This window comes from Leptodactylus fuscus, chromosome 6 (genome assembly GCF_031893055.1).
Source record: "Leptodactylus fuscus isolate aLepFus1 chromosome 6, aLepFus1.hap2, whole genome shotgun sequence".
Taxonomy (NCBI): domain Eukaryota; kingdom Metazoa; phylum Chordata; class Amphibia; order Anura; family Leptodactylidae; genus Leptodactylus; species Leptodactylus fuscus.
The window spans coordinates 61,850,021-62,099,514 of NC_134270.1; the positions used below are offsets into that span (position 1 = coordinate 61,850,021).

The 249,494-nt window shown below is 43.4% G+C and overlaps 2 protein-coding genes across 2 annotated transcripts; both read left to right on the top strand.

The window, feature by feature from the left end:
• The first annotated feature begins 39,997 nt into the window (after positions 1 to 39,997).
• LOC142210757 (CMP-N-acetylneuraminate-beta-galactosamide-alpha-2,3-sialyltransferase 4-like) lies at positions 39,998 to 161,379 on the top strand. Its single transcript, XM_075280156.1, has 14 exons — positions 39,998 to 40,216; positions 56,470 to 56,851; positions 78,617 to 78,669; positions 116,921 to 117,001; positions 146,759 to 146,825; positions 151,486 to 151,570; positions 152,242 to 152,313; positions 153,034 to 153,131; positions 153,751 to 153,814; positions 154,281 to 154,376; positions 156,860 to 157,049; positions 157,371 to 157,523; positions 158,910 to 159,053; positions 159,943 to 161,379. The coding sequence occupies exons 4-14, from the start codon at positions 116,936 to 116,938 to the stop codon at positions 160,027 to 160,029; spliced, it is 1,122 nt and encodes a 373-aa protein (XP_075136257.1). The 5' UTR covers positions 39,998 to 40,216; positions 56,470 to 56,851; positions 78,617 to 78,669; positions 116,921 to 116,935; the 3' UTR covers positions 160,030 to 161,379.
• Positions 161,380 to 190,982: 29,603 nt separating this feature from the next.
• On the top strand, positions 190,983 to 223,360 carry LOC142210758 (CMP-N-acetylneuraminate-beta-galactosamide-alpha-2,3-sialyltransferase 4-like). The gene is made up of 11 exons (XM_075280158.1): positions 190,983 to 191,039; positions 197,212 to 197,338; positions 197,879 to 197,963; positions 200,268 to 200,342; positions 201,342 to 201,439; positions 203,935 to 203,998; positions 206,360 to 206,455; positions 206,722 to 206,911; positions 211,301 to 211,441; positions 211,515 to 211,658; positions 223,022 to 223,360. Exons 2-11 carry the CDS (start codon positions 197,257 to 197,259, stop codon positions 223,106 to 223,108), a joined length of 1,062 nt encoding a protein of 353 aa, XP_075136259.1. The 5' UTR covers positions 190,983 to 191,039; positions 197,212 to 197,256; the 3' UTR covers positions 223,109 to 223,360.
• The last annotated feature ends 26,134 nt before the right edge of the window (positions 223,361 to 249,494 follow it).

The window sequence follows — 249,494 nt, forward strand, 5'->3', positions numbered from 1 at the left end:
TTGCAATTTTTTTTTACTACAATTAAAACTAGGAAAAAGCCTGAAAAAAAAAAAAACAAGACAAAACACAAGAGCATGCTGTATCTTTAAAAAACAAAGCCAAAGAACCCAAAAAAATACTTGAAATCAATAATATTGCTGCCCCCCCAACAAATGGCATCTTCGTGGTTCTGTGCGGCACTTGGAGTCCTGAAGATGGCCAAAAGTGTTGAGAGGGCAGCAATATTATTAACTTTAAATATAATCTCTTCCATGCCGTACAAGTTATATAATGGGTGGACTGCCTGTTTTGATGAAGTGATCTGCAGACATTGAATTATTAATGGTGAAGATGTTAGATGGAATCAGTACATTCATGGTCAAATCCATGGTCAAAGCATTAATTGGGTGTTTCTAAACTTTTTTCTCAGTGATGCAATAAAAGTAATATTCTATTAGTTTAGGGATTACAACAATAAGGGTGGTGTAAATTGGGCATTAATGGCCCATAATGCGGCTTTGTGAATTTGGTTATAACAAACCTCACACGTAAAGGGTCAATATTGATTATAATGCATATATTAGACACACATTGCTCACAGCATTTGTGGATCACAGGGCAGATGCATTAAGAACCTTGCTACTATTCTGGTGAAACAAAAGGTGCAAACTTAGGGTACATGACATTTAGTCACAATTAACATTCCCCCTACGCCCAAACAGCAGCACAAGATGGGGTATTCCTGCCCCTGTGTACTGTTAGGACAGGTGGAACTTTTAATAAACTAACTAGTTACCCTCCCATAAAAGGTCCAGGAGACCTCCCCCTCCCTGTGTTTTTTTCTGTCCTGTTACCAGGACAGGTGGAGGGAGAGGTCTCCTCCTCTCCCACACATTCCTTCTTTGGTGGAGGAAATCTCCCTTTTCTCCCCCCCCCCCTCCCCCCATCTTGTGCTGCTGCTGTCAGGGGCTTACCGGGGGTTTGGGGCTTTCTTTGCCTTCCTCACGGCGCCTCCTCCCTTCTAGGTGGGGGGTCGTCTCTCCTTACATTTAACCGCCTGGCACCATCATATCCAGGATCCTTGGGTTCTCCAACTTATACGGGAAGGCTACAAAATAAACTTCCTTTCCCTTCCTCCAGACAGATGCAGGAGGACCCGCCCTCTTCAGGGCACCAAACAACTTCATCTGCAAAGATCTGTGCTGGAGTATATCGACAAGGCTGCATTGGAACCCGTCCCCCTAAACGAACAAGGGCAAGGCGTCTATTCACCCGTGTTTCTAGTGCCAAAATCAACCGGAGGGTGGCGCATGATTATCGACCTAAGGTATGTAAATCAATTTATCCGCAAGGTCCGGTTCCGGATGGAGACCATAAGGTCGGTTCTCCCTTTCCTGCAGCCAGGAGATCTATTCGTCACCTTGGATTTGAGGGACGCATACCTCCATATTCCTATCTATCCTCCACACAGAAAATATTTACGGATTGCCACTTATCTAAACGGAAGATTACATCACTTCCAGTTTACAGCTCTCCCGTTCGGTATAACTTCAGCCCCCCACACCTTTACAAAGGTAGTGGCCCCGGTCATAGCCGCCCTGCGCCTCCAGGGGATATTTATTGTCCCATATCTAGACGATTGGCTAATAAAAGCTCAGTCAAGGGAGCTCCTCGCCACGCAGTTGAGCATCACAGTGGCATTCATAAGCGAACTGGGCTGGCTAGTAAACTGGCAAAAGTCAGTAGTGGTTCCATCTACCCGGATTCAATTCCTAGGGTTCAACCTGGATTCTCTCAGTATGACGATCTCCCTGCCCTCTCCTCGAAAGGAGAAGATTGGTCGAGCGGTTCACTACCTATCCCGAACCAGGAAGGTTACAATCAGGACAGCGATGAAGGTCCTAGGTCTCATGTCCGCGACCATCGAGGCAGTTCCCTGGGCTCTATGGCATATGCGCCCGTTACAACTCGAGATCCTGAGAGTATGGAACCACAGTCCCATGGGACTTCAGAAGCCTATCCAGCTTTCCATCAGTGCCCGTCGATCACTACAATGGTGGTCCCAACTCAAAGACGGGAGGTCCACGGTCCAGACCTCCTGGACCCTGTTGACCACAGATGCCTCCCTAACAGGCTGGGGAGCGCATCTGGGGGAGACCCTAATACGGGGAACATGGAACCCGCAGGAAAGAACTCGCTCCTCCAATTGGCGAGAACTTACGGCAGTTTTTCTGGCACTACGGACTCTGACTCCCCATCTCCAAGGGAAGGCTGTCAGAGTAAGAACAGACAATTCTACAGCCGTCCAATATATCAACAAGCAAGGGGGCACCAGGTCCCCCTCCTTGATGCGGGTGACCGACCTGATATTTTCATGGGCGGAGAAGAATTTGTCCCGGCTGTCAGCGGTACATATCAAAGGCCACCTCAACGTCCTGGCAGATCAACTAAGCAGGGGACTAGTGACAACAGCCGAATGGTCCCTGTCCCCGGAAATTTTCCAACAGCTTACCAGAATATGGGGTCTCCCCGAGGTGGATCTGATGGCCACCCAACACAACGCCAAGGTGGGACGGTTTTGCTCCCTGTACCGGGACGGCAATCCCTTGGCGATCGATGCCCTGTCAATACCCTGGAGCTTCAAACTAGTATACGTTTTTCCTCCCATTCCAATGATTCCCAGGGTGTTGGCAAAACTCAGGCAGGACCAGACATCGGCCATTGTCATCATGCCGTTCTGGTCGAAAAGGGCATGGTTTACCCACCTCATGTTAATGAGTCGAGAGACCTACTGGAGGCTTCCGTGTGTCCAAAACCTGGTAACTCTAAACAGTCAGCTCTGCCAGGATCTGGACAGGTTCAACCTCACTGCCTGGAGGTTGACGGCACCGTACGTGGAGACAGAGGATTGTCCCAGGCCATTTTAAGAACACTGGCCCACTCTACAGCGGACTCAACCAATCGTAGTTACCAGAGGATCGCCCAAGTATTTAACGATTGGGGAGCCAGGAGGCAGTGCGATACAACATCTATCGAATCAGTCCTGGAGTTTTTACAAGAGGGGTTGGACAAGGGATTGTCCCCAGCCACCTTGAGAGTACATGTCTCGGCGTTATCCGCTCTATTGGGGACTAGACTGTCTCAGAATCCTCTTATAAGGCAATTCCAGAAAGGGGCCTCCAGGCTCCGACCCCCGGTTCGGCCCCTGGCTCCCCAATGGGACTTAGCTGCGGTCCTGCAAGGGCTATGTGGCCCTCCATTTGAACCTTTAGCTGAAGTGGACTTCAAGTACCTCTCTTGGAAGGTGACCTTTTTGCTGGCAATCACATCTGCCAAGCGAGTGGGTGAGCTCCAGGCCTTGGCGGCATCAGAGCCATACACAGTCTTTTTTCCAGACAGAGTCCAGCTTAGGTTTGTTCAAGGTTTTCTGCCCAAGGTTCCGTCAGTGGAAAATATAAACCAGACTATAACCTTGCCCACCTTTTTTCCCTCTCCTTCCTCGGAGTGGGAGGAGAAGATGCACAGTCTGGATCTTGTGCGAACATTGCAAATATACCTGGACCGAACAGGCCCATTCCGTAAGTCAGAAAACCTGCTCATCAATTTTTTTGGTCACAACAGAGGGGTTAAGGCGTCCAAACCTACTCTGTCAAAGTGGATCAGAGAAGCCATCTCAGTGGCCTTGCAGACACAAGGGCTGCAGGTTCCGGAATTTTTGCGAGCCCACGCTACCAGGTCGGTGGCTGCATCATGGGCAGAGAGGCAGTCCCTCTCAGTAGACCAAATCTGTGCGGCTGCATCTTGGTCTTCCCACTTGACGTTCGCCAGACACTATAGGTTAGACTGGCATGTTTCCAAGGCAAAATCTTTTGGTTATTCTATCCTGACCTCTGCTTGTCAGGATCGCCCTCCCTAGAAGGGGTATTACTTGTTAAGTCCCCATCTTGTGCTGCTGTTTGGGCGTAGGGGGAATGGAAGATTATGTAGATAATCTGTTTTCCCTTAGCCCAAACAGCAGCACAAAGCTCCCTCCCTTTCTTGTTAAAGGATAAATTATTATAGTCGGTATGGTACTTGGAGACTAACACAGGGAGGGGGAGGTCTCCTGGACCTTTTATGGGAGGGTAACTAGTTAGTTTATTAAAAGTTCCACCTGTCCTAACAGTACACAGGGGCAGGAATACCCCATCTTGTGCTGCTGTTTGGGCTAAGGGAAAACAGATTATCTACATAATCTTCCATTCTTTACGTTGTTCTTGCCTTTCTATGTTCACTAATGTGTCTGGCCTTTTTGTGGGATATTTAGGGGCTAGTTCGCACAGGGCAAGAGGGGGCGGATTTTGGTGTGGAATCCACCTCAAAATCCGCCCCCTCACAATATAGATCTATGTAGATTGCTAGCAATCTTTTTTCCGCTAGTGGTTTGTTCCCGCTGACGGAAAAAAGAAGCGAGTTGCACTTTCTTGAAGCGCACGCCGCGTCAGGACAATCCCTCCGGACTAGGCCCATTCATTTGGGCCTACTCCGGAGCAGGAAGCCGCGACAGGCAGGCGCATTTTGGTCCTGATTCTGATGCGCTTCCTGCGTCAAAATCAGGACCAAAATTTGCGGTCACTAGCCCTAAGGGTCCATTCACACAAAGTTTTTTGGCGCTGAATCCATGTCAGTATCCACGTGGAAAAAATGCCTCCCCATAGAGTTCAATGGGTTCCTCTAGCAGATTTTTTCTGCTAGTGGAAAAAAAGCTTCCTTCAGGCGGATTCCACCTGCAAAAACCAACGCAGTCAATGGGAGGCGGAAAATCCATGTCACGGATTTGGGCGTGGAATTTGCAAAAACCACTTGGAAAAAACGCTAGCATTTTTTTCAAGGTCCATACACTGTGCTGGAGGAAAAAAACATTTCTTAATTCCTGAAGTGGATTTTTTCCTCGCCAAAAAAACTCAGTGTGAATGGACCCTTAGGGCTAGTTCACACGTGAACTGCCCGCGCGGGTTTTGACACCGAGAGAGACGCGGCGCATCGTGGTCGCGACTTTCCCTTCCGCTGTCAGCTTAAATGAATGAGCCGACATAGGAGGGTGCTGCCGGGGGCGGAAGCCGCATGGCTCAGCCTGCGCGGCTTCCGCCTGAAGAAAGGACATGTCGCTTCTTTTCTCCGCTAGCAGCAGCCCGCCGCTAGCAGAGAAAAGAAGCCTGGCGGTCTGCATAGACCACCATTGTAAAGGGGAGGTTTTTGATGCGAAATCCGCTGTCAAAAACCTCCCCTGTGCTCACGTGTGAACTAGCCCTTATGTGAGAGCAGGGTTTATGCATCATGTTCCTAATGTGTCAGTGGCATGTATGCATCATGTGCCTGATATGGGATATACACCGCTTTCCAAATTATTATGCAAATTTGATTTGTGTCATTAAGATAAATTTTTTGTTTTTTATTGAAGCTCATGTATGCTGCTGAAAAGTGTTAAATAATACAATGCCTTGGACAAGGTATAAAAACATCTGCAAAATCTGAAGCGAAAAAAAAGCTACTTTTCTGCAATGTGGGGTTTCAGCCTAATTCTCATCTGTAGTAATCCTGTAGCACTGAAAGGCTTCTCAGTGTCAGTAAAGTATAACGTTTTATTATTATTGATCCAATGTAAATATAACGCATCCTAGTAATGAAATATTGTATATCTCTTATAGTTATTTCTAGATGTATCCTTACCAGTACCAGAGTGAGTGGGATCTGTGCTACATACCCTGCACCACATAATACAGTGTATACGAAGCAGGGCACTTGGGTACATTGAGTATTTACAGAGATATGAACGGAGCTGTTATATTATTTCAGGGCAAAGAATTCATGTTTGTGCTATAAACACAGGAATTAGGAGACATTTATCTTTAGTCCGTCTTCTCTGCCTCTGCTGTGCACCTGAATACAATGTATTGTTCAGTGTTATCAACCATTCCAAGCTGTGTGTGGTTGACTTTTGGCCGGGTGAATACAGTCTATTGCCTTGTTTGATGCTATTTCAAGCAGGGGAGGGGCTGACAGTAGGACAGGTGAACACCCCTGTGACAAAAATGTTCATATTATCCATATCTCTTAGCATACGTTTATATGTGGAGATCGCTGCCCAATACGTGTCCAGCTGTCACCAAATAAGAGGAAGATGAGACTCCACGGACTGTTATATTTATCCCAATACACCTGCCCCACCCCACCCCCACCTCCAACCCCACCTCCCCATATAGCGGTCACCAACGAAGAGGAAGATGAGACTCCATGGACTGTTATAACCCAAACCCCCCACCCCCCCACCCCCCCATACCCACCACTCACTCACCCGAATCCAACTCCCCCCCCCCCACCGCCCACTTTACTAGCTTTGGCAATGCCAAATACCTATTCGGACGTGCCAATAAAGCTTTTTTGATTTGATTTGATGTAGCAGTATTTTTGTTAAACCTAAAACTCTTATTCCTAGATAAAGTACCTACCAAGCATTCCTCCCAATATAAATATGCTACCTAACAGGAGTGATCAGACCTAAGTAATAAGACATGACAACCAAAAGGTCTCAAAATGTATTAATCCAAGAAACGAAAATGTTAAAATACATAAAAACACTTGAGGCGAGATCACGGCATTTCATGTATAAATTATATAAATGTACAAATGCATTGGTGCATTTGTATTGAAATGTCACAAAATTGTAATATATCTCAAAAATATATGTGCAATACACAGGTGCAATAAATACAAAATACTATCGCACACTTACACCAGTATGGGTATGTGAATTATGACATCATACATATAATAAGCAGTATTGCCATTTCATACAGCCACATACCCACACTAAACAGATAAACATCCATATGAATCAGTATGAATGTAGACCAAAGATTGTCTAGGGATGACTGATAGGGGATAATGGTGCCATTATCAAGGGGTAAATCATTTTCGGTGTACATGGTCTGTATATCTTTTGTCTACACTCGTATTGATTCCACAGTGTTTATTTTACAGATGAACCATTTTTAAATAAATGGGGGAGATTTATCAATCAAACCGGTGTGAGTTGTAATGAATATGTCACAGCCCTTGTTCTGTGCCTTGCTCACCATATTATGCCTGACATATTCAGTTTTTTTGGCATGAACGAGGCTAAAGCCCCATATTGCAGAAACACAGCTTTTTTTTGTTGGGAAATAATGTACAGTCATGGCCAAAAGTTTTGAGAATGATACAAATAGTAATTTTTACAAAGTCTTCAGTATTCCTAATGGCAATTTGCATATACTCCAGAATGTTATAAAGAGTGATCAGCTTAACAGCAATTACTTGCAAAGTCAATATTTGCCTAGAAAATGAACTTTATCCCCCAAAACATATTTCAACATCATTGCAGCCCTGCCTTAAAAGGACCAGCTAACATCGTTTCCGGTATTTGCTCCAGTAACACAGGTGTGGGTGTTGATGAGGACAGGGCTGGAGATCAATCTGTCACGATTAAGTAAGAATGACACCACTGGACACTATAAAAGGAGGCTGGTGCTTGGTATCATTGTTTCTCTTCTGTTAACCATGGTTATCTCTAAAGAAACACGTGCAGTCATCATTGCACTGCACAAAAATGGCCTAACAGGAAAGAGTATCGCAGCTAGAAAGATTGCACCTCAGTCAACAATCTATCGCATCATCAAGAACTTCAAGGAGAGAGGTTCCATTGTTGGCAAAAAGGCTCCAGGGCGCCCAAGAAAGACCAGCAAGCGCCAGGACCGTCTCTTAAAAGTGTTTCAGCTGCAGGATCGGGCTACCAGCAGTGCAGAGCTTGCTCAGGAATGGCAGCAGGCAGGTGTGAGTGCATCTGCACGCACTGTGAGGTGGAGACTCTTGGAGCAAGGCCTGGTCTCAAGGAGGGCAGCAAAGAAGCCACTTCTCTCCAGAAAAAAACATCAGGGACAGACTGATATTCTGCAAAAGGTACAGGGAGTGGACTGCTGAGGACTGGGGTAAAGTCATTTTCTCTGATGAATCCCCTTTTCGATTGTTTGGGACATCTGGAAAACAGCTTATTCGGAGAAGACGAGGTGAGCGCTACCACCAGTCTTGTCTCATGCCAACTGTAAAGCATCCTGAAACCATTCATGTGTGGGGTGGCTTCTCAGCCAAGGGAATCGGCTCTCTCACAGTCTTGCCTAAAAACACAGCCATGAATAAAGAATGGTACCAGAATGACCTCCAAGATCAACTTCTCCCAACCGTCCAAGAGCAGTTTGGCCATCAACAATGCCTTTTCCAGCATGATGGAGCACCTTGCCATAAAGCAAAGGTGATAACTAAATGGCTCAGGGAACAAAACAGAGAGATTTTGGGTCCATGGCCTGGAAACTCCCCAGATCTTAATCCCATTGAGAACTTGTGGTCAATCATCAAGAGACGGGTGGACAAACAAAAACCTACAAATTCTGACAAAATGCAAGCATTGATTGTGCAAGAATGGACGGCTATCAGTCAGGATTTGGTCCAGAAGTTGATTGAGAGCATACCGGGGAGAATTGCAGAGGTCCTGAAGAAGAAGGGTCAACACTGCAAATATTGCAACTCATTCTGACTGTCAGTATAAGCTTTTATTACTCAGAATATGATTGCAATTATATTTCTGTATGTGATAAAAACATCTGACAAACACACAGAAAAACCAGAGGGCAGCAGATCATGTGACAATAGAAGATTTGTGTCATTCTCAAAACTTTTGGCCATGACTGTATATAGAAGTTCTTATATTTCTACCTTCCACTCAATCCACTCCTGGCTTTGGCTCAAAAAACCACAGCAAAATCTGCAACAAAAAAAGCTGCATTTCCACAACGTCGGGCCTTAACCATTATGACACTACAGTAGGGCATACATCTGGTTTATGATGATGCCAGAACCTCTACATAAATCACTCTCTCCCTGTGCCAGTTGGGGTCTTTCTTAAGACTAGCGTATAATACTCCTGTCTTCATAAATCTGCTCCAATGTGTATCTGTAAAAATACAACTGCATCACAAATTGCAACAAAGCCATCAGTGTGTTTTTCAGATGGAGATTTGATGTGCTCTTAAATAAACACAACCTGAGCATCTGAATGCACCCTTAGGCTGAGTTCACACACAGTTTTTTTGGTCAGGATTTTGAGTCCTATGTAATCCGCTTGTAATTGTTTTCTGTATGGCTTCATTCCCACGGAGTAACGCGACGCTCATTCTGACACGTAAACATGTGTCAGAGTGAGGCGCTTCAAAACAGATCCCATTGACTTCAATGGGTGCCGGCTTACGCGCGCTACCCATTGAACTCAATGGGAGGCTTTTTTACCTATTGCTTTCAATGTGACATGCGCATATCACATTGAAAGCAATAATAGGTAAAAAAGCCTCCCGTTGAGTTCAATGGGTAGCGTGCGTAAGACCGAACCCATTGAAGTCAATGGGATTCTGTTTTACTGTACTCATTATGACACGTGTTTATGTGTCAGAGTGAGCGGCGCGTTACTCCGTGGGAACGGAGCCTTAGCGGTATTTTCCGCTAGCGTAAAAAGGAATCGACATGTCCATTCTTCATGCGGATTCCGCCTGAAAAAATCAATGCAAGTCAATGGGAGGCGGAAAAGCTGCCTCACGGTTTTTGACTCGGAATTGACAAAAACCGCAAGGCGTTTTTAAGAAGATAATGCATGGCCATATTCAAAAAACGCCTCTAAAAAATGCCTCAAAAAAGTGCCAAAAAACGACACACGAACTTTACTACACCTGTTTTTCCTGACAGAAAAACTCAGTGTGAACTCAGCCGTATAGAGCTGCTGCACATTTCTAAGATACTGCTTTAATGCAGCTGTGTCTTTAAGCAATGTATACAATTTGCTTTATTGTTTACAGGTGTATTCAGGCCTGTACCAGGTTGATTATAGATACGACTTAATGGGATCTGTGTATCCAAGCTGTCACTGTGTAGTGTACCTCCTCCCCCATTAGTAACACTGAACCCCTTGCTTTTGTCCTGCTTTTTCCTATCTCCTGAACCCCTCCTCCCTCTCAACCTCTTCATCTTTCCTCTATAGAACGCCCCCTCTCTTATTACTGGTCTCCCTTTCCCAGGATTACACATTTACCAGCTACAGACACCCCATTATCTGCTCTGAACATGGCCAGTGTCCTATAACACTGCATGCACAGGAAAGGATATACTAAATGTAAAGAGTGTCTGACTCCAAAAATAAGATCAAAATAAATAGGACATCACTACGATGTTAGTAATCTTATTCTGAACATTTTGGGGCTTTACTTCCCCTATAGTATTCTGACCAGAATGTAAAGGAAAGCAAGAAAGCTACAAGACATCTCAAAAGTAGGATTGCGGATTGTCTTACACTTGATACTGATGCGTTACCAGGAGATTCATTACTGAACTCAGGAGAACGGCGACTTTCACCTGGAAAACCTAAAGATACAAATTGAGAAACGGAATCTCACTGACAAGTTTTAAGGCTCCATTATCTGAAAGGTATATGGTAGAAACAGGGCAGAATGTACTCATCTGTATCTAAGTCTGCCATGAGTGATACTGTCTGTTCAACTTTGTATACAGTGTTGGCCAAAAGTATTGGCACCCCTGCAATTCTGTCAGATGATACTCCGTTTCTTGCAGAAAATGATTGCAAGCACAAACTCTTTGGTAATAATATCTTCATTTATTTTGCTTGCAACGAAAAAGCACAAAAGAGAATGAAAAAAAGTCAAATCATTGATCATTTTACACAAAACTCCAAAAATAGGCCGGACAAAAGTATTGGCACCCTCAGCCTAATACTTGGTAGACTTCAAAAATAGCATAAGAAAAAGATAGTAGACGGCACTGCCAGCTCCAAAAGTGCAAACGTAATGACAGCCTACTTGAAAAAATCCTTGTAGATCGGAAACACTGATGGTGGAAGGTGGTGCTCACAACCCCTGGATCAACAGCATGGAGTATGAAAAAATAAAGAAAGATGTGGGTGGGCACTCACCAATCAGTAGATGGCATTTTCTTCTTTATATAAAAATAAATACTTTATTGGAATATAAAATAAGTCCTCAGGGAGGGAGAGATGGCATCGTTGGCAGAAAACAGGCAACAGCCGTTTTGCGTTAAGTCAAACGCTTTTTCAAGCCTAGTATGCATACCATGAGTTTCTTATAATGCTCTGCTGGAATTTTAGACCATTCTTCTTTGGCAAACTGCTCCAGGTCCCTGAGATGTGAAGGGCGCCTTCTCCAAACTGCCATTTTGAGATTTCTCCACAGGTGTTCTATGGGATTCAGGTCTGGACTCATTGCTGGCCACTAGAAGTCTCCAGTGCTTTCTCTCAAACCATTTTCTAGTGCCTTTTAGAGTGTTTTTTTGGTCATTGTCCTGCTGGAAGACCCATGACCTATGAGGGAGACCCAGCTTTCTCACACTGGGCCCTACATTATGCTGCACAATTTGTTGGTAGTCTTCAGACTTCATAATGTCATGCACACGGTCAAGCAGTCCAGTGCCAGAGGCAGCAAAGCAACCCCAAAACATCAGGGAACCTCCACCATGTTTGGCTGTAGGGACAGTGTTCTTTTCTTTGAAGGCCTCTTTTTTTCCCCTGTAAACTCTATGTTGATGCCTTTCCCAAAAAGCTCTACTTTTGTCTCATCTGACCAGAGAACATTCTTCCAAAACGTTTTTGGCTTTCTCAGGTAAGTTTTGGCAAACTCCAGCCTGGCTTTTTTATGTCTCTGGGTAAGAAGTGGGGTCTTCCTGGGTATCCTACCATACAGTCCCTTTTCATTCAGACACTGACGGATAGTACGGGTTGACACTTTTGTACCCTCGGACTGCAGGGCAGCTTGAACTTGTTTGGATGTTAGTCGAGGTTCTTTATCCACCATCCACACAATCTTACGTTGAAATCTCTCGTCAATTTTTCTTTTCCGTCCACATCTAGGGAGGTTAGCCACAGTGCCATGGGCTTTAAACTTCATGATGACACTGCGCACGGTAGACACAGGAACATTCAGGTCTTTGGAGATGGACTTGTAGCCTTGAGATTGCTCATGCTTCCTCACAATTTTGCTTCTCAAGTCCTCAGACAGTTCTTTGGTCTTCTTTCTTTTCTCCATGCTCAATGTGGTACACACAAGGACACAGGACAGAGGCTGAGTCAACTTTAATCCATTTCAACTGGCTGCAAGTGTGATTTAGCTATTGCCACCACCTGTTAGGTGCCTCAGGTAAGTAACAGGTGCTGTTAATTACACAAATTAAAGAAGCATCACATGATTTTTCAAACAGTGCCAATACTTTTGTCCGCCCCCTTTTTATGTTTGATGTGGAATTATATCCAATTTGGCTTTTTGACAATTCTTTTTGTGGTTTTCCTTTGAAGACAAATTAAATGAAGATAATAATACCAAAAAATTTGTGATTGCAATAATTTTCTGGAAGAAAATGAGTATTATCTGACAGAATTGCAGTTGTGCCAATACTTTTGGCCAACACTGTATAAGCATTGCATGCGTGGTACAATCGCTTGAGTTGTGTTTATAAAACACAGTGGGGCAGATTTATTATGACTTGTATGCCAGTTTTCTAGTGTAAAAAGCGGCCCTGGGCCCACTGGCTATGAGGCCCCCCAGAGCTCCCACACATACATACAGCACCTCTGATGGTGTCATCAGGGTGCCAATATAGTTATCCCATTATCCTGGGAGAACGCTGAGCCGTATAGGGCTGACTATATTGCTGTGCTAGGAGCCATGCTATTACCTGCTCCTTTACCTCTCCCCTCTTCCTTTTCCTTCCTTCATAGTGGGTGGGTTTGTTGGGTTTTGGCACAGTCGAAGTATCAGGGGTTTCACTGCACCGGCATCCAGTCGCGCAGTCCGCTCCGGATTAGGCCCAATGAATGGGCCTAGTCGGGAGGAGGGAGTGTCTTCAGGCTGAATTGCGAGGTGAATTGGCCTGAAGAATGAGCACCTCGCTTCTTTTTCTAGGAGACCATTATACTGTGTACTGGGGCCACTGGAAACACCATTATACTGTATGTTGTATGTAAGGGTAACTGGTGACCCTTTGGGATACTTTGTAGAGGAATTAAAGATCAGTGGGGATCGGGGACCTGGGTCCATTGCTAATCAGCTATTTAAAGGGAAGGCTGTGACTTCTTTACTGTTTTCATCGCACACTGTTTCTTTCATATGGCCACTAATAAATAGACGGTGTGCAATGTAAACTGAGAAGTTGTTACTGAGCTGGGATGAGAATTACAGACCCTTCATTCAGTTCATCAGTGTGGGTCCCATGTGCTGCCCCCTACTTATATTTTATTATATTTCCTGAGGAAAGATCATCAATAAATAAAAGCTGGACAACTCCTTTAATTGAGGAGCATTATTAATGACGGGGTACACAGGGGACATTTTTAATTAAGAGGCACAATTAGTTTAAGGGGGCACACAGACATTTACTCATTTAAAGATGCCCACAGGGGATATTATAGGATTTTATAATTGTGGGTAGTAACAGGATGGGGACTGTGTAGGTAAGGACAATGTGGGTTGTGTTGCAACTTTACAGACACAAGTGAAAGAGATAGGACATGTGAAAGGATGTGATGAAACCCTAGCTACACTTCTGACACTTGCACACAGTCTTTGATGGAACATGGCAGCGAGGTTGTTCCCAACATCTTGAAGATCTAACCACAGATCTCCTGTGGATGTCGGTTTGCTTAAATCTTCCGCCTCTTCATGTAATCCCAGACAGTCTCGATGATGTTGAGATCAGAGCTCTGTGTGAGCCAAATCATCACTTACGCTACTTCTTGTTCTTCTTTATGCTGAAGATAGCAGTTAATGACATTGAGGTTGTTGTCCTGTTGCAGAATACACTTGGAGCCAGTCAGACGCCTCCCTGATGATATTTCATGATGGATAAGTACCTGCCTGTATTTCTCAGCATTGGGGACATGACTAATCCTGACCAAATCCCCAACTCCATTTGCTGAAATGCAGTTTTTGGCTGCAATTCTTCCATGTGGATCACTTGAAGCCAGACTTCTCTAAACAGTAGATGGGTGTACCTGGGTCCCACTGGTTTGTTCCACAAACAAATATGCAAATCTCCAGCACTATCAAAAAATATAAAACTTACCTTTTAATCTATATAGATATAAAAACACAAAAAAAGAGGTGCACCTCAATAAAACTAATGTGTTTTGAACCCATTCATGGTTAAACATGGCCTGAATATGGACAACATAAACCACAGACATATATATATACCAGGTGAAAAATCAATCTTTCAAATAGATGAAATTGTAAAGGTCACCACTATGGAAATACATTATACAACAAATATATTTCAACTAATACAAAATATATGACATCCTTAACATGGATGTGCCGAGTCCATCCTTTGGGCATTTGGTATCTAGGTACAGAATCCAAAACACTTCTCTATAATGTACAGCCTGTTCCCAATCCCCACCTCTCTTAGGGTCCTTTACCTTCTCAGTGCCAGACACTGACATGAATGTAGTATCTCCCCGATGACATAAAATAGAATGTTGTGACAACCCTGACAAATTCATATTGGAGGGATTATCGACGTCTATAAATGTTCACCCAGTCTTTTGTGCAATAGTCGTCATGTACAGCGGAAACTTATTAAGACTGAGTTTACCTATGTCAATCTACATACTGTAAGCAACAGAGTATGTTGCTAGATACAACACATGCTTGGTAGCACAATTGATCAATGTATGTATTTCAAATGCCTGATATTATGCACTGAGCAAAAATATTGCATTTCATGTATTTACATGAACCACAATGACCATTACCACAATTATGAGATCCCACTGTTGGAAACCAATTAGATTTAATCAATGTTGGTGTAGATGCAGATGGGTATAATAGCGGTGGTGATGGTTTGGTAGCCCACTTATGAAACCTTTGCACTGGGCCCACAAATGTGTTAAAACGGCCCCGACTGTAAGCACAATGTATCTTTCATCTAGCGCACAAAGTTTTCTTGGACCGACCACCTACATTCCTCAGTGTTACCTGTTTCTTGGTGCTTTTTCGGTACTATTCCGTTATCGGGCCAGCAGCAGCGCAGTTCAGCAGCAGCTTTCGGGACAGCAGTTCAGCAGCGGGAATTACAATGACATCCGAGGACTGCTGGCCCGATGCTTGTGCCCAGTAACCAGTACATCGATGACCCCCCTCCCCCATCCTTCTCCTCCTGCCAGTGCTGCCCCCCAGCTCTCCTTACATCTTCCCCGTACCCTCTCCCCGCCACACGACTAGGCCTCACCTCAGCGCTAGTACCGAGACCGAAAGGAAAGACACCGGGGCTCAATCCAGGCCCTGACAAGAAACACGCCGACTATAGGAACGGTGAGCTACAGCGAGCCGGAGGGACAAACTTTCTGCAGCGTCCGGCGGCTATCTAGTAGCATTCATTGCTCAAGATTTACGGTGAGGCCTATTACAGGGAGAGGGTACGGGGCAGATGTAAGAAGAGCTGGGGGGCAGCACTGGAAGGAAGAGGAGGATGAGGGCATCGATCGATGTACTGCCTACTACACACAAGCACGGCCTCTATCATCGGGCCAGCATCGGCTTAGTCATGTGGCGGGGAGAGGGTACGGGGTAGATGTAAGGAGAGCTGGGGGGCAGCACTGGAAGGAGGAGGAGATGGAGGGGGGGTCATTGATGTACTGGCTACTGGGCACAAGCATCGGGCCAGCAGTCCTCGGATGTCATTGTAATTCCCGCTGCTGAACTGAACTGCTGTCCCGAAAGCTGGTGCTGAAATGCGCTGCTGCTGGCCCGATAACGGAATAGTACCGCTTTTTCAAAAGAGCTTGTGCAGCACAATCCTGACACTCCAATCCGACTTGAAATCTTTGCCTAGGAGAGACCTTACTGGTGTAGTATAAGTACCTTGTGTCTTGTTCTCAGTCTTGCCATGTATGTATGACCTCTGATATGAAACAGTAGAGGTGAGCGAGTACTGTTCGGATCAGCCGATCCGAACAGCACGCACCATAGAAATGAATGGATGCACCTGGTACTTCCGCTTTGACGGCGGCCGGCCGCTTAACCCCCCGCGTGCCGGCTACGTCCATTCATTTCTATGCGAGCGTGCTGTTCGGATCGGCTGATCCGAACAGTACTCTCTCATCTTTATGAAACAGTCTTTCACAACATCATCGCCTTTGTAGCAGAGTTTGGCTTTTGGTTTATCCTATATTAAGCCTCCTACACAACTGTTTGTGTTCAGTTAATGACTATGTTTCAACCTACATATGAAAATGGTTATTACCTGTTGGTATAATTGAAGCGAGAAGTTCATGGGAGGAAACCCACCAGCCAAACAGAGTGTAAACTGATGTGCCGAATCCATTAACAATTACCGGAAAGGTTTAGATGCAGTTATTGCTGCACAAGTGGGTCAGACACAGTACACACAGTATGCTACAGTAAATCTTTTTTTCTACTTTAAATTTTTATTATTTTGGCATTTTACTAATTTGTCGTATCATTGATGTGAACAACGTTTTTTTTTTTTTTTATTTCAACATTTTTATTGATTTTCCATATTCAATACATGTTATGTAGTATAAACTATTACAACTATTAACGACAACCGCCTTACAGGCAGACTTGTGTAGTGGCCCATAGCAACCAATCAGCTCAGCTTTCACTTTACCTCAGCAGCTTCAGTGATGAAAGCTCCCTGTATAGTAAGGGAGCGTTCACACTACCATCGGTGTCCGACAGCTAGTGTCCGATGCTAATGTCCGCGCAAAATCTTGCGTGGACATTAGCATCAGGCTCTAGCTGTGTCCGTTAGATTTTGCATTGATTTAAATGGACATCGGGTGCGTTCTTTTACTGTCCGTGGGTGTCCTTAACTATCCGTTCACTACATGTAGGTTTTTGCTGTCTGCTTGAAAAATCGGACAGTACAATCCTGATAGAGCCTTCATTAAAGGGGCTCTATCAGCAAAATGTTGCTGTATGAGCCCCACATATGCGTGAATAGCATTTAAAAAGGCTTTTCAGGCACCGCTAATCTTATTTTAAACCTCCACTACTGCACAGGCTTCGGTGCTCAGGATGTTCAGTTCCCCTTACAACTTCACGAGCATACTGCGCATGTGCAGTACGCTCGCAAACTGCCATTGCTAAAAATGGCGCCAAAGCCTGCGCAGTAGGGCTCCAGAGGGAAGCTCTACTACGCAGGCGCGGGATTTGAAGCCATTACGCTAGAAGAAGAGGACGCTGAAGGCAAGAAGAAAGAAGAGGTAGGCGTGCCAGAAGATGACGTTGGATCGTGCACGACCGCCCACCGTACACATTCAGGTATGAGTTACATATATGTTTTTATAGTTTTATTTTAAAACGGGACGGGGGTTTAAAATAAGATTAGCAGTGCCTGAATAGCCTTTTTAAAGGCTATTCACGCATATGTGGGGCTCATACAGCAAAATTTTGCTGATAGAGCCCCTTTAACAATTATGTAATGGCACTCTCAGTGCCCCCACATGTAGTATAATGGACCTCTGAGTGCCCTCACACTCAGTAGAATGTTCACATCAGTGCCCCCATACTCTTTGTAATGTAGTATGATGTAGTCTGTGCTCCACTTGTAATATAATAGCCCTCACACTTCAGTGCTTCATATTTAATGTAATTTCCCCACAGTGTCCCCACATGTAGGATAATGACCCTTCCACACATGTAATACAATAGCCCCCATGGTCAGTAAATTGTAAGGAGCGAGTGGTAACCTGTATTTATTATTTACCGTTGAGGTGGATTAAGTGTAAGATAGGCCTCAGGCTGTTATGAAAGAACACCCCTGGATTCATGCCAACGATCCCTATAACAGAATAATGCTCCATATTGTCCTTTTAAGCAATATAATGTTCCATAGCAGCCCTCCACATAGTATAACGTCCCATAGTGGCCATCCATGTAATATAATGTCTCATAGTGGCCCACAAACAGTATAGTGTCCTATAGTGGCCCCTCAACACAGTATAATATTCCATAGTGGACCTCCACGCAGTATAATTTTCTATAGTGGACCTTCACATAGTATAATGTGCCATAGTGGCTCTTACATATAGTTTATGTCCCATAATGGTCCTTCCATAGAGTATAATGTACCATATTATCTCCTTCATAAAGTATAATGTGCCATAGTGGCCCCCATACAGTATAATGTCCCATTATGGTCCTTCCTTATAATATAATGTCCCATAGTGGGACTACAAGCCATCCTTCCACACAAGTTGTCCTCCTTACCTACAAGCCATCCTTCCACACAAGCTGTCTTCCTCACCCACAAGTCAGCCTACTCCACAAGAGCCTGGAACGGGCCCTTCATTCATGCCCTGGGTAAACTATGCAATGCCTGATGTCCAGTGGCGTAACTACTGCCGTAGCAGCAGAGGCAGCTGCCACAGGGCCTGGGACATTAGGGGCCCAGCGATAGTCGCTACCGCTGCATTTTTTTTTTCTTAATAGGCCGTTACTGGCTGGAGTTACTCCAGCCGGTAACGGGCCCTATTTACTTACCGATCCTGGCAGGGCTGGGATTGGTAAGTGACACCGCGGGCCCCACAAACACTATCAATATACTCGGGGGTCTTTTCAGACCCCCGAGTATAATGATCAGAGGCCCGGGAGAGGTAAGAAACATAAAAAACACTGTTACTTACCTCTCCACAATCCGGGCAGGCTTCAAGCCTAGTCGTATGATGTCTCATGACCCTGGCCTGCGTCCCGGTCATGTGACGTCTGACGTAATTGAAGATGGACTACAGTGGAGGCCGACAGCGGAAGACTGCAGCAGACCCGGGAGATAGATGAGTAACAGTGTTTTTTTTATGTTTTTCTCCCCCTGGGTCTCCGATTATTATACTCTGGGGTCTGAAAAGACCCCAGAGTATAATAATTGTTTATGGGTGTCCACAGTGGGGCATAATACTGTGTGCAGAGGCCACTATAGGGAATAATACTGTGTGCAGGGGCCACTAAGGGACATAATACTGTGTGCACGGGCCACTATGGGGTATAATACTGTGTGCAGGGGCCACTATGGGGCATAGTACTGTGTGCAGGGTCCACTATGGGGGATAAAACTGTGTGCAGGGGCCACTATGGGGGATAATACTGTGTGCAGGGGCCACTATGGGGGATAATACTGTGTGCAGGGGCCACTAAGGGACATAATACTGTGTGCAGGGGCCACTATGGGGCATCATAGAGCGCGCAGAAATGCGTAGGAGGGGGTTGGTCGAGGTCTTCGGTGTCAGTTGTCAGGGCAGCTCATAGGCATTACTTATTCTGTCTTAGTTTTTTTTTTTTTAGTTTTTTTTGTCAGGAAATCCATGCAAACACAGGGAGAACATACAAACTCCTTGCAGATGTTGTCCTTGGCAGAATTCAAACCCAAGACTTCAGCGCTCAGGAGAATGAGGGACTGAAAAAGTTTCCATGCCTCCTTATGAATGGAGCTTGAGTGACTGGCACTCTTTTTACTGCTATGGGGCTGCTGGGACTCCAAAATCTGGCGTCACTGGCAGCCCAATAGCAGTGAATGGAATTCCGGTCAGACAAGCGCACTTGAGCTCCATATCAGCACTTCCGCCTATCCACCATTACAACCAGCATCTTGTCCCTGCTCATCTCTATAGCTGTGTCTGTGCAATTCCTACAGCTGAGATGTGGGCTCTGATATATTGTTGCAGTTACATCATTCATTGTGTTTTCTCATGCAGCCTTTCCTGCCAAACATTGTTGGGAGGGTTTCTGCCCGAATAATTATTCACTAGAGAAACAAGCCTCTTGTGTTAAATAAAGGCATTGCGAATTTTCTTTAAAATGACGTAGTTATTTATATTGATTTTAGTTAATTAATTCAGAATAAAATGCATTGGAACAAAAAAACGCATTTGCGCCAATTTCTTATGGGTTTAATTCTTACGGCGTTCACTATGTGGTTCACTACTGTATGTGGTAAAAGTGACATATTACCTGTATTCTGTGAGTCAGTACAATCAGGCCATACCAAATTTATATAATATTTGTAATGTCATGAAAGTTGCAAAATAGAAAAAAATTTATGTGTGGCCCTGTTCAGACGCCTGTGACTTTTTCATATACACAAGTATGGCGCCGGGTATGGCATCTTTTTATGGGGGACAAGATGTTTTTAATATTTTATTATTCTAATAGTCTAGGCTAGTCTAAGTGTTTATAATTATTATTGTTCATTTATTTTTATCTGTGATTTAGAGAAAGAGGAGTGATTTAAACTTTTGTATTGTTGTTTTTTTATATATAATTTTAAAAACTTTATTTTGTTTTACATTTATTTTCAGAACCCCCTTGGCACCACAAACAATAGGGGGCAGATTTCTCCTACACTATACTGCAATACTAATGTACTGCAGTGTATAGTAAAATCCATTCATTTCTATGACATGCTGCCTATTGCCAGCTGTCATGCCACCCGATCGCCAATCAGCTGCAGAGCCCTCTCCATACTGCCCCTTGTGACCAATGACGTACTTTTATACATACTTTTGTTTTATCATTTATGAATTTCCTTACAGTTTTTTTCAGCCACAACTTATGTTCCTAAAGTGCCATATGAAATATCTCTTACACAGTCTATTCAGTCTATTTAAGATGCTTTTAAAAGTATTCCATTTAGCCTGTATATATATATATATATATATATATATTTTTTTTTTTTTTTTCAGCAAATTTCTCCTTAGCTAATGAAAATAGGCCAAAACAAGTTGCTACAATATCCCCATTAACCCACTCCCTCCACTGGCATTTTTTCGATTTTCGTTTTTGAATCCCCCCCCCCTTCCAAACCCCATAACTTTTTTATTTCTCAGAGTGTATGAGGTCTTACCCCTCATTCACATCTGTGTTTGTATTTCGATTGTGGTCCGTGTGCTTGCCGCCAAATCTCCGCAGGGAACATGCGGACAGAAAAGTAGTTCACAATCTACTTTCCTGTCCACAAGAATCGTGAGGGCAGCGAGCGGCAAGCACAAGGACTCCATTATAGTCTATGGGGTCCATGTGCTTTCACTGCACACCGCTTGCAAATACGTTCAGTAGTCTGTTGGGGGGGGGGGGGGGGCCCCATGCAGACTCCCCGAATGGATTACCAAATGCAGATGTGAACGAGGCCTTAATGTTTGTGGGACAAATTTTTCTTCATGATGCTACCATTACTTATTCTGTACAATGTACTGGGAAGCTGGAATAAATTCAGAATGGGGTAGATTTGAAGAAAAAATGCATTTGTGCAACTTTCTTACAGGCTTCATTTTTATGGTGTTCACTGTTCTGCCAAAATGACACGTCATCTCTAATCTATGTTTTAGTACAATTCCGAAGATACCAAATTTATATGGTTTTATTTACATTTTAACCCCTTAACAAAAATCCAAAACTGTTTCAAAAAAGTTTTTTTTCTAAAAGTCGCCATATACATTTCCATGTACAGGGGTGCATAGGACGTCTTTTTTTGTGGAACCAGGTGTAATTTTTAGTTATATCATTTTGGGGAATGTCTATTGCTTTGATCACTTTTTATTCAAACTTTTATCAGAGACAAAACTATAAAAAAAACAGCGGTTTGGCACTTTTGATTTATCTTCCTGCTACGCCATTTACCTTATGGGGAATTTTTTTTTTTAGATTTGTAGAGCGAGCGTTTTCAGACACAGGGATACCAAATGTGTAGGTGTTTCACAGTATTTAAGTACTTTAATATGTGTTCTAGGGAAAAGGGGGGTGATTTAAACTTTTTTTTTTTTTTTTAAATTTATATATTTTTTTACTTTTTTTTTTTTTTTTTTAATTGTGTGCATTTATTAGACCCTCTAGGGGTCTTGAATCCTAGGGGGTCTAATCACTAATACACGCATGCATTGCCTTACAAAATACTGGCATTTCTACTGCAGGCTACATAGAGTAGCCTGCGATAGAAATAAAGTACAGACAGGCCTGGGAGCCTTCACAAGGCTCAGACAACAGAACACCAGTCCTGCAGCTTGCTCCAGGTGCTGTCAATCCCCGACAAAATGGCGGCGCCCATGCGATGCCGGTAAAATGGCGCCTTGGTCAGCTTTGACTGAGGCGCCAGAAGGGATAATGTTCACAATCAGTGCGGGCACTCCTCGCAGACATTAGTGCTCGGTGTCTGCTGGTTTATAATATACTTTCTGTATCAATTCCTCACGGTTTTCTAGATCTCTACTTGCTGTCATTCACTCTGTATACTTCCAGGGGATAAAAAGCAGCCCATAGTCATGTGATATACAGTCCATGGTCATGTGATGAACACACAGGAGCACAGCGTTTCTCCCAATATTGTTCTGAAAGTGGCCAACGCCTTTATGGTCCAGTGTCAAGGACACTCCCCTATAGCATCATACTACACAGTATAATGTCTACACACAGTATAATGTCCCTCTTAAATGCCTATGGTATAATAACCCCCACATTATAATATCATCCTTGAATATGGCTCCACTTTAAAATACCCCCCTGAATATGCCCCCACTGTAAAATGTCCTCCAACTGATGTTCCCGCGTTATAATATCCCCCTAAATATACCTCCACATTATAATGTCCTCCTCCTGGTGCATAAACAGGAGCACAGGAACAGTAAAAATTAACACTTACCTCCCCCATTCCCCCAAACTCCTCATCTGTCTTTGTTGCTTACAGCTTCAGAGTGCAGCAGGCGAAATGTAATGACATCACTACATCGCGCCTACTGCTCCCCAGATGTTGGGAGCATTGGCAAAGACTTCGTGAAGCAGGGAACATCTCCCTTATTTACCAATGTATTCAACTCATCAGTGTCCAGAGTATGCAGATGAGTTGAAGAAGTGATATACCTCCTGTTGTCTGGGACAGCATTCAGAATCTGGGACTGTCCTACTAAATCTGGGACAGTTGGGAGGCAGGAAAATGGCTGATGAACAATTAATACCTGACAGCTCCCAATTACAGTCAATGGGGTCCCTCAGGATCTGTTGTTGTCTGGATCCCTTTTAATGCTTACTTCATTCTTCTGTTCCTATGAAAGAACTAGAGAACAGATTGAAATGACACAAGTGAGAAAGTATCCTTAGTTAAACACATCAGCCGCACAAATAGCTGTCCTGAGGGTTCGCTGCAACCTGTCAGTGTACAGTGCAGGTAAAATGTATCAGTCTGGAATTCAGGCTAGCTTCCAGGGTTGTCTAGACCAGAGAAAAGTGTAAGAAGCACTTAGCTGTAAGAAGTATTAATGTGGAGTGTTTAGTGAATGTAAGGAATGTTCTCATTCACTGACAACACACATCTTAAAATGTTGAGAAACTAGGTAAAATATAAAGTTGCAGAAATATTTTTACATACAAGAATAACTTTTTTTTTGGCAGGGACAGATGGTGGAGAGTCACCCCTCCTAAGGACTCTGTCTCCTTCCATACCTCCCAATTGTCTTAGATCAAGTCCCGGATTTCTGGTGCTGTCCTGCTATCCTTGCAAGAAAGAGGTATGCCTCAGCATCAACTTTATCTGCATCTAGACTTCATAGTACAAACATAATAAATGACTAAGATGTATTTGGAAGAATATATTTCTTAACATTTCATAAGAAAACTGTTGCAACACATATAATCATGTAAATAGTTCTGGGTGTTAGTCTGAGGTTTTCCTAAGAAGTTTAAGCCGTTTCTTCATTGCGTCAAATCCACTCTTCCCGGGAATATCCGGGTATGTCAGGGTGGATTAGTAAGCAAACAGTTTGAGGCCAAGACTTCAAATTGGACTGTCATGTGTGAGTGGTCGTGCTGAGCGTGCTCACTGCTGCCAGGACTGTGAATTATCGGACAAGGAGACGTTATAATGAGATCTTGGCAGTAATACTGTGCCCCTGGTTCTCACACAGATAAGATGAGCCACCCCCAGCTCTGGGCAGCACATCCTAGACACAGCTGTTGGCACGGAGAACACCAAACTTCTGCCCATAATCCTGTAACAAGGTATTCACAGCACAACACATTAACCCTCTCCATTCCTTGCAGTCATAAAACCTGCTCCCCTCCCTATCCCAAATAGTGGGATATTCTATATAATTATAGCCGGTCACAGAGAGATGACAGAAGTAACTGTAAGGAACTATCTATCTATCTATCTATCTATCTATCTATCTATCTATCTGTCTGTCACCTATCTATCTATCTGTTATCTATCTATCTATCTATCTATCTATCTATCTATCTAGCTCCTATCTATCTATCTATCTATCTATCTATCTCCTATCTATCTATCTATCTATCTATCTATCTATCTATCTGTCATCTATCTATCTATCTATCTATCTATCTATCTATCTGTCATCTATCTATCTATCTATCTATCTATCTGTCACCTATCTATCAATCTATCTATCTATCTATCTATCTATCTATCTATCTAGCTCCTATCTATCTATCTATCTATCTATCTATCTATCTGTCACCTATCTATCAATCTATCTATCTATCTATCTCCTATCTATCTATCTATCTATCTATCTATCTATCTAGCTCCTATCTATCTATCTATCTATCTATCTATCTATCTGTCACCTATCTATCTATCTATCTATCTATCCATCTCCTATCTATCTATCTATCTATCTATCTATCTATCTATCTATCTCCTATCTATCTATCTATCTATCTATCTATCTATCTATCTATCTATCTATCTATCTATCTAGCTCCTATCTATCTATCTATCTATCTGTCACCTATCTATCTATCTATCTATCCATCTCCTATCTATCTATCTATCTATCTATCTATCTATCTATCTATCTATCTATCCATCTCATATCTTTTTCAGGCTGGTTTCACACAAGCATTTTACTGTGTCTTTTTTTGGGAAAAAAATACAGCACCCAGATGTTACATGTTAGTCTATAGTATAAATGTTAAAATACTTTTTCACTTTACATGGCTTTTTTTTCTTTTTCTTTTTTTTCTTTTTCTTTTTGCCTGAATAGAATTTTTTTTTTTTTTGAATGCAGCATGCTCTGGGTCTGGCAGTTTTTTTTGGGTATGTTCTTGTTAATTTCATTATAGTAAAAAATGCATGAAAAAAAGCAATAAAAATGCTGTGTGAAAAAAAAAAATGCCGGGGGGGGGGGGGGGGATGTCCATAAAATATAATTAAATGCAATACTAGAATTTTGTTTCTGCCATTTTTTAAACCAAAAAAGCCATCAATCAGGGCTTGTATGGGGTGGGAGGGGGTCAAGCTGTAACAGTTGCTACTGGGCCCAGGACTCCAGGAGGGCCCTAGAAGCCCCTATGTCCCATAAACATACCACTATTCTAAATGGCACATGGTGGGATTTCACATTCAAGTTATGCCTCTGCGAATGCAAAAACTATGTGTGAAGGTAATCTTATCAATTTATTCTATCTATCTATCTATCTATCTATCTATCTATCTATCTATCTATCTATATCTAATGTCTGGAATGATGTAGGGCTCTAAGCTGTAGGACTCAGGATCTGGACAGTGCAACCTGTCTGCTGGGATTTTGATTTTTCTGAAATTTTTGGCAGCACCTGTCCCCAGCCCCATCTGTGCTCAGTGTAAACAACAAGCCCTTTGTCTGTTCTGTGCAGAGCTCTATTGCCACCCCCCCTTCCTTGGAGACGCTCTGAGGAAAATGTTCCGACCCCTTGTCCTTTTGTAGAGTAACACAATTTTCCCTGTGTTATACCTGCTTTGACGCCTGATACCTGCCACCTGACATGTGTGACCTTCCTGACTCCTGGTACCTGCTGGACCTGAACGGTGACTGTGCCAGGTCTTTACTGTAGATTTATTATTAACCAACATCCTACATATAGCGTGACTAAAAGCCTATAGGCCTTGGTGCAAGCTTTGATATGTGTTCCCTAAGCCATATTCTTGATAATGACAATTATACAGTATGTGCTGCAGATGCGAGGCATGGACTTGCATTGGACACAACTATAGTACCCACAACTGTTCTTATCAAGAATATGTCAAGTAATCAGCATGGCAAATGACATATAAGCCATGACGGGTGCTGAGAGCTTTGAAAAATAGTCATCTGGGAGAGTGCCGCCAGTTGGCCACCCGCTGATCTAAAATTGATAATCTGTTTTAATAAGGTGGATATCCCCTTCCATGTTAGTGACAAAAACAACATGCCCTTTCTTCTTGGGTGGGATCCTGGCTGGGTATTGTAGGCTGGTATCTCTAATGTGTTTGCATATCCATATGTTTGCAAGTATGGAAAGGGAGACAGCGCTTAAGTTATTAGTCTTTCCTCAAGCACTGTCATGATGCTGCTGGCCCTCAACCCCACCAGGCCTGGTTGCAGGGGGTGCGATGTTATACCCATATCCATTATCAATCTACCTTATTTGGCCATTTAGTTGTGTCTATTTCTAGGAAAATTGGATGACAACCAATATGGCTGCTATTTCAACTCTCACAAGTATTATCATAAAATTCCTGAATGCGAAGTCATCCTTTTATGTTTGTCTTCATTCCATTTGTCTGTGCAGTGACAATGGTCACTCCTACAGTAATAACACCCTATGTTTTGACTGACATTAAAGGAATTCAGTAGTTAGGAAAATCCTCTAACTCTCCATCTCCTTGTCACATTGTATTGTCTAGCACATCTGTGCAACATTGTTTTCATGCATATTCTCATAGAACTGCAAATCATCTGGGGCGTTCTGCACATTATTAACCCTGTGTTGTTTGTCTCTTATGAAATCACAAACATTTATCTTCAATCTATCTACAACTGAAAAAAGATACAACAAAGTTGTTTTAAAGAGGACCTTTCATGTCCTCAGGCACATGTGGTTTTACGAGTATTTACCGCTAGAAAACCGACAGTGCGTTGAATTCTGCTTTCGTTCAAGTCCACTTTCCCATTATGTGTCCCAGGGCAGGAGATATTGGTGCCGTTATAATGGTACCGATCTCTGTCCATTGTCAGAAGGGTGTTTCTGATAGTCCAGCCGGGCTGTAAGGAATAACCCCCTAACAGTACTTGTCCGTAGCCCTGTAATGTCAGAGGGGGTGTTCCTTACCGCCCAGTGATGACGCTAAACTGTGAGAAATAACTCACCTGACTGTACTCATCCATAGACTAGTACTAGGGGGTGTTCTTCACAGCTTAGCGTCATTGCTGGGTTGTTAGAAACACCCCCTCTGACAGTACACAGCTATGGACGAGTACTGTCAGGGGGTGAGGGGGGTTCAGCTAGATGGTAAGGAATGCCCTTCTGACAGTGGGCAGAGATTATATAGACTATAACGGAGGGTTCTGCAGGTGGTGAGCACAAACCATTTCTCTGTTCTTATCCTTTTTGGCTTTTGTCATTGCTCTCACCCATAGAGGTTACATGAGATGGTGTCTACAACCCACAGAAGTTGCTCAGGTAGTGCAGATCATCCAAGATGGCAGAACAATGCAAGCTGTGGCAAAAAGGCTAGCTCTGTCTGTCAGCACTGTGTCTATAGAATGGAGTAGATACCAGGAGACAGGCCAGTATACCAGGAGAGGTGGAGGGGGCCATAGGGGGGCATCAGAAACGCCACCTCTTCCTTTGTGTAAGGAGGAACAGGAGGAGCACTGCTAGAACGCTGCAAAATGACCTCCTGCAGGCCACCAACATCCATTTATCATTTATCCTGGATTCTTTTATATAGAATTATTGGATACTTACCTTTTCTCTTTCTTTTCTTCATTTATACTGCTGTGCATCTGATCCAGGATCATGCCTCAGAATAGCAGGGGCCATTATTCTATTGCCCTAAGGATAGCAGTGGAGATCAGTGGCTAGAGCGGAGGGCACACACTGAATAGAGAGTTTTCTATGAAGTCCTAACCTTTCTTCCTTTCAGTCTGTGGAGACCCCCCTCCTCCTTGTCCCGACTACTGAGGAAAGCATCTTGCATACAGCTAGAGGAGGAAGCTGTACAGGAGTTGCTCTGTGGAGAGAGGATAGAAGAAAGAAGGGGAGTGTGAATAATTTGAAAAATGGCCATATGATAGGGGCTACAAAAACATTCTCCACGGCCTTTTTTCACTTTTGTGTGAATAAGACCTCATTCAGTTCTTTTACACCCATCCTCCACTGGTTTTACTATCATGTATAATATAGAAAAATATAATAAATTTTTTTTCCTGACACCCAAACCTGTACCCATCAAGTGCCACAATAAACACTGGACTAGGAGTACACCCTAAGAATCAATACAGCCCTGGATGGTTCTTTTTGTACCTCTAATGGACCATTGTACATTGGTCATCTAAACCCAGCAGTCCATTAAATATGAAGGAAAAACTCTGCAGCACGTATACAGAATATCTGCAGTATCTGCCGCACAGGCACAGAATTCTCTCACTTAGTGACCGATTAAATGCAGTTTCCTTTCACACTTCCATTATTAGTCAGAATCATTAGCTGGATCCTTCTGCTCCGTGTCTCCTGCTTCCTGAAGAAGTAGATTGATTATTGATAAGTTTCTTGATCACTTCAGGGCATGTTGAGTTATAGGGTATTTGCCCCTGAAATTAAAAATTTCACTGAAATTCATGAACTTCTACATGCCTATTCCTGGGCTTCTTTTTGTTGCCTGTGCCATTACACTTACTGATCTTGGTTTGTGTATTGTATGTCAGCCTTATATCTGTTATCTACTTTTCTGTCCATGTGCTTATCCGTGTTTTCCATGGAGTGAGAGACACTGAGAACAAAGTACAGATATGCACTATTTTTTCCTCTTTTATTTACTCATCTTGGTCATTCAAGTCTATGGGTCAGTTTTTCCAAGGTACATTGCTACGTAATTGCTGAGAAATAAAAAGGTGACAATCATATATTTTTTTGCAACCTCCCCCTCATAAAAAAAAAACAGATGGCACACGGATAGCATACAGAAATACATGGTTTAGTAGTCCACAAACCTGACAGCTAATGTGAAAGCAGTCTTACTGATATTGTGTTTATGAACAAGGAATATCAGGATGAACAGGGGACTTCTACCCAAAGCTGAAACCTGCTTCCTCTGTCCCTCCAAATTAGGAAAATTCTTCTTATTGTAGTAAAATATTTCTATCCAGGAAAGAGTGCAAACCTCCCTTGCCATGTTTGTTCCCCCTTTGGTAACTTATACATAGACCTGGCAGTAACATGTGTCCTCTCATTAAATTGTACTTTCTTATTCATTTTATTTTGCTGACATATTTAGCACCATCATATTCCGTGGAACTTTACTGATATAGTCAGCAATGTCCCAAGTAGGGCTCGTAATCTAAGTTCCCTACGTGTGGGAGGAAATGCTGCACATCAGCAGTGATCTGTAGCCCCCTACTAGTGAAGCGCCCCGCCTTCAGTGATGCCTTGCACCCACTCCAATCATATCTCAATAGCGATGTTGTACCCCCTCCAGTGATATCCTTCTGGCATTGTCTGTGACCTCCTTTACACTGATGTTTATGTTCCTCTAGTCTCCAGTAATGTCTGTATGCCTTTGTTTATTGATGTCTGGGCCCACCTTCTCTAGTGATACATGTCCCCTCTTCAATGATGTCTGTGGCCCCCCATCTTCCAGTCATATCTGTACCCTTCTGTAGTGATATATGTCCTTTCCTCATATTAGGTGCCCCCTCCTCCAATAATGTTTGCAAATCCCTTCTCTAGTTATGTCTGTGTCTTCCTCCTCCAGTGATGTTTGTGCCCCTTCTCTAGTGATATTTGTGCTCCTTAGTGATAGATGATCCCCCTCCAGTTTTATTTATCCCCCACCTTCATTCATGTCTATGCCACCTTCTTCAGTGGTGTCTGGTGTGCCCTCATTCAGGCAGTGATGCCCCTCTGTATGATGTCTATGCCACCATCTCCTGTGATGTTTGTGCCCCTTCTCTGTGATGTCTATGCCACCATCTCCTGTGATGTTTGTGCCCCTTCTCTGTGATGTCTATGCCACCATCTCCAGTGATGTTTGTGCCCCCTCTCTGTGATGTCTATGCCCCTCTGTAGGCATGTCTTTGCCACCATGTCTTCGGCACGGCTCTATCAGTGATGTTTGTGCTCCCCTGTCTGTGCTATCTGTGCACCCCCTCCTTCAGTCATGTCGGTGTCCCCTCCTTTTTCTGACCATGCTGTCATTATTATCAGACCCCCTCCTCCTCCGGTCTCCTCCCCCGGAGCTGCCGTGCTCTGTACCCTCCTCCGGGCTGCCCAGTCTGCAGGCACCGTGTACCCGGGAGCTGGGAGGACAGCAGCATCGGTGAGTACCGGGGATTGCTGAGGAGAATGGCCGCTGAGCCTGGCACGGCTGGCTGCCCATTGTTCTGCCGGGCGGCGGCGGCTATGCCAGGAGAGAGGCGGCATCAGGCTGGCATGAATAAATGAAGCCCACAGATTAATGCGGCTACTCCTTGGTCACTGCAGCCAGGGAAGTGCTGGAGGTTATTGGCTGGGCATAGGTTGTCCCGGCATGTATGTGCCATGGCTGTGGTGCCACCTGTAACGTTATCAGTGCAGATGGCAGAGGAGGCCCCGCACCTGACAGGACTTCAGGGGTCGGAATCGTCTGGGTGTCTGGAGATGTATATAGGTGTATATGTGTCATACCTATGTGTGTGTATCTATCTGCTGTGTATACAGTCACATCTGCATTCCCATCTCCATTCTTTTAGTCCATCGGAGGACAAGAAAAACAGACAACAAAGGACCCTGAAAATAACAAACAGAACAGAGCCTCAGGGACCCCATTGACTATAATGGGGTCTGTGTCAGGTGTTGCTTTTTTTTTTTTTACGCCAAGTTCACACTAGCGTTCGGGTTAATAGAAAAATAATCCGCTTAAAAAACCCCGCAAACTCATAGACTATAATGGGGTCCGCCCAGTCTGTGCCTGAAAAAGGTGGAAAAATGTAGAGAGAAAACTTTTCTCTCTGCAATTATTAAGCGGGTTTGGGGACTGCAACCCTGAATGAACAGCAAGTGCCAGTGTGAACCTAACCTAAACTGAAATTGCTGAACAAAAAAGTCAGGCTTGCAGCACTTCTGCACCCGGTGATTTCCGATGGATCTGCACCTAATGGACACCCGGCGCAGAGGTGAACATGTGTTTGGAGCTGCGTCTATTGAGGTGTTTGCAATGTATTGTTTAGATAGTAAACTCTTGGGACAAACTTTTCTCTCCTTTTATTAAAGTTATGTAGATAGTAACGTAGTTGATCAGGTTGAATAAAGAATCATGTCCAACCTATAGATCTACCATGCCAGAAGAAGGCAAAAAACTTCCATGAGGCAGATGCCAATTGTCTCAGCAAGAGAATAAATTCTTTCCCAACAGCAAATATGGCAATTGGGCTAAAACCCGGGATCAACATCCCATCTGAAAATACTAGTTCTTAGAACCTGTGATATTTTTGCTTTCAAGAAAGTCATTCAGATGCCTCTTGAACTGATAAAAGTTATCGGTCATCACCACATCCTGTGCTAGTGAGTTCCATAGTCTCACCGCTCTTACTGTAAAGAAGACTCATCTATGTCTACACTAAAATCTTTTTAGAAAATGTCCCCTTGTCACAGTTATAGGCCTAGGTGTAGAGATCATTGGAAGTTTCTCTGTACTGTCCATTCATATACAGTATATGCATGGTTATTAGGTCATCCCTAAATCGTCATTTTCCCCTAAATGCACTCATTGTCTCATTACCTTGGTTGCCCTCCTCTGCACCCGCTTTAGTTCAGCTATATATCTCTTATATTCCGGCTCTACTTCAGCTACAGTCCTATGAAAAAGTTTGGGCACCCCTATTAATCTTAATCATTTTTAGTTCTAAATATTTTGGTGTTTGCAACAGCCATTTCAGTTTGATATATCTAATAACTGATGGACACAGTAATATTTCAGGATTGAAATGAGGTTTATTGTATTAACAGAAAATGTGCAATATGCATTAAACCAAAATTTGACCGGTGCAAAAGTATGGGCACCTCAACAGAAAAGTGACATTAATATTTAGTAGATCCTCCTTTTGCAAAGATAACATCCTCTAGTCGCTTCCTGTAGCTTTTAATCAGTTCCTGGATGAAGGGATTTTGGACCATTCCTCTTTACAAAACAATACAAGTTCAGTTAAGTTTGATGGTCGCCGAGCATGGACAGTCCGCTCTCAAATGATCTGAAAACAAAGATTGTTCAACATAGTTGTTCAGGGGAAAGATACAAAAAGTTGTCTCAGAGATTTAACCTGTCAGTTTCCACTGTGAGGAACATAGTAAGAAAATGGAAGACCACAGGGACAGTTCTTGTTAAGCCCAGAAGTGGCAGGCCAAGAAAAATATCAGAAAGGCAGAGAAGAAGAATGGTGAGAACAGTGAAGGACAATCCACAGACCACCTCCAAAGAGCTGCAGCATCATCCTGCTGCAGATGGTGTCACTGTGCATCGGTCAACTATACAGCGCACTTTGCACAAATAGAAGCTGTATGGGAGAGTGATGAGAAAGAAGCCGTTTCTGCAAGCACGCCACAAACAGAGTCACCTGAGGGATGCAAAAGCACATTTGGACAAGCCAGCTTCATTTTGGAAGAAGGTCCTGTGGACTGATGAAACAAAGATTGAGTTGTTTGGTCATACAAAAAGGCGTTATGCATGGCGTCCAAAAAAAAACAGCATTCCAAGAAAAACACTTGCTACCCACTGTAAAATTTGGTGGAGGTTCCATCATGCATTGGGGCTGTGTGGCCAACGCCGGCACCAGGAATCTTGTTAAAGTTGAGGGTCACAGCAGATTCTTGAGAATAATGTTCAAGAATCAGTGATGAAGTTGAAGTTACGCCGGGGATAGATATTTCAGCAAGACAATGATCCAAAACACCGCTCCAAATCGACTCAGGCATTCATGCAGAGGAACAATTACAATGTTCTGGAATGGCCATCCCAGTCCCCAGACCTGAATATCATTGAACATCTGTGGGATGATTTGAAGCGGGCTCGGCGACCATCATGCTCGGCGACCATTAAACTTAACTGAACTTGAATTGTTTTGTAAAGAGGAATGGTCCAAAATACCTTCATCCAGGATCCAGGAACTGATTAAAAGCTACAGGAAGCGACTAGAGGCTGTTATCTTTGCAAAAGGAGGATCTACTAAATATTAATGTCACTTTTCTGTTGAGGTGCCCATACTTTTGCACAGGTCAAATTTTGGTTTAATGCATATTACACATTTTCTGTTAGTACAATAAACCTCATTTCAATCCTGAAATATTACTGTGTCCATCGGTTATTAGATATATCAAACTGAAATGGCTGTGGTAAACACCAAAATATTTAGAACTAAAAATGATTAAGATTAATAGGGGTGCCCAAACTTTTTCATAGGACTGTATATATCTTATACTTCGGTGCACGGTACTCTATATATGGTCTGAACAGTGATCTGTTTAATAGCAATACCATAACCTTGTCAAGTTATGCATCTTATAAATGTATTTGCCTTGGAGGAGCCTGGTACTGGTGGCTAAAATGAAGTTTACTGTGAACCAATATCCCCAAGTCTTCTCATTTATTGTTTAATATAAAATTGTAAGACTTGTTTCTCTGGCCGGGTACATAACTTTACATTTATGCACTTTAAGACTAATTTGCCATTTCCCTGCCCAGGCTTCCAGCTTCCTTAAATCCGTGTGTAATATTGCACTATTCTCCTCCGTGTGGACTACTTTACAGAGCTTAGTATCATCTGCACATATTGAGATTGTACTCTGTAAACTCTGTACCAGGTCATTGATAAAAATATTAAAACAAAGAGGATCCTGTACTGGGTACAAGTAAAATAACTAAAAAGAACAAAACAACCAACTGACCAGTTGTTTTTTGGTTCTCTCTCGATCAAGTATATTCAGAATTTTGTTTGTATCCAATATATGCATACCTTATATGCTCAGCAAATGTAGTGTATATGGTGTATTTCATGTATTCATTAGGCAATTAAATCTAACCTGAAGACATCTCTTTGTGAACACCATCTCCTAAGGCTAGGTTCACACTTGCGCTAGGTTCTTTCTAGTGTTTGGGTCTGCTAGGGGACCTGAAGGACGGAGAGCCTGTCCGCTAAAACAGCGGGGTTATCCGCATACCCCATATACTGTAATGGGGTCGGCCCGTTTACCGTTGGGTTTCCACCATGCAGTACTTTTCACTCCACCAATCTTTAGTGGATTCTGCAGCAGAGTCAACTCTGATGCAGATGTGAACCTAGCCTTAGGCAAATTAGACCCGTTTTCAGTTCTGACATGCAGTAAGAGAAACATACTGACCGTCTTACGCTATGTTCACACTAATGTTTGCTTGTCTCTGTCCAGGGTTCCACTTAAATTGTTTTCAGTATAAATTTGGCAGAAATCCGGCAGACCCCATAATAGTCTATGGTGTCCATGGGAATTCCGCGGGTCATCGCTTTTTAAAGCTGAACAGGGTTTCCTTCTTTTGGGTCCTGACGTTCGTGTGAACCTAGCCTTATTGAGATGGTTAGAGGAACACGCTCTATTAGATCACTTTTTAATGCAGTTTTGAGTGGCCCTCTCAAAGAAGTTTCACAGTATGGAGTGAATATGTGCAGTGCATGTGATATATTTATGCAATATATGGGTTGTATCCACTGTATGCAGTATGTGAAGTGTGTGTAGCGTAATCAATATATGCAGTATATTTACTATGTGCTTTGTATACAGTATAAGCAGTATATGTGATGTTTCCAGTATACCTGTTGTATCTAGTAAATGTATTACATCTAGTATATAAAGTATATCAAGTATATGCTTGAGTATTCAATGTATGCCTTGTATCCAGTGTATCCAGTATATGTAGTGAATTCAGTATATGCCCTGTATTAAATTAATGCAGTGTATCTAGTGTATGCAGTTTATGTGGTGTGTCAAGTGTATGCTGTATTTCCAGAGTATTCAGTATATGCAGTATATTTTTGCATATGAAATCCATGCCGTGTCTTAAAGAGGACCTTTCATGTACTAATGAAAGTGTGGTTTTATATACCACTAGAAAGCGCACTGTTAGCTTACCCGGTATGTGCCCCAGGGCTGGAGATATCAGTGTTGATAATTTCAGCACCAATATCTCCCCACTGTCAGAAGGGCGTTCCTCTTAGCTTAACATCATTGCTGGGCTGTGACGAACGCCCCCCAGTACAAGTCTATAGAGCAGTACTTTCAGCGGAGCATTGCTTACAGCCCAGCGATGACACTGAGCTATGAGTAACGCCTTTCTTACAATGTGGAGATATAGGTGGTGAAACCAACGGCACTGATATCTCCAGCACCGAGGCATATATGGGGAATTCTGCACGCTATCGGCTATCTAGAGGTATATAAAAACGCACATTCATAAGGACTTGAAAGGTCCTATTTAAAGAGGACCTTTCACCGATTTGGGCACAGGCAGTTCTATATACTGCTGGAAAGCTGACAGTGTGCTGAATTCAGTGCACTATCGGCTTTCCCGATCTGTGCCCCGGGTAAAGAGCTAGCAGTCCTGTACCGTAGCACTTTACAGTCAGAAGGGCTGAATTCAGCGCACTGTCAGCTTTCCGGCAGTATATAGAACTGCCTGTGCCCAAATCGGTGAAAGGTCCTCTTTAAGTGCATGCTGGCTATGCCGTGTATTCTACATATGTAATGTATTTCATGAATTTGTTTGTATTTGTATTTGCAGTGTTTCAGTATATGCTGCTTATTAGTAAGCAGTATACTTAGTATATATGGTATATCTACTGTATATCTGGTACATGCAGTATATTCAGTATATCCAGTGTATTCAGCATATGCAGTTTTCAGTGTAATTTGTAGTATTGTATATTCCCCAATGGTGTATTCCTTATACTGTATGTGGTCTTTAGTATATTCAGTATATTCAGTTGTACCAAGTTCATGTCGTGTAATGAATATATGCTGTGTATCCAGCTGTATATGCAGTGAATCTAGTATTTGCAGTGCTTAGTGTATGCAGAGTATGTTGTGTAATAAGTATTGCAAAGGCAGGCAGTGTTAAGAGCAGAATAATAATAACAGCAGTAATGATAATGATGGTCCCTCCGCCCATCCTGTATCCTGCCAGTGACCTCGGCTGGTCTCATGTGGTGGGTGATGAAGATTTGCACGAGCAGATGCAGCGCAGCCCCTCATCCCCAGGATTAGATATTCGGATATTCTAATGTCCACATAAGCACTGTCAGTTTATTACTGATCTGCCTACCTACAGTCACTTACAAAACATGAGGGGTGGTCTGAGGAAACCTGGCCACTGAGATGTAATAATTGTGAAAATAATAAAAGAGAACAAATGTAGTAATAATACCTTTCATTTCCAGATGTGGTTATGTGATATTACACGTTGTGATCTGGGTTTACTATGTATAGGTCATATACAGGGCTTGTACTGCAGCTCTACGCTTCCTCTGAGGTGTATAGACTAGAATGCAGCTCATACTGTACATCGGCTTGCAAAAGTATTCCTACTCGTTGAAATTTCTCACATATGGTCACCTTACAACCACAAACTTAAATATATTTTCTTGAGATTTTAAGTGCTAGACCAACACAAAGTAGCAGATAATTGTGAAATGGAAGGAAAATGTTACATGGTTTTCATAATGTTAATCAAATAAAAATCTGAAAAGTGCAACGTGCAAAAGTATTCAGTATCAACTCTGACCAGCTCCCCTGTCCCTACTGAAGAAAAGCCTCCCCCAGCATAATACTGCCACCTCCATGTGTCACAGTGGGGATGGGTGATGAGTAGTGTTACTTTTCTACACACATAGTACTTTGTATTTAGGAAAAAATTCAACTTTGGTCTGATGTGACCAGAGCACCTTCCTTCCACATGTTTGCAGTGTCCCCTCTATGGCTTGTGGGAAACTTCAAACGCCACTTCTTATGTCTTTCTTTCAACAATGATTTTCTTCTTGCCACTTTTCCATAAAGGTCAGATTTTTGGAGTGCACAACTTGTAGTTGTCCTGTGGAAAGAGTCTCCCACCTGAGCTGTGGATTTCTGCTGCTCCTTCAGAGAGGTCCTCTTGGCTGCTTCTATGACCAGTGCTCTTCTTGCTTGATCTGTCAGTTTAGGTGGACGGCCATGTCTTGGTAGGTTTGCAGTTATAGAATACTATTTCCATTTTTGGATGATGGATTCAACAGTGCTCCTTGGTATGCTCAAACCTTGGGATATGTTTTTATAACCTAACCCTGCTTTAAACTTCTCCACAACTTTATCTCTGACCTGTCTGGTGAGTTCCTTTGTCTTCATGATGCTGTTTGTTCACTACTGTTCTCTAACAAACCACTGAGGTCTTCACAGAACATGTGTATATAAGGTAATTCATTGCACTGGATCTTATTTAGGGGTATCAGAGTACAGGGGGCTGAATACGTCTGCATGTCACATTTTCAAATTTTTAGAAGTCTTGGTTGTTCTCTTCTAACCACTGTTGGCATGCTCTATACCCCATTTGGTTCAGAGTGCCTTCCATGTAGATGAGTGTCCCAGAGAATTAAAAAAATTCCCCAAACCATATCACTGCCACCACCAGCTTATATTTGTCCAGCAATGGCTACATGGTGTTTGTTATCTGATGTTTCAAGCCTGACATGCCAATGTCCATCCATTCACTGACGCAAAAGATGGAAGTCATTGGAGAAGGCAACCCTTTACCAATCAGCAGTTGTCCAATTCCGATACTGAAAAATTGAAGCTTTTTTTCCCGAAGCGCCTTTGTTAGCATCTGGTGCAATGATCAGCCATCTGCTTTGGAGCCCCATATATAGTAGGGTTTGCTGAGTTGTAGTTTTAGACATACGTCTGGTTGCCCCTGGTTCATTTTCATGGTGAGCTCCTCTAATGGTCACCTCTCACATCATTGGCACTTGGTGCTCTACAGTTTTCTCATCAGTTATTCCTAGTGGTGCCATTTGTCCACTCCTGATACACTTTCACCACAGCATGCCAGCAGTTCATAAACTGTGCTGTATGAGAAATACTGCCACTTTTCTGTATCTAATCTCTCTATAATATATTGTATAGAGTTGCTCTATTTCAGTGTCTGCCTACAGTGGTAAACAACATGCCTTTGTAGATTTTGAGAAAAACCACTTTGAGGTCTTATGAAATTGAGACAGTTGGGGCAGTACATGCAGGCCTTCAGCCCTATGAACATTGCTTTTGTTGCAGGAGTAGTACCTGAAGGCCCGCCCCATTGCACCAACTGCCTAATGTGCTTAAAGGGTTTGCAGGACTTCAAAAACATGGCTGCTTTCTTCTCAGGAAGTGACATCATGGCACTGATGACATGGCCGTAATGCAACTGAGACAGACATGTGGCATTGCCATGTGACCGACAGATGTGATGTCACTTCCTGAGAAGAAGAAGAAAGCAGCCATTTTTTTGAGTCCTGCATAATCCCTTTAAGACTTCAAGGTTGTTTTTCTCCAAATCGGTGAAAGAAACATATCACTGTAATGTGCTCTGTAACACAGTATTCACAGTTGAATATATTAGGGAGGTGGCAGATTCTCTGTAAAGCAACTCATTTCCTGACAACTTTGTGTGACAGGAACGACAGACATTAAGTCATAGTGAAAACAGACCAAGTAGGCACACATAGGGTTAGTACGACAAATCAATAGCAGTGGCCAAAGAGGGCGCTCACCTTGGGTAATTGTGTAACGATAGTCATACTGCCAGCGTCCACGGCCAGGTCATTCCCCAGGCTTGCGACATAATGCTGTCTGAAAGTATATGTTCGTATTTGTATATCTCAGTATGTTGAAAAAGAGGCCTTTGAGACCAGAAACGCGTTCATCTGAGACTTCAACACTTTTATCAATAAAAAAATTTAAATATCAGATTGGATTTCATGGTTTGTGCCATGACGTAGACAAGGATGTCTACAGGAGCTTTAACCTCCAACATAGGATTATTGTTACAGGATCTGTACTCTTATCTTAACCATTTCTTAAACTGCAGTGGGTAAAGATTTGTATCCATTAGAAATGCACTTGTTCATGGTAACACTACAACTCCCAACATCTTGGAGTTGAAACTGATGGGAATATTTCACTCCTATGAATGCAGTAAGTAGTGTAATGGTTCACTCCTAAGGGACAATTAGAGATTCATTTTAATGGTTTATGTCGGTCACTGGGGGATTCATTGGTCAGGTGCTGTACTTATATCAAGTTGTGTTATACGTCACATTATCAGTTTTAAGCTTCTTACCAAAAACCTCCATAGAACGTGCATACTACTGCATTGTTGCTTAGTTTTGTCCTATATTCTATTTTAAGTTTTCCATCCTCTCTATGTGAATGTAGCCTTGTCATGGTTCTGTTGTGGGTTGTAATCTATAAAACCATTGCGAACGCGTTGTCATGTGTGTGCCACAGAGATAGCCTTAGCAGTCAGCATAAAGTACCTGCCTTACATAATCAGCAAAAACAAGCATTGCACCAGCAATCCTCCTCCCGCACCTCCTCTTATTGGGCTTACTAGGGACATTTTTGTTTAACTCCATTCACACTGTTTTTTTGGCTTTTATTTTTGAAGGAGGCATGCTGGATTTCTTGTGATCTGTCTTGTCATGGATCCTATTAAATTACATTGATTTGTCATCAGGACCCCGCTGATGAGTAGCAAGGGGGGCTTTCATCCCCTGTTTGGAATGGAGCAGTGGTCGAGGAATGCTGGAGATTCATTGAAAAATTTATTTTTTTAAGTTTTAATTGCTAAGGCCCCACGTAGCGAGACACAGCAAAAAAACATTGCGGAGAGAAATGTGGAAACGCATCATGTTCTGTAACGATTTTCACTGCATTTTTGTAGTGTTTTCCTCTGCTGACTTGTTTTTGAAAACGCAGATTTTCCGCTGCAGATTTTTTTTTTTTTGCACTGTATGGATGGGACTAGCTGGTACCCGCGACTTCGTCTGCGGTGATTGTAGAAGTGGGTATATACAGGCGCGGGTAAGGTTTTCGTAGTGTGTATAAGGTATGGGATATGAAATGTAACTTTGTATCTTGTTTTTGCTATAATTCAGAGAATACGTGAGACTTTTGTGTTGAAGTTAATTTGTATTTCAGCTGCTATATATACGGTGTTGTGAGAAACTTTACATAGTGACTTTGGGACAGAAGTATTTGAAGTTAACCCTTTGCCGCCGATGGCATTTTTTTGATTTTTGTCTTTCGTTTTTGACTCCCCTCCTTCTAAAGCCCATAACTTTTTTATTTCTCCGCTCCCAGAGTCATATGAGGTCGTAATTTTTCCTGGGACAAATTTTTCATCATGATGCCACCATTATTTATTTTATATAATGTACTGGGAAGCAGGGAAAAAATTCTGAATGGGGTGGATTTGAAGAAAAAATGCAGTTCTGCGACTTTCTTACGGGCTTTGGTTTTACGGCGTTCACTGTGCAACCAAAATGACATGTCCCCTATATTCTGTGTTTCGTTACGATGCTGGGGATACCAAATTTATATGGTTTTATTTACATTTTGACCCCTTAAAAAAATTCAAAACTGTGTTAAAAATTTTTTTTTTTTTGAAAAGTCGCCATATTCCGACAGCCGTAACTTTTTTATACGTGCGTGTATGGGGATGTATAGGGCGTCTTTTTTTGCGGGACCGGGTGTACTTTGTAGTTCTACCATTTTCGGGAAATGTTATTGCTTTGATCACTTTTTATTCAAATTTTTATCAGAATCAAAACAGTGAAAAAACGGCGGTTTGGCACTTTTGACCATTTTTCCCGCTACTGTGTTTACCGAACAGGAAAAATATTTGTATAGCTTTGTAGAGCGGGCGATTTTGGACGCGGCGATACCTAACATGTATGTGTTTCACAGTTTTTAACTACTTTTATATGTGTTCTAGGGGGGGGATTTGAATTTTTAATCCTTTTTATTTGTTTTTATATTTTTTTTACTTTTTTTTAAACTTTTTTTTTTACATTTATTAGACCGCCTAGGGGTATTGACATGGGTGGGCGGTGTCGTGCATTGTCAGAGCGGTGGGGGTCGGGAAACATGGCTGCTCCGGAGCGTTAAAGAGAGCCTCTTGGAGTATCGTTAAGGTGAGGGGTAAAGTGGTAAACTATATGTATATGTGATTGTGTGGAGCTAGGGGCTAGGCTGTAGAGGGCAATATGAATTTTGTGGCTTGCTATGGTCCAAAGTGTGTGAGATTGCAGAGATGGTGGTGTGAGTTTGGGTTTTGTGGGGGTCCTGGCACAAACGTATGTGCGCTATTGTGACGAAAAGTAGCCTATTGCGCATTCGGGTGTATTAGCTATGTTTGTGGAAACTTTCAGCCAAATTGGTCGAGCGGGTTTTGCGTGATTGAGGAACAAACATCCAAACATCCGAACATCCAAACACACAATCATCCAAACTCACAAACTTTCACATTTATAATATTAATAGGATTAGGCAGAGAATCTCACCCTCTTTACAGGTACTGTAAAGAACTGCGTTTTCACATCATGGGGCTTCAACCTTAGGCTAAGGCCCCACATTGGGGATATGCAGTCGTTTTTGTGGCAGATTTTGTTGTGTTTTTTTTTTTTTTTGAGCCAAAATCAGGAGTGGCTTTAAAAGGAATGGGAAATATAAAAGAAGCTCTTAGATGTTTCCTTTCTGTTAAATCCACACCTGACTTTGGCTAAAAAAACCGCAGCAAAATCTACAACATAAAACGCTCCATTTCTCTATGCAGCCTGTAGACACTCCCTCCTCCCGACTAGGCCTAATTCAGAGCGGAGTGCGCGACTGGATGCTGGTGCAGGGCAGTGCTACCCAATTTTCTGGACCAAAAAACCCCATATGAACTTACCCCGAGGCAGATTTTGCTTAAAATTAGTTTCATTATAAAACTGGTGGAAACCCGGCAGACCCCATTATAATCTTGAGGTAACCGTTTTTTAAGGGCACAGGCTCTTCGTCTTTTGGGTTGCCATGCAGACCCAAACGACAGAGACCCGATTGCTAATGTGAACTTAGCGTCAGTTGCAAACATCTACATACTCTGTTAAGACACAGAAACCAGTCTGAGGCTAGATTCACATGCCCACAGGGCTTTTCTCTCCGCTGTTTTAGTGGACGGGCTCTCTGTTGTTTGGATCCACTGGTGGACCCAAATGACGAAGACCCTACTACAAGTGTGGACCTAGCTTGAGTGTAGTGGAAGAGTATTAGTTGTGTTGTGTGAATGATTCTTTCCTGCCTGGTGATCCAGCAAGCAGCATAGTTTATGGGTTATGGCCTTTTGTCAGTTATAAAAATGTTATATACATATAAAGATTTATAGTTCAGTAAACGTTTATTAAAGTATCTGCTTCACAGATTATAGTTACAAGTCTTATGACATAATGTAAAACCATCACATGGCCATTGATGTAAAATCAATGATTTATATGATATATATTAAGGAGCAAAGACCTATGGAATCTCACAGACGTTCCATACCATTGTGATAGGAATTTTAAGATCAATTGCAGGAGCGTACGATACTAAACCTATAAAGATTTAATGGAAAAAAAACACAAATAATACATCTGGCTATGATTCATACACAAACCTCAGCCTTACTCCCTGTTATAGATTTCACTGAATATTATAGTAGCTATATACTAGCCATGCTCACCATATACTACAGTAGCAGCTATTCCATCATTTACTGGCAATCTGCCTCTATATTATAACTAAGGCCGGGGCCCCACGGGCTGGAAACACTGCGATTTGCCCACAGCGGAAACACCGTGTGAAAAATCAGTAAGTGCAATGTGGATAGGACTCTAGTGAATCCCATGCCCACTTTGTGGTAAAAACCGTGGTATGGATATGCCACAATCTCCAAAACTAAGTATGACTAAGAGGATGTCACAGCCCTGACCCCTAGAAGTAACATCAGTGAATTTATTATAATAGTGATATAATCACATTATGTTTAGATGTCCATCAGATTGACACATCTTATACTACATCTTTTACTGACTTCCTGCCTCTATATTATGACTAAGAGGTTGTCACAGCCCTGACCCCTAGAAGTGACCCCTAGAAGTGACATCACTGAATTTATTATAATAGTGATATAATTACATTATAATTAGATGTCCATTAGATTCACGTATCTTATACTACATCTGTTACTGACAACCTGCCTCTATATTATGATTAAAAGGTTATCACAGCCTTGACCCCTAGAAGTGACCCCTAGAAGTGACATCACTGAATTTATTATAATAGTGATATAATTACATTATAATTAGATGTCCATTAGATTCACGTATCTTATACTACATCTGTTACTGACAACCTGCCTCTATATTATGATTAAAAGGTTATCACAGCCTTGACCCCTAGAAGTGACCCCTAGAAGTGACATCACTGAATTTATTATAATAGTGATATAATTACATTATAATTAGATGTCCATTAGATTCACGTATCTTATACTACATCTGTTACTGACAACCTGCCTCTATATTATGATTAAAAGGTTATCACAGCCTTGACCCCTAGAAGTGACCCCTAAAAGTGACCTCACTGAATTTATTATAATAGTGATATAATTTCATTATGATTAGATAGCCATTAGATTCACGTATCTTATACTATATCTGTTACTGACAACCTGCCTTTATAGTATGACTAAGAGGTTGGCACAGCCCTGACCACTAGAAGTGACCCCTAGAAGTGACATCACTGAATTTATTATAATAGTGATATAATTTCATTATGTTTAGATGTCCATTAGATTCACATATCTTATACTACATCTGTTACTGACAACCTGCCTCTATATTATGACTAAGAGGTTATCACAGCCCTGACCCCTAGAAGTGACCCCTAGAAGTGACATCACTGAATTTATTATGATAGTGATATAATTACATTGTGATTAGATGTCCATTAGATTCACATATCTTATACTACATCTGTTACTGACAACCTGCCTCTATATTATGACTAAGAGGTTATCACAGCCCTGACCCCTAGAAGTGACCCCTAGAAGTGACATCACTGAATTTATTATAATAGTGATATAATTACATTATGTTTAGATGTCCATTAGATTCACATATCTTATACTACATCTGTTACTGACAACCTGCCTCTATATTATGACTAAGAGGTTATCACAGCCCTGACCCCTAGAAGTGACCCCTAGAAGTGACATCACTGAATTTATTATGATAGTGATATAATTACATTGTGATTAGATGTCCATTAGATTCACGTATCTTATACTACATCTGTTACTGACAACCTGCCTCTATATTAAGATTAAAAGGTTATCACAGCCCTGCCCCTGTAAGTATAATAGCAATATATATATACATTGTATATTCGATGTCCGTACCTTATACTACATCTATTTCTGACAACCTGTCATTATTGCCATCATGACACATTGATGCTGAGTGTACACATAATGACATTAGTTATGGGGTTCACATTTAGTTGTGCTTAGTCTCCCCCCATCTCAGATATTACATTCCATGTTTATTCTGCTTGTGTCTTATTGTTGGGTCTTCAGGCTTCTGAATATTGAGTTCCTGTACCTTTAACCGATGCTTTGCACTTATCTGAACAGGAAGTTTTTACTTTTCTACAGGAAACCGACTATATCAGACTGTAACTGCCCCATTATATAACTTCTTAAAAGTCTGAGCACTTTATATTCTTAGGCCACTGGTATATCTGCCTGCACACCCTGACATGGCACAGTACATTGTAATTCATATAGATGCTCTTCGTACAGCTTCTCCGCCAGGCTATCCATCAGTATAATAGACTGGGTACCCAGTTTACCTTTATATAGTTAGACACATTGGGCGGATGAGATGACATCTAGGTGCAAAGTCAGGCCAACCTGTATTGTTCCTCTAATAGGGCCCCATCTTCACTATGACATCACTGTCTGTATTTATTATTCATATACTGTGACATCACTATGTTTATTACCCCAGTACTGTGACATCACTGTCTGCGTTATCTGTACCGTAAAATCACTGTGCGTTATCCTTGTGTATAAAGGAGACCAAAATGATCATACCCATTTTATATTCTGAACTTGCTGCTTAAGATGGTCATGGTAGAGTGGAGTTACACATTTTGCTATGTGGACCCATGGCTACTTGTTTCACCTTTGGCAGTGCCCTATTCCATTGTTTATCCTGGAATATGAATAGAATTTTAGGACTGTAGTAAGTACTGACACAGCATTTGAAGACAAGTTGTAGAGAGGAGCATAATCTGTGTAATAATGCAGATGTCTACATGAGGTAGGATGGGTGACTGCCACTGTGGGCAGTTTAACAGCCACCATTAGCAGCCATCTCTCGGAGTGGAGCAGTACTTAATGTAGTTGATGTTCCATTGATATCCATGGACAATTCCCAGCTGAATCTCATAGCACTTTTTTCTGCTATGCTGCACTTCCCTGCGTTCTGGCTGGAGTTGCCATTTATCAGCTGCCTGTGTTTACCTGACCCATTGCAGCCATTAATATAGTGCTGAGATCAGCGCTCACTGCCCTTACCTTATCTCCACAGTCCTGAGATAGAAAGCAGATGGTTTTAGATGGCTTCAGAAATATTTTTACTTTGCTTCACTGTGTTTGATTGATACAGATTATTCCCACATATATATTTCTAACTGCGGCCCTATTGCTTGAATGTGTTTTTCTCTTTTTGGACCCCTAAAATGTTAGTTAAAGCTATTCAAAACATTATATGTACCCCAAAATGGTGCCAATTGAAAGGGCAACTCAATATGCAAAGAATAAGTTCTCACATGGCTATGCCAAAAAACCCAAACAATTAAATAGTTTTACATGATGGAAGTTGGAGATGTAACAGAAGATAAACATTGTTAAGCACTGTGATGTTGTTATAAGTATGTTCTGTATGTTCTGTTCTGCTTACTTATTCTGCTTTGTCTGCCTAGCAACAGTGAGGTAGTAATGGAGGAGGAGCTGAGCTTAGGGGGAGGAATTGTTAGACAGGGAGCCATGATGGAGCATGGAATAAAGTGTTCTGATCTACAAGAGTAACCATCTCATAGTGGAGTTATTCCAGAAGACCTGCATCCTCACTACAACACTACAAGCACCAATGCCCAGACTACTCTGTCCTTAGGCTATGTTCGCACTGTCGCTATTAACACTAGTTGCTGTCATCTGTCATAGGATGACACCAACAGACAATGGAGCACATTTATTAAGCTACTTGCTCCTTTTTTACTGTAAATTGCAACTTTTTGAGGTCTTTTTCTGTGCTGTTCTTCATTTATGAAGTATTTATGCCTTTTTTTCATGCTATGATGCCGCCTTCACCACTTTTGCTTTTTGGCAAGAAAAGGGACGTGGTCTTTTTGGGGGCAATGTGTACATGGTCTAAAAAGGAGCATCATTGTTCAACATGTACATGTAACAAGGAGGTGCGCCGACATCATAAATAAACACCTCAGTAAAATCAGTGTAAAAAAAGGCGCAACTGCGAAAAGTAAAGGGGCAGATGATGAATAACCCTCATTAACTGTGTAAGGCTAGGTTCACATCTGCACTCAATGACTGTTTGGAGATTCCGTCCCCCATTCTCCTTGAAATATGGGGGATGCATTTTTTGGGCAGAAACCTGGCGGACTCCATTATATTGTAAGGGGTCCGCAGGTTTAGCGGGTAACTGCTTTTGAAGTGGATTGGGCTTCCATTTTTCCAAAGCATAGAAACCCCAAAGCAGGTGTGATCTGAGCGTAACGGACACAGACAGAACCTCCATTCTCTGTGTCCATTCCCATTGACTCTAATGTAAACAACATGACGATGATGTCTTCTATCTTGTTTGTTTATTTTTGCCATGTAAGAAAAAGTCCTGGATGCAGGACTTTTTTTTTCTATCAGAAAAGTTAAAGAACATGATGGAAGAAAGCTTTTTTTTTACTGTAGGGTCCATTCACATGGAGGAAAATGGTGAGGAATTTGGTGTGGAATTTCAGCGTTGAAAAAAAAAAGCCTCTTATTGACTTCAATGGGTTCCATTTTCTGGTAGAGACTGAAAGCCATTTGTTTAGCTCACAGAGGATTGTCTAGACTGGATATAAGTGTAACAAACCCTCAGCTGATTAAGTCTGTATGATTGTAAATTTGGTTTGGTAAGAGGACATGCTGGGAGTTGTAGTTATAGAAAGCTTCTGGCTGGGGAGCAGTATCTGTATCTGTGGCTTGGACAGTGTGATGAGAATTGTGAAACCAGCAAATGGTTTCTGGATTTCTGTTCCTATCTTGTAATCAGGAAAGTTTTGCTTTCTGACACTTTCTCTCCCTTGGAGAATGTAAACAGATGATTTCATATTTTGCTGGTTTTTGCTCACATCCTGGCAGGTTGCTGGCCGGGCGTTGTCCTGATCTGGCTGCCACTCATACCTGCTGTGCAGCTGCCATGCGTATCACATAGGCTTTTTAATCCTTTGACTTTGGAAAGTTTTATAGCTGGAAACGTCTTTCATGTTGTATAAAAGGCTCGATGGTGGCTGATTCACGCATTCAGAGGAATCTTTATTCTGTTTTCTTTGTAGATTCTGGACGGGGTTCAGACAGAAATCCAAAATAGACACAGAGTATTGAATACGGTAATAACAAGCCCAGCTTCCTGGTAGACGGGAAATATAAGCCCATATACATGGCTAAAAAGACGACATATATTAATAGGGATGTTGGGCTGCTGACATTTTTGGCACTTCTTATTTCTGGGGAAAACTGAGATTCAGTTGAATTGATCGTATATCACCAATATTGACAGTGATTACCTTATTCTCATGTGCGGCCATGGCATTTGGGGGCCCCAAGCAAAGTATTACAGGGCCCCCTAACAATGTCTCCTTTTTCTTACCAGGGGGTACTTTGGTTGATATGGTTGAGAAATAGTGTCCTAGAGTCTGCTGATGGCATATGGACTACAGAGAGATTTGCTTAATGTAACTCCTCTCCTGATATGGAGATCACATGAGATTCTTCCAAACCTGTATATACAGGTATAAAGCAAGGGTATATCCACTAAGGCTAGGTTCACACTTGCTTTTTTTTTTTTTTTTTTTAAACGTAGATTGTGAGCCCCACATACAGCTCACAATGTACATTTTTCCCTATCATTATGTCTTTGGAATATGGGATGGAAATCCATGCAAACACGGGGAGAACATACAAACTCCTTGCAGATGGTTTTCTGCCCTTGGCGGGATTTGAACACCAGGACTCCAGCGCTGCAGGGCTGCAGTGCTAACCACTGAGCCACCGTGTGGCCCCCCATTGTTTGTGATTTCTGTCTCCGAATCCACTTTTTTCTCCTTCTTTGGGCAGAAATCAAGCAGTCTTCATAATGGTCTATGATGTCAGCAAATTTTCGCAGGTAACTGCTTTTTTAAGTGGACCCCACAAATGGAACCCAAGCAGACCCCACAAACAGAAACCCAAACACAGGTGTGAACCTAGCGTTAGTCTACTGGAAGGAGAGACTTATCACAGAGCTTTGTTCTCTGACAGCATCTGTGATATGAACTTTTGTACTGTAAGTGCAGTCACACTCTGAAGCTCTCTACTGTACGAGCAGTCACACTATGGAGCTCTCTACTGTAAGAGCAATCACACTATGGAGCTCTCTACTGTAAGAGCAATCACACTATGAAGCTCTCTACTGTAAGAGCAATCACACTATGGAGCTCTCTACTGTAAGAGCAGTCACACTATGGAGCTCTGTACTGTAAGAGCAATCACACTGTGGAGTCCTGTACTGTAAGAGCAATCACACTATGGAGCTATCAACTGTAAGAGCAGTCACACTATGGAGCTCTCTACTGTAAGAGCAGCCACACTATGGGTCTCTCTACTGTAAAAGCAATCACACTATGAAGCTCTGTACTGTAAGAGCAATCACACTGTGGAGTCCTGTACTGTAAGAGCAATCACACTATGGAGCTATCAACTGTAAGAGCAGTCACACTATGGAGCTCTCTACTGTAAGAGCAGCCACACTATGGGTCTCTCTACTGTAAAAGCAATCACACTATGAAGCTCTCTACTGTAAGAGCAATCACACTATGAAGCTGTCTACTGTAAGAGCAGTCACACTGTGGAGTCCTGTACTGGAAGAGCAGTCACACTGTGGAGTCCTGTACTGTAAGAGCAGTCACACTATGGAACTCTCTACTGTAAGGTCAATTACACTATGGATCCCTCAAGTGTAAAAACTGTCACCTTATGGAGTTCTCTAATACGAGGGCACTTACACTATAAAGCCCTCTACATTAAGGGTAGTCACACTGAGTCCTCTTTTATAAGAGCAGTCACACTGTGGAGCCCTATACTGTATGATCAGTCACAGTATAAGTGCCCCACAGATTCCCATAACACCCTCCATACAGTGTAGTCATGACTCGTGTAGTGAACAATGTAGCCAAGCAATTCGCCATCCAGAAACCAGAGTATAATAATATGGCATCAATGGCAGACAAAACACAGCTCCAGGAAAGTGCACTAGACAATTACATGTCAATACTCAGTAGGATACAAATAGACACCTAATGCACCATCAAAATGCCATAGGAAATAGCAACCCTCCTATCCAAGCTTCACTAGATAAATATCTGGCTCCTACTTAAACGAAAACTCAAAATCTATAGTTGGTTCTATCACCTTATAACATTATTGATAAAAGTAGTCACACTGTTGACCTCTCTATTGTAAGAGTGTTTACATATGGAGTTCTGTACTATTACATCAGATTGACAGTCTGGAAGGACTTGATATCACTTTAGTGCTAGTCAGGCCACTAGTAGGTATTGGGTCTATGTGTTCAGGTGGTGTGGTGCAGTCTGGATTGGGTTTTCTTTCTGTGGACCAGCCTTGCACCCCTGCTTTAAACATGTTTGCTGGACTGTTGCACAATCCCCTGCTATGATCAGTCATGTCTCTTTTTGCACTGGGATAGCACCAACAGCACGTTGAAGCAGCTGGAGCTGTTCCTTGCACAGTCTCCGCTCTCCTTGGTTGACTCCAGCACAGTGTGTGGTGGCTGCAGATCTGGAGTTGACATCATTCACATCTGGATGACATGACACAGGGAGGGACCAGTGAGGCTGCCAGCACTGATCTGTGTGCTTGGAACTGACTATTAAAGGACAACCGCGCAGTAAAAGGAGAAGATACCTGCCCTCTGCAGCGGACTCCCTGAAATCTGGAGGGGTGCCCTGCTATCTCATGAGCCTTGTGAATATATAGGTCCATCTCCAGAATGTCAGTTTCACTCTGCTTGTCATGACTACTGCTAGGGAATAGAAATTCTATTTCTCCCAGCATACATCTGTCAGGGCATAGAACTCAGTACGACAACAGCTGGACAGTTATAGGTCGGAGATCCTTAAATTAGAGGATAAACTATAATTATATGTGCAAATATATAGAGACTCCTGCTAGTAGCTATGACATCCAAAATGCCCCATCCCCCCATTCTTTATACCGCAGGCTGCATTAGCAGAACTACACAAGTAGTTTATTTCATACATTGACAGTATTCTTTCTTGGGTTATTTGCCTGCATTTTTTTCTAATCAATGTTTGGTTTATGCATATCCTTGAGTTTTCCTTCATTGCTTCCCAAGACTAATAACAATTTTCCTTCTTTTGTTCTGGATTTTCCTGTTTTTCTCTCTGATGGAGTTGGTTTCCATGGCTAGACTTCGCACAGTAAGGGAAGATAATAAGGCTTTGTCCCTCCACAGCAGCAATAGTGTAGAGTTATATGTGTTTGATCACTGGACAGATGAGGATTGCTGTTTTGTCACAGATTACGTAATTCGGTGGTACATTATCACTAGATTATTATTATGTGGAACAGCACGATTTTCAAGTAATCTTAAAGAGGACCTTTCACCTCCTGGGGCTTTCACGTTCTGTGCCCCCGGTGAAGATCTATCGGTGCTGGTACCGTAGCTCTTCACTGTCAGAAAGGCGATTCTGACAGTCAGTCAGGGACACCCTTCCTCACAGTAGCGCCTATTGCGCTGTACTGTGAGGAACAGTGTCATCACTGGGCGGTAAGAAACTCCCCCTCTCTCAGTACAGCGCTATAGACGCTGCTGTGAGGAGGGGGCCTTCCCGACTGACTGTCAGAAACACCATTCTGACAGTAAAGAGCTATTGTTAAACTCCAGTTTCGAATAGCACGCACTCATAGGAATGAATGGCCACTTCCATTCATTCCTATGGGTGCGTACTATTCGAAACGGCCGTTTCGAATAGTACTCGCTCATCTCTATTCATACTATGATAGGCCACCAGTATCTGCTTGGTAGTGGTCTGAGGTCTGGGTTATACGGCTCAAGACTCCTTGTTGATTTGGCCTGATCAGCATCGGAAAGCATTCTGCCACGGGGCGTGTCAGGGCCAGAAAATGAAGAGGAGTTCAACCTCAAACTCCTCTTCATTTTTCAACATCTGAACAGGACCTTACTGTACTTACAAGAAGCAGACAGCTATAACTATGGAGGAGAAGGAGAGAGCACACTATGAAAACAAGCTTGGTGCAGGGGAAAGGAGAAGAGGTGGCAGTTTACTATGTTGTAACAAGAAGCGGGCAGCAACAACCATACAATGCCAACAATGGAGCACTTCAGGGATAAACTTTCCCTTTTTGTGATGTTAGCACAAAAATGTGCCAAGCTTGTCCCTTTTTGTGATGTGCCTGGCACATAATATGCCCACACCATGTATAAGATAATAGAGAGCCTGGCTGATGGAGGAGCATACTGATAGTCTCAGGAGATATGCCAGATGTTCTGAGATCACTCCTTATTTCGGGAGCCTCCTGGCCTTCTGAGAGAGTTGGCAAGTATATGCTGCTGCTGCTGTTATTACTACTACTACTACTTTGCTCTAAGAAGCGATCTGTTCATGAGATGAGGGCCGAGGTGGAATAGGCCAATTTCCCAATAATATTCAAGGATCCAAATACATGGCTGGTAAAAAAAGAAAAAAAAAAGGAAAAGTTAATTTGGTCATTTTGATATTTTTTCCTGCGAAAATGTTTGCCATATTTGATAAATATTTTACGTATCATCCGAATCATTTGTGCGGGCACTGCGTGGCAAGCACATGGACCCCATTATAGTCTATGGGGTCTGGTTGCTTTTACAGCACAGCGCTTGCAATTGCGTTTGTATTCCATTCAGGGGGTCTCCATGCAGACTCTCCACGGACAGAATACAAAAGCAGATGTGAACGAACCCTTAGTCTAATTATAGGCGCTCCAAAATTGTATCAATAAAAAGTTTATCTCATCCTGCAAAAACAAACCCTTATATGGCTACATAACCTGAAAAATAAAATAAATACACTGTCACAACAACATAAAACAAAAAACAAAACAAATATCTCCACATCTTTAGGACAAAACTGGCTGCAGCTGAAAGGAAATGTATATGTGGGATGGTACGACTTAGGCTTACAGTTTACAAGGGAAAAAACAAAAAATTACCCCCAAATGCCCATTCAGACCACATTTTTTTTATTGTTGCAGATTTTGCTGTGTTTATTTTATCCAAAGCCAAGAATGACTACAAAAGGAATGAGAAATATATAAGAAGTTCTTATATTTCTCCCTTCTGCATAATCCACTCTTGGTTTTGGCTCAAAAAACAGCAGCAAAATCTGCAACAAAAAAAGCTGCATTTCCGCAATATGGGGCTTAAGCCATAAATTGTATTCCTGTTGTGCTGACCTCTAGTGGCCAAGAAATGAAATGCAACATTACATAATAACGTTATCGCTAAAATTACCACAAAAGTAATTTCAAATTATTTTAAGTACTGTATATACTTGAGTATATGCCAAATTTTTCAGCACAGTTTTTGTGCTGAAAAAGCCCCCCTTGGCTTATACTCGACTAAATAAAAAAAAATCCTTTTTTGTGGGGGAGTGTGTGTGTGTGTGGGTGGTGTCTATGACCAGCTGCAATAGTAATGTATAGAGTCTCCCATAAAATAGTGGGGAAAAAAAGAAGCTTTAAAAAATATAACAAAAAATAAAGTAAATAAAAGTTGTAAATCCCTCCTTTCCCTAGAATACATATAAAAGTAGAAAATTACTGCGAAACACATACACATTAGTTGACCCTGTGTGTGAAAGTTCCTGCTCTACTGAATATAGGGTATCTGCAGTGCTCCTGTTCCGTCAGGAAGGGGTTAATAGGAGCACTGTAGATACCCTGTATTCAGCCAGGGTGAATTCCGAGTGGGGGGAAAAAAAAACAGTTCTCAAGCTCAGGGAAGGGGCAGACAGACAACCAAAACTCCCCCTCCCCTTCCCCAGCAACTACTGCACCCAAAAACTCCTACCATTTGAATTTTTGAAATTTTCCAGTAGCTGCTGCATTTCCCCCCTAGGCTTATACTCGAGTCAACAAGTTTTCCCAGTTTTTTGTGGTAAAATTAGGGGCTCGGCTTATATTCGGGTCGGTTTATACTCGAGTATATACGGTATACCAAAATTTTTTTATAGGAGCATTATTGTATTAAATTCAAATATATAGAATTAGATTAATGAGTGTACCTCAAAGAGTATAGGTGACAGTTAAAGCATAATTAACCCCCCCCCCCCACCCCAATAAATCTATAGTACAGCTGAGGCTAGCAAACTCTATAATAACATTTTTGCCTTTTTCTTTGTTAATTTGCCTTCTTCTGTCAATGATCAAATCTGTACAATAAAATTCTATAGGCCGAGAAGAGGAGAGCTCCTCGTGGCAAAGAGACATCAGAGGAATTAGAGACCCCTCTGCACTATAGTGACAGTTCTTTTTATCAGGAATTACACCAGTAAGGGGTTGTCCAGGATCACCACTTTTTTACATGAGGCAGTGGAACATGGTTCCTGTGTTTGGTCCATCACATGATGGCATAGCACAATAAGCAGAGCTCTGTTTTGTAACAAGCTGTGCACCTGTGTGTCCATCACATGCTCATGGACTGATTTTTATCCATTGGAAGTAACAAAGAATGATGGCAAGCAGAAATATAGAAAACCATGAGATCAGTGCAGGACAACTAAAGCAAAATGAAATTTCCCTTTAAATATTTCTTACTGAATGTGCAGAATATGAATCTAATTATCTGTAATCTGCAGCAGATTATGGAGAAGTTTATAGAGCATATTTTTCTAAATGGAACAAATCTTGTGGTGTACAGTGAACTGAAGAGCTAATTCATCCTGCATGGAAGTTGAGTTTCTGCTGTTGGTAGTAAAAGAAGAATTAGAATTAGTCATTTCCGTCTTAAAAAACGGTATATGTTAATAGCTCGCAGTAGAGTGGGGGAGATTCAGCAGGAGTGTGCTAAAAATAGTTATCAGTATTCAGTTATCTGTTAGTCTCCATACTGACACCTGATACTGCTCCTATGTACAAGAATATCACTACTATAATACTGCTCCTATGTACAAGAATATCACTACTATAATACTGCTCCTATGTACAGAATATAACTACTATAATACTGCTCCTATGTACAGAATATAACTACTATAATACTGCTCCTATGTACAGAATATAACTACTATAATACTGCTCCTATGTACAGAATATAAGTACTATAATACTACTCCTATGTTCAAGAATATAACTACTATAATACTGCTCCTATGTACAAGAATATCACTACTATAATACTGCCCCTATGTACAAGAATATAACTACTATAATACTACCTCCTAGGTACAAGAATATCACTACTATAATACTGCTCCTATGTACAAGAATATCACTACTATAATACTGCTCCTATGTACAAAAATATAACTACTATAATACTGCTCCTATGTACAAGAATATAACCACTATAATACTGCTCCTATGATACATGAATATAACTACTATAATACTTTCACATTTTGTCACCTTACAACCACAAACTTAGGGAGCCTTCACACGGAGTAACGCCGGGCTTGTAAAAATACAGGCGTAAAATCACTGTCCATAGACTGCAATGGATTTCTTTGGTATTTTTACGGCCGTAAAGTTAATTGCAATATATTTCATTGGTTTGAGTGTGTTCACGCGGCGTATACGCAGCGCGTATACGCAGCGTATAACGCCTCGTATACAGACCGCGTTACGCTGCGTATAATGTATTTTAAGTGATAGACCAACACAAAGTAGCAGATAATTGTGTAGTAGAACAAAAATGATACATGGTTTTCAAAATTTTAATAAAATAAAATATTAGAAAAGTGTGGTGTGCAAAATTATTCAGCCCCCTGTACTCTGATACCCCTAAATAAAATCCAGTGCACACAACTGCCTTCAGAAATCACTTAATTAGTTAATAGAGTCCAGCTGTGTGTAATTTAGTCTCAGTATAAATACACCTGTTCTGTGAAGGCCTCAGTGGTTTGTTAGAGAACACTAGTGAACAAACAGCATCATGCAGACCAGGGAACTCACCAGACAGGTCAGAGATAAAGTTGTGGAGAAGTTTATAGCAGGGTTAGGTTATAAAAACATATCCCAAGTTTTGAGCATCCCAAGGAGCACTGTACAGTCCATCATCCAAAAATGGAAAAAGTATTCTACAACCACAAACCTACCAAGACATGACATTTGATTAAAATTCTGAAAACCATATCATCATTTTTCTTCCACTTCACAATTCTGTGCTACTTTGCGTTGGTCTATCACTGCAAATCTCAATAAAATACATTTAAGTTTGTGGTTGTAAGATGGCAAAATGTGAAACAGTTCAAGGGGTATGAATACTTTTGTAAGCCACTGTATAGCTACTATAATAAAGCCTAGTATGTATAATAATATAACCAGTGTTAGTGTTGGTTCAGCCCAATATGAATCCGCATGCCTTATGCTAGGGTCACACTAGCATTGGCGTTTCAATTCTTCTGGTATGGTTGGTTTCCGAAAAACAGGAACCCAATTCGCTTAAAAAGTGGTTACCTGCAGAAACCTGCGGACCCCATATAGCCAAGTATAAGTACAATTTGAATGTACTCCCTACATATTCAGACTCAGACTTGGAAATATGGCCGATATACTGACCACATTTTCCGAACAGAACAAGCCTCTGTACAGCTGGCTTCAAGTTACCTTTGATCAGTGGTCATGACAATACACATCAAATGTTTATATTGCTATGTATGTTATCTTGTATTATTTCTATTAATTTACCATCTCTTCATCAGGTATATAGATGGTGGGACCGAATATGAAAACATTTTCAAATGCAACTTTTTCTGGATAGGATGGAACTTTCTAGAATACCTAGAACCTGGACTTTGTAACCACTTAACAAGAGTCTGTACTGGACCCTGTAAGCCATTGCTTCACTTTGTACTGGTGGAACTTATGTCTCCAGTTAAGGCCTGCACTGTCTGTAACCCGGACCCTGGAACTATCACAGCTTCATAACCACAGTCCATTAACATATTTATAACACTGGGTCAAGCTACAGTCAAACTTCATTCATCACATGTCAATGAAAGAACAAAGGTGCTATTCTCTGAAACCTCTTCTTCATCTTGGGCCTGAACCCCAGGAACTTCTCTCCATAAGAAACCAAATAAGGTAATTTCTGCTCTGAATTATTGAAGGGATTCTTCCCTTTGGGAAGTTGTTATACTTCGACAATAAGGTGTGCCTTGGTGCCGGGACCCCCCATGATGAGTTCTAATATGTGGAGGAACAAGCAGTAAGTTATCACTTTCCTTACAGCACATTATCTGTGTAATGCATGGATACACTTGATCTTCCAGAGATAGAAAAACAACTACAAAGAACAATTATAATTCAGATATTTAAAGGGTATATCCAGTTTTTAATACGTATGGCCTATCCTTACAATTAAAGGGATCCTATCTTTCAAACACATTTTTTTCTGAGTAACACGAAGGATTAGCCTTTAGAAAGGCTATTCGTCTCCTACCTTTCATTGTCTTCTCCACGGCGCCGTTCCATAGGAATTCCGGTTTTTGTCAGTATGCAAATGAATTCTCTCGCAGCACTGGGGCGTCCCCAATGCTGCAAGAGAACTCTTCAGCGCCGCTTCATCTTCTTCACCCGTCTTCTTCCTGTGTAGGTTTCAGACTTCTAGGCCTCGGGCAGAGTAGACTGCGCATGCCCACAGGTCACAAGAAAATGGCCTCTTACACAGTATGTAGCGGCCATTTTCTCGTGGCCTGTGGGCATATGCAGTCTGCTCTGCCCGAGGACATTGCTAGAGGCGTATTTTACGCTAGAAAGCTCAGGTATGGACAGGACAGGGATTGGGTGAAATATAAACTTTATTCATGTTTTGTGTATATGTTATGTAAGTGTTTGGTGCGACTTTTTTTTTTTGGCGCTGCAACCTGGACAATGGTAAATGTCTGGTTATGTTCAGGGGGTATAACAAAATAATAGCCCACTAGTAAACCTCAGGGGGGAATTACATTATACCTGTATGTGACAATCAGACAGCAAAAGTACAGTATGCGCTCTGATTGACAGGAGGGGGAAAATAGGGACTGAATCCCTTTTTCCTCCCTCCTGGGGTCACATACAGGTTGTGCACAAAGACAGAGAAAATGCTTCTCTGTCTCTGTGCACGCTCCTCCTCCTCCCCCCTTCCTGTTTCACTAATGCTTCCCGAGACAGGATGGCAGGGACACTTTAAAGTCCTGTATCTCAGGACTCGTTTGGCCTATGAAGATAATTTTAGGTTCATTTTAAAGATTAGAATATCATCTTTAAAATGATACCAAGAACTTCATAATAGCCTTTATAAATTTTTAGCAAATTGCTGTTAAAAACACTCTCAAGAATTGAGATCTTCAATGAGATCTCGATCCCCAATAGTGTATTCAACAGTGAATTGCTTTGGCACAGTAAGGGTTAACGTTAAGAACTTGATATCAATTTAAAGAATAGATTCTCGTCTTTACAATGAATCTAAAATTATCTTCATAGCCCAAACAAGACCAGAGATATGGGCATTAGAAATAAGGACGTAGCAGCTATGTCCTCGGCTAGGCAAGTGACACCCTGGGAGGACGTAGAGCTACGTCTTTGGCAGTGAAATGGTTAATGTGCAGTACCAAAACCTACTGCTACCAATCATATGGAGAGTGCGTAAAGAGTACCGGGAACCATGTTATCCTGGAGCAGATAATCTGCGGGGTCCCAGGTGTTGGACTGTCACAGATCTAGTATTGATGACCTATCCTAAGGATAGGCCATTAATATTAGAAACTGGATAACTCCTTTAACAGAGAACCAATTTAACATGTGATTTGCTTCCTATATGAAAGACTAGCCTCTGCCCTCGGCTTCGTCGGAGTGATGTTGGCGTCGTTGATCCGCCTATATTCAGCAAATTGCTGCAGTCGATGGCTTGCCTGTTCCGGCATTACCTGCTGCTGAACTTGTTCCTCACACCGTGCCTATGATTGTTCCGGCATCTCAGCAGTTCACTGGGACGCCATGTAATGAGCCTGGTGTTGGTGTTGATGATTCTTCTGCTCCAGCGTTTCGACAGCTGTCAAGCTGGCCTGCTGCTGAACTCGTTCCTCGGTCTGTGCCCGTGATTGTTCCGGAATCTCAGCAGCTCGCTGGGAAGCCATATAATGGGCGTATTGTCCAAACACGCAAACACACAAACGTTCATATTTATAATATTAGGATTTACTTTCAATTTAAAATACAACCCCTCCCCCACCATCACCAATAGTCAGGAACTTTCACCACTTCAAACATATCCATCCTTTTACATCATATAATAGTTGATTCTCCACTAATTTTGGAATTTTTCCTCTATCCTTCACCATTCCTGAGGAAGAAAAAATGTCTTTGTACCGTGGTAGCCAGTGGATATGAAATGAAAGAAATTTTTTGAGAGAAGTACTCAGTAGTTGATACCTTTTTTAATGGCTAACTTAAAAATTTTTTTGATGACATATCGAGCATATATATATATATATATATATATATATATATATATATATATATATACTGTACTGTCTTCCATCTATTTTGCATCTAACATTCCATTCCTATATATATATATATATATATATATATATATATATATATATGCCTAACTTCAGAAATTGTGTTATACCATTCTGATGAAGAGACCTCTATAGAGTCTCGAAAGCTCGATATGTCATCAAAATTTTTTTGAAGTTAGCCATTAAAAAAGGTATCATTCCTGAGGAATGAATGCTGTTAGTTTTGGTGCCTGATATACTATTTAGTCTCTGTCAGGAGGGCGGTGTCAGACAAGGGTGTGATTCTGAGCTCTGACCCTGGCTGCCTCGGATTGGAACTCTGAATCATACCTTCGCCTGACATTACAGAGCTTAAATAGTACAACAGACATCAAGACAAACTGTGCTTGTTGCTCGGTAATGGTGGGGGCTAGAGAGATAATTCCAACTGTGCTGGAATCAGTGGAAATCCTAATGCTTTTGTAAGTCATTTTGAACAATTGTATTCTTCCATCTTTGGGGTAAAAGTTTGGTTAATGCCCTTTTCTGTTCCAGCATGACTGTGTCCCAGGATACAAAGCAGGTCCATAAAGGCATGGTTGGATGTGCTTTGTATTACTGTGGGTTCTAATCATTGCCGCACCTCCCATGAGGCGACCTGAAGCGGCCACTTCAGGTGGCGCTATGCCAGGGCCTCGGGAGGGCGGCATTTTTGCTGACCTAAGCCAGTCCAGGACAAGCTGTCCTGGACTGGCTTAGTGTCACCGTGTCTGCAGCCCGACACGGGAAGCGAGCGGTGTATTGGGGTGGCCCTGCTGGACGCAGCGCTGCTCCAGCAGCCGCCCCTCACACCCAGGCAGAGAGCAGGTCCTCTCCCTGCCTGCTCTCTGCCTGCGAACGCCGCTCGCTCTGCTCTGCCCCGCCCCCTTTCCACTCGGCCCTGCCCCTTCCGCCCGGCCACGCCCCTTTCTTGTGAACCCCGCCCCCTCAGGCTTTCTGACGTCCGCTTCAGGCGGCAGAAAGCCCAGGTTCACCCCTGGTTGTAATGATATTCTAATGATATTGAAAATCCAGAATGCTACACATCTGATGATTTTAATCAAAAGATCGAACATAAGTAAGCACATACAAGACAATAAATAAGAATATAATCAAACTTGTGTCAATCCTCGGGTGAACCCAGTGTCATCTAGGTGACACCCTAAGGTATACTGTACATACAAATCACAGATGATGAGAACCTATCAGACGTCTGGTCAGTGGTTTGTCTGGCATAGCATATTCTCAGCTTTTATAGTGTTCCAGGCCCCTTCTTAATCTATAGACTTCTCCAGAAACTGCATGTACGCTTGTCTTCTGGTGACTGATTTGGAATTTGACCTTACACCTTTTGTATCAGACTGTACCAAGACACTTTAGAAAGCTTAAAAGAAAGCTAAGGCTAGATTCACATAAAAGAGGTGCAAAATAGCCGTGAAAAACATCAATTTTTCACTGCTGTCTTATACCCAAGGGGCACCCGTCCTCACAGATCCCTCATACATTTCTATGGCGGGATCTGTAAAAATGGCCAAAAATAAGACAAAAATAAGAGTCATTTGAATATCCCCCATTCACTGACATTGAAATGAATGCTTCTTTTGACATCCCTTAAAAAAGGAAGTCACACAGCCATTCATTACTTTTAAGTAGGTATACAAATAAATGCTACACAGTAAGAATGCTTTCCAAAGTCAAAGTGTTACTTGTTTCTATTCTCAGTTAACAAAATGCAAAGTGAAGGAATAAAAACCTAAATCACATCAATACATGATATGGCCGTGCTGTCTTTGCATTCTCATTTTTTCTTCATTGCGTTGAATAGAGTTCTTAAGGACATTGGCCGTATCTTTGGGTTCGTTGCCTGTATTATTAAGGCCTCTCCAACAAAAGCAGTTTGTTTGCCGGAGGGCTGGAGAGTGGTATAATAAGAAGTGTCTGCAGCAACAGTGAATCATGGTAAAGTATGAGGCTGCATTTCAGGAGATTGAGTTGGGGATTTGGTCAGGATTCATCCTGAGAAATTCAGGCGGATACTTATCCGTCAAGTACCATCAAGGTAGAGTCTGGTTGGCTCCAAATTTACTCGGCAGAAGGACAACAACCCCAAACATACAACCAATGTTATAGAAGAATCCTGAAAGTGATGATATGACCGCCACAGAGCCCTGATCTCAAAATCATTGAATCTGTCTGGGATTATATAAAGAGACAGACAGATTTTAGAAAGCTAGGTAGGTAAAAAAGCCTCCCATTGATTTCAATGGGTAGCGCGCGTATGCTGGCACCCATAGAAAGCAATGGGATCTGGTTTTTACGTGTTCATTCTGAACGAGTTTTACGTTCAGAATGAGCGGAGTGTAACTCCGTGTGAAGGCTCCCTTAAACATCCAGCCATTAGTTACTTTTTTTTTTGCCAATGTATCTGGCAGAAACACAACATACATGAGAAGATCACCTGGCCACACTAAGGAAATCATGGCTGGGTTTCTGACAACTCCCAGACCATAGAAAGTCTCTGCATTCATGGTCATATCCATTGACAACAGATCAAGACAACAGATTGTCATCATAAATTTGCAAAGCGTTTTTCTGCTTCTATTATACCTATACGGAAAACATCAATATTTCCGTAGGTATAATTGACATACTGCGTTTTTGAAACCGCAGCCTCATGTAGCCTTTTTTTTCTGCAATGTGTAAGTGGGATTATCCAGTATCCCACTTACTTTGCAGGTACTGTAAAATGTGGCGTTTTTACAAGGTGCGATCTCACCTATTCTTGGCTTTGACTCAAAAAAACACAACAAAATCTGCAACCTAAAAGCAGAGTTTCTGCAATGGAGGGGTGTCTCAGCCTTAGGCTCATGTTACGAAAAAGCAGCTTTTTTGTTGTTGCAGATCTTGCTGTGTTTTATGAGCCAAAGTATGGAGTGAATTTAGCAGGGGGGGATAAGTATAAGAACTTCCAATATATTTCCCACTCCTATTGAAGCCATTCTTGGCTTTGGCACAAAAAAAACGCAGCAAAATCCGCAACAAAAAAGCAGCTTTTCCACTATGTGGGGCCTCACGCTGAAGTTGAAAATCTACACTTTTCAGTCACACCTTGATAGCTTTGTTTCACATTGTACTGTTGTGCGGTCTCTCTGCTTTTGCATACACATTTGCACTGCCATAGCCTTGTAACATGATCGTATGGCAGAAGGATGCCAGCACTGTCTGTCTCCCACACACAGCACGCCTGGCGTAACACAACGCCCTTGAAGAATTCCTGTATTTTGTATCTAACCAAAGCCCATGTTAGGAAGTGATACTGACAGAGACTTTCCAAACTGTCTGCACTTTCACTGCCTGAAATAAATGTCATAATGCCAGCTTTCATCACTGCGGGTGAAATCATACCAGGAGCAGCTGTAAGCGGAAGAATGATGCTCCTGTCTGCAAATGAAAAACAGAAAATAAGATTTATCCAGAGTTCTAAAAAGGATGTAGCCAGGTGCACCTACAGGGACCAAGGACTACATAGCAAAGGCTAGCAGAGATATGCTATATCTCCAGCCTCATCATGGTCATCACTGCGCCATCCATAGTTGTGGTCACAATACGGTAAACCACACGTTATATAAGGGTTTCATTTCCATGGAATTAATGTTCTGCTCCACAGCAGAGTATACTGAGCAACATACCTTACATTATCTTTTATATATAGAAACAGTATTTACAAGGGTCAATTCTGTGTGTATATATTATAAAGGGGTGCGGTTCATGGCAGGAAGCGATTTACCCCAACCACCCTATTGCAAGTAAGGCTGCTTTCACACGGAGTAACTCTCATTGAAATCAATGGGAGGCTTTTTAAGCCATTGATTTCAATTTGTAGCACGTGTAAGACGGCATCCATTGAAGTCAATTGGATTCTGTTTTACAGCGCTCACTCTGACACGTGTTTACGTGTCAAAATGAACGGAGCGTTACTCCGTGTGAAAGCAACCTAAGGGTGCATGCACACTACGTAACGCCGGGCGTGTATGAGAGCCGTACACGCCGGCGTTACAGCAGGGCTGCCGAACACTTCCCATTCACTTCAATGGGAGCGCTCGTAAACGCCGATGTTACGAGCGCTCCCATTGAAGTGAATGGAGAGTGTTCGGCAGTCTGCTGTAATGCCGGCGTGTACGGCTGTGATACACGCCCGGCGTTACTCAGTGTGCATGCACCCTAACAGTGCAAGATTGTCAGGCTTACCCATTCACTGCAGTTATCAGGGGTGCCTGTAGGTGGCAGAGTGAAGAGTTTTGATGTTTGTAGTATGATATAAAATTCATTGTTAGAATATATACAGACACTTGTGCTCGATCCCATTTCCTCATCTTATTAGGATAGTGATTCATGAAGAAATCACTAGCTTTTATTCATATTGATCTATACAACGTTCTGTCAAGTATCAATTATGGCAAATGTTATGTTTATGACTAAAAGCAAAAGGCAACTGCTAAAAATATGTTTGGGCCACAATTACAGGAAGATGTTGCAATGATTGTCGCTAATCTATTGGTTTTGGTTTCAGAGATTCCAACCCCTTATTATTTTGGTGGTAGACTGACAATAGCTAAGTGAGCTGTGCTTAGAGCATGCTGACAATGTGAACGGGAATCTGGTAATATTTGCATGAGGGGCATTCACACATTGCAGTAGGATGTATCAAAACTGCATTGGAAAAAATGACATGCGTTTTGTTGTGATTTGAGGTGTACGATCTCAGTTTTACAGATAAAACATCTTTTTTTCACCTGTAAAATCCAAAGTTGCATGCTTTAACTGCACCCCAACTGCACTGTGTGAATGTACTCTTATAAACAGTATTACGCTAGGTTCACCTCTCCATTGTTCAGGTCCATCAGAAAAACTGCACCGCTAAAACAGAGTTAACACACAAAGTCCAATGGACCCCATAGACTATAATGGGGTCCATTGTTATAAAACTGAAACTAGCGGAGGAAAAGAGTCCTCAGTGCAGATTCTCAGGCGGAGTCTCCAGTGGAAACTCTGATGGAGAGATGAACACAGTGTCAGAGCATAAGTCATTGGATGACTGTGATAAGGAATGTGGTATGAAGAGCACAACATAACCAAAGCAACCGCATGACCTTGCATGAACTTGTAGACTGGATCAGATTATGGTTGCGTGCCCTAGATCTCCTACAGGTCCTTTAACAGTCAAACTTCTTCCTCAGCAACCGAGTCCTGTATGTCTCCTATTTACCGTATATACTCGAGTATAAGCCGACCCGAATATAAGCCAAGGCCCCTAATTTTACCACAAAAAACTGGGAAAACTTATTGACTCGAGTATAAGCTGAGGGGGGGAGGGGAATGCAGCAGGTACTGGAAAATTTCAAAAATTAAAATGGTCGGAGTTTTTGGGTGCAGTAAAAAAAATTTTTTGCTGACTCGAGTATAAGCCGAGGGGGCTTTTTCAGCACAAAAACTGTGTTGAAAAATTCGGCTTATACTCAAGTATATACGGTAAAAGGGAGGCAGAGATCGAAAAAGAACACTGAAAAATAAATGCCTTGCCTGATCTTGTAGTGGGTTCTGCAGCTAAACCTGCGGCAAAAGACACTCATCTGATCACCCAGTGATAGGGATATATATATATATATATATATATATATATATATATATATATATACATATGTGTGTACATATACAGTCCTATGAAAAAGTTTGGGCACCCCTATTAATCTTAATCATTTTTAGTTCTAAATATTTTGGTATTTGCAGCAGCCATTTCAGTTTGATATATCTAATAACTGATGGACACAGTAATATTTCAGGATTGAAATGAGGTTTATTGTACTAACAGAAAATGTGCAATATGCATTAAACCAAAATTTGACCGATGCAAAAGTATGGGCACCTCAACAGAAAAGTGACATTAATATTTAGTAGATTCTCCTTTTGCAAAGATAACAGCCTCTAGTCGCTTCCTGTAGCTTTTAATCAGTGAATGGGGAGTGCCGGCGTATACGGCAAGCTCTGCTCATGCCGGAGTGTACACGCCGGCACTCCCCATTCACTTCAATGGGACTGCACGGAGTGAAAGAAGCAGCCCATTCATTTCTATGGGGAGCGCTCGTATCCCCGCTCCCATAGAAATGAATGGAGCTGCTTTAGACGCCGCTTATTCTGAACGTGTTTTACGTTCAGAATAAGCTAGCGTTTACTCAGTGTGAATGCACCCTAAGTCTGCAGAGCTTTTCTCTGTGAACTTTCTATCCCTATTATAACTATACAGAAAATGCCAGCGTTTCCATAGGTATAATTGACATGCTGCGATTTAAAAAAAACGTAACATTTCTGCTATGGATATTTTTTTGCAATGTATGGATGGGATTTGCCAGAGTCCCATCTACTTTGCAGGTACTGTAAAACACTGTTTTATGCTGTCGTGGCATTTTCGCAAAGTGGGGCCCCAACTTTACATGTATGTCAGGGGAACTTCTGTTCTTAAGATAGATGGGATTCCCATACTTTGGTCATTTATGGCATATTCTTTGAAAAGGAGATACCCCTGTAATGCATAGACTTTAGGCACATTTACTAAGACCCTTGCACCAGAATATTTTTAACTGCACCTACGTTTTGACCATAATCTGTTTAGAAAAAGTGTCTCCTTCGTAGTTCAACTCAACGATAAATTTGTCTAAAGTGTCTAGACAAGGGAGCGTGATTTTGTTGAGTCTTGAGACAGATTTCGTAGTGATGCATGCCAGTTCTTTGCTCATAGTAATGGTCTAAATCAGACGAACTAAGGCTCATTTCACATCTGCGTTCGGGGTTATTTTGTTCCCCTCTTCTCATGAAAAATGTGGATAAAAAAGTGCCGCATTTTTTGTGTAGAAACTGAGCGGAAACCACGTGGACCCTATTATAGTCTGTGGGATCTGCAGGTTTCCTAAGGTAACTGCTTTTTTTATGTGGATTAGGTTTCTGTTCAGGGAGTCCCCAAGCGGACTCCCTGAACTGAAACCAATGTGCAGATGTGAACTGGGCCTAAGAGCTCCTGAAAATAGAAGAATATCTAACTTTTTGCAAAATGCCCCAAATCTATCATAGAATGTTCTCCACTGTGATGAATTTGGTGCATTTTGTGACTGTACAATATAATTTTACACCATAAACTTATCAACAGCATTAGTAAGAATTAAGCTATTTTTATGGGAGTAAGGCCCCGACAATTAACATTCGTCATATGCTTGCAGCCAGATGTTACACGCGCTTCTGTCCAAACCTGCGCTTCTGTTCCTATAATACAAAGCCCAGCATCCGTTCTTTGCAAAATTAAGAATGATTTTTATGTCATGGTTAGGGTAAGTTCACACGGGTTTTTGTTGATCCAGAACCTGAGGCGGAGGCGAAGCCGTGACTGAATGCCAGTGCAGTGCACTGCGCACTCTGCTCTGGATTAGGCCCAATGAATGGGCCTAGTCGGGAGGAGGGAGTGACTTCAGGCCGAATCGCGAGGCATCTACATTTTATTTTTTTTTTACTTTGCAAAGTATAGTAAAAATGTGATGTGAACCTAACCTTACATATAAAGAAGTGAACATTAATTATTGATCGGCTCGCCCCCTTGTAAAGAGCAGCAGTGTGAACAGGACATGGTGCTCACCCTCTAGATGTGCACAAGTTGTCATGTACTGATAGCAAGCAGAGCTCTTCATAATGGAGAGGAACTGAAACATAAATGGGGAACATTTATCAAACCTCTTGCACCTATTTTTTTAACATTTTATGCTCAGTGCCAAGGTTTATCATTCGTTTGATCATATTTTGAAGGCTTTTACACCAGGCTCTTCCAGTTTCTTTTTTTTTTTTTTTTTTTTCTTCTTCTTCAGGAAAAGTGACTTTGGTTTATTTGAAGTAACATTTAAATATTTTTGCATTTATGAATGTGCCCTTTTGGAAAAAAGGTGCACCTACTCTACTATACATGGATAGGGTAAAAACACAACATATCTCACAGTATTGGAATCACAAGTTCCATTTGGTGAATTTTGTGCAAAATTTATGTGCGTCATTTCTGATAAATTAGGTGCAGATATTAGACAAAAAAAAGGGCAAGTCAGGACAATGAATAGAAATGAATGAATGATTAGAAATAGCTGCTCGTTCCTGGAACATGTCCTTTATCATGTAAATATGGATTCCTGTTCACTTTATGATTGATTCCTGCACTGTAGAAATATTTGTCCTTGTATACATGATTGTCCATATACTCTTTTTTTATTATTCTTTCATTCATTTTGGATTATGAAAAATTCCATATGTCAATAAACATTAGGAACAGGTTGTATAGGATTCACTCATAGTCTGTCTATGGGGACTGCAAGACCTTCATCCAATGCCTTATTCAAACATTTACATTTGCTTACGTGTGAGGTCAATGACATTTACAGACAACACAGCACCCTGCTAACTTGCGTGTTGCTGTCTGTAGTTAATCCACTTTTCATGTCTGGGAAAAGCAGATGACCTTTCTTTTTTTGTATGTCCTACTTTGTATGTCACAGACCCGTAGACTTTCATTGGTGTGATGCATCCGTGATACATTACTTATGGTCTGCAAAAAAACTAAAAGTAGTTGTCTGAAGTAACACATTGAAATGGTTGTGTATGTATGCAGATGGCACACGTATGTGATATGTGGATGTGTGAATAAGGCCTAAGATAGTATCAGGGATCTGATAGGATCTGATTGTTCACTAGGTGCCACTTATTAAAAGGCAGAATGCAGCAAACTATTTGAAAACATTAGAATGGTTTCCTAATGGAGAATGTCTGTGACTGTAAGCCCATTAATACCATAGATAATATTTTTTGGTGACACCCCTTTTACAAAAAGACAATGACTCTCCTGATCAGGTTTAGTAACATGCACACAATGATGATATTATTATGCATTATTACGCATCTTATGGTAGCAAAATAATGCCAATGTTATTCCAGTCTAAGGCTAGGACCACACACAGAAAATCGCTGCAAAAAAAAAGACTGCGGAAAAGACCACGATAGAAACGCGTGGTGAGTTTTTCTGCAGAGTTTTCCTCTGCTGACTTTCTGCCTCTATTGCATCTATACGGAAAACACCGGCATATCCATAGGCTGCGATTTATTAAAACACATGCATTTTTGAAATCTCAACATTTCCACTGCATATTTTTTATGCAGAATCTTATCCACTGTGTAGATACTGTAAAACGCAGTGTTTTTACACAGAAACAAATGTTAGGTATGATACGGTAAATACTGCAGCCTGGACTGCAGCCAGAACTGAAATAAGTGTTCAGTCCCTTTGCTGTGACACTCATATTTAACTCACATGCTGTCCATTTCCTTCTGATCTTCCTTGAGATGGTTCTGCTCCTTCATTGGAGTCCAGCTGTGTTTAATTAAACTGATTGGACTTGATTAGGAGAGACACACTCCTGTCTATATAAGACCTCACAGCTCACAGTGCAAGTCAGAGCAAATGAGAATTGTGAGGTCAAATAAATTGCCCAAGGAGCTCAGAGACAGAATGGTGGCAAGGCACAGATCTGTCCACAGTTTCAAAAGAATTTCTTCAGCACTCAAGGTTCCTAAGAGCACAGTGGCTTCCATAATCCTTGGACGAAGTTTAGGGCAACCAGAACTCTTCCTAGACTTGGCCATCCAGCCAAACTGAGCAATCATGAGAGAAGAACCTTGATGAGAGAGGTAAAGAAGAACTCAAAGATCAAAGAACTGTGGCTGAGCTCCAGAGATGCAGTAGGGAGATGGAAGAAAGTTCCACAAAGTCTACTATCACTGCAGCCCTCCACCAGTCAGGGCTTTATGGCATAGTGGCCCAAAGGAAGCCTGTCCTTAGTGCAAGACATATGAAAGCCCACATAGAGTTTGCCAAAAACCACATGAAGGACTCCCAGACTATGAGAAATAAGATTCTCTGGTCTTATGAGGTGAAGATTGAACTTTTTGGCATTCATTTTAAGCGGTATGTGTGGAGAAAACCAGGCACTGCTCATCACCTGCCCAATAAAATCCCAACAGTGAAACATGGTGGTGGCAGCATCATGCTATGGGGGTGTTTTTCAGCTGCAGGGACAGGAAAACTGGTTGCAAATGAAGGAAAGATGATTGCGGCCAAGTACAGTGATATCCTGGAAGAAAACCTCTTCCAGAGTGCTCTGGACCTCAAACTGGGCCGAAGGTTCACATTCCAACAAGACAATGACCCTAAGCACACAGCTAAAATAACAAAGGAGAACAACTATGTGACCATTCTTGACTGACCCAGCCAGAGCCCTGACCTCAACCCAATTGAACATCTCTGGAGAGACCTGAAAATGGCTGTCCACCAAAGTTCACCATCCAATGTGTTATCAGTACTCAGCTATAGGATGGGGAAGGGAATTATCAGAGGGGAACCCTACAAACCGCCCTTGTTCTACTGCATAGCAGTGTCTCGACAGGCTCAATCGGACTCAACTTAGTTTGGCTATTATATAATTGTTTTCTACTGTAGAGTGTACCCACTTCTTGTAACGGGTTGTCATCTATAGTTACAGCCATAGCAGCTGCTATGGGACCCTCAGTGTCAAAGAGGCCCAACCATCTGGCCTTAATCAAACAAAAGAATGGAGAATACACAACATTATTTTTGGCATATTAAAGGTGACCTCCAGTGTTGCTATATTGCTGGCGTTCTTGTCTGCTGTCAGAAAAATGGGAATGGGCGCAGATCTGGCAGTATTGTCGCACCTGTATGAAGATCAAAGCCTTTCCAGCATAATGTAAGTAAGGTTTAGGGCGTTGTATGGTTGTTAACATTATTGCCTGATCTGGCAGCTGCATCCCCCAGTGACATAAGATATCGTATATCAGATTAGACCTTGCGTACACAATGATGCTTAATCTGACCTGTAATGTTCATGTGATATGGGATGGGGGGGGGCATTCAAAACTGTTATAGGGTTCAGTTCCTTACAATTACACCATGCTTCTAGTGCTGTTTGGCTAGCTTGGTACCTAGTCTAAAACAGGTACTGGTACAAGGTACTATTGGAACTTTTTGCCAAAAGTGGGTTGAGGTGAGCTGAGGCGATTCAGTAGCATGCAGTGGATAAGGGACTTGTATCCTAATAACTATCACTTGATTTCAATGATATTGCTGGTTGCTCAGAGTTGCAACCCCCTGATCCAAGAGCTGAGTTTACATTCAGACATCACCCCCTGGTCTGACATCTGTGATGGTGCATCCTGTGTATTCAGTATCTATCAACCACTGGCTGATAAGAATGGGGTGGTGACGTTCTGATGTCTGATAATGCACATAGCTACATTAACATGTTCTATGCTTTTGAAAAATTCAAATGAACACATTGCTGATCTGCTAGATGTGAACACAGTGGAAAATATATTGCACAAAAGGTCAGCAGCACCTTGATCCGGTTAAAATATAACCTTTATTTCATGCTTAAAAGTCCATAATAGGAACGTGCTGACAGACAACAGAAAACATAGAAAAAACGCATAAAAAACGCGTTTTTTATGCGTTTTTTCTATGTTTTCTGTTGTCTGTCAGCACGTTCCTATTATGGACTTTTAAGCATGAAATAAAGGTTATATTTTAACCGGATCAAGGTGCTGCGGACCTTTTGTGCAATATATTTTCCATTAAATTTGTCCTCTGAAGTCCGGGAATCTACAGGTCGTGCACCCTTTCTGGTTCGGTCTTATGGTGAGTGGCAGTGTGCACATACTTCATATTTTTTGTTGATGTAAACACAGTACCACAGAAATTTACATTATAGCAAAGCACTCCCTGGTAAAGTATGTCAGTAATGTGGGGGATACGTTGTGTGGACGGGAGGCTCCAGCTGGGGATGAGGTGTGATGTCATTAGAGCTCCTCCATCAGGGTGCGGTGCGAGAAGAAATATCACATTTACTTGGCAAACAGTAAATATAATGATTAACCATTGCTTAGCCTGGTTATAAAGCTGCTATTACAGATGCTGTTTTTCCTATACCAATGAAAATGGCTATCACTGATAAACAATGCAAAAACCAATTATTCTTCCATTAACACCATTTACAAAATGGGGGTTGGCCATATTTTTTGCAGCTGAGCTTTTTTTAGGCCAAAGCGCCATGTTGCGATTTGGCCACGACGGACATCATTTTACAGTACCTGCAAAGTGGATGGGATTTTGGCTAATCCCATCCCCACATTGCAGAAAAATATTCACAGCGGTAATGCTGCGATTTCAATAACCGTTGCGGTTTTGTAAATCAGCATGTCAATTATACCTAACGAAAGGCTGATGTTTTCCATATAGGTATAATAAGGACTGATAGTCCACAGAAGAGAACTCTGCAGACTAGCCATTGACTAGTTTTACAATGTATCTCCATGTAGGCCACTCACCCTTTTCTCACCAAAAAGTGGAGCAAATGCTTCATAAATGAAGTGCAGGGCAGAAAAAGACGTATTGTGTAAAGGCATTGTGTAAAGACGTGCGTATCTAATCCTCTGGCATGTGTAACTATGCGCAGACGTGCATATCTAATGCTGCGGCATGTGTCACTGTGCATAGACGCACGTATCTAATCCTCCGGCCTGTGGAACTGTGTGAAGACGTGCGTATCTAATCCTCTGGCATGTGGTACTGTGTACTGACTTGTGTATCTAATCCTCTAGCGTGTGGTACTGTGTAAAGACATGCGTATCTAATCCTCCAGCATGTGGAATTGTGCGCAGACGTGTGTATCTAATCCTGCGGAATGTGGAACTGTGTATAGATGCACGTATCTAATCTTCTGACGTGTGGAACTGTGTGAAGATGCACGTATCTAATCCTCTGGCGTGTAGTACTGTGTGAAGACTCGCATATGTAATCCTCTGGCATGTGGAATTGTGTGTGGATGCTCATATCTAATCTTGTGGAATGTGTAACTGTGTGCATTGGCACATATCCAATCCTCCGGCGTGTGGTATTGTGTGCAGTGGCGCGTGTCTAATCATGCGGTGTGTGGAACAGTGGGCAGACTTGCGTATCTAATCCTCTGGCGTGTGGAACTGTGTGCAGACGTGCATATCTAATCCTTTGACATGTGGAATTGTGTGCAGACGCATGTATCTAATCCTCTGGCATGTGATACTGTGTGCTGACCTGTGTATCTAATCCTCCAGCGTGTGGTACTTTGTGCAGATGCTCAAATCTAATCGTCTTGCATGTGGAACTGTATGCAGACGTACGTATCTAATCTTTCGACATGTTGTACTTTGTGCGGATGCGCGTATCTAATCCTCTGGTGTGTGATACTGTGTGCTGACCTGTGTATCTAATCCTTTGGCGTGTGGTTATGTGTGCAGACATGCGTATCTAATCATTTGGGTTGTGGAACTGTGTGTAGACTTGCATATCTAATCCTCTGGTTTGTGGAACTGTGTGCTGACCTGTGTATCTAATCCTTCCGCGTGTGGTACTTTGAGCAGACACACGTATCTAATCCTTTGGTGTGTGGAACTGTGTGCAGACGCGCATATCTAATCCTCTGGTTTGTGGAACGATGTGCAGACGCGTGTATCTAATCCTTCATTTTGTGGAACTTTGTGCAGACACGCATATTTAAAGGGATTCTACCATTGAAATGAATTTTTTTGGCGATCACACGTCGGAATAGCCTTTAGAAAGGCTATTCGTCTCTTACCTTTAGATGTGGTCTCCGCTGCGCCATTCCTTAGAAATACCAGTTTTTACCGGTATGCAAGTTAGTTATCTCACAGCGATGGGGGCAGGCCCCAGCACTGAGAATACGATGGGGGTGTCCCCACTGCTGCTCGAGAACACGATCCTGCGACGCCTATATCTTCGGCTGGATCCTCCCCTTCTCTGTCGTCTTCCTCCTGCGTCACCTCCGACGCCTGCGCAGTTGGCTCTGCCAGTGAGACACCAGCAGAGCCGAGAGAGCATGCCGGCTGGCGGACATTTTTGGGAGGCCGCTCTTGCTCTTGTAGTTCAATGCAGGAGCGGCCTGTTGGAAAGCTGTATCTCCGGAACGGTAGGTCCGAGTGGGTTGGGGCCTCATCTTAAACCTTCCTGAACACCTGAAGTATCTGTGTGCCAAATTTGGTGAAGATTGGTCCAGTTGTTTGGTCGCGCAGGGTGAAGAGACAGACAAGAATTCATTTTTATAATATAGAGAGATAAGACATCATGATTTAAAAGCCCAGAAACCACCTTCTTATTACAAGGGGTATTAACATTGACTTTTTTTTTTCTACGTAATTCAGTCATTTGGCTCCCAGTGTTTATTTCCTCTGGGATAGGTGATTATTAGATCTATTTTATTACAGACATGGGTGGTAGCTTCTGTCTTTTCCATCTATCCCATCGTGGTGTTCTGACGATAGCTTAAATCTGAACACAAAAGCTGCCCCTACATGTTTCACTATGTAAATGGCGTCCTCCAGTTTCTGTCCCCTGCTTTTTCAACTCACCTTCCTAAAATTTTTAACCTTCCTCTTTCTTATGGAATCTTTCCCTCCTTCTTCAAACATGCTTTTATAACCACACTACTGAAAAAACCTCCCTCGACCCATCCTGTGCTGCCAACAACCAACCAGTCTCTAACCTCCCCTTCATCTCTAAACTCCAGGAACGCTTGGTCTATTCTAATCCGCTATCTCTCTGCTATTTCTCTCCTGGACCCCTTACAATCAGGTTGTCGTGCACTACGCTCTACAAAAATGGCCCTCACAAAAGTCTCCAATGATCTCTTGACGGCTAAATCTAAAGGAAACTATTCACTTCTTATTTTTCTGGATCTCTCAGGAGCATTTGACATTGTAGACCACCATCTTCTCCTCACTATGCTCCACTCTATTGGCCTCAGGGATAGCGCTCTCTCTTGGTTTTCTTCCTATCTCACTGACCGCTCATTTATTATAACATTAACTGTTGCTATTTCTTCTCCTCTGTCCCTTGTGGTTGGGGTTCCTCAAGGGTCGGTCCTGGGCCCCCTTGTCTTCTCTCTGTACACAGTCTCAATTGGACAAACCATCAGCAGATTTGGCTACTGGTACCACCTTTATGATGGTGATACCCAACTATATACCTCATCCTGTGACGTCACCCTGCACTACTACAGAACACCAGTGACTGTCTCTCTGCTGTCTCTAACATCATGTCTTCTCTTTGTCTGAAATTTTTATCTTTCAAAAACTGAACTTCTTGTGTTCCCTCCATCTACTAACCGACCTAACCCTGATATCTCCATTTCTGTCTGTGGCCTTACTGTCATGGTAATGTCTCATATTGTCTGTTCATGTGTCCTCTGATTTATAAAGTGTTACGGAATATGTTGGCGCTATATAAAGTTATTATTATTATATGGGGTTCTCAGGGGTTTTGGAGCTAATAGTATGCTATGTTTGAGCACAGCTTATATATCTGCCCACACAACAGGAAATCTGATCCCTTATCAGTCTTTATATATGTTTACAGCATCAGACAGATAAAAACTTTGTATGAAATAAGAAAACACGCAGTAGAGAGTGGAAGTCTGTGAGCGCCATACTACAGCTACATAGCGATGTGCATGAGATAGAGACTGTAGTTGCCCATGTGTATGCAGGATGCATCAAGGGAGCGTTCACACTACCGTCGGTGTCCGACAGTTAGTGTCCGCTCCTAGTGTCCGCTCAAAATCTGGCACGGACATTAGGAGTGGACACTAGCTGTGTCCGTGACACCTGTCATTTATTTAAATGGGCATCGGGTGCGTTCTTTTGCACTCCGTGCCCTTCCTTCCCTGTCCGCAAGTGAAGATGTCCGACTTCTCAAACGGACAGGAAAACCCGACATGCAGGGTTCTTCTGTCCGCTTGAGAAGTCGGACATCTTCACTTGCGGACAGGGAAGGACAGGCACAGAGTGCAAAACAACGCACCCGATGCCCATTTAAATAAATGACAGGTGTCACGGACACAGCTAGTGTCCGCTCCTAATGTCCGTGCCAGATTTTGAGCGGACACTAGGAGCGGACACTACCTGTTGGACACCGACGGTAGTGTGAACGCCCCCTAACACTTCGCGACTTACATATTTTACTATTAGATACCTCTGGAGTGTATCTAACACAGTACTAGATGGCAGGCTCAGACTGGCTCACAAGTGAATCTCCCAATGGGAAAAAACGTGTAACTGCAACAACATTATTAACATTAAATAGTAATGAAGGTCCATGTTTAATTAGGGGGCGTTCACACTACCGTCGGTGTCTGACATGTAGTGTCCGCTCCTAGTGTCCGCTCAAAATCTGTCACGGACACTAGGAGCGGACACTAGATGTGTCCGTGACACCTGTCATTCACTTTAATGGGCATCGGGTGCGTTCTTTTGCACTCCGTGCCCGTCCTTCCCTGTCCGCAAGAGAAGATGTCCGACTTGTCAAGCGGACAGAGGAACCCTGGTTTTTCTGTCCGCTTGAGAAGTCGGACATCTTCTCTTGCGGACAGGAAAGGACGGGCACGGAGTGCAAAAGAACGCACCCGATGCCCATTAAAGTGAATGACAGGTGTCACGGACACATCTAGTGTCCGCTCCTAGTGTCCGTGACAGATTTTGAGCGGACACTAGGAGCGGACACTACATGTCGGAAACCGACGGTAGTGTGAACGCTCCCTTAGATTTACTTCCATTGCAGTTACCCATGTTTTGATATGCACATGTTTATTTTTTTTGTGTTTTTTGGAACAACAAGGTGGAGGTCACAGGGTCACAGGTGGAGTCTAAAAGATCATCTGATTTCTAAATGTAGATAAAAAGCCCTTCAGCCTGTTACTAAATCACAGCTCTTGGCATTCCCTGAAGCCTCTGGCTGCCTTGGTATGCACTGAGTCATAGTTTCTGAACGTCTTAAGAACCAGGTTGGAGACCTCTGATACAGGTCAACCTGACATATTTGACTCCATTGAAACATTGTAGCAATGATTCCAATTTATCAATAGTAAACACTGAGAACTTCTGAGGGAAACCTAGGGGCTCTGGTTGTTGTGTGGAAATAATTGGGCTGTGCCCGTTACAAACATGCAGGGGACAGTTACTTGAGGTCCAAATTATTCATATGACCATTTGGCCTAAAATGACACGGTTGTCCTTCTGTGAAGGAATCTTATTTGCGAGGGTGGTGGGAAATGGTTATGGGGATTAAGGATCATGTGCCCCTCTTCTTCTGCCCGAGCTGTAAAACACATGAGCCTGGTTACATTTTAGCATATTTAATCTTTTGCATTGTTTTATATAGACCCTAAACTTCAATGTATTTGACTCATAGGCTGTAGCCTCTTTAGGCTGTGGTCCATTGGGCACTAGTGCCCATATAGCCAGTCTTCCCCTGTCCATCCTATCAGTTTCAGAAGAAATCCTATTAAATCGGAATAACCTCATGTAGGAGACGCTGCCATGTTTCTAGGACAACTGTATTAACCCTCTAATGACATGTTTCAAGCGGCTGCAAATGCCCCACAAACTTTGTCACTCAGATCTTATGCCCATGAATCTCCAGGCGGCCAATATAATTTTCAGCCTATTATTCACATGCATCGGCATTCAGTCGCGGCTACCCGTTTTTTGGTCCAGAACCTGAGGCGGCCTCCGCCTCAGGTTCCGGACCAAAACACCCCGTGTGAACCCGGCCTTACAGACTGCACTCATTGGGGCACATTTATTAAGTTACTCGCACATTTTGTGGTCTTTTTCTGCCCTGCACTTCATTTATAAAACATTTTTTTCGGGACAGGGGGTGTGGCCTAAATGGAGATCCTTTTCATGCTGTACTGGCGTAAAAGTCATAACAGTTTAAAAACATTTTTGTCCTTTAAGCCACTTACCCTTTTTATGAGAATCCACACCCTACTGTCTAGCAAGTCAAAAAAAATGTAGTTGAAAATGAATGCACTAATGTCTAGTCATAACTGTAATAATAAATCTGGACCGTGGATATCTAACTAGTCAGGCTGATCTTAAAAACACAAACAGAACACCCTAAGAGAACCAGCTTTATAAACACGTATTTTGTTAGGAGTCAGCCAATTCCCATCTGCTAGGATTCTTGTAAAACAAAACCTTTCTATTCCATTATTTAACATGTCTCACCTGTAAAATAAAAATAAAAAAACTGCCCCCCGTAATTGTCTATGTACGAGTACTGCCAAGAGCAGAGGGGCATTCCTCACCACTCAGCATCATGGCTAGGCGGTAAGGAACGCCCCCTTACAGTACAGCGCAGTTACACTGTCAGGAACGCCCTCCTGACAGTGAAAAGCTCTTGGTAAATGCACTGATAGCTCTTCACCCAACTGTCGGCTTTCTAGCGGTATATAAAACCGCATGTGCCCCGAGGACATGAAAGGTCCTCTTTAAAGAAGCCCCATTTCTTGTGATGTAACACAAAGGATATTGTACACATTCAAAGCCACAGTACTGCACATTCACCCACTTCCTGTATTAGGCTGAAGCCCCTCGTTGCGGAAACGTAGCTTTATTTGTTGCAGATTTTGCTGCCATATTTTGAGAATGGCTACAAAAGGAATGAGAAATATATACGAAGTTCTTCCATTTCTCCATTCTGCTCAATCCACTCCTGGCTTTGGCTTAAAAAAAACCCCAAAAATAAACAAACAAAAAAAAACACAGCAAAATCTGCAACAAAAAAAGCTGTTTCCGCAATGTGGCGCTTCAGTCTTAAAAGTTGTCCCACTTCTTGTGGGAAATACAAGAATAATGTACAAATGCAAGATCATGATGCTGGACCACATGCTTCACTTCCTGTGATGTAACACAAAGGATATTGTGCAAGGACAAAGTCACAACTGTGGTCACTGTCCCACTTCCTGAAACATAATGGCAGATGCTCTATTTACAGTGAAGTATCAATACTCTTAGATACAGCAAGTATCTAATTAACCTAGTGGCCACACATATGTGTACATAGGGGGCTTAATTTTGGCAAAAACCCAATTCTCATATTAGAAAAGTGGCAATCTATTACGTCAAATAAATAAACTAGCGCATCACCCCGAAGGGTGATAGACCCACAGACTATAATGGATGGCCTTGATCTGCACAATGACCATGTGTATCTCTTCTTTAAAAACAATGAAAATATAAATGCACCTTTCATACCGTCTGTGAATAATGCGAACATTGCTTGTATATGTGAATAAGGCCTAATTGCTAATTGCTAATTTCTATTCTATTTGCTTTTCTCTAGGGGAGTGAGTCTATGGCATGTAAAGAAGACGCTTTTACAGCAATTAAAATACGGTAAGTATAGGGCAGGGCCTGGGCACATAGTTGTACATCATTACATATGTCAATTAATGCCAGATTTAGTATGTCACTTGCCTTTTCTAGAATCCTAAACGACAAATGTGTTTAGTAAAGGTGCATGTAGGTGCCAATGATCACACCATTAGGGTAAGTTCACACAGAGTTTTTTGGTCAGGGTTTTGAGGCCATATCCACCTCAAAACCCTGACCAAAAAGACAGCTCCCATTGAAATCAATGGGAGCCGTTCAGGTCTTTTTTCTGGGAGCCGTTTCTTCTGGCTCCCGGAAAAGAAGCGAGATGTTCATTCTTCAGGCTGAGTCACCTCGCGATTCGGCCTGTAGAAACTCCCTCCTCCGGACTAGGCTCATTCATTGGGCCTAATCCGGAGCAGAGTGCGCGGCTGGATGCCGATGCAGTGCACCGGCTTTCAGTTGCGGCAAGCCAGTTTTTTGGAACGGAACCTGAGGCGGCCTCCACCTCAGGTTCCGATCCCAAAAACTCTGTGTGAACTTACCCTGCTACAGTATAATCATATGAACATTGGTGGTTGTCACAGTGTGAGAATGAACCCTTATAGAATGACCCATCAACCCTGTATCATTTTGTACCATAATCTACCATTCAGGGTTATGAGAAAGCTGGGTAACCAGATACCACAATAAAACAGACATGCTCATCACACCTTACAGTCTTTGCTATGGTATGACACAAAGTCTTGTGTATAGTTCATATTTAATAGAGATGAGCGAACACTAAAATGTTCGAGGTTCGAAATTCGATTCGAACAGCCGCTCAATGTTCGTGTGTTCGAACGGGTTTCGAACCCCATTATAGTCTATGGGGAACAGATACTCGTTAAGGGGGAAACCCAAATCCGTGTCTGGAGGGTCACCAAGTCCACTATGACACCCCAGGAAATGATGCCAACACCTCTGGAATGACACTGGGACAGCAGGGGAAGCATGTCTGGGGGCATCTAACACACCAAAGACCCTCTATTACCCCAACATCACAGCCTAACAACTACACACTTTACACACTCAATACCACCTCTCTGACAGTAGGAAAACACCTTGAAACATGTGTATTTGGCACTTGCAGTGAGGAGAGCTTGTCACCAGCAGTGAATTTGGCCCTTGTAGTAAGTTGAGGTTGGCACCAACATTTGTTTTGAAAATCAGGGTGGATTGAGCCTCTAACCAGCAGAGTTTGGGCAAATTCATGGTGGAGGGAGCCTCTAAAAACCCCAGTTTGGACCAATTCATGGTGGAGGGAGCCTCTAACCAGCCCAGTTTGGGCAAATTCATGGTGGAGGGAGCCTCTAAAAAACCCAGTTTGGACCAATTCATGGTGGAGGGAGCCTCTAACCAGCCCAGTTTGGGCAAATTCATGGTGGAGGGAGCCTCTAACCAGCCCAGTTTGGACCAATTAATGGTGGAGGGAGCCTCTAACCAGCCCAGTTTGGACCAATTAATGGTGGAGGGAGCCTCTAACCACCCCAGTTTGGACCAATTCATGGTGGAGGGAGCCTCTAACCAGCCCAGTTTGGACCAATTCATGGTGGAGGGAGCCTCTAAAAAACCCAGTTTGGACCAATTCATGGTGGAGGGAGCCTCTAAACAGCCCAGTTTGGGCAAATTCATGGTGGAGGGAGCCTCTAAAAAACCCAGTTTGGACCAATTCATGGTGGAGGGAGCCTCTAACCAGCCCAGTTTGGACCAATTAATGGTGGAGGGAGCCTCTAAACAGCCAAGTTTGGACCAATTCATGGTGGAGGGAGCCTCTAAAAAACCCAGTTTGGACCAATTCATGGTGGAGGGAGCCTCTAAACAGCCCAGTTTGGGCAAATTCATGGTGGAGGGAGCCTCTAAAAACCCAGTTTGGACCAATTCATGGTGGAGGGAGCCTCTAACCAGCCCAGTTTGGACCAATTAATGGTGGAGGGAGCCTCTAAACAGCCAAGTTTGGACCAATTCATGGTGGAGGGAGCCTCTAAAAACCCCAGTTTGGACCAATTCATGGTGGAGGGAGCCTCTAACCAGCCCAGTTTGGACCAATTAATGGTGGAGGGAGCCTCTAACCACCCCAGTTTGGACCAATTCATGGTGGAGGGAGCCTCTAAAAACCCCAGTTTGGACCAATTCATGGTGGAGGGAGCCTCTAACCAGCCCAGTTTGGGCAAATTCATGGTGGAGGGAGCCTCTAAACAGCCCAGTTTGGGCAAATTCATGGTGGAGGGAGCCTCTAACCAGCCCAGTTTGGACCAATTAATGGTGGAGGGAGCCTCTAACCAGCCCAGTTTGGACCAATTAATGGTGGAGGGAGCCTCTAACCACCCCAGTTTGGACCAATTCATGGTGGAGGGAGCCTCTAAAAACCCCAGTTTGGACCAATTCATGGTGGAGGGAGCCTCTAAAAACCCCAGTTTGGACCAATTCATGGTGGAGGGAGCCTCTAACCAGCCCAGTTTGGGCAAATTCATGGTGGAGGGAGCCTCTAAACAGCCCAGTTTGGGCAAATTCATGGTGGAGGGAGCCTCTAACCAGCCCAGTTTGGACCAATTAATGGTGGAGGGAGCCTCTAACCAGCCCAGTTTGGACCAATTAATGGTGGAGGGAGCCTCTAACCACCCCAGTTTGGACCAATTCATGGTGGAGGGAGCCTCTAAAAACCCCAGTTTGGACCAATTCATGGTGGAGGGAGCCTCTAACCAGCCCAGTTTGGGCAAATTCATGGTGGAGGGAGCCTCTAAACAGCCCAGTTTGGGCAAATTCATGGTGGAGGGAGCCTCTAACCAGCCCAGTTTGGACCAATTAATGGTGGAGGGAGCCTCTAACCAGCCCAGTTTGGACCAATTAATGGTGGAGGGAGCCTCTAACCACCCCAGTTTGGACCAATTCATGGTGGAGGGAGCCTCTAAACAGCCAAGTTTGGACCAATTCATGGTGGAGGGAGCCTCTAAAAACCCCAGTTTGGACCAATTCATGGTGGAGGGAGCCTCTAACCAGCCCAGTTTGGACCAATTAATGGTGGAGGGAGCCTCTAACCACCCCAGTTTGGACCAATTCATGGTGGAGGGAGCCTCTAAAAACCCCAGTTTGGACCAATTCATGGTGGAGGGAGCCTCTAACCAGCCCAGTTTGGGCAAATTCATGGTGGAGGGAGCCTCTAAACAGCCCAGTTTGGGCAAATTCATGGTGGAGGGAGCCTCTAACCAGCCCAGTTTGGACCAATTAATGGTGGAGGGAGCCTCTAACCAGCCCAGTTTGGACCAATTAATGGTGGAGGGAGCCTCTAACCACCCCAGTTTGGACCAATTCATGGTGGAGGGAGCCTCTAAACAGCCAAGTTTGGACCAATTCATGGTGGAGGGAGCCTCTAAAAACCCCAGTTTGGACCAATTCATGGTGGAGGGAGCCTCTAACCAGCCCAGTTTGGGCAAATTCATGGTGGAGGGAGCCTCTAAACAGCCCAGTTTGGGCAAATTCATGGTGGAGGGAGCCTCTAACCAGCCCAGTTTGGACCAATTAATGGTGGAGGGAGCCTCTAACCAGCCCAGTTTGGACCAATTAATGGTGGAGGGAGCCTCTAACCAGCCCAGTTTGGACCAATTAATGGTGGAGGGAGCCTCTAACCACCCCAGTTTGGACCAATTCATGGTGGAGGGAGCCTCTAAAAAACCCAGTTTGGACCAATTCATGGTGGAGGGAGCCTCTAAACAGCCCAGTTTGGGCAAATTCATGGTGGAGGGAGCCTCTAAACAGCCCAGTTTGGGCAAATTCATGGTGGAGGGAGCCTCTAACCAGCCCAGTTTGGACCAATTAATGGTGGAGGGAGCCTCTAACCAGCCCAGTTTGGACCAATTCATGGTGGAGGGAGCCTCTAAACAGCCCAGTTTGGGCAAATTCATGGTGGAAGGAGCCTCTAACCAGCAGAGTTGTGGGAAAGCAGGGTGGAGGGAGCCTCTAACCAGCAGAGTTGGTGGAAATCAGGGTGGAGGGAGCCTCTAACCAGCAGAGTTGGGGGAAATCATGTTGGAGGGAGCCTAGTATTAGCAGAATTGTGCAACGCTTATGGTGGATGAGTATGAGGATGCGGAGGAATTGGAGAGGTTGAGTACAGACATGGAGTTTCATGTTGGGGTGCTTTACACAGGTGGGCACAAAAATGAAGGCTCTATCCAGTGGTGGTTCATTTTTATCAAAGTGAGCCGGTCGGCACTCTCAGCTGACAGACGGGTGCGCTTGTCAGTGATGATGCCACCGGCTGCACTGAACACCCTCTCAGATAGGACGCTGGCGGCAGGACAGGACAGCACCTCCAAGGCATATAGGGCAAGTTCAAGCCACAGGTCCAACTTCGACACCCAATACGTGTAGGGCGCAGAGGGGTCGGAGAGGACAGGGCTGTGGTCGGAAAGGTATTCCCGCAACATGCGCCTATACTTCTCACGCCTGGTGACACTAGGACCCTCCGTGGCGGCACTTTGGCGAGGGGGTGCCATCAAGGTGTCCCAGACCTTAGACAGTGTGCCCCTCGTTTGTGTGGACCGGTGAGAACTTGGTTGCCTACTGGAGGAACTGCCCTCCCTGCCGCCACTGTCACATGCTGGAAACATCTCCATCATATTCTGCACCAATTGCCTGTGGCAAGCATTGATGCGATTGGCCCTCCCCTCTACCGGAATAAAAGACGAGATGTTGTTTTTATACCGGGGGTCAAGGATAGCAAAGATCCAGTACTGGTTGTCCTCCATGATTTTGACAATACGCTTGTCGGTTGTAAAGCACCCCAACATGAACTCAGCCATGTCTGCCACAGTGTTAGTTGGCATGACTCCTCTGGCCCCACCGGAAAGTTCAATCTCCATTTCCTCCTCATCCTCCATGTCTACCCATCCGCGCTGCAACAATGGGACGATTCGAAGTTGCCCGGAAGCCTCCTGTATCACCATCACATCATCGGACAACTCTTCTTCCTCCTCCTCCTCCTCCTCCTCCTCCTCCATTAAACGCAGTGAAGCGGACAGATGTGTGGACCTACTCTCCAGCTGTGACGGATCGGATGCTATCCCTAACTCCTCTGTGTGATCTGAGTTATCCCTGATGTCAATCAGGGATTCTCTCAGAACACACAAGAGCGGGATTGTAAGGCTCACCATCGCATCCTCAGAGCTCACCCTCCTTGTGGACTCCTCAAAGACCCGTAGGATGTCACAAAGGTCTCTCATCCATGGCCACTCATGGATGTGAAACTGAGGCAGCTGACTTTGTGGCACCCTAGGGTTTTGTAGCTGGTATTCCATCAAAGGTCTCTGCTGCTCAACCACTCTATTCAACATCTGAAACGTTGAGTTCCAGCGTGTGGGGACGTCGCACAAAAGCCGGTGTTGTGGCACATGCAGGCGTTGCTGGAGAGATTTTAAGCTAGCAGCGGCTACTGTCGACTTGCGAAAGTGGGCGCACATGCGCCGCACTTTCACCAGTAGCTCTGGAACATTGGGGTAGCTCTTTAGGAAACGTTGCACCACTAGGTTGAAGACGTGGGCCAGGCATGGAACATGTTGGAGTCCGGCAAGCTCCAGAGCTGCTACCAGGTTCCGGCCGTTATCACAAACGACCATGCCTGGGCCCAGGTGCAGCGGCTCAAACCATATTGCCGTCTCATCGAGGAGGGCATCCCTCACCTCGGAGGCAGTGTGCTGTCTGTCCCCCAAGCTGATCAGCTTCAGCACAGCCTGCTGACGTCTACCAACGCCAGTGCTGCAACGTTTCCAACTCGTAGCTGGGGTCAATCTAACAGCGGAGGAGGAGGCGGTGGCGGAGGAGGAGGCGGTGGCGGAGGAGGAGGCGGTAGAGGAGGAGGAGGAGGGGGGTGTTCTTCTCGTGTCCCTGCCAGGAATGTTAGGCGGGGAGACGAGGTACACCGGGCCAGTTTGGGAAGCAGTCCCAGCCTCAACTACATTCACCCAGTGTGCCGTCAGTGAAATGTAGCGTCCCTGTCCGCATGCACTTGTCCACGCGTCGGTGGTCAAGTGGACCTTTGTGCAAAGCGCGGAACTAAGGGCCCGCCTGATGTTGAGTGACACGTGCTGGTGCAAGGCGGGGACGGCACACCGGGAGAAGTAGTGACGGCTAGGGACGGCATAGCGAGGTGCCGCAGTTGCCATCAGGTCCAGGAAGGCGGGAGTTTCAACAAGCCGGAACGCCAACATCTCCTGGGCCAGCAGTTTAGCGATGTTGGCGTTCAAGGCTTGCGCGTGTGGGTGGTTAGCAGTGTATTTCTGCCGCCGCTCCAATGTCTGAGAGATGGTGGGTTGTTGTAAAGAAACGCCTGATGGTGCCTTTGATGGTGCAGGAGAAGGAGATAAGACAGGACCAGGGGAGGATGAGGTAGAAGTCAACAAAGTGGCGGAGGCAGATGAAGTGGTGTCCTGGCTCGTCCTCTGGAGTGCATCGCCAGCACAGTCAGCAGTGGCAGTGGCAGAGGCAGAGGCAGAGGCAGTGGCAGTGGCGTGAACGGCAGGCGGCCTTTGTCCTGCCGTTGCTGCCTGCCACTGATTCCAGTGCTTGGATTCCAAATGACGGCGCATTGAAGTGGTGGACAGGTTGCTCTTCTCAGAGCCCCTAATCAATTTCGAGAGGCAAATTGTGCAGACAACACTATATCTGTCCTCGGCGCATTCCTTGAAAAAACTCCACACCTTCGAGAAACGTGCCCTCGAGGTGGGAGTTTTTCGGGGCTGGGTACGAACTGGAACATCTTGGGAGATTCCGGGTGTGGCCTGGCTTCGCCTAAGCTGCTGACCTCTGCCTCTGCCTCTAGCTACCCTTTTTGGTGCTGCACCTGCCTCAACATCCACACTACTTTCCCCGCTTGACATCCCCCCTGTCCAGGTCGGGTCAGTGTCCTCATCATCCACCACTTCCTCTTCCAACTCCTGTCTCATCTCCTCCTCCCGCACAATGCGCCAGTCAACTGGATGCCCTGACGGCAACTGCGTCACATCATCGTCGATGAGGGTGGGTTGCTGGTCATCCACCACCAAATCGAACGGAGATGGAGGAGACTCTAGTGTTTGAGCATCTGGACACAGATGCTCCTCTGTTAGGTTCGTGGAATCGTGACGTGGAGAGGCAGGTTGAGGGACAATGAAAGGAGCGGAGAACAGCTCTGGGGAGCAGGGACAGTTTGGGTTATTGTTCTGTAAAGCTTCGGAATTTTGGGAGGAAGGAAGACAAGACTGTTGGGTAATAGGAGGAGAGGAGGCAGAGTCTGACTGGCTGCTGGACAATGTGCTGTAAGCGTTCTCTGACAGCCATTGCAAGACCTGTTCCTGGTTCTCGGGCCTACTAAGGTTTGTACCCTGCAGTTTAGTTAATGTGGCAAGCAACCCTGGCACTGTGGAGTGGCGCAATGCTTGCTGCCCCACAGGAGTAGGCACGGGACGCCCTGTGGCTTCACTGCTACCTTGCTCCCCAGAACCATTCCCCCGACCTCGCCCACGGCCTCGTCCACGTCCCTTTCCGGGAGCCTTGCGCATTTTGAATTCCTAGTTAGAAATTGGCACTGTATACCAGTAGTAAAAATTGTGGGTGCACGTAACCCCAATATATTCTTTGAATTACCAGTCAGACACTGGCACTATATGGCAGTAGCAAGAAATGAGGGTATTTGTATTCCCAATATATTCTTTGAATTCCCAGTCAGACAATGGCACTGTATACCAGTAGTAAAAATTGTGGGTGCACGTAACCCCAATATATTCTTTGAATTCCCAGTCAGACACTGGCACTATATGGCAGTAGCAAGAAATGAGGGTATTTGTATTCCCAATATATTCTTTGAATTCCCAGTCAGACAATGGCACTGTATACCAGTAGTAAAAATTGTGGGTGCACGTAACCCCAATATATTCTTTGAATTCCCAGTCAGACACTGGCACTATATGGCAGTAGCAAGAAATGAGGGTATTTGTATTCCCAATATATTCTTTGAATTCCCAGTCAGACAATGGCACTGTATACCAGTAGTAAAAATTGTGGGTGCACGTAACCCCAATATATTCTTTGAATTCCCAGTCAGACACTGGCACTATATGGCAGTAGCAAGAAATGAGGGTATTTGTATTCCCAATATATTCTTTGAATTCCCAGTCAGACAATGGCACTGTATACCAGTAGTAAAAATTGTGGGTGCACGTAACCCCAATATATTCTTTGAATTACCAGTCAGACACTGGCACTATATGGCAGTAGCAAGAAATGAGGGTATTTGTATTCCCAATATATTCTTTGAATTCCCAGTCAGACAATGGCACTGTATACCAGTAGTAAAAATTGTGGGTGCACGTAACCCCAATATATTCTTTGAATTACCAGTCAGACACTGGCACTATATGGCAGTAGCAAGAAATGAGGGTATTTGTATTCCCAATATATTCTTTGAATTCCCAGTCAGACAATGGCACTGTATACCAGTAGTAAAAATTGTGGGTGCACGTAACCCCAATATATTCTTTGAATTACCAGTCAGAAACTGGCACTATATGGCAGTAGCAAGAAATGAGGGTATTTATAACCCCAATATATTCTTTGAATTCCCAGTCAGACAATGGCACTGTATACCAGTAGTAAAAATTGTGGGTGCACGTAACCCCAATATATTCTTTGAATTACCAGTCAGAAACTGGCACTATATGGCAGTAGCAAGAAATGAGGGTATTTGTATTCCCAATATACTCTTTGAATTCCCAGTCAGACAATGGCACTGTATACCAGTAGTAAAAATTGTGGGTGCACGTAACCCCAATATATTCTTTGAATTCCCAGTCAGAAACTGGCACTATATGGCAGTAGCAAGAAATGAGGGTATTTGTATTCCCAATATATTCTTTGAATTCCCAGTCAGACAATGGCACTGTATACCAGTAGTAAAAATTGTGGGTGCACGTAACCCCAATATATTCTTTGAATTCCCAGTCAGACACTGGCACTATATGGCAGTAGCAAGAAATGAGGGTATTTGTATTCCCAATATATTCTTTGAATTCCCAGTCAGACAATGGCACTGTATACCAGTAGTAAAAATTGTGGGTGCACGTAACCCCAATATATTCTTTGAATTACCAGTCAGACACTGGCACTATATGGCAGTAGCAAGAAATGAGGGTATTTGTATTCCCAATATATTCTTTGAATTCCCAGTCAGACAATGGCACTGTATACCAGTAGTAAAAATTGTGGGTGCACGTAACCCCAATATATTCTTTGAATTACCAGTCAGAAACTGGCACTATATGGCAGTAGCAAGAAATGAGGGTATTTATAACCCCAATATATTCTTTGAATTCCCAGTCAGACAATGGCACTGTATACCAGTAGTAAAAATTGTGGGTGCACGTAACCCCAATATATTCTTTGAATTACCAGTCAGAAACTGGCACTATATGGCAGTAGCAAGAAATGAGGGTATTTATAACCCCAATATATTCTTTGAATTCCCAGTCAGACAATGGCACTGTATACCAGTAGTAAAAATTGTGGGTGCACGTAACCCCAATATATTCTTTGAATTACCAGTCAGAAACTGGCACTATATGGCAGTAGCAAGAAATGAGGGTATTTGTATTCCCAATATACTCTTTGAATTCCCAGTCAGACAATGGCACTGTATACCAGTAGTAAAAATTGTGGGTGCACGTAACCCCAATATATTCTTTGAATTCCCAGTCAGAAACTGGCACTATATGGCAGTAGCAAGAAATGAGGGTATTTGTATTCCCAATATATTCTTTGAATTCCCAGTCAGACAATGGCACTGTATACCAGTAGTAAAAATTGTGGGTGTATATAGCCCCAATTCTATTGCTAGGGGACTTGCAGGGTATTTCTGGGGTGAAGGTGGGGGGGCACACCGTTGGAACGGGTATCGGGGTATATATCGGGTATACGGGAATACACTGACAGTGTATTCCATTCAGGATCCTGGGAAAGCTGGGTTGCGGCGATTGAGCCCGTCAGTGCCACGTTACACTGACAAGCTTCTCCCTGGAATTTAGCTCTTACAAGAGCTGTTGGTTGTCTTCTCCTTCCTATCCTAGCCTGTCCCTGCCTACCCAGAATCTAAGCCCTAGCTAGCTGGACGGAAACCTCCGTCCTCGGTGAATTGCAAGCTCAGAATGACGCGAAGCTGGGCGTCGCTGTTCTTTTAAATTAGAGGTCACATGTTTTCGGCAGCCAATGGGTTTTGCCTACTTTTTTCAACGTCACCGGTGTCGTAGTTCCTGTCCCACCTACCCTGCGCTGTTATTGGAGCAAAAAAGGCGCCAGGGAAGGTGGGAGGGGAATCGAGTAATGGCGCACTTTACCACGCGGTGTTCGATTCGATTCGAACATGCCGAACAGCCTAATATCCGATCGAACATGAGTTCGATAGAACACTGTTCGCTCATCTCTAATATTTAACACTAGTTTTGTGTAAAACATAACCTGTTGCTTTTACTGCAAAGAGATGACACAACGCTCTGTAAGGCCAGGGCCTCTCGTGGTGTTTTAGCCTGAGTTCACACAGAGATTTTTGGAGTGGATTTTGACTCGGGAATCCGCCTCAGAATCCCCTCCATATAATCCTGCAGCTAGCCGTGACTGAATGCCGGTGCAGTGCAGTGCGGAAAAAAAAGTGAACGGCTCCCTTTGAAGTCAATGAGAGGAGTTTTTTGGAGCCGGATCCAGATGCAGATTCCGCATCAAAATCCGGACCAAGAAACTCCACATAAACTCAGCTTTACAGTCCCTGCAAAGTAGCAAATCCCATTGTATTTTTGGAAATCGCAGCATGTCAATTATACAGTCCTATGAAAAAGTTTGGGCACCCCTATTAATCTTAATAATTTTTAGTTCTAAATATTTTGGTGTTTGCAGCAGCCATTTCAGTTTGATATATTTAATAACTGATGGACACAGTAATACTTCAGGATTGAAATGAGGTTTATTGTACTAACAGAAAATGTGCAATATGCATTAAACCAAAATTTGACTGGTGCAAAAGTATGGGCACCTCAACAGAAAAGTGACATTAATATTTAGTAGATCCTCCTTTTGCAAAGATAACAGCCTCTAGTTGCTTCCTGTAGCTTTTAATCAGTTCCTGGATCCTGGATGAAGGGATTTTGGACCATTCCTCTTTACAAAACAATTCAAGTTCAGTTAAGTTTGATGGTCGCCGAGCATGGACAGCCCGCTCTCAAATGATCTGAAAACAAAGCTTGTTCAACATAGTTGTTCAGGGGAAGGATACAAAAAGTTGTCTCAGAGATTTAACCTGTCAGTTTCCACTGTGAAGAACATATTAAGGAAATGGAAGACCACAGGGACAGTTCTTGTTAAGCCCAGAAGTGGCAGACCAAGAAAAATATCAGAAAGGCAGAGAAGAAGAATGGTGAGAACAGTCAAGGACAATCCACAGACCACCTCGAAAGAGCTGCAGCATCATCTTGCTGCAGATGGTGTCACTGTGCATCGGTCAACAATACAGCGCACTTTGCACAAGGAGAAGCTGTATGGGAGAGTGATGAGAAAGAAGCCGTTTCTGCAAGCACGCCACAAACAGAGTCACCTGAGGGATGCAAAAGCACATTTGGTTAAGCCAGCTTCATTTTGGAAGAAGGTCCTGTGGACTGATGAAACAAAGATTGAGTTGTTTGGTCATACAAAAAGGCGTTATGCATGGTGTCCAAAAAAAACAGCATTCCAAGAAAAACACTTGCTACCCACTGTAAAATTTGGTGGAGGTTCCATCATGCTTTGGGGCTGTGTGGCCAATGCCGGCACCGGGAATCTTGTTAAAGTTGAGGGTCGCATGGATTCCACTCAGTATCAGCAGATTCTTGAGAATAATGTTCAAGAATCAGTGACGAAGTTGAAGTTACGCCGGGGATGGATATTTCAGCAAGACAATGATCCAAAACATCGCTCCAAATCGACTCAGGCATTCATGCAGAGGAACAATTACAATGTTCTGGAATGGCCATCCCAGTCCCCAGACCTGAATATCATTGAACATCTGTGGGATGATTTGAAGCCGGCTGTCCATGCTCGGCGACCATCTAACTTAACTGAACTTGAATTGTTTTGTAAAGAGGAATGATCCAAAATACCTTCATCCAGGATCCAGGAACTGATTAAAAGCTACAGGAAGCGACTAGAGGCTGTTATCTTTGCAAAAGGAGGATCTACTAAATATTAATGTCACTTTTCTGTTGAGGTGCCCATACTTTTGCACCGGTCAAATTTTGGTTTAATGCATATTGCACATTTTCTGCTAGTACAATAAACCTCATTTCAATCCTGAAATATTACTGTGTCCATCAGTTATTAGATATATCAAACTGAAATGGCTGCTGCAAACACCAAAATATTTAGAACTAAAAATGATTAAGATTAGAGATGAGCGAACACTAAAATGTTCGAGGTTCGAAATTCGATTCGAACAGCCGCTCACTGTTCGAGTGTTCGAATGGGTTTCGAACCCCATTATAGTCTATGGGGAACATAAACTCGTTAAGGGGGAAACCCAAATTCGTGTCTGGAGGGTCACCAAGTCCACTATGACACCCCAGGAAATGATACCAACACCCTGGAATGACACTGGGACAGCAGGGGAAGCATGTCTGGGGGCATAAAAGTCACTTTATTTCATGGAAATCCCTGTCAGTTTGCGATTTTCGCAAGCTAACTTTTCCCCATAGAAATGCATTGGCCAGTGCTGATTGGCCAGAGTACGGAACTCGACCAATCAGCGCTGGCTCTGCTGGAGGAGGCGGAGTCTAAGATAGCTCCACACCAGTCTCCATTCAGGTCCGACCTTAGACTCCGCCTCCTCCGGCAGAGCCAGCGCTGATTGGCCGAAGGCTGGCCAATGCATTCCTATGCGAATGCAGACTTAGCAGTGCTGAGTCAGTTTTGCTCAACTACACATCTGATGCACACTCGGCACTGCTACATCAGATGTAGCAATCTGATGTAGCAGAGCCGAGGGTGCACTAGAACCCCTGTGCAAACTCAGTTCACGCTAATAGAATGCATTGGCCAGCGCTGATTGGCCAATGCATTCTATTAGCCCGATGAAGTAGAGCTGAATGTGTGTGCTAAGCACACACATTCAGCACTGCTTCATCAAGCCAATACAATGCATTAGCCAGTGCTGATTGGCCAGAGTACGGAATTCGGCCAATCAGCGCTGGCCAATGCATTCTATTAGCCCGATGAAGTAGAGCTGAATGTGTGTGCTAAGCACACACATTCAGCACTGCTTCATCAAGCCAATACAATGCATTAGCCAGTGCTGATTGGCCAGAGTACGGAATTCGGCCAATCAGCGCTGGCTCTGCTGGAGGAGGCGGAGTCTAAGGTCGCTCCACACCAGTCTCCATTCAGGTCCGACCTTAGACTCCGCCTCCTCCGGCAGAGCCAGCGCTGATTGGCCGAAGGCTGGCCAATGCATTCCTATGCGAATGCAGACTTAGCAGTGCTGAGTCAGTTTTGCTCAACTACACATCTGATGCACACTCGGCACTGCTACATCAGATGTAGCAATCTGATGTAGCAGAGCCGAGGGTGCACTAGAACCCCTGTGCAAACTCAGTTCACGCTAATAGAATGCATTGGCCAGCGCTGATTGGCCAATGCATTCTATTAGCCCGATGAAGTAGAGCTGAATGTGTGTGCTAAGCACACACATTCAGCACTGCTTCATCAAGCCAATACAATGCATTAGCCAGTGCTGATTGGCCAGAGTACGGAATTCGGCCAATCAGCGCTGGCCAATGCATTCTATTAGCCCGATGAAGTAGAGCTGAATGTGTGTGCTAAGCACACACATTCAGCACTGCTTCATCAAGCCAATACAATGCATTAGCCAGTGCTGATTGGCCAGAGTACGGAATTCGGCCAATCAGCGCTGGCTCTGCTGGAGGAGGCGGAGTCTAAGGTCGGACCTGAATGGAGACTGGTGTGGAGCGATCTTAGACTCCGCCTCCTCCAGCAGAGCCAGCGCTGATTGGCCGAATTCCGTACTCTGGCCAATCAGCACTGGCTAATGCATTGTATTGGCGTGATGAAGCAGTGCTGAATGTGTGTGCTTAGCACACACATTCAGCTCTACTTCATCGGGCTAATAGAATGCATTGGCCAGCGCTGATTGGCCGAATTCCGTACTCTGGCCAATCAGTGCTGGCCAATGCATTCTATTAGCTTGATGAAGCAGAGTGTGCACAAGGGTTCAAGCGCACCCTCGGCTCTGATGTAGCAGAGCCGAGGCTGCACAAGGGTTCAAGCGCACCCTCGGCTCTGATGTAGGAGAGCCGAGGGTGCACTTGAACCCTTGTGCAGCCTCGGCTCTGCTACATCAGAGCCGAGGGTGCGCTTGAACCCTTGTGCACACTCTGCTTCATCAAGCTAATAGAATGCATTGGCCAGCGCTGATTGGCCAATGTATTCTATTAGCCTGATGAAGTAGAGCTGAATGTGTGTGCTAAGCACACACATTCAGCTCTACTTCATCGGGCTAATAGAATGCATTGGCCAGCGCTGATTGGCCAGAGTACGGAACTCGACCAATCAGCGCTGGCTCTGCTGGAGGAGGCGGAGTCTAAGATCGCTCCACACCAGTCTCCATTCAGGTCCGACCTTAGACTCCGCCTCCTCCAGCAGAGCCAGCGCTGATTGGCCGAATTCCGTACTCTGGCCAATCAGCACTGGCTAATGCATTGTATTGGCGTGATGAAGCAGTGCTGAATGTGTGTGCTTAGCACACACATTCAGCTCTACTTCATCGGGCTAATAGAATGCATTGGCCAATCAGCGCTGGCCAATGCATTCTATTAGCGTGAACTGAGTTTGCACAGGGGTTCTAGTGCACCCTCGGCTCTGCTACATCAGATTGCTACATCTGATGTAGCAGTGCCGAGTGTGCATCAGATGTGTAGTTGAGCAAAACTGACTCAGCACTGCTAAGTCTCTGCATTCGCATAGGAATGCATTGGCCAGCCTTCGGCCAATCAGCGCTGGCTCTGCCGGAGGAGGCGGAGTCTAAGGTCGGACCTGAATGGAGACTGGTGTGGAGCGATCTTAGACTCCGCCTCCTCCAGCAGAGCCAGCGCTGATTGGTCGAGTTCCGTACTCTGGCCAATCAGCGCTGGCCAATGCATTCTATTAGCCCGATGAAGTAGAGCTGAATGTGTGTGCTTAGCACACACATTCAGCTCTACTTCATAAGGCTAATAGAATACATTGGCCAATCAGCGCTGGCCAATGCATTCTATTAGCTTGATGAAGCAGAGTGTGCACAAGGGTTCAAGCGCACCCTCGGCTCTGATGTAGCAGAGCTGAGGGTGCACAAGGGTTCAAGTGCACCCTCGGCTCTCCTACATCAGAGCCGAGGGTGCGCTTGAACCCTTGTGCAGCCTCGGCTCTGCTACATCAGAGCCGAGGGTGCGCTTGAACCCTTGTGCACACTCTGCTTCATCAAGCTAATAGAATGCATTGGCCAGCACTGATTGGCCAGAGTACGGAATTCGGCCAATCAGCGCTGGCCAATGCATCCCTATGGGAAAAAGTTTATCTCACAAAAATCACAATTACACACCCGATAGAGCCCCAAAAAGTTATTTTTAATAACATTCCCCCCTAAATAAAGGTTATCCCTAGCTATCCCTGCCTGTACAGCTATCCCTGTCTCATAGTCACAAAGTTCACATTCTCATATGACCCGGATTTGAAATCCACTATTCGTCTAAAATGGAGGTCACCTGATTTCGGCAGCCAATGACTTTTTCCAATTTTTTTCAATGCCCCCAGTGTCGTAGTTCCTGTCCCACCTCCCCTGCGCTGTTATTGGTGCAAAAAAGGCGCCAGGGAAGGTGGGAGGGGAATCGAATTTTGGCGCACTTTACCACGTGGTGTTCGATTCGATTCGAACATGGCGAACACCCTGATATCCGATCGAACATGTGTTCGATAGAACACTGTTCGCTCATCTCTAATTAAGATTAATAGGGGTGCCCAAACTTTTTCATAGGACTGTACATACAGAAACGCCAGTTAATGGCAATAAAATTGAGCAAACATACACATTTTCTGCTCTTGGACCACATACCACTACTTAGATAACTTGTGACTAAGAGCATGATTGTGATACATTCACATGTCAGTGATACTGGGCATTTAATGTTCTTTTTTTTTTTTTTTAAACTGACAGTACACGGCAGCATTCATTTACATGTCCGAGAATGGGGTCAATCACATGACTGTTGTTTTGATGGTTCATTGTCACGGACCAACAAAATATAAGTCATGTTTTATTTTTGGCCATTTTCACGGATCCCTCCATACGCTAAAATGCACCTCACCTCAATGTGTTGTGAAACTGTCACAACATATTCATTTGAATTGGATAAGAGGTGGCAGCAGACCGGTCCAACATAAGATAAGATAATCCTTTAATAGTCCCACAGTGGGGAAATTTCAGCAAGCAACATGCAAGATGTCAAGCATACACGAAGAAACAGGTTACGGAAAACCCAAATACAAACATGGACCAGTTGCGCTCTTGGAAATGATGAATTCCAGGTCACTAGGGCAAAAAAACATGTGTCTTTATTGGCAAATACGAGACACAACGCGTACCGTGTTTCGGGGAGAATTCCCCTTTATCAAATGCAACATTATCGAACCTAAAAGAACAGGTTCACCCAGGAGACTTGTGCACGCGTTGTGCCTTGACTCTTTTCTCTGCTGATTTTCAGGTAAAAAATATGCAAATCTATTCTGGATGGAATTAGGAGAACAGAGTGCACTCTGTACACCACCCTATAGAGGGCAGCATCCTTAACATCATGAACGACTCAGTTATAAAGTCTTTTAATCATAATGTGGATTTAATTGCTAAATCAGTATTTCTGTCCCAAAAGGAACAGATTCCCATATTTTTTACCCATAATCCCTAGCGGAGCAGGAATGACTTGTAAGTCTCCGTACTACCTATTTGGCACACGCTCTCCCTAATGTGGACGCGTGTCCCCATACCCTGATTTTCAGGTAGACATTATGACAGAGACTCCAGTGCAGATGTGAACGCAGCCTTATCCACCACTGATAGAAATCTCAGATCTGATTGCTATAAGGAACACTGATCTACCAGTGACAGGAAGTGTTGTCATGAGAACATACGCTAAGAAGCTTTCTCAATTAAGTTGGTATTGGCATATAATCTCTATGATATGTTGTAATTTTGATGTTCTCTTCATAAATTACAGAATTAACATAAAACGACATGAGAAGATGACTACAGAGTCACAATCACTAAAGTCTTGTGTGAAAGCCTTGGTTTTAAGAAATGTAAGAGTTTCAGTAAGCAGAGGTGTAACTTGGAGCTCCTAAGCTTCAATGCATTATTTGTAAAGGACTCAGTAGCTACCTTTTGCCATTTAGAGCAGTGGTATATGTTATGTGGCAGAGGGACCTTTGGGGACCCCCTCTGGGTCCAGGGCCCAGTAGTGAGTGCCACTGCTGCCCCTCCTATAACTACACAACCATCAGTAGGTACATAGAGAGACTAGGAAATTCCAATGTGTCCTGTCGAGGGTCAACTTGAATTTCAAACTGTGGGGTAAGGCAGCGATCAGCACTATAGGTGGCGCTCACACAGGTAATGATATTATAGCAATATTCATGGCTCTCACTTCTGCTGGATTTTGCTTTCCTACCTAGTGCAGCAGTCTTCCTCTTGTGGATCTCCAGTTTTCCTGCAACTATAACTCCTAGAATGCCTTTTACAGGTTGTAAATTTGACTCAGTGCATTGCATTGAAAGGGGTTCATGGGGTCCATCATCCCACACAGAGGCAGTAATTCCTTGTCTGTTGTCCAGTAATACACTACGTGAAGATTAGAGGCTCGACATCTCATCTTATATCACCTGTCAGTAAAGCGGCACTGCTTAACACTAGAGATGAGCGAACAGTGTTCTATCGAACACATGTTCGATCGGATATCAGGGTGTTCGCCATGTTCGAATCGAATCGAACACCACGTGGTAAAGTGCGCCAAAATTCGATTCCCCTCCCACCTTCCCTGGCGCCTTTTTTGCACCAATAACAGCGCAGGGGAGGTGGGACAGGAACTACGACACTGGGGGCATTGAAAAAAATTGGAAAAAGTCATTGGCTGCCGAAATCAGGTGACCTCCATTTTAGACGAATAGTGGATTTCAAATCCGGGTCATATGAGAATGTGAACTTTGTGACTATGAGACAGGGATAGCTGTACAGGCAGGGATAGCTAGGGATAACCTTTATTTAGGGGGGAATGTTATTAAAAATAACTTTTTGGGGCTCTATCGGGTGTGTAATTGTGATTTTTGTGAGATAAACTTTTTCCCATAGGGATGCATTGGCCAGCGCTGATTGGCCGAATTCCGTACTCTGGCCAATCAGTGCTGGCCAATGCATTCTATTAGCTTGATGAAGCAGAGTGTGCACAAGGGTTCAAGCGCACCCTCGGCTCTGATGTAGCAGAGCCGAGGCTGCACAAGGGTTCAAGCGCACCCTCGGCTCTGATGTAGGAGAGCCGAGGGTGCACTTGAACCCTTGTGCACCCTCAGCTCTGCTACATCAGAGCCGAGGGTGCGCTTGAACCCTTGTGCACACTCTGCTTCATCAAGCTAATAGAATGCATTGGCCAGCGCTGATTGGCCAATGTATTCTATTAGCCTTATGAAGTAGAGCTGAATGTGTGTGCTAAGCACACACATTCAGCTCTACTTCATCGGGCTAATAGAATGCATTGGCCAGCGCTGATTGGCCAGAGTACGGAACTCGACCAATCAGCGCTGGCTCTGCTGGAGGAGGCGGAGTCTAAGATCGCTCCACACCAGTCTCCATTCAGGTCCGACCTTAGACTCCGCCTCCTCCGGCAGAGCCAGCGCTGATTGGCCGAAGGCTGGCCAATGCATTCCTATGCGAATGCAGAGACTTAGCAGTGCTGAGTCAGTTTTGCTCAACTACACATCTGATGCACACTCGGCACTGCTACATCAGATGTAGCAATCTGATGTAGCAGAGCCGAGGGTGCACTAGAACCCCTGTGCAAACTCAGTTCACGCTAATAGAATGCATTGGCCAGCGCTGATTGGCCAATGCATTCTATTAGCCCGATGAAGTAGAGCTGAATGTGTGTGCTAAGCACACACATTCAGCACTGCTTCATCACGCCAATACAATGCATTAGCCAGTGCTGATTGGCCAGAGTACGGAATTCGGCCAATCAGCGCTGGCTCTGCTGGAGGAGGCGGAGTCTAAGGTCGGACCTGAATGGAGACTGGTGTGGAGCGATCTTAGACTCCGCCTCCTCCAGCAGAGCCAGCGCTGATTGGTCGAGTTCCGTACTCTGGCCAATCAGCGCTGGCCAATGCATTCTATTAGCCCGATGAAGTAGAGCTGAATGTGTGTGCTTAGCACACACATTCAGCTCTACTTCATCAGGCTAATAGAATACATTGGCCAATCAGCGCTGGCCAATGCATTCTATTAGCTTGATGAAGCAGAGTGTGCACAAGGGTTCAAGCGCACCCTCGGCTCTGATGTAGCAGAGCCGAGGCTGCACAAGGGTTCAAGTGCACCCTCGGCTCTCCTACATCAGAGCCGAGGGTGCGCTTGAACCCTTGTGCAGCCTCGGCTCTGCTACATCAGAGCCGAGGGTGCGCTTGAACCCTTGTGCACACTCTGCTTCATCAAGCTAATAGAATGCATTGGCCAGCACTGATTGGCCAGAGTACGGAATTCGGCCAATCAGCGCTGGCCAATGCATTCTATTAGCCCGATGAAGTAGAGCTGAATGTGTGTGCTAAGCACACACATTCAGCACTGCTTCATCACGCCAATACAATGCATTAGCCAGTGCTGATTGGCCAGAGTACGGAATTCGGCCAATCAGCGCTGGCTCTGCTGGAGGAGGCGGAGTCTAAGATCGCTCCACACCAGTCTCCATTCAGGTCCGACCTTAGACTCCGCCTCCTCCAGCAGAGCCAGCGCTGATTGGCCGAATTCCGTACTCTGGCCAATCAGCACTGGCTAATGCATTGTATTGGCTTGATGAAGCAGTGCTGAATGTGTGTGCTTAGCACACACATTCAGCTCTACTTCATCGGGCTAATAGAATGCATTGGCCAGCGCTGATTGGCCGAATTCCGTACTCTGGCCAATCAGCACTGGCTAATGCATTGTATTGGCTTGATGAAGCAGTGCTGAATGTGTGTGCTTAGCACACACATTCAGCTCTACTTCATCGGGCTAATAGAATGCATTGGCCAATCAGCGCTGGCCAATGCATTCTATTAGCGTGAACTGAGTTTGCACAGGGGTTCTAGTGCACCCTCGGCTCTGCTACATCAGATTGCTACATCTGATGTAGCAGTGCCGAGTGTGCATCAGATGTGTAGTTGAGCAAAACTGACTCAGCACTGCTAAGTCTGCATTCGCATAGGAATGCATTGGCCAGCCTTCGGCCAATCAGCGCTGGCTCTGCCGGAGGAGGCGGAGTCTAAGGTCGGACCTGAATGGAGACTGGTGTGGAGCGACCTTAGACTCCGCCTCCTCCAGCAGAGCCAGCGCTGATTGGCCGAATTCCGTACTCTGGCCAATCAGCACTGGCTAATGCATTGTATTGGCTTGATGAAGCAGTGCTGAATGTGTGTGCTTAGCACACACATTCAGCTCTACTTCATCGGGCTAATAGAATGCATTGGCCAGCGCTGATTGGCCGAATTCCGTACTCTGGCCAATCAGCACTGGCTAATGCATTGTATTGGCTTGATGAAGCAGTGCTGAATGTGTGTGCTTAGCACACACATTCAGCTCTACTTCATCGGGCTAATAGAATGCATTGGCCAATCAGCGCTGGCCAATGCATTCTATTAGCGTGAACTGAGTTTGCACAGGGGTTCTAGTGCACCCTCGGCTCTGCTACATCAGATTGCTACATCTGATGTAGCAGTGCCGAGTGTGCATCAGATGTGTAGTTGAGCAAAACTGACTCAGCACTGCTAAGTCTGCATTCGCATAGGAATGCATTGGCCAGCCTTCGGCCAATCAGCGCTGGCTCTGCCGGAGGAGGCGGAGTCTAAGGTCGGACCTGAATGGAGACTGGTGTGGAGCTATCTTAGACTCCGCCTCCTCCAGCAGAGCCAGCGCTGATTGGTCGAGTTCCGTACTCTGGCCAATCAGCACTGGCCAATGCATTTCTATGGGGAAAAGTTAGCTTGCGAAAATCGCAAACTGACAGGGATTTCCATGAAATAAAGTGACTTTTATGCCCCCAGACATGCTTCCCCTGCTGTCCCAGTGTCATTCCAGGGTGTTGGTATCATTTCCTGGGGTGTCATAGTGGACTTGGTGACCCTCCAGACACGAATTTGGGTTTCCCCCTTAACGAGTTTATGTTCCCCATAGACTATAATGGGGTTCGAAACCCATTCGAACACTCGAACAGTGAGCGGCTGTTCGAATCGAATTTCGAACCTCGAACATTTTAGTGTTCGCTCATCTCTACTTAACACAGTTCCCTAGAGTCCTTGGCTAATCGGCACTAAGAGTAGACGGTCTGCCAAGTCCCAGAGGAGTCTTGTGTCAGTTCATTAGATTTAACACTGTGTTTCTGCGACGGCTCTGGTATGTGTGACATGGCCGCCATGCAATGTACAGTATTCATTTCACTGCAGGGGAATGAAGGAATTCTTATAGGAATGAAGCAACATCTGTAAGGATAAATTCACAACATCTTGCTCAAATGGTACTGTTGTTAGACAATGAAATCTAGGAGTTGAGTGTGACTGTGGTCATACAAGATCCTGTCGTAATACTATTACAATATTTTATTGATATGTACTGTAGTAACACTCCCCACATATGTCTGCTCGCCTCCATACTGGGCCTCATGCACAGGACCTTATCTACTGTCAGTGTGGTAGACATATTTTTAGCGACTGATCCATTCATTTCTATGGCCCCTTAAACACAGACATGTATTTTCACGGACCTGTGTACCTGTCCGTTATGCGCCCTGGGTCACTGAGATCAATGAATGGGTCCACGGAGACATGTTTGGCGCACGGATGCCATCCATGTGTCGTTCAATTGCAGTCTGGCTACATGTACATGACTGTGTGCATCTAACCTTAAAACAAGTGTCAGCTGAGGTGGTGATTCAGGTTTGGTGCACATGATACAACTATTATTTTAGGAAATTGTAGCATAAGCAGTTTCCTTCTATAATTTCTTCATCGGTATAACTCCATAGGTCACAGTGGTTGCAGCTGACTGGGCCCAGAAGCCAAGGGAGCCCACAAGTCATCCTCATCATGTTAGAGGATATGTTCTGGATAAACTTTCCTGATTTCCTTTGATGATTGTCAATGTGTGCACTGTAAATGTATTACCACTGCCCTCTGGGATGCTGGAGTGAGGTTATTGATATACAGCCTTCCACTGACAGACACGCAAAATTATCCTTTCATGGCAAAAATATTAGTTGTTCTGCAGCATATAGTCCAGGAGGGAGTCTGTGAGGAGGAAAGGGAAATGTAAATGCTGCTAAAATGTATGGATATTGCATAGCTAAGGGAGCGTTCACACTACCGTCGGTGTCCGACAGGTAGTGTCCGCTCCTAGTGTCCGCTCAAAATCTGTCACGGACTCTGTCCGCTTGAGAAGTCGGACATCTTCACTTGCAGACAGGAAAGGACGGGCACGGAGTGCAAAAGAACGCACCCGATGCCCATTGAAATAAATGACAGGTGTCACGGACACAGCTAGTGTTCGCTCCTAATGTCTGTGACAGATTTTGAGCGGACACTAGGAGCGGACACTACCTGTCGGACACCGACGGTAGTGTGAACGCCCCCTAACTCGTGAGGCAAGGTAGTGTAGAGAGGCTCAAGCTGAAATCTTGCACCAGGAACCATTAGGCTTTAATCACGTTTATGGTGTTGCAGAGTATATAATGGTGATAATAATCATGGACGGGAAGCAAAGGTTAATAGGTCCCTTTTTTTTCATACAAATGCTGATTACAGTTCCAAATACTCTGATCATTTAGGCTAGGCTAGCATGGTGGGCCCACAGACACCACCATAACTCCTATGAGAACAGTATTCACACACTAGACTAGTGATCCCAACAGGGGTGCCTTGCAGACAACAATCTAAGTCTCTACATGCAACAATTTCTGCATCCTTAGGACATTTTTTGTCTTTTGGTAAAATTATTTGGTTGGGATGCAAAGAGGAATTTTCTTTTCCAGGGATGGGGTACCCTTAGTCTAAAAAGGTTGGCAAATACTGCACTATAGGCTTGATGCTAAGGCCCTATGTATCGTCGCTGCAGGAAAAAATGCATTTTCGTATATGGTATAATTGATATGCTACGATTCTCAAAACCGTGATGGATTTGGAAATCGCAGCGTGTCCACTGCACAGATTTTTATGCAAAGTGAGGATGGGATTCGCTAAAATCCTGTCCACTTTGCTGTAACTGTAAAATGCTGCTTTTTTGCCAGATGGGCCCCGTGGCCTTATACAGCACATGTATTCTGCTCATAGTAGGAGGCAGGGATTAGATTACCTTCAGGGCCACACCCCTTTGTTAAGAAATTTCTAGTTATTTAGTTATTGTAAATATAATTTTGGCATAACCAAGATTCACAAGGAAAGTCAAGGTTTCCCTATGATTTAAAACATGGGTCAGCACTTCAGACGTATTTGCTAGACACAGTGTTCTCTCTAATGTTTACAATGCTGCTGCCTCATGTAACCCTTCTCTCTCATGGACCTTTCAAAAACAATTGGAGGGGGAAGCAAGAAGCATGGCGTCCTAGTGTCCAGGGTGCGATTAAAAAATTTGCGCACAATACATAAAAGCTTGCTGACCCCTGATTTATAAAGTTGAGACGACAGCCATAGGTTGTCCGTCATGACAGAACTCTAGTGATTGTCACATGACCTTTCCCCATAGGACAAGATTGACGTCATACACACGAGTGGCTAGTGGCTACATGACACCATTGATTTCTAACTTTCAGAATAAGGGTCCATTCACACGGAGTAACGTGCCGCGTGATGTGGCACGTATACGGCGTGTAAGACATTGCGCGCCGTAAAAGCTCCCATTGATTTCAATGGGAGCCTGGATCGTATACGCCGCGTTATTTTGCAGCCGTGATTTTGCAGCGTATACAATCCAGGCTCTCATTGAAATCAATGGGAGCTTTTACGGCGCGCAAAGTCTCACACGCCGTATACATGCTACATCTCGCGGCACGTTACTCCGTGTGAATGGACCCTTACTGTACATAATAATTTTTTTTCAGAAACATACCTTTCCTCTACACAATTTGTGTGTGGTATTGGCGTTAGCCATATGCATTTCCATTTTTTTGTAATCCTGGACACCCACCTTGCTCTAGGCTACAGGCATATGGAAAAGCGTTTGCTGCAAATTTTCCGCAACAGTTTCACATGTTGGTTTTGTCTCAGCTTTGTCTCTCTTTTTAAAATACATGAAATCTGTATTGAAAATTGGCACAAAAAATGTTCATGATGCAGATTTCAAAATCCGCACAATATTTCAGCTTTCCCGCATTGTGTACATGAGACTATGTAAATCTCACTGACTAAAGGCTGTATTAGATAGCCAGAGTTCGGCTCCTGAGAAAACCCATTGACCTTCATTTGTTTGCATCGGGGAGGAATGATCTCTATTGTAATCGTATCTACCCTATGGTGCATGGAATATTGTTAGCCCTGCCACGATTACCATGGCGATCTGCAGCTGAAAATCTGCATCTTTAATCCTGAATAAAAGATGCGCTCAGACCATGTTTGCTGATCGGACATACTCTTAGACATGGCTGTTATTGGCGACGACCATTCCTAGGAACACTACTTGCCAATATCCTGAATACCAGCTCATCCTTTATATGTTTCTGTATTATGCTGTAAATTTTTGCATCAACATTCATGCAAATAATCCACGTGATCTACCACATAGCCTTCAGGTTGAAGCCTCGTAACTGCAACGTATGCTTAGGAAACGGACACAATAATATTTGCCTTTTTGAACTGGTTTCATGCCAGAGGAATAATTTGGATCCTGGCTTAATGACACAATGAGTACTTTGACTTTGTTCCTGTCTTTAATGTCTTATACAAACAAATGACTGAATAATCACCTTTAAGAACAGCGGTAATGAAACATATAAATATAATAGACTAGGCACTCCCTATAGTGTAATGTCCTAAGCTGTCACCTCCCAGGGATCCGAGGACTAGATCAGTACTTTTGGGTTTGCTAATTCTGTCAAATTTCTTTTGTCCTCAAATTAAATACTCAAAAATCTCCCTGGATTTAAAGCATACATACAATTATAAAACAACTTTTCATAACGTACTCACCTGTCCCCAGTGCTGTGGGGTCCTGCAGTGTACTTGATGGTTGTGGAAGTCTTTCCCTCAGGGCACATCCAAGATATTTTTTTGAGAGAAGAAAAAACAGGGGGCACTCACCCTTTACAAAGCGAAGATAAAACAAACCGGGAGGGAGGAATGACATGCAAGGCATAGGCAGCAGCCGTTTTGTGCCGGTGCAGGCGCTTTCTCAAGCCAAATATGTGTCAAACTAACATGGATTAAGTAACATGGATTAAATCATTAACACCTGAATCATATTGCATTCCACAAAAGAACGACTTTGAACCACAAAAAACTTTATAGTAAAGAATCGAAGGAACTAGAAGTTTGAGTCATCTTCTCTCAAATCTAGACCAATAAACAAATATTAAATCAATTGACCTAACTGTGTCTTGTTTTATTATTAATCAATATATTTCTAAATACCTACAGTCCTATGAAAAAGTTTGGGCACCCCTATTAATCTTAATCATTTTTAGTTCTAAATATTTTGGTATTTGCAACAGCCATTTCAGTTTGATATATCTAATAACTGATGGACACAGTAATATTTCAGGATTGAAATGAGGTTTATTGTACTAACAGAAAATGTGCAATATGCATTAAACCAAAATTTGACCGGTGCAAAAGTATGGGCACCTCAACAGAAAAGTGACATTAATATTTAGTAGATCCTCCTTTTGCAAAGATAACAGCCTCTAGTCGCTTCCTGTAGATTTTAATCAGATCCTGGATAAAGGTATTTTGGACAAACAATTCAAGTTCAGTTAAGTTAGATGGTCGCCGAGCATGGACAGCCCGCTTCAAATCATCCCACAGATGTTCAATGATATTCAGGTCTGGGGACTGGGATGGCCATTCCAGAACATTGTAATTGTTCCTCTGCATGAATGCCTGAGGATTTGGAGCGGTGTTTTGGATCATTGTCTTGCTGAAATATCCATCCCCGGCGTAACTTCAACTTCGTCACTGATTCTTGAACATTATTCTCAAGAATCTGCTGATACTGAGTGGAATCCATGCGACCCTCAACTTTAACAAGATTCCCGATGCCGGCATTGGCCACACAGCCCCAAAGCATGATGGAACCTCCACCAAATTTTACAGTGGGTAGCATGTGTTTTTCTTGGAATGCTGTTTCTTTTTGGACGCCATGCATAACGCCTTTTTTTTTATAACCAAACAACTCAATTTTTGTTTCCAAAATGAAGCTGCCTTGTCCAAATGTGCTTTTTCATACCTCAGGCAACTCTATTTGTGGCGTACGTGCAGAAACGGCTTCTTTCTCATCACTCTCCCATACAGCTTCTATTTGTGCAAAGTGCGCTGTATAGTTGACCGATGCACAGTGACACCATCTGCAGCAAGATGATGCTGCAGCTCTTTGGAGGTGGTCTGTGGATTGTCCTTGACTGTTCTCACCATTCTTCTTCTCTGCCTTTCTGATATTTTTCTTGGCCTGCCACTTCTGGGCTTAACAAGAACTGTCCCTGTGGTCTTCCATTTCCTTACTATGTTCCTCACAGTGGAAACTGACAGGTTAAATCTCTGAGACAACTTTTTGTATGCTTCCCCTGAACAACTATGTTGAACAATCTTTGTTTTCAGATCATTTGAGAGTTGTTTTGAGTAGCCCATGATGCCACTCTTCAGAGGAGATTCAAATAGGAGAACAACTTGCAATTGGCCACCTTAAATACCTTTTCTTATGATTGGATACATCTGGTTATGAAGGTCAAAGCTCACTGAGGTTACAAAACCAATTTTGTGCTTCAGTAAGTCAGTAAAAAATAGTTAGGGAAATTCAAATCAATAAAATGATAAGGGTGCCCATACTTTCGCACCGGTCAAATTTTGGTTTAATGCATATTGCACATTTTCTGTTAGTACAATAAACCTCATTTCAATCCTGAAATATTACTGTGTCCATCAGTTATTAGATATAGCAAACTGAAATGGCTGTTGCAAACACCAAAATATTTAGAACAAAAAATGATTAAGATTAATAGGGGTGCCCAAACTTTTTCATAGGACTGTATATTAGTAAACCTTTATGGCATTTAAAAGAGATAAAAAAGAAGACGTGGGCCTAACTGCCCATGCGTGTACATAAGCGGACCAGAAAGAAAACTGGTTGAATCTGCTCAACCATTCAAAACGCCGCCGATGCTTGCCTAAAAAAAGAAGGCGGGCCAGGGAGGGAAAACACGTGCTGTCATTAGTCCAATGACAGCAAGGCCGACGCTGGTTTAAGAGAAGATAGAAAGGTGCGGACCAGAATGGAAACCGCACATTTAATCCTCAGCCAATCAAAAACGCCAATATAAAATAAAGATGTAATATGAAAAAGTATTTCCCCTACAGGTTCTTTTGGTTAATAAACAATGTTAGCTAATGCCTAGTCTAAATATAGAAAAGATATAGTATATTGTTACAAAAAGATGGTCCATTAAGGAGAGAAGAAGACTCAAAAAAAATACAATAATGTACGCTAAGTGCATATATATCAAGGAGAGAATAAGAAGAGGAAAAAACACTATCAGAGAAAAACGCTCATATCATTTGTATCGTTCAGACCTAGCGGTCCTAGTGCGTTAGTTTTTAATTTCCATTTGGCTTCACGTTGCAGTAAGATTTTATTTCTGTTACCTCCTTTTTTTTTTTTTTTTTTTTTTTTTAATGTAGATTGTGAGCCCCACATAGAGCTCACAATGTACATTTTTTCCTATCAGTATGTCTTTTTTGGAATGTGGGATGGAAATCCACGCAAACACGGGGAGAACATACAAACTCCTTGCAGATGGTTTTATGCCCTTGGCGGGATTTGAACACCAGGACTCCAGCGCTGCAAGGCTGCAGTGCTAACCACTGAGCCACCGTGTGGCCCCATATTTCTGTTACCTCCTTGAGGATGTAGAGCTACTTGTTCGAGACCTGCAAACGAAAGGCAATTAGAATTGCTTTGATGACATTCTCTAATGTGTTTTATCAGTCTGGGAGACCCTGAACCTGTCTCTATTGATTTAAAGTGTTTGCGGAAGCGAACATTGAGTGGTCGGATAGTTATTCCGATATAGAAATAATTACAAGGGCAGAAGATCACATAGACCACGTATTGTGTTTTACAATTAATAAATTGTGTAACAGTATGGGCGATCCCTCCAAGATGAAAGAATTTGCAGCAAGTATTAAACTTACAGAAGTTACAGTTACCACACTTGTAATTGCCCCTAGGGGTCATTTTATTCAGCCAATTTTTGGAGTCAGTAATAAAGCGACTGGACACTAGCGTGTCTTTAATGGTCTTACATGTCTTAAAACTAATTAGTGTTTTTTCTTTGGCTTTATTTTTCAAGATTGGATCTGCTTGAATGATGCTCCAATTTTTATATATTGCAGTTTTTATTTGTTCAGCGATTGAACTATATTTAAAGCAGAAATTAAATCTCTCATCATTATAAGAAATTTGTGTATGTTTTAAGAGGGTTCCTCTATCTACTCAACGGCTTTTGAATACGCCTGTTGAACGGCAGAAGGAGGATAGCCTCTTTTACTTAAACGTTTTTTAAGATCATTTGCCTGTCTTTCAAAAGTGTCAATATTACTATTAATATGTTTTAATCTTATAATTTGCCCATATGTCACAGTATTTTTGACATGTTCGGGGTGCTAACTTTGGTAGTGTAGTAATGAATTTGTGGCCGTGCTTTTTTTGAAAGACTTCCGTCTCGAAACCACAATCCGTATTCTTAACCAATACATCAAGGAATTCTAGTGTACTGTTATTGATTTTAGCTGTAAAACTCATGTTCATAGAATTGTTGTTAAGATATTTAACGAAGTCAAAGAAATTTTCTTTTTTTTAATTTTTATTTATTTTTATTTTTATTTTTTTTTATTTATTTTTATTTTTATTTTATTTATTTATTTTATTTTGTTTTTTTTACGAAGTCAAAAAAAATTTCTTCTGATCCTGACCATAGGATGAAAATATCATCCACGTATCTAATGTATGAATGTATAAATGAGGCAAATGTATTATACTTGGTATAAACATAATGATTAGAGATGAGCGAGTAGTATTCGATCGAGTAGGTATTTGATCGAATACAACGGTATTCGAAATACTCGTACTCGATCGAGTACCACTCGCTATTCGAATGGAAAAGTTCGATGCAGAACCAGCATTGATTGATCGAATGCTATATAGTCATTCCATCACTACACAGAGAACATAGCTATATGCTTCCTGCTCCAGTCTCTGTGTAACAGCAGCTGAGAAATGCTCATTAATGGGGATGTGAAAACAAAAAAATCATTTGCATAAGAAATAAAAGAGAAAATTCTCAGGAACGGCGGCGTGGCTCAGAAAAAGAATGGTAGAAGAATAGCATTTCAATGTGGTCTTTGTAGAAAAAGGGATTCTAATGATAGAATCCCTTTAAAGAGGACCTTTCATGTCCTTGGGGCACATGTGGTTTTATATACGGCTAGAAAGCCAACAGTCTAACTAGGAACCCCGCCTCCTGACAGTCTGTCCGTAGCTCTGTACTGTCAGAGGGGGTGTTCCTTACTGCCCAGTGATGATGCTGAGCGGTGGGGAACGCCTCCCTCCCCTTCCGCCAGACAGTACTCATCCATAGACGAGTACTGGGGGGCATTGTTCACAGCTCAGCGTCATGGCTGGACAGTAAGGAACGCCCTCTCTAACAGTATAGTGCTACTGACAGTACTGTTAGGAGTGGCTTTCCCAGTTAGACTGTCAGGAACGCCCTTCTGGCAGTGAAGAGCTATTGGTAATGGCACCGATATATCTCTTTACCCAGGGCATATAATGGGAAAGCCGACAGTGAATTCAGCACACTGTCGGCTTTCTAGCCGTATATAAAAACGCATCAAAGGTCCTCTTTTATATATAGCATATACAATATAACAGTGTAATATTCTACCTCAGGCAGCATGAGCTGTAATAATGTCCGGGTGACACCCTCCCTGCCAACTGTCTATGTGACGCCCTCCATGAAGTTTCTCCAGTGGTCCCTCCCTGTTCTTTATCTGGCTTATATACTCGACATCTCTTCATAAGTGTATCTTGTGTCCCTGCCAATATGGTCACCCTATACCGTAGTAATGTCCTGTTTCATAAAACTTTTGAGTCACTGTGTTCTATGAGGACACCGCAGACAAGCCTGGATTTTATGGCAGTGCCAGACAAGTGGCAGAATGCCCAAGCTTTCATGAGGTCATTCGGCGATAATTGTAATGACATTAACTTGGTGAGAAATTGCCTGTAAATTGAAGGAGCCACCCAGCAGTAACCAAAGCTGCAGCCACAGACATGACATCAATATCAATACAAAACTGCAGGCAATGTCACTTACAAGAATATCTTAGCTGCCCCAATGTGTCCATCAGGAAAATAGGGATTCCATATGTAAGCCTACAACAACACAGCAACTCATACTGGATTACTGCCATCTCTAGAATACAAAATCATTGTATACAATAAAAGGCACTGAATTTCTGTTATTGGGCCAGTCATAGTATAATAGTTTTGACAGATATGTTCACATGGTGAAAAATGAAGAGGAATTTAAGACAGACATCCGCTTTGGATTCCTCTTAATTTTGCGCCCCGTGGCTTTCCGCCACTGGTTAGGCCTGTATGAATCAATCTCTTTCCGGTCCTGATAGATTTTGTTTTCACCAATACATTTTAACAAACTATCAGCTCCATATGTATACTTCGAAACATTGCCTACATTGTAACAAGCCAACAAGCTTGTATTAACCATCTAAAGGATGCACATGATCAGCAGCTCATTGTCCTGTATAAAGAGAGTTGTGTACCAATCATTAGTGCAGATGAATGGAGAGGAATGACTGTAGCCATGAAAGGAGCCGCTGCAGCCCTGTGTAATACCATGGATAAACACAGTGACAATTCATCCTATCCTATCCTACTAATATTATTAATATCAATAATATCCTATTAGTATTATTAATATTCCTTCCCGATTTGAATGAAATTTGGCACATAGTTAATAACCTCGATTAAAACATAGGCTTCTTTTTATCTGGTAAATGACATGGCTTCACGACTGTTATGAATTTATGTTCACACTAGCTTTTACCCGCGACTTTGTCTGCGGTGATTTGAGAATTGGGCGGACAGAGACGTGTGAAACTGTAAAAGTGCTTTAAAAAGTTTGGTGGGATAGCAAATGTGATCTGTTATATTGTGTATGTAGTAATACAGACAATGTGATCTGTTATATTGTGTATGTAGTGATACAGACAATGTGATGTGTTATATTGTGTATGTAGTGATACAGACAATGTGATGTGTTATATTGTGTATGTAGTGATACAGACAATGTGATGTGTTATATTGTGTATGTAGTGATACAGACAATGTGATGTGTTATATTGTGTATGTAGTGATACAGACAATGTGATGTGTTATATTGTGTATGTAGTGATACAGACAATGTGATGTGTTATATTGTGTATGTAGTGATACAGACAATGTGATGTGTTATATTGTGTATGTAGTGATACAGACAATGTGATGTGTTATATTGTATATGTAGTAATACAGACAATGTGATCTGTTATATTGTGTATGTAGTAATACAGACAGTGTGATGTGTTATATTGTGTATGTAGTAATACAGACAGTGTGATCTGTTATATTGTGTATGTAGTAATACAGACAATGTGATCTGTTATATTGTGTATGTAGTAATACAGACAATGTGATGTGTTATATTGTATATGTAATAATACAGACAATGTGATGTGTTATATTGTGTATGTAGTGATACAGACAACGTGATCTGTTATATAGTGGAAAGCTGTGAGTGAGTAGAGTGAGTGCTACTCCTGAGGTGACAGTAAGGAGTGTGCAGGCAGGTTGAGGCAGGAAATGCCAGGCAGTGTGTGTGAGTCTATAGCTGGGGCTAGGAGTCCTGCTTTTGTGAGTCTCCTGCTAGGAAGCCATGTTGTTTAGTGGCACCAAAAGTAGCCTGTGACTCAATCCTAAGGGAAAACTATGTTTGTAGAAAATTGCACGCAAATCCGTCCAGGCGTTTTAGCGTGATTGAGGAACAAACTCACAAACATCCAAACACACCTTAATAGGATACTATATTAAACTGCTCTTGGCAGCACCTTATCTCAGGTTCTGATAAAGTCAGGTCTGTTATCTCTCTGTGCAAACACACACTAACCCTCAGTGTGTACACACGTTTGCATATTACCTGATCTGCTCCAGTCAGTGCAGACAAACTGACATAGGCAAACACCTTTAATCCAAATTGGCAGTTTGCCAATTATAAACATGCCTGCAAAAAGAAAATCTAATCTCTTTTCTCCTATTCCAAAGCTTACACGTTTTCTGTGACACTTCTCTCTTACTCCATCACTTACACTCTTCCTGTGATGCTTCTCTCTTATCCCACCACTCACACTCTACCTGCACCGCTTTTCTTATCCCATCACTCAGACTCTTCCTGTGATGCTTCTTTGTTATCCCATCACTCACTCTCTTCCTGTGATGCTTCTCTCTTATCCCATCACATACACTCTACCTGCATCTCTTCTCTTATCCCATCACTCACTCTCTTCCTGTGTTGCTTCTCTTATCCCACCACTTATACTCTACTTGCGTCACTTCTCTTATCACTTACACTCTTCCTCTGATGCTGCTCATTTGTGTTTATTTGTAATTTTGTAAAAAGGATTACATGTTATTGTGGGGATGTGTGAGGCCACGTTCATATAATACAGTAATACATGTGGTGTTTTCCAGATATGCAGAATATTCAGGATATGAATGTGCTCATTTGTGGGAGGACATAGATTGTGCTGATTTTGGGAGGTCACAGATTGAGAGTTAGTTAGTGGAAGGAGTGAGCTCCCCAAAAGCACAGAGTATTTCAGGAGAGGAGTATGCTGATCTAGTGGGAGCCAGTTACCTGTCCATTCATGTGATAAATTGTTAGTAGAAGGGTCATGATGTGAGGATAGGAACAGAGGCAGAGAACAGTTCACAGAGCAAGGTTTTGTTCTATGAAGGTCCAGTATATCAGGTTTTTCGTGGTCAGGACTTTGCATTGTATTGTACACTGTAGATGTAGACTGTAAACTTTTAATGGTCTGAAAGTTGTGATTCTAGAGCTTAGATAATGAATGTAGGGTCCCAGGAGCACAGAGCATTTCAGGATAACAGCATGCTGATCATGTCACAGATACGATACTGACTGCTGGATCCTGTCCTTCCTTTTCCTAGTTCTTACAGTGTCTGTATTTTCGATATAGGGATGGTTTTGTTATATCACTACAGTGTGGGTGAAGGTAGTGAATCATCAGGGTTGCTTTTAGTTTTCTCTTTTATGATACATCAGGGATTATATCTCAGATTCATTCCAAGCAACAGATTAGAACTCTGACCAGAATATGTACCAGACGACAAATCCCTCTAGACTCATCCTCTTGGTGCTGGTGTTTGCAGATATTCCTCTCTAGTGCTTTCTCCTTTCCTACATTCTGATATTTGTCAGCAGAGGCAGCAGTCAGGTAAGAGGGGTAAAGATGGAGCTGGGTTATGGGGAGCAACATTGAAGGGTAAATGTCACTGCATGTAATGTTTAGCAAAAGAGAAATGACATTTGTCTATGGTTATATAATATATATCTGGTATACGCAATAACCTGTTTAAAGGAAAACAAAGTGTGACCACTGGCACAGTAAGAACAAGTCAGATATATTTGATGCAGGCTTCTTCATCCTATCAGCAGACTTTTCAATCATAGATTGTGGGGGAAGGAGGAAGCCTGCATGGAAAATATCAGATCCGAGTCCAAATACCATCTGTGCATGCTACATGTATGTAAAAGGATGGGGTTCAATAAACTAATATACAGGACTTCTGATGATAGTCAGTGTATATAAATATTGTGCTATATACTAGTTATCCATATTTGTATATTATATTATATATATATTATATAATATTATTATATATAATGGATCGAACACCATTCTTTTATATAACTTAGTCTAAAAATGGTATTCATATGGACTTAAATCTCTTATAGAAGTTAACAGCGTCATCCATGTGCAAAGCAAGATATTGCAAGTTCAGCTATTATACCTGGCATGGAGACCCCAAAAATATCTATATAAGGACCATTTAGTGAGTTATGGCTCTTTTGGGATAAAAATGTGCTTTAGCCCATATAGATGTTGTTATATGGGCTAAAGCACATATATGGGCTAGTATGTGTGAGAATGCATTTGTTATGCTAGATGGACCATTACCTAAAAAGATTTTTTATGAGCGTAACATCTTCTGCCACCTCAGGTGGTATACTGTAGCAAAGAGTGGCAGAGTTTCATACACCTTGATATTTTGCTCCTTGCCTGCACCTCTCTTATTCCTGAATTCTTCATTGCTTCTACTGTGGTTAGAGTCCTGCTCCTTGGAGTATACAGATGCTAACTGCAGCTTTCATACTACTTGCACTGGCTCTTGCTTTGCCACATGCTGCAAAATCATCTGCTAAAGTCCTCAGAACAGATGGTCAACTTGTACAGTTGCATTTCTCTTACAAATTTCAATTTCTGATATGACAGGAGCTGGGCATAGAGGAGTGCATGTTGCTAACCTCCACACATGCTACAACTTTATTCCTATTCACGGAGAGAAAAAAAACACATGGCTCAATGCTTGGCAGAAAAGGCAGTGTCAAGTGCCACTTTTTTATTTGTTGCATACTAGCCTTGCTATGACTTAGGGTAGTCTGGCCAGATTGTAGTACCTGAACCAGATGTGGTTGGCAGCCAGACCTTATATCCAAAAATGTTTCCACCACTCGATCTGTTGCCATCCGGACTTTCTTGAGCTTGTTCCTTTACTCAATCCATTGCCTGCCATACTGCCTTCTCCAAAGCCCCTTTTTTGAGGTCAGACACTCAACACCATGATAGACCGAGCTTGTTTGTCATCAGCAATGCAATCACCTGCTTCATTGAAACACAGTGAATCCACCTTTCATATTGTAGTTACATATCTAAAATTATTTACATCATAACCTAAAAAGGGTATATATATCAATTGACTGTGAATGTGATAATAGGAGGGCTTTATAGTGAATCTTTGGTTTGGAGCCATCTAGTGATATAAACAGAAAAGAATAGGCCTATAGTGAACCAGCACGATGCTGGTTTCTGTTATCACATCTCACCATGTTGGGATAGTATGCCTTGGTAGTTGTAGTCCCTTGTCCTGTATTCCCTTGTAGGGGAGCAGAGCGATATCTCATTAGTATTTCTGCTGTTCTGAAACTCTCACCCACTCTCCCTACTGGAAAAAAAGATAGGGTCACACCATAGTCCCCCTATTCAAAAATGCTTCTGCATGGACTCCTTTAATGGCATACCTACTCATGAATCTGCATTAAACAATATATTGGGGAACTGTACTGTAAGCAATTATTATGTTTATTATTATAACTACTAGAAAATGGCCCACCACCTCACTGGAAGGATGTCTCCACAAATGTGCATTCTATTAAAAGGGGATTGTTTTTCTCCATGAATCAAACTTTTCCCCTATCCACAAGATAGTAGATAAGTTGTAGACTAGTAGCTGTCAACCATTAGGACCCCCACTGTCAACAAAACGATGTTGTCTTGTACCTCCAGTCTGAATGAAGCAAAAGTGCTGCCACTCCACTTATTTCTATGTGGCTGTCACAAATAGCCAAGCACTGTACTGGGTTGATGAATGTTCACCTGTGTGGCCATTGTTCCATACAAATGGTGGTTCTCGCGTTTGATGGGGGTCCAGCTGTCAGACCCTTACTCATCTACAGCCTATCTACTATTAAGTATATAGGGGATACTTTTAAACCTCTTTAATGCCCCCTTGTGATGTACTGTACTCTGTACTATTATATAGTGCCCAAATAGCACTGCCAGACAGTTCTCTTAAAGGGATCCTATCTTTCAAACACTTTTTTTTTTCTGAGTAACATGTCGGAATAGCCTTAAAAAAGGCTATTCTTCTCCTACCTTTCGTTGTCATCTCCGCGCCGCTGTTCACCTGTAGTCCCGGTTTTTGTCGGTATGCAAATGAGTCCTCTTGCAGCACTGGGGGCAGGCCCTAGCGCTCAAACAGCACTGGGGGCGTCCCCAATGCCGCAATAGAACTCTCTCCAGCGCCGCCTCCATCTTCGTCAGCAGCATCATCTTCATCCTCTTCTTCTGGCGGTGGCTTGTAACTTCTAGGCCTCAGGCCTTGGGCAGAGCAGACTGCGCATGCTCACAGGCCACGAGAAAATGGCCGTTTGCACAGTATGGAGGCGGCGTTGGAGAGAGTTTTATCGCAACATTGGGGACGCCCCCAGTGTTGTTTGAACGCTGTAGCCCGCCCCCAGTGCTGCTAGAGAACTCATTTGCATACCGACAAAAAACAGGATTTCTACAGAAAGGCGGCGCGGAGAAGACAACGAAAGGTGGGAGAAGAAGAATATCCTTTCTTAAGGCTATTCTGACATGTTACTCAGAAATAAAAGTGTTTGAAAGATAGGATCCCTTTTGACACTAACCAAACAACAAACTCTTAAAACCAGTTCCCCCTTTTAAAGCTGTCCCCTAACACTGCAGAGGTGACTTTGCGTCCATTCACACGGAGTAAACGCGCACTCATTTTGGCAAAATACACATGTAAAGAATACATGTATAAAAATAAGACTCCCTTTGACTTCAATGACATTTTACACGTGTATTTTGCCCAAATGAGCGCACATTTACTCCGTGTGAATGGACCCTTTGATCTCTGATTTACTTATTAACAAGACCTGGGACCAGCTCCCAAAAAATTAGTTTTAATCATTACATTCATTGGATGTGCTCGCCAGGTGAATTTCTCGTGAAAGTATAAAGAGTTAAGAGCTCCAGGGAGATGTTTGCACACTTCATATTATCATGCATTCTCTCAAGGGTTAACAAACTAAATAAAATGAATGATACAATCATTATTAACTGCTATACAACTGTCATTAAATATTTACTGCGTCCTCTTCCCTTCATCTGTATTAAAATAACTATGGAGCTCCCCGGGACGAGCAAGGCAATGGCTTCCCCTAGAGGATGTGTAATGTTGCTATGTAACTAATGTTACCTGAGGACAAATCCGGACTGGGAATTTCTCCTTTGTGGAAGGCAATGTTCTACTGATTGTTTTTGTTTTCACGCATTTGTTTTGGATTCACATAAGGGTGTGTGGGGGCGCTATCTACTGACCAGCCTCTACTACAGTTACAGGTAATTGGGCTGCATTTAAGGACATGGCTGAGCCCTGTATGGTTTTCATTCCCAATTCTGTAAATGCAGGTGAATGGCCAACAAGTCTTTATTTCCGTACCTGCGGCGACTGCAATGCTGCCTCCTATAAATAAGAATATAATGTGTACAGGACTGCTACACATTATATATATACCCACTATTTTACTTTTTATTATAGCACATACTACATTTCTTGACACTGCAGTTTTAGTTCTGATAGATTTCCTAGGTTTCCGATGACTAATATATTCTATTATTCCAAATGGAAATATATCAGAGTAAAAAGTTGAAGTTATGATGAAAACCTGAATCATTGTCATCTTCATTCTACATGCTTACAATTTTATCACATTATTTCTTTGCTTTCCTGCAGGGAACATTTCTTTTCATGAGCGTTCGTCTGTTTCACCGTATCAGCGCATCCATCATATTCATCAGATCTTTTCTTAGATTGGTAAGATAATGGATATAACAATTGTATGGATTACTGTAAATTGCTAAAACATAACCTCTCACCAGTGGCTCCAGACCTATAATACATGCCATATTATTCCTTGTAATATGCAGTACTAATCATAAACCTTTATTAGCACAGCCAAGTGCGTAACTGCTAATACTGTCCCCATGTACAAAAATGTAACTGCAATAAAACTGTTCCCTATGTACATATATGACCCGCACCAATAAAGCGCTCTGGGAAAAACAGCGGCAGCAATGCATTGCGGTTCTTCCCATAGCGCTTTACACAGAAAGTTTGCGGCCTTTTCCTCCGCAGACTTTCTATTACAATTAAACCTATGGGGAAACTGCCGGCGTTTCCATAATGGCCCCCATATAATAATGATTTTCCCATATACTGTAGTATAATGCTTGTCTTTGTGCCTCCTTATAGTACAGTGCTCCACAATGTACCTCCATTGAGTAATCATTTTTCTCTATATGATCTCTAGAGTAATAATGTTCCCTATGTCCCCCCATATGCCTCATAGAGTATAATTCTCCCTGTGCTTGCCCACAGAGTATAATGCTCTTTACGTGCCACCATATAGTATAGTATAGTACTCCCATGTGCCCCTTATAGTATAATGTGCCCAGGTGCCACCATGTACTATGATGGTCCCATCTTTATCATATAGTGTAATGCTCCCCTTTGTGCTTCATGTACTAGAATGCTCCACATGTAGCTCCATATCATAATTTCCCCTCATGTGCTCCCATATAGTATAATGCTTTTAATGTATTCCCGGATAATGTCCCCCTTGCGCACCCATATAATACAATGCTCTCATATTGTATAAAACGTATCTAAATTTTACCATAAAATGCAGTATTCCTCCATATACAGTAATATAGTGCTCCCATATGTGTCCCGTAGAGTAATATGCTCCCCTATTTGTCCCATATAGTGTAATGCCCCCATATCATAATAGTGCCTCCATAAATATACTATAATAGTCCTCACTGTAACCACATATAGTAATATACCTGCTCTCCAACATGCATAACAATGCTTCCCTATGTGCCCTCTTATACTGTAATTTTCCCCCTATTGTCACATATGTTATAATGCCCCATAGAGCATAGTGCTGCTCATGTGCCACTATATAATATAATGCTTGCCTCTGCTTCCCCATATAGTATAATGCTCCCCTATTACCCCATATAGTGTAATGACCCCTTAGTTCCACCATATAGTGTAATGCTCCCTATGTTCCCCCCATATAAATGCTCTCCTATTGCTCAATATAGTATAATGCTCCTCTTTATACCCACATAAATATAATGTTCCTGTTGTGCCCCAAAATAGTATAATATAGTTTTTATAGCCTCCTATGTTACCCCATACAATGTGATGCTTCTCTATGTTTGCCCGTAAAGGAAAAAACAAAAAAACAAAACTTGCCTCACCTTGTGCATGATGTTCAGGGTGCTTCCCATAGAGGGCAGCATAACAGAGGTACTATCTCCCTGTTTACATCTTGGGAGACAGATTTGCAAATTCTTCCCTTGTTACAAGTAGCAGCGACAGGCTCATCATCTTCCTCCTTGTGCTCACTGACCCCCTACAGTCTTCTGACCTCTGGTAGACCACATGCCTAAAGCAACCTGTGGCTGTGACTTACCAGAATAAGTGTCAGGGCAAGACACTAAAAGCTCTGTCCTTGTGTCTTATAGATACATATACAGTCGTAACTAGTGCAGGCAGCAATTTCAGCATGAGCATTGAGTATCGGTAGCTTGGTGGAGGCTACTCCTGCCTGGCGGTAGAAGCCCTGGGGCAAACATCCGAGGTTCCTAATCCTTAATATGGCCCTAGCCTCCTAGGTATAAGAATATAACTACTATAAAACTTCCCCCAAGTACATGAATATAAGTGGTATAATACTGTCCTTTTTGTACAAGTCTCTAACAGCTATAATATTACCTACTATATAGGAGCATATATAGTATTATATTCTATAATACAGCCCCAATTTACAAAAAATATAACTACTACAATATACAGCATAGAACTACTATCACTTCCCCTTTTAGAGAGAGATATCCGAACATCCTGGTTGACAATTTCATCTAAATATAAATGGTATTTTACTGTGTAATTTTCTTGGGAAACGTATTATTGTATTTCTTGTGAATTGATGACTTTTGCCCTTTTTTCATCTGAAACATATTTTTCCCTGATAGCATTTTCTGTAGAATTTGCTGACTATATTGCTAGTTATGTGAGAAGATAATAAAATTGCTACGAGCATACGGATGTGTTGCAGGCATGTCCGGGATTGATCAGAGGTCATACTGTGCAGTGTTACATGGAAATACATTGAATACTTGGGGCTAGTTTGATAAGCCCATACCAAGTATTATATCAACATACACAGAATATCAGAAGTGTTACTGTGCACTGTTACGTAGATGTACTGTGCAAATATACAGCAGATGAACCTATATCCTGGTAGTAGGAAGTAATACTGTGGCGTTCTTATTAAGGCTATAACACATACTGGCATTTCTTGGACACGGCAAATATTTGGTCATTCTGTCATTGAGGATGTTGTGAGACAACATAGTGATGACATACATAACACCAATGATCATAAGTGGATGTGGTACTTACTCATTGTTCCTTGCCCCATACCTGTTTATTGAGAAGGGTCCTTCACATTCTTATGTGACTACTCCAGGTTATGACTTCACTTTACTGTTATGATCTATAAACTAAAATGCGTTGTTAGGGTGTTCACGTCATTTTCTAAACATTTTATATCATAAAAAATCTTTAAGTGAAGAAAGGGAAAATGTCCATTACTGTATTTAAAGGGCTATGCACCCTAAATATTAGAAAGGCGTGGAAGGGCTAAGATAATAGTGACTGATATAACTCACATACTTGACTTCCTTGACACACATGGGCAGATTTTGTGTGATATTATGGAGATGTGCTTAATTTATAACGGGGCACATGTCGTAAATTAAAGGGGTTGTCCAGTTCTTTTTTTATTGATGACCAATCATTAGGATCCCCACTGATCAGCTGTATGAAGGTGCCGCAGCACTTGTGTGAGTGCCGCGATCCCTTCACTCTTTACATTGTACACCATTGGTTTCATAGTATGTATGGAAAGTGATTACATCATCATCCTATGGAAGTCAGTGGGACAAGGCTGTAATTATATTGAATGTCATCAATGAAACAGTGTAAACAATGAGGCAGTCATAGCACTTGAGTATGATCAAATAGCTGATCGGTGGGGGTTCCAGGTGACAGACCCACACTAATCTTGATGACCTATCCTACATAGAGAAGCTTAGTATAAACCTGCAGTAGAACAACACATAAGAGGTGAACACAACCCTTGTGCAAGCAGGAAAACTACCGTATTCTATGAAGAGACTGCAACTCTGACACTGTTTGAAAAGTTGCTTTCTATGTCCTGTAGATCTACTAAGAAGCTGATGATGTGTCTGTCCAATGATGATGGGATTGTTCTTAAAACAGTCAGCCCCACAATAAACACTAACAACTAAACTGTCCGATAAGGTGGGCAGCTTAGTTGTTAGGAGACAAAACGCACAGTAAACTATTTTCGCCAGTAGAAACCTGTAGTATTTTCCTGGCTGATTGACAGCCCAAAATGGCCAAGATTGGCTATTTTGGCTAAAGAAAATGTAATGCTTATGGCCAGCTTTATGCTTACTTTGTTGTCCCCATATTATAATGCCTCCCTACTGTCTCCCAAGTTGTGAGATGTAACAATAAAAAAGTAATGCTTATCAAGTCCCAAGTAGGTGAGAAGATGTGAACCTGGGACAGTCCTTACCACGGCGGGTCAAGGTATAAGTGGGAGTGCCCTTCTCCAAAGTGTATGGCCTATATAAAATAGTGTGGCTAACAAGTATAGTACCTTAGGATACAATAGTAATTGTGGAATAGTATTGGGGCAATATTGCTTCAGGTGTTCCAGAATCCAAATGTGTAATAAGAAAATTAGAAATATTTAGTTGTTGTGTCACCAACATCCCTGCCCAGTGAGCTGTTCTACTTTATTCATTAGGCATGTGGCAGTCTAGAGCACAACGTGAAGGTTTTCTCCATTAGCAAAAGGGTCATAAATAATCTGCGGCATATTTCTCATCGATTATTTTTGACATGTGTGGCACAGCAGAGGGGAGACTTCATCTGAAATCTAACCACCAATTACCATTGAAGCTGGAACCACAATGTTACGTTCAAGGCTTTTCCAGCACCTTATATGAATGATGTCCATAGTCTTATCCATACAGTCTGGCTACTGGGAAAACACCAGCCCACAACCACCATGTTTTCAGTAGGACTGTAAGGTAGAACATCTAAAGCTAGCAGTCTGTTCGGCTTTTCAAAACTAAGCATTGCAGCGTTGTTGTTTTCCATTAAGTCATGCTCTTAACTCTGGTAAACACCTGTCCATGCACACTCGATTTTAACCAGTCTAATGTTTCCATGCAGGAAAGTCATTTAAGGACATACGGCACTAAAACAGCACTGTGGCCACTTCTCTTTAAGGTTCATAGCCATCTGTCTTGGCCGAAGCTGCAGCCTGACACACAGCACTATCCTATTCTGTCATCCCTCTATACTGGGCGAAGCTGCAGCCTGACACACAGCACTAGCCTATTCTGTCATCCCTCTGTACTGGCCGAAGCTGCAGCCTTACACACAGCATTAGCCTATTTTGTCATCCCTCTGTACTGGCCGAAGCTGCAGCCTGACACACAGCACTAGCCTATTCTGTCATCCCTCTGTACTGGCCGAAGCTGCAGCCTGACACACAGCATTAGCCTATTCTGTCATCCCTCCATACTGGCCGAAGCTGCAGCCTGACACACAGCACTAGCCTATTCTGTCATCCCTCTGTACTGGCCGAAGCTGCAGCCTGACACACAGCACTAGCCTATTCTGTCATCCCTCTGTACTGGCCGAAGCTGCAGCCTGACACACAGCACTATCCTATTCTGTCATCCCTATGTACTGGGCGAAGCTGCAGCCTGACACACAGCACTAGCCTATTCTGTCATCCCTCTGTACTGGCCGAAGCTGCAGCCTTACACACAGCATTAGCCTATTCTGTCATCCCTCTGTACTGGCCGAAGCTGCAGCCTGACATACAGCACTAGCCTATTCTGTCATTCCTCTATACTGGCCGAAGCTGCAGCCTGACACACAGCACTAGCCTATTCTGTCATCCCTCTGTACTGGCCGAAGCTGCAGCCTGACACACGGCACTTGCCTATTCTGTCATCCCTCTGTACTGGCTGAAGCTGCAGCCTGACACATGGCACTTGCCTATTCTGTCATTCCTCTGTACTGGCCGAAGCTGCAGCCTGACACACAGCACTAGCCTATTCTGTCATCCCTCTGTACTGGCCGATGCTGCAGCCTGACACACAGCACTAGCCTATTCTGTCATTCCTCTGTACTGGCTGAAGCTGCAGCCTGACACACAGCACTAGCCTATTCTGTCATCCCTCTGTACTGGCCGAAGCTGCAGCCTGACACACAGCATTAGCAAATTCTATAATTCCTCCGTCTGACTCCAGTTACAAGGACAGTAGTTAAGACGTAGGCACATATACAGCTCACAGACCCCCACTTATAGGAAGAGGACCACTAGGCCCCATAGCTGTCATTATACCTCCTAACACTCCTGGATTCAGTGGGCCAGTTCTTGATTTTGGGTGCTGTCCTGCTGTCTCAGGAGGCTGGAGGTAAGTCCCAGCTGGATCCCTATCTGACTCTGAAGGAGGCAGATGAAGTTGAGAAAAATGGAGCAGCCATTACATTGTGCCTGCTGCTGCCAGCAGCAAAAACTAATTAAGACTGTACATTTTTAGGGAGGTGGTGGTTTGGGGACGGGGTTGGGGCACAAGGAGGGGTAATTTATATATAATATGTGGGGGCCACAATGAGTTGGTATTATTTAAACTGTAGGGACTACAATAAGGGGAACATTATACTGTGTAGAGACCACAAGGAGAGCATTATACTGTGTCAGGGCCACTATTTATACTATGTGGGAACACAAAGGGATATGGTTAGGAATGGGCACAGTCAAGGTGACATATGTGGGGTGGGTGGTCATGGCTTACATCAAAATTTGATAATTTTGTCATAGGGGGCGCTATGCCTTGTTTGCTATGGGGCTCAGTCTTTGTTAGTTACACCCTTTTATATAATATGTATATATATTATATATTTAGAGAGAGAGATAGCATCTGTGGGCACCCACTCCGTTTCTGCATTGAGCATTTCCATTAACACCAATGAAAGTGCTCATTGCACTACAGTATCAGGCCCCGTTCGAGGTAAAGAGTGGAGCAGAATGCTGAAAAATCCTTCTTGGTCCTGCAGATTGTACAGCTGATTTGGAGGCTGTGTCTTGAGACTCCCACTGATAAGACCCTCATCAGTGGTGGGAAGTCATAGCAGAATACTGGATGTATCCACCACCATGATCTGGGGGAAGAAAATAAACAGCAATCCAAAGTAGATATCCACCTCAAATATCTTCTTACTTTCCGACGCTTGAACAGATTCTGTCTGCTTGTATGGAATGAACTGTATTTTATCCAACTCCAGTAGGTCTGCCTCACCAAAAAACATAGTTTTCTTTTTTTTTTTTTTTTTGCTGCAGTGCACATGAGTTACCTCAAAAGGGGCCCACTGAGGCTCTGATGCCCAAAGGCCCACACACCTGAGCCCAACCTAGCCATGACATTGATGCTTATGGAAATGTATAGAATGTCATTCCCTTGATGGACAAATGTCTTTTTTACACAATGTAACAGTTTATTTGCAACATGAAAGGGCTGATAACATGAAAATATAGGGCGTAGTTGTCTGTTTTACAGCCTAAAATGGCTGACAATTGGGGACATTATATAGTGATAAAATTGCACACCACATATTATATGAAGGGGGTTGTAGTCCTGTATGTTTTAGGATCTTTGATCCATGGCCTGCCATGATAGCCTGCAGCGAGTCCCTTCTTGGTTGTTTCTTTGGTAACAAATCTTTTCCTTGTTCTGGTGCATTGTCTTTATAGTGTTTATCTTAAGGATCCACACGATTACCTCAGATACTTCCCTGACAGTTTACACAGGGAAATGACTGGCAGGAGTGGCGTAAGCAAAGTTTCCTAACAGCAAGCTCCAGCGCCCAGATTCTGCATGCCGCCACAGTGGTGTAACAGCACATTTTTGTTTCTTGACAACATCCACAACATTATAATGTTGTAATTTGCAGCTTATATCAGTTAGTGCCAATAGCTTATTTATGATGGTGTGCAGGACTGCAGGTGATATTTGCGACACTCTCTGTACTGGCAGAGAGTTATCACTGTTTGTCATCTGTGATGTTATACAGGAGGACTGCAGGTAATATCTGATACAAACTACAGTTACTGTTATGGCTGCAGGTGACATCTACTAACATTATGTTACATGACTGCCTATGTGGGATGGATGCCACACAGTGTCATTCATTCATTGCATATTTTTAATGTATGGATGGCTGGCAGCTTTCCCAGATAATACACAAAGCACATGGTTGGGACATAATGTAAAAGTTGCATAATATGTACTCAGATTGATCACTTTGGTTTGTTACCGGTGTCATAAAGAACTGAAAGGGATTGTAATTGGTCTTCCCCTTACTAAACTCTCCCCTCTACAATCTATTCTGAATGCAGCAGCCAGTCTCATCTATCAGGCTAGACACTACAGCGATGCCTCTGGTCTGTGCCAGTCGCTACACTGGCTGCCTATTCATTATAGAATAAAATATAAAGTTATCACCCTCATCCACAAGGCTCTCCATAATGCCGCACCTCCCTATATTTCCTCCCTCAGCTCTGTCTACCACCCAACCATTCACTCAATGACCTAAAACTTACATCCTCTATTATCAGAACCTCCCACGCTCGTACACAAGACTTTTCCCACGTTGCACCACTTCTCTGGAATGCTCTACCCCGGACAATCAGATTAACTCCCAATTTCTACAGCTTCAAGCGCAAACTAAAGACACATCTTTTCAGACAGGCCTATCACAATTTGTAATGTAAACCCTTCCGTACCGTCATTAGAATCCCCAAAATCTAACGACAGTAGCCTCAAAAATTGTCTGACCCCTGTATAAGCAATGCTGCCCCTGTTACCTCTTGTGTCACCCCCTCTACCTCATAGATTGTAAGCTCTTGCGAGCAGGGTCCTCGGTCCGAGTCTGTGAAGTGACTTTCTTTGTAATATATCTTTCTGTCTGTATTTGAACCCTACTAATTGTACAGCGCTTTCTTTTTTTTATTAATGTATATAGTAGCAGCATTTTATTGTACTATCTCAGGGGTAGGGAACGTATGGCTCTCCAGCTGTTGCAAAACTACAACTCCCAGCATGCATACTTGCTCTGCTGTCTTTGAAACTCCCATGGAAGTGAATGGAGCATGTTGGGAGTTGTAGTTTCACAGCAGCTGGAGAGCCGAAGGTTCCCTATCCCTGTACTATCTTGTTATGGGTACTAAACATCCTTTTGGAGACTTCTTTTGCAGATTACCATTGCCGGTATAAGTCTTAAAGAACCTTAGAAGCCATGCATGCTGCATTAGGAATGCTTTTACATTTTCCTTATTAGAAATGAGAAAACGGTGCCACTTATTGGAAGATAGCTCTGTATAATGTGTTAAGATGTCTTTCTCTATGATGTGGGCACTGAGTTATAGGGAACTACCTTACAAATTGTGGTGTTAGAGCCCCAGTTTTTTCCCATTTCCATCAAGGGAACTTTTTTACATATTCTTTCTCAGAGTACAACTTCATAGTGCAGAACCTCTGAGCTTGTAGTACAGAGCCTCAGAGCAGAGCTACATATTAGAAAGAGGTAGTTCATGAACTATTAGTCCAGAGGTCCTGTCTATTTTGTGCTTTCAGCTCTTTCATACACACTCACCATGAATCAGTCCCATGAAACTACCATAGGTGGCGCTGCTGTGCTCAGCCATATGCATCTGAGTTGAATTAGACCTGCATGATTAGTTTCTAGTTTAGTAGTTTACAAGTGACATGATTAATTCTCTGCCAAGCGCCTCAGGACACAGATCTCAGTGCTACATAGAATGCTACAGGTAATACTGTAGATCTGTTTACTCCACCAGGTATCATAGTTTATTATATTGTGTGACCAAACTGGTAGACAATAATCCCAGTGAAAATGTTATTGACGTTGCAGAGTTCTCCAAGTTTGTGTTATAAATGATTGTAAAACATATTAAATCATTTTAGTAGATCTATAATTTATCCCTGGAGCCAGCAGTAACCTCATATAACAGACTATAGCTATGTTTTCAGCAATATCTCAGAGCCAGAGAAATAATGAACTAAATGTACAGTGATCTCATCTTTCCAATGAACTAGATCATAAGGAACTAATCTCCAAAATAGACTACCGTAGATTTCCTATCACTACTTCATAGTGTGGAACCTCTGAGCAATGTAGCAGAGAATATACGCATACAACAGGCTCATGTGCAGAGCCTCAGAGCTTTATAAGGATTTTAGGATAGCTTAAAAATATCAGTTTAGTGAAGGGGTTCACACCTGGCATTCTGACCAGAGGCAGTGCTGTACGTTGTATAGAAAATGTGCTTGGTATTGCAGCTCACCCCATTCATTTGAACCATGTGAAGCAGAAGCAGTGCTCACCCAAGCATCTCTGCTACTTCAAACAACTGATTTGGGTGGTGCTTGGTGGCTGAATGTCCACCCACCACTGATCCAATGTTAATGACCAGTTGTAAGGATAGGTCATAAATATTTATTTTCTGGAAAACCCCTTTAGGCTAAGGCCCCACTGGGCAGAAACGCAGCATTTTTGGGCATTGCGGAAATGCAGCAGAAAAAAACACTTCGTTTTATAGTACCAGCATAGTGAATGCAATTTTGTCTAATCCTAGCCCCACTTTGCGGAAAAGCTATGTTTTTAAAAAACGCAGCATGTCAATTATAGTTGCAGAAATGCTGAGTTTTTGCCTCCATAGATTTTGCCTCCATAGCATGATAAATGTGTTGCGGAAACTCAGCAGAAATGGAGTTTCATCTTCATTCATTGAAAAACTGACACAGATGGATTACTATTAGAGATGAGTGAGTATATTCGTTCGAATACCTCCACCACATAGCTCCCAGTAGTAAAAATTCAATGCCCCGGAAGTGTTTTTGCACCGGGAGCTATGCGGCGGAGGTATTTGAACAAATATATTTGCTCATCTCTAATTACTATCTGTTGGTAATCTGTTTGTGTCCGCCTTCCATAGACCTAAAAGTTACAAAAAAATAAATAAATTGATTTGTTGCTTTCAGTTGTACATATCTATTTTTTTTGCATGGAGCAAAATTGCTGTAAGTCTGACATTTGTCTCTGTTCAAAACAGCGGATATATGGTGGCAATGCTCCAAACACACACCTGAATGTGCTAGCAGAAAAAGGAACCCATTGAAGTCAATGGGAGGCTTTTTTTCAGCACTGAAATTCCACACCAAATTCCTCACCATTTTCATCCGTGTGAATGGACCCTAAGTTATATTTAGTAGGTGATCAGTCCCCATCCCAGGCTTGACAATTACAGTTGGGATTGTGAATTTACTTGCACCCCACCTTCTTAATAATTTTCTATCCCTTGTCCGGAGTTTCATAGGGATCACTGTGCATTTTTTTGGTTATAAAATAATAAATAAAACACTGCACTTGACCGTCAATCTTGAGATAGAATTTGGTTAGATGTGTGCGGTAGATATTAGTAGAATACCCGCCACTGAAAGCCAATTTATGGTTATTTCTGCATTCTGAGGGATAGCTTTGTGTAGGAACATAGTCCCGGTGGGTTGGGGGTGATATAGTTATCTTTTATTCAGTCCATTACCTGGGGAAAATATATTTTAATGCATATCAATAAACTTTAATATTTTTGCCACTCCTTTGTAGGTACACACAGTAAGACTGGACTCTAATAGATTTATTTCTTCTACAACAATAGGTTTTATTCCACAGACTATATACAGGTACATATTTATTTATTCATTTGTCATCAAGCAATTGTTCTTGAATTATAATAAAATTCAGCCTAATAACCCAATAAAACAATGAAAGATTTCCTCATAACAAGAAGATTTAGTTTGTCATTCGGATCAGTTTCGCTCTTTCATCATCATCTGTAGGTCTGACTCCATATGATAATAGATAGATAATAATCTAGATGGGTGGATTATATTCACAGAGAGAAACCTACGGTATGTAATTTAATCTTCAGGTTTATAATCAGTAACATGAAACTCTATACTATGGGATCTCTAAGATACTATCATATGTAATAGGTTAAATATTAGGATATCTTCTTGTAGGAGGTATTATTGTACTAGGTGTATACGTATACATGGTACATTATTACAACAGTTATTTTCTTTTACATGGTGTATTATTTTAGTATGTAGGAAAAATTAAATGTATTATTTTAGTAGTTATATTCTCCTGTACAAAGGTGATAGCATTATAGTAGTTATACACTATTACAGTATGTGCATTGTACACGGGAGGGAGTATTATAGTAGTTTTATTTTTGTACATGGGGCGATACTTTTTTTTTTTTTTGAAAGTTATACAACATTGCAAATAATACAGTCAGGAAAAACACGCTCACAAAGAGCACAAAATAAAATACAAAGAAAATACAAATGGAAAACATAAACAGATAAAGATATGCCATATCGCTTCCCCACCCGGATCCCAACACACCCACCACAACAATAGCACAAAGAAGAACAGAGCACAATAGCATCAATAGTAGTACAACATACCGGCACAAGGGGCCATGGATCCTTCCAGCAGATGTCGCTCCTCAGGACGCAAAAGCGTCAAAAGCCAATTGTAATGAGGGAGCAGAGTATTGGGTTGTAGGGGAATCACACCTCGCTCCACACAGCTTATAAAATTTCTGGGGAGAACCCAGAAATGGGAGAACTAAATTAATCAACTTCCAGCACTGGGATATCGATGAAGATTTTGGGGCCATCCACCGCAGGACGATGGCCTTCCTGGCGTAAAATAAACATTCCTGGAGAAAAATCAGAGTATGGTGCCGCCACAATTTCTCCTCCAGCACGCCAAGAAGGCATACTTCGGGATAAAGCAGGACAAGCTGAGCTAAGACATCTGCCAAGAGGTCCACAACCCCACTCCAAAAGTTCCGCACAATTGGACAATCCCACACCATGTGCATGAGGACAGGAACACCTAAGGTAGTTCGTACCTGGCAATCGACCCATCCTATGCAGACGGGCCAGAGTCAGATAATACTGATGTAAAATAAAAATGTGTTAATGAGTTTCATAAAGCAAAACATACTGAGGGGACTCAAAATATCCTGAAACATTTCATCTGTTAGCTTCGGAATATCAGAGCCGGGGTCTCAGCTAAGGATACTTTCACTTGAATCAAATGCTCATAGAGAATAGAAATGAGACCGCCGGTGCCCTGAGAACACAGCACACCTATCAACGGATATTCAGAAATGGCACTCGGATGGATAGGGAACAATAAGGAAAGGGCATGTCGTATTTGAAGAAATCTAAAAAATTGATGTCGAGGAATCTCATGTGAGGTACTCAAGGAGTCAAACGTTACAAAAACCCTCTGTGTGTACAGATCAGCCAGGGAAGTCACAACGTACCACAACCAGGACTGAGCTCCAGGTAACTCAAAGCCAGGGTTATCCCATAAAGGGATTTTCCCATAAAGGGGTTTCTACTGGGGTATCGAAGTATGAGGACATTTTCCGAGCCTGCCTCCAAACCTGCACTGCCAAGGAATGAATGGGCAAGAGCCTATCCCTAAACAGCCGAGGTTGTTCCAACACCGCCCACAGGATACGCAGGTCCAGGTGGTGAACCAGATGCGCCTCGGGTCCCCGAAGACGATCCGAGGAGGCCCAATGCTTAATGAAGCAGAGCTAACTCGCTAGATAATAAAGAAACAGGTCGGGGAGCAAAGCACCATTGAGCTGCTTCGGTCGCTGCGGAGTAGATAATTTCAACTTGGATCTGGAGTGGTCTCATACAAAGGAAATGATTAGGGAATCCATATGTTTAAAGAATTGGCGAGGCACAGGCATGGCCAAGTGACTCACAGCATACAGACATTTGGGTTCAACAATCATCTTCACAAGGTTAATCCTGCCTGCTACCGATAAAGGCAAAGCAGCCCAGGTCTGAAATTTAGTCCTAAAATGCGAGATAACGGGGAAGATATTCTGATCTAGGAATCTCTTATGGTCTATGGAAATAACAATGCCTAGATACTTACAGGCTGAAACCACTGGCAACCCACACATCCTATCTCCCCCACCGCAGCCGGTACATGGCCAATGTGCATGTAAGAGGATTTAACCCAGACCCGAGTAGTTGCCAAACTCATCTATTAACGCCATGGCTCGGGGCAACGACACAGAGTCATTAACAGGAGGAGATCATTGGCATAAAGTGCGGTTCTCTCCTCCCGGGAGCCAATGGTTATACCCTTATATACAGGGTCTTGTCTAAGTAATATAGCTAGGGATTCTACAGCCAGAGCAAACAGTAGTGGCGAAAGTGGGCACCCCTGCCGCATGCCTCTACCCAATGAAAAGTAAGGAGACAGCGAGCCATTAATTGACAACATCGCTCTGGGGGAAACTATATAAAAGAGAAACCCAAATAATGAAGCCATCTCCAAAACCATACCTGCGTAAAGTCTACAAGAGGAAAGGTCATTCAACGAGGCAGTGTTATAGTCTTGTACATAGTTACAGTCTAGTTATAGTCTTGTAGATAGGGGCTGTATTATAGTAGTTATATTTTCCTATATAGGAGATATTATTATAGTAGTATTATTCTTGTACATTAGGTACAGTATTATCAGTTATATTCTTGTTCATAAAGACATTATTATAATAACTATATGCATGGTACAGCATTATTGTGTATTGGGTACAGTGTTATACCAGTTATATTCTTGCACATGAGGATAGTATTATTCTCGTGATATTCTTTGTTCTAAAATATGCTACAAAATATTGCTATTTTATTGAAGTGCCTGAAGTCAGTCAAGATAAATCATTCCCACTCAGTATATTATATTATATTGCATATTGTTTATTCTATTCATGCTGAGCCTTAACCTTGGGAAAGTTCACAGATGTGTCCTTCGGATTAAGCAGAAATTTGCAACACTTCCTTCACCATTGTCTGAGAGGCCAGTTTCTCAATGATTAATATGCTTGACGTTGTATGAGGATGAGGTTAGGTGAGATCCACTCCCAAAAGACAAATATCAATGGCATTTCCTTACAGGCAGCTCTTTACTCGGTTTATTGTTCTCTCCATATATTCTAGGAGGTCCGTTCATCAATGTGAAGACATTAAAGGGCCTGTCCAGTTTTATGTAACTAAAGCTCAGTTGTTTTGTTATGAGAAGTTCAGAAACTTTCTAATATACTTTGTTTCCATTACCATTTTCAAGACACCTGCTTGCTGACAGTGAATAGGAGATTGGGAGATAAGGCTCCGGTCCTGACCTACTCCTGCTCACAGGACTGGGTGTTATAGTGTTATCAGCGTAGACAATTCTTTGTGAACCAAACACATCATCAGCTGGTAGCCTGAATAGCCGATGGATTATCTACTCTGATACATTGTAACGGAACGTGGCACGTGTACTGTATATGAAGCTGCATCCATAAGAAAAATTTCTATAGAATAATAATTGAAATGTCATATCTGTGCCATCTGTTCCCTTTCAGAACTGTAGAATAGTCTGACTTGGGGGTGACTAGTAGAAAATGTGGCAAATAAAATCACACTGGATGTAAAGAACACCAAAAAGAGCACATGCAGCAACAAAATGTGGAACTCCTTCTAATCCTCAATATTTTATTGTACTATATACCGTATTTTTCGGACTATAAGACGCACCGGACCATAAGACGCACTAAGGTTTTAGAGGAGGAAAATAGGGAAAAAAAAATTTTTAAGGAAAAAAAATTGGTGAAATATTTAATAACCTAATAATATAATATTTCACCAATGTAAATAGAACCGGGGGCTTTCGGACACAGGGATACCAAATGTGTATGTGTTTCACAGTAATGTTTTTGTTTTATATGTATTGTAGGGCTATGGGGGTGATTTGAACATATCTATCTATCTAATCTATCCTATCTATCTGTCTGTCTGTCTGTCTATCTATCTATTCTATCTAATCTCATCCATGGATGGAAAGAGACACCCTGCAGTGAAGCTATGTAAGAAGAGAAAAAGGGGCGGGCCAGACGGGTGAAGGAGGTGTGGTTTTCTAAGCAAACTTGAAAACACACCTCTTTCACCCGTCTGGCTCGTCCCTCCTTCACTGCCTCTCAGATGTCGCTTCTGCAATGATGCCACACAGGCAGGGAAATAGGGGCGGGCCAGACGGGTGAAGGAGGCGTGGTTTCAAGCTTGCCGAGAAAACCACGCCTCCTCCTCCCGTTTGGCCCGCCCCTCCTTCCCTGTCTGTGTGGCTTCATTGCCAGAGCCAGATCTGAGAGGCAGTGAAGCAGGGGCGGGGCCAGACGGGAGAAGGAGGCGTGGTTTTCTCGGCAAGCTTGAAACCACGCCTCCTTCACCTGTCTGGCCCGCCCCTACTTCCCTGCCTCTCAGATCTCGCTCCTGCAAACACGCAACACAGACAGGGAAGGAGGGGCAGAGCAGGCAGGCACCGTGCTGCTCTTCTTTTCATTCGCACAGACGGGACACAGACGCTGCGCACGCTGCATTCGGACTATAAGACGCACACACATTTTCCTCCCATATTGGGAGGAAAAAAAGTGCGTCTTATAGTCCGAAAAATACGGTATAAAGTTAAAAAACGCAGCATAACATGTTCACATGTAGTGACGTAATTATTATTATTGTTTTTTTATATAACACCATTAATTCCATGCTTCTGTACATTATATTAACTCCATGCTGCTGTACATTATTATATCAATTCCATGCTGCTGTATATTATTATATTAATTCCATGCTGCTTTACATTTGAGGGTTTACATAGAGTACATAAAATATACAACACAAATACAATACTAACAATGACCGACTGGTACAGAGGGGTAGAGGGCCCTGCCCACGAGGGCTAAGTATATGAGGGAAGAGGGATAGAGACAGAAGGTGAGGGATACAGATGGTGGTGTGGTGACAGTAGTGTTATTGGAGGTTGTAGGCCTTCCTGAATAGGTGAGTCTTCAGGGCCTTCTTGAAGCCTGTGATTGTGGGGGTCAGTCTTATGTGTCTTGGTAAGGAGTTCCAGAGTATGGGGGATGCACAGGAGAAATCTTGGAGTTGGTTGTGTGAGGGGCGGATAAGAACAGAGCGAAGTAGGAGGTCATTGGAGGATCTGAGGTTATGTGTGGGCGGGTAGTGGGAGATTAGGTCAGAAATATATGGAGGGGGAAGGTTGTGGATGGCTTTGTATGTCAGCGTTAATAATTTGAACTCTATTCGCTGGGCACCGGATAACCAGTGAAGGGATTGGCAGAGGGGAGCTGCAGGGGAGAGGTGCACAGTTTAAAGGGGTTGTCCCACGTTGCATACTCTCCAGTCTTCGCTGCAGCAAATTCTTCTGTCTTCCGGCTTTGTTGCGTCATTGGTGGGCGGGGTTACATATGCAAAGCCAGCGGCGAAAAGTCGTCGCTTCTATGCCGCTGGCCCTGCGTGTGTGCTGCCGATGCACTAGGCATTGGACGTACAGCCTTCACAGTGTAATACAGACCCGGCATCCGCTGTAATAGAGAGGCGGATGCCAGGGAGTGTAGACGCCAGCACAGGTGAAGCCACCAGCGGCAGGACCGATGCTACTATTCCGCTCCTCCGCCCCCCCTCCCCTCCCCTCCGGAATAGCAGCATCGCTCCTGCTGCTGCAGGCTTCACTTGTGCCGGCGTCTACACTCCCCGGTATCCGCCTCTCTATTACAGCGGATGCCGGGTCTGTATTGGTGGCCCCTTCCCTCCCCCCAAAGTGTAAACTACCCCCCCTTCAGGCTCGCTCCCGTGCACTTAGCCCCTCCTCCCTCCCCCCTGAGAGCAGCAGATACATCACTTGACTTATGACCAGATAAATCAAGGGATGTGTAAAAAAAAATGAATAAAGTGATATAGTGGACAAACAAAGCAGTTTTGCTGAAGCAGTGTATTTAGGGAAAAGTCTTACATTCACATTAACAAGCAGTATAGATAGGATCCTTGTGATGGGACAACCCCTTTAAGGTGGACTGGAGGGGAGCGAGAATATTCGCTGGGAGGCTATGGAGAAGGGTGTTACAGTAGTCTATTATGAGGGTATGGACTAGCATCTTTGTAGTTTCAGGTGTGAGGAAGGAGCAGATTCGATGGATGTTCTTAAGTTGGAGGCGGCAGGAGGTGTTGAGGGTTTGGACGTGTGACTTGTGACGTACTAAAATATCACATTCATTTGCTGCTTTTTTCATAAATAATGAATGAGATATATGGTGTAAGTGTAAGCCAGGCGCCGTTTTTTCCCATTTCGTCATTGCTGATTGCTGAAGTTTATGGTTTTCTTCACTCGCTGCCTGCTCTGACTTGTTTTATACAAACATTAGCTGAACGTGTCATGAGCAGCACTTCTCTCTAATGTGTTCTAATGCTTCTCTTGTAATTGGACATAACCCTCAGGTGATCAGCTGGTAAGGTGTCATGGAATAACATATACAGTATGAATTATTTACTAATGTGATTAGACATGCCACCCAGCTTTCCTGGAACCCTGAGTGGTAAATGTGCCACATTACATCCCCACTCTCATCCATATCACTGACTCTCGAAGAAGCTGTTATTGGTGGCTGCTCATGCTGACAGACTGGAGAAGCAATATGTAAATGTTTTTGTAACTCCCGGTCTGATGGATGGGAGAATGAACCCTGTAGTCTCATCTGGAATATGTTTGGCCTGATGTGGGAATACCTCTTTAAACTAAGGACCCATGTTGCAAAAATACACTGTTTTCAAACATACAGGTGTATTTATTTAATCTGTAAAAATGTTTTTTTCCATGGACTTGGGAGGCAGAAATGCTAAATGCAAATACTTCTCTACTAGATTTTTTTTCTACAGCTCTTTTAGCTATGATTTACTATGTGGGGCCTTAAGATCCTATGGCACTGCCCAGGGTAATTATCGAGAACTGATGTTCCTTAGAACATGCACAGTGGTCATTCTATATCACCAATGAAATTGGGCGCCAGTGATCCTGATGCTTGCACCTCTGATTTTACACTTGTTGCCCTGGACCTGTAGCTGTATGACATGCGGCTGTCCTCCCTAGCGTATCGATAGAGGTTTTACATGGGCACTGTATAGCATGTTTATTTTTATACTGTATATTTGGGTACAATGCAGTATACTTCAGTATACTAGGGTGAGTCAATAGAAGGTATTGACCAGGGCACCATCCAATCTGTGATCAGTCCTGCTTAGGGTGTGTCTGCTGGCAAGTCCCCTCTTGGATATTGTCATGTCAGCAGCACTTAGCAGGTTAATTTTTTTTATTTATTTATTTATAATAGAGTTTTTCCTCTCTGTTCATTCATGTCTCTGCCATCCATGGGTGCGGCCCTATAGCTTTGTGCACTGTACTCGCCAGTGATGTCGATTTATCTTTCGCAACCCTTAATGATATGAGACAGTTCTCGACCGCGCTCCCTACTGCACATACACCTGCTTTAAATAAACAGTGAGGTGGGTGTAATCCTGTGTGTCACCCACAGCTCCCTCACTTTTTGGCCACTTGTGTCTGGCTTTCTTCTCACTGTCTGGTGTGTGGATGTAAATCTCCCGCTGAGTAATGATAATGGTAAGACAAGCAAGGGCACCCTTCACTGTGACAGCAGCTGACGTGTGGTGAGTGCCAAGACCCAGAAGATTCACCCGGATATTATAGACATATATCAGTAGTGCCACCTGGTGCCAGGAGGGTATCGTGCCCATGATATTACGCTTTCATTACAGTCTCACGGTGTCCCTGGCTACTCCTCTGCTGCTGCTGTCAGAGTTTGATGGAAACAAGTAATAACATTTTGCTTTATAGCTCGGCGGAGGGGGGGGGGGGGTATTTAATTTAGGAGGAGAGACAACACTGGAATAATGGAATGTTATTTGTGTTATGTTTTAGCTCAGCTCAAAAATATTGTCCTTTTTTTTACACATTGCATTATTATTGCTTCTAATTTATAGAATTTACTGTCTATTTCTTTGCTATTTTGATCTTTTTGTTGGTTGCATAATTTTATGACTTATTTGATTAATTGGGACTTATTTTGTACGTGTTTTTTTTGCTTTTGTATAAATTTAGGGTCTTTTTATTGCTTTTTTTTCATATGATTTATGTATTTTATTTACATTTATGCATATTTATAGAGGGGAGATTTGTAAAAATCAGTTCAGCAACTTTTACCACACCGATTGCTATCTCAGGCTACGTTCACATCTGCGGCAGAGTCCCCTTAGGAGAGACTGCTGAATATTGTCCTGCACCTAGGACTTTTCAATCCCCTGGTTTCAATATAAAAACAGCAGAAACCCGACAGACTCCATTATAGTCTAGTGATCTGCGGGTCACTGCTGTCTTAGCAGACGGACTCTGTCGTTTGGGTCCCCCAACAGGTCCGAACGACAGAGTGCCAGGGGCAAGTGTAAACCTACCCTTAGTCTATATTCACAAGACCGTGGGGGAAAACTGCATTTTTCATGACCATTTTTACAGATCACTCATATATTGCAGTGTATGGAGGGATCCGTGTAATACAGACAAAAATAAAGCATGACCTATATTTTGATGGTCTATTACAGAGAACCATCAAAATATCAGTCATGTGAATAGCCCCCATTGACAGACTTAATGTTGTTGCAGGACTTTTCTCTCTGCCTATTTTAAGTGGACTGGGGGATGGAGTTCCCAAATGCTAGTGTGAACTTGGCATAACCTTGGTCATGTGCAGTAAAGATGTCAGTGTCAGCATCCCTAGTGGTCTAAGGCAGTGAAGGGTTGATGACAGTATACCAGGTGATCTAGGACAGAAAAGTGGTTAGTTCCAGTATTCATGGTGGTCTAGCAGTAATGTGATTAATGCAAGAATCCATCAAGGTTTAGAGCAGTACATCTAGTGGTCTAGGGCAGTAAGGGATTAATATCAGTATAACTATTGTACGGCAGTTAAGGAGTTAATGTCAGATTACCTAGGACAGTGAAAGTGGAAAGTATACCTGGAGATTGAGGACAGTAAATGGGTTTATTTCATTATACATACATGATCTTGGGCAGTAAAGAGGTTTTTGTAAGGGTAAATGGTAGTGTAAGGCAGTGAAGGATGTAATACCAGTATACCTGGTGATCTAGGACAGAGTTAATTCCAGTATACATGTTGTTTATGGGCAATAATGGGGTTAATGTAAATGCTTCTGGTGGTCTAGGGTAGCGAAGGGGTAAATGTCAATTTATGTGGTGGCCTAGAAGTAAAGATATTAGTGTAGAAATACTTGGCGGTCTAAGCTTGTGACGGGCTTAATGTCAGTACACCTGATGCTCTTGGACAGTGTAGGGATTAATGTCAGTATACCTTGTGATCTAGGACAGTGAAGGGGTTAGTGTAGCTATATATGGTGGTCCAGGTAGTGAGGGTGTTAGTGTTGGTATAACTGTTGATGTAGGGTACCAAAGGGGTTAATGTAAATATAACTTTTGGTCTAGAGTAGTGAAAAGGTAATGTTAATATTTCTGAATGGGGGCAGTAGAAGGGTTAATCCTGCAGATTTTATTTTATTTTATTTTACATACTTATATAGCACCATCATATTCTACAGCACTTTACAGATATTGTCAACCACTGTCCCATATAGAGCTCAAGGAGAACATATAAACTCCTTGCAGATGTCATCTTTGGTTGGATGCAAACCTAGGACTCCAGCGCTGCAAAGAAATATACCTGGGGTCTAGAGGTTACTCGTGTCTCCAAGGTTACCTTGGCTGTTAGTTCTGTTTCCGCCCTGTGTTGATCATAGAGAGGGGATTACATAACTGTAACGGTACGGCTGCATAGTTCTCTTTATGAGATAAGGCAGAGCTTTTCAGAAACTTAGCTATTACTGTTGGGCCTGTTTCCTATTAATGTTGTCTATTCTGTTTCTGCACTTTGCATACATGTCTGTTTAACTGTTAGAATGTGATAATGCAAAGCTGAAATGTAAATATGAGTAATTTTTGCTGGCAGCTGATGGGTGGATGGCTCCTGTATTGTGTGATAATGTAATTTGATACATGTAATCTGTACCTTTTAAAGGTATTGGCTACAAGCCTGGGTCAGTCAGTGCCAACGTTAGAATGTGATAATGCAAAGCTGAAATGTAAATATGAATAATTTTTGCTGGCAGCTGATGGGTGGATGGCTCCTGTATTGTATGATAATGTAATTTGATATACCGTATATACTTGAGTATAAGCCGACCCGAATATAAGCCAAGACCCCTAATTTTACCACAAAAAACTAGGAAAATTTATTGACTCGAGTATAAGCCTAGGGGGGAGATCCACCATTGCAGATAAAAAGTCTGGTCATGTGCATTGCAGCTTAGTAACTCCATGGGGATCATAGTAATAGCAGTTAACCCCATCATATCCCTCACATTAACCCCCTGTGTGCCTCACATAAGAGTTACTGATATGTGGGACATATGGAGGTAATAATTAGGTATCTTCATAATTAAGGTCCTTCATTAGTACCCTCATGTGTCTCACATATTAGTAACCCTTAGGCCGGGTTCACACAGAGTGATGACGTCATGACCATGTGATCGGACTCTGGTGTGGGCGGAGCTACTAGGATTTAGACTCATCCTTATCTGCAGATGTTACATACCAGTGGCTACAGGACCTTTGATGACATCAAAGTCACGTAACCTCATGACAAGCCAATCACAGAGCAGTAGCACTAAAGGACTTCCTTCTTCCAGTTTTCTGTGCTCTGTGGACCTTGACTCATGTATAAGCTGAAGAGAGCTTTTTCAGCATGAAAAACGTGCGGAAAAAAAATCAGCTTATACTTGAGTATATACGTATGTAATCTGTACCTTTTATAGGTATTGGCTACAAGCCTGGGTTAGTCAGTGCCACACTGAGCCCGCGCTATAGAGGCTTTGCATGGATTTGCATGCATGCCATGTAGCAATAAATAGATAGTAGTGGGTGACATGTGGTACTTACAAATTGATGCACCACTCCAGAGAATCATAGAGCAGGTATTATACACCACCCTTGCAGTGAGAGAAGAAGAGTAGTGAGGGCTTAAATCTTAACAGACTTCACACCAAAGTTGTACCAACTCTGAGGTTGCTGTGACTTTCAGTGGGTTAAAGTGTGCACCAACCCTGGAACTGAGGAGACTGGGGGATACCAGCCCAATACTGTCACAAAATTGAACCAATTCTTTGCTGAGAGACTGACCGAACTACAGGTAGTCCTCGGGTTACGATGGTCTAGGGTTACAACGTTTCGTGGTTATGACTAGAGATGAGCTAAAAAGTAAAGCTCCCTCGTAACAGAAAGTTGCCAGCACTCCCGACTAGCAAGGACGAGCCTGCGGCAAATCAACGCTGGTTCTGCGGCAAATCAACGCTGGTTCTGTGGCAAATCAACGCTGGTTCTGCAGCAGGCTCGTCCTTGCTAGTCAGAAGAGAGCTGGCAGCTTGCTGTTACAAGGGAGCTTACTTTTTCTCATAGCAATTAATTGACCAGCGTTGATTGGTACCGCATTCGGCCAATCAACGCTGGTTCTGCCGGAGGCTCGTCTGTGAGGAGGCGGAGTCTAATATCAGACCACAGCAGTCTCCATTGTGGTCCGATATTAGACTCTGCCTCCCGGCCAGCATTGATTGGCTGAATGCTGTACACTGGCCAATCAACGCTGGCCAATGCATTCCTATGAGAAAAAGTAAGCTCCCTTGTAACAGCAAGCTGCCTACAGCTCTCCCTGTAAAGTACGTGATTTAGTGTGAAGCGGCTTGGAACCGAGGAAGACTGTACTGTATTGTTTATGGTACAGTCTTCCTCGGTTCTGAGCCGTTGCACACTAAATCACGTTGATCCGTTCCTACGCGTCGTCGTATGGTATGTTTCCGACTTACGTAGAAATTCGGTTTACGACGCCGCATAAGAACGGATCAGCGACGAAAGTCGAGGACTACCTGTACATAATGTGAGTTCTACACTGTGACCAAAGTGTGTAGAAGCTGTGAGCTTAGCCTGGAACGGCTGTTGCACAGTGCTGTGGCCCTAAGGCTGAGTATGAGCAAGGGGTACTCTATGAGGCTGCTGCTGTGGTGAACTAAAGTGGACTTTGGAATTACTGCCATTATTGGAGTCCTTGCCTTCTGGATTGCCAGTATTAGGGCGGGATTCCTGTGGTTTACAACTGTGTGGTTATCTCCCCATCGGAGTGATGATATGTATGTATATGATGTAAATGTATGTGTTTTATAGAAACTGTGTTCTGTACATGAACTGGGTTTCCTTTGTTTTGCACTTCAAACTTTGCTCACATTATCGTCAAGCTTCAGATTGTGATCCGTTTTGAATTGATTTTTTGTTTTTCGATCAATCCATACAGAAAAGATTCATTTGCAATTTTATCACTATTTTATGCATTTTTGCTCCTACAGTGTTCACTCTTTATTAAAGGAAGTCTATCACTGCTACTTTAAACTGCTCCCATACTGCTGTAGTTGTTGTTAGCAGAATGAAAACCATACCTTTCTTATGTTTCAGAGCCCCAGGATTCCTGCATTTGGCTCATCCACCTCAATATGAGTTAATCCAGTGTCAATTGCTCCTCCCCCACCCCCCTGAATGCAGGATGGGTGTGTTTAGTGATGATGCAGCAGAGCTCATTAATAGAAGAAAACTCCCCCTCTGCTCCAAGATCCTCATTTAAATAAACAATAAAAGTGCTTTCTCTACACATCCCTGGGGCTCTAAAAGATAAGAAAGGTATGGTCTTCTACAGCACTATGGGAACAGTTAAAAGTAGCTGGGGGCAGTGATAGACTCCCATTAAAAATAATATAGCAACTATATCTGGCAGGTCATTAAGATTATGGTGATATAATATTTATATTTGTTTTATTATGTTTGATTTTTGATCACGTCTTATTGTGATATTTTGGGGAGAAGCAAGTTGACCAAAATACATTAATTTGTGCATTGCAGTATATTTTTTACGGTGTTCAACGGATGGGATAGATGACGTTATTTTTGGATAGAGTGGACTTATACATTGGGTTACCTAACATGTTTGTGTATTTTATTTTGTTTACATTATGTTTTTAAAATTAATAAATGTGATTTTTTTATTTTTTTTTTAAATGTAGATTGTGAGCCCCATATAGAGCTCACAATGTACATTTTTCCCTATCAGTATGTCTTTGGAATATGGGATGGAAATCCATGCAAACACGGGGAGAACATACAAACTCCTTGCAGATGGTTTTATGCCCTTGGTGGGATTTGAACACCAGGACTCCAGTGCTGCAAGGCTGCAGTGCTAACCACTGAGCCACCGTGTGGCCCCTAATAAATGTGATTTATTAACTTTATTTTTTTTTTTAATACTTTTAATATTTACCTTTTTCAACTTTTTTTTTCTTCCTGTCTGACAATGGACAGTAGTACATTGTACATAAACTCCCTAGGCAGAAACTGTCATGGCATCCCCTCAGACCACACAGTCTCATCACAGAGGATCTGTGGAGTGGCAGGGGGACGCGTTCTTGTCCCTGAACCACCCACATACTGTGAATGTTATTGATTACAGCATCTGTGGGGTTACAACCGCTGGAGTTGGAGTATCTTCTGTCTTTGGTGGCTAGTCCCAATTCTTGGCTGTGTAATACAACTGAGACACAAAAGTAATGCCACAGGCACAGCTTCTGTCCCACGGCATGAATCATTACCTATATGCTCAGTGCGACTTATGGTTGTGGCACAGAACGGGAAGGGGTTAAGCTAATAGAAACTTGCCATCTATAGTCATAGAGGTCTTTTTGTAACAAAAGTTAACCCATTCCGACTGCTGGAACCCCTATGATTATGACAACTGGGGTGTTTTGAAACCCACACCAAGTGTACCTTAGGATCAGCACTGGATTAGTAATGTTCTCCATGTATTCAGTGGGAGGTTGCTTATTGTCTGCCCCTCTGTTGGCCATACTTTTTGCAGGCACTCCTTTTTTTTTTTTTTTTTTTTAAGACTAGTTTACTATGGTGCTTATTAATGCATTCAAATCTGACAGGCTCTTTTACACTGCCCCTGTACCGGAGTTCATTTGCGACTTTTTTTTTTTTGCCCCTTTTTAAAAAGGTGCAAGTCATAAATACAGCACGAAAAGGATCTCCATTTAGGCCACTACCCCTTTTCTTGCCAAAATGCAAAAGTGGCAAGAGCAGCACAACAATCGGGAAGAAAAGGTGCAAATGCTTCATAAATGAAGAGTAGGGCAGATAAAGACCTCAAAAAGGTGCAATTTACACCAAAAAAGGGTGCAAATAGCTTAATAAACGTGTCCCATTGTCTCCACCAGCACAATTGTGCGGAATTGTTGAGTAATCCTGAAACTTAGAAATGATGTCATACAAGGAACTTTCTGGTGAAGCATCACATATTTCCACATCTGCATTATCCTATAGAATGCTCATATGGCATATGCCATGAGTAAGAAGGAAATCAGTTCTTATATTGTCAGAAACAAATGTAATAATTGTTGGTTATGTGGTAATGTTGGGTGGAGAGTGGAAAATATATGGCTACCTGTAGAAGGCATCTCCCCGGTGTCACCTGCAATACCTTAATGAATTGTCTATTGTGTTGTAATAATATATTGTGTAATGGCCCAGGTAAACCCAGGATATGAAAGACCAAGAGCCGTCCTTATAGCTATAAATTCTCTTCAGCCGATTCTTAGTTATATCTGCTCCTGCCTGATAATAGAAATGGCCACTGGAGATCCCCCAGTCTATACTCCTTATTCTACAGAACGGTACAGCCATAAAATAGATACATACATGTGCACAGGATTTCCACTGTGTAAAAGGCAGATCTGTTACTGATATTATTTTTTACCCTTCCTTTCCAAACTCTCTGGGTTGGATTGATATGGATTTAATAACATGTATTGTATGGACCATATCATGACTACAAATCCTGTTCTGCAGGTTTATAATGAATAAGAAGCCATTGTTACTTTTGTCTAGGAGTAGCCAGTACTTTTTTTAATTTTTTTATTTTTAGTAATGCCATCTAAATACCCAAGAACAAATGGGTTTTGCAGAGATTTTACTTTCATATAGTGACTACCTGGACATCTTTTCCATTGTCTTCTACTGTCCTGGAGTTTCATCGTATTTTACACAGAATATAATTGACCCATTACACTGAAGTCCTACATTATATCATCTGTAGAGCTAATGAAATGTGTACAGTCATGGCCAAAAGTTTTGAGAATGATACAAATATTAATTTTTACAAAGTCTACTGCTTCAGTTTTTCTAATGGCAATTTGCATATACTCCAGAATGTTATAAAGAGTGATAAGTTTAACAGCAATTACTTGCAAAGTCAATATTTGCCTAGAAAATTAACTTTATCCCCCAAAACACATTTCAACATCATTGCAGCCCTGCCTTAAAAGGACCAGCTAACATCGTTTCAGTGATTGCTCCATTAACACAGGTGTGGGTGTTGATGAGGACAGGGCTGGAGATCAATCTGTCATGATTAAGTAAGAATGACACCACTGGACACTTTAAAAGGAGGCTGGTGCTTGGCATCATTGTTTCTTTTCTGTTAACCATGGTTATCTCTAAAGAAACACGTGCAGTCATCATTGCACTGCACAAAAATGGCCTAACAGGGAAGAGTATCGCAGCTAGAAAGATTGCACCTCAGTCAACAATCTATCGCATCATCAAGAACTTCAAGGAGAGAGGTTCCATTGTTGGCAAAAAGGCTCCAGGGCACTCAAGAAAGACCAGCAAGCACCAGGACCGTCTCTTAAAAGTGTTTCAGCTGCGGGATCGGGCTACCAGCAGTGCAGAGCTTGCTCAGGAATGGCAGCAGGCAGGTGTGAGTGCATCTGCACGCACTGTGAGGCGGAGACTCTTGGAGCAAGGCCTGGTCTCAAGGAGGGCAGCAAAGAAGCCACTTCTCTCCAGAAAAAACATCAGGGACAGACTGATATTCTGCAAAAGGTACAGGGAGTGGACTGCTGAGGACTGGGGTAAAGTCATTTTCTCTGATGAATCCCCTTTTTGATTGTTTGGGACATCTGGAAAACAGCTTATTCAGAGAAGACGAGGCGAGCGCTACCACCAGTCTTGTCTCATGCCAACTGTAAAGCATCCTGAAACCATTCATGTGTGGGGTTGCTTCTCAGCCAAGGGAATCGGCTCTCTCACAGTCTTGCCTAAAAACACAGCCATGAATAAAGAATGGTACCAGAATGTCCTCCAAGATCAACGTCTCCCAACCGTCCAAGAGCAGTTTGGCGATCAACAATGCCTTTTCCAGCATGATGGAGCACCTTGCCATAAAGCAAAGGTGATAACTAAATGGCTCAGGGAACAAAACATAGAGATTTTGGGTCCATGGCCTGGAAACTCCCCAGATCTTAATCCCATTGAGAACTTGTGGTCAATCATCAAGAGACGGGTGGACAAACAAAAACCTACAAATTCTGACAAAATGCAAGCATTGATTGTGCAAGAATGGACTGCTATCAGTCAGGATTTGGTCCAGAAGTTGATTGAGAGCATGCCAGGGAGAATTGCAGAGGTCCTGAAGAAGAAGGGTCAACACTGCAAATATTGACTTGCTGCATTAACTCATTCTGTCAATATAAGCTTTTGTTCCTCATAATATGATTGCAATTACAGTATATTTCTGTATGTGATAAAAACATCTGACAAACACACATAAAAACCAGAGGCCAGCAGATCATGTGAAAATATAAGAAAATATAAGATTTGTGTCATTCTCAAAACTTTTGGCCATGACTGTATATAGAGAGGTGGAGGGATTGGGGCATTTATTTATTTATTTATTCCACTTAACCCAGGGTAAGCACATGCAGGGTGGGGAGGGAGGTATTTGCAGACAGCAGGCTGGTGGAGCATTGGGAACTTCAATCTGTAGACACATTATAGAGATTTTATTATAAGATCTATGCCAGTTTTCTAGTGTAGATGGGTTTCAATATGGTGCATCTTAGTCTATAGCCAATTCTTGTGCAAACATGTGTCATATCCATTGTTCTGCTCCTTGCCTTTCACTTTTTGTAAGCGTGACCGAGGCTCCACGCACATGAATGTGTTCTAGCATACTGTGGCATACCGACTCATTATTTTCTATAGCCACATACACACACCTGTGTTTTACCAGGTATATGGCACATGCACACTGCTTTGTTTCTAACAAGTCAGTAATGAAGCTGTACAGACCTGTCTCCTGTAATAATAGCTTGTAAGTGTAGTGTTGTAGTGAGGATGCAGGTCTTCTGGAATAACTCCACTATGAGATGGTTACTCTTGTAGATCAGAACACTTTATTCCATGCTCCATCATGGCATACAGAACATACTTATAACAACATCACAGTAAGGTTCAGTGGAGAACCACCAGCACAGTTGCAGCTCTTACCCGGACACCAACCTACACATGAAGCGGTGAAAAATACCAAGCAGATAAGAAAAAAAAATCAGGAAAATGGTGCTGGAAAATAATGACAGATTGCCAGAGGAAGTTGACGTATAAAACATAACTTTATTGTTCTAAAGACAGTGATAGGCAATGCGTTTCGACACCGGTCAGGGATCTTCATCAGGCCAATGTACAAAGATAGGTAAAAATCAAAGAATCAAAATGCTGCCAACTTTAAAAATAAAGATAAAATCCCTGTCTCTACCCTGAAATTAAACATGTGCATGTAGTACATAGTGTGTCCCTCTAATAACTGTGTTCAGATCTAACCAAAAACCTCTGATTTAGGCCAGGGTTACACTGCAATTTTTTAAATTTCTTGAGTTACAGCTGCAGGCCAGATGAATGCATTGAGTGCTTTGCAATCTTTAGGCTACAGTTGGCATTCGATAGTTCAAATCAGTTAAAGGGGTTTTCCAGCCTAAAATTTTATCTATTATTTGAGTTGTTGTTTTTTTTTTCACCTCCCCCAGCATAATGATAAAATATTCTTTTGCCTGGACAACCTCTTTAAGTGCACTTGAAAAAGTTGCAATGTAATCCTATCCTTGTTGAACCTGTGTGAACACAGACTTAGGCTAAGGCTCCACTTTATGGAAAAAGTGTTTTGTTTTGGGGCGTTTTTTTTGTTGTTGCAGATTTTATTGTGTTTTTTTGAGCCAAAGCCAATAATGGATTCAACAGAAAGGAGAAGTAGAAATCTCCTATTATGCCTATAGGTGGCATGCACCTATTATGTAGTGCTCACCTCTTGGATGCCATGTAACTTTAATTACTAAGCTGTATTTTCTTCCTTTTTTCTAGATTACTGACCATGAAATCTGTCCGAGCAGTAGTGGTTTTCCGACGACCAAAATGAATAGTAAACCAGGTGAGCTGTCACCCCTATTCCCCTCCCTTTATATGTCTATGTTTGGGTGCCTTGTATCAGAAAAATTGATCTGAACATTAAATCATTGTCAGAACTTTGGAACAATTAGAGTCGCAATTCCGCTTAGTTGTGGTGAACCGCATGTTTTTATTGTGTCTGCATCAGTTACTAAGTAAGCACAATCTAATTACCTCACATAAAACAGATGGCATCCACATAAAATAACTCCTTGGCACTATCACACAGCTCTATACATACTTGTTTTATGGGAAGCAGACATCACAACAATCTCACTCTTAAAGAGAGAAAAACCAAAGTTGTAGGAAACCCCCTTTTTATTTGCCCTTTTTCAGGCTGTAAAGCTTTTTTTAGGACCTGTTGGCTCAGGAATCTACACTATACACAGCTATGGGTACGGAGGTTGTATAGGTTACATATATGATGGTTGGAGCATGGCAACATACTTTATATGTTACCATCTAGAACGAGGCTAGGCATCCTTCAGCACTCCAGCTGTTGTAAAACTACAACTCCCAGCAGGCAACACTTGCTCTGCTGTTCTTGGAACTCCCATTAAAGTGGATGGAGCATGTTGGGAGTTGTAGTTTCACAGCAGCTGGAGAGCCGAAGGTTGCTGACCCCTGAGCTAGAAGATTGTGATGATGTGCACAACGGATATATCACTGGACTGAATGAATGGTGACAAATGTTAATATATCTTTAAGACCGATGTGCTTCAGGTCAAATCTTGGAAAAAAATATTTAAGGCTTTGTCTACATGGTTTTTTTTTTTTTAAACTACCGAAGTACAGTTTTTAATTGAAATTGTAAGTAGCAATTACTATGGCAATAAACCAGGGTTTTCTGTTAGCAAACACGTGAAAGTACAGCAAATAAAAACTGCATGCAAAGTAGCACTATGTATACCTAGTCTTACTTTGTGAAAGTTTCGGTAATATTTATTTGGCAGCTAGCTTCCACTTCAGAAGACAATACACAGTATTTACTTACCACCACCTTTTTTAAAGGTTCTTAGACCTGTCATCTACTAAATCTGGATCCGCATTCTTGGACATTGGTGTGAGAAGATACTAACGTAACTAAACATCAGGAGGAATTCTTAAAGATCCAGTTACCCTAGTATATGGCACTAATAACAGTACTGCACCATTATAAGAGAAGCTGTTACACATAAATATGGATGGAGGTGTCTGCAACATACAAGTAGTGATCACAAGGAAGGAGCGCTACAATGACTCGCACCCCAGCCTGAAGTGATAGATAGCAAGAATCAATAGGCTGTATTACTGTCCTACTGAGAGCCTGAGAATAGCTGATAAAAGGGAACAATGGCCGGTGTTCACCTGCCCTCTATTCAGCTTCCTCACCATGGAATAATGAAATACACCAGACAGTTGAGCGCAGTTTTCTTGTGCCAGGTTTTTCGCACGTATGGTGCCTTTTTTTTTTCTCCAAATCACTGCATGCTTTTTTTCATAGACTTCTCTACAGAAAAAAGCATGTAAAAAATGAATGCCCCAAAAAATGTATATAAAAATGCATACATTTTATGGATTTTTTTTTAAAATTCAAGTAACATTTTATGGATTTTTTACAATCTGAAAATCCTGTCATAAAAAGCCTAACTGTTGTCGTCCAGCCTTTCCTGAAACAGATAGACATTCACTTATGGCAGATTGCTGCACAACTCTGCATGCGGTCATGTCTCGGGCAGATACAGTCCTATGAAAAAGTTTGGGCACCCCTATTAATCTTAATCATTTTTAGTTCTAAATATTTTGGTGTTTGCAACAGCCATTTCAGTTTGATATATCTAATAACTGATGGACACAGTAATATTTCAGGATTGAAATGAGGTTTATTGTACTAACAGAAAATGTGCAATATGCATTAAACCAAAATTTGACCGGTGCAAAAGTATGGGCACCTCAACAGAAAAGTGACATTAATATTTAGTAGATCCTCCATTTGCAAAGATAACAGCCTCTAGTCGCTTCCTGTAGCTTTTAATCAGTTCCTGGATGAAGGTATTTTGGACCATTCCTCTTTACAAAACAATTCAAATTCAGTTAAGTTTGATGGTGGCCGAGCATGGACAGCCCGCTTCAAATCATCCCACAGATGTTCAATGATATTCAGGTCTGGGGACTGGGATGGCCATTCCAGAACATTGTAATTGTTCCTCTGCATGAATGCCTGAGTCGATTTGGAGCGGTGTTTTGGATCATTGTCTTGCTCTAATATCCATCCCCGGCGTAACTTCAACTTCGTCACTGATTCTTCAACATTATTCTCAAGAATCTGCTGATACTGAGTGGAATCCATGCGACCCGCAATTTTAATAAGATTCTCGGTGCCGGCATTGGCCACACAGCCCCAAAGCATGATGGAACCTCCACGAAATTTTACAGTGGGTAGCAAGTGGTTTTCTTGGAATGTTGGTTGTTTTTTGGATGCCATGCATAATGCCTTTTTGTATGACCAAACAACTCAATCTTTGTTTCATCAGTCCACAGGACCTTCTTCCAAAATGAAGCTAGCTTGTCCAAATGTGCTTTTGCATACCTCTGGCGACTCTGTGGCGTGTTTGCAGAAACGGCTTCTTTCTCATCACTCTCCCATACAGCTTCTCCTTGTGTAAAGTGTCCTGTATTGTTGACCGATGCACAGTGACACCATCTGCAGCAAGATGATGCTGCAGCTCTTTGGAGGTGGTCTGTGGATTGTCCTTGACTGTTCTCACCATTCTTCTTCTCTGCCTTTCTGATATTTTTCTTGGCCTGCCACTTCTGGGCTTAACAAGAACTGTCCCTGTGGTCTTCCATTTCCTTACTATGTTCCTCACAGTGGAAACTGACAGGTTAAATCTCTGAGACAACTTTTTGTATCCTTCCCTTGAACAACTATGTTGAACAATATTTGTTTTCAGATCATTTGAGAGCGGGCTTTCCATGCTCGGCGTCCATCAAACTTAACTGAACTTGAATTGTTTTGTAAAGATGAATGGTCCAAAATACCTTCATCCAGGATCCAGGAACTGATTAAAAGCTACAGGAAGCGACTAGAGGCTGTTATCTTTGCAAAAGGAGGATCTACTAAATATTAATGTCACTTTTCTGTTGAGGTGCCCATACTTTTGCACCGGTCAAATTTTGGTTTAATGCATATTGCACATTTTCTGTTAGTACAATAAACCTCATTTCAATCCTGAAATATTACTGTGTCCATCAGTTATTAGATATATCAAACTGAAATGGCTGTTGCAAACACCAAAATATTTAGAACTAAAAATGATTAAGATTAATAGGGGTGCCCAAACTTTTTCATAGGACTGTATGTATATGGATACAGGGGTGGTCTGATTAGACACTAGGTCTTGCCATAAGAGAGTGTAGAAGTGCTTTGCCTGCTGCCCTATAAAAGGCCTGGGGGCTATTTTTTGGGGGTGTACCTCTTGGTGAGAGATCATGGATTATTAGACTTGCCTCTACGATACAATTGAAGATCATTTGCCAAGGTGACTTATTTTGGAATGGGGTGCATTTTTGGACAGAGAGAAACAGGATGGTTATTTTGATGAATTGCCAACAATGTAGGCCATTCTGATCTAGCTGTGAGGAGGTGCGAGGGGAATGATCATGTGAGAGCCAGCACACACAACAAACAGACTTGGGACAAACCACCGGTAGTTTCCTTGTCTACTATCCAGATACAGGTGGCACTTTTATTACACATCCCATATCTGTCCAGGCCATGTCCAGGTGCTTAGCAGAAGAAAACATCATGCCAATTATGTGTCCTGCCATTGACAGCCAGCTATGCACTGTCGCCTTAATCTACAGTGACCTGGAATACTATAGATTGGAACCATATTGTCTTTAGTGGTGAATCCAGGTTCTCTTGGGAATCCAGGGAGACAGTTTCCAGATTGGAGGCCTCATGGTGAGCACTTCAATTCTGCCTTTGTTGTGGTGGTGTCATAGCCTGGGAATCCATCGCATACTCCAGGTCACCCCTAGTAGTCATATGTGGAACACAAACAGCTCATTGATATGTGCATGATGTCCTGTGGCCATGTGTGTTGCTTCTTATGGCAAGGCCTTCAATGTTCCTATTTTAGGAGGACAATACTCCTTTGTTGAATTTCTCACCATTCCAGCCTAGCCTGTGGAAGGTATTGAGAGTTGTGGTTTCGTGAGGACAAACATACAGCAAACAGGATCCCATTATGTGTCTGGAGACCATTTGGAACCTTTATACCTCCATGCCCAGTTGTATCTCATGTTGCTTCCAGGCTAGAGGTTACGCTACAGGGTAACAGAGCCTCTTGCCCAATAAACTTATTATTTTGCTCTAATATTACAGTCACTTACATTTATCATATTCACAAAGAGAGTTTCTTTTGATTTTATTAAGTGTAATTGAATGGCTGAATTTTTTTTTTTAAAGAAAAGACGGATTATTTTTAGCGTATATAGGGGGATTGTTGATTTTAGGGGTGGTTGACCTTTAGTCTAACAATATGTATAGGTAGATTTGTGTTTATTGCAGTTTTGCGTTGCCCTATGTGTTTATCTTGATGAAATAGCTCACAATGTTACAATGTATCAGTGTTGTCTGGTTTATATTCCGCATGCAGGATGGAGAGCTGCCGCCGCCTTCCTTACTGTCATGTTCTGCTTTGGGATGCTGTGGTACTTACATGTGGACACATACATACCAAGGTAGGTACCCATGTGGTTCGGTGGCTGCAGGGGTTGTGTAATATTTAGGCCATAAGGCAGTAAATCCCATACACAAGGCATAGATATATATATATTTTTCTGCTCTAAGAATATATTTAAAGGGTAGGTAGTATCAAAAATTGATCTACTGTTTAAGTCAATCTTTTATGTAAATTAAAATAAAAAATAAAAAAAATGTCTAGGTTACTAAATATTTTTTTTTTTTTACAAATTGGAACACTTTCAATTTTTATTCTGGTCACCGGGATTCAAAATAGGCTGACACTTCCTGTTCTAGAGATTATTTTTCAATAGTCCTCTCATTGTAACGAGCAGGATTACAATAGAAGGTAACGCTTCTATTAGAGGTCAATAAAGTGTTTCCTCTCCCCCTCCACCCACTGTCTTAAAAAGTGGTGAGCGGGCACAGGAGCAGTTTTAGACACATTTCTGATTTAGCTTTCCAGTAAATATATAACTGTAATATATAAATTTGCTGTTGATCCAGTCCCTCTCCAGGTGCAAGAGTTTGGCGGTGTGACGGTGACCTCTTCACCCACACAACCTCTATCCTCTAATTCACTGTCTCTAAATGTTGTTATACCATAGAAAATAATGAACTTGAACCATATTAAATAGCAGATGTGTAACTTCAACTTCTTTCTCATCAGGTCCTATGTAAATGTTGGATCACTGTGCAATCCAGGTGATGTTGCTTCCAAAGCAGCTTCTATGATCAGCAAGTAAGTGTCAGCTGTCGGTCCTCCACTGTAGTGCTCAGCCATACTCCAACATAGCACACAGCCATTCTCTTGCCCAGCATACGTGTAATGTCAAGTGCTCTCTGTTGTAATAATGTAGGCCTCTTGTAATTGATGATTTTCTTTTCTTGACCTGGGCCAGACTCTACAATACCGTAGTGAGCCCACTAGAGTTGTGATGTACCCATAGTGACTCTTGGCTTTCTCCTGTCCTATAGAGCAGTTGTGGGTCTCTGGAACGGTTCTCGCCGCAGGCTGTCCCACGTAGATGCCATTCTATTCAGCATTCTAGAAAAAATGCTCAATGCCATAACGCCCATTGTCAAATCAGTCTTATACTCGCCAGCTTCTCCTGCAGTACTGGCAGGGTTTGGTGGTACTGCCACATACTACACACCGCCATGCTCACAATGTGCACAACAAATGTAGGGTATCACAAGGCACATTACATGTCAATAATCACCTTTTGTAATATTACTAACACTTTTTAAATTTAAAGGGGGAAATATGGAGTTTACCCAGTAGATTCACTGTCCAGCCCTCCTCCTGGCCAGTATATATCCTCCTGTATTTTATCCAGCCACCTACCTGTATATACATTTCACAGTTTTCCATCCACTATACATCCACTGAAATTGTCCATCACTAAATCTCATGTGTTGCTTTTCATGTGTTGACTTGTAATGTCTTCTCTTTCTCCAGTTACTCCAGAAATCACCCTGTCTTCCTGCAGATGAGTGACTATTTCTGGGTAAAGAATGAATCAGTCTATAGTTTACCGTACGGCACAAAAGGAAGTGGTAAGACAACAGCAAAAAACATTGGGAACGTTCATAGAGAGGATATTTTGTTGCCATTTAGTAAAAATGGAGCAGTTATTTATTACAAATGTGCATCACCGGTGATGGCAATATAGAGACACAGCATGTACACTTAAAGTCATTTGCGATAGACCAGGAAGTTTTGCTATAGGTTTAGTGGACGCTGTACGATAAAGTATATGTGGTGTGAATATTTATAGAGTTTCATATTTTTCACTATTGCCTCTGACCTAGCATGATGTGGTGTAATATATAGATGGAGAAATGTTCTCTTCCATATTTGTTGCATGAACTTTAAGCACCTTAAGGTTTGGACACCACATTCAATGCAAATTTTGTGCATGTAAAGGTCAAGGCAGACGTTGCTGTTACACCCGATTTCTTTTGATCATGTAGTCACAATATCTTATGTAAGGTAGAGATGATACTATGCCATGAACATCAATGCATCACTGAATAGTCCAAGCATTGCTGTAACATTAAGAAGGAATGGGTATGAGATTCCGGGATGGACCCCCATATCGCTCTGGTCTTAGTAACTACTCGGTAGTCACCCATAAAATACCCTCACTGAGAGCCAACTTTCTTTCTCCTTCAGAGGAACTACTGATGAAGTTTTTGGCATTATCAAACCAATATCATGTGCAACCAGAAATAGAGAGGTAAGATTTCTGCAGTTCTACGTCTTTCCACTAGGATCAGCATTTATAATGCACATGGGGCCCATATTTATGCAACTTTATCTGCTTTTGTTTGTAGGGAAGGAGGAAAAGGATAAGGTTCTTCAAGAACTAACAAAAGTGTCAGTGTGCTATTGCACCAAATGGCATACTCCGCTCCAATACTGTTCACTTTATAAAGATATTATTGGACGCAGCACAGAAAACTTTCTATTAGTACCTCTTTAAATCCTAATATTGATACAGATGTTGTTGCCATCTAGTGGCATGTACATAGAAGTTAATGTAGTGATTTCCCTGTATACATGTAATTACATTCACGCTGATGACACACGAGCAGAATGTATTCCCTGAAGAACATTTATAATGACAACTGTTAAACTTAAGTGTTGTTTTAGTGGATCCGTAAGTAACTGGTAATAACATAGAGCAATGATCTCTTGTGCAGGTTACGGTGTAGACGGTGTGTGGTGGTCGGAAATGGACACCGGTTAAAAAACAGCTCTCTGGGTGAAATTATTAATAAATATGATGTAGTGATCAGGTAAGATCAATGTGATTGTAATAGTAATTGATGAGGCGTGTGATAGGCAGCGACACAGCAACAAAAAATAATAGATCTATAACTTACAGTAGCAATGATATAGAATTTTCCACACCAGAATAACTCTATTATTAGGGTATATCTATGATCAGAGTCTCCACCTTATCTGTAATGTCTGGAATCTGATGAACTTTCAATGAAGAAGCAGTGATGTCAATATTCTGTGAAAAAACTAATCTTGTCCCATGTACAAAACACAACACAACACTTTGGCCTATTGAAGCCCTTTTCAAGGCAGATTTTTTGAAAAGGTTCTTAACCCCCTAACAATTTTACCTGTCCCCAGCTTGGGCTTTGAGTAAAGGTCCTAACACTTTAGCCCTAGCAGGAGTTGGTCAGTGAAACTGCAAAGGTAGCACATGCTAAAATGGCTCTAGCTCCGGAGCCATGGAGAACAAGGTTGTGCCTGTAGCCCCAGTAGAACCAGGGTTATCACTGGTTGAAGTGGGAACAGCATATATTCGCAGCTCTCATTTCAGCTCTTGTAAAGGGGAATAGATGCTGCTGACAGTGTGCTGGGAGACTAGAAAGATTTCTCATTGTCCTGTTCATGTGACTTCACATGAACCCAGGGCAGGGGATACTATGGACTTTTGTTTAGGATACCCCCTCCATCATTAACCAGAGAGCATGCACTGTAATAGCCCTTACATGCTGTGTTAAATGTTGGTCGCGGCGCCAAGTACTTTTATACACAATTGTCATCGCCACATCTATAACGACCCATAAAATAGAATTAGTATATTCTTTATTTTTACATAATAAACACCATAAACCTTATTATTGACATGCCAGAATTGATGTTTTCTGCTCATCTCACGTCTCAAATAGAAAAAAACTATTAAAAACTGATCTGTTTTTGGTATTATTATTAGATATATGGTTTGGGGATAGATTCAGGAATTTCTACAGATTCAGGTAGGCAAGAAATTCTTCCCCTAAAATAAGGAGAATTGGTCCTACCTTATGGGGTTTTTGCCTTCTCCTGGATCAACATTGTAGGACTGTAAACTGAACTGGATGGACATGTCTTTTTTTTAGCCCTCTAAACTACATTGCTATGTTACTACATGAGACAATAAACATATATCTTTTTATGTAACACTAACATCATCATTGAAGTTACCAGAGTGGTATTTTTCATTGATGGAAAGGGAATTCTGCCTAGGATACAATAAAATATAGCCTTTATTGGCATATAGTGACAAAGTGGGGTCCTTACTGATGTACTAGACAGGGAAAGTTACTGACGGAGTGCTAAAGTCTACAGCTATCCCAGTATCATCCCAGTAACAAAAGGACTGACACTGAATTGAACTGCTAGTTTGGGCGCAGCAATCTGTTCGCCTAATACTACCCTGAAATAATCCCCTAGTTAAGGTTTCCACCTTTCTCCAGTACATACTAGCCAAGGTGAATAGTGTATAGCTTTGAGAGCTTGGGGTTAAGGAATTGTTCCATAATTGAAATGCATCACCTATCCACCAGGTATAAAAATGTTTAATAGAGACGTAGATCATTAACCTGTTCTATCTAGTCTGCCCTTATAGTCTTATAGTTTTTCCATCCAGGCCTCATGCACACAACCATTTGCACAGTCAGTGCTGGCCATGTTTCTTATTCGGAGTACTCAGGACGGGTCCTCTTCCTGTCTGTTTTGTGAGTCGTGCTCACTGACCCAATGAATGGGGCCACAGGAGTACGGGCCGGCCCAGGGATGACATCCGTGTGCTGTCTGTGCCTTTTATTCATGGTTCAGCGACATCCACTCCACTTTATTCAGGATAGACATGTGTTTCTGCCAAGCATACTATCGATTTTCCAGCTTTGTCTGCTGTATATCAGTAAAGTGTATATTTTAGGGAACTCAATAATTTATCTTAATCTCTATTCTGTAATAATACAAGTTATTGATTGCTGTAATGTAATTAATGAGAAAGCAAACTCATATTTGCAGCATATATTTCATGTCATACGTTGACATGTTTTGTGTGTATTTGTATATAGCTGTTTTACTATGTTGTGTGTTTGTGTATCTATTATCTGGTTATAAATTTTTCAGTTTATTGTGGTCATAAAATGCATTAAGATAAGTTTCTCGAGTCACCTCTGACATCAGAGAAGCTGTGATAATGTTTAGTTATTTACAGTTTACCATACAGCCATATAAAATAGATAGCTGCAGGTCAAAAGTTGTATTTCCAGAAATTCCCATGTACTTGCATCCATGTGTTTATTTCAATGGAGTGAGAGGTGTAACACACTGCCGGGCACAATGTGAACATGGCGCAATTATGGTTTAAATTAGGGTCATGTGACATAGATGTGCCACTTATAGTTAGATAGTTAAGTGAATTCAATCTATAATGTATACATATAATCAGTCTATGGCTAACATTTTAATCTAATTTTTCTTTCACTAGACTGAACAATGCTCCTGTCCACAATTACGAGAAGGACGTTGGCAGTAAGACCACCATGAGATTCTTCTACCCAGAATCTGCTGACTTTGACCCACAGCTGGACAACAACCCTGACACTTTGTTGGTGCTTGTACCATTTAAGCCTCTGGATATCCAATGGATGAAGATTATATTGAATAATGAGAAGAGGGTGCGTTGCAGTCTATAACCTCACTACACTCCATCACCCTATTACTACTTTGTGTCATTTAGTTTTAAAAAGTGAATAAAGGGACTGTTGTATGGTGTGGACACTCTCTACCAGGAAGACTGGAGTGTTGTACTTCATAGCCCTTCGCCCATGCTCCATATATTGATGGATATCATAATTTTCAGTGGGATTCTATCAAAATGTCTGGCAGATCCTCAGAATAATCATGTAGTCTTCTGACCCAACCTGCCCCCATGATAATGAATGGGCATACTTGACCAAGCCACCAAAGATCTTACTAATGTGTATTTATTTTGCCAGGTCCGCAAAGGATTTTGGAAAATGCCTCCTTTGATTTGGGAGGTGTCCCCTGAGAATACACGGATCCTAAACCCTTATTATATGGAGGTGACAGCCACCAAAATATTGGATGTCATTCTCACAAACCAGAAGACCTCAAAAAAGATGAAAGCGGTAAGAGGTGTACAGAAGCTGGATGACATGTAGATGGATGTGGCCAATGATTGTGGTTATGGCCCCCATGCTGGAGATGCCAACTTAATTTAATTAGTATTCATATAAAATAATATTGTAGCCCTAAATACAAAGTATAAAGAAATGTAAGAAATGGCTGGCCATTCAGATGTTTTTCTCTTGAGCCATGCTACTGTATATCACCACTTCTCCAATTCTAATACAGTTATGGGGGAATGTAGCATTTTTGTAGCTAGATTGCCTCATCCTGGTAAGTTAACCCCCTATAAGATGTTTCTTTATATCCACCATTTAGTTGTAACCCAACGTCCTTAACAAAGCTGCAGAACTTTCTATAATTAGGACAAAAGTGCAGTTTCCCAAATCAGACTACATGGCTAGGACTATGGATGGGGGATCTGCACTGCACTGAGGTTACTAGTTGGCCAAATAATAAGTGACAGTTGTGCCATCTCTGAAAGGTTCTCGTAATGGAGGTCTCTGAACCTGGGTGAACAATGTCCCCTGGCAATTTCTGGACTACAGGGTCAAGTGTCTTAGTAACAGTGATGATCTGCCTGTACTTTTTACCTGTGCCATTGGGTCTGGCGTAAATCTTAAGAATACAGCCAACTTTAAAATAATACAAGTTGTACAGAATATAGTCATAAACACATACTGTAGATCAATTCCCCAGTGTAGTCAGAATAAATAATATCTACAATAAGCAGTGAGGGGTTTCATAACCTCAGATTGAAACACAAAAACAGATAAGTTTGCACCCAGTGTATAAACATGTGACATGGCAAAAAACGTCCCGGAACAATTTCCTGTAGTTATCAGACAAAAAAAACTTATAGGGTGGTAACCTCATTAAAAACTGTCTCCCTGGGTATCACCTAGACGAGCGAAAACTTTACTACATGCCTTTTGGACTAAACAGGTCGTTCTTAGTATGATGCCGGACTAATGTAATGCCAATCTCATTGAGAACCATTTAATACCATTACTTTAGTACAACCACACAAATTGGATGTTCTCTTAGTCCTGGTGGACCTGCCCAGATTTGAAGATCCTGCATTCTACATGTATTATGGACTCTGATCGTTGCATAAACTAGTACTTTAAAATAACATTTAGAAGGAAACATTCAATGGGCAGGTTAGTGTTCCTAAGTTCTATTATAGGGAATTTGTATATTAAATTACACCCTCGAAATGACCAACCCCACAGTGAAAGTAAGCTGGCTTTGAGGCTTATTTGAAGACCACTTCTGCTGGAAAGTGCCATACCATTTTAACCAAATGGCTAGTACAACTTCCAGAGGATTACCCAGGGCTCTGAAAGTACAGTATCTTGCATCAATGTTCACCTTCTCTATTCTAGAAACCCACTACTGGCATGCTGGCGATCACCTTCGCCCTTCACTTCTGTGATCTGGTTGACATTGCTGGATTTGGCTACCCAGCATTATCGAACAAGAAGCAGCCGATTCATTACTATGAGAAAGTTACGCTAAAATCCATGGCGGTGAGTGTCTCCTGATCATCTCTGATGACTGTCCATATAACATACAATTATTTGAAGATGACCTTTCACCTACTCAACCAATAGGCACTGATCCACTCATTAAAGTGCAGCTAGTTTTGATGTCTGATGTTCTATTTAAAGGGGTTGTCCAACATTAAAAAAATTATATTAGGCTGGGGAAGGTGGAAAAAAAAAATCACACTCGTCTGATCCTGCTGCTCTGGTGTTTTCTTTCGGCCAGAGTCCCCACCACACATGACCATTGAGGTCCTGTCCTCAGCTAAGGACATGGGACGTCACAGTGTAGCAGGGGTTTCTACCACAAGAAAACACCGGAGCAGCAAGATTAGACCGCACTAGACTAGACCGCACTGGGAGACTTGGGGACAGGTGAGTATGTTTTTTTGTTTTTTTCACCTTTCCCTGGACAACCTCTTTAAAAGGATTGACCAGGAAAAAATGGACAACCCTTTTAAAGTTTAAAGGGGCTCTATCAGCAAAATCATGCTGATAGAGCCCCACATATGCATGAATAGCCTTTAAAAAGGCTATTCAGGCACCGTAAATGTTATATTAAACTACCCCCCCCCATTTTAAAATAATACCCTAAAAAAGAATGTGATCTACCTACGCATCGTGCACGCTGGGCGGGCATTCAGGGTGCGCCATCTTCTTCATCCACGCCTCCTCTTCCTCCGATGTCCTCGGGTCCCGTCCTCCTCCGGCGCTCGCGAACTGACATTGATAAAAAAAAATGGCCTGGGCGCATGCGCAGTAGCATGTGGCTTTTACTACGGCTACTGCCTATTATGTGTGATAGACTCACACATAATAGGCTTAGATACATTGACCCATAACTTTATAGTAACTTCTCTTTCTTTTTTTTCAGGAATCTGGACATAATATCACGCTAGAAGCTGTTGCAATAAGGAACCTTCTCCAGCATCAGATCATTCACAACCTAACATACTTCTGAGGAGGTTCTGGATCTGTAAACAGTTGTATACCTTGCAGCTAGGAGGACAGTATGCTGGACACACTGCACCTGGCAAACTCTAAAAGACGTGTGTGGTACCGAACACCCATAAAACGTACAGAACCTGCGAAAGTAGCAGTCACAGGGTGGTACGGCAGTCACTATGCAGAGTCTTCTGCAATGGACACGTGATCCTGGATCGTACACCAGGCTTATAATAGCTGGTGAAGTGTTGACTAAACCCTTAATTTAATTTTTTTATAGATATTTTTTTTTTAAGGACAAAAGCATATAATATTTATTTAAGACTTTGGCTCCATTCATATCTGACATAAAGAAACAAGGATGATGGCAGCCTTTACTGTCCTCCTCTATGTACAGACGATAAATATGACTAGGATTTTGGGATTCTTTGCCATCTTGGATCTTCACTTTTTCTTTTTCTACACAATGTTCACATTCCATTTTTAATATTTGTAAGATCTTTGATTTTGCCCTCAAGGAAATGCTTGGATGAACCGCTGGACGTATCGGACAAAAGGGGCAGGACCCCATGCTATGTGCCAATTCTTTATATGTTCTGAACCTTGGATGAAAATATTTGTGTAGGCCCTCGAAATGGGGGGGGTTCTTCGCGTCCTTTCAATATTATGCTGCTGCTATTATGTTTAAGTCTTTGTCTTCTATTGGTAGAACTGGAAGGGAATTCCATATTAAATTGATCAATCCCCAAGTCCATTTCAGGGGTCCTTGTACCTTCAGTGCCTTGATTTTCTCATTTTTTTCAGTAGTTAGAATCCCTTATGTAGTAACATGTATACTGTAAATGACTATATACAGAAGAATCACAGTTACACCTCATTATAAAAGGTACATCCTATATACACACTCTTGAGTAACTTTGTAAACCATCTGCCTTATATACCTCATTCACATCTAGAGCTGCATTTAGAATATTTCTGACTTCACACTCAGGCTGCAAGAATCTTCTAGTTCCTGCTTCCTCTACCTGTTCAAGATTTCTACTCTACTTTGCATTGATCTTAAATGTCTCAAAATATTCCTGTAGATGTTTGGGGTAACAGAAACAATCCTATTTCAATATGGCTATTGACAATTACTAAGGCCCTAACTACCACCTATATAAAGTCTCTGTCTATCTCTGTTAACTAAAAAGAACTTGTATTTCAATATTTTCTAAAATATAATATCGCAATTAAGATTATTTTTTAGTTGATAGAGATGGACAGTGACTTTACGTAGGTGGTAGATATTAGGCTTAGCAATTACCCATATGCAGATGGAAATAGGATTACATTTTGTCTTAAAGGGGTATTCCAACGTCGCATACTCACCAGTCTTCGTTGCTATAAAATCTTCTGTCTTCCGGCTTTGTTGCGTCATTGGTGGGTGGGGTCACATATGCAAAGCCAAGCGGCGAGATGCCGCTGGCCCTGCGTGCGCACTCTTAGACCAGTCTAGCCTTCACAATGCGAATACAGACCCGACATCCGCCTCTCTCTATTACAGCGGATGCCGGGTCTGTATTCGCATTGTGAAGGCTAGACTGGTCTATGAGTGCGCACGCAGGGCCATCTCGCCGCTTGGCTTTGCATATGTGAATACAGACCCAGCATCCTCTGTAATAGAGAGGCGGATGCCGGGGAGTGTAGACGCCGGCACAGATGCACAGACGCCGACACAGATGCCAGCAACATCGCTATGCTTCTGCCCTGCATGAAGCCAGCAGCGGCAGAAGCGATGGTATTATTCCGCTCCTCCGCCCTTCCGCCCGTCTTACATTCACATTAGCAGTATAGATAGGATCCTTGTGATGGGACAACCCCTTTAAGCTCCAGTAACATCAAGAGCTATAGGCACAATTCTCAGGCTGCAAGCCCTCACATCCCCTTTTTGCTTCCATGGTTGTATGCAGGATATGCCTTGCCATGTTACTGTGCAAGATGCAGCGTTTACACCAGGCATGGTGCCATAGTCTAATGTAGAAATTATTCTAGAATTTCGAGTGCCATGCAGAAGAGTGCAACACATGATAGAAACTTACCTAAACTATGAGGAGGGTGTCTTTTGCAGAGTTCATGCAGTTTTGGATTATAGGAGACAGATTTACACGTAATTTATAATAGCTAAGCAGAGACAGTGTTGTGTTAGAGAAATATTGCTGCTCTTTGTATGATATGCTGTAACATATGGAATAAACACAAGTGTTATGTACACCCCCCTTCCCCGCCATTGCTGTGACCAACACACCCTAGTGAATGAAGAATTGGTGAAACCGCCACACATCACCAGTACAGAGGACTCCTGTCTGGCTGCAGGCAGCATTGTTTGTATTGGAAAGATTTGGGGTCTCTCGTGTCCCCTATAGAGAGAACAATAAGGTAGCCTTGACTATAGGACATACATAATACTGTATGATTTTTTTAGTAGGGTGAATGTGTCCCTATTTAAGTTGGGAGTTTACCATCTACAGATAATGAGTGACTTAAGATCAGTAAGACTATAATGTGATGACTTCACGTTCACAGCCAATGGTTCCTGCATCTGAAGTTTTTTTACATGGACATATTGCCTTGTGGGGGCAATGTCTCTTCCCTTTCTACCAATATTTTAACTGTTTTTTTTTGTTTGTTTGTTTTCTTTTTTTTAATCCATAACAAGCAAAATGCAAAAATTTAAAATAAAAAGAAAATAACTAAACTAAGTTGTCTTGTTCGAGTCTTCCACGTGAAAATCCGCCTGCAAAAAAACTCCTTGTGAACATACCCTAACTGTACGTGTGGCTTGCTTCAGCAACAGTCAACACAAAAAGTGAAAAAACACAAGCAATAGTTCACACTGGTCTCTCACCAGCTGTCAGGGAGTTAAGACAGAACCCGGCTCCTCCTGTCTCCCCCAGGAACTGCCCAGGTCTGAGGTCTTTACAACCTTTTATAGACCTATAATGAGGCCCAGCTCCTACCTGCGCTTGAAGGCTCCTTCCTGCTATAGGATAAGAAGTAGTTGACATACAGGCCATCTCACAGCTGAGGTTTTGTTACAGCCTTCCAGAACTTTACCTGTCACCTTCTCACAACATGTATAGAATAGATTTCTGCCACTGCCATATGTACATTCCTATGACCTGACTTTTGACTACTAGAGACTTCAGCAAAATATAAATCTGGCCCCATACCCCCTTACATTATCTCCCTACAATTAACCGGTATGCACAGGTATGTGACCACTAAATCTCACTGGTCTTGGTAACCTAAAAATAGAATATAGCAGTTATACAGGGAATTCCGAATCGCAGGAAATAATCTTTTCTTTTCAAAATCTTTTTATTGTTTTAAGATCTACATAAACAAGATATAAAAACAAGGTAACGGTTCCAGAGCAAATCAATACTAGATACAGATCAGTACAAAGTGAAATTAGGGCAATATCAAAGTATTGACAGTGGAGAGATGTGGCATGAACAGTTCTTATGTATGAAGATGAACTACCAGAGGGGTTGTGTAACAACTAGAGATGAGCGAACACTAAAATGTTCGAGGTTCAAAATTCGATTCGAACAGCCGCTAACTGTTCGAGTGCTCAAACGCATTACGAACCCCATTATAGTCTATGGGGAATATATACTCGTTAAGGGGGAAACCCAAATCTGTCTCTGGAGGGTCACCAAGTCCACTATGACACCCCAGGAAATGATGCCAACACCTCTGGAATGACACTGGGACAGCAGGGGAAGCATGTCTGGGGGCATCTAACACACCAAAGACCCTCTATTACCCCAAAATCACAGCCTAACAACTACACACTTTACACACTCAATTCCACCTCTCAGACAGTAGGATAACACCTTGAAACATGTGTATTTGGCACTTGGAGTGAGGGGAGCTTGTCACCAGCAGTGAATTTGGCCCTTGTAGTAAGTTGAGGTTGGCACCAACATTTGTTTTGAAAATCAGGGTGGATTGAGCCTCTAACCAGCAGAGTTTGGGCAAATTCATGGTAGAGGGAGCCTCTAAACACCCCAGTTTGGGCAAATTCATGGTGGAGGGAGCCTCTAAAAGCCCCAGTTTGGACCAATTCATGGTGGAGGGAGCCTCTAAAAACCCCAGTTTGGCCAAATTCATGGTGGAGGGAGCCTCTAAAAACCCCAGTTTGGGCAAATTCATGGTGGAGGGAGCCTCTAACCAGCCCAGTTTGGACCAATTCATGGTGGAGGGAGCCTTTAAACAGCCAAGTTTTGGGAAATTCATGGTGGAGGGAGCCTCTAACCAGCACAGTTGTGGGAAATTCATGGTGGAAGGAGCATCTAACCAGCAGAGTTGTGGGAAATCAGGGTGGAGGGAGCCTGTAACCAGCAGAGTTGGGTGAAATCAGGGTGGAGGGAGCCTCTAACCAGCAGAGTTGTGGGAAATCAGGGTGGAGGGAGCCTCTAACCAGCAGAGTTGTGGGAAATCAGGGTGCAGAGAGCCTCTAACCAGCAGAGTTGGGGGAAATCAGGGTGGAGGGAGCCTCTAACCAGCAGAGTTGTGGGAAATCAGGGTGGAGGGAGCCTAGTATTAGCAGAATTGTGCAACGCTTATGGTGGATGAGTATGAGGATGCGGAGGAATTGGAGAGGTTGAGCACAGACATGGAGTTTCATGTTGGGGTGCTTTACACAGGTGGGCACGAAAATGAAGGCTCTATCCAGTGGTGGTTCATTTTTATCAAAGTGAGCCGGTCGGCACTCTCAGCTGACAGACGGGTGCGCTTGTCAGTGATGATGCCACCGGCTGCACTGAACACCCTCTCAGATAGGACGCTGGCGGCAGGACAGGACAGCACCTCCAAGACATATAGGGCAAGTTCAAGCCACAGGTCCAACTTCGACACCCAATACATGTAGGGCGCAGAGGGATCGGAGAGGACAGGGCTGTGGTCGGAAAGGTATTCCCGCAACATGCGCCTATACTTCTCACGCCTGGTGACACTAGGACCCTCAGTGGCGGCACTTTGGCGAGGGGGTGCCATCAAGGTGTCCCAGACCTTAGACAGTGTGCCCCTTGTTTGTGTGGACCGGTGAGCACTTGGTCGCCTACTGGAGGAACTGCCCTCCCTGCCGCCAACGTCACATGCTGGAAACATCTCCATCATATTCTGCACCAATTGCTTGTGGCAAGCATTGATGCGATTGGCCCTCCCCTCTACCGGAATAAAAGAGGAGATGTTGTTTTTATACCGGGGGTCAAGGATAACAAAGATCCAGTACTGGTTGTCCTCCATGATTTTGACAATACGCTTGTCGGTTGTAAAGCACCCCAACATGAACTCAGCCATGTCTGCCACAGTGTTAGTTGGCATGACTCCTCTGGCCCCACCAGAAAGTTCAATCTCCATTTCCTCCTCATCCTCCATGTCTACCCATCCGCGCTGCAACAATGGGACGATTCGAAGTTGCCCGGAAGCCTCCTGTATCACCATCACATCATCGGACAACTCTTCTTCCTCCTCCTCCTCCTCCATTAAACGCGATGAAGCGGACAGATGTGTGGACCTACTCTCCAGCTGTGACGGATCGGATGCTATCCCTGACTCCTCTGTGTGATCTGAGTTATCCCTGATGTCAATCAGGGATTCTCTCAGAACACACAAGAGCGGGATTGTAAGGCTCACCATCGCATCCTCAGAGCTCACCCTCCTTGTGGACTCCTCAAACACCCGTAGGATGTCACAAAGGTCTCTCATCCATGGCCACTCATGGATGAGAAACTGAGGCAGCTGACTTTGTGGCACCCTAGGGTTTTGTAGCTGGTATTCCATCAAAGGTCTCTGCAGCTCAACCACTCTATTCAACATCTGAAACGTTGAGTTCCAGCGTGTGGGGACGTCGCACAAAAGCCGGTGTTGTGGCACATGCAGGCGTTGCTGGAGAGATTTTAAGCTAGCAGCGGCTACTGTCGACTTGCGAAAGTGGGCGCACATGCACTGCACTTTCACCAGTAGCTCTGGAACATTGGGGTAGCTCTTTAGGAAACTGTAAGGATTGGAGTCAGGGTCAGGCAGTGCAAAGTGACACAGCTGGGAAAGCAACACTGTGCAACTAATGACAAAAGGGGTCGTAGGCCCTGCGGCTATGACTATGCTGTAGTATCTGAGATGAGGCAGACCAATGCACTTCCTAATTGAAGTGCGCCTACCACGACTCCTTACGCTTCTATCCCGGCGGCTAGGATAAGGGGAGAGGAGGCCCTGAAAGTCCTAGGGACTGGAGTCACGGGGGTCACACCTAAACAGAAAGCACAGTGTAAATGCAATGCACAACAAAAGACTAAACAGCATGGAACCAGGGAGGACCACAAGTCCCAGCAAGACACAGAAGAGAAGGCGAGGTCAGACGAGCAAGAGGTCGAGCCAGGAGATAATAATAAAGGTACCGAATCAAAAGACAAAGGATAGTGAAAAATACAAGCCGGGATACAAACCAAGGAACAGACCGAATACAAACAGACAGGGAATCAGACTGAGCAGGGGAACCAGGAACACAAAGTGAATGGCTGGCAAGGATCCATGCCTGGGTGGGGTTTAAATAGCAGCAGAGAACACACCTGATGGCTAATGGCATGGAGACTGAGAGCAAGGAAAAGATTAACCCTTAATGACCTAAGCACACCCAATAGAACTCCTAACACGTCTCCCAGGGAGACGCCGCGCAGCAAGGAGACCGTGGCGACTCCGTATCCTGACAGTACCCCCCCTTTGAGGAGGGGCCTCCGGACCCTCAAGAGGACCCCCTGGCTTAGTAGGGTAAGAACGGTAAAACTTCTCCACCAATCTAGGAGCATGAAGGTCTATGGCTGCCCCCCAAACACGCTCCTCTGGTCCATACCCCTTCCAATGTATGAGGAACTGAAGGGAATTCCGCACTCTGCGTGAATCAATGACCCGCTCCACCTCATACTCTAGTTCCCCCTGAACGATCACTGGTTCGGGTGGGGAACGAGTGACCATTGCCGGAACATACTTTTTGAGTAGGGACTTATGAAAAACTGGGTGAATATGGAGGGACCTAGGAAGTGATAATTTGAATGACACAGGGTTGATTATTTCAGAAATGGGATATGGACCAATAAAACGCGGGGCAAATTTAGTAGATGGAACATTTTTAGTGGATAACCAGACCTTGTCACCCACCACAAAGTCAGGTCCAGGGCGGCGCTTTCTGTTGGCGAAATTGACTTGATTAGCCTGGGCTTTTCTCAGCGATGCCAGGCTTTCAGCCCATACAGTACAGAGAGATTTAGCAACGTCCTCTACTGAGGAAAAGGCAAATTCATTACCTGTTCCTGAGGAGAATCTGGGGTGAAAACCATAGTTAATGTGGAAAGAAGACGACTGAGTCGAGGAGTTGACATGATTATTTAGTGCAAATTCAGCCATGGGCAAATATTCACTCCATTTATCTTGGCAATCAGACACAAAGCACCTCAAATACTGTTCCAAAGATTGATTCAATCTCTCTGTTTGACCGTTAGTCTTTGGGTGGAAGGCTGAGGAAAAAGAAAGAGAGACTCCCAACCTGTTACAAAAGGCTTTCCAAAACCTGGACACAAACTGTACGCCCCTGTCTGACACCACATTAGAAGGAATACCATGCAGACGTAAAATGTGACGGATAAACAACCAGGCCAACAATTTAGCTGAAGGCAATTTTTTCAAGGCAACAAAGTGGGACATCTTAGAAAAACGATCTACTACAACCCAAATTACCGATTTCCCTTTAGAGGACGGGAGATCGGTAATAAAATCCATGGAGATGTGTGACCAGGGTCGATTGGGTAGCGGGAGTAGATGTAAAAGACCCGCTGGAAGTTCATGGGGCACCTTAGATCTGGCACAGGTCTCGCAAGAATGAACAAAATTTTTAACATCTCGTTGCCAAGATGGCCACCAATACGTTCGTGATAACAGATTCCCAGTACCAGCAATGCCTGGATGACCCGCCAGAACAGAGGAGTGGATCTCCTCTAAGAGCTCCAAGCGGAGGTGGCTAGGAACAAACAATTTGCCTGGCGGTAGCGCACTAGGGGCAGCATCCTGAGTGTTGAGAATACGGGTTTCAAGATCTGAGGTCAAAACTGCCACTGCCACCCCAGGAGCAAGTATATTTTCAGGTTCCCCATCAGAACTACCACTAAGACCAAAACGTCTAGACAAGGCATCTGCTTTAGTATTCTTTGAGCTGGGATGGTAGGTAATTACAAAGTGAAACCTAGTGAAAAATAGAGCCCACCTGGCTTGACGGGGATTTAATCTTTTTGCCTTGTCTAAATATAAGTTTTTGTGGTCAGTTAGTACAGTAATTTTATGTCTGGCCCCCTCCAGGAAGTGTCTCCACTCTTCAAAGGCCCACTTAATCACCAGAAGCTCTCTATTGCCAATATCATAATTGGCCTCGGTAGTGGAGAACCTCCTGGAAAAGTAGGCGATAGGTTGGAGGTTGGTAAATGGTTCAGTGCCCTGAGACAGGACGGCTCCTACACCTACTTCTGAAGCGTCAACCTCTACAATAAAGGGTAATTCAGGATCAGGATGGACCAGGACTGGGGCAGAAGTAAAGAGTTGTTTTAAGGTGGCGAACACTACCTCCGTCTCTGGTGTCCAGGAGGCAGGATCCGCCCCCTTTTTGGTCAAATCGGTGAGAGGTTTAACAATAGAAGAAAAATTTCGGATAAATTTTCGGTAATAGTTGGCGAAACCTAGAAACCTCTGAACTTCTTTTAAGGTAGTAGGTTTCTCCCATTCAAGTACTGCAGATACCTTTCTGGGATCCATACCAATGGTACCAGGAGTAAGGATGTATCCCAAAAAACCTATCTCCTGGACTCCAAATTGACACTTGGATAACTTAGCACAGAGGTGGTTTTGACGTAGCCTAAGAAGAACCTCTTTTACATGTTGCTGATGTGACTCCCAGTCCGGTGAGAATATGAGGATGTCATCTAAATAAATTACTAGATATCTACCTAAAAGATCCCTAAAAATGTCATTCACAAAACGTTGAAATACTGCCGGAGCATTTCTCAAACCAAAAGGCATAACTAGGTATTCAAAATGACCTTCAGGGGTATTAAATGCGGTTTTCCACTCATCCCCGTCTCTTATCCGAATCAAGTTGTAAGCTCCACGGAGGTCAATTTTAGAAAACCACCGAGCCCCCACCACCTGGTTAAAAAGATCCGGGATGAGTGGCAGAGGATGTTGGTCTTTGACCGTAATTTTATTCAATTCCCTGTAGTCAATACAAGGTCGGAGGCCACCATCTTTTTTTTCAACGAAGAAAAACCCCGCCCCCACAGGAGAAACTGAAGGTCGGATATGTCCTTTAGATAGGCTCTCTTTAATGTACTGGCGCATGGACTCGCGCTCTGGAGCTGAAAGGTTAAAAATGCGACCTTTGGGTAGTTTAGCTCCAGGAACCAAATCAATTGCGCAGTCATAAGGTCGATGTAGAGGCAAGGCCTCCGCACTGAGCTCGTCAAAGACGTCTTTGAACTCGGTAATAAATTCCGGAATTTTGATATCATTTTTGATAGTACAAATAGTATTAATATGAGAAGTACAGGAATCTCCCCATCTAACCAACTCCGAAGTTTCCCAATCAAACACTGGATTATGTACACGCAACCAGGGTAAACCAAGAATAACGTCTGCAGCCAGTTTTTTCATAACAAAAAATGACACTTTTTCAACATGTAAACTGCCGACAAAAAACTGCACCTCAGCAGTATGGGCTAAGATTTTCCCTTCAGACAAAGGGGTTAGATCTGCTCCAGATACCTGAAATGGGTATTTCAAGGGAATTAATTCAATTCCTAGAGCTTGCGCCACCACTTCATGGATGAAGTTCATGGCGGCACCTGAATCCACCATCGCTTGACATGCAAAAGTTTTATTACCATTAACAAGAATAGCAGGGAGTAAACATTTCTCAATATTATTAGGAGGTACCTGTGCGCCTGAGTGACCCTCCCGGAAATCACTCAGGCATTGACGTTTCCCGGCGGTGGTTTAGGTCTGGTTGGACAATTTCTCAGGATATGTCCAGGCTTGCCGCAATACAGACACAGAGCGTTTTCTAGGCGATACTTTCTCCTGGAGGCGGATGTGGACCCCAATATCATTGGTTCTTCTTCAGGAATAGAACAAGAGATAGGAACAGCAGAAGGAGGTATAGGTTCCGAAAGGACAGACCAGGATTTAGCTGAGGACCCAGGTTTGCTTAATTTCTCTATACGCCTTTCCCTAAGCCTCACTAGACTGACTTACTAGAGCATCTTTTACAGAATCAGATAAGCCTTGTCTAAAAAGGGTTAACAAAGGTCTGTCTGTCCACCCTGACTGAGAGCTCCACTGACGAAACTCCCTGCTGAATAGACAACAGATGGGACTCGGCCAAGGCAACTCTATTAGGGTCATCATAAATCTGACCTAATGTTTGAAAAAATTTACTTAACGAATTCCATTCAGGAGCTCCAGCAGGTAGATCCAAGGCCCAGTCTTGTGGTGACCCTCGTAGAAGGGAGACCACCAGCACCACCTGCTCTGCTTCAGAAGAAAGGAAATTAAAACGAAAAAATAAATGGCAAGATTCCCGAAATGTTTGGAATCTGTCTGGTTTACCGTCAAAACGGTCAGGCAAGAGCATTTTAGGATCCTGACTGGTATTCAATATAGGAAGAACTGGCGTTTGAATAGAAGAACCTGCAGCGGCTGATGCTGGATCAGGCAAAGCATCCAGACGCTGCGAGACTTGGTTAATTAACCCAGCCATGCCCTGCACCTGCCTTGACAGTTCGTCCAGGCGGTCAGTTACAGAGTGTTCGGCATCCACACTAAACCGCCGGGCGGTCTGCCTAGGGTGAGGGCCAGCCATTATGTAAGGATTGGAGTCAGGGTCAGGCAGTGCAAAGTGACACAGCTGGGAAAGCAACACTGTGCAACTAATGACAAAAGGGGTCGTAGGCCCTGCGGCTATGACTATGCTGTAGTATCTGAGATGAAGCAGACCAATGCACTTCCTAATTGAAGTGCGCCTACCACGACTCCTTACGCTTCTATCCCGGCGGCTAGGATAAGGGGAGAGGAGGCCCTGAAAGTCCTAGGGACTGGAGTCACGGGGGTCACACCTAAACAGAAAGCACAGTGTAAATGCAATGCACAACAAAAGACTAAACAGCATGGAACCAGGGAGGACCACAAGTCCCAGCAAGACACAGAAGAGAAGGCGAGGTCAGACGAGCAAGAGGTCGAGCCAGGAGATAATAATAAAGGTACCGAATCAAAAGACAAAGGATAGTCAAAAATACAAGCTGGGATACAAACCAAGGAACAGACCGAATACAAACAGACAGGGAATCAGACTGAGCAGGGGAACCAGGAACACAAAGTGAATGGCTGGCAAGGATCCATGCCTGGGTGGGGATTAAATAGCAGCAGAGAACACACCTGATGGCTAATGGCATGGAGACTGAGAGCAAGGAAAAGATTAACCCTTAATGACCTAAGCACACCCAATAGAACTCCTAACACGTCTCCCAGGGAGACGCCGCGCAGCAAGGAGACTGCGGCGACTCCGTATCCTGACAGAAACGTTGCACCACTAGGTTGAAGACGTGGGCCAGGCATGGAACATGTTGGAGTCCGGCAAGCTCCAGAGCTGCTACCAGGTTCCGGCCGTTATCACAAACGACCATGCCTGGGCCCAGGTGCAGCGGCTCAAACCATATTACCATCTCATCGAGGAGGGCATCCCTCACCTCGGAGGCAGTGTGCTGTCTGTCCCCCAAGCTGATCAGCTTCAGCACGGCCTGCTGACGTCTACCAACGACAGTGCTGCAACGTTTCCAACTCGTAGCTGGGGTCAATCTAACAGCGGAGGAGGAGGCGGTAGCGGAGGAGGAGGCGGTGACGGAGGAGGAGGAGGTGGAGGAGGAGGAGGAGGAGGGGGGTGTTCTTCTCGTGTCCCTGCCAGGAATGTTAGGCGGGGAGACGAGGTACACCGGGCCAGTTTGGGAAGCAGTCCCAGCCTCAACTACATTCACCCAGTGTGCCGTCAGTGAAATGTAGCGTCCCTGTCCGCATGCACTTGTCCACGCGTCGGTGGTCAAGTGGACCTTTGTGCAAAGCGCGGAACTAAGGGCCCGCCTGATGTTGAGTGACACGTGCTGGTGCAAGGCGGGGACGGCACACCGGGAGAAGTAGTGACGGCTAGGGACAGCATAGTGAGGTGCCGCAGTTGCCATCAGGTCCAGGAAGGCGGGAGTCTCAACAAGCCGGAACGCCAACATCTCCTGGGCCAGCAGTTTAGCGATGTTGGCGTTCAAGGCTTGCGCGTGTGGGTGGTTAGCGGTGTATTTCTGCCGCCGCTCCAATGTCTGAGAGATGGTGGGTTGTTTTAAAGAAGCGCCTGATGGTGCCTTTGATGGTGCAGGAGAAGGAGATAAGACAGGAACAGGGGAGGATGAGGAAGAAGTCAACAAAGTGGCGGAGGCAGATGAAGTGGTGTCCTGGCTCGTCCTCTGGAGTGCATCCCCAGCACTGTGAGCAGTGGCAGAGGCAGAGGCAGTGGCGTGAATGGCGGGCGGCCTTTGTCCTGCCGTTGCTGCCTGCCACTGATTCCAGTGCTTGGATTCCAAATGACGGCGCATTGAAGTAGTGGACAGGTTGCTCTTCTCAGAGCCCCTAATCAATTTCGAGAGGCAAATTGTGCAGACAACACTATATCTGTCCTCAGCGCATTCCTTGAACAAAACTCCACACCTTCGAGAAACGTGCCCTCGAGGTGGGAGTTTTTCGGGGCTGGGTACGAACTGGAACATCTTGGGAGATTCCGGGTGTGGCCTGGCTTCGCCTAAGCTGCTGACCTCTGCCTCTAGCTACCCTTTTTGGTGCTGCACCTGCCTCAACATCCACACTACTTTCCCCGCTTGACATCCCCCCTGTCCAGGTCGGGTCAGTGTCCTCATCATCCACCACTTCCTCTTCCAACTCCTGTCTCATCTCCTCCTCCCGCACAATGCGCATGTCAACTGGATGCCCTGACGGCAACTGCGTCTCATCGTCGTCGATGAGAGTGGGTTGCTGGTTATCCACCACCAAATCGAACGGAGATGGAGGAGACTCTAGTGTTTGAGCATCTGGACACAGATGCACGTCTGTTAGGTCCGTGGAATCGCGAAATGGAGGGGCAGGTTGAGGGACAATGAAAGGAGCGGAGAACAGCTCTGGGGAGCAGGGACAGTTGGGGTTATTGTTCTGGGAAGATTGGGAATTTTGGGAGGAAGGAGGACAAGACTGTTGGGTAATAGGAGGAGAGGAGGCAGAGGCTGACTGGCTGGTGGACAATGTGCTGGAAGCATTATCCGACAGCCATTGCAAGACCTGTTCCTGGTTCTCGGGCCTACTAAGGTTTGTACCCTGCAGTTTAGTTAATGTGGCAAGCAACCCTGGCACTGTGGAGCAGCGCAATGCTTGCTGCCCCACAGGAGTAGGCACGGGACACCCTGTGGCTTCACCGCTACCTTGCTCCCCAGAACCATTCCCCCGACCTCGCCCACAGCCTCGTCCACGTCCCTTTCCGGGAGCCTTGCGCATTTTGAATTCCCAGTTAGAAAATGACACTCTATGGCAGTAGCAAGACTTGAGGGTATTTGTAACCCCAATATATTCTTTGAATTCCCAGTCAGAAACTGGCAGTATATGGCAGTGGCAGGACTTGAAGGTATTTGTAACCCCAATATATTCTTTGAATTCCCAGTCAGAAACTGGCACTATATGGCAGTAGCAAGAAATGAGGGTATTTGTAACCCCAATATATTCTTTGAATTACCAGTCAGAAACTGGCACTATATGGCAGTAGCAAAAATAGTGGGTGTATATAGCCCCAATTCTATTGCTAGGGGACTGCCAGTGTATTTCTGGGGTGAAGGTGGGGGGCACACCGTTGGAACGTGGATCAGGGGTGTATATATAGGGTATACGGGAATACACTGTCAGTGTATTCCATTGAGGATCCGGGGAAAGCTGGGTTGCGGCGATTGAGCCCGTCAGTGCCACGTTACACTGACAAGCTTCTCCCTTGAATTTAGCTCTTACAAGAGCTGTTGGTTGTCTTCTCCTTCCTATCCTAGCCTGTCCCTGCCTACCCAGAATTTGATCCCTAGCTAAGTGGACTGAAGCCTCCGTTCTCGGTGAATTGCAAGCTCAGAATGACGCGAACCTGGGCGGCGCTGTTCTTTTAAATCAGAGGTCACATGTTTTCGGCAGCCAATGAGTTTTGCCTACTTTTTTCAACGTCACCGGTGTCGTAGTTCCTGTCCCACCTACCCTGCGCTGTTATTGGAGCAAAAAAGGCGCCAGGGAAGGTGGGAGGGGAATCGAGTAATGGCGCACTTTACCACGCGGTGTTCGATTCGAACATGCCGAACAGCCTAATATCCGATCGAACATGTGTTCGATAGAACACTGTTCGCTCATCTCTAGTAACAACAAGTGCGTCTGTGTCAGACCTAGTGGGGTGGGAGAGCAGAGAGGGTCTCTGAACTATTCCATATGGTATACTGATCAGGAGGAAATGTCAACACATTAACGGAAAACTAGGGAAGGGGAGGCATGATGGGAAGGTGGTGGGGTGAGCATAATTAAGGAGAGGAGAGGAAGAGAAGGCAATGGAGGAAAGGGGAGAGGGATATTAAATTGAGTGGATGGAGGGTAGTTCATTATTAAAGGGAGTCTATCATTGGGGATTTTGTTTTTTAAGTAAACACAAGTTGGAATAGCCTTCAGAAAGTCTGTTCTAGTCCTATCTCTCTTACTCCTGCTAACAGCCGTTTTGGAAGTATACAATTTTTGGCCAATATGTAAATGATGCTTAAGGAGCATAGGGGGTGTTGATGCTGCCTCCTGGGCCGTTCCTTCATGCAGATTAGCTCTTCTCACTTCCTCTTCATTGCCTACACAGCCGTCTCTGTCTTCTGCAGAATCCAAATCCCATTCATGTGCTATACATGTGGCCACTGCGCGTTTGGGACGAGCATACATGGCATGCTCCACCGGCCATCTTTATTATATTCCTACAGGAGTAAAGAACACATGCGTGAGATTTGGATCCCACTAAAGACAGAGGCGACTGCTTACTCAGTGAAGAGGATGATGAGAAGAGCTAATCTGCATAAAAGGGTCGTGATCGAACGGCCCAGGAGGCAGTATCAATGGTATGACCCTGCTGTGCTTGGTGATCCCCCTGTGCTCCCTGAGCTTCATTTACATATTTGCCATAAACTATAAATTTCAAAAATGGCTGTGAGCTGAAAGAGTGTTAGAACTAGAACAACCTTTCTAAAGGCTATTCCAATGTGTGTTTCCTTAAAAATAATAGACTCCCTTTAAAGGGTGAATTGAGGAGCAGAAAGGATCTCGCATCAGAGGACTATGAGAGTCATGGAGGGTTGAAGAGAGTTGGATTGGAGGGTAGAGCCAGAATAGACTCAATAGCCCATCCATACGATCTTGCCTCTGTGCGGTGCCCATAGATTTAAAATTTTGGCAAATTTGTGATGTCATCTGGTCTCCCAATGGGTCAGTTCTTTGAAGTGGAAGATATGGTCAACTTTGTAACCAGAGTAAAGGGGTTGTAGGACTATTCTAAAACTTGGAGTATCATCCTTGCTAACGTTAAGGTGTCTAATTAGTTTATCTAAGTTTGTCTGTATATTACAAGGTAGAATGTGCTTTTCCATGCCTAAATGTATCTGACTTCTATAGGGCTTGCTGAGTTGGCCGTAATGAGATGTCTATAAATAGAGGAGATTGCTCCCCTCTGGGGTGTAGTTTTTAAGATAAATTGCTCAAACCATCTTAGGTCTTTATCGTGATCAGTATGTTGGGCAATACCTTTGAGCATGATGTTCACAAATCATGAAGTGGTGTGGCAGAAAAAAATAATAATATAGAATCTTATAGATTATAATATAGAATATTCTTATCTGCTGCCAAAAAACTCAGTGTGAATGAGCCCGTATGGTTCGACTAATTTTTATTGAAAAGAAGTTTACATATAACAACAGGGAGGTCAGTGACCCAACTCCAATTCATGTGCCCGCTGTGAGTAAGTAGACTGCGATAGGGTAAATAGAGAACAGGACCTAGAGAGTCAAAATTTTATCCAAATGTGTTTAAAGGTGAAGGCTACACAACAACTAAATCTAAAGGATGGTTTAACATGTTGCTTCTTTATGCTGAAGATCTGCATGCAGTTTTTAATTGCAGTTATGAGTATCAGATTTTAGTTTGCCATTACAGCAAGTGGCAAGTTTTTGTTTTCAGTTATCTGGCTGTTAACATATAGGTGAGATGTACAGTAACATGAGCTAATCATTATTTTTAAGGCTGGGTTCACACTACCATTGTTGTTTTAATGTCCGTTGCTGTCTTCCATCATAGGATGACAGCAATGGACGTCAACTGATGCAGAGTCGGTCTGTGTCCATTCCCATGGACATGCTATATCTTCTGTCATGACGGATGCTATCTTCTGTCATGTTTGCTTACTTCTCTATGGGAGAAAAAGTGGTGCAAGCATTGTGCCTTACAGACCTGGCAACAGTCTTCTTTAAATGTAGGAATCCTTCAACTGTTTCGTAATGTGTTGCTTATATACAGTTCACTCGCTCTGTGTTCTGCTTGAAAAACTATTATGAATGCTTATTTTCAGACTGGCCCCAATCTTTGCAGTGTTTCTGTTGCCCAGGGAATCAGAGCTGACATGTGAGGCGTCTATTTCTTTAACCCCTTCCTGCCATAGACATTTTTCAGTCTTTTTTTTTGTCTACCTACCTTCCAAAAGCCATGCTTTTATTTTGTTCCATTTACAGAGCCATATGAGGGCTTAATTTTTGTTAGGCAAAATTGTACTACACAATGGTGCCAGTTACTATTTTGTGTGATGTACTGGGAAGCTGGAGTAAAAATCAGGATGGGTTGGAATTGGAGAAAAACTGCATTTGTACAACATTATTATGGGCTTTGTTTTTGTGGCATTCACTGTCCAGCCAAAATGACCGAAGGGTCAGTGCAACGCCAGTGATACCAAATTTAGATAGAGGGTTTTTTTTTTTGCATTTTATTCCTTAAAAAAGAAAATCCAAAACTCAGCTAAAAACAATATTTCTTGGCATTGCCATATTCTGACACCCATAAAAAATTTTTATGTTACTTTGTTTCTGTGCTACGCGCGTATCACATTGAAAGCAATAGGGAAAAAAGCAGCCCTTTCATTTCTATGGGGAGCGCACGTGTGCCGGCTCCCATAGAAAGCAATGGGATCTGTTTTAATGCCGCTGATTCGGAACGTGTTACACCTTCAGAATCAGTGAGCGTATACTCCATGTGAAGGGGCCTTTAGCCTAAGGTTAAGGCCCCACGTTGCAGAAATGCAGCTGGCTTATTGCAGATTTTGCTGTGTTGTTTTGATCCAAAGTCAGGAGTAGCTACAAAAGGAATGGAAAATATAAAGAAAGCCCTTAGCACTTAGGAAGTACTTTTCGGTGTTGGAATAGACAGCATGTCTATTATACCTATAGAAATGCTGTTGGTTTCCCTATAGGTATAATAGAAACAGAAGGTCTACAGAGAAAACCTCTGCAGACTTTTTGTGAAAAGTAAAAAGGCCTTAGCTAAAAAGTTTTTTTTAAAATCGCACCGGCCGTTTATCATCTTTTCACAGGATAAGTAATACTTGTGTGATCACTGGGGACCCCAGCTATATTCACAGATTGCAGGAGTAAAGATGCCAAGGAGAAAGCTAACTATGAAAAGCTTCAATTGGTCATAAACAATATAAAAAGTATGGAAAAAGTAACATTTTATTTCATTGATCTATGGGAACTTGATGGTGTAGTTATTGGAGACGTCTTTTATGCTTCAGATGAGTGCAACACCCCTAGATCTTATCATCCCTTGGAGTGAAAACTAGAAGAAAATCTACAGAATACTCGAAGCCCATGGCATTGTTAAAACTGGCTATATAGCCATCTTCATGACAGTACTTCTGTCACAAGGACATTCTTGAAGAGTCAGGACCATAAAAATGTTAAAGATTACACAGGGCAAAACCATAAAAATATTAACCATTACATATTCTGTACATGTTACATGTACTCATCATGTACATGTTCTCAACAATTCATTATAACCAACAAAATGAACAACAACGAAATCTGCTACCCATACAGTATACGTGTTTGTTATTATGGCGCTGTTGTACAAGTGGTGGAATACACCTAAATTGCTATCTATATGGCACCATTTAGGAAGCCCAGCGTGTTACTGTATGATTGTTCTAATAATGATGGTATATAGTAGTAAAGCAAGTATTTATGAGATACCAGACTGCAGTTTTACAACTTAATTTGTAACAGTCCATTGTCCTATCCCACTATCCAATTATCTAGCTTCAAGGTAACCTTAAAAGAGTATTCCCAAGAACATAATCATATTTCTAGGGACTCCATGATCCAGAGGTGTTTGCTCCCTGGGGAGAAGGTTGGCCATATTTTTATTATTTTATTAATGGCCTGTATTCCAACTGTTTCCTGGGCTACGGGTATTGCCGGGATCTTCAGATGGAGATTCTGTCAGTGTGGAATCATAAAAAAGGTTTACTAGATATGATGATGGATGTGTCGTGCAGTACCAGATCCACCCTTGCCTAGTTGTAAGACCAGGTAAATCTCAACCCCCCTTGTAATTACCACACATCCCAGTCCCTGAGGATGAGGGGCTCATCTATGTTCCTTGTATTTTCATGGTCTCTGGTCCAGCAATTTTGTCCCAGCTTCATCAAATTTAAAGAGGCTTATGACAGTCTTACTGACCGTAAAGGAGACATCCCCTTTGATTCAGGGCCATCATGAAAGGATCCTGTCCCATAGCAGGACTGTGGTCTCTTACATAAACAGAAAAGGGGGTACATGATCGCTTTTCCTTATGTAGATCACATCCCAGATTCTGAAGTTGGTGGAACATTCTCTTTCAGCCCTTCAAATAATGAGGTCCTTTTTTAAAGACTCTCCTGTTGGTTGTCCTTACATCAGCCAGACGAATTAGTGAGCTCAAGCTCTTTCAGCTAACCCTCCCTTCATGATAGTCATAAAGGATAGGGTAATACTTAGACCTGATCCTGCTTTTGTCCCAAATGTGTCATTCAAATTATACTCCACTCGAGAGATTCTGTTGCCATCCTTCTGTGCTAATCCTAAAACGCCAAAAGAACAGGAGTTTCATTGTCTTGATGTGACACATATTGTAGAACATTTATCTGTTGCTGCTGGTTGGAGGAAGTCTAGCTTTCTCTTTGTGCTTTTTGCAGGTCCTAACAGGGGTAAAGCCTCCTCCAAAAGTACTCTAACCAAATGGATAAAAGAGACAATTTTCATAGCCTGCAGTTCCTTGGGGGTTGTCCCGCCAGGAGAACCTGAGGCTTTTATTTGGTAGGTTTCCTCTCCCTGGGGGTTGATCCTTTCTCTCTCTGGTTCTGTCATGGGATCTGGAAAATCCAATTACAATAAAGATTCATCATAATCTTACATCTACTCCCATCTCTCCAGAAAGATGAATGGCATGCCCAACATGTATTAAATGCCCAAGAATGTAATGTTTTAAAAGGAGTTGGTACCTGACTTGAGGAGGAAGGACACTGACATTCAACACATTTGTCTTAGTTTTTCAATCAATAACAGCTGAGGACTTGCATTCTACATGGTCCTCCAAATATGCTCCCTTCTCCCTCCATACTGTTCTCCTAGGGTGCTGATAGGGATGAAAAAATTTGAAGTATAGATATAAAACTAAATGTTTCTTTTTGCAATGTTGGTCTCATTCGGATATTCAGCACCTGATAGAAGGCGTCCAGTATACACATTCATTTGAATGGGTGAGAAAGCTGTCCGGCCGTGAGCGGCGGTGAGCGTTTTATGCTCTCCGCCGTGAAACCAGGTTTTTTAATCCGGACACAGAGTCGGACATGCAGTACTCTGTGCCCGGATTTAAAAAAAACGGTTTAGCGGCGGAGAGCATAAAATGCTCACCGCCGCTCACGGCCGGACCCAGTCTGTGGTTTCCATCTTCTTGCATGCAGAAGACGGAAACCACAGAACGGAGGCCCGAACGCAGGTGTGAACCTAGCGTTAGTTGTGGATATTTTGCTTTTACCAGGCTATCATAGCTTGAAAATATAAATGTTTGCTCTATGAAAAGTTTACAAAAAATCCCTGCCTCCTATGTAGAAGAATATAACTACTATAATGCTGCACATACTGTATGTAGAGGAATAGAACTACTAGAATGCTGCACATATGTAGAGGAATATACAGTAGATACTGTCACACTGCAAGGATACAGTGCAGTAAAACTACTTTATTTTTATAGCTCCATATAATATAATCCTTTCAGCTAGAGTTTGGAGTACACTCACATTTGCAGGATAATACACATACATCCCTATTCTCAATCACAATTCAATACTACACGACAGAGGGGAAAATGCAAACTATGAAGATTGATCATTCATGATCATGGGTGAAGATCATAGAAGGAAATTATTCAATACAGAATCATCCTAGCCTATCCTTTCTACTAATATTTATTTATTTATTTATTTATTTATATGTTTGTTCCTCAATCATGCAAAAACTGCTGAAAGGACTTGAATGAAATTCGGCACATAGATACCGTGTTTCCACGAAAGTATGACACCCCCTGAAAGTAAGGCATGCGGGGGTTTCTGTTGAATTGCCTAATATAAGGCATTCCCCCAAAAAAAGGCATGCCTGGCAGTGGTGTGCGGGGTTTCGGGGGGAGGGCTTAGCGGAGGTTCCGGGGGCGGGGCTTAGCTGAGCTTTCATGGGCGGGGCTTAGCGAGCTCCACTTCACTGACACAGCAGCCATGCTCTGTGCTCCGTGTGCACAGCAAAGCCGGCTGCTGCCTTTGCTGTTGTAGGATGAGCTCTCCCAGCTCATCCCAGAGGCAGAGACAGCAGCTGCCATACAGAAGAGGCAGCAGCCGGCTTTCCTGTGCACACGGAGCACAGAGCACGGCTGCTGTGTCAGTGAAGTGGAGCTTGCAAAGCTCCGTAAAGCCCCGCCTCCAAAGCCTCGCTAAGCCCCCCCCCCCCCCCCCGAAGCCTAGCTAAGCCCCGCTCACCACTTCCAGGACGAACAGCAGCACCAGCGCTGCTAGGAAGAAGGGAACGGTAAGTATCATAACTTCCCCCCTCCCCTACACTACACTACCTACAACCGGCAGTCATGCTGACGCTCCACTAAGGAAGTGCCGGCATGACTGCCAGTTGTAATAAGGCACCCCCCGAAAATAAGACAAGTCCTATGTTTAGAGTGACAATTTAATATAAGACACTGTCTTATTTTCGGGGAAACACGGTAGTTTGTAACCTTGATTAACACATAGGCTATTTTTATCCTAGTAAATCACATGGCTTCACGACTGTTATGAATTTATGTTCACATACTATATTACACTGCAGCAGCTTATCTCAGGTTCTGATAAAGACAGGTCTGTTATCTCTCTGAGTAAACAGCTGCTTAGATCAATGTCATAAGCGTGTATCACTATGAAAGCAATAGGGAAAAAAGCAGCCCATTCATTTCTATGGGGAGCGCACGTATGCCGGTTCCCATAGAAAGCAATGGGATCTGTTTTAACGCCGCTGATTCGGAACGTGTTACACATTCAGAATCAGCGAGCGTATACTTCGTGTGAAGGGGCCCTAAGAGTCTTCAGTCTGGCTTGCCACATTTTCGATTTTTGGAGAATTGGGATGACGTCTCTGTTGGCTGCAGGCTCTATGGTAAGAATTGGGGCACTGGAATGGAAGGCTGCAGCTGTGTTGGACTATAAAGTTGGAGGAACATTTCAACTTTGTTTAGGGGGACAACAGTACAGGAGGGGAAGATAGTTTAGTTAGTGACCTGGGGCTCAGTAATGAAATAGGAGGGGATAGGAGCCCTTGAAGCGTATAGAGAGAAGGGCTAGGACTGGAGGGCGGGGTGACTAGCAGGTTTACTTTTAAAATCATTGGAGACTCCTTGGCGGTCTTTTTCTGATTGGCCCCTAGTTTCAAAGGGCGGGCCACTATAAAATTGAGGTCACGTGGATGTGGAAGCACCTTCTCACAGTGTCGGCTGCAGAGAGGATCGAGCGCTTACCTTGTCATGGAGATGGAGTGGCTCATCATGGACAGGCTCAGAGCGGAGGGTTCTGGCTGGCTTGATGCCTTGCTGAGAGGAGTCCAGGAGTCCAGATCGGAGGAATCGCAGCGGGACGTGTCCGGTGAGCAGTCGATGGGTCCAGGCGTGGAGGAAGTTTTCGTGCCGGGGCCTGCGCCTGTGGAAGCCAGGAGGCCGCAGAGGGACACCAGACCTCCGAGACGGCTCAGCCCTAGTCCCCCGGGGAGTGGTAAGAGGAGGATCGGGCGTTCGGGTTCGGGTGGTAAGGCTGTAGCAGCTCCGTCCTTGTTGTTAGCCCAGGGGCGTTCGCGTGCGCGCGCACGGCCGGCGGCGGCGGGGCGTGGGGATGGGCCAGGTGCGCAGCGTGCGTCTTCTCCTGTTAGCAGGGCCGCGGCTGTGGATGTCCAGGGCGTGCGCGTCGGCGCTCCCTCCTCGGGTCTCCCCCTATCCTCCGCTGGGGTTAATGCGTGTGGCATCCAGGTAAGTGCTCCCCCCCTCCTAGCAACACGTGGGCCATAGAACAGGTTTTCTCCCGTCACGGGGATGGATGGGCCGGAGGGGCGGGTCTCCCTGCAGTTACTCAGCTTTCCCAGGGATCTGGTCCAGCGTCAGCTGGTGGCGCGCCTGAGGCTTGCCTTTACCATCAGCATCCTCATCCAGCAGCCCTGTAGCCCTTGCGGTTGGGGGAGGGGTTCCGGGTAGCGGGGAGGCGGTGTCTAGCGGCCCTTTCCCCCTTCAAACACCTTATATGCCCCCACAGCAATTTTCTTATGGGGGGTTTAACGCCATGCCACCTTTGGTTTTTCAGGGGGGTCTGGTTAGCGCCCAGGCTCCGCCTTCTGCGCTTCTGCAGCTGCCCATGGCAACGGGGGCTGCGCAGGGTGCTAGAGATTTGAGCAGGAGCTCACATGCACGGCGTCCTTCTGTTGCTATGTCACCTCGTTTGCATAGATGCCCTTCTGCCTCTGCTTCATCTTCCGGTCCGCAGCGGAGCCCTCGTCGGCAGTCGAGAGAGAGATCGCCCGTCCGCTCCAGGAGGAGCGCTCATCGCCATTCGCATTCTCATGGATCTCGCCACCGTTCCCGGTCCAGAAGCAGGTTTTCCCGTAATCGGTCGGTCGAACGCAGGTCCTCCAGCGCACGTCACGCTTCAGTCGGCTCTCCTGCCCGTTCCACCTTCTCCAGGTCAAGACGGTCTCCTTCGCGGTCAAGCCATGCCTCGGGTAGAAAGTCTTCTAGAAGAGGCTCACCAGGGGCTCCACCTAGCCCTCCGGTTCGCCAGCAGATCCCCGGACCTTCACCTGCACCTGTCGGAATTTGAACCTGTGACCTGCTGTCTTGCTCAGTGTCTCCTTGCTACCTGAGCTATCAGGCTTGTGGAATCATGGCCTGTTGGACTTCTGTGTGGAGCCTACTCCTGAGGCTCATCAGCTGCTGCTAATGATGGTAACCCGCCCTGTATTAACCTTGATTGGACTGGCTATATATAGGTGACTCTGACACTTCCTGTTTGTGTTGGTATTGTGTTCTGTTTATTCCGGATACAGCCTGAACACCCAGGAGACCTCCTTGCTGGAGATCCTCTTCAGTTCCTTGGAACCTCACCTGCTGGCTGCAAGCTCACCGTAGCTTTACTACAGCTCCTGAAAGACTACAGACTTCTACCTGGTCTTTACTCATCTGCTCTTGGACTACTACCTCAGCCCCCTGTGGGCTATCCACCTGCTTTCTCCAGCCTCCTCTGCATTACCCGACGACTGGACTCCTGATCCTGTACCACTAGTATCGTGACAGTGCCATTGGAAGTCCCCGTCCCATCGCCGGCCCCTCCTTTGCCAGAATCAGGGACCAGGAGAGAAGGTGAGTGCTCTTCTGCTTCTCTTGCTTGGTCTGCCCTACCGGCTGCGGGCCCTCCGGAGGATTTAGCTTCGGTTTTGCGTAGGGTCGCTAGTCAATTGGATGGCTCGGTTGCACCTGCCGGTTCGCTTACGGCGCCAGGAGGTTCTTGCCCTCCGTCCGTGGGCGGGCAGGCTGGTATGACCTTTCGTGATTCTATCTTTTGCGGGGTGTCTCCGTTGGGCATTAATGTGCCAGCTGACACCCGGGAAAAGATTTTAAAAGGGGAGTATATAGATATTTGGTCTCTCCTTTCTCCCGACCATGTGACGGTGGACAAGGAGAGGTCGTTCGAGCGAGGTTCTGATAGGAAACCCAAGGTCGCTAAGACCTTCGGGAACTGGTTGCAAGCCTTTTCAGTCATGTCTTATATTTTGTGTCAGCACTCGCCTGAAAGGGGTCCGGAGCTTTTTGTTTATTTAGACACAATTTATAGCGCCCACAAGATGCACGGCGGTGCAGCTTGGTGGCGCTATGACGAGGAGTACCGGCGTCGTTTGGCCTTTACTCCTTCTATTGGTTGGGCCTCCAAAGCTGCGGATGTCTGGATCCAATTGATCCTTTCGCAGAAGGCTCAGCGCCCCTTTCAGGCCGGTCCCGGGGGTGGGTCCTCGGGTGCTGTTTCCCAGAAGCCGACGGGTTCGTGCTGGCTCTTTAACGAGGGCCACTGTAGATTTTTTTTGCAGCATGCAAATTCAGGCATGACTGCTCCATCTGCGGGGGATCCCACCCGGCTGTCCGTTGTTCTAAAAAAGGAAAGCAGTCGGCCAGAGTGGGTTCCGCAGGTGTCTCGGAGAACGCCGGTGAGAGGTCAGGTCATCAGGCAGTGGCTAAACCTGTATCCCAGGAGACGGGAGGCAAAGCTGCTGCTTGATGGCTTCACCGAAGGCTTTGTTATACCTTTTGTTCCGTCGGTGTCGTCTATGTTTTGTTCCAATTTGAAGTCAGTTTCCGAGAATGTTGATTTGGCCTGGGAGAAGGTGATGAAGGAGGTGGAGCTTGGCAGGATGGCGGGTCCGTTTAGTGAACCCCCTTTTCCTAATTTCAGGGTGTCTCCTTTGGGTTTGGTTCCGAAGAAGGAACCTGGCAAGTTCCGCCTCATTCATCACCTATCTTTCCCAAAGGGGGATTCGGTTAACGACGGAATTTCTAAGGAAGAGTCTGCCGTTCATTATGCGTCCTTCGATAGGGCGGTCGATTTGGTCCGAAGGGCTGGCCCGGGCGCCCTTTTGGCCAAATCGGATATTGAATCGGCTTTTCGTCTTTTGCCGATCCACCCTGACTGTTTCCACCTGTTGGGCTGTTCTTTGCGTGGTTTCTTCTTTGTTGACATGTGTTTGCCCATGGGCTGTTCAATTTCCTGTTATTATTTTGAGTTATTTAGTTCCTTTTTAGAGTGGTCTTTGTGTTTTGAATCGGGTATCTCTTCGTCTATTCATTATCTCGACGATTTTTTGTTCGTTGGGTCGGCTGGGTCAGCTACGTGTGAGTTGTTGCTTTGTTCCTTTAAAAGCTTGATGGAGCGCTTCGGGGTCCCCTTGTCAGCCGAAAAAACTGTTGGTCCGGTTACTTGTCTTTCATTTTTAGGAATAGAAATTGACACGGTTTCCATGGTTTTTCGTTTGCCTTCTGATAAGTTAAATCGCCTGTTATCAACTGTGGAGGAGGTGTCCGGGTCCCGCAAGGTTACTCTTCATCAGATGCAGGTGCTTTTGGGTCTGCTGAACTTTGCCTGTAGGGTGATGCCTATGGGCAGGGCCTTTTGTCGTCGGCTCTCTCTGTCGACAAACGGTGTTCAGGCATCGCATCATTTTATTAGGGTTACGAAGCCTTTGCGCGCAGATTTGTTGGTTTGGCGGGAATTCTTACTGTCTTTCAACGGGCGTGTTATCTGTCAGGAGTCTGAGTTATCTAGTGGCGATTTGTGTTTGTTCACTGATGCAGCGACGGGTTCGCGGCGGTTTTTGGTAATCATTGGTGTAGGGGTTCCTGGCCGGATACTTGGGTCCGAGCCGGTTTGGTTCGGAATCTTACTTTGTTGGAGCTATTTCCGATAGTTGTGGCTGTTGAACTTTGGGCTCAGAGTTTTAGCAATGGTAGAATTTGTTTCTGGACTGATAATATGTCCGTGGTGCAGGCGATTAATGGGCAGTCGTCGTCATCACTGGAGGTATTGTCGTTGTTGCGTCATTTAGTTTTACGTTGCTTGCAAGCTAATGTTTGGTTTCGGGCAAAACATATTCCGGGGATTGAGAATTCTGTTGCTGATGCTCTGTCTCGCTCGCATTTTCAGGTCTTTCGGTCTTTACATCCATCGGCAGATCTGGAAGGTGCGACGTGCCCGAGTTACTTATGGGATCTGGTAGAGATTGTTTGATTCCTCTCGTGCAAAGTTCAGTTGCTGCTTCTACCTGGAAAGCTCATTCTACTGCGTGGAACGAGTGGTTGTCCTTCTCTGGCGGTGTGGTACCCGCAGAGGACAGCTGCCGCTTAAATGTTACCTTGGATTTATTGTGCAGTCTACGTCGCAGGGGTGTATCGGCGTCCCTAGTGAAGAAACATTTGTCGGGTATTGCATTTATGTTGAAATTGCATGGTTTTTCGGATGTTACTAAATGTTTTGTGATTCGGCAGATTCTTAGGGGCTGGAAGAAAGAGGTTTCTTCGGTGGACAGACGTCGTCCGGTGTCGCTTTCTCTGCTAGACCGCCTGATGGGGATATTGTCCGTTGTATGTTCTTGTGATTCCGAGGTATTGTTGTTTCGTGTAGCCTTTTCTTTAGCATTTTATGTGGCTTTACGTATCAGCGAACTTTTGCCCGCCAGTGCGAGAGCGTCTGGCGGTCTGGGTCAGAATGATGTGGTGGTTGTTGATTCCGGTGTCAGAGTGTGTATCCGCAAGTCTAAGACGGATGTGTATGGCCGGGGTACCTGGGTGTCCTTGCGTGCTATTGGTTCTTCATCCTGCCCTTTTCGTTTAGTGAGTGAATATTTGACTGTGCGTGTGCCTGGTGATCGATTTCTGTTGCATTCCTGTGGTTCTCCCCTTACTAAATTTCAATTTTCCTCCGTTTTTCGGCTGTCTTTAGTCAATTTAGGTCTTAACCCGTCTGAATTTGCGTCCCATTCCTTCCGGATTGGGGCGGCCACTGCTGCCGATGTGTTGGGATTAGGTGTCGAAGGTGTCAAAAGGGTCGGTAGATGGTCTTCTGAAGCATATCGTTCGTATGTTCGCCCCGATTTGCTCACGGCATGAATGTTTTTGCTTGGTAATGTTTTTCTTCCTTTTTGTTCTTTCATAGGTTTTCCCATTCCTGTTTGGATAGTAGGGCACTCCTACGTGTATTGGGCTGCGAGGAGAGCGGCGGAGCGTCCTGGTGGTTTATCTCTGGGGACGGAAGTACATTGGCTGGGGATCCGCGGACTTCGGTGGATGGGCATCTTCCCCCAGGTCGCCAAACTGAGCAGGTCTGTCTCCGGTAGTGCAATTTTAGTAGTGCATGCTGGGGGAAATGACTTGGGGGCAACTAAGATGGGGGATTTGGTTTCATTGATCAGACAGGATTTTTCTCGTTTTCCTGAATTTTTTAGGGAAGTTGTTTTGGTATGGTCGGAGATTGTGCCTAGGAAGGTGTGGAGAGGGGCGAGGGATATGAATGCTCTTGAGAGGGCTAGGAGGGTGGTGAACCACCGGGTGTCGAAACATGTTAGGTCCCTGGGAGGGGTTTCGGTGCGGCACACGGAGTTGGAGGGTGACAATGGTAACCTGTTGAGGGCCGACGGGGTGCACCTCAACCCCATTGGGCTTGATATATTTCTGGCCGGGTTGCAGGACGGTATTGAGAAGGCGAAGTTGATTTTGGGTGGGGTTGGTCGGAGACGTGTGTAGGTCTACAACGTCCCCTCCGTGGCGGAAGGTTTCCATGCCCCGGAGATGAGATGGTCCGCATGCCCTCTGTCGGAAGGCGGTCTGGCATTTCGGGCGAAAGCCAGGAGCAAGGTTACAGGGCATGGAGTTTGTTTGGTTTTTTATGTTTACACTTATTATGCAAATGTTAGCATAATTTTTGCTCAAGTTGTAAATTAATAAATAAGCTGTGGCCAACCCCCCCAGTTTTTTCCCACTAAGCAGTGTGTTTGTCCTTATTAAATAGGAGTCTATTTGGTTAAGAGTTATATAGGTTGTCCCTCCAGTCTAGGAGCCCTTGAAGCGTATAGAGAGAAGGGCTAGGACTGGAGGGCGGGGTGACTAGCAGGTTTACTTTTAAAATCATTGGAGACTCCTTGGCGGTCTTTTTCTGATTGGCCCCTAGTTTCAAAGGGCGGGCCACTATAAAATTGAGGTCACGTGGATGTGGAAGCACCTTCTCACAGTGTCGGCTGCAGAGAGGATCTCCCTCCCACCCTGCCCTCACGGTGGTTTGTTTTGTCGATGGCTAACTGTTCTTTTCTTTAGGTTTTCGTTGTCACAGCTGGCGGAAGGTTTCCATGCCCCGGAGATGAGATGGTCCGCATGCCCGCTGTCGGAAGGCGGTCTGGCATTTCGGGCGAAAGCCAGGAGCAAGGTTACAGGGCATGGAGTTTGTTTGGTTTTTTATGTTTACACTTATTATGCAAATGTTAGCATAATTTTTGCTCAAGTTGTAAATTAATAAATAAGCTGTGGCCAACCCCCCAGTTTTTTCCCACTAAGCAGTGTGTTTGTCCTTATTAAATAGGAGTCTATTTGGTTAAGAGTTATATAGGTTGTCCCTCCAGTCATGGAGGGAATAGGAGGGAATGGAGGAGTATTTCCACCATTACAACTAATCACGTTCTGATACTTTCAGTGCCTTGTCAAAAAAGGGGTCAGGCCTTCAAAAAAAGGGTGAGATCTTAAGATACAACATTGTCTATACCAACACCACCAGCCACTTTCTTCCCTCCGGACAGTGTCCCGGGCTCGGGCTCTTTGCACACAACTTTTGCCCGGTCCTTCTCCTTGGATTCCCGGGGTGATTGTTCCTGCGCCGAGTGAGTGGCGGGGTCAGAGGGGCGGGAGGTCTTCTACTTGTCCTGGGTGCAGGGGGAGGTGTCCTGCCTGGAAGATGCTGGATTGCTGCAGGGGAAAACCTTCCGCTGCCACTGCTGTGATTGCTCAGCCCCATCCATGGCCAGTCTATGGGATTGCTAGGAGGACGGAGCCCCCGATCAGCTGCACTCCTGGCATCAACAGATGGCAACACTGTAACCAGCAGAGCTTTCTTTTTGCACTTGAGAAAGGGCCATTAGAAGGCCCGAAACGCGTCGTGCTGTTCGTTATCCAATAAATAATTTAAGTTTGGATCTTGGTCTACCATCCTCATCTGTAAACCACAGATCGCGGTTCTTCCACTACGGACCTTTGGTCCTTCTCCTCTATATACCAACATGTTGGACTAGACAGTCTAAAAATATGAACACTAAATTTAGGGCAAAAATTGGCAGAACTATATAAATACAAACTGTGCTAAAAAAGCGCACTGCCACACAGGTATATATCAAAAATATTAAATTTGACAAGCTTAAAAATATATAGAAAAGTAATACAGGGGATAGTACAAACCATGAAATACATGGAGGTTATGCTGTAGTATTCTATGAAAAGTGTCACTCTGGTTATTTGTATATAGTAAATATGATGCAGTATAAAACAAGGTTATATCAATTCAACATAATCACAAATAGAGTGCACATACAAGGACAGGGTTTAGCATAATATTAAGAGTGTTACATTACCAATAATAGGACCTCCATGTAAATAACGCGCCCCGACGCGCGTTTCGCCACTACGTGGCTTCGTCAGGGGGAAAGTTGCATAAAGCGGCAGCACTTCTGTGCAGGTAAGTGGACCCCAGGGGGAACTAAGTAGCCCCTACACAGCATGGAGTCTAACAATTAAAGCGTTCAATTTTTAGACTTCATGCTGTGTAGTGAATAGAATCGTTTTTAAAAATCCGATCTTCGATTATTTAAAAAAATCCCATTGACTTGCATTGGGATCGGAATTGGGATTGGGTTCGAATGGAAAATGATCGGAAATCGGATTTTAAAAACGATCCTGAAATCTCAGGATCGGCTCAACCCTATTGGATAGGCGATAAGTTGTTGCATTGGGAGAAACCCTTTAAAGAGATATGGGCAAAAGAGAAGGATATCTATACAATAAAGAGTGTGTATACTAATGTCAAAAGTCTAACTGGAAAAATGGAGGAACTGGAATAGGTTATATCCTTATACCTGTGATATTGTCCAGATGCCAATCCAAGCTCAGCATTGTTTTCTGTCTTTGGGTTTTCCAGAATGTGTACAGCTTCAACTGCCAGGATGGACAGAAAAGTGAACTCAGCAGGTGACATTGAGCCAAGTTACTCAATATGTTCATTATGATGAATTCCTCTATTTTGACAGGTCACTATAATACGGCTCATCAAGCATAGATGGGGGAGGGGATATTTGGTTGCAGATTGACTTTACTTGGCGTTGGGACGGCAGCAGCAGCAGCAGTGTAGTTTTAGGGCAGGCAGATTAATGAGCTAAAGTCCATATACGCATGTATGTCAGCAAAATGAACTTGCGTCTGTGCCTGTCAGGACACTAAGAGATATACTGTATATTCATTATTATCAGTATGGGAGGGGCCACAAGGTGAAACTTTGATCTGCTGAAAAATTGTCCAGATTGTTACTTGGAAAAAGCAGACCTGCTGCTGTAAGAGCAACACTGTGACGGAAATCATTGCACTAAATATGGGGCTCACCTAAAGGGTGCATCACCTCTCTACAGTTACCACATCAAGGTAAGGGGGGATAACTGTGTAATATATTATCTGATATGAATAATACATGTATAAGAGTCATAACTATAGATATAAAGGGATATAATGGCAATGATATGAAATCTACACTCCTTCCTGAGACATGATGGATGAGACACTCTGAAGAAAAGTCAAGGGGCAGATTCATTAGACAGTCTTAGTTACAGATTGGCAACCATTCACACCGCAGATTTCATTTCATATTCTGCTTTTAAAAAATGAAAGCTGTACTGTGATTGGTTCTTATGGACAATGAAGACTTGCTTTAGACAGTTTAAAACTCTACCCTAAAGACTTCAGTTATCTTGATTCTAGTGATTCCTGCACTGCGGATGTTACTTTCTACAGGGAGAGGAGCAGGGCCAGTTTTAGGGGCCCTGGGCAAAATTAAAAGTGAGGCCCCAAATAATGAAATATTGTACATATAACATAGTCACATTCTGTGAACTCAATGCGATGCAGTGCCTATAACTGGTACTTACAGGGGTCTTCTTAATGTCTTTTAAGTGGTTGTTTGTAAAGTTGTAAGTTTTTTTTGCCTTGGCAAACTAGTTGCTTCCGTGCATTATCTTTAAACATCAGGTGCAGAATCAACCATGCACTTGCCCTTCTCCAGATTAAAAAATATTTGGATACATACAGAGTTATCAAATAGGACCACTATAACAGGACTAAATACTGTCACATCAGACACTGACCGCTATACCAGGACTAAATACTGTCACATCAGCAGCTGACCGCTATACCAGGACTAAATACTGTCACATCAGCAGGTGACCGCTATACCAGGACTAAATACTGTCACATCAGCAGCTGACCACTATACCAAGACTAAATACTGTCATGTCAGCCACTGACCGCTATACCAGGACTAAATACTGTCACATCACATATTGACCGCTATACCAGGACTAAATACTGTCACATCAGCAGCTGACCGCTATACCAGAACTAAATACTGTCACATCAGCCACTGACCACTATACCAGGACTAAATACTGTCACATTAGCAGCTGACCGCTATACCAGGACTAAATACTGTCACATCAGCAGCTGACCACTATACCAGGACTAAATACTGTCACATCAGCAGCTGACCGCTATACCAGGACTAAATACTGTCACATCAGACACTGACCGCTATACCAGGACTAAATACTGTCACATCAGCAGCTGACCGCTATACCAGGACTAAATACTGTTACATCAGCAGGTGACCGCTATACCAAGACTAAATACTGTCACATCAGCAGCTGACCACTATACCAAGACTAAATACTGTCATGTCAGCCACTGACCGCTATACCAGGACTAAATACTGTCACATCACATATTGACCGCTATACCAGGACTAAATACTGTCACATCAGCAGCTGACCGCTATACCAGGACTAAATACTGTCACATCAGCCACTGACCACTATACCAGGACTAAATACTGTCACATTAGCAGCTGACCGCTATACCAGGACTAAATACTGTCACATCAGCAGCTGACCGCTATACCAGGACTAAATACTGTCACATCAGCAGCTGACCGCTATACCAGGACTAAATACTGTCACATCAGCAGCTGACCGCTATACCAGGACTAAATACTGTCACATCAGCAGCTGACCGCTATACCAGGACTAAATACTGTCACATCAGCAGCTGACCGCTATACCAGGACTAAATACTGTCACATCAGCAGCTGACCGCTATACCAGGACTAAATACTGTCACATCAGCAGCTGACCACTATACCAAGACTAAATACTGTCATGTCAGCCACTGACCGCTATATATACTAAATACTGTCACATCACATATTGACCGCTATACCAGGACTAAATACTGTCACATCAGCAGCTGACCACTATACCGGGACTAAATACTGTCACATCAGCCGCTGACCACTATACCAGGACCAAATACTGTCACATCAGCCGCTGACCACCATACCAGGACTAAATACTGTCACATCAGCAGCTGACCGCTATACCAGGACTAAATACTGTCACATCAGCCACTGACCACTATACCAGGACTAAATACTGTCACATCAGCAGCTGACCGCTATACCAGGACTAAATACTGTCACATCACCCGCTGACCACTATACCAGGACTAAATCCTGTCACATCAGCCATTGACCACTATATCAGGACTAAATACTGTCACATCAGCAGCTGACCACTATACCAGGACTAAATACTGTCACATCAGCCACTGACCGCTATACCAGGACTAAATACTGTTAACGTCATTTACTGACCGCTATAGCAGGACCAAATACTGTCATGTCAGCCACTTACTCCCAGATTCCCCAACCAGAGAACTGATGGAGGTGAAGTGCATTTGAAAAGAACCTTTAATGTCCTCAGAGATGTGCAGTATTATATACTGCTAGAAAACCGACTGAATTCGCTGCAGTGTCAACTTTTCCGGTATTCGCTTTGGTGGAGGATATTGGTGCAGTTAGCTTCGGCACCGATTAGGGTTGAGCGATCTTTTTATGTGGGATCGAGATCGGTGATCTTTTCCCACAATGCTTTGCTTAGCCTTCACACTGAGTATACGCTGTATACTCAGTGTGAAGGCTCCGCTGCAGTTCCATAGGAATGAATGGAACCAGCCGGCACACAGCCTTAACCCCCTGTGCGCCGGCTGCCTCCATTCATTCGAATGGGAGGCTAAACTAAACAAAAGAAGATGATAAATTGATAAATTCTTTGAGGGGTGCGGTTTTCAAAATGGGGTCACTTTCTAGAGGTTTCCACTGTTTCGACTCCTCAAGGGCTTTGTAAATGGTTCCTGAAACTGATCACAGCCAGATCTGCCCTCTAAAAGCTCCTTGGCGCGCCTTCCCTCCTGCGTCTCGCTTTGTGTCCATATATTAGTTTACACCCACAAGCGGGGTACTATGGTAGTCCGGAGAATTTACATAACAAATTGTGGGATGAGTTTTCTCCTTTAACCCCTTGTGAATGTGCAAATTCTAGGGCTAAACGAAAATATTAGTAAAATAAAATCAAATTTGAAAATTTCACCTCCATTTTGAATTAATTCCTGTTAAGCACTTATAGGGTTAAAATACTAGGTATATGTTGTTTTGGCTTATTTAAGGGGTGCAGTTTTGAAAATGAGGTGATTTATGGGGGGGTTTAACACAAGGGTCTTTCAAAACCCCTTCATAACTGGATTAGTCCCTTAAAAAATGGGTTTTGGAAATTTCTTGAAAATTTTGAATATTCTTGTTTCACTTGTAAACCTTATAATGTCCGTAAAATAAAAGGGTGACTAAAGTTTGATGCCGACATAAAGAAGAGATCTGGGACATGAGATGTATGATATAATTTTGGCGGTCTGACTATCTGTATGTAATGCACATCATTTCAAACTTTATAAAATGCATATTTTTAAAAATTTCCACCAAATTTCCTATTTTTTCATAATTAAACACAAAACATATCAACCAAAATTTATCACTAACATGAAGTACGATGTGTTACGAAAAAACAATCTCAATATCACTTTGGTAAGTTAAAGCATTCCAAAGTTATTGCCACATCAAGTGACACATGTCAGTTTTGAAAAATCGAGCTTGGTCAGGAAGTCAAAAAGTGCCATCGGCGGGAAGGCGTTAAAGGGATTCTACCATTAAAACCTCTTTTTTTGTGGATAAGACGTCGGAATAGCCTTTAGAAAGGCTATTAGTCCCTTACCTTTAGATGTGATATCCGCCGCACCGTTCCTTAAAAATGCTGTTTTTTACCAGTATGTAAATTAGTTCTCTGGCAGCGATGGGGGCGGGCCCCAGCACTGAAAATGCGATGGGGTGTCCCCACTGCTGCTCGAGAACACGATCCTGCGACGCCTCTATCTTCGGCTGGATCCTCCCCTTCTCTGTTGTCTTCCTCCTGCGTCACCTCTGACACCTACGCAGTTGGCTCTGCCAGTGAGACACTAGTAGAGCCGACTGCGCATGGCGGCCATTTTTGGGAGGCCGCTCTTGTAGTTCAATGCAGGAGCGGCCTCCCAAAATTGGCCATCGGCCGGAATTCGTACTCGGCTGGTGTCTCACTGGCAGAGCCAACTGCGCAGGCGTCGGAGGTGACGCAGGAGGAAGACGGCAGTGAAGGGGAGGATCCAGCCGAAGATAGAGGTGTCGCAGGATCGTGTTCTCGAGCAGCAGTGGGGAAGCCCCCATCGCATTTTCAGTGCTGGGGCCTGCCCCCATCGCTGTGAGAGAACTAATTTACATATCGGTAGAAAACGGTATTTCTAAGGAACGGCGCGGCGGAGATCACATCTAAAGGTAAGAGACGAATAGCCTCTCTAAAGTCTTATCCACAAAAAAAGGTTTTAATGGTAGAATCCTTTTAAGGAATCACGGTCCAAGTAACTGCCTAGAAAGAGCCTTCACGCCTTGGCTCAGTGTGGAAATGTAGTTACACACGTGGATATAGACTGTAAAGTGCACAGGTTGGCAGAACCATTAAAGGCCTGGAGCATGCAAAGGGGCACTGGACATAGAATTATCCCCTCTGGCTCAGAAATACCTGTAGTAGAAGATGCTCTTCTGGCCTGGACGACAGGAGAGAAGCTTCTCCAAGTCTTACAAGGTATCACAAAGGACTCTTGTACACAGCAGGACCAGAGGCCAGGCGTTAGCAGATTTGGCTAGGCTTGACCTTCGGATACAGCCTCTTTATAATACACCTCAGCTGGGACTACTGGAGAGGACTTGGCAGCAGAACAATGCAGTGGAGGTGCAGAGTAGAAGTCTGAGGGGCTCATCTCCTGAGGGGAGACATGATGAGATGATGTTGCTTTCTCTTAGCACAGGCCCCAACTCACTAATGAAGGAACCACACACTCTCCTAAGGAGGGGTGCAAATCTAGCAGACTCTAGAACTTTCAGAGGCATCAGCAGATGCCATTGGCTGTAAAGATCATGTGACAGACTTATGGCACGTACCATTACAAGCAAGGAATAAACCAATATTTATGCAGACAGATCAATGTGTCATTTTGGTCATTAGGCGGCAGCAACACAATAAACCTACTGTGAGCTAATGTAGTATAATATAAATGCATAAAGAGGCCAATAAGACATAATGTTGTATGGGACTTAACTCATATGCACAAAGAGGACAACCATACCCACAGATAGGTATAAAATATAAAATTTTTTATTGCTATCCAAACACTAAAAATCACATGGACACTTAGTAACACATTCCAAAAGTTTACAAAAGTAACAGGGAAAAACCATAAGGTTAAAGGTGCCAGAAAGCCAAAGTGATGTTAGTGAGGTAATACACACAATTATATAGAATAGGGGACCCGGACAAAGCCCTGTAGCAGGGGCGAAACGCGCGTCAGACGTGTCTATATGATGTTAAGGTGAGCTGATACACATATTTGTGATAATTTGGGTTATCCAGGACATAAGTGAATGGGTGACCATTGTCATTTGGCATCCCTAACACTATGCCTCCTATGAGTGGGGGTACTTAGTTGACACAATCTTTTACCTCTTGATAAGGCATATGAGTAGATAATATTATTCATTTGGACCTCTGGTCACCCTGCCCATGGCAAAAACATTGATTCTATATAATCGTGTGTATTACCTCACTAACATCACTTTGGCTTGCTGGCACCTTTAACCTTATGGTTTTTCCCTGTTACTTTTGTAAACTTTTGGAATGTGTCACTAAGTGTCCATGTGATTTTTAGTGTTTGGATAGCAATAAAAAATGTATATTTTATACCTATCTGTGGGTATGGTTGTCCTCTTTGTGCATATAATGTAGTATAATGTAACGCTAATATATGAAGCCATTGCACACTATCATTTAAGGTGACAGCACTGATTAATATCCCCACGCAGAACATTGGCCAGTGGCACACAAAGGCCCAATGTACACAGAAATAATGGACACTATGTGACATTATACACACACACATACATACAGTATGTATATATATATATATATATATATATATATATATATATATATAGTTCAAGTCCGTCTGTCAGCAGTTGTTTCCTGGAAACTCTCAAGTAGTCTGGCCAAATACTTTTGTTCTAGGCCGCAGAGTAAAAATCTAATACTTCTCACTCATTTCTTCTGAATTCATTCTCATCTTTATGTTCTTGCAGTCTTGTTCTGTACGGAAATGTTTCACTTAGATTTGGTGGCTCTTTATGCAATTTTACATCAGTGTCAATGAGAAAGTTCAACCAGTGACCAACACCATGAAAGACTCTACAGGAAAACATGGCTGTGGTGAGTCTACAAAGAAGTTACATGGACTGAAAATTGATATACTTTTTTTTTTTTGTAGATTGTGAGCCCACATAGAGCTCACAATGTACATTTTTCCCTATCAGTATGTCTTTTTTTGTAATATGGGATGGAAATCCAAGCAAACACGGAGAGAACATACAAACTCCTTGCAGATGGTTTTTTGCCCTTGGCGGGATTTGAGCACCGGGACTCCAGCGCTGCAAGGCTACAGTGCTAACCACTGAGCCACTGTGTGGCCCCCTGAAAACTGATATTCTTGTCTGAACAGCTGCATGTAGCCTATCGTGTCTGCCAATCTGCTGTATCTAATGCTATTGTGTGATACTGTCTTTTACCCACTATTTCTAGTTCTGTTAGGGTCAGTGCACACTGAGTTTTTTGGCACTGATTTTGACGCTGAAAACGCCTCAAAATCAGCCTCCAAAAAAAGCCTCCCAATAGAACTCTCTGTTGATTGACCTTTTGTGTGATACTTTGCGCCTAGGCAATGTAACTGAGATGATGTGTTCTTTGTTGCAGGATGGATTATTTTGGAGCTGTTCATTTCTTTAGTTATATTTATCACAATTACTTTATATACAAACACAGATTATTACTGGTCAAGGTAAGAGATGTTTTTTTGTATCTGATTATCTAAACTTATTCTGAACTGATCATCAGATCTCTGAGACTGTGACAATGGCTGAAAATTTGTAAGTAGACAAAATTGTTGGTCCCCCTCGTTTAATGAAAGAAAAACCCACAATGGTCACAGAAATAACTTGAATCTGACAAAAGTAATAATAAATAAGAATTCTATGAAAATGAACAAATGAAAGTCAGATGTTGCTTTTCTCTTCAACAGAATTTGTTTAAAAGTAAAACTCATGAAACAGGCCTGGACAGAAATAATGGTTCTCGTAACTTAGTATTTTGTTGCACCAACCTTTTGAGGCAATCGCTGCAATCAAACAAATTTTTTGCGGGGCCGGGTTTACTTTTTAGATCTACCATTTTCGGGAAATGCTATTGCTTTGATCACTTTTTATTCTAATTAATATCAGAATCAAAACAGTGAAAAAACGTCGGTTTGGCACTTTTGACTATTTTTCCCGCTACGGCGTTTACCGATCACGAAAAATATTTGTATAGATTTGCAGAGCGGGCGATTTTGGACACGGAGATACCTAACATGTAGGTGTTTCACAGTTTTTAACTACTTTTATATGTGTTGATATTTTTTTCAACTTTTTTTTTTTTTTGCATTTATTAGACATCCTAGGGGTCTTGAACCCTGGAGGGCTGATCACTAATGCAATGCATTACAATGCTAATGCATTGCAATGCATTGCAAAAAATCATCATTTCTTTTGCAGGCTGCATAGACCAGCCTGCAAAAGAAAGAGACTGCAGACCGGCCGGGAGCCTTTACAAGGCTCCCGGCTGTCATGGGAACGTGACTCGCTCCAGGCGCTGGCGATCACCGGCAAAATGGTGGCGCCCATGCGCCGCAGGGAAAATGGCGCAGAAGGGGTTAATGACTCTGAGGCATTAGCGCTGGCTGTCTACTGTGTAACACAGTAGACAACTGACGGCTATGGCGGCCGCCATAGTTAAAGAGGACCTTTCACCACTTTTGGGCACATGCAGTGTTATATACTGCCAGAAAGCCGACAGTGCGCTGAATTCAGCGCTCTGTCGGCTTTCCCGATCTGTGCCCGCTGTAAAGAGCTTACGGTGCCGGTACCGTAGTGCTCTATGGTCAGAAGGGCGTTTCTGACCATTAGCCAGAGACGTCCTTCTGCCTCGCGGCGCCTATAGCGCTGTACAGTGTGAGCCTCTGCTCATAGCGCTCGTCCATAGACGAGTATTATCAGGAGGGGGAGGGGGGAGTTCCTCCCCGCTCCACAGCACAGCGTGATTGGCGCCGCGAGGCAGAAGGACGTCTCTGGCTAATGGTCAGAAACGCCCTTCTGACCATAGAGCACTACGGTACCGGCACCGTAAGCTCTTTACAGCGGGCACAGATCGGGAAAGCCGACAGTGCGCTGAATTCAGCGCACTGTCGGCTTTCTGGCAGTATATAACACTGCATGTGCCCAAAAGTGGTGAAAGGTCCTCTTTAAACACCCGACATGCGCCATCCGTACGGCGGATGTCGGGAAAGGGTTAATATAAATAAATATATATATATATATATATATATATATATATATATATATATATAGCTCAAAAAATATAAAGGGAACACTCAAATAACACATTCTAGATTTGAATGAATGAAATATTCTCATTGAATACTTTGTTCTGTATAAAGTGTAATGTGATGACAATAAAATCACACAAAAATCATCAATGAAAATCAAATTTATTAAACAATGGAGGCCTGGATTTGGAGTCACCCCCAAAATTAAAGTGGAAAAACACACTACAGGTTGATCCAACTTTGATGTAATGTCAACATGAGGCTCAGTAGTGTGTGTGGCCTCCACATGCCTGTATGACCTCCCTACAACGCCTGGGCATGCTCCTCATGAGGTTGCGGATGGTCTCCTGAGGGATCTCCTCTAAGACCTGGACTAAAGCATCTGCCAATATCAATAAAGTTACTACATTTTATTATCCTATACACGTTGAGCATTCCTTCCAGCTTTTTTGTGTTTAAGTAATTAATATTACTGTGATTTGATGTCCATAGAATATTGTGGGATTTCAGATCATCTTGCAGTCATGTCCTAAAAAAGAAGCAGTTTACTACCTGCTGCAAGAGTGAAAGAATTTAGCTGTATTTTTTTTTTTTACATTTTACCCCGGTTTACTATAAATTGAACAATGTTTAACAAAATTAAAAGTTGAAGTTACAATATAACGATGTTTTATTTAGGCCTAGCTTTCTGTTTGCATTTACAATTATTGCCTCTTCCTCCAGTTCATCAATTCAGAACATGCGAGGTGAATGCACGCCAGGGGATGTTGCTTCCAAGGCAGCTGCCATAATCTCCAAGTGAGTACCTTCCCATGGCCAGAATGATAGTGAAGCTATTCATGTCTTAGCAAAAAGTACAGTATTATAATGTGGGCAAGCAGGCATTTATTTTGGGGCCTCTGCCATATGACCTGCACTATTTGTTTGTAGCTATAAATTTCCTCTTTGGTGATTGAATTTAAGGGGTATTCCCATGTCCCTTGCTCACCAGTCCTTGCTGCTGCAAAGACTTCTTTCTTCCTGTTATTCGACGTCAATTGGTGGGCAGGGTTTCATATACAAAGCCACACTGTCCGACTACCTCCAGTTTAGCTCCGCCTGAAATTAGCATGTAGCTCCGCCCACCACATAGCATGAGCCTATGGGACGACTGAAGGGCCTGTGATGTCATCAAAGGTCCTATAACACTTGGATTTAGCTTGTTCTATATAGAGTCGACTAAATCCTAGTAGGCTAAGGGACCAGGTCCCACTAGGATTTAGACTGTTTTATATAAGAAAGCAGCACTCATTTTCCCCCCTCCTTTATATGAGAGCAGGAAGCTAGGTCACAGGACACAGAAACAGCTACAGACACAGGCTCGCTCCTGTGCACTTAGCCCCTCCTCCCTGAGAGCAGGCAGCTACATCACTTGACATTTGAGCAGATAATCCCAAGGACCATAGAAATGCAGTGTCAACAATGAAGTGAATAAATTAAGATAGTGGACAAACAAAGCAGTTTTGCTGAAGCAGTGTATTTAGGAAAAGTCTTAAATCCACATTAACAAGCAGTATAGATAGGATCCTTGTGATGGGACAACCCCTTTAATCTTTTGGCACAGATTATGGTTATTATATAGGTCATATATTATGGTATACCTATATGGGTACATTATTTAGGTGCCATGCCGAACTTTTACTGTACGACATTATAGTATGCTATTAGGGCCCTACACCTGTTTTGCCCAGGGCTCTTTTCTGACATTACCCAGAATCCTGATCATCTTTCCGCTTTGATTTCTCTGGTTTATTTCAGTTACTCCAGAAATCACAGAATTTTCCTGGAACTCAGTGACTTTTTCTGGTCAGCAAATCAGTCCTTGTTTCGTTTGCCATATGGCACCAATGGAAGTGGTAAGCTACCGGGGTTGTGGATGAATTCTCCAACAGCTCCTCTTTAAATAAGAATTCATTATTGTATCTGCAAAAGAGCGAAATACTAAATGAACTTGTATGAAGAGGCTTACTACTGCCAAAGTTGAATGTGATGACAACAAAATCACACAAAAATCACACAAAAATCATCATTGGAAATCAAATTTATTAACCAATGGAGACCTAGAGTCCCCCTCCCCAAAATTAAAGTGGAAAAAACACTACAGGCTGATCCAACTTTGATGTAATATTCTTAAAACATGTCAGGCCTGGACAGTCTGTGGTGCAACGTGACGATGGATGGAGCGAAACATGATGTCCCAAATGTGCTCAATCGGATTCAGGTTTGGGAAACGGTCGGGCCAGTCCATAGCTTCAATGCCTTTGATGCTCTTTCAAAAAGGGGTCACTCCTTTGGTTCCTTACAGGCTCTACAAACATGATATGGCGTCCAGATACCAAACATCTAAATCTGTACTCCAAAAGCCACATAGCACTCCTTCACATCAACAGTTTATGCCACATGTATGACACTGGAGTATCCAGGATAATGTACTTAATATCCTATCTGGGTATAAACTGATATTAGGGTACAGAAGTGAGGGAGCGTTATTTGGTTTTTGGAGCACAGAAAGTTTGGCTTTTGGACGTCATGACACTTTTTGCAAAAATGAAATGCCAGTAACGTGGAATTTTCTAACATGTGACCACATTTTGGAAATTACAGTCCTGAAGAATATTAGCTAGCAGCACAATGAGCATTTTTAACCCTGAGGTGTATTATCTATAAATGAATGCGTAGCTGATTATAAAAAGTGAAAATGGCAATTTTTCCAGGTATTTGAAATTTCAGTAAGAAATATGTAGTATCCAACTTGTATCAGAGACGAATGTTCTAACAGCTTGTGCATGGTATACTCGCCTAACAGTTTTTGAAATGTGTGTCTCCACTGACACAAGCTCGGTGCGATGTGTTGGGCACTGAAATGGCGTATCTTTGGCAAAATTGCATTTTTCATTATCAACTGCGCATTCATTTGTGGATATTAAATTAATGCAACACTCAAGGGTTAAAAATGCTCACTAGGCTACTTGATAAATCCCTTCAGTGGTGTAGTTTTCAAAATGGGGTTGTATGTCTGCGAATTACACTTTACTGGTAACTCGGGGCTCTGCAAAAGTGGTATGAAGTTCCCTTCCTTATCTTCCCTTGCGTATACCTCTTTCTTTCTTCATCCTTCTCCTGCCCTCTTACACCTACTTTGGCCGGACCTTCCTGGAGACTTCCCTGGTGGTCCGGTGATGTATGTTTTTTTTCTGTTTGGTATGTACTGCTCGTACTAGTGTTTCTTCTTTTTTTGTGTGTCTCTTTGTGTTTTTGGTTGATTTTAGACCCTGATTTATTATGAAAATTTGCATTAAAAATTTGAATTGAAAAAATGTGGCATGACGTCCAAAAACCAAAATAGTGTTCCTTCCCTTCTGTGCCCAAACAGCAGTATATACCCACATATGAGATTGTTAAGTACATTATCCTGGGTACACCAGTGTCATACATGTGGGTGTAAACTACTGGTTTTGGACACCATTTGCCATCATATTTGCAGAGCCAAAGCCCGGACTAGATTGAGAAGGTAGAAGAGTTTACTATATTTTCTACTCATTTTGTAGACATTCTTGGCTTTGGCTCAAAAAACTGCAACAAAATAAGTTGTATATCCGCAGCATAGGGTCTCAGCCTAACGGACGATTAAAGAGGACCTTTCACCTCCTGGGGCACATGCGGCATAATACACCGCTAGAAAGCTGAGAGTGTGCTGATCTCAGCGCACTATCTGCTTTCACATTCTGTGCCCCCGCTGAAGGGCGCTTCAGACAGTCAGTCAGGAACGCCCTTCCTCACAGTAGCATCTATTGCACTGTATTGTAAAAGGGCCGTTGCTTACCGCCCAACGATGATGGTGATTCCTCACCGCTCTCACAGTACATCGCAATAGGCGCTACTGTGAGGAAGGGCGTTCTGCTGGCCACTAGAAAATGGCCGTTTACAATACTATGTAAGCGGCCATTTTTCTTGTGGCCGCGAGCATGCACAGTCGGCTTTGCCCTAGGCCCGAGGTCTAGAAATTAGATGCCGCCACTGGTGAAGACCTCGTTCCAGAAGATGGAGGCGGTGCTGGAGAGTTCTCTGGCAGCATTGGGGACGTCCGCAGTGCTCTTTGAGTATTGGGGCCCGCCCCCAGTGCTGCGAGAGAACTCATTTACATACCGAGAAAAAACAGGATTTTAGGCAAACGCAGAGAAGACATCTAAAGGTAGGAGAAGAATAGCCTTTAAGGCTATTCTGACATGTTAGGGAGAAAGAAAAAAGGATTGAATGATAGGATCCCCTTAAGGGGTTAATTCGCTAAATATCTTTGTACTTTGTTCTTGTCACAGTTTACATATATTGATTTTGCTATTCCTTTATGTAGAGGACCTGATAATGCAGACGCTGGCGCTCACCAGTCATTATGACATACCCCAGGAAATTGACAGGTAAAGACCGGTGATGCTGATAAGCCTTTCCTATACAGTCATGGCCAAATGTTTTGAGAATGACACAAATCTTATATTTTCACATGATCTGCTGCCCTCTGGTTTTTATGTGTGTTTGTCAGATGTTTTTATCACATACAGAAATAGAATTGCAATCATATTATGAGTAACAAAAGCTTATATTGACAGTTAGAACGAGTTAATGCAGCAAGTCAATATTTGCAGTGTTGACCCTTCTTCTTCAGGACCTCTGCAATTCTCCCTGGCATGCTCTCAATCAACTTCTGGACCAAATCCTGACTGATAGCAGTCCATTCTTGCACAATCAATGCTTGCATTTTGTCAGAATTTGTAGGTTTTTGTTTGTCCACTCGTCTCTTGATGCTTGACCACAAGTTCTCAATGGGATTAAGATCTGGGGAGTTTCCAGGCCATGGACCCAAAATCTCTATGTTTTGTTCCCTGAGCCATTTAGTTATCACCTTTGCTTTATGGCAAGGTGCTCCATCATGCTGGAAAAGGCATTGTTGATCGCCAAATTGCTCTTGGACGGTTGGGAGAAGTTGATCTTGGAGGACATTTTGGTACCATTCTTTATTCATGGCTGTGTTTTTAGGCAAGACTGTGAGAGAGCCGATTCCCTTGGCTGAGAAGCAACCCCACACATGAATGGTTTCAGGATGCTTTACAGTTGGCATGAGACAAGACTGGTGGTAGTGCTCACCTCGTCTTTTCCGAATAAGCTGTTTTCCAGATGTCCCAAACAATCTAAAAGGGGATTCATCAGAGAAAATGACTTTACCCCAGTCCTCAGCAGTCCACTCCCTGTACCTTTTGCAGAATATCAGTCTGTCCCTGATGTTTTTTCTGGAGAGACGTAACTTCTTTGCTGCCCTCCTTGAGACCAGGCCTTGCTCCAAGAGTCTCCGCCTCACAGTGCGTGCAGATGCACTCACACCTGCCTGCTGCCATTCCTGAGCAAGCTCTGCACTGCTGGTAGCTCGATCCCGCAACCGAAACACTTTTAAGAGACGGTCCTGGCGCTTGCTGGTCTTTCTTGGACGCCCTGGAGCCTTTTTGCCAACAATGGAACCTCTCTCCTTGAAGGTCTTGATGATGCGATAGATTGTTGACTGAGGTGCAATCTTTCTAGCTGCGATACTCTTCCCTATTAGGCCATTTTTGTTTAGTGCAATGATGACTGCACGTGTTTCTTTAGAGATAACCATGGTTAACAGAAGAGAAACAATGATGCCAAGCACCAGCCTCCTTTTAAAGTGTCCAGTGGTGTCATTCTTACTTAATCATGACAGATTGATCTCCAGCCCTGTCCTCATCAACACCCACACCTGTGTTAATGGAGCAATCACTGAAACGATGTTAGCTGGTCCTTTTAAGGCAGGGCTGCATTGATGTTGAAATGTGTTTTGGGGGATAAAGTTCATTTTCTAGGCAAATATTGACTTTGCAAGTAATTGCTGTTAAGCTGATCACTCTTTATAACATTCTGGAGTATATGCAAATTGCCATTAGAACAACTGAAGCAGAAGACTTTGTAAAAATTAATATTATATTATATTATATTATATGTATCATTCTCAAAACTTTTGGCCATGACTGTACAATGCTGTGGAATATGTTGTGGCTATATAACAGGATAGAAATACATCTACACAGTGTTAGACTGAGGTTCATTGGGTCAAATAAAATTATTTTGGAGGTTCCTAAATCCCTATAAAATAGACCATAATTGGCTTCAAATTTCTCTTCCTTCTGTTGCACCATTATTGTGCTTTATATCAGGTGTGTCATGGATTCAGTAGGTGCTGCTTCGGCTCTGGGAATGTTAAATGTGCGGCCTGCAGGCTCCGTCTGCCACTCCGACACAGCTAACACACCTGGAGCTTCTGCATTTTCGGGTATTGCATTGTTGAAGTTCATGCTAACCATGTCTCTGCTCTATCCTGTATGCAGCAGGTGGTGTCTCTTGCTATTAGTCACAGGAGGCAGCGCCACCTACTGGATCTATAGCATAACAGACAGCACCTGGTGATACCCACTGATACACTTGTGAGCATAATACAACTTGTAAGCCATGTGCTGCGTATTATTTAGTCTTGGCTGCCCCCTAGTGATTGCTCTGAGAATTCATCATCTTACAATATTCATCTCCTGCACCTGCAAAAGTCCTATATATGGCATATATAATCATACACAATATTTTTTATACAGATTGACCCGGTCTCTAAAATGGAATCCCTTAGGTCACAGTATATATTCAAATTCATAGAAAATTATTACAATGTGATCTGATCATCCACATTCATGTCTATAGCCATATACATTTATGTCTGCATTCAGCTTGCAGTGTCGGCGCTGTGTGGTGGTTGGTAATGGATATCGCATGCTAAACAGTTCATTGGGTGAGATCATCGATAAATATGACGTGGTCATCAGGTGAGCAGATATTTCTATAGGGAGTCTCTAGTCTAGTTATCGCTATATTGTTATAGGTTGGTTGTTTTGTACACTTGAATTTATCGTGGCAAAAACTGATACTGCAAGTAAATAAAATGAATACAATTTTAATAATAATTTTCTACATGAAGAGAACTCCTTGTCCTATCAATCATATTATAGATTCTGTTCTTTATAGTGAAATGTAAATCTTGCGATCCCACCCATCTATTGTATTTATGATGTCTGTTTCCTTGTCTTCACAGGCTGAACAATGCTCCAGTCCATAAGTATGAGAAAGATGTGGGCACTAAGACCACACTACGCTTGTTCTACCCAGAATCTGCACACTTCAACCTGATGATGGATAATAATCAAGAAACTCTGATGGTGCTGGTGCCCTTCAAGAGTCTGGATGTAATGTGGCTGAAAACAATCCTAAATAATGAGAAGAGGGTGAGTTATGATACTTGAGAGCCCTGTCAAGGACCCATAACTGACCTGCTACATGAGTGTCTAGTAGATACTAAATGGACTAAGTGAGTAGCAGCAAAGCATATACATACATCCCAACCGTCCTGGATTTTGCGGGACAGTCCCGGATTCAGGGTCATGTCCTGCAGTCCCAGTCAGCGGGATGCATGTCCCAGTTTCAACTCATCTGCATCTGGAGGACGCAGATGAGTTGAAAACAATATCGAAGGATGCAGGAGCTGTCATCACATCGCGCCTGGAGCTCAGCGCTGAAGCAGAACAGACAGACTGAAGACAGAACTGCAGGGGATTGAGGAGAAAGGTGAGTATCAGTGTTTTTATGTTATGAACAGTAACCTAGGGGCAGAGATGGAAGGGGAACGTTATACTGGGGGCAGAGATGGAAGGGGAACGTTATACTGGGGGCAGAGATGGAAGGGGAACATTATACTGGGGGCAGAGATGGAGAGGAGACATGAAACTAGGGGCAGAGATGGAGGGGGGACATGAAACTAGGGCAGAGATGAGGGGGGACATGAAACTGGGGGCAGAGATGGAAAAGAAACATTATACTGGGGGCAGAGATGGAGAGGGGGCATGAAACTGGGGGCAGAGATGGAAGAGAAACATTATACTGGGGAAGAGATGGAGAGGGGACATTATACTGGGGGCAGACAAAGGGGAGACACTGAACTGGGGGCAGATGAATTGGGGATATTAAACTGGGGACAGATGAAGGTGACAATTAAACTGGGTGGGATTAAGAGGGACATTAAAATGGGGACAACTAGAAGGGGACATTAAACTGTGGGAGTAACTGGAGGGGGATCTGTTTGCCTCTAGTTGACCCCAGTTTCATGTTCCGCTCCAGCTGCCATTAATTTATTGCCTCCCTCCAACTACCCCCATTGTTTAATGTACCCCTCCAGCTGCCCCAGTTTCATGTCCCCCTCTAGTTTTCGCCAGTTTACACTGGAGCACCAGGAGAGCGACTTGGGGCAGTTGGAAGGGAACATTATAAAGTGGGGGCATATAATGTATGGGTTACTGTAGGAGGATTATACTGTGTGGGGGCACATGATTTTTTTTTTTAATGAGAATGGGCAGAGTCAATGTAAAAGTGGGCGGGGCTACATTTTGTCCCTCTTTCTGTTTTTCAAAAGTTGGGAGGTACGCATATACTACTATCCTCACTAACTGGACACATCATGAGAATTGATCCTCTTATGTTACGGCCAAGCTGTGTGTGTAGGGGGGAGTAGTATCAGGGTTATAAATAATTTAGCACTCAAATATACAGAGCAGAATAGTTGTACAAGGCACCATGTACCATGGACCAACATTACCACCTCATCCCTCATAACTGTATCCATAGATAATGCCCTCTGGAATATAAATCACCATCAGTAGTAGTAGTATCAGTGGAAGCGATGCTGAGACCAGAAGAGGTAAGTATAAGTATTTTTTTTTATTATTTTTGGTCACCTTCCCTGGGCTAGCATCAATTGGAAAGGGGCCCGTCGATAGCCGGACCTCTTTCTATTAACAATATGTATAGCGGTCGGGGAACCAGGCTTACCCTGACTACTATCATGGTGGCAAGGGCCCCAACTATTTTCATCTGGTTATGGGCCCTGTACCCCTCTGGGCCTGGTTGCAGTTGCCCCCCCCCCTTGCAACCACAATCATTACGCCACTGGATGTGATGACATAATTCACATCATGCCTGCAGCTAGCTGAACACTTCCGGAGCAGAGATGGCTGAAAGAGCAGCAGAGCAATGAGAGATGAGTAGCTGGGGATGTCCTGCTCCAGCTAAAGACCTCTGATCAGTAGGGGGTTGACACATGGCCCCATCAGTTGTACAGAGCCACTTCCGTCGGTTCTGTACACAATAGAGATGAATGCAGAAAGCTCCATCCACACTGGACGCCATCACTGCATCCCGACTCCACTGAATTTACTAAGTGCTGTGATACAGTGAAGATGCCCAGCCCCTATACAGTGGAAGGAACTTTCTGCTTCCAGCCCTGTATTGCGTTCAAGATGGGCACTGGAAATGGCTCTGTACAGCTTATTAGCATGTGGCAGGAAGCCTGTGGCTTATTGCTCTACCCATAATAAAACAGGGTCAGCGGCACTACTTATTCCCAGTTCTGTGATCCAGTTTTAGCAACCGGATTGGCAGGACTGGAGAGAACCTGGCTGCATTCACTTATCACTCCTACTTGCAACTTCTCCTCTTCCCTATTCAGCCTTCAATGGGCCCTGTGTGCCACACATCATATATAAATGTCCTTATCTCTACTCTGTTTACAATTTTCAACTTTTAATCCCCTTATCTGTCCTCTAGGGGACAGACAGTGTTTGCTATCAGCATAAAAAGCTGTCAGTATGCAATCAGTCCGTTTTAAAGTCTCAAACTGGATTAAAACGGACGGATGGCATACTGATGTGTGAACCAAGCTTTAGACAGCGGGGAAGCAGTTTTGCTCCCTATTGTGGCCTGGCCAATTAGACCACACCTATAACCATTTAAATATCAGCCTGAGACATAAATACATGCTGCATTTTGCAAAAAGCCGATCTTTCTGCCTAATTTTGTCAGTGTATATATGTGAGGGTGAGGGGGGTGTTTATTATCAGCCTGGATTACTTATCCAGTCTCTGTCCTGCTCCGGTATCACCTACCCCAGCTCACCTGTTGTTTACTAGGCTGTGTTTTAGGGATTATCACAATGACTTTATAGTTCTACGATCGAATATTTTGAAGCTGGGGAGGGGGGACATTCGTCACTCTTTCTGTGTTATACAGTACAGTCAGGGCCGGCTCCAGGTTTTTATGGGCCCTTGGGCGACAGAGCCTCAGTGGGCCCCCTTGTAAAGGAGGTGGGGGAGTCGAGACACTGTGCGTTGCAGATGAAGCGAGTGACGTCATGCAGGAGTGTGGCGTCACCAACGCCATACCTCCCAATCTTTTAAAGAGTAGAAAGAGGGGCAAAATTGCTCTGCGCGCCGCTGCAAATTTAGCTCCACCCACTTTTATGTTGATTCCACCCATTCTCATTCATTTATTATGTGCTCCCACACAGTATAATCCTCCTACAGTCACCCGTAAATTATATGCCCCCCTCCATCTCTCCCCCAGTTTCATATACACCCTTCCTCTGCCCCCAGTTCCATGTCCCCCCTCCATCTCTGTCCCCAGTTTCATCACGTTCTCCCCCTTCATCTGCCCACAGTTTAATGTCCCCCGTCTCTGCCCCAGTGTCATGCCGTTCCCCCCCTCCCCTTCATTTGCCCCTTCAGTTTCATTGGGCCCCCTCCATCTCTGTCCCCAGTTTCATGCCGTTCTCTCCCCACCCCCTTCCCTAGTGTCATGCCGTCCCCCCCCCTTCATTTGCCCCCTCAGTTTCATTGGGCCCCCTCCATCTCTGTCCCCAGTTCCATGCCGTTCTCTCCCCCCCCTCCATCTGCCCCAGTGTCATGCTGTTCTCCCCCCTCCATCTGCCGCAGTGTCATGCTGTTCCCCCCTCCCCTTCATTTGCCCCCCAGTTTCTTTGGGCCCCCTCCATCACTGTCCCCAGTTTCATGCCGTTCTCTCCCCACCCCCTTCCCTAGTGTCATGCCGTCCCCCCCCCCCCCTTCATTTGCCCCCCAGTTTCTTTGGGCCCCCTCCATCTCTGTCCCCAGTTTCATGCCGTTCTCTCCCCACCCCCTTCATCTTCTCCAGTGTCATGCCGTTCCCCCCTCCCCTTCATTTGCCCCCCAGTTTCATGGGCCCCCTTCATTATGTTTCACCTTAATATGTAATACAAAACAAACACTTACACTCACCTTCTATCACTCACCTTCCATCATTCCCCCGACGCTCCTCTCTCTCTCCCTCCAATCACATACGCGATGCAGGAGCTGTGAGATCAGCTCCTGCTTAGCTCCGGACCAGCTTGCGTGTGTAGGCGTGATGCGATGACGTCATCGCGCCTACACACGCAAGCCGGGCCGGAGCTTTAAAGCAGGAGCTGATCTCACAGCTCCTGCATCGCGTATATATTCCAGCTCATCGGCGGACGGACGCCGATGAGCTGAAATTGTGACAGGCAAGTGCCGGGGGGCCCCCAGAGGCTCTGTGGGCCCCGGCACTTGCCCGACTATGCCGTGCGCTGACGCCGGCCCTGAGTACAGTACAGCCGATACAGTGAAATAGACAACTCACTAAGGAGGACATTTGAGCAGGTTGAAGGTGTACAAAATGCAGTTGCAGAGACCCTTAAGTAATGGAGGCCCCAGAATTTTTGTACCATTTTGTCCATTTATTAGCTTTTTAAGATTTCCACATGTTCAGTATTTTCATATTTTCTATTCTTGCAGCTTAAAAGAGGTTTCTGGAAAAAACCACCAGTAATCTGGAATGTGAAGCCTGAGAACACCCGAATCCTGAACCCATACTTCATGCAGGTTGCCGCTACAAAACTCCTGGGCTACAATACTAAAAAGCAGAAGCTTGTTGCAGTAAGTGAGTGACAGGTAGGCCTGGGAACTTCTGGTGTGAAGGGCATTCATTGACCCTCTCCTCTAATTACAGAAACCCACCACAGGCCTGATGGCTCTCTCCTTTGCCATTCATTTTTGTGACCTGGTTCACATTGCAGGATTTGGGTATCCAGTACCAAGCAATAAAACACAATTTGTCCACTACTATGACAAAGGGACCATGAAGAACATGGCGGTGAGTATCCACCTCTACCTTATAGACACTAATCTCATAGATAACTCATCGAGGGCATGCTGTCAGGTAATGATGGGGATCCCAGACCTAATCCCTCTATAGCTGGTCAACAGTGTGCAAAGCATTTCTCCAATTTAATTCTGTATTCTTATTCACAGGGAGGGGCACTATAGTGGCTATAGTATTGTACATAGGAGGCACTATGGACGCAGGGGATATACAGTGCCTTGTGAAAGTATTCGACTCCCTTGAACTTTTCAACCTTTCACCACATTTCAGGCCTCAAACAAAGATATAACATTTTCATTTTTGGGGAAGAATCAACAACAAGTGGGACACAATTGTGAAGTGGAACGTAACTTATTGGATATTTTAAACTTTTTTAACAACTGAAAAATCTGAAAAGTGGGGCGTGCAAAATTATTCGGCCCTTTTACTTTCAGTCCAGCAAACTGACTACAGAAGTTCAGTGAATGATCCAATGTTGTCCTAAATGACTGATGATGATGATAGAGAGATGAGCGAGTAGTACTCGATCGAGTAGGTATTTGATCGAATACTACGGTATTTGAAATACTCGTACTCGATCGAGTACCACTCGCTATTTGAATGTAAAAGTTCGATGCAGAACCAGCATTGATTCGCCGGATGCTATACAGTCGGCCAATTAACGCTGGTTCTTCTCCTATCTTTAGAAGTCTTCTCCGTGCAGCTTCCCCGCGGCGTCTTCCATCATTGGGCCTAGGCAGAGCCGACTGCGCATGTCCGCTTGTAGTGCGGGCATGCGCAGTCGGCTCTGCCCAGGCCCGATGCCTGGCAGAGTGAATTCAGAGCCGGAAGATGTCGCGGGGACGCTGCAAGGAGAAGTCTTCTCGGAGGATCCAGCCCGACCCTCACTCGTGGACTTGGTAAGTATAATTTGATCGAATGTTGCCTACCCCTGAAACGAGCATTTTCCCCCCATAGACTATAATAGGGTTTGATATTCGATTCGAGTAGTCGAATATTGAGGGGCTACTCGAAAAGAATATCGAACCTCGACTATTTTACTGTTCGCTCATCTCTAATGATAAATAGAATCCACCTGTGTGTAATCAAGTCTCCGTATAAATGCACCTGCTCTGTGATAGGCTCAGGGTTCTGTTTAAAGCGCAGAGAGCATCATGAAGACCAAGGAACATACCAGGCAGGTCCGAGATACTGTTGTGGAGAAGTTTTAAGCTGGATTTGGGTACAAAAAGATTTCCCAAGCTTTAAACTTCACAAGGCGCACTGTGCAAGCAATCATATTGAAATGGAAGGAGTATCAGACCACTGCAAATCTAACAAGACCAGACCGTCCCTCTAAACTGTCATGTCAAACAAGATGAAGACTGATCAGAGATGCAGCCAAGAGGCCCATGATCACTCTGGATGAACTGCAGAGATCTACAGCTGAGGTGGGAGAGTCTGTCCATAGTATAACAATCAGTTATACACTACACAAATCTGGTCTTTATGGAAGAGTGGCAAGAAGAAAGCCATTTCTCAAAGATATCCATAAAAAGTCTTGTTTAAATTTTGCCACAAGCCACCTGGGAGACACCAAACATGTGGAAGAAGGTGCTCTGGTCAGATGAAACCAAAATCCAACTTTTTGGCCACAATGCAAAACAATATTTTTGGAGTAAAAGTAACATGGCTCATCACCTTGAACACACCATGCCCACTGTCAAACATGGTGGTGGCAGCATCATGGTTTGGGCCTTGTTTTCTTCAGCAGGGACAGGGAAGATTGTTAAAATTGATGGGAAGATGGATGGTGCCAAATACAGAACCATTCTGGAAGAAAACCTCTTGGAGTGTGCAAAAGACCTGAGACTGGGATGCAGATTTATCTTCCAACAAGACAATGATCCAAAACATAAAGCAAAATCTACAATGGAATGGTTCACAAATAAATGTATCCAGGTGTTAGAATGGCCAAGTCAAAGTCCAGACCTGAATCCAATCAAGAATCTGTGGAAAGAGCTGATGCCTGCTGTTCACAAACACTCTCCATCCAACCTCACTGAGCTCCAGTTGTTTTGCAAGGAAGATTGGGCAAGAATTTCAGTCTCTCAATGTGCAAAACTGATAGAGACTTACCCCAACGACTTACAGCTATAATCGCAGCAAAAGGTGGCACTACAAAGTATTAACGCAAGGGGGGCAAATAATTTTGCACACTCAATTTTTCACTTTTTTCTTTGTTAAAAAAGTTTAAAATATCCAATAAATTTTGTTCCACTTCACAATTGTGTCCCACTTGTTGTTGATTCTTCCCCCAAAAATAAAATTTTATACCTTTATGTCTGAAGCCTGAAATGTGGCAAAAGGTCGAAAAGTTCAAAGGGGCCAAATACTTTTGCAAGGCACTGTATTATAGTAGTTTCATTTCAGGATAAAGATGAGAGGTAGTATAGCGGTCACTTTCTTGTATTTAGGGATAGTACTCTAGTAATTACATTTTTGTACAAAAGGAATGGTATAAGGGTGAATTCACACTGAGTAAACGCTAGCTTATTCTGAACGTAAAACACGTTCAGAATAAGCGGCGTCTAAAGCAGCTCCATTCATTTCTATGGGAGCGGGGATACGAGCGCTCCCCATAGAAATGAATGGGCTGCTTCTTTCACTCCGTGCAGTCCCATTGAAGTGAATGGGGAGTGCCGGCGTGTACGCTCCGGCATGAGCAGAGCTTGCCGTATACGCCGGCACTCCCCATTCACTTCAATGGGACTGCTCGCAGTGAAAGAAGCAGCCCATTCATTTCTATGGGGAGCGCTCGTATCCCCGCTCCCATAGAAATGAATGGAGCTGCTTTAGACGCCGCTTATTCTGAACGTGTTTTACGTTCAGAATAAGCTAGCGTTTACTCAGTGTGAATTCACCCTTAGAGTAGGTTTTTTTTCTTGGACGTATGTGGCAGTGTTATGATAGTTGTAGTATTGCACATTGGGGCAGAATTATTGTAGCTATATTCTTTTACATAGGGTTCAGTGTTATTGTGATTATATTTCTGTACATGGTATGCTGTTACAGCAGGGGTATTGCTGAAGTAATGATTCTTGTTCATATTGTATCATTCATTCTTGGTTGTTTGACTTTCATACAGTGTTTTTACATATATTGTGCAATGCTGGTGCATAGACATTGATATTGTGTGCAGGGCTCTTTAAGTAGTTTTCTCCCATAATTCTCTGTTTCTGTTACTCCTCCCTTCTTGTTGCATCTTCTTCCTGGATATGTGTTATTCAGTCTGTAACCACTGAGCAACCATCTTGTAGAACTGAGAAAGGAATTGTGTTTTGACCGTATGGCATATCATCTCTCAAGGTAAAGACAAATAAACTACCTGAAGCAACTCCATTGCATCTCTCCACATGCAACCTGGGAACGCAGGGAATGAAATGTCAGCGCGTTCTGCTATCTGCCATTAGCTTACATACGGGAATTACAATCTCACATCTTCAGAGATTTCTCTAACATGCATCTGTGGCAGAACAGTCAAAACACAACTTTCTAGTTAAAACAAGCTATATCTGCAGCTCCTGCAGGATCTACAGACAGCCTGCAAGCAAGCACAGTGAGAATACAGCATAATCTGCAGCACGCCACACAGCCTGCAGGTGAGCTCAAAGCTGTCCTCCATCTTGAGCACATGTTCTCCTCACCACAGTGAAATAAGGGGCAGCGCCATCTTTATTGACATTTTCCACACAAAGGCACCATGTCCACAAGGAGCTATGTGGATTCCCCTGTCACTGCATCTGGGACAGTGCATCCTGCTATCAGGGACTCAGATGTGCAGGAAACAGACTCCATGTTTCAGGATGTACAAATTGAGCGATTAAAACGTGTCAGTAAACCCACGCAAAAGATTAGAGAGAACTTTGAAATAACTAAAGAAGAGTTCTGTGATAATCTTGATGAATTATGGCGAAGAACTGAACACTATATAGCAGCGCTCTCACGCCATGACAGTGACGCAGCAAAATTGGTCACCACACTAAACCGCTTATCTGCCGCCTATGAACGCCATCAGCGACTGTCTGCAAAATACGTCACATTCCTGAGTAACGCTGATTTTGATGATGCTATAGCAGAGCTAACTGAGAGGGAGAACCTATTCCAAACGAAAGATGCCGCAGTGAAAAACGCCAGAGATAAGGCAGAACTCCGCATCGCACACCTACAAGAAGTAAGGTCCCATCGGTCTACTTCATCCAAACATACGCTGTCATCCTCCAGATCCTCTCGTTCCAGAAGGTCAGCATTACACGATAAGCTTATTGAGATCCGTGCTGACGCAGAGGAGGCCAGTGTCAGACGGTCCTTTGCTGAGAAGGAAGCAGAAATGGCGCAAAGGCAAGCAGAGGCAAAAGCTGAAATGGCGAAGAAGGAAGCAGAGACAGAAGCTCAACTAAAAATTCTCCAAATGGAAAGGGAGGAAGCAGCTGCCTTAGCCAAGCTAAAGGTTCTTGAACAAGCATTAGATCAAGACGCCGACCTAGACTGCTCCATCCCTGCAGAAGTGGAAGACCCAGCTGACCGCACTGCCAATTATGTGCTGAAGCAATCATCTCCTGCACCGCCTGCTAAGTTACATGCACCAGCACCACTCCAAACCGACTACATGGCTGTGAAGCATCAGATGATGCCACCTATCCAGAGCAAGGTAATTTCCAGCATCACACATGCAGATCCTCCAGAAACTAAACCACAGCTCAACCCTTATGCTACATCATTTCACCCCGATTCATCTCGGCCCCATATGCCAGAGAATTTATACGTCCCAGGGATATCACAAGTTAATCTGGTGACACAAGGTGGGAGATCAGACATGTCGGACTTTGCCAGATATATGATACGCAGGGAGCTGATAAACAATAGTCTCTCAAAGTTCGATGACCATGCTGAGAATTATAGAGCCTGGAAATCCACCTTTGAAGCAGTGATCAGTGATCTTAACCTCACTGCCAAAGAAAAACTTGACTTGCTTGTTAACTGGTTAGGCCCAGATTCTGCAGAACGTATAAAGACATTGAGAGCAGTTCATGTGGGCCACTCAGAGGAAGGTCTTGCTGCGGCATGGGAGAGACTTGAACAGACTTATGGCAGTTCTGAAGCTATAGAAAGTGCCTTATTTAAGAGACTTCATATGTTCCCAAAAATCACCAACAAGGACAACCGCAAGCTTCAAGATCTGAGCGACCTACTAAAGGAATTAGAGTTAGCCAAAATGGACCCACGTCTGTCAGGTCTGAGTTACCTTGACACATCTCATGGTGTTAATCCAGTGGTATCCAAACTACCATATGGCATGCAAGAAAAATGGGCCGACCTAGGTTCCAGATACAAAAGAGACCACAATGTGTCCTTCCCTCCTTTCTCTTATTTTTCCAGATTTATCAGTGACCAAGCTCGGAAAAAGAATGATCCCAGCTTTGACTTCACAGAATCCTCTCTACCAGCTTCATCATCATGTTCAAGGTATGAAACAAGCAAACGTAGAGACTTAAGGGGAACAGTATCTGTTAGGAAGACAGACGTTCCAATCGCTGCACTCTGCACCACCAAACAGGACACTCCTGTCCTTAAAGATAAAGACCCTAATAGTACGTGCCCTATCCACAAAAGGCCTCATCCCCTGAAAGAGTGTAGAGGACTTAGGGCAAAGACTTTGCAAGAACGCAGAGACATGCTCAAGGAGCTAGGAGTGTGTTACAAGTGTTGTGCTTCTTCAAAACATTTTGCTAAGGACTGTAAGGCTGTCATCAAGTGTACTGAATGCAGTAGCGACAAACATGTCGCAGCCATGCATCCTACTTCTTCATCTGACAACTCACATCCTCAAGCAGCATCTAAAGCCGTCACTGCGCATGGCGGGGAGCCATCGGCTCAAGTTTCAGCTACTACCACTGTCTCCTCCTCCTGCATGGAAGTATGTGGCAAGGATAATGGTCCCAAGTGCTGTGCCAAGGTGTGCTTGGTGAATGTCTACCCAGAAGGGCAATCTGAAAAGGCCATAAGGATGTATGCCATAATAGATGAACAAAGCAACAGGTCTCTAGCAAAGCCTAAGTTCTTCGAGATCTTCGGTATAGAAGGAGAAGCAATACCATACACTCTTAACACTTGTTCTGGTCGCATAGAGACTTCTGGCAGGAGAGCCACTGGATACGTTATCTCTCCAATTAACAGGAATATTCACATATCCCTACCAACGTTAATTGAATGTGACCAGATGCCTGATGATAGGGAAGAAATTCCTACGCCGGAAGCTGCATATCATCATTCCCACTTGAGACACCTGGCTAAGGAGATTCCTCCTATGGATGTGAATGCGGACATCCTGCTCTTGCTCGGAAGAGACATTCTCAGAGTACATAAGGTACGTCAACAATGCAATGGTCCACATGATGCCCCATATGCACAAAGACTTGACTTAGGTTGGGTAATCATTGGCAATGTATGTCAGGATAAGAGTCTCATGTCATCTCAAGTGAACTCCTTTAAAACCTTTGTGCTCAACAATGGACGCACAACCTACTTTAAGCCATGCCTTCATCACTATGAGGCAAAGGAACATCTTCCTAACTTAAAAAGGGCACCAGACATCGTCCCTACACCTTATGACGACTTAGGAGCCACAGTGTTTCACATAACACAAGACGACAACAGAGTAGCTTTATCCATGGAAGATAAAGACTTTATCAAAATAATGGACAGTGAATGCTTCAAAGATCAATCTAACCATTGGGTTGCACCTTTACCCTTTCGGACTGGGAGGGCCAGACTTCCTGACAACCGGGAACAAGCATTATCGAGATTCATCTCCTTGCAACGTACGCTGAGAAACAAGCCTGAGATGAAAGATCACTTTGTGGCATTCATGGAAAGGATATTCCGTAACAATCACGCAGAGCCAGCTCCACCTCTGCAAGAGCATGAAGAATGCTGGTATCTTCCTTCTTTTGGAGTATATCACCCACGAAAACCCAAGCAGATCAGGGTGGTATTCGACTCAAGTGCCAAACATCATGGCGTATCTCTGAATGACGTTCTCCTCACGGGTCCAAACCTGACCAACAACCTGGTAGGGGTGCTAATGAGATTCAGAAAGGAGCCAGTTGCCATTACAGCTGACATTGAGCAAATGTTCCATTGTTTTATTGTACGAGAAGACCACCGGAATTACCTGAGGTTTCTGTGGCACAGAGACAGTGATACCAACAAGGAAATGATTGAATACCGCATGAGAGTGCACGTGTTCGGCAACAGTCCTTCACCTGCGGTTGCAACATATGGCCTACGAAGGACTGCTTCTGATGGTGAATCAGAATTTGGAAAGGATGCCCGTCACTTTGTCGAAAAAGACTTCTACGTGGACGACGCACTCAAGTCCTTGCCCACTGCTGAGGAAGCCATAGACTTGCTGAGAAGGACTCAAGGTATGCTGTCCAGAGCCTGTCTGAGGTTGCATAAAATAGCCTCCAACAGTATTGCTGTCATGAAAGCTTTCCAGCCCAGCGATCATGCCACAGAATTCAGAGACTTAAACCTAGGCATAGACGATCCTCCGGTGCAGAGAAGTCTGGGTTTGAGATGGGACTTGTTAAACGATTCTCTTGGCTTCCAGGTTAATTGTGCAGACAAGCCGTTCACTAAGCGTGGAGTTCTCTCAGTGGTGAATAGCCTGTATGATCCACTGGGATTTGTAGCACCATTGACTGTACAGGGCAAATTCCTACTTAGGCAGCTCTCAGAGACGATTGAGGACTGGGATGCTCCACTGCCACATGACAAGCAGCCAAAGTGGGAGTCCTGGAAAGAATCCCTACATGCCTTGGACAGAACTCACATACCACGTTGCTACACTCCAGCATCTCTCACCACAAGCCAGAGAAGGGAAGTCCACATATTCTCGGATGCATCGACTGAGGCTATCGCAGCTGTTGCCTACTTGAAGGTAATCGACAACCGCACTAAAGCTCATGTTGGATTTCTGTTTGGGAAAGCTAAACTAGCCCCTAAACCTGAACATACGATCCCGAGGCTTGAACTTTGTGGCGCTGTACTGGCTGTAGAGATCGCAGATTTTATACAGTAGGAGCTGGACATTCATGTGGACGATGTTCAATTCTATACAGACAGCAAGGTTGTCCTGGGTTACATAAACAACCAGACAAAACGCTTCTACGTCTATGTTAGTAACCGCGTTGAAAGGATTAGGAAATCCTCTAAACCTGAGCAGTGGCACTATGTTCCATCTCATCTCAACCCTGCAGATTGTGCCACCAGACCATCATCGGTCAGTGCCTTTGCTAAATCCTCTTGGTTAACAGGTCCAGAATTCTTGCTGAACGAAGGAAAAGAAACATCTGGTCAAGACGTCTTCAATCTTCAAGATCCTGACAACGATCCTGAGATTCGTCCTGAAGTGAGTACCCTCATCACCAGGTCTGTAAGGAGGTCCGGCCTGGACTGTCACCGCTTTGAACGCTTTTCTAGATGGCTGAAGCTTGTACGCACCATCGCAAGGTTAGTTCACATTGCACAGTGTTTTCACACCAAGAACGATAACTCTGAATGTCATGGTTGGCACATCTGTCACAAGCCCCTCTCTGCAGAAGATATTACACTAAGTGAGAAGTTAGTGATACGTAATGTACAGCAGAGTGCCTTTCACATGGAACTGAAATGTCTCCGTGACAAACTGGACATTCCTAAAAACAGCCCTATTGTCAACTTAAAGCCAGTGATTGACGAACATGGTATGCTAAGGGTAGGTGGTCGCCTGAACAAGGCCGAGTTAGAGACATTTGAAAAGAATCCTCTCATTATTCCTGCTCACCACCATGTTACTACATTGCTCATACGGCATTATCATGAGAAAGTCAAGCATCAGGGCAGACATTTCACTGAGGGAGCTTTAAGAGCTGCAGGCCTGTGGATAGTAGGTGCAAAAAGGCAGATTGCTCGATTAATTCACTACTGTGTGCTATGTCGCAAGTCTAGAGGAAAGTTGCAGCAACAGCAAATGTCTGACTTGCCAGCTGACAGGACCAGCACTGAGCCACCATTTACCTACGTTGGTCTGGATGTTTTTGGGCCATGGACAGTCTCTGCTCGTAGAACCAGAGGTGGTCATGCTGAGAGCAAACGATGGGCAGTGTTATTTACATGCATGAGTGTACGCGCCATACACATTGAAGTTATAGAATCCATGGACACTTCGAGTTTTATCAATGCTTTAAGACGTTTTCTTGCCATCAGAGGACCAGTAAAACAATTGAGATCCGACTGTGGAACCAACTTCACAGGAGCTTGCAGAGAACTGCAAATCAACTCTGAGCCAGTTCAGAACTACTTGGCCGACAATGGTTGTACATGGATCTTTAACCCTCCTCATGCATCTCATATGGGCGGATCATGGGAAAGGATGATAGGCATTACCCGTAAAATACTGGACTGTATGCTTATGGACTCAAACTCCTCTAGGCTCACCCATGAGACTTTAACTACCTTCCTAACCGAGGTCTCCGCTATTGTCAATTCTAGACCTCTTGTTCCCGTATCTGTGGACCCGGATTTTCCTGCTATTCTTACTCCAGCGACTCTCCTCACTCAGAAGCTCGGATCTGTTCCTAGTCCACCTGAAGAACTTTCATCTGGAAACATCTATCGGAAACAGTGGAAACACGTTCAGCATCTGGCCAATTGCTTCTGGAGCAGATGGAAAAAGGAGTATTTGGCTCTTCTTCAAGGACGAAGAAAGTGGCAGCAGGTTAAACCTAACTTACAGGTGGGAGATGTCGTTTTGATGAAGGACCAGAAAGTGGAAAGAAATGCATGGCCTATGGGACTCATCTCAAAAATCTTTCCCAGCGAGGATGGTAGAGTCCGTAAGGTGGAAGTAACCATCACACGACAAGGTGACTCCAAGACATTCATCAGACCTGTATCTGAGACTGTCCTCCTGTTACCTGTCGAGGAATGAGTCAAGCAAAGAACATTGCAAGTACATTGACTCAGTTGACTCGTCACTGGACTATCCCAGGAACAGCGATATACCGTGCATTTGACGCATTCAATATTTTCAACTGTTCCTGAATACATGTTCACAGTTATTGTTATTTTTCCTTGTTTTTGCATTTTGTCTTTCAGGGTTCCAGAATATACCAGATGGACATTTATGTTAAGTAGTGAAATCCAAGGATTTCAGACGGGGAGTATGCTGTTACAGCAGGGGTATTGCTGAAGTAATGATTCTTGTTCATATTGTATCATTCATTCTTGGTTGTTTGACTTTCATACAGTGTTTTTACATATATTGTGCAATGCTGGTGCATAGACATTGATATTGTGTGCAGGGCTCTTTAAGTAGTTTTCTCCCATAATTCTCTGTTTCTGTTACTCCTCCCTTCTTGTTGCATCTTCTTCCTGGATATGTGTTATTCAGTCTGTAACCACTGAGCAACCATCTTGTAGAACTGAGAAAGGAATTGTGTTTTGACCGTATGGCATATCATCTCTCAAGGTAAAGACAAATAAACTACCTGAAGCAACTCCATTGCATCTCTCCACATGCAACCTGGGAACGCAGGGAATGAAATGTCAGCGCGTTCTGCTATCTGCCATTAGCTTACATACGGGAATTACAATCTCACATCTTCAGAGATTTCTCTAACATGCATCTGTGGCAGAATACATGGGATAATATTTTAGTAGTTATTCTATTACTTAGGGGGTGACATTATAGTAGCTACATTCTTGGACATAGGGGGAATATTATAGTAATAACGCTTTGGATATAGAAGAGAAGTATTAGGGCTCGTTCACACGTGAGCACAGGGGAGGTTTTTGACAGCGGATTTCGCGTCAAAAAGCTCCCCTTACAATGGTGGTCTATGCAGACCGCCAGGCTTCTTTTCTCCGCTAGCGGCGGGCTACTGCTAGCGGAGAAAAGAAGCAACATGCCCTTTCTTCAGGCGAAAGCCTCCTATGTCGGCTCATTCATTTGAGCCGACAGCGGAGGGGAAAGCCGCGACCGTGATGGTCGCAGCAGGCGGGTTTTGAATAGAGAGAGACGCGGCTAGCTGCGGCTCTCTCGGTGTCAACCCGTGCGGGCAGTTCACGTGTGAACTAGCCCTTATAGTAGTTACGATATATTCTTACGCATAGGGAATGGTATTATAGTACTTTTTTTTTTTTTGGGGGGGGGGGGTGTCAGGTGGCAGTGCAGTAATATTATAATCTTATACATAAGGCAGATTTATTGTACTTACATTTCTGTGAATGTGCTGCTTTGTAATTTGTCCTTATTCATTTTTCACCAGAGATCAGGACATAAGGTTCCCCTTGAAGCCATTGCAATAAAATCACTTCTTGAAAACAAGGTCATTTACAATCTGACATACTTCTGATGTCGTGGATATGGGAAATTATTTTGTGTTACGAAAAGCTGCAAAATTGCAGAAAACATTAAAGAGTATTTCATGGACCTGAGTTCTGGAGATGTAACCTATACATGATAAATATGAAGCTTTCCCTATAATGTATGGTTGTTTATCTGTTAAGACGTCTCAGAAACTGTTTCTGAATATTAGCGATGGTCGTGTTGCTAATCACCCTGAAGTTCCAGGCTGAGATATCTGGCTGGACAGAAGAACCTGATAAAAGAGGACTATAGGACACTTCTATATCTAAAGGAGCTGCTCTTTAATATCCATTAAATTGCACTTTGTGTATTTCATATTTATTTATTGTACAGTATTTCTGTTTTATTTAAGTTACTTTTTCTGAAGAGATTATTAGAATTTGTTAATATTTTTGTATCTTGCCAAAGAAGATTCTTGGTAAATGATTTCAGAATTATGTGTACTATATATTTACTATATATTTGGTAATTCCACCCCAAATGTGTGAGACTTTGTTTCCATGTTCAAGTTTTCTGCAGTCTTTTTCAGCAGAAATCATGGAGAAGAAGTACAAGGTACAGGTGCAACTGGGTTTGGCAAGTAAAAACCTGAATGTGTACATGAACCCTATCTCCAGTATTGAGGTATATTCAAATGCAGCCAATTTGTTGCAAATGTTTCTGTGACTGAATATTAATTCCATTCATCTAAATTGGACTGTTTCTGCAGCTCGTGCATGGATTTCTCTAAGCCTCATATAGATATTGCCAATTGCAAAACTTCCTGAAAAAAATCTCCTGCATGTAAATATACCTTTAGGCTAAATTTCCAAGTTCAAGTTTTTTTCAGTGAAATCTTTGAAGCTAAAGAGAGGTAAGGCTAAGGCCCAACAGAACGAGTGTGCTGGAGGATGTACCTTATTTTAGCTTCAAAGAAGCAAAAACCAGCTGAAATTCATGGGTGGCTGACCCAGCTTACAATCTTTTAAATTGCAGTGCAAACTGGTGTAAGACACCACCTAAGCCTGGTGCCCCATGTGGTGTAAAAAGTATTTTACAGTCACAGCAAAGTGGATGGGATTCTAGGGAATCCCATTCCCACTATGTGAAAAAGTACGATCAGAAGGTTTTGGAAATCACAACATATCAATTATACGTAGAGAAATGCCGGCAGCGTCTCTAAAGGTATAACTGAAGCAGAGAAAACCTCTGTGGACTTTTTGTGAAGAGTGCTGCGGAAAAAACTGTTTTTTTTTCTGCGGGACACTAAGTGGGGCCTTAACCTAAAACAGTGTTTAAAGGGGTATTCCCACGTCGCATACTCACCAGTCTTTACTGCTGTAAAATCTTCTTTCTTCCTGGTTTCTTGCATCATTTGGTGGGCAGGGTTTGACATGCAACCTGCTGTTTAGCTCCACCCCCAAATTTGTGTGTAGCTCCGCCCACCCATATTGGACTATGAAGTACAGGCAGCAGCAACTCCATTCTGTGTTACATACAGAGACTGCCTGTCTCTGCCATAATGAAAACAACTGAATTAGCTAGCCTGATAACTGGGAGAACAGAAGAAATGAAAGCAGCTCCTCTCCCCTATCTGATAGCAGGAAGCTAGGTCATGTGGTGTAGATACAGGAATAGCTAGATACACAGGCTCGCTCCCTGCACTTAGCCCCTCCTCCCTCCCCCCTCAGAGCAGCAGATACATCACTTGACTTTTGAGCAGCTAAGTCAGGGCTGTGTCAACAATGAATTGAATAAAGTAAGATAGTGGACAAACAAAGCAGTTTTGCTGAAGCAATGTATTTAGGAAAAGTCTTACATCCACATTAACAAGCAGTATAGATAGGATCCTTGTGATGGGACCACCCCTTTAAGGCAAAAGTGCCATGTTGCAGAAATGCACCTTTTTTTGTTGCAGATTTTGCTGGGGTTTTTGAGCCAAAGCCAAGAGTGACTACAAAAGGAATGGGAAATATATAGGAAGTTTTAATACTTCTACCTTCTGCTCAATCTATTCCTTCCATTGGCTCAAAATAAAAAATCCGCAAAATTTGCGGCAAAAAAAGCTGTGTTTCCGCAATGTGGGGCTTCAGCTTAAATGGGCTTTCCGTGGAGTTTAATTTACATTACTTTCTCTTGTGATTTTATGAAGCAGGACCTGGGGCTCTGGCTGGTTCTGAACTGTGGGTAATGTGATTGGAAACAGCCCTGTGTTAGTTAGTTACCTGTGTCATGGGGCCTGGCAGATTGTAGTAAAGCTAGTCCACATATCACAGGTAATTACATATGAAAATGGGAGAGGAGGGAGAAAGTGGAGTGACTCGGGGGAAGGGATTAGTTCCGATTTTGTGGGTCAAAAGCAGTCCAAAACCCCCAGGTTCAGCTTTAAAAATAAATAAAATGAAATAAATGAATAAAATCACTGGAAGTAGTAAGGTAAATTAAACTCCAGGTAGAACCCCTTTAAGTCTTAAGTGTGTGTCCAAAATTAAGTTCTCACTCACGATTGGTCTGTGCATGTTTTTTGCAGATCAGTGCATTATATCTAGGGCTGTAGAATAGGAAGGCCAAACCACACCTCTATTTTTCCACAGTCTGACTCTGACCCTGCTCTGACTCTAAGGGCTCATGCAAATAATGTAACGCGGTGCTGATTCTGACACGTAAACTCGTGTCAGAGTCAGCGCTTCAAAGCAGAATCCCATTGACTTCAATGGGTTCCGTCTTATGCACGCTACACATTGAAATCAATGGGAGGATTTTTAACCCATTGATTTCAATGTGTTACGTGCGTTAAACGGGACCCATTGAAGTCAATGGGATTCTGTTTTGAAGCGCTGACTCTGACACAAGTTTACGTGTCAGAATCATCGCCGCGTTACATCGCGTGCACGAGCACTTACCAGTGGCAACCATTGTCAGACAACATCCATAAAGCTCCGCTCATTCAGGAAAAAAACTAATGATTGAATTGCTAAGAAAATAAATTTGTAGCAAATTATAAATCTAATTAATTATAATTATGTCAATAACTACATAACATAATAAAAAAATTGTTACTGATTCAGACTCCGAAATGTTTTCAGACTCCATAATTATCGCCAATGTTAATCACTCTATTGCCCTTTGTATTTTGCGTGTCACTGCCGCTTTAACTGTGTTGGTGAGACATCAAGGTACTCCTAGTTCTGTACTTTCTGGGTGAGAAGTGGTGCAAGGATTTCCTAAACATGTAAATGTGTTTTGACTATTGGCTGTGCAGCGGGCAGTGCATTATTGTTTTTCTCTATATATACAGCCTACACAAATTATAGCCTGATGCCTTCTGCTAGCTTGCATAGATTTACAATTCCTGCACCTTTTGCGAGTTTAAAGTTTAGTCAGTTCACTTGCCCATCAGTGTGGAGTGAGCTTTGCGTACATGGACTTCTCTCAAAAAACAACAGAGTGAGAAGTAGTTCACACCTGCCCCCGGTCTCCATATTTGAATTCCGTTCCCCATTCAGCTTGAAAAATGCGGAGAGAAAAGCGCTGTAAGCAGTGGACTCAGTTTTCTGAATGTAGACTAAGTGTATTGCCCCAGTCACATGTAGCCTAAAGCTGAAGTGTATTGCCACAGTCACATTGTAGCCAAGGGTCCATTCATACGGAGGTAGTTGGCGCTGATTCTGGCGCGAAACTCGCGTCAGAATCAGCGCTGAAAAAATAAGCCTCCTATTGACTTCAATCCTTTAATCGTTGACTTTAATCCTCCGGCATGTGGTACTGTGTGCAGAGGCACTTATCTAATCCTCCGTTGTGTGGTACTTTGTGCATAGGTGCGTAACTAATCCTCCAGCATGTGGTACTGTGTGCAGACGTGCATATCTAATCCTCCTGCGTGTGGCATTGTGTACAGAGGCGTGTATCTAATCCTCCGGCATGTGGTACTGTGTGCAGAGGCACTTATCTAATCCTCCGTTGTGTGGTACTTTGTGCATAGGTGCGTAACTAATCCTCAGCATGTGGTACTGTGTGCAGACGTGCATATCTAATCCTCCTGCGTGTGGCATTGTGTACAGAGGCGTGTATCTAATCCTCCGCCATGTGGTACTGTGTGCAGACGCGCATATCTAATGCTCCTGGGTGTGGTACTGTGTCCAGACGCACATATCTAATCATCCGGTGTGTGATACTGTGTGCAGACGCGCATATCTAATCCTCCGGAATGTGGTACTGTGTGCTGACCTATGTATCTAAGCCTCTGGCGTGTGGTACTGTATGCAGATGCATGTATCTAATCCTCTGATGCGTGTGTCTCAGTTTGGATATCAATGTTGGATTGTGACCGTGCTTATGGCAGTTGGAATATGAGTGAAAGATTTGCAGGTTTATATTGGCTAAGAGGGGGGGCATTGTTTTGGGAATACTGTATCTCAGCAACAGTAAGTTCGAACGAGTTGAGTCATATGGGTATGACTAGAGATGAGCAAACAGCGTTCGACCGATTACATGTTCGATCGGATATCAGGCTGTTCGAGATGTTCGATTCCAGTCGAACACCACGTGGCAAACTCACTAAAAATTCTATTCCCCTCCCACCTTCCCTGGCGGTTTTTTTTTTGTACCAATAACTGCGCACGGGAGGTGGGACAGGAATTACGACAACGGAGGCATCGAAAAAAAAAATCGGAAAAAGTAATTGGCTGCCGAAATCAGGTGACCTCCAATTTATACGAATAGTGTATTTAATATCCGGGTCATATGAGACTGTGAACTAAGTGACTGTGAGACAGGGATAGATGTACAGGCAGGGTTAGCTAGGAATTACCTTTATTTAGGTGGAAATGTTACTCACACAACTCTTTGGGGCTCTATCTCGTCGGGATCCCTGTCAGCTTGCGAAAAGCTGACTTTTTTTCCATCGGAATGCATTGACCAGCGTTGATTTTGCCGAATGCCATACAGAGTACAGCATTCAGCCAATCAACACTGGTTCTGCCGGAGGAGGCGGAGTCTAAGATCGGTCCACAGCAGTCTCCATTCTGGTCCGATCTCAGATGCAGCAGAGCTGAGTGTGTGCTGAACCCTGCTACATCTCAGATGTAGCAGAACTGGCTGTGACTGAAATATAAGACATGATGTAATAGCAGAATAGTGACTGCAGCTCTAGATGTGACTGGAGTCACTATTCCACTGTTACATCATGTTATATACTCCAGTCACATCCAGAGCTGCAGTCACTATTCTGCTGTTACATCATGTCATATACTCCAGTCACATCCAGAGCTGCAATCAGTATTCTGCTGTACATCATGTCTTATACTCCTGTCACCTCCAGAGCTGCATTCACTATTCCGCTGTTACATCAGGTCTTATACTCCAGTTACATCTAGAGCTGCAGTCACTATTCCACTGTTACATCATGTCATATACACCAGTCAGATCCAGAGCTGAAGTCACTATTCCACTGTTACATCATGTCTTATACTCCCGTCACAGCCAGTTCTGCTACATCTGAGATGCAGCAGGGTTCAGCACACAGTCAGCTCTGCTGCATCTGAGGGTGTAGCAGAGCTCAGCGTGTGTTGAACCCTGCTACATACAGTCCTATGAAAAAGTTTGGGCCCCCCTATTAATCTTAATCATTTTTACTTCTAAATATTTTGGTGTTCGCAGCAGCCATTTCAGTTTGATATATCTAATAACTGATGGACACAGTAATATTTCAGGATGAGGTTTATTGTACTAACAGAAAATGTGTAATATGCATTAAAACAAAATTTGACCGGTGCAAAAGTATGGGCACCAGTGGCGTAACTAGGAATGGCGGGGCCCCGTGGCGAACTTTTGACATGGGCTTCCCCCCAAACCAACGCCGAAGACCTCGAATGACCCCCTCCTCCGCACTCTATTATGTCCCTTAGTAAGCCCTGCACACAGTATTATCCCCCATAGTGTCCCCTGCACACACAGTATTATCCCCAATAGTGTCCCTTGCACACACAGTATTATCCCCAATAGTGTCCCCTGCACACAGTATTATCCCCCATAGTGGCCCCTGCACACAGTATTATCCTAATAGTGGCCCCTGCACACACAGTATTATCCCCAATAGTGTCCCTTGCACACACAGTATTAACTCCAATAGTGTCCCCTGCACACAGTATTAACCCCAATAGTGTCCCCTGCACACACAGTATTAACCCCTATAGTGTCCAATGCACACAGTATTAACCCCAATAGTGTCCCCTGCACACACAGTATTAACCCCTATAGTGTCCAATGCACACAGAATTAACCCCAATAGTGTCCCCTGCACACACAGTATTATCCCCAATAGTGTCCCCTGCACACAGTATTATCCCAATAGTGTCCCCTGCACACACAGTATTAACCCCTATAGTGTCCAATGCACACACAGTATTAATCCCAATAGTGTCCCCTGCACACACAGTATTAACCCCTATAGTGTCCCCTGCACACAGTATTATCCCAATAGTGTCCCCTGCACACACAGTATTAACCCCAATAGTGTCCCCTGCACACAGTATTATCCCAATAGTGTCCCCTGCACACACAGTATTAACCCCTATAGTGTCCAATGCACACACAGTATTATCCCAATAGTGTCCCCTGCACACACAGTATTAACCCCTATAGTGTCCAATGCACACACAGTATTAACCCCAATAGTGTCCCCTGCACACACAGTATTAACCCCTATAGTGTCCAATGCACACACAGTATTAACCCCAAGTGTCCCCTGCACACACAGTATTAACCCCAATAGTGTCCAATGCACACACAGTATTAACCCCAATAGTGTCCCCTGCACACAGTATTAACCCCAATAGTGTCCCCTGCACACACAGTATTAACCCCTATAGTGTCCAATGCACACACAGTATTAACCCCAATAGTGTCCCCTGCACACACAGTATTAACCCCTATAGTGTCCAATGCACACACAGTATTAACCCCAATAGTGTCCCCTGCACACACAGTATTAACCCCTATAGTGTCCAATGCACACACAGTATTAACCCCTATAGTGTCCAATGCACACACAGTATTAACCCCTATAGTGTCTAATGCACACAGTATTATCACCCATAGTGTCCCCATATGTCCCACTGTGGACACCTATAAACAATTATTATACTCTGGGGTCTGAAAAGACCCCAGAGTATAATAATCGGATACCCGGGGGAATAAAAACATCAGAAACAGTTGCTTACCTGTTCCTGTCGGCCACCGCTCTTGTCCTGCTTTAATGACGTTGGACGTCACATGACCCGGGAAGCAGGCCTGGGTCATGTGACGTCAGAGATGTCAGACACGAATGATGAGGCCTGACAGGATCGTGGAGAGGTAAGTAACACTGTTTTAAATGTTTCTTACCTCTCCCGGGCCTCCGATCATTATACTCGGGGGTCTGCAAAGACCCCCGAGTATAATGATAGTGCTTGTGGGGCCCGCGGTTCACTTACCGATCCAGGCCCAGCCAGGATCGGCAAGTGAATAGGGCCCGTAACGGACTAATGAAAAAAAAAAAAAACCTGCAGCGGTAGCGGCTGTCACCGGGCCCCCTAATGGCCCGGGCCCTGTGGCAGCTGCCTCTGCGGTAGATTTAGGAAAACCTGCACTCGCAGGGGGTTGGACCCGATGGCCCTTGAGGTCCCTTCCAACTCTACCATAAGAAAGAATAAGAATAAGTTACGCCACTGATGGGCACCTCAACAGAAAAGTGACATTAATATTTAGTAGATCCTCCTTTTGCAAAGATAACAGCCTCTAGACGCGTCCTGTAGCTTTTAATCAGTTCCTGGATCCTGGATGAAGGTATTTTGGACCATTCCTCTTTACAAAACAAGTTCAGTTAAGTTTGATGGTGGCCGAGCATGGACAGCCCGCTTCAAATCATCCCACAGATATTCAATGATATTCAGGTCTGGGGACTGGGATGGCCATTCCAGAATATTGTAATTGTTCCTCTGCATGAATGCCTGAGTCGATTTGGAGCGGTGTTTTGGATCATTGTCATGCTGAAATATCCATCCCCGGCGTAACTTCAACTTCGTCACTGATTCTTGAACATTATTCTCAAGAATCTGCTGATACTGAGTGGAATCCATGCAACCCTCAATTTTAATAAGATTCCCGGTGCTGGCATTGGCCACACAGCCCCAAAGCATGATGGAACCTCCACCAAATTTTACAGTGGGTAGCAAGTGTTCTTCTTGGAATGCTTTTTTTTTTTTTAACACCATGCATAACGCCTTTTTGTATGGCCAAACAACTCAATCTTTGTTTCATCAGTCCACAGGACCTTCTTCCAAAATAAAGCTGGCTTGTCCAAATGTGCTTTTGCATACCTCAGGCGACTCTGTTTGTGGCATGCTTGCAGAAACGGCTTCTTTCTCATCACTCTCCCATACAGCTTCTCCTTGTGCAAAGTGCGCTGTATTGTTGACCGATGCACAGTGACACCATTTGCAGCAAGATGATGCTGCAGCTCTTTGGAGGTGGTCTGTGGATTGTCCTTGACTGTTCTCACCATTCTTCTTCTCTGCCTTTCTGATATTTTTCTTGACCTGCCACTTCTGGGCTTAACAAGAACTGTCCCTGTGGTCTTCCATTTCCTTACTATGTTCCTCACAGTGGAAACTGACGGGTTAAATCTCTGAGACAACTTTTTGTATCCTTCCCCTGAACAACTATGTAGAACAATCTTTGTTTGCAGATCATTTGAGAGCGGGCTGTCCATGCTCGGCGACCATCAAACTTAGCTGAACTTGAATTGTTTTGTAAAGAGGAATGGTCCAAAATCCCTTCATCCAGGATCCAGGAACTGATTAAAAGCTACAGGAAGCAACTAGATACTGTTATCTTTGCAAAAGGAGAATCTACTAAATATTAATGTCACTTTTCTGTTGAGGTGCCCATACTTTTGCACCGGTCAAATTTTGGTTTAATGCATATTGCACATTTTCTGTCAGTACAATAAACCTCATTTCAATCCTGAAATATTACTGTGTCCATCAGTTATTAGATATATCAAACTGAAATGGCTGGTGCAAACACCAAAATATTTAGAACTAAAAATGATTAAGATTAATAGGGGTTCCCAAACTTTTTCATAGGACTGTATGTAACAGGGTTCAACACACACTCAGCTCGGCTGCATCTAAGGGTGTAGGAGAGCACAGCGTGCCCTCAACACTGCTACATCTGAGATCGGACCAGAATGGAGACTGCTGTGGACCAATCTTAGACTCCGCCTCCTCACAGACGAGCCTCCGGCAGAACCAGCGTTGATTGGCCGAATGCTGTACTCTGTATGGCATTCGGCCAATCAACGCTGGTCAATGCATTCCTATGGGAAAAAGTCAGCTCCCGCATATCGCAAGCTGACAGGGATCCCGACGTAATACAGTGACTTGGACATGTTAGATGCCCCCAGGCATGCTTCCCCTGCTGTCCCAGTTGCATTCCAGGGTTTTGGCATCATTTGCTGAGGTGTCATAGTGGAATTGGTGACCCTCCTGAGTCGAATAGTGGTTTCCCCCTTAACGAGTATTTTTTCCCCATAGACTATAATGGGGTTCGATATTCGATCGAACAGGTGAGTATTGAGCGGCTACTCGAATCGAATTTCGAACTTCGAACATTTCACTGTTCGCTCATCTCTACTTATGACCAGTCAAATGGGGATGATTTGTAAAGTTTTGTTTTCCCAGCACAGGAGAGGGATACGTTAAGGACCAGTGACTTCCTTTTATGTATTTTAAAATTGGATATAAAGCCAAATTTATCAAATAAAGTTTGAAGGAAAGGTAAGTCTACCGCAGGGTTGGTGAAGATTACCAGCATACTGTTCGCAAAGTCTGCTATTTTATGAGTGCGTTTAACACGTTATCCCTTCTACTTGTGGGGACTGTATGATTTATTTTTTTGTAATAGGGTTTCCAGGACCTGTCTGGTTCCATTACTGATAGTAAAGCTAACAGATGAGGTGCCATTTTATAATTCTGGCCGCCAGTCTGCTGCACAGTATGAATATGGCTGACACAAAATCCAGGAGGATATTAAAACACAGTAATGCCTCCTTCATAAAATGCCTGGACACTCTATCAAATGCCTTCTCAGGATCAGTTATGAGAAGAAAGGAAGGGAATTTTTTCGTCTTCATCAGTAGAATCAGATTAAGAACTTTATAAATGTTATCTCTACCTTCTCGCTGGGGTACAGAGTTGTGAGTCTTGTTGCGGCATCAGAACAGGCGAAGTCACAACATTTAAAAATTTCTTGGTGAAGACATCTATGAGATGTGTGACCTCAGCGTCAGCTTTGTAATTAACCCCTTCCCGACATGCGCCGTAATAGTACGGCGCGTGTCGGGTCTGTAACTATGGCGACCACCCGGGAGCCGGGCGGCCGTCATAGCCGCCGGGTGTCTACTGCTTCAAGCAGTAGACAACCGGCTCTAATGCCTCTGATCGGTCCCCGGACCGATCGGAGGCATTAACCCCTCCGGCGCTGCTGTCAAAGGCGCCGGAGGCGCCATTTTCCCGGCGGCGCATGGGCGCCGCCATTTTGGCAGGGATCGCCGGCTCCTGGAGCATGATCCAGGGCCGACCCCCCGTTGCCATGACAGCCGGGAGCCTTGTTAAGGGCTCCCAGCCAGTCTGCAAATTCTCTCTTTTGCAGGCTGGTGTATACAGCCTGCAAAAGAGATGATGCTTTTTTGCAATGCATTGCAATGCATTAGCATTGTAATGCATTGCATTAGTGATCAGACCCCCTGGGGTTCAACACCCCTAGGGGGTCTAATAAATGCAAAAAAAAAATAAAAAAAAAAAGTTAAAAAAAAATATAAAAAAATATAAAAAGTATTAAAAGTTCAAATCACCCCCCTTTCCCTAGAACAGATATAAAAGTAGTTAAAAACTGTGAAACATATACATGTTAGGTATCCCCACGTCCAAAATCGCCCGCTCTACAAATCTATACAAATCTTTTTCCTGTTCGGTAAACGCCGTAGCAGGAAAAATAGTCAAAAGTGCCAAACCGCCGTTTTTTCACTGTTTTAATTCTGATAAAAATTTGAATAAAAAGTGATCAAAGCAATAACATTTCCCGAAAATGGTAGAACTAAAAAGTACACCCGGCCCCGCAAAAAAAGACGCCATATGCATCCCCGTACACCTATGTATAAAAAAGGTACGGCCGTCGGAATATGGCGACTTTTACAAAAAAAAATTTTTAACACCGTTTTGGAATTTTTTTTAGGGGTCAAAATGTAAATAAAACCATATAAATTTGGTATCCCTGGAACCGTACCGAAACACAGAATATAGGGGACATGTCATTTTGGCTGCACAGTGAACGCCATAAAACCAAAGCCTGTAAGAAAGTCGCAGAAATGCATTTTTTCTTCAAATCCACCCCATTCTGAATTTTTTTCCTGTTTTCCAGTACATTATATAGAATAATTAATGGTGGCATCATGAAGAAAAAATTGTCCCGCAAAAATTAAGACCTCATATGACTCTGGGAGCGGAGAAATAAAAAAGTTATGGGGTTTAGAAGGAGGGGAGTCAAAAACGAAAAACGAAAATCAAAAAATGCCATCGGCGGGAAGGGGTTAAGGTTATGTAGATTGTGGTAAAATTTGGTAAGTTAATTTGCAGTAGAATCCGTGTTCTGGTGGAGGTGGCTGTCAGGGTCACGTATTGCTGTTATAAACACCCTTCCTCTCTTTAATTTAAGCTAACATGAATTTAGTGGGTTGTCCCCATAGGCATAGTGCTTGAATTGAGAACATATATGCAGTTTAGCAGAGTCTAAGTTTAAAAGGTTGCAAACATGAGCCTTCAGAAACTACATTTCTGCTTGTACAGATTCACTATGGGATCTCTTACTTAGACGTTCCAGAGATTTGAGCGTTTTCTTCTTATTAAGCGTGCGTCATGCTATTAGAGAATTTGAGTAGAAATCTCTGCAGTGTCATATACCACAAAGTACTCACTTAGTTTTTACTTGAGCTCAGCTAAATATTGAGGGTTCTTAATGAGTAACTAGTTAAGACGCCAGATATCTCTGGTATCAGGAGGGAGGTGATGTCAATGGAGGGGAATACTGGAGAATGAGCGGAGAAAACGTGTTTTAATCTTATAATGTTTACTGTGTAGTAATTGCTGTCGTATAGTGAAAAAGTAATCCAGTCTTCAGAAGGATACTGTATATGAGGGTCTGAGTAGTGGGTATAGTCTCATGTTTCGGGGTTAATGAGTCACCAAGTTAGTGTCTTGTAGTATTTTTTTAAGTTTACAGTAGGTTAACACTAATTAATTAATTAATTAATTATCATTGCCATACAATTAAACAACAGACAATAGACCTTCCCGTGCCAAAACATTTCTGCCAGGAAGATCATAATATCACCAATGACATGAAAATTTTGAGTTTAAGAGGGAATTTTAAATCAATAAAACAGCGACTGATTTATGAATACAAGTGCATGACCCTATTTAAGACTCTGGATAATGGAATGAATACATCACATAGGTTCATGTCATTCTATACAAATAACTGAACTAAGACAGCCATAAAGATAAAGAACCTGGGAACTGGGAATTGATTATTTGTTTTTATATGTATATAGTAATAAGCCTCTTCCCCCCTCTCTCCTGTAATCCTATCCCTATGTGTCCAGTTGTGCATAAATAAGCAGCCTGCAGAAAGTGTTTTTAGATATATCTGAAGAAGAAGTCCAGAGTAAGCTTCGAAATGTCATATTCTGTCATCATTATGAGTTAACCATGAAAAAAGCAGTGAGAAAAGTCCTGGAGGATTTCACTCTCTGCATTTTTCAAGTGGATTGGGGGATGGGATCCCTGAGCTGTGATCAAGTGCAGGTGTGAACTTAGCCTTATGCTTGGTTCACACCAGTATGCCATCCATCCGTTTGAATTCAGTTTGAGACTAAAAACGGACTGATGCACATACTGATTGTATACTGACGCTACGTTCACACCTGCGTTCTTCTTTCCGTTCTGTGCTTTCCGTCTTCTGCATGCCAGAAGACGGAAAGCACAGACCGGGTCCGGCCGTGAGCGGCGGTGAGCGTTTTATGCTCTCCGCCGCAAAACCAGATTTTTTTATCCGGACACAGAGTACTGCATGTCTGACTCTGTGTCCGGATTATAAAACCCGGTTTCGCGGCGGAGAGCATAAAACGCTCACCGCCGCTCACGGCCGGACATCTCTCTCCTGCAGGTTTCCGTCTCCTGCCTCTGTTTTAGGCAGGAAACGGAAACCTGCATAACGGAGTTCACAATGCTGATGTGAACGAGCCCTGACACCTTCTTATGCTGATAGCAAATGTTCTCCATCCCCTAGAGGACAGATAAGGGGATTAAAAGTAGCAATTGTAAACAGAGTAGAGATAAGGACATATAATAAATGTCCTTATCTCATATAATAAATGTCCTTATATCTACTCTGTTTACAATTGCCACATTTAATCCCCTTATCTGTCCTCTAGGGGACTGACAGCTTTGCTATCAGCATATAAAGGTGTCAGTATACAATCAGTATGTGCATCAGTCCGTTTTTGTCTCAAACTGAATTCAAATGGACGGATGGCATACTGATGTGTGAACCGAGCATAAGCTAGAGTATTGTATAGAAATGAGGAGCTACCTGTTGTGGAATCTAGTGCAGGTTCTAGTGGAGTGTCTCATCCAAGGACTGGAATTTCTTCTGTACAGTTGTGGAATTTATACAATGACCAGGAGGTTTGTTGGGGGCATGAAGATCCCTGTTGTGTACATTTGTGTAGGATTTGATCCTTAACAAAAAATGATCTCCCTTCTATGTAGTGGAGAGAGTCTTCGTGAATAAATGGGGTGTGTTTAGTGACACCTATAGATACTCCCCTGCTCGCTTTAGTGGAGGAGTTGCTATTGCAACATTCTAGAGGGTTCGGAGTGTGTGAGTAGCGTACCAGGCCTAGCAGATGGCATAGCCCGTGTCGTCGTATTCTGCGCTCTCTGATCCCCTCCGCTGGGTTGCTGCACTATGATACCACTTATTAAAATAAGAGCTGTTAATCCTAGGAAAATAATTCGTCCTTTAAGTGTGTTTCTTGTAGTAGACAAATGTTTATTTTTCATTTTCTTAAGTATGTGACCTATTTTAGCTGTTTAATTAAATCTCTGACATTGTGCAATGGGAAGTTTATGCTCGCCATAATGTGATGCGAGCCATGCAATATCCAAACCCTTCAATGTCTGTACTTCAAAGCAAGGGATTGGGGGGTTAACACCTCAGAGAAGTTGGCAAACAGTAAAAATGACAGTATGAAAAGTAGGTCAAGGTTGTTGGCACCTGTATCAAATTAACACGACTAACTTTCGCAAAACTTGAATAAAGTCAACATATCGAAATGTTAAGAATATCTAGATGGCAAATAGGAGTTCTGTGTAGATGTGTTAGTGGTGATTTTTTTTTTTTTTAATTCAAAAAGAACAGTACAAAAAAGCAAAATAGTGCTACAACTGAGCATAAGATCATATACAGGGCATTTCCGGACAAACAATGCCTAAGAGAGATAAATCAGATAACACAAAATCGCTGATAGTATCATCTGGGCAGACCATGTGAGCGGCAGTAGGATAACACAGATCACCGAAGCGGTGACCCCATCTGAGCAGAAAGTACTACAAACAGTCAGATATAAGGGAAGAGACTCTCAGTGAGAAGTGTCCGCATGGGAGGACTGCCACCCCAAAGCATACGAAACAGCAAACAGTACCGGACACGTTACCAATAGAGATGAGCGAACAGTGTTCTATCGAACTCATGTTCGATCGGATATTAGGCTGTTCGGCATGTTCGAATCGAATCGAACACCGCGTGGTAAAGTGCGCCATTACTCGATTCCCCTCCCACCTTCCCTGGCGCCTTTTTTGCTCCAATAACAGCGCAGGGTAGGTGGGACAGGAACTACGACACCGGTGACGTTGAGAAAAGTAGGCAAAACCCATTGGCTGCCGAAAACATGTGACCTCTAATTTAAAAGAACAGCGCCGCCCAGGTTCGCGTCATTCTGAGCTTGCAATTCACCGAGGATGGAGGTTTCCGTCCAGCTAGCTAGGGCTTAGATTCTGGGACAGGGACAGGCTAGGATAGGAAGGAGAAGACAACCACAACAGCTCTTGTAAGAGCTAAATTCCAGGGAGAAGCTTGTCAGTGTAACGTGGCACTGACGGGCTCAATCGCCGCAACCCAGCTTTCCCAGGATCCTGAATGGAATACACTGTCAGTGTATTCCCGTATACCCGATATATACCCCCGATACCCGTTCCAACGGTGTGCCCCCCCACCTTCACCCCAGAAATACCCTGCAAGTCCCCTAGCAATAGAATTGGGGCTATATACACCCACTATTTTTGCTACTGCCATATAGTGCCATTGTCTCACTGGGAATTCAAAGAATATATTGGGCTTACATATAACTTCAATTCCAGGGAGAAGCTTGTCAGTGTAACGTGGCACTGACGGGCTCAATCGCCGCAACCCAGCTTTCCCAGGATCCTGAATGGAACACACTGACAGTGTATTCCGTATACCCCATATATACACCCCAAATCACCGTTCCAACGGTGTGCCCCCCCACCTTCACCTCAGAAATACCCTGCAAGTCCCCTAGCAATAGAATTGGGGCTATATACACCCACAATTTTTGCTACTGGTATATAGTGCCATTGTCTGACTGGGAATTCAAAGAATATATTGGGGTTACGTGCACCCACAATTTTTACTACTGGTATACAGTGCCAGTTTCTGACTGGGAATTCAAAGAATATATTGGGGTTACAAATACCCTCATTTCTTGCTACTGCCATATAGTGCCAGTTTCTGACTGGTAATTCAAAGAATATATTGGGGTTACGTGCACCCACAATTTTTACTACTGGTATACAGTGCCAGTTTCTGACTGGGAATTCAAAGAATATATTGGGGTTACAAATACCCTCATTTCTTGCTACTGCCATATAGTGCCAGTTTCTGACTGGTAATTCAAAGAATATATTGGGGTTACGTGCACCCACAATTTTTACTACTGGTATACAGTGCCAGTTTCTGACTGGGAATTCAAAGAATATATTGGGGTTACAAATACCCTCATTTCTTGCTACTGCCATATAGTGCCAGTTTCTGACTGGTAATTCAAAGAATATATTGGGGTTACGTGCACCCACAATTTTTACTACTGGTATACAGTGCCATTGTCTGACTGGGAATTCAAAGAATATATTGGGGTTATAAATACCCTCATTTCTTGCTACTGCCATATAGTGCCAGTTTCTGACTGGGAATTCAAAGAATATATTGGGGTTACGTGCACCCACAATTTTTACTACTGGTATACAGTGCCATTGTCTGACTGGGAATTCAAAGAATATATTGGGGTTACAAATACCCTCATTTCTTGCTACTGCCATATAGTGCCAGTTTCTGACTGGTAATTCAAAGAATATATTGGGGTTACGTGCACCCACAATTTTTACTACTGGTATACAGTGCCATTGTCTGACTGGGAATTCAAAGAATATATTGGGGTTATAAATACCCTCATTTCTTGCTACTGCCATATAGTGCCAGTTTCTGACTGGGAATTCAAAGAATATATTGGGGTTACGTGCACCCACAATTTTTACTACTGGTATACAGTGCCATTGTCTGACTGGGAATTCAAAGAATATATTGGGGTTATAAATACCCTCATTTCTTGCTACTGGTATATAGTGCCATTGTCTGACTGGGAATTCAAAGAATATATTGGGGTTACGTGCACCCACAATTTTTACTACTGGTATACAGTGCCAGTTTCTGACTGGGAATTCAAAGAATATATTGGGGTTACAAATACCCTCATTTCTTGCTACTGCCATATAGTGCCAGTTTCTGACTGGTAATTCAAAGAATATATTGGGGTTACGTGCACCCACAATTTTTACTACTGGTATACAGTGCCAGTTTCTGACTGGGAATTCAAAGAATATATTGGGGTTACAAATACCCTCATTTCTTGCTACTGCCATATAGTGCCAGTTTCTGACTGGTAATTCAAAGAATATATTGGGGTTACGTGCACCCACAATTTTTACTACTGGTATACAGTGCCAGTTTCTGACTGGGAATTCAAAGAATATATTGGGGTTACAAATACCCTCATTTCTTGCTACTGCCATATAGTGCCAGTTTCTGACTGGTAATTCAAAGAATATATTGGGGTTACGTGCACCCACAATTTTTACTACTGGTATACAGTGCCATTGTCTGACTGGGAATTCAAAGAATATATTGGGGTTACAAATACCCTCATTTCTTGCTACTGCCATATAGTGCCAGTTTCTGACTGGTAATTCAAAGAATATATTGGGGTTACGTGCACCCACAATTTTTACTACTGGTATACAGTGCCATTGTCTGACTGGGAATTCAAAGAATATATTGGGGTTATAAATACCCTCATTTCTTGCTACTGCCATATAGTGCCAGTTTCTGACTGGGAATTCAAAGAATATATTGGGGTTACGTGCACCCACAATTTTTACTACTGGTATACAGTGCCATTGTCTGACTGGGAATTCAAAGAATATATTGGGGTTATAAATACCCTCATTTCTTGCTACTGGTATATAGTGCCATTGTCTGACTGGGAATTCAAAGAATATATTGGGGTTACGTGCACCCACAATTTTTACTACTGGTATACAGTGCCAGTTTCTGACTGGGAATTCAAAGAATATATTGGGGTTACAAATACCCTCATTTCTTGCTACTGCCATATAGTGCCAGTTTCTGACTGGTAATTCAAAGAATATATTGGGGTTACGTGCACCCACAATTTTTACTACTGGTATACAGTGCCAGTTTCTGACTGGGAATTCAAAGAATATATTGGGGTTACAAATACCCTCATTTCTTGCTACTGCCATATAGTGTCAGTTTCTGACTGGTAATTCAAAGAATATATTGGGGTTACGTGCACCCACAATTTTTACTACTGGTATACAGTGCCATTGTCTGACTGGGAATTCAAAGAATATATTGGGGTTATAAATACCCTCATTTCTTGCTACTGGTATATAGTGCCATTGTCTGACTGGGAATTCAAAGAATATATTGGGGTTACGTGCACCCACAATTTTTACTACTGGTATACAGTGCCATTGTCTGACTGGTAATTCAAAGAATATATTGGGGTTACGTGCACCCACAATTTTTACTACTGGTATATAGTGCCATTGTCTGACTGGGAATTCAAAGAATATATTGGGGTTACGTGCACCCACAATTTTTACTACTGGTATACAGTGCCAGTTTCTGACTGGGAATTCAAAGAATATATTGGGGTTACAAATACCCTCATTTCTTGCTACTGCCATATAGTGCCAGTTTCTGACTGGTAATTCAAAGAATATATTGGGGTTACGTGCACCCACAATTTTTACTACTGGTATACAGTGCCATTGTCTGACTGGGAATTCAAAGAATATATTGGGGTTATAAATACCCTCATTTCTTGCTACTGGTATATAGTGCCATTGTCTGACTGGGAATTCAAAGAATATATTGGGGTTACGTGCACCCACAATTTTTACTACTGGTATATAGTGCCATTGTCTGACTGGGAATTCAAAGAATATATTGGGGTTACGTGCACCCACAATTTTTACTACTGGTATACAGTGCCAGTTTCTGACTGGGAATTCAAAGAATATATTGGGGTTACAAATACCCTCATTTCTTGCTACTGCCATATAGTGCCAGTTTCTGACTGGTAATTCAAAGAATATATTGGGGTTACGTGCACCCACAATTTTTACTACTGGTATACAGTGCCATTGTCTGACTGGGAATTCAAAGAATATATTGGGGTTATAAATACCCTCATTTCTTGCTACTGCCATATAGTGCCAGTTTCTGACTGGTAATTCAAAGAATATATTGGGGTTACGTGCACCCACAATTTTTACTACTGGTATACAGTGCCATTGTCTGACTGGGAATTCAAAGAATATATTGGGGTTATAAATACCCTCATTTCTTGCTACTGCCATATAGTGCCAGTTTCTGACTGGGAATTCAAAGAATATATTGGGGTTACGTGCACCCACAATTTTTACTACTGGTATACAGTGCCATTGTCTGACTGGGAATTCAAAGAATATATTGGGGTTATAAATACCCTCATTTCTTGCTACTGGTATATAGTGCCATTGTCTGACTGGGAATTCAAAGAATATATTGGGGTTACGTGCACCCACAATTTTTACTACTGGTATACAGTGCCAGTTTCTGACTGGGAATTCAAAGAATATATTGGGGTTACAAATACCCTCATTTCTTGCTACTGCCATATAGTGCCAGTTTCTGACTGGTAATTCAAAGAATATATTGGGGTTACGTGCACCCACAATTTTTACTACTGGTATACAGTGCCAGTTTCTGACTGGGAATTCAAAGAATATATTGGGGTTACAAATACCCTCATTTCTTGCTACTGCCATATAGTGCCAGTTTCTGACTGGTAATTCAAAGAATATATTGTGGTTACGTGCACCCACAATTTTTACTACTGGTATACAGTGCCATTGTCTGACTGGGAATTCAAAGAATATATTGGGGTTATAAATACCCTCATTTCTTGCTACTGGTATATAGTGCCATTGTCTGACTGGGAATTCAAAGAATATATTGGGGTTACGTGCACCCACAATTTTTACTACTGGTATACAGTGCCATTGTCTGACTGGGAATTCAAAGAATATATTGGGGTTACGTGCACCCACAATTTTTACTACTGGTATATAGTGCCATTGTCTGACTGGGAATTCAAAGAATATATTGGGGTTACGTGCACCCACAATTTTTACTACTGGTATACAGTGCCAGTTTCTGACTGGGAATTCAAAGAATATATTGGGGTTACAAATACCCTCATTTCTTGCTACTGCCATATAGTGCCAGTTTCTGACTGGTAATTCAAAGAATATATTGGGGTTACGTGCACCCACAATTTTTACTACTGGTATACAGTGCCATTGTCTGACTGGGAATTCAAAGAATATATTGGGGTTATAAATACCCTCATTTCTTGCTACTGGTATATAGTGCCATTGTCTGACTGGGAATTCAAAGAATATATTGGGGTTACGTGCACCCACAATTTTTACTACTGGTATACAGTGCCATTGTCTGACTGGGAATTCAAAGAATATATTGGGGTTACGTGCACCCACAATTTTTACTACTGGTATATAGTGCCATTGTCTGACTGGGAATTCAAAGAATATATTGGGGTTACGTGCACCCACAATTTTTACTACTGGTATACAGTGCCAGTTTCTGACTGGGAATTCAAAGAATATATTGGGGTTACAAATACCCTCATTTCTTGCTACTGCCATATAGTGCCAGTTTCTGACTGGTAATTCAAAGAATATATTGGGGTTACGTGCACCCACAATTTTTACTACTGGTATACAGTGCCATTGTCTGACTGGGAATTCAAAGAATATATTGGGGTTATAAATACCCTCATTTCTTGCTACTGCCATATAGTGCCAGTTTCTGACTGGTAATTCAAAGAATATATTGGGGTTACGTGCACCCACAATTTTTACTACTGGTATACAGTGCCATTGTCTGACTGGGAATTCAAAGAATATATTGGGGTTATAAATACCCTCATTTCTTGCTACTGGTATATAGTGCCATTGTCTGACTGGGAATTCAAAGAATATATTGGGGTTACGTGCACCCACAATTTTTACTACTGGTATACAGTGCCATTGTCTGACTGGGAATTCAAAGAATATATTGGGGTTACGTGCACCCACAATTTTTACTACTGGTATACAGTGCCATTGTCTGACTGGGAATTCAAAGAATATATTGGGGTTATAAATACCCTCATTTCTTGCTACTGCCATATAGTGCCAGTTTCTGACTGGTAATTCAAAGAATATATTGGGGTTACGTGCACCCACAATTTTTACTACTGGTATACAGTGCCATTGTCTGACTGGGAATTCAAAGAATATATTGGGGTTATAAATACCCTCATTTCTTGCTACTGCCATATAGTGCCAGTTTCTGACTGGTAATTCAAAGAATATATTGGGGTTACGTGCACCCACAATTTTTACTACTGGTATACAGTGCCATTGTCTGACTGGGAATTCAAAGAATATATTGGGGTTATAAATACCCTCATTTCTTGCTACTGGTATATAGTGCCATTGTCTGACTGGGAATTCAAAGAATATATTGGGGTTACGTGCACCCACAATTTTTACTACTGGTATACAGTGCCATTGTCTGACTGGGAATTCAAAGAATATATTGGGATTACGTGCACCCACAATTTTTACTACTGGTATACAGTGCCATTGTCTGACTGGGAATTCAAAGAATATATTGGGGTTATAAATACCCTCATTTCTTGCTACTGCCATATAGTGCCAGTTTCTGACTGGTAATTCAAAGAATATATTGGGGTTACGTGCACCCACAATTTTTACTACTGGTATACAGTGCCATTGTCTGACTGGGAATTCAAAGAATATATTGGGGTTATAAATACCCTCATTTCTTGCTACTGCCATATAGTGCCAGTTTCTGACTGGTAATTCAAAGAATATATTGGGGTTACGTGCACCCACAATTTTTACTACTGGTATACAGTGCCATTGTCTGACTGGGAATTCAAAGAATATATTGGGGTTATAAATACCCTCATTTCTTGCTACTGCCATATAGTGCCAGTTTCTGACTGGTAATTCAAAGAATATATTGGGGTTACAAATACCCTCATTTCTTGCTACTGCCATATAGTGCCAGTTTCTGACTGGTAATTCAAAGAATATATTGGGGTTACGTGCACCCACAATTTTTACTACTGGTATACAGTGCCATTGTCTGACTGGGAATTCAAAGAATATATTGGGGTTATAAATACCCTCATATCTTGCTACTGCCATATAGTGCCAGTTTCTGACTGGTAATTCAAAGAATATATTGGGGTTACGTGCACCCACAATTTTTACTACTGGTATACAGTGCCATTGTCTGACTGGGAATTCAAAGAATATATTGGGGTTATAAATACCCTCATTTCTTGCTACTGGTATATAGTGCCATTGTCTGACTGGGAATTCAAAGAATATATTGGGGTTACGTGCACCCACAATTTTTACTACTGGTATACAGTGCCATTGTCTGACTGGGAATTCAAAGAATATATTGGGGTTACGTGCACCCACAATTTTTACTACTGGTATACAGTGCCATTGTCTGACTGGGAATTCAAAGAATATATTGGGGTTATAAATACCCTCATTTCTTGCTACTGCCATATAGTGCCAGTTTCTGACTGGTAATTCAAAGAATATATTGGGGTTACGTGCACCCACAATTTTTACTACTGGTATACAGTGCCATTGTCTGACCGGGAATTCAAAGAATATATTGGGGTTATAAATACCCTCATTTCTTGCTACTGCCATATAGTGCCAGTTTCTGACTGGTAATTCAAAGAATATATTGGGGTTACGTGCACCCACAATTTTTACTACTGGTATACAGTGCCATTGTCTGACTGGGAATTCAAAGAATATATTGGGGTTATAAATACCCTCATTTCTTGCTACTGCCATATAGTGCCAGTTTCTGACTGGTAATTCAAAGAATATATTGGGGTTACAAATACCCTCATTTCTTGCTACTGCCATATAGTGCCAGTTTCTGACTGGTAATTCAAAGAATATATTGGGGTTACGTGCACCCACAATTTTTACTACTGGTATACAGTGCCATTGTCTGACTGGGAATTCAAAGAATATATTGGGGTTATAAATACCCTCATTTCTTGCTACTGCCATATAGTGCCAGTTTCTGACTGGTAATTCAAAGAATATATTGGGGTTACGTGCACCCACAATTTTTACTACTGGTATATAGTGCCATTGTCTGACTGGGAATTCAAAGAATATATTGGGGTTACGTGCACCCAAAATTTTTGCTACTGGTATATAGTGCCAATTTCTAACTGGGAATTCAAAATGCGCAAGGCTCCCGGAAAGGGACGTGGACGAGGCCGTGGGCGAGGTCGGGGGAATGGTTCTGGGGAGCAAGGTAGCAGTGAAGCCACAGGGCGTCCCGTGCCTACTCCTGTGGGGCAGCAAGCATTGCGCCACTCCACAGTGCCAGGGTTGCTTGCCACATTAACTAAACTGCAGGGTACAAACCTTAGTAGGCCCGAGAACCAGGAACAGGTCTTGCAATGGCTGTCAGAGAACGCTTACAGCACATTGTCCAGCAGCCAGTCAGACTCTGCCTCCTCTCCTCCTATTACCCAACAGTCTTGTCCTCCTTCCTCCCAAAATTCCCAAGCTTCACAGAACAATAACCCCAACTGTCCCTGCTCCCCAGAGCTGTTCTCCGCTCCTTTCATTGTCCCTCAACCTGCCTCTCCACGTCACGATTCCACGAACCTAACAGAGGAGCATCTGTGTCCAGATGCTCAAACACTAGAGTCTCCTCCATCTCCGTTCGATTTGGTGGTGGATGACCAGCAACCCACCCTCATCGACGATGATGTGACGCAGTTGCCGTCAGGGCATCCAGTTGACCGGCGCATTGTGCGGGAGGAGGAGATGAGACAGGAGTTGGAAGAGGAAGTGGTGGATGATGAGGACACTGACCCGACCTGGACAGGGGGGATGTCAAGCGGGGAAAGTAATGTGGATGTTGAGGCAAGTGCAGCACCAAAAAGGGTAGCTAGAGGCAGAGGCAGAGGTCAGCAGCTTAGGCGAAGCCAGGCCACACCCGGAATCTCCCAAGATGTTCCAGTTCGTACCCAGCCCCGAAAAACTCCCACCTCGAGGGCACGTTTCTCGAAGGTGTGGAGTTTTTTCAAGGAATGCGCCGAGGACAGATATAGTGTTGTCTGCACAATTTGCCTCTCGAAATTGATTAGGGGCTCTGAGAAGAGCAACCTGTCCACCACTTCAATGCGCCGTCATTTGGAATCCAAGCACTGGAATCAGTGGCAGGCAGCAACGGCAGGACAAAGGCCGCCTGCCGTTCACGCCACTGCCACTGCCTCTGCCACTGCCACTGCTGACTGTGCTGGCGATGCACTCCAGAGGACGAGCCAGGACACCACTTCATCTGCCTCCGCCACTTTGTTGACTTCTCCCTCATCCTCCCCTGTTCCTGTCTTATCTCCTTCTCCTGCACCATCAAAGGCACCATCAGGCGCTTCTTTAAAACAACCCACCATCTCTCAGACATTGGAGCGGCGGCAGAAATACACTGCTAACCACCCACACGCGCAAGCCTTGAACGCCAACATCGCTAAACTGCTGGCCCAGGAGATGTTGGCGTTCCGGCTTGTTGAAACTCCCGCCTTCCTGGACCTGATGGCAACTGCGGCACCTCGCTATGCCGTCCCTAGCCGTCACTACTTCTCCCGGTGTGCCGTCCCCGCCTTGCACCAGCACGTGTCACTCAACATCAGGCGGGCCCTTAGTTCCGCGCTTTGCACAAAGGTCCACTTGACCACCGACGCGTGGACAAGTGCATGCGGACAGGGACGCTACATTTCACTGACGGCACACTGGGTGAATGTAGTTGAGGCTGGGACTGCTTCCCAAACTGGCCCGGTGTACCTCGTCTCCCCGCCTAACATTCCTGGCAGGGACACGAGAAGAACACCCCCCTCCTCCTCCTCCTCTACCGCCTCCTCCTCCGCCACCGCCTCCTCCTCCGCCACCGCCTCCTCCTCCGCTGTTAGATTGACCCCAGCTACGAGTTGGAAACGTTGCAGCACTGGCGTTGGTAGACGTCAGCAGGCTGTGCTGAAGCTGATCAGCTTGGGGAACAGACAGCACACTGCCTCCGAGGTGAGGGATGCCCTCCTCGATGAGACGGCAATATGGTTTGAGCCGCTGCACCTGGGCCCAGGCATGGTCGTTTGTGATAACGGCCGGAACCTGGTAGCAGCTCTGGAGCTTGCCGGACTCCAACATGTTCCATGCCTGGCCCACGTCTTCAACCTAGTGGTGCAACGTTTCCTAAAGAGCTACCCCAATGTTCCAGAGCTACTGGTGAAAGTGCGGCGCATGTGCGCCCACTTTCACAAGTCGACAGTAGCCGCTGCTAGCTTAAAATCTCTCCAGCAACGCCTGCATGTGCCACAACACCGGCTTTTGTGCGACGTCCCCACACGCTGGAACTCAACGTTTCAGATGTTGAATAGAGTGGTTGAGCAGCAGAGACCTTTGATGGAATACCAGCTACAAAACCCTAGGGTGCCACAAAGTCAGCTGCCTCAGTTTCTCATCCATGAGTGGCCATGGATGAGAGACCTTTGTGACATCCTACGGGTGTTTGAGGAGTCCACAAGGAGGGTGAGCTCTGAGGATGCGATGGTGAGCCTTACAATCCCGCTCTTGTGTGTTCTGAGAGAATCCCTGATTGACATCAGGGATAACTCAGATCACACAGAGGAGTTAGGGATAGCATCCGATCCGTCACAGCTGGAGAGTAGGTCCACACATCTGTCCGCTTCACTGCGTTTAATGGAGGAGGAGGAGGAGGAGGAGGAAGAAGAGTTGTCCGATGATGTGATGGTGATACAGGAGGCTTCCGGGCAACTTCGAATCGTCCCATTGTTGCAGCGCGGATGGGTAGACATGGAGGATGAGGAGGAAATGGAGATTGAACTTTCCGGTGGGGCCAGAGGAGTCATGCCAACTAACACTGTGGCAGACATGGCTGAGTTCATGTTGGGGTGCTTTACAACCGACAAGCGTATTGTCAAAATCATGGAGGACAACCAGTACTGGATCTTTGCTATCCTTGACCCCCGGTATAAAAACAACATCTCGTCTTTTATTCCGGTAGAGGGGAGGGCCAATCGCATCAATGCTTGCCACAGGCAATTGGTGCAGAATATGATGGAGATGTTTCCAGCATGTGACGTTGGCGGCAGGGAGGGCAGTTCCTCCAGTAGGCAACCAAGTTCTCACCGGTCCATACAAACGAGGGGCACACTGTCTAAGGTCTGGGACACCTTGATGGCACCCCCTCGCCAAAGTGCCACCACGGAGGGTCCTAGTGTCACCAGGCGTGAGAAGTATAGGCGCATGTTGCGGGAATACCTTTCCGACCACAGCCCTGTCCTCTCCGACCCCTCTGCGCCCTACACGTATTGGGTGTCGAAGTTGGACCTGTGGCTTGAACTTGCCCTATATGCCTTGGAGGTGCTGTCCTGTCCTGCCGCCAGCGTCCTATCTGAGAGGGTGTTCAGTGCAGCCGGTGGC

Excerpts from the sequence above, each read along its gene's own strand:
- LOC142210757 (XM_075280156.1), top strand. The coding sequence starts at position 116,936 with ATGAGCGTTCGTCTGTTTCACCGTATCAGCGCATCCATCATATTCATC. Across the intron at positions 153,815-154,280 it reads GTGCAACCAGAAATAGAGAG|GTTACGGTGTAGACGGTGTG; the intron begins GTAAGATTTCTG and ends TCTCTTGTGCAG. Across the intron at positions 157,524-158,909 it reads CCTCAAAAAAGATGAAAGCG|AAACCCACTACTGGCATGCT; the intron begins GTAAGAGGTGTA and ends TCTCTATTCTAG.
- LOC142210758 (XM_075280158.1), top strand. The coding sequence starts at position 197,257 with ATGCAATTTTACATCAGTGTCAATGAGAAAGTTCAACCAGTGACCAAC. Across the intron at positions 200,343-201,341 it reads GCAGCTGCCATAATCTCCAA|TTACTCCAGAAATCACAGAA; the intron begins GTGAGTACCTTC and ends GGTTTATTTCAG. Across the intron at positions 211,442-211,514 it reads AAAAGCAGAAGCTTGTTGCA|AAACCCACCACAGGCCTGAT; the intron begins GTAAGTGAGTGA and ends CTCTAATTACAG.